This window comes from Myiozetetes cayanensis, unplaced genomic scaffold, assembly GCF_022539395.1.
Source record: "Myiozetetes cayanensis isolate MyiCay16 unplaced genomic scaffold, myiCay2020 scf2-11, whole genome shotgun sequence".
NCBI lineage: Eukaryota > Metazoa > Chordata > Aves > Passeriformes > Tyrannidae > Myiozetetes > Myiozetetes cayanensis.
In genome coordinates, this window is record NW_026087411.1 from 99,642,712 (window position 1) to 99,931,069 (window position 288,358).

A 288,358-nucleotide genomic window follows, 5' to 3' on the forward strand; every position below is an offset into this window, starting at 1 on the left:
GGACAGTCTGTGGCTGACAAATCCCAATACAGTTTCTGTCCAGTTGCCACCCTTTGCTACAAGGGACTGAAAACTTGCACTCCAAGTCTCATTCATTCATTCAGAAAGTTAATTTTTTTTTTTCACCTCTACTTTACAGATTTTTTTTTTAAGAAGTAAAAATTTAAAGGAACCTCATAGAAAGTTTTTGCCTCCTCAGCAGCACATGTATTCTGTTCAGCACAATCATTACACTGGAGTGCACAAAACCGCAGCTTTCATTTGTTGGGACTGACTTTTAAGAAGCTTTTTCACCAGTGCATACAATTTGGTCTGTGTGTCCTCTTTTGTAGCTGTTATTAACTCACAGTGTGGGTTATAAACCCAGGCTTCCTCGTCTGGTGCCAACTGGCATCTGTCACCACTCTCTCCTTATCTGCTACCTCTGCCAGTTCCCAGTGTGAAATGAGGCCACGCCACGCTATCGTCAGGATTAGACCTAATGCACTGGGTCCTGTCTGTTCTGTTTATTTTTATCAACTTATTTAGATTTCCAGTCTGGCAATCTGAGGTCCAGAAATGCTGGTGCTTTAATAAACAGTAAATCCACACAGATGCAAAGCCTGACTATTTTCTCTTGCATTTGTCAGTGTGTTCTTAGAGAGCATGGAGGAGATGCACAATCCTACAGCACGGGAAACTCTGCTGAAGTTACTTCCACACCACTGCTGTGTGTCCAGGAGCTAGAAGGACCAGGAGACACAAGGAAGGACAATTTCCCACCTGTGAAAAGAGGCACCTGGAGCAGATCGAGCTAATGCTCTGCAGCCATTGACCAGAGAACTGTTCTGCTATTATTTCCTAAACTAGCTGTATCTCTTTCAGGTATTGGGAGATAAAATGGATGTGCAACAAATGGATTGATAACTTCCTCCTCTAATATATAATAAAGGCTAGATAAAAACATTGTATGATCTGAACCCCAATCTAAAACTGATGAAGTAAAACCCAAACTAGATCAGATGCCAAAGCACAAAGAACAGGGATGTAAATGTGAGATATGCACTTTGGTTCCCAGGTATGGAAGAACATACAGGAACTCACTGCAGAGAGGAAAAGCATCTAGTAGTTATTTAATGCCAATTAAGAAGTATCCTTACCAACTCTTCCCCAAGAGTTCCAGTCCAGTCCATTTTTAGACACAACCAATCTCTTACTATTTCAGACAGGAATAGATTGTACTGTTGGACAGCATTTTCCTTCACAGGCAAACCAGAGCTCTCCTCAGTTTCTTCCCTGCATTTCCTTTCTTATTACTGCACAGAATTTTTCAGCATCACCTTTTTAATAGTTGCCTGCCTTTTTAATACCTAAATCCCTTAGTACCTTCTTTACCTTTCCTAGATTCCCCACCACAGCTCTTTGATTCACCAACTCATTATTCAGAAAGTAATAAAAACATCAGGCTTGCAATTAATAAAATAGAGCTAGTAGGGTTAAGAAAAAAATGGAAATTAAGCAAGCCTGCAAAGCAAAAAGCTGCAGAACAATTCCAGAGGATGTCGTAGATTGTAAAATTTTGTACATGTCCATAAAGCAATTAGATTCATGGAAGAAAAACCCTTCAAGTGCCATGAAAGAGAAAAATATCACCTCTCAGCAAGTCAGTTAGTTGCAGATCACTGAAAAACGGGTGGTGAACTGGGGAAGAGTCATCACATGCTTCCCAAGCACCTTTTGTCAGCCACTTCCAAGAAAAGACTAATGAATTAGATGGACCTCTGGCCTGATTCAATACATCAGTTCTTACAGTTTTTTATTATCCATTTGGGATGGCTGGATTGCTTGTTTGATTGATGTAATTTATCTGCTGCATCCCACAGAACCCGTGCCAAGAAAACAAATTGCTATATTCATCATAACATTGCTAGGACAGGGGTCAGCAGTGCAGAGCAGCACTGCTGGACTGATAAAGGTACAGCCTGACAGGCTCAGAAATGGGTTTCAGAAAGAGGTGCTCAAGGTGTGTGCCTGTGCAGGTAAGAGAGGGGGCAAGTGCACAACAGCAAAATGCCACTCTAATTTTGCTCTTCATTTCCTTCATGCGGCAGAAGACAGATCCCTCTCTGGGCAGCTTCAGTGAGAAGCTGGTGAATGAGATCAATCAGAACCGCACTGATGGGAGCCCAGGTGAGGTCTGGTGGGACGAGGCTCTGCCCACAGAGCTGTAAGCTGGGGCCTGGCCAGGAGCTGGAAGCAGAAGTGTAACTCAGCTCCACCAACATCTGTGCTGGCAGGGCCCCACACTCACTGAGGCTCAGGGCAGTGCTCCTCACCAGCAAAACATCAGCACCCTGCAGTGCAACAGTGCTTTAAGCCGCAAAGCAGCAGTGTTTGCCCTGCGGGAAGTTCATCAGGATGAGCTCCAGGACATTGGCTGAGATTTCACTAACTGAAACTTGCACTTTCAGGCCATTACAACGCCGGGATTGTAATTCCCTGTCCACAGATTCCCCCTTTCCTCACTTCCCTTTCTGACTCACTCATGTTTGGCTTCTAACATTCTCAGCACAAGGTAGTAGAGGGCAAGTGCCCTGAGCTTAGTGATGGTACTTGGGTCAGAAGAAGGTGAAACAGTTAATGGAGACTCATGGACACAACCCAGAATGGATTTCAGATCTCTGTTTTCTTATTGCTTCATAGAAAACTACATTCATTCAGCTCAAGGAAATGAAATTCAATATTGGAATTAATATTTTTTATTTTTCTCAGTAATTAAAAAAATTCACACTACTGACGTTTCAAAAATAAAACACTTGATTGTTCCTATAGACTAAAATGCAGTGATTTATTTAGAAATATTAATCCCAAACACTTGATATATACCACTTGCTACTAGGAGAAAAATGGTCTAAACCAGTCAGCTCTCAGCTTGATTCATTATCACCCAGCAAAATAGATCTCTGCCATGAGTAAGGCATTGCAATCTACAGTCCTTACCAGTCAGATGTAGCCTCTGACTACGTTTGTTCATAAACAGATCTAGAAATTACAGCCCAAATAATTATTATTTGAGGTTATTAGTTTCATTGAGTTAATTTTCATTGCCTTAAATTAATCATAATTATAATTAAATATTATTTGTCTAGCTGTCTACCAACATAAAGAAAGTAGGATTCATAGGACAATCACTGTTTTCTTGATCATTTCATGTATTCTGTGATTGCCTAATCTGGGAGGGTGGCAAACACCTGTGTTTTTCCATTCAGTTCAAGATGCTTTTTGCATTTGTGGAAGGGAGAAAAATATTGCCTCTGTTATTAGTTTCAGTTCTCCAATGCATTTCACTCCTGTTTTTCTGTAATTCATTTCCCTTTCCAAGTTATAAGATGCTTGGGTCGGGGACTCTGCTCTAAACTGACTAAAATGTGCTGAGGGCAGGTTTCAAGAGCTTGTGAGTAAAAGAACCTTGTTGATCTATTTGTTTTCACACTATTACACCAAAGCCAGATTGTATTAAGTTATGTATTCAATTCTATTATAATCATCTTAGCACGTGTCTGCAGTAGTCAGCAACTTGCAAACATGTCCTTGTATAGAGAGCTTTATGCCTGGGATACTTCCAGTGCTTTTGGGGGTTATTCAAGAATCAACAACCTCGTGTCTGTATATGCAGGATCAGGGTCACAGCTTTCAGGGAAGTAATTTCTAGGCAGGAACATGACACGCTATGTTTCACACTGTGACGGATCTTAGTAATACTCACATCTTCAAGAAAAACTCTCACAAGAGTGTGACTCAAACCAGCCTCGACTGTCAGCACAAGTAAGGGATGAAATGCTCAGATAAAAGAAGTATCAAAGCAAGAAGCCAAAGCAGAGTAACTATTCTTTGGTGTGGAAAGCTGCTGCTGGGCAAAACCCAACTGCCACCTGGCTGACATAAACATGGTGATTGCCAATTAAAAGTCAAAATGAAGATGATAAAGAAGGCTAGATGGAGGACTAATTGAGGAGTTTATAGACCCTGGCATTGCCTCAAACCAGCCTCATTTTGAGATTTGGTGTTTCTACTACAAGAGCATAACTGTCATTTGGGGGGTATTATCCATACCATATATTTTTCAGGGTAAAAACTATTGAAAAGTAAATATTTTCACAAAGCAGGAGTTTCTTAAAACACTTAAAAGTTTTTAATCCATACTTTTAATTTTCTGCTGTCAATCCCAACTCTAGAATTATTTACCAAACTTCACATTCCATTCTTTTTTTGTGAATGTATCAGGTTTTCTCCATTATTTTTATTTGATAATTGAAAATTCTTCTTCTCTCTAAAGGGTCATATGCTGCCTTGTGTGTTATTGTATTAGACACCTAGAAAATGTTTTTAATTGAATCAGTGTAGCCATGTGAAGTCACAATCTCCTTATGACTGAGCAATACATTACCAGTGTGCACAAGTAGTTCTGTATATATTAGACACACAGGTTTGTACAGAAATCTCAAACAGAAATTGGTCTGAAATTGGACAAAAGTTGGTCTCTGTGTATGCTGTAACCCCTGGGAAGTACTGATCTTCCTGTTTAAGATGTTGCATCTGACCATCACACAAACGGCTGTGTTGATATGAGCTTGGTGATGTTGTTGCGCAGTTACTGAGTCCTTTCAGTGACCACAGTGGATTTATTTCCCAGACTCCTTTTAGCCAAGTGCCTATGCTCTGTGGATATGCCTGGGATTTCACACTGCATTAATTCTGTCTCTTTCCCACTGAATTTACCCTCTATCCATCACTCACTAGATCTCTCCTCATCCTCCTCTCAGCAGGTGAAACAAGTACAAATCCTTTAACCCTTACTTGTAGATGTAGGCCCTTAACAATCCTGGCTCCCTACCCTCCATTTTCCCTGCATCCAACCTAACTGGACCGAAAAAGCCCTCCTGAAAGCTGTATTTCAGATGGAGTCTCAGCAACACTGAGTAGAGAGAGACAAGGCACAGCGGGACAAGGAGTGTGAAGCCATACATATAAACTTGCAAGACATTTTCATTTAGCAGTAAAGTGTCTTTAGAAATCTCTAACAAAAATGCAGCGGTTTAAGGTCACTCTTGCCCTGGACAGGAGCACAGCATCAGGGCAGAGCTCTTTGAGGCACACATAGCAGAGCTTAGCACTTTCTCCATCATAATCATTCTCTTCAACGTTTTTAGCTGATAAACTTTCCTGAGTGCACCGTTAATGAGCTGCTATGAACACTGCACCAGCTGAGCTCTGCTGCCACACAGCAGTCAGGGCAGGCGATTCAGGCAACACTTCTCACCAGCTCACCCACCAGCTGATCCTGGTGGCAAGAGTGGGAAAGGGACCCTCAGTAAGGACCAGTAGTTATTCCAGATCCAAAGGACAAATACAGTGATACAAACACCTTACTGGTGACAATAGTGAACAACTACCGGTAGATTAAATTAACTTTTTGTCTACTACATCAACTTTTAAGTGCAATTTGACCAGCTCTCCCCATCCCTAAGGGAGTGTGAGATTCTTCAGTTCTAGTACTGCACTTTGATACAGAACAGTAATTGGCCAATATTTATCACCACCCTTGGGGATGTTTGGTCAGGACGATCTTTTCTGATGTTTTCTGATTGCCATCATTGTTGAGGTGTTATGCAGAACTGTCTTTCTGCCCAGTCAGGGGCTCCATCACAACTGCCATGGGCAGTCAACCCTCCTCAGCATCCCCTTCCACTTGTGGTCTTCAAACTTCTGTAATTTATGCCATTGTTAAGCCAGTTCAGTACAAGTGACACTCCGGGAAAGATGTGGTTGTTTACCAGTGCTCATCCCAGGAGAATGGCATCTCAAAAACCTTGTTACAAAATATTTTCATTTAAATAGGTGTAACCACACTCTGGTGAATTTAACTCCCTGAATTCAAAACACATCCATTTCTGGGTTTGCCAAGAATTTGCTTCTGGTTTGAGCCAACTTTTAGTGACCACAGCTGTTCTTCCATGTCTCTGTACACTTCTTTGAGCTATGTAAAGAATTGCTAATGCTCAGTATGGTCTGTATATGAGGACTGATAATTCAGTATTGCTTTTTCATGTGATGAACGATTAAGGATCTAATGAAGGGTTCTCCAGATAACTGGAGGTACGAGGTTTGTGAAGTCTGGTTACAGCTTTTCCCACAACCGGAGGGATTGGGATGTTTTGTCCAGGTAAGATTCTCTCTCACCACCAATTACAACTGAACTCGTGCTGCAGCTGGTCCTTCAACCGTGCTGTTCATAGCTTCTCCCTCCAAGCCCTGATCAACTCCTTTCATGAAACTTTAAGGAATCCCGTGTGAAATTAAGAAGCTGTAGATAGGCACTCAGGTTCAGGTGGGCAGGATCTCCCTCTGGAGGCCTCCAACAGCAACTGCTGCTCTCCCTTGGTTTCAGAGACCCGCGGGAGAAGCGCTTTGGCAGAACCAAAATGCTGCTACAAAGGAGATCTCATCCCGGACAGGATACCCTTCCTTTCTGATCTGCCTTACAACGCCAATCCTTCCTCCAAATGTGGCTGCAGTTTCCCCGCAGCTTCAAAAGCTCGTGGACTGCCACCTCTGCCCACTTCATCCCAAATGGAAAAGCAGGGAGAAGGGCTGAGGTGGTTTCCATGAGCTGGCCATGGGGCCGGGGCTCCCGGGCGAGCAGCGCCCACGCGGCGGGGGCTCCCTCGGAGCTGCTCCCAACGACCCGACCCGGCTTATCGGACCGTGGCACCAACGTGGGAGTGGAAATCAAGAAGTCTGGTAGAAATGAGTCTAGCGAAGACTCAGAGACCAGAGGATGCGCTGCGCCAACTCATAATGAAGCTTCTGATGCAAGCTTTCTGATGAAAATCATAACAGAAAGCCAGAATTAACTCCTTAGGGCTTTAGGCTGTTCAAGGGTCAGTGCCACATGTCTGACAGTTACAGATTTACTGCATCATCCTAGTCCCCCACCCGACCTGTTGAACAACTCCCCCCCCACCCCCCGCCCAATACACTTGGTGTAAAATAAAGCATTTCTGTGCACAGGAAGAAAGATACATAGGATACCAGTTTTCCCCAATAAAATATATTGGATGTTATAGAAGGTTTACAGTTGTGATTTTAAAAATCATAAATGTGCCTTTTTCCTGTTAACTGGAGTCATCTGTATGGAAAACTTAGAATCAACTTTTATTGTAGAGAACATGTTGAATGAAATAAGTTTCACTTAGTACCTTCCATTCTTCTTGTACCCTTTTTTTTTTTTTTTACTTGCATGAGTCTTTTGAACTGATGTTGATCAGTTCTCTCACTAATAAGCTGGTTTACATCACACTTGTAAAGGCTGCCACCAGCCTGAAACCCAGAGACCTGCAAAAGTTGTTTGGAAAGATGTACTGTAATATCAATAGCTGTGTATAAATAAACACTTCCATTGAATTTCAGCCAGTTTAGCTGGTATAAAATTCCCAACTAAAGAAGAACTCAGACTGCAATCTCTTTTGAAATTGTAGTAGTTATCAAATCAAACATCTTGTAATAAGAAGGCATCCTTAGTATATTTAATGCATTATTTTGGTTTAGGAACAGTTAATAGGTTTTTTTTTCAGATTTTGAAAGTATATCTAAGCTAAAAAGGAAAGAAAGAGAAATGTCAACCCATGATCTGAAGGGGAGATTGTAGTGCAAGTCCATGCATAACCATAAATGCAACAAGAACTGTGGCTTGAATACTCAGAATAACTCTCAGATATAAGTTATTGGAAGTTAAAATGCTTGTCTGCTGTGTTAGTGACTTGGAAATCAAATAAAAGGAAAGATAAACAAAACTACTCCTGCTGCCACAGTAACTAAATGCAGAATTGACTTTTATCACTAAGAGGCGCTGCTGCATCAGGACCTTGGGCGACTCTTGCTCGCCACGCGGTGAGGTGGGGCCAAGAGTTAAATACTTGAAACACAGGGGTTAGGAGGGGTTTTTGTTTGTGCTTGCACGTGAATGTATTATCTATCTGTCTAAATATCTATCTATCTATCTATCTATCTATCTATCTATCTATCTATCCATCTATCTCTGAATTAATACTGTTCTTTCAATTAAAAAAAACCTTTCAGCATAAAACCCACATTTTACTGAGTGGCTGCTGTATCTTCCACCAAAAGCATCCTTTATTTTCATTCACTTATGGAAGGTTTTGTGCTGGACCTGCAATCTCAGAAATTGTTCTGAAAGTTATGATGATCCAGACAGAAAATTCTTGGTGTCTGAGGTTGGTAAATCCTTGAGCTGGTAATGTACAAAAAAAGAAATTTTAGAAATTATAGTGAGTGCCAACTCCATTCTCATGAGAGGATCTAAGAACAGGCTCATGGTGCTTCTCACTATGATATACAGAGTGTGTTAAGCAATATTTTAGTCCTTGATTTATAAAGATGGAGTTCCAGGAGGGGGCATAGCTAAGCCAGAAAAACACTCAAATATTGTTAAAATGGTTCATACAGGTAAGGTGACTGTTACCAGCTTGTATAATTTATTCTAATCTGGCAAGGAGGTTTCTCACCACCGTTCACACTAAGCTGGATGTGGACTGGAGCAGAGTAGGAATCTTGGAAAGGATTTGCAGGTAATGACAGTGAATACATTTGTAAAACAAAACCTGTACAAGACTAAAATGATCACAGCTCCAGCATGCAGCTGGCCTAGAGAGTACAGGTTGGGCTTAGTATGTCTGCTTTGGGTTTTTTCTTTACATCCTTGCTGTGAATGCTCTGGAAATCCCAGAGATAAAAATATTAGATTGTAAGATGATAAGTGGTTCTTATGGTTCTTCTAAGATGGTTTTAATAAAAGGAAGGGCAACAAAAAAATGTTGTTCCCTCCTTGAAGGATTGCAGAGAAGAACTTGTGACTATCAGTACTGATTAAGTAAGAAACTATCCATTGCTTCAAACCAGTGTGTGACATATAAAAATATAACAATCTGAATTAAATCCATTTACATTTGTCACAATTACTATGCATACTATTCTCCTCTTAAAGGCTAACTTAAAAGTTTTATTCAAAAAAACCCTCAAACCATAAAAACAGAGATAAAATGCCTTTGGAAAGTCTTGCAGCTATAGACTCTCACATTATTTGCATTAGGAAGAAATTAACCAATTAACACAGGGAAAGCAGCAGTTACAACCACAGAAATGGTTACTGCTTCCCACTCCTTGCAGATCATTTAGCAATTAAATTAGAGGAGGAATTTTCTTCTTTTGTGATTGGTGATGTTGGAACTATAAGACAAAACACTTTCCAAATAAGTGAATATAAGGGTATGGTTTGAAACATGGCAAAGCTGACAAAATGCACTCCACGTCCCCTTATCCATCCTTATCTTAATCCCTTGTGGGATTAAGTGGTGGTGTCCATTTAGGCAGCAGTCGTTGCCTCAGCTTATGTGGGTCATCAGATTGAAACCTACCCCTTTTGGCCTTCTTTTTCCCATTTGTGACTGATTTTTTCATACTCTTCCTCTTGTGGCTGAAGAGTCTTAAGAGTTTTGTCTCTAAGACTAATCATAGAATAGAATCATAGAATCATAAAATCATTTAGATTGGAAAATACCTCCAAGATCTTTGAGTCAAGCTGTCATGGTTTTGCCCACCAGCCAGCCCCTGGGGCTGAGGATGGTTTTATCCAGGTGGATTTCTGGAGAAAAAGCTAATCAACGTTTTAGTAACACCTTTGCTAATTACATATTTAAGAAAACGGAAGAGAAGCCTGTTGTGCAGTTGAAATTAGGAGCAGTAGCCATGTAGGAGCAGCAGCAGGCCCCAAGGAGGGCCAGGGCCCCTTCCTCCCCGGCCTGGGCCCGGGGGCAGGTGTGGCGCTGAAGCCCCTCTTCTCTCCTATAACAGAGTAGAGAAGAAAAAAACCTTTAGAGAAGAACCTGGACAAGACGTGCTACAAAAGGAATTCTGGCACAGAGAGAACGAAGTATTCATGGCCAAAGCTAGCAGCAGTAAGAGAGAGAAGTTCGAAGAGGGGAGCTGCTACTCCCCCCTCTCTCGCTTTCTCTCTCTCTTCCTTCAGCAGGGAAAAGATTGAAAAATAAATCCCTGCTACCTGTGGAAGATTATTGGGGTGAAGAGATCCCCATGTGGCTCATAAAGGAGCTTGTGGATGCATAAAAAAGCTGAGACTTTATGAGAGACCTGAGGTGAGGCAGAGTCCTGTTGAAGATTTGTGACCCTGAGGGAAACCTATGCTGGAGTGAGACGGCCCAGGTAAGATGTTGGGATCCATGTGAAAGATCCACGCTAGTGCTGGAAATTTGTGACCCTGAGGGAGACGAGACTTAACGCTGGAGCAGAACGGCTCGGGTAAGATGTTGGGATTTGAGTGAGGGATCCATGCTGGACCCACGTTGGAGAGGTCTATCAAGGACTGTTCTCCCGTGGGGAGGGACCCCACAGGAAACACGGGTGGACTCAAAAGCCATTATCCCCTGTGACTCTGTGGCGAAGATCCATCTTAGGCAAGTGTACCCTTGCAGTCCATGGAAGAGAAGACCTTCAGGGCCTGGGTAACCTCCTCAGCCTCCGGTCTTAGCCCAGGAGGGGGGTAGGCCCAGCCCTGAGGCCGACATAGAAAGGAGAAATAGAGAAAGAGTTCCAGCTGTGATGAAAAGGAGTTGTTGTCCTAGAGATAACAGAAGAAGAGCTTTAGAGTGTTGCAGAGTTATTGAAAAGACCTGGAGCTCTGAGAATGGAGAAAGAGACTGCTTCTCCTCCTAGACTGATAAAAAGGGGGGGAAGGTAATTCTGTAAATTTTACCTAAGTAAAATTGCTGTAAATATAGTTCTTTAGTTTTTTATCTTGCTAGTAATGAATGTTAGTATTATTTTCCCCAATCAGCTCTCTTTTGTCTGCATAAACCTTCTCTCAACTAACAGCAATTGTGTGGGGGGTGAGAAAAAATTGACCCACAGCAAAACCACATCACCAGCCTTTGACCGAACATCACCACGTCAACTAAACCATATCATTAAGTGTCATGTCCCATCATTTCATGAACACTTCCAGGGATGGTGACTCCATCACCTCCCTGGGCAGCCTCTTCCAATGCTTAACCACCCTCTTCATGAAGAAATTCTACCTGATGTCCAATCTGAACCTCCCCTGGTACAGCTTGGGCCTATTTTCTCCTGTCCTGTCACTAGTTACCTGGGAGAAGAGGCCACCCCCACCTGGCCACAACCTCCTTTCAGTCAGCTGTAGAGAGCCTCCTCTTCTTCAGGCTAAACAACCAATATCCTCTTCACACACTAACTATTATGATATCTGGTTATCCTTTTTGTCTTCAATTGGAAGATTAGTGTTGTTTCCAACGCAATTTTTGCTATTTAACTTTTGGAAAAAATCAATTCCAGTCAAAGAACTCTGAGAAATTTTTTTATCTATCTTCTTCCTATTTCTTTTGCTACATCAGCATACCAAAAATGATGCAGGGACTTCTTGGACTTCTGAATTACTCTCCCCAGCTGCTCCTCAGAATTTTAAAGCAGATTAGAGAGATGTGCTGCCAAGATGCCTGTTTCATCTCCCACTGCTGCTGCTGGAGATGGTGTTGCAAAGAGGGGCCTGTCCCGACAGGCCATGCTCAGGTCCTCACCAAAGGCTCACAGTCCTCTGGCAAATTCTCTGCTTTCCTAAAAGAAGTTATGAAAGAGGCAAAGGGTATTGTGACCAGAAGTCAAGAAGACACAAGATATGAGTCTAACATGGTAGTGATGCAGCAGTGTGTGATAACAAGGAGTTGAAAGGCACTTCAGCATGTTGCATGATCTGTAGGTGGTCAGGACAGGAAGGTAACATGAAGTGTGGTTTGTATCCTCAGCATTCACATCCCATTCCTCTGAAAGCTTCAATTACCCCCACGACAACAGAGATTAGTTTTCTTTTTTTAAATTATGCTGTTCTTTTGTCATCAGATGGCTGAAAGTTCCTGACGTTATTTAACGCTGTGCAAAAGAAAAAAAAAGACTTCTGTGGGTTTAAGAGTGATTGTTGCATTGTGACAGTTTGTAAGTAGGAGGCAGTGGCAGAATCAGGATGCAGAATTCATTTCATATAGACAACAGCTGAACAGGAAAATGGGTCAGCCTCCTCAGGTAGAGGGGGATTTATAATTGTCAAATATAGAGTAGGAACATAATAAAAAGATTCACTTGAACGTAACCTTTTTTAAATTTCAACTGCAGTTTAGTTACAGAAATACTAAACTAGAGGCACGGGATGGAAATTCTACCTAATTTCCAATATATCCTTGTGTAAATGTCCCTAGCATATTATCAACACATCATCAAAGCAGACCAAATCTTAGACTTGTGTCTCTGTGTTTAGCACTTGTAATAAAGCTGCATATCTCTTCAGAAGGGAAAGAGTATACCAGAAGGGATGGCATCAGAATTTGTTTTCATTTATCAGCATTAAGATTTTGGTGGAAAACCTTTGGATTAATAATTAATTGATGATGTGGTGATTGTATTTGTGTGAGTACTTTGCTTTCCTACGAGCTCTGTCTTTACCACATCCCAGTACAGCATTAGCAGTGTCTGTCTTTTGCTTTATTGTTCAGGTTCAATAATTTTTTCCATCTCCAGAGCCACTGCAGAATTCATAATTGAACAACTCGATGTAAAGAAAAAGTGCCTCTGCCATAATTAAACACTCTCTCTGTGCTGCAAACATCATAATAAATCAATCAGCGTGCTGAGATTGTTAAAATTACTATAATTCTTGTATCTCAAACTCTGATAATAGTCCCTTAATTTCAAAGCCCATAAACAATGGTTAAATAAGAAATAATCTAAAGGAATAGCAAAGGGAGGAAAAATACAATTTCTCTGGAAACAGAATGACCATATTGTATTCCATCCAAAATGTCTAGCAACAGCAAGGCAGTGACTGTATGCTGAACACTTAGCAAACCCCACAGCATTTCTCCTTCACCTTCCCATGGTATAAAATTTAGAATAATATCGTGCTGCATGTTGCAACTCCTACTAAACTTTCACTGTTGTTTTTAATAGTGTAAGGATCTAAAACACATAAGCTCTTCTGCTCGTTCCCAGCTTTAAAAAAACTCATCAGGAAATGAGTAGCACAGAAATATTGTGCAAACTCTAGGCTGATGTTCAGGGTGATCAGAAACTAACCTTTAATAAAATGATATCCAAGAGTCCTCCTCTATCGCTTCCAGAGCTGGACCTGGCAAAGACAGGCAACAGCCCTAAGACTTGTGATAAAATCAGCAAAATTAGCACAGCATAGAAATGTGGAATATTAGGAATATTTTATGCATGAAGATGGAAAACTGCAGAGTAAGAGGTAGAAGTATTTCCACACACAGTATGGTGGTAGTCACTTCAAGATTAAACATTTTTTGCATCCCAGGAATTTTTGTCTGTACTGATTCATCCACACATCACATTATATCTGAATCTTTTTTTTCCAATTAAACAGAATGCAGTCTTATTATCTGATTGTTTTTCTGGCAAAGTCACTGTGTTTTCCTCTTGTGCTTCTTAAACAGAGATGCAGATTCTTAAACAGCTGGGCATTCAACAGAAATGATCTCATTCTTTAAATCTGTAATGTCAAAACAAGACAGAAATAACCTTCAAGTGCAATGAATATTTTTGACAAGATTAAGGTCCCATGCAGGAAATGGAACATGGAATTGTTTTTAAGATCTTTAATATGTGTCTGCCAGAAGAAATCTAAACTGATTTTTGGAAAGGAAGGATGAAGTGGACTGAGAATTTTCTTGTGTCTGTCCCATAATTAATGTTATTGTTGCCAGACTAATTTATAATCACTAAAAGCCTCTGCTTTCCCCTTTGACTGCATGAGGAATTTGACTGCAGGATGGAGTAAGTTTTTCCAGTAGCCTGGGTAATCCCTGCTTTCCCCACCCATCACTAAAACCATTCTTTACATTAGTGTGGTTTTCAGCTGCACTTAAGATCCAAAGGCAGAACTCTTATCAGTTATTGAAATAAATTCTAAAATGCTGGGACTAATGCTACTGACAGGGGTATGAAGCATCATACCAATAAAGGGTAAGGTTGAAAAAGTTATCTTTGTGTTCCTAGGAAACTAGAATTTTTATATAAACCCTGAAGTATCAGGGTTTTTCAGGGCTCGTTGTGGCTCTGTGAGTGCTGGAGTCCTCAGGCAGCAACAGAAGCAGAGACCAGGTATGTGTGCAGGTTCCTGAAAGGTCCTCTGCTCCTGCTTCCTGTACACCACTGCTTAGTGCCAAAGCACAAGGCAACTTTTGGAAGTGAGATGAATCACCTAGTTTGCTTCCCTCAGGAGTTTTACGGGGTTTGGCCTTTGTTTTGGTTTTGTTTTGTGGTTTGTTTCTTTTTCTGGTTCAAGAGTTTGAGTAAATTTTCTGGGTAAGCTGGCACAAACTGAACCTCCAAGGCAAGGAACAGCTGGGAATGGGAGAAGTGTTCCTGCTCAGAAAGGCCTGTCTTTCTCACAGTTACTTGAAGAGTAGTTCTGCTTCTATACGTGTACTTCTGTGCTCTAGGATATAATTTAGCAAACAGGATACTACGGTCTCTGGGAATAGCTGCAAGGGGCTTTGGAGCAGTGGTGTGGAAAGAGCTACATCCTTCCTGCAGCAGCCAGCAAGAGCAGCAGCCAGCCCAGCACAAAGCCAGGCTGCAGTCAGCAGTCTTGGCTAATCTCAATCTAAATCCTGCCGGAAGCCCTGCAGCAAACAGTGTTGGACAAACTCTGTGATGAATCCGCCACAAAGACCACTTACAACCCCACCTTCTGCCTCAAGTTCCATGTCTTCCCAGCATCCTGGCAGTTACCCAGGCTGTCAAACAGGGACTAATAGCTGCACTTTCTTTTTTGGGTGAAGAGGGAATTGAGGAGAAGGCGGGAATTTCAAGGCCAGTATCTGTGTGAAGAGTGGGTCATGGGGAACCATATCCAGCAAATTGTGTTTTCCGTGTCCCATGATCTCAAGTGTCAGAATATGGTGATCCAGAGGAACAGCAAACCAGCTGTCCTGCATTGCAGGGGCAGGTTGTCCTGTGTGCTGCTGTCACAGGCTCCACTTGGAACTGAGCTCTATAAATATACATCTCTTATATCCACCTCGGTCATTTTGCAGTTTCCTCAAAGACACAACAAGATTACTTGAAAATAAAGCAGCTTTGTTCATATGTAGGTGTGGATAATATCTTAAACAATTAGAGCTGGTCAGAAACAAAAACTGAGACCTTTTTAATATTTTGCTCTAAATCAGGACATTTCTAAAATCATAGAATCATAAAATCATAGAATCATAAAATCATAGAATCATAGAATGGCTTGGGTTTGAAGGGACCCTCAAGATCATCTGGTTCCAACCCCTCTGCCACAGGCAGGGTCACCTTTCACTGGACTTGGCTGATCAGAGCCCCATCCAATCTGGCCTTGAATACTTTAAGGGATGGGGCATTCACAACTTCTCTGGGCAACCTGTTCCAGGGCCTCACCACCGTCACAGCAAAAAACTTCCTCCTAATACCTTATCTAAGCCTACTCACTTTTAGTTTGAAGCCATTCCCCCTTGTCCTGTCACTACATGCCCTTGTGAAAATGAGAAATTCTCAAGCATTTGAATTATAATTATAAACATAAAAATAATAAAAAGGCATTTTACCACAGAAGTGAAACACTTCCTTAACACATTAACCTTTCAAAGAGGCAGAACAAACACTATTCACCTAAATCTAATTTCTTTTTTAAATTTTCCACTCAACAATATTTTTTTTTAACCTGACATTACACCGTTCTAGAGAGAGGGTATTGAAACAGAGCAACCTGTTTCAAACACCATCACCATGCAGCCACCACACTGGGCTTTTATCAGGCACTTTGTATTGCTCTGTTCTACACCTGCACAAATAGATGTGCCCTGACTTGGGTTGCCATGACGGGAAATCACACCCTTTTAGTCAATCTAGAATGGGTCACACAGATATCAAATGGGCAGAGCTATGACCAAAAGCTGAAATGGCCTTGCCAGACCAGGTTAAGCAGCATCACACTCTCACACAGAATGTTCTACGAATGGGAATCCACCAAACCTTTTGTTATGGGAACAGCTGTGCATATAATTTGCATATTCCAATGCTTTTTTCGGGAAAACACGTTTTTTTTCATGTAATCTCTTCTGTCAGAAAGTCTCTGAAGAATGAAATCTAAACGTTGCCTACAACAACATCAAGTGCTGTAGGATGCTGCCTGAGGTCCATCAATTATTCCACCTTTTTTACACATTTTCCAGGATTGTTCTTCCTCAGCATGGGACCCTGAGCCACTGCTTCATAACACAGTCCATGTGTCATGGAAACTGGGGACTGGTTTCATGAGCAGCTTCTCACTGACCCAAACACCCCACAGGAACATCTTTGGTAGGTTACAAATACCACTTGAACACAAAACTACCATGAACTCAGAGTATATTTCGGCTACTACAGAGAAAAGTGTTTTTGGAAGCCAGACCTTGAACATATTCTTAGATTTTAGAGACAAAAAGACCTTACGTCTACTCTTCTCACGACTCATTCACCACAAACCCTTAAAGGGAAGTTTACATAGTTTGTGAGAGCCAATTTTGCACAAGTTTTTAGAATTAAAGCCTCTCATGCATCTTCAGCCTGGTTCCTGTTTCAACTCCCCTTTTAAAATTTCAAGACACATCTGAATAGATTTGAAATGAACTCCCAACTGCTGCCTTTGGCTCAGGAGAAGATGAAGAAGGAAGGAGAAGTTTCTTGCCCAAACAATTATGAAAAGGGACATTTTGGCTGTTGTTCACTGCTGTGTTTCCAAAGTAAATCTTCTCATCTCTTGATTGTCTGTTCATATACACCCTGGCAGGTCTACCTGACTGACACCATCTGTTATTCCTGTGCTGGGGGGGAGAAATTAGTCTCTTCAGTCTCTGTAGGGAACCATATAAAAACAAATGCTGAAAACCTAGTTGCTAAGTCTAATATACTGCAAAGGCTAAACCAGTGATATTTATATCTTGAGTCACATCAAATTTAGGCTGTGGGCAAATGCCCAAATATTTTTGCAAGTTGTTGCAAACATTTGTTGACAATAAAAATGTGACATGAGTATCCAGGATGTCTATGAGGAATAGGTGTTAAAAAAACATTTCTGCAGACAACTGTTTAAAATAGATCCTTGGAATCTTGCAGCTGAAGTATGTTTGCTGCCTTGACTTAATTTGTAGATTTAATATCTTAAAGCCTGAAATTTAGGGGAAAATAAGTATTTAAGAAAAACAAGAATGCCTTCAGTGTTTAAACAAATAGAATAAGTATTGGCTGGGGGGAAGGAATTATGACTGTGAAAATTAACCTTGTAAGAGTCCTTCTCTACACTTTGTCTTATCATATGGGATGGATCATTGCTTTATTATGATGCTTTGGATCTGAACTGGGTCAGATTTCTATCTAAACTGATAAAGAAGTGTAGATCCTTAAGGCACTCCCCTCCCTCCAATATTAGTTAATTGTATCAGAATTAACTGGCAGGATTCCATGAGGAAACTTGCTGAAAAACTTCAAAGGGTTTTTAATAAAATGGGTACTGTAGTTACTGGAAGATAAAATGAATGCTTAAATCTTGAAATGTTAGATCTTATTCATAAAAAAATCTGGAGGGTGGCAACCTACAATAGCAGTTACTAATATTTCTACTTCCTTTGCTTTAAGAAGAAATATCTCCATAGCTGTGAAATAAGCAGCTTAGAAAAACACTTAAATTACATCCTATGTAGCCTTTTCAGCTGCGTCATTCAAGCAAGAGTAGGCTGACACTGCCATAGTAGTGTCAGATGTTGTTTGCTTAATAAAATATCTTTCTGATTAGACTGCGGGCATTACAGCTATTAGACTGTGGTGGATTTCATTGAGTTTAGGAATACATTTCTCTTAAGCATTTTATTTCTTCTTTCAGGCAGTAAAATTAGAATTAAAGACATTACTCCTCTTTCTACAATCAAGGCATATTGTGAAGGACCTCCCACACAGCCCTCACTGTGACTGTGATCTTTTCCTTGATGGCAAGTGACAATAACCTGATGTTTTTTCAGGAGACATCCCCTTGAAAGAGACCTTGAACCTTTTTCTGAAAGATCTGTTCCTATTTGGGGCTGTCAGATTAAGTTTCTCTGTTTCAAGACAGCAGTCTTTTGTTTCAAGACAGCAGGCTGGGGCTTTCCTGTTATTTTTTTCCCTACTACTTCCAAGTAATGGGATAGGATCAACATCTTTCTGGAAGTTCTGTGGCAGTTTCCAAAAGTGCTAAGTCACAATTAGACATACAGTACCACACCCCATGGATTTTCTGCTGTAGGGGAAGACAGAGACTTAATGTCTTTCTGCCTGAAGATGTTTTCATTACTGCCTGGTGAGGTACTAATTTATATCCTAGAAATTGACTATAAAATAGCACATATCAGAGTGGTATCATATTTACCTTGAATTTATAGTAATATGTATTATCTAGCGAGGTGCAAGGCAAGGGGGGATTCATATCCCTCATATCATACATACCAGGGCCCTGAGTGATTACTGTGTGTAACACCTAAATGTAACACAATTTTGAGGGTCATTATCACGGTCTGCTACAATGGTGGTAGATACCACACAGTCCTAAAAAACATAGAAGATACTAAGAGACACTCTGTTATCATTAGTAAGCAGTTTGGCTAAGAGATTTCTGTGAAGGCTAAAAGTGGTGAGTACTCTCTCTTCATAATTAACTCCAGTACTGTGGACAGTAAAGGTCAAAACTGAAATGTCTGGCAGACTCAGGGACTGACTGCATGTTGCCGTGACCTAATTCTATCCAACTTATTACAGAGACTTCTTTATCAAAACCAGCAAAATAATTCAATTAAAATGGGAAAAAATCTGGTCATTTCTACAATTTCTTTCTTGTATAAGAGGAGAGGAAATAACATCTCTGAGCTGACTAGCACCACCACAGTGAATCTATATTCTATGCAGTGACAGAAAGCATTCCCTCACTCACCTTAAAGTGATTGTGATAAGCTAATTAAGTATTTTATACTCTGTTAGATGATTGTCTGCTTATGTGTAAAGGAGATTTTGTGTCTTCAAGGTTGGTAGCATACATGTGCACACTTCAAATAATACATTCTCCCTAAGCAAACCCAGTGCTGCCTCTGGACAGCCTATTGCAGCCACATTCCAAGCACTGGCCCCTGGGCAAAAGCGGAGACGGCAACTGGTTCATGTAAGAATTGAATTGGTCTCAGGCCCACAGTTAAGATTTCCTCTGAATACTGTCGAAGGAAAGACTGAGTGGCCTTTTCTCTTCCTTTAGCTATCAATAATTGACATTATTCCTCTAGTTCCACTGCCACGCACCTTTTTCCTTGGCTTCCAGTTTACCAGTGAAAGTTAATGGCTAAACAGAGTTTATCCAAGGCAGGGGTTACCTGCCATCTCCTTCCCTTTAGTGGCAGTCACTCAGAGCAAGTAGGAAGCTGTGAAACAGTGAGATAAAAGAATAGACACAGGATTTTTAAGAACAACACTGAAGATGCTGTATCATAGCATGTAGATATAAAGACTTATTTCAGGAGCAGCTGGCTTTGCAACCTCAGCTGGTTATTGTTTAAACAACACACACAGTCTACTGCCATGGGGATGCCATATATGTGTTCCACTTCCACAAAGAAGAGCATACACGGCTTTGTTGGTTGCAGATCTGTGGAGAACAGTCACCACTAATGAGGCTTTGCTTTTTTTTGCTTTCCTGTGAAAAAAATCAGCAGCTCTTTTCCATTCACAGGCACGAGAAAGGGGACAAGGAAGATGCTGACTTCCAAACTCTGCAAATCCTAAAAGAAAATGCAGTGCAGTGACAGGTAATTTATTTATTGTCACTCTGTTGTGAAATCACCGTATTAATTTCCCACCATTGTGGGTAGATTAAATACTAGGCATTCAGGAAGAACAGATACTATGCATTCAGGTGGCTTTAAGTCTAGAAATAAACTGCTTTCAGAGGTCAAGTAAACTGTCCCTGGAAGTGCTCATCATCTTGGTATATGAGAACCCATTAATACAGTGAAGGTGGAATGTAGTTGGGAAGGATAAATTTTAAAAGACATTTAGTTGAAACTAATTGAAGTTGGTACAAAATCCAACTGGGCACCAACATATAAAGAGTAATTTTTAATGGATCACTGTTTAAATTGAAGGATCAATCAAGCAGCATTTTTCTATCAGGCTTGGGGCTACAGGAATCTGGGCCAGGTCCAGTTTCATTCAGAGTTTCATTTGCAACCTGGATGATGGCCTAGGGACCATTTCTATTAAATATGCAGACAACATGAAACTGTGGGAGACTGAAAGGATATTGACTGACAGGATTAGAACTCAAAGTGAATTTGACATATGGGAAAAAAGTTCAGAAGACATGAGAGGGGAGTTCAGAGGAAGTGATGAAAAGCTTTGCACTTAAGCCATGTTTCCACAATCATATGATATCTGTGCATTCCTCAATCACCCACCTTTACTACCCAGCACAGTAGCAGATATAATGTTTAACATCACTGTTTGTAACCTTTTATTGCATGAGCATCACACCACAGTCAGCTCTCCCTTGAGCAGCAGCAGTAGGCTGTATATCTACCTGGAAGTGGTCAGAAAGCTGCGTGAAGAGGTACGGATCCATTCAACGCACGTCACACACATCAGAAAGGACTGTGCAATTGTACAGCAGTCAGTGGTACTAAATCTGCGCTGCTGTAGTCCTGCCCATCTGCAGGACTTCCCAGCTACATTCCCATCCTTTTAATTTTGCTAGCATTGCTTCTAATGCAACCACATGCTGAGACAGTTCAGGGGGCTGACAGCTGGTTCCACCAAGAACAGTGGTTGAGCTATTTCTCAGCCAGAGTAGCTCTCAGAGTCAGCTCACCACATAAGTATATGAGCCCGTGCAATGACAGGGATAGGAGCACATATCTGGGGTTGAGGGGGTCTGCAGGCCCACAGCAGCTGGAATGTGATCAGCTTCAGGTACCATAGGACCAGAGAGAGGAGACTCAACTAAGACCTGAAGAAGTCACAGTCGCCATGTAGATAAAGGGACTCCCCCTCCAAAATCATCTTGTCCCATGAGAAAAGAGATGTCTCATAGCAGTGAGATGGGCTCCAAGCATGGGGGATTGCCTGTAGCAAATGTGCTTGATCACCTGAAGGCCAGAGGAATAGCCCATAAAGGAAAGAGAGATCTCAGACTAACCTTAACAAGATTCTACTTCTCTGCTGTCTCCTGCATGGTATTTGCAGGAGCAAAGAGGAGCAGATGGCACAAGACAGAGAGCAAGACGCCCAAATGGAGCCACGGTCACCACCTGTGCCTGCCACAGTTTGTTCACTCACCCAGGATAAATGGGGGGGCAAATTGTGGAGAATGCCCTGACTGACTGCACGGTGCACAAGCCCCAACTGCTGCTTGTTGTGCTGTGAAATTATGCATGTGCTCGACTAAAAGCACTAAACAATTGTTTCCTGCAAATCTTGCCCCTTGTATTTTTTTTAATGGTGTTTTTCTCGCTTTGCATCCTAGACCTCCAGCCTCTGCCAGACCTGGTGCAGGGCTGCACAGCCCAGATCCCACAGGCTGCCATTTCATTGATTATTCCAACAGTTGTTAATAACCTCCCAAATACTCTTGCAACTTTTCAGCTTGGCTAAAGAGCAAAGACAACACAAAGATGTTAAAGTGTAACAGTATTTGTTAAAATGTAACAATGGCTGAGCTACAAAAGGAAAATGTCAGTTCTGAAAAGCAGAGGGACCCTCAGGAACTGCAAAGGTTTGAATCCCACAATGTTTCCTGCTGCATCCATCCCACCTATTGATCCTTACAATTCTCTGCTCCTCAGTAAGAAGGATTTTTCAGAAGGAATCTAACTGTTCTGGGGAAATATAACAAGTGCCATACTTAGGGCACAAATGTCAAGGGTGGTGTAGTGGAGGAAGATGCAATAGAGCAAGCAGAATGCGGCAAAAAGTGTAATGGTCCCTTGGCCACCGGCACTAACTCTTCATCACCTGTTCTCACTTCAACAAATGTGCAGAAGGCATGATCACCCAGACAGAATCCGTAAGGGAGAAATAAGAGCAATTGGAAGTCTAGAAACATATGGAAAGTTTAGAAGAATAAGTGATATTTATCTCGTGGAGAAAAGACAAAGGGAAGCCTCATAATAGTCTTCAGAACTTTCTAATGGTGAGGAGCAGAGCACTGGAATTAAACTGTTTGCAGTGATTACACTCAGAGACTTTAGGAACTGCTCAGACAAGGCCCTGTGAGGAATATGGTGGCACAGTCTTGGGATGAACTGATGAGCTGGGTCACCTCTGCCTAAATTTGAATGATTTTATAATTAACACACATCATCACACTTCCATCCTAGAGCAGACAAAGCAATAAAGAGATCCATTTGATATGGAAGAGGATTATGGGGATTTGGTTAAGAATATTGCTGTAGTCAGAGTCCCCTCTTAGCACATTGAAAGGATTCTGCTCAGAACTCAGAGGCTCAGAGAACTCTGCAAGCCATACTACCAATGCCATTCCTCTTCAGTCGTCAAGTTACTACTCAATTACTCTTTTAATTACCTTTATTATAATTTGTTCTATTAATTTCACTCAAGTAAGAAACAATTACTCATCTTTACTAAAACCAGAAGCAATTTATAACTTGTATTTGGGTAAATATTATATATTGCCACCTACTTGGGCCGTATTCTGTGGATTTAGGGTTGCTAGACAACATTAAGATCTTTATCCAGCTCTTCTTGAGTCCTTCAGTGTTTTGCACTAACAAGTACGGTCTGGGAAAATGCTTCTGGAATCACCTCCTGTCTTTTAAGATATCATCAGGGTGGTTCCAGTAATTATTTTGTCAACCAAAGCCATTTTACTGAACTACCTCCATAATGTGATTTGAAAGTAATGATAACAATGAAACAGAAGATCAGCACAGGAACCTCTTCAACAATTCCTGACTCCTCAGTTAAATTCCTCTACGGAAATATTAATTTTACTGAGCTTTTCCTCTTTTAGCTGATCCCTTAACAGATAGCTGGTCCTTTCACTGGTGCACTTGTGTACCTGAATCTCATTGCTTGGGTCATTTCAACTGCCTGTGTGTGCTCACACAGTGCTACAAGGAGGAGGAAAGTGCTCCCAGTTTCATCCCAAAGGACAGGCTGAAATGCCATTTAGTGTTTTGCTCTTCCTTACGCTCCAGTGCTGAATGACAATGCAGAATACAAGTTACAATCGTGCAATTCCAGATTTTCTGGTGGTAAAATGAATCCAGGGAGAACAGACATCCTGGCACACTGCAAGTTTATTCTGGATCCTGTTTCCTATCCCCTGCTTCCACACACACACTGTTACTGCCTTTTGATTCAAAAGGCTGGCCAGTTTTCTGGGTTCAAGGTGGGTTGTGCCAGGGAGAAGGGGGAGCTGACTGTGGGGCAATGACTGTGTTTCTTTCCTTTATTTCCAAACAGGTTCTCTTTTTCTAAACACAAGAAAAATCAAAACAATAGTATATAATTCTACAGATCCCATCCTCGAATCTCTCCAATTCAAAACCTTATCAAAAATCTCTTTTCTTTCTCAGTTGTTTCTCAGGTCACAGCACCAGACTTCTGTGGGTGTGCCCTGTCCCATATTTATTTATTTATCTAAGTGATGTTTCTGCCTCCTTTTGTAAAGACAAGCCAAAAAGAACAAAGCATACCCAACAAATTCCTCTGTTGATATATGCTTTCTTTTGGATGAAGCCAGCTGGTGTTTCAGCTGCTTTTTTTCCCATTAAAGTGTTTAGTAACTTCTTACTCTTAAATGAGGAATCTTATACATAACAATATGCTCATCCTTGATGAGTGTCCTGATAAATCCTGATTTTTTTACTGCAATACAGAAATTCGAGCCAAATGGGGAAGAATATAATAAAACAATCCTTTTATTTTTCATCTGAATTTTGCAGAGGTTTCATATGTGCCTAAATTAGCTTTGTAGACTGTACTTCCTTTGGTCTTTGTCTTCTCTTCTGTTTATTTATACTATTTTAGCCCATTCAGCAATATTCAATAAATAATCATTTCCTTTCTGTTAAAACCTGCCATTGTACAGTGTTTATTCCAATGCATGTTTACTACTGTTTTAGCTGAAAATCACCATCACCACCAGCCTGAAGAAGCTCAATTCAATAAGTTGTTAGTGCAGCCTGGCGATTAAGAATTTAACTCACAGAAATCAGGAAAATGAAAGTAAACACATCTACAGTTTGGCTATGTAGTATATGCAAGCCTGCATGAAATGAAAGTCAAGTAACTTATTATTTCTGTTACACATTGCACACAGAATCAAAATACTCTTAATTTATTTCCACTTTTATAAGCATATGACAGAAGGAGCCAACAGACATGTATTTCCCATTGATACAGAGTCAATAAGCCTGGTTCAGCTTGAGGCTGATTTCCAGTTTGCAGACTCGATAGATGTCCAGTGTGGAAGAAAGGCTAACACATGCTTTTCCAACAGAAAACTCCTCAGAAAGGACAGAAAACATCTTGGGATTTTTGAGATATAAAAAATTAATGTGTCCTGCCCATTCATAGGGCGGAATATTTCTTAGTATTCACTGAACAGAATTGTTCTTTCCTTTTCTCAGACTGAAAATAATAGTGCTTTGCGAGATTTTATCCTAGAATGACTGTGGCATGCAATATCTTGGCTAGCCTGTGACAAGAGCAGCTTACAAGATGAGCTCACTGCCAAATATTCAGTCTTGCTATGGTTCACCTTTAATATACTACTCATGCAGGCATCCCTCTGCCACTGTAATTTTCCTGCTGCCTCCCCACATTCATACCAGTAAGATGTTCTTCCTTTAAAACAACACACTCTGCTGTACATACTTGTCTCATCTGAAAAGCTTTAAATCATCCTGGGACCTCCTTAACAAGACAGACTCTAACACACAGTCTTTGTTTAAACCTTTGTTGGCAAGTTCCTCGTGAGACATACAGTAAATTCAGTCAAATGAAAAAGCAGGTCACACCACTGTACCTTGCCACTGAATCATTGCATAGCTCCCATTCCTGCGCTTCAGATGCAAGTACGCTTTGCCACTCCATTACATTTTAGCTATTTTCCTTTAATAAGAGGAGTCCAAAACATCATCAAAGTTTTACACTTCTTCTGTCAGTAAGTTTTATAAATTCTTGGCATAAGTGAAAGCTTTGTTACAAAATGAGGTCAATAAAGGACTGCTATATGGTCACTGAAGAGCTCGTGCAGCAGGTGTTACACAATGTCAACTAGTCAAAGTGAGCTGCCAGTAGCAAACCATGACAATGACAACAGAAATGACAATAATGCATAGCTGCCTCACAACTGTTTGGAGTTTTCCACAAAACCCAGCACTTTTCATGCAAATATGAAGTCAGAACCTGCTAACAATAACACATGAAAATAACATACTGTTTTGCAACAAACAAGCATTATGTTAATGCACAAAGCCTAAACACTCTTTTGGACTAGATAATTATCCCCTCTGTATTTCTGGAAAGGCAAAATTGCACAAGGGAGAACTGCACTAGCTCAGACATGTGGTCAAATAGTGGCCCAACTGAGACCTCAGTGCTTGTGGGTACATTTTATTATTGCTGTAACATGAGAATAATTTGTGGTAGCAAGAGACAGAACCTTTATTCTGCAGACTCCTGTAATACTGCTTTAATTTTCATTCCCAGAGTTTTCCAGACAGTGATTGTAGTCTATAGTAGAGCAGAGCTAGCAACACACAGCACCAGGGAAAAACAGCATTAAAACAAATAATGGACACAGGCTGTCACAGGGAACTCAGAATGAGGATAGAGAGAGGTCAAGCACCACGAAGAGGTCATTTTATGTAAACAGAAGTGGAGAGCACTAAATTTAGTCAGCTGATTATTTATCTCATATTACATTTTGCCTGAACATTTGGCCGTGGGATACAAAAATGCTAATGTGACTCTATGGATATTCTTGAAAGCGTAATAAATTTGAAGAGTCGATAGATAATCTCATAGAAATAAATACTTTGGACCGTGCTGAAAATGGCACTCAGGACAATACCACTTAGACATTAGAGATATTACAATAATTGGTTTCACGTAAAACAGATAGCTAAAGACATTGGATTAGTTCCCAGGAGTGTCCTAGAATGCATCGTTGAAGATGGGTTCTTTAATTGAATGTGTATAGGAATAGATATAACAGCTTGAGCCATACACAGTATGTCACAAACCTTAACAATTATGGTTGTGTTTCATTTTGCACACCATCCCATCCCCATAAAATAGCTTGCTTCAAATTTAAAGGTACAGAATCCAATCTATTTGCTTAAGTGGATTTTTATATTCTTTGAGGAAGGAAATACATCCTCCTGTTTTTTACTGAAAAGAACCAAGTACAGTCCTGGAGCAATATAAATAATAAATATCTCTCTTACACATTTATAAAGAGTCCATCAGTATGATACATATTTAACATACATGCACTTTAAATTTCATTATATATGTATGTGAAAATTAACTCCACTTTCTGGGTTTCCATAAACTGTCCTGTATAACTGGTTTAAATATATGGGCTACATATTTTTATTTTCCATTTTTAATTTTTTCCCCATTTTTCTTAGTTTACTTATAGAAGCTCAAAAACTGTTTGCAGCTACCTTTATCTTTTTTCTACTTGAAGAAAGTGGTATGCCTCAATTTTTTTAAAAGGAGCTGTGAATATCTAGACTGTTTTTTTGTTTTAGTGCAGGAGATGAAGAATTTTAATGGGTAGAGTGTACCTACCCTGTTCTAGTTTTGCACTTGCACATGTGGAAAAGTAAACACAGAGTAACTCAAGCCATAAAGACCACGGATCAATCTGATCAAGTAATCAGACATCCTGCATTAGAGAACTTCCTCAATTATTTTTTTTCCCAAAAGATAAGTGTCATAAAACAAATAATCTCTACTGTGAACCGTGTGCTGTAAAGGCTCTTATCAGTGCTATCATAAGACAATAGCTTTGGAAATAAAGTGTTGTGTTGTCTGTAAGTGTTAAGATAATGAAAATATGTGAATGGAAATCATGTGATTTCCTTGGAATGTTATATTAAATCTCTTGATTGACTCTCATAAATTGCTTTCAAATTACTGCACTAATTCTTTTCCCTTGGTTAGAAATGAAACAATGTAGTATTTATTCAACAAGTTTTCCAACACTTAAAAAAACCGCATCAGAAAAAGTCTGAGCTGCTTTCAAAACAGCATATGTTCTTTGAAGCAGATACTGGAATTCTTTATGTTTTTGCAGAATCTATTATTCTCTTACAGGACAGAATTAGATTGTAAAACCATAAATGTCAAATTAGGTTGCTTGCAGTTTACACCAGAATAGCCTCATTCCAGAAGTGTTCAGAAACCACAGGAGGGAGTGGATTGCATCAGCTCTCAATCCGGTGAAGAGACTTTCCATGACTCGCCATTCATGCACACAGCAATTGTTGGGCAAATCCTCGTGCTCAGCTTACTCTGACCCACATGGACAGCCTAGTTCTGTGGAGCCAGACTTCCTTCATGAACCGCTACTCGGGATGCTAATGCAGAGGAATTAAGGGGCTGCCTCAGGCTCCTCACACACACCACAGTGAGCAACTGCACTGCACACAAGCACTACTGCTTTTGAATTCTTAATGGCAAGTCAGTTATTGGCGTTTATTTTTTTTTTATTTCCTTCATACGATATTGTAAATGGTCATGTTAACATAAATGAAGAATTTTTAAAATTATTTTTAATCATCTGCTACATACCAAGCAACACGTTGGCATGTGATTTGTTTCTCTTCATAGATAATAAGCTCAGAGCCTTTTGTGCTGAGGCATGAAAAGTTAATTACTTGCAGCACAGCGTATACATTACATCTCCTTGGATTCTAAGTGTTACTATTTTCTGCATGGGCTATTTAAACCTTTTTTTTTTGAGATAGTAATGTTTTTTGTTGTTGTTGTTATTTTAATGTACATTATGATTGTGTCCCTTTTTTGTCCTACGTGGATTTTAGCAATGGATTGTTTTGTCCTTTTTCTTTGGGTACTGGTGACACACTCTTCTAGCCACTGAGAACTGTGTATTCATTACACTTCTCACTATCTTTTAGATATTAGATAGGGACACCAAAAGAAAGATTGTGAGACACCTTAAGAGAGTTAGTGTAACTGTTCAAACACAAATAAAGCTGATGTAAAAGGACTGAGCTTTGTGGCATTCACAAGTCTGTACATTTCTACTGAAGTTCGTCACTGTCTGCCACTAATCCTACAAAGCTCAGTAGGGATCAGCTGCTGATAACACCAATGAAAGGGGGTCTTTGTTATAACACTCTTGTTTTTTGTACATATTGAAGACCTTGTGAGCCTCATTCAGATTGTCTGTTACTTAGCAAACATTAACTGTGTATATAACAGTGCTTCAGACACATCTGTATTTTCTCAGGGTTTTTTTCCTGTTATTTCCATTGATCACAAATGTTTTTATTTACAATTCCTGCTTATGATTTACTTCCCTATCCACAATAAATGCCCCATAAATAAACATTTGATTTTTTTAGGCTTCTCTTTAGTGGCAAAATAATGATTGCATTGATAAAGTTCAAAGCTAGAATGTTTTGCCTGTGGTGGAGTTATTATTACCATTATAAACGTTGCCTTCAAAGAGTTAAAGTTAGTTAGTTATCCCAATTCTCCTTGGTTAATGAAATTATTTTGTTTCCTTAAACTGTGTTTAATAAGTAATAAGGAGGACTGGAAAATTAACACACATCTTGCTGTATTGATTTAGTTTTATTTCATTCTTTCATTCTGTTTTCTCTCTGAAGTCTACAAGCCTTCAGGTCCTGTCTAATCTATTCATTTCTGACATGCACATCTTTCTACTGCCTAAGCGCCTGTGCAGTTCTTGAAACAGCCTCAGAGATTATTTAAATCCATACGCTTTGCTTTTTCAGCTGTTTACCATTTCCTGCATAATTTTATTATATACTCCAAAACATTAAAACTGTACTCTAAGAAACTTCATTATCATATTAGGTCTAACTTAACACTGAACTGCATTAGCCAAGTATAGTCCCTACATCCATTGTCCTGCAACTGCAGAAACACTGCTAGACCTTCCCCTGAATTCCTAAAGTGCCTGGCAGCAATTCCATACCCAGGATTGCATTTTAAAATGGATAGCTACTAGTGTTGGAGGGTATTGACCTAGTAATAGGTTGTGCATAAATAGGGAAGATGCAAGCAAAGCTAAGACTGTGGGGCTGTGATAAGTGCAATGAGAGTGGATTGCAATAGTTATTTAAATGACAGTGCAGGAAATACAAAGGTGTGCTTGAAACCCACAAAATGCTAAATTCAAACCTGCAAAGTGCAGGGCTACTGTGACTGAAGCAGCCGGATTTAGTAAAGCGAGGCACCAAAGCGGGTGAAAGGGCTGGAAGGCACTTCCTGTCCGGAGTGGTTGAGGTCACTGGGTTTGTCTAGTTTGGAGCAAAGGTGGCTGAGGCTTCCTGAGGAGGGGACTTGGAGAGAGAGGTACTAGGCTCTCTTCCCTGGTATCCAGTGACAGGATATGTGGGAATACTTCAAAGCTGCAGCAGAGAAGGTTCAGACTGGACATTAGGAAGCATTTCTTTATGGAGGGGGTGGTCAAACACTGGAACAGGCTTCATAGAGAGACTAACTAGCCAAGTACAAGTGCCAGGAGCACCTGCAGAGTACAGTCTGGTTCAGGTAAAATTCAAGAGCAGAATCACTACTCTGAAGAGAGTTCCTTTCTGCACTGCCTAGGATCTGCCATGTCCCCTACCACCAAGAACTTGTCTCACAGAGTAAACTAACATTTCTTACCATTTTCCATGGATTCCAGATCATCAGATGCAGGCAAGCAAAAAACGCAACAGACGATGGCCCCTGAAAGGCATCCAAGACAGCTAGTTCGTAGAATCATCAAACAGTTTGGGCTGGAAAAGACCTTAAAGATCATCCAGTTTCACCTTCCATTTGACCAGGTTGCTCAAAGTTCATCATGCCAGAGATTCTGAATTCAAGGCAGGTGATCTGGCATATGTTTGAATAGGTGAGGTGAGGACTTCACCATACAAGGATATAAGACTCCGGGCTGGAAGACTTATTTTTGTTTCTAAATGTATTCTCCACTTTAAAGGTCATCATATTTTATTTAACAGACATTCATGAAGTGCTTGATCACATATGCTACAGTCTTGATTGCAAGTCTGACTCTCAGAGACAAAACAGAGTTATGCACTTTTGTTAAATTCTACTTTGTTTAGAGCCACGCCTCATCGCAATGGGGAAACTTTGAATTTCTATGCTTGTTTTCCATGTTAAAGCAGGGTGAACTTCAATCCTAGTTCTCCTTTTTTGACAGGCTTTCTCTACCCTGCATTTCATTTCGTGGTGTTCTAAGTAACATTTTGAAGACAGAGCAATTTCTAGCTTCCAAATTCCAGTGGGGCAATGGAGCACTGCTTTTTCTGAACTGAGGTTCAGGAGTTTCTCTTTGACAGTAAATTTATGAAAGGAATAAAATTGCTTTGTGTTTGACAACAATACAGGCGTTTTTTTTCTTAAAATTTTTGAATCCGAGAACATTCCTCTTGTCTTTTCATCTTGTGCCCACGGGAACTAATGTCTCTTCATTCCTAAATACGATTCAGTTTTCTTCCATGTAAGTGCTGTCACCTGAAACATTGAGGATTCTGGGCCAAAACTGCAATTCTTTAATTTCTCAGATCAGAAATCACCTTATCTCCAAGTTATACATCAGGGAGCTGACACAACAGAGCAGTGTACTGGATATGGTCTGGTGAGTGCAAAGTGGCCCACAGACTGTTGACCATGACTATTTTCATTGGTGATCTGGAGCTGTAGTATCAGAATAAGACCAAAAAGGCGTGTCTGTGGTCAGAATAAGAGCAAAAAGCCATATCTATGGAAAGACAATCTCCCTTCATTGTGTAATATTTAGACACAGCTGGGCTGCTGACAGGAAGGATGTGGTTCAGCGTGACATGAGGCTTGAGAAGTGACCCTTCACGATGTGCTCGTTCCTGTGAACATTGTGACCCCAGTGGTATTTACAATTGCCTGGGTACCAGAGAGACTGAGTTTCCCTCTGCTGATGTTACTCGCCACCCCTTGTGTCAGCAGGCTGGTTTATGGGCCCAGCGCAGGGACTGGACGGCTGGGGTGGTTAGGGATGGTGACACAGGGTGAGGTAGCGGCTCATCCACGGGAAACATAAGCTCCACAGCATGAATGTTAGAAGGATCTTTATGGGACTGTAGCAAGATAACTGTTCAGCAGCCAGAATCCCTGAGGGCTTCCCATCGGATGTGTGCTCCTGAGATGGCCCAGGGGCCTGCAGCTTGATCCACACAACACAATCCAGCCCAAGGCGCCATGAGAGGGACGGTGCTTGGGGGCATCCTGGAAGAGCAGTGCAGACACATCAAGTCTGACCCACTGAAGCAAGCGCTGGATTCTGAAAACCTGGAACATTCGGATATAACACACAGCACTGCACATATCCAGCCAGGGCATTCCTTACAAATACTGTGACTCTAAGGTACTAATGCCAAATTCAAACCAATAAATATGATGCAGTTCTGCCAAACCTCAGTAAGTAAAATTCTGATGACACTGAAAGGTGTACAGATGCAGTCCTGTCCAGCCTCACCCTTTTGGTAGCATGCTGCCACCCTGCCGGTTAAAATAATATCTTTTCGGAGTTTTGAGGGAAACAGAAAAAATACCAACATTCTTCTCCATATTTTCTTTCTTGCCTTTGTCTACATGCTACCACTTCAGTTGCAGGTGGTGGTGTGACTATTAATACTAGGGAAAATAAAGCTTTATAAATTTTCTACAAAATTCTGAGAGCAATGCGAGGGAACATAATTACATAGAGTGGGAAAAACATACAATCACATGTGCCTGAAACTGAGATTCTTAAGTAGGTACTTCCAAACGCAAAAGGACCTGAAAAAAACCCAAAAAAACTTCTCTGAATTAACTTTTTAAATTTGCAGAATTTGAACTTACTTGTATAAATAAATAAATAAATAAATAACTCTGTGGAAATAGACCTATGAGACCAAATATGTTTTCAAATAGGAATTATTTTCAAGTTAATCAAAAAAAAAAGGCAGACACACTTTCTATTCTAAAGCTGCTACATGCTGTAATTGGTATCATTAAAACATAAGTTAGACTTCCAATATAATAGGAGAGACTTAAAAATAACCAAATATCTGCTCTTTTGCATGTTAGTACCCTTACAAATCATGAAAAGCCTTTCTCCAAAACTGCGGTAAAAAAGTTTGAAAAGTGGAATTTGTTTTGAAACTGTTTCTGGGAAAACTCAACACCAGGGATTGTTACTTCATGAAAAAAATGTAGGACTTGGGATTAAACATCAGGATCCACTAACAAGGCTCACCACACAGTGCTTTACTTATCTGCTGTGAGTTATATATACTACATAAATTTTCTGAGTTTAACAACTACCTGCCTGAAAATTGTCACCCAGTAATTAGCAGATGGCAGACTAGATTTATTTGCATGCTTATTTTTAAAGTTCAAAGATAAGTGATGAGGCTCATGAGATTTTCTATGAACCACCTTCTTGTTGTGTTCCCTCAAATCACCTTTAATAGAATTAACAAATACACCTCAGAATCCTTGTAAAAACTCAGTACACACACAGAAAGAAGGCCAAGAAAAAATATTTCCTCAAATTATCTGAAGCAATCAAAGAAAGAAATTCTGTAAAAAAAACATTGATATCAAAGAAAGATAGAGTAAATACTATGAAACAATCTGTTATTGAGCTGGTCAGTGAAGGGCAATAATGATATGACTGCTGGGGGTGGGGGGGAAAGCCTTACACATTTGCAGTCACATCCCAGGCAGCTGCCTGAGGGATCATAGAATATGCGAACCAGATCATCATGTTCTCTCCCTGCTATTCTCACAAATACTTTAGCATATCCTCTCATTAAACAGACATTCATTCTGCCTCTCACCCATGACGTTAACCTCCAGCTCCAAACAGTTAAGTTTCAAGGACACAAGGTCTTGTGCACCTTCTCTTATGCTGACCCTCATTCCTGCAATAATTCCCCCTTAAACGTCCCAATCTATCTCATAATCCTTCTTGAAAACCCTACTTAAAATGTCTTAAGAAACATTTGGGTAGCAGTGTGTGAAGATCAAAGACTACAATATAGACCAATAGTGATCCAGTATTTCCTTACATTTAATCAATTGCTTTTGATTAGCTAATTTTAGCTACTGAGATCTCCAGAGGCATCCTTATTGTTCTGTGTTTCTGTAGCACCTGGTCCTTAGTTTAAATTCTTACTTACTGGTAGTGATGCAAATAAATATTTTGACATACAGATAAGATTTCTAAAAGCTCAAAAACAAACAAACAAATAAAAAGATAGGAAAATCGGGTATTTCTAAAACTATCTTAATATTTTGAAGGTCTGACATTATTAACAACACTGACTGATGTAACCATTATTGCTGGTTTGAAGTCAGTGTTGGAAGAAATGTTTGTACAAATCAAGTGTTCTGATACATGGAGTGGCAGTCTGTGCATATCGAGGAGAAATAAGAAGCTTTTCAGCAAAGTGCAGAGCTTGGATCTTTGGAAAAGGTTTTTGTTATTTATTTCTCTTTAGCAGACCTCTAAAAGTGTGACTGGCAATGACATTTTATCTGGTACTAATTGCAGATAAGAGAGAGAGGGAGAGAGGGAGGGAGGGAAGGAGGGAGGAAGGGAGACCAGAAGAGAAGGAGCCATGGTGAGCAAGCAAGTGGGAAAAACCTAGAGACAAAATAGTAGTACCAGATCCTGCACAAGCAAGCCTCATCCACAGCTTTCTTGTTATCAAGTCACTCCATTTCAACAGAATCCTGTTCACAGATTCAGAGAATGGGGCTGGGTGCTGAAATTAGGTGTCACTCACAAATACCTAGAGGCCTGAGTGGACAGGTAAATCTGTCCGCTGAAATACTGATTCTGAGTGTGATACTGAGACCAGAAAGTCTAATGTAACTCTTGAATGTAACAGGGAGGGAGTAGAGAACCAGGATAATAACATATTGAGGTGTTAGAACTATAAAAACACTGAGCTGAGAAAATATCCTTTCAGGGAGAGAGACAGGACTGGCACACACTAATACACTAATAAAAGTGTTACAGTAGAGTAGTGAGTTGCAACATGTCAGTTGACCCACAGTTATCATCTGTGTACTCAATTGTGGTTTGTGGCCAAGGCAAAGCAATTCAAATTAATTCTGCCCTCTTTAAAAGAGGGGAGTTTATCAGCTTGGTTTATCAAGAAAAAAGAAAAAGGTAAATTATTTCATTACTATGTAGAAGAATGCTCATGGGGAGAAAATTCTGAGTACTAAATAGCTCCTTAACCACTGAAAAACTGTAACAATAAGCAATAGCTGGAAGACACAATATTTTCATTAGCCGATGGCCTAAAACACCAACAGAAGCAGAGCATTCTCCAAACTATTGAGTCTTGATATCAAGTCTAGATAACTTCTAGGAAGTTCATGTCTTTAGATTCAGAAAGAGAAGACCTGAGTCAAATGCACAGTCTGTCAAGCAAAAAGGCCTAGCAGTTTCATAGGGATGGCAAATTTTTGAACCTATTCAGCTAAAGATCAGATAGCACTGCAATCATCTAACCTAGCCCCCTGTATTAACAGAATATGTAGAATTCAAAGATTCATTGCATGATGATAGTGTCTGTCCTGTTCTCAGCTGGGATAGGGTTAATTTTCTTCTTAGTAGCTGGCACAGTGCTGTGTTTTGCATTTAGTATGAGAATAAGGATCTACTTGTTGCTAAATAGTGCTTACTCAAAATGAAGGTCATTTCAGTTTCCCATGCACTGCCTGCAAGAAGGTGCACTAGAAGCCAGGACAGCTGACCTGAACAGGCCAAACTGGTATTCCGTACCATTAAACATTATGTTCAGTATATAAATTGGGGTTGGCAAGGGAAACCAATTGCTGCTTGGGGTTGGGACAGGTATCAGCCAGCGGGTGGGGAGCAATCTTACTGGGTATTGCTTGCTTACCTTGGGTTTTAGTCCTTTCTCTCTTTATCAATAAAATTATTGTTATTATAATCATTATTATTATAACTATTTTATTTTGTTTCCAGTAACAAACTGTTCTTAGCTCAACCCACGAGTTTTTTCTTTATTTTTTTGGTTCCCCTCCCCACTGGCCAGAGCAGCAGTGAGTGAGTGGCTGCATGGTACTTAGTTGCAGGCTGGAGTTAAACCATGACACGGTCTCAGTTTGATATACTCCAATATCAAACTAAAGATGCAACCACTAGAGGCTGCATTGATATGTTACAGATTTGGACTATACCTGATAGAAGAGCTGCTGCAAAAAGCTAAAATAGAGTAGTACTTGTGTTTCACACCCCAAGTTTTTCATGCCCTTGAAAATATCAAAATAAATATGCCACACTGGAAGATATGGTAGGTAGATTAAGAATGCTAGTGTTTACTAAGTTGGGCAGTAGTATGGTAACTGTTGCTCTAAAGCTATCACCATCAGCTGATGCAAAAATGTAGATGTAAGATTACACATATTTTAGAAAGAATGAATATTTATACTCAGTATGGTTACAAATATACTTATTAATGATGTGACATACAAATACAGATAAGAAGTTTCAATGCATTAACAGCAGAACAATTTATACCTGTACATGACCTACTATCTGAAACATGCCCAAGTCTTAACAAAGAGAGTGGCAAAGTTATATGGGGATAGAAGTTAAAAGCAAAACAACAGTGGCGACTTTTATTGAAGAAAATAAGGAACAGTTGGAATGGAAAAACTAGTAAGAGTTAAAAAGAGAAAAGAACATGCAGATAGTCACTGTTCATTCTTCTGATTTACTACAACCAGTTAAATAAATGTGGTTTACAAGCTTCATTATTTATGCTAAAGGACCTTGCAAGGATCGCAAAGAGTAATAACGTCTGGGTAAGCCTGTAGTTATTTATTTGGACATTTTACAAACTGCAGCAAAAGAGTACCTGCTTACTCATCTAAATAACCTGGAAAGTTTTAAAACGCAGTAAGAAAGAATCACTTATAGAGCGCTAATAATTGTATCACCAGAACGGAGTGAAAGAACCATGGGAGAGTTTTCGGGCCAAAATATGGACTTCCAGAGCTTTCTGCATGAACAGGCTGGAAGTCATAAGGGTTTGGGGGCCAAGAAAAAGCAATGTCATAGATCATGTCCCTGCGTTCCCAATGCAAGCAGCACCATGCCCGCTCGGTGACACCCTGTCTATGTCCCTTCTGCTGCATCACTTACAAACACCACCACTTGCGCTGAGTTTTGCCCTTTTTCCCTCGATTAATCCTTATACTGAAGAACAAAGTGTGTCCTCTGATATCAACCCTTACTCATCGAGTACAAAAAAAGTGTTCTAAGAATTTAGATATAAACGTTACTTAGCCTAAAAGTATTTTTGCACGGATCTCTTGGGAACGACAGCATTTCTCTGCTTTAGCTCCTTTGAAACTAGACAGCGAACTCGTAACAGATTAAACTGCTGAAATACAGATTATAAACTGTGGAGAAAGCGACTGTCCATGCACCTGCGGGCAGTCCCGGAGGGCACAGTGCGGAGACCTGTCCTGTGGGCTTCTACCTGCTCCTCCTCGCACCAGGCAGGCACCGCGCCTCACCTTGCCCTGCCCTTGTGTTTTTGCTGTTAAACACGATCTGAACCACACGGCTGGATTTGTCCTGCCTGTCGCAGGGATCACCCAGACGGCGCCTGCCATCTCCTGTCCCCTCGGGGCTCGGGAAGGACGGCGGGAGTGGCTGAGGGAGGGGGCCGCCATCTTCTCCGGGCGAGGGCCGGGGTCGAGTGCGCGGCGGCGGGACCGCTGCGGGCGTGCGGGGAAGGCAGCGGGGTCGTCTGGCCGCGCCCCCGCCCCGTCTGTGTGTGAGGGAGGGAGTGAGGGAGGGAGTGACGGAGGGAGGGAGGGGGAAAGCGAGCGGGAGAAAGCGAGCGGGAGGGCGGGGTGTAGAGGCAGCTCCTGCCGCTGGGCGTGTGCCCGGCCCCCGGTGCTGCGTGACCGCGCGGGAGGAGCAGGAGGAGGAGTGTGGGTGCGGGGAATTTCCTTGTGTGGCGGCGGAGGAACAACACCGCTCCAGACGGCGGGGCTGCGAGGAGGGCGCTGCCGCCGCCGCCGGTTGCCGAGCGATGTGAGGGGGAGCCCCCCTGCGCCCTCCCCTCCCTGCCCCCGGAGCCGCCTGCTTTCCCCCTCCCTCCCCTCGCTCATCCCCGCCCCGCCATGCCGGACCAGATCTCCGTGTCGGAATTCGTGTCCGAGACCAATGAGGATTACAAGTCGCCCACCGCCTCCAACTTCACCACCCGGATGGCCCAGTGCAGGAACACGGTGGCGGCCATCGAGGAGGTGAGCCCGGGCGGGGGGCGCGGGGCGCGCAGCCCCCTCCGGCCTGGCTGCAGAGAACAAGGCGCTACCGGCGCTGGCTCCTGCCGCTCCCTCTCCCGCCCGGCCCCGAGCAGCGCCCTCGGCTGCCGCTCGGAGGAAATGGGGTTCGCCGGGGTGGAGAGGGGAAAGAAAAGGAGCGGGGGAAGGGCTGGGGCGCCGCTCCCCCGGCCCGCGGGGCTCCCGCTCCGCCCTCCCCGCAGCGCTCGGCAGGGCAGGGGCGCCCCCCGCCCTCAGCCGGGGGAGCCTGAACGGGCGCTTGTCTCTCCTGGTGCCCGAGGAATCCCGATCCGGGCGGGTCCGTCCGTCTTCGTCCTACCTGGGGGGTAACTCGAACTCTGCAGCCTCCCCCGCCACAGCCCCTTCCTTCGCAGCGACACCTGAACCGCCTCGGCCTCGCCAGCTGCCGAGGGGGCTCGGGCTTTCCCTGTGTGTCCTTTCCCGGCGTGTGTCTGCCTGCCTCCCGGCACAGGTGGGATTTAATCCGCTTCCCAGTTCCCGCACACACAGAAATGTAAACGCACTCCCCGCGGGCACACGGTTTAAGGCAGCCTTCCCTGGGGCTCCGATCCCCGGGGCCGTGCCCGCCCCTCGGTGCGCGGGATCCCGAGCTCCCTGTTCCCCGCCTCCTCCGGGACAGCCGGGCTGCGGGTGCCTGGCGTGAGCCGCTTTTGTCTCACCGAGAGCCGGTTGTTTTTCTGTCTTTAAAGATACTCGGAACGTGCCATTGAACCTGATGGCGAGAGCCCACCCTCCTCCCTCCTGCGGAGGGTGGCTGCGAGCACTGGAGAGAGGGAGTCTATTTTCCCTCCTGTTTCAAATCAGGGAAATCTGGGACAGGTCTGAACACAGTGAGAGCACATTCCACATCCCCGTCATACACGCACAATGAAATGAGAAGCGTCTGTGTATCTTGACTCCTCTAGGAGCTTCTCTGAAGTAACTTGTGGGAGGGGGGAATCTTACTTGTGCTGCAGGTTAATTTGCTCCATCTACCTGTTACATCAGTTCTTACAGTGTGTGTTTAGTTGATTTCTTTTGCAGTAAGCATATATTTTAAAAAAAGCCTCTTCAGCAAAAAGAATCATGTCAGTAGTTGATGTCCTTTCTTACAAAAGAACTGCCACTAGCAATGGATTATTAACGTGTCTTAAGTGAACAAAACCCAGGTTTGGTCTTTAAACACCCTTTTCAGGATTTTCCTGTTTTGCCAGTTCCCAAAACCACTATAGCAAGGAATTGAATTCAAAATAATCTTGTTCCTGAGGTAATTTTCTGCCATGCAAGCTTGCACTTAAATACCTGGATTTAATTATGCTTTATTAACCCAATAGTCTTAGGATCAACAATTCTGTAACAGACTTCTTCTTGAATATTTATAGTAATCATTTTAATTAAAGGTAGAGCTGCTTAATAATTGATTAACACACAATCGAAGTTAGCATAAGCATTTGGGTCAAAAGCAGTTTTGCTAGATTGAGAGATTTTTATTACAGTTCTCAAAAAAATTGATCTCTAAGTTCCAGTTTCTGAAGCTGTATGGTCGCAAAAGTCATATAATTTCTGAGAAAAAAACATACAGAAAAGTTCTTTTTCGTGTCTGATTATACAAAATTTATATGTGATGGCATGAAATTTATAACGTATCTTAAGGGTTTTTAAAAATTCAACTTACTATGTTGTGTCTTGAAAACAAGATTTTTTTTCTGTTAGAGGATGATATGCATTTAAATATTTGAATTTTGTGGATTGGTGTTTGGTTTTTAATGGAACTCAGTCAAAATGTTAACTCTTTCTTTGATCTCTACATATTTCTGTTATTAGATGCTGTCTGCTAGTTTAGGTACAAAAATTATATTTTATAATAATGGTGATAAAGAATGGGCATCATGTCTTACAGATGTAAATAAATTTTGCAAGGCAGGAGATGAGAGATTGTACTGGCAGTAGTTGTTAAAAGTATTGATCTATCTGGCACTTTTGGCAAAATAGCAGCAGTTGCTGCCTGTTTGTGCTACTGTCCTAAAACGTGTTGGAATAACTACTGAATCTTTTTCTTTTTTATTTATCAAGAGCAACAAACATATTTTTATGGTTTCAAAATGTTGAAATCTTTTTTCAGACTTAGACTTCTTTGGTTTGGAAACACTCAGGTCCTTGCATGACATGCCTGGTTTTTCAGGTTAAATGTGATCCTTGGATAAAAAGCTGTCTATAAATTGTGTAATAGAGAAGTCAGGGCTCAGCACTTTTTTTTTTTTTTTTTTTTTATGGCTGGGCAAGAAGTAGATTGTCAGCTTGTTATGAACTAAGACCTAGTAAAGAATGCATCTCAAAATGTACCAGGAATACACAGAACCTATGCATTTCCAGTGGCACAGGTACTGTGAAGCATTGGTTTCCAGTGCATGCTGCTCTCCTGAAGCAGACAACACTGTTCTGGAAACTAGGAGCTCTGGCTGTGTGTGACTGAGGGAATGTGTTACTTAAAGCAGTTAATAGGTAAGTTGAAACTGGCTGGCTGCTGACTTTGTGTGTGCACTGATTTTAACAAGTGACTGAAAGAGTTGGTTTGTTAACAAGACAGTTAAGATTTTGTTTCCCAGAATATTGTATACATTTATTAAGTCAACAAATTAATTGGTTAATACTGATACTTAGAGGATGTCTCTTTACTGTTATTCCCAGAAAATCCGATTCTGGAATAGGGTATACAATTGCCTGCACGAAGCCAGCTCTAGTCTCGCAAGCCTGGCACTCCCCTGGGAGCTGGGGAGGCGGTGCAGAAGCACAGAATGGAGAGGCTACTGTGGCTTGATAGCCTGGGCTCCAGCTCTGTGCAAACACAGATATCTGTTTCCACATACCACTAGGATGTCTTTTGCACTTAACCTTGCTGGCTACCAGTTTTCTAATTCTGTCTTAGTTAATTAGCAGGTATCTAATACTGTCTCAAAAGTTTAGTTAATGAGGCCTTGCTTTCAGTGGTGGAGTGGAAGAGGCTTGTTAAGTGAGGAAATCAATAAGATGCTGGACAATTAAAAGTGTGTAATTTACCACTGTGTCTCTGTCAGCAATGGTATTGCTGTAATTAACTGACCTCTATCCATTTCACCGTATGGTTGATTCTTAGTATCAATTGAAAATACGTTTAGTTTTACTGTTTTACGTGATTATATACACTGATTACAGACCCTGGATCACGGCCTTTGAGATCACCAGAAGCACCTGCATTGCAGTTTGGGAACGGGTGTCTGTTCAAACACTTGGAGAAAGAGAATATGATTCTTTGCTGAATCCGATTCTTTGCTCTCAGTAGTGGAAAAGGGATTAGGAAAGGCATGCTTGTGGAACACAAAGTGATTTCAAAGGAAAAGGAATCACATAATTTCTGCATTGTTCTCAGATTAGGATGTTGCTTAGCAAAATGTTGGGAATCTTTAGCTTCTGCTAAAACAAAAGTACAAGTGAGCAATATATGTCACAAGCTCTTACAGGTTACTGTTTAATCTTTACACGTGTGATAGTGACTAAGATTAAACAAGTTTTAATTGAGAGAGTGCAGAGCATGGTCATGTGATTGGGGGAGGGGTTGCTTGAAATCGGTAATCTGGTCTGACAACTGCAGTCTTTTTAGTTGGTTGTTTCTGTTAAAGGTCCCGGGATCTAAAAATGTGTGGTGACCATTTTTAAGCTATGAACACTTAAAAATCTTGGTTTAGTACTGCTGTTGCTTAGAACACACACTTCTCTCTTTTATATGCTGTAAGTTAAATAAAATAGTATCTAAACACAATGAAGCCTGCAAAGTGGTCCCAATAGCAGTGATCATTAAAGATTTTTAGGAATTAGTTTAAAGAGTTATTTAATGATTAGAATCCAAGAGGAAAATAGAGTGTAACATAGGCTGCTCATGTGCTGAAGACATTTCCATCTAAGTCAGGACTTGAGGCACAAAGTTTACGCACCTTAAACTTCACTGCATACACAGATTTCCCTATGAAGCGAGGAGAATGGAAACGTTGATAGAAGTTTAAAAGGTTAATGGAACACCCTCCCCAACATACTAACACTTGCCAATGGGGTGAACTTGTTCTAAGAAGTAGACAGATGTGGTGGAAAGATGTAAAATGTACAACCTAAAGAAATAGTATAGTGGTACCAAAGATGGTCTTAGTTTTCTGGATAGAAATAAATTTTCAGTTGTTTATAGTCTATTTAAAAGCCACTCTCCAGAAATCTGTAATTTCAGATCTCTGCTTGCCTTTGTTTTATAGGTTCCATTCCTATAAATAGAAATTCAATAATTCTGTTATTTTAGATTTTAAAAGACTTGACTTTTTTTTTTTAATTACCATTCCTAGGAATGCAGCATTTCATTTCAGTGTCACATCCTTTTCTTCCTCACTGTCATTTATAACACAAGTGTTTTCTGTCAGAAATTACAACAATTTCTTGCTACCTAAGGCAATCCCACAATTTTCAACTGGCTTGGAGAGGCGTAAGGGATCGATGCTTGTTGAGTTTGACTCCCTGTTGTATGGCAAAATTCTGTAATTCTCTCTGTTCCACTTTAGTTCTGCAAAATTAGTGAGGGCAAGGGTAATAACAGCTTGGTAGGGTGGGGGAATACAAGTGTGGGTACATGGATACATGGATGTGCTTATGTTTTACTCATTAGGTTTATAGGAGTTTTGTCTTCCTTTAGTTCATGATTGTGACTTGCATTTAAAAGTTAGGTGAAGAGAATGTTTCTGTATACTTTGAGAGGCAGTAGGAAGTGTCATATTTTGTAGTGCATTTTGGGAAATTTACTACTGTTATTTGTATAATTCTTTTTAATAAAATAGATCTTTGTGCCCACTACAATGTGCTTTTCAGTAGAACATACTTGCACACTTTTCTTACCTCATTATTAAATACAGTTCCATAAATGCATATGTTTTTGTGTTCCACTTCTTTTGTGTTCCACTTCTGCTTCCTTTCTGGAACTGTGATTCTGTGTCATCAGCATCCAGAGAGGTTTCTGGAAAAGTCATTATGACACAAAAGGCATGATGATTTCAAAAGGAGTGTGGGAATTATTTTCTTTTTGAGAGGGATTTGGAGGATGGAAGTTGCAGAAATACAGGAGCTAAACTGTTAGTTTTCAGCTGGAGCTCCATCCATATCTTTAAAAGAGTTTAAGAGAGTTTAAACCTTGAACCTTTAAAGTACAGACAACATGCAGTCAGTTAAAGCAATGTCAAGCCATATAATTAGATTTTTGTGCACCTTATCTTGGTGCATTCAGTGGTGCATCTGCTTCATATTACTAAATGTCCCCGTTCCTCATAGGAAAATCAGTGAAAAATATGTGCATTTCTGAGGTATTTTACTGTGTTTTTTGTGTTTTGGTTTTGCCATGGTGTTGCTGCATTTCTCAGAACTGTCTGTCTGGAGCAAGCGTACTTCATGCTGATGCTAGAACAGAGTAAAAAATTCTCCTTAGGTTTAACCCACCTTCACTTCCCCTTCTCGTCTTTGTGTTGTTCTCTGTGTGCCGTAATGTACAGCAGTGGTAGGTAAAGGTGAGGCCTTTGTTCTGGCCTTGCTAAGTCACAGGACAAAAACCTAATCCATGCTCCAAAGTGCTTACAGTCCTTATGTCAAGTGGATGTGGCTGATAAGTACAAATGGAGGAATCCCAGAAAACTTGGTGTACCTGACTAGCGTAGTATGTTTGTAGCTGAACCACTGTGGTTTCTTTTTATTCATATGTATTAGGGTAGTGGTTCTTAAACACTTTAGTTGAACTCTTTAAACTATTATTTTTTTATAATTGACACCTTACATATGTGTGAGTGTATAAATGTATTACATACAACCATTCCCTGTCTAAACTCCTGCACCGCAGCTTCTGAGCCTCACTCTTGACAGTCCACGTGATCTGTCTGCCCCATTTGCCCAGAAGTGACTTTTCCACCTGAAGCTCCAGAAAAGTTGCACCTAGCCCTGTTTAGGTTAACTCTTCCATCTGCTGTCTTGGGTATGAAGCTTCTCTTACTTTCTCAATGTTCACAGGCTCCTTGTCTCTCTTAATTTCTTGAAACTCCTCTGCTACAGAGGTTATTGGTGCTTTGTCCTACCTCTGTGGAAGTCCCTGCCTTGGCCCAGCCCTGTCCAAGGTGCTGGAGGCAGGACTGGGGCTCAGGTGGGCTTCATGCTAAAGTGGAGTGTCTCTCATGGATGGGCCAGAGGCAAGTCTTGTCTTGTTCTCAGTCCTCACTGTCTCCAAATAAATGTTCTCTTCTCTGGGAAGTTGCTAGAGAGGGAAGAAGCTATGTTATGGTCGGGCCTCTGTGCTGGCAAGCCAAGATACTGCCTTTTAGAGAAGGAAACAGACTGAAGAGAGGCTGATGTGAGAATTGGTGATTTAAAGACGGGAATAAAGTGGATGTTGTGGAAACAACTGAACTGTTTGTTGAATAGTTGGGACTCAATTCATTGAGTACTAAAAGCAAAACAAAGAAATTAAAAGCAAAAGCAAGGCAAAACAACAAAAATAATTTATTTACGAAAAAAGTCATTAAGCTGGGAGTGGTGAGGTTAACAGAACTGAAGAGTTTATGTACTAAAGCCTGAAGAATGTTCATTAAGTATCCCAAGAAAGGGGAAAATTATGGGGAAAACTACAGACTTGAAATACTCCGAGAAGTATGTCACAAATTAGCTTAGCCTGTCAAAAGTGTAAAGAAAAAGCCAGGTGTTCAGAGGAAAGTTTTTTATTCAATAGTATGTGTAAAGATAAAAGACAAATATGCAAAGGTCAAGTTTCTTTAGGAATGATAGGAGGCAGTAAAGAAAACAAAAATGCTCTTTAAGCACATGGAATTGTGAGGAGGAAAAGAAAATACACAGTTAGAATGTAGTAATATTAAAAATTATGAAGGTATTGCCAAATCTAAGTGAGTGTTTTGCTGCAGTTTTGGAGCTTAAAGTGTGGGAGAAGGTAGAACGGATATCAGGAATAGAGATGCAAGTAAGCAAGGCAATAAACAAAATTGTGAGCTTAAAGCACTCAGTTTGTTGGGACTAGTTAACTTATTTTCCATGATTCTGAAAGAACTAGGATGGTAACTAGCAAATACTTCTGACAAATCCTCTAAAGACTGGAATGATATCTGATGTAAGCACAGAGGGTTAAGAAGGCAGGGATGGAAAGAAGAGGAAAAAAAAACCTGGAAAAACAAGGGTCGCAATGGATGCAGAAATCCCGACCACGACTGTTAAACTGAGGAAGAGAGGTGTTCTTACTCAGAGAGTGCAAGTATCCCTGGATGAGTGGCAGGCTTGCGAAGTAACCAGTTCTCCTCCCGCTTCCAGAAATGCTTGAAAAATACTGTAAACATGCATTTGCAGCAACTACCACTGCTGTGCAAGAAGGCAGTACTTTCACATTTGTAGCATGGTCTAATGTGCAAGAACTTCACATCAGGAGAAATTATATGTCACCTTATTTACTCTGGTGCTGGAAGTTTCTTATGGAAAAACAGGATTACTGAGAATTGTGCTTGTAAAGCTGTACATGGTGATTACACCCATTTCATTACATCAGGTTTCATGTAAAGTTAAAATCTCTGCTTTGGTCCATTTTAACTGCGAGATTTTATTTTTTTTTCCTTGACTCGGCTGGAAAAAGTAGGTCTAGTTATGGGGCAAACAGAAGATTGGTGTTTGTAACTACTGACTTTATTGCAAGCTTATGGTAGGACTGTTTCTCTTTCATAGCCTTTTCCCCACAGTCTCACGGTTGTTTGCATCCTGCTCAAGCTCCTCTGTGTGCAGAGTGCTTCCTGTATGTAGCTGCTCTTCGTGGGGTCAGAGGCATAAGCTCAGAGAGTTTTGGTATTGGATATGAGATTTTCTGTGATTACAGTGACCACTAGCTTCTTTTATTTGGACTAAATCTAGACTTCTTTCCTGAAGTTTGCATCAATATAGGGATTAAGTGGAGGATTGTATTTGGCTAGGAAGCAACAAAAAATGGAAACACAAGAAACGACTCACAAAGTAATGGGCAGCCAAAATGTCTAAGAGGTGATGTGAGGATCAGTCAAATGTGAAGAGCAAGAAAAGGGAATTTGAGTTAAAAACAAGCTGAGAGTCGAGAGACTTACCCAGAGGCAGAAGTACTGTGATGGCATATAAGGAGCTGCAGGGTCAGGAATTGGCATATGGACAGAAGCATTAAGGAGGGGATAAGGAAATACATCAAAAGTCTAAGGAAGTTCAGAGGAATTGGAATTGACGGGAACTGCAAAGGAAGGGGAGTGCAGCAGTGTTCATGCAGGACGTAGGATGAAAACACTAGGCTGAGAATGGGGAGGGAGGGCTAATGTGCAGAGAATCAGTATAATAAGGAGGTGGGCAGGAATATAGGGAAGGGGTAGGGGTGGAGGACAGTGAATAATGGTGATCTTATAACTATATCCTGGTATGTAGTTTAGGAGAGTGGAAGAAGAGTTCTGCATGTTATATGTCCAGAAAATTGAATGTAGTACTAAGCGTTATGCAGACTTTATTAGCTGTTGTATATATCTCAATTTTATTTGGAAAGAGAAAATAATTTACCTTATGGGGGAGAATTTGTTGATGGAGGAACTGAGATACAGCATTGTAACTGAATAGGCTTTTTCAGTGCTGCTTTGCAGGAAATTAGCTTGGGTGGTGTGATTCAGTACTTTTCATCTCCAGTAGCAGGCTTTGTTTTCAAGTGAGTAGGTGTTGGAGAGAATTTGAAAAATTTTCTTCTTTGTATATGTGAACTCTGTTTCACAAAAATATTTACTATGTAAGTCACATATTGTGCAGTGAAGTGTATTTCTTTGGAGTATATTCTGTAAGAGCTGGCTGTAAAAGTTAACGTGAAAGAAGCTATGGCATAAATTCTAGCATCCGATTTGTTAAACAAAGAAGAAATAGAGAACTGAGAGGGAAGGCTGAAACTCTACTCCTCGTTTTCTTGGAGCAGTATGGTGTGTAGAACCATCTGCTGTTTGTGGACCCCTCAGCTATCCCTGATTAAAGATCAGATTATCAATGTAGTTCTAGTCTGAAATCTATAATTCTGTCTAGGCATTATGTTAAGTATGTGTGTAGATACATCAAAACAGCTGAAGTGATTAGAGCTGAACAAATTACTTTCACGTTCGTAAAAGCTTTGTTCTACATTTAGAAGGCCTACAGGAAGGGAGGATGGTAGAGAAGGAATGTGGATGTTCATACAGATTATTTTCTCATGTTCTGTGATGTCTGTTCCTTTATAGTGAAAGATTTTTTCCCTAGAATATGCAATTTCAAGGAAAGTTAGGCTAGATTCTAGGGAAGTAAACTTAGAAACAAATGCATTTTCTAATCATTTTAAGCCCTTTCAATCAAAAGGGATTACTGCTTGGCTATTGCAATAGGAGTGGAAATTTCCTTAGCACTTGAAAACATAGAGCCCTTGCTCTGTTGCCACATGCAAAACATGCAGTATAGAGACTTGCAAAGCACATGCTTTTAGTCATTTGTTTATTTTCCAGCTCTGTAGGTGTCTGTTACACAACAGGAAAAGTACCGTCAGAGTGCTCCTACACTTTGAGCTCCATGTAGACTGGATGCTAACCGTGCTGAAGAAAGGAGCACTGAAGAAGCAATGAAGTAGTAAATCTTTTGTAAGCTGCTTTTTGTTTGGTTTCATTCATTCCTCTGCTTAGTTCACTCTGTTTGGTGCTTAAATGGTCTGGTTGTAGATGATAAGCTTTTAAGTATTTCCAGTCAGTCTCCTCTGTTTAAAGGATGGAGTGTAGCGGTTGCCACTGCCTTCCCTGTCCCCCGGGCCATGTTGATGCGGTGATGGTACAAGGACACACAGTGCTTGGTTACATATAGGTGAGAGTGCTTATCTCTTCAGCTTCAGGCAGTTGATTCAGAAGCTGTTTCCTATTTCATTTAAGAACACAACAAAAGTTTCTGATGGACCTGGATGTGCTTCTGTGTTCTAAATTGCTTCAGTTTTAAATGCAGAAGTTGTTCACTGTTTTGTCTTTAGGTAGCAGCTGTGTATGAATTTAACCTTCATACTACTTCATGGTACAGGGAAGTACTGCCTGTTCCATTTTATTGATACCTTCCATGTATGTGAACTCCCTCATTATTTTGGAAAAGTCAATTCTGGGGATAAAGCTTTTATTTTTACATCAGTATGATGTAAATGAGTGTTTTATATCTACTGTTTGGTACCCTAATAATTGTGTGACTTTAAGATTCGCTTACACGTCAAGGAAGCTGTGCTTTTAAGTGACAGGGGTGTCTGAACTGTTAATTTTGGTTATACTTAAAGCTGCTGAATTTCCAGTAGAATTTATGGTTGTTGTTTTCAAGATTGTAATAGTGTCCTGTGATTTCTGTGTTGGGCACCTAAAATGAACGACAAGATATGACAGTTCAGACACATTCTTTCATTCAGAAACAAATTCCTAAATGGAAATTCATAGAATATTATGTTTATACATTTACACAACAAGAATTCAAGCTCTTTACTGAGAACTATAGCATGACAAAATATCAACAAAATGAAATAAGTGCAATTTCTTTTTCTTCCATTTAACAAACAAAAGAGGAAGATACTGATTGTTATCAAATGGTTGACTGCCATAAGTTGCAAATCTTATATTTGTATTAACTGCTGTTAATTATGTCATCATGCAGACACTATTTAATGGGGAAAAATGTATTGATACTGAGAGACTGTGCAGAGATTTTCAAAGGTGGCATGGTGAATTACAGAAAGGTTGAAATGAAAACTATGGGCTGAAGTCTGGAAGCCACTATAGAACAGAAATAATTTTTTAGTGTTTCAAGAGAAAGTGAGTTTTATCATCTGACACTGGGTCTTGTGTCATTAATATACCATCAGTGTTATAGCTAGATACCATTCATAAATTTGTACCCTAATAATAGAGAGGTGATATCTGATGTGTTGCGTTACCTCTGATGAACCTTATTTTGACAGCTGGTTCAGTGTTTCCCCAGGAATAGTTGGTTCATTTGAGGTGATTTGTCTGTCTCTCCTGAGTTCCCCTCTAGTTTCCTGCCATTCTTTGTTGTGGGAATGTGGTGTCCTAAAAGTTCCAGGTGTATCATGAACTAGATAAAGTATATGTGCCTTTTATTCCCTTTCAGAATGGTCACCTCATAGGTACGTCTGCCAAACATGTTTGTAATATGGATTTATTGGGTTTTTTTGTTAAGGAGCCTGTTAAGACTGAGGTTCAATTGTGCTATGTTGTTATAGACTCTTTTGATGACTAATTTCTCAGTCTCTTGAATTCTTGGATACGTAAAGAAGATAAAGTCAGAGGAGTGCTGGATGGGGAGGGATAGGTCAGTTTATGGCATCCAGTTGATCTGTGCACACAGCCCAAGGTTTTTATTTTTAGGATAGAGAAAGTGCATTATACACTGGGAGAAACTTAACTATTTAGTTTTTCATTGTTTCATAGATACTGCAACAGTGATGTCTGCCTGGTTCAAACAGAGGATTTGAAGACTGCTAACACCAAATTAGACCACTGATATGGGAACTTCTGAGTATCTGGAAAGTGTTTTAATTCGTTAATTGCTCCCATAAATTACTAAAAACTCGCTATTCGAAAAGCTCGTCATATTCAGAATAAAAGGGCATTATGTTCTGCAAAGATTAATTCTTGTTGGCTCTGATGGTGTATAAAAGGATTTAATACTAGGGAAAAGAGTTACTGAATTGAGAAATCTGCAAAAGGAAAATCCCATCAGTCCAGCTCTTTGTAATGCTGTTGACTGATACAGAGTGAGGATCAGCCTCTTCCAACAGCTGGGCTCCAAACCATGAAGGGCTTTGATGGATCCTGACAGCAGACAGAAATGCAAAAGCATGAAGGTAGAAGAAAGTCTCTTGCAGGGTGAGGACCAGAGAATTTTGGCGTGGGTAAAGGGATGGTAAAGTTTACTTGGCTGTTCAAGACAGTTATCACTGGATCATTTATTCTGTTATCTATGTTATTTCGTTTTCCATAATGATATATCCTAGGATGTTGAAGTGTGTAATATTAAATAATTGGAAATGGAATGGTTAGTGCAACTAAAAAATTAAACAACAATTAAATAATAAATAAGGGAGTTTTATTTACACACCCTTTGTTTAAAAATGAGCCACTGTAAAGAGTAAGTGCATTTGCCTGTTACATTGCTTATGAGATTTGTATTTGAAGTCCAGTCATCTTGTGTTTGAAAGCAGATAGCTGTATTTTGGTGGTGAAAGTATGAAAAGAGAAGGAAAATGCATTTCTCTGTATAAAAATCGGTTAAGAAGATGGATGTGTTCTGGAGAAACAGTTGGCATAAGCAGCTTCCATTCTCTTCTTTTAGGCAAAAGATTGTATTACACAAAAATGCTTGATGTCTGTCTTCCAGTTAAGTGTGTTTCATTTCTAACTTTGTGTTGTGAGGGAAGCATGTGGAAATCCAACGATTCATACAGAGATACAGCACCTGTTTTGTCCAGTGTGAAACAAGATCATGTAGTGACTTATATTAATGATGTAACATTTTGTAGCTCTGAACTTTGAGATTTCTCTTCTGATAGAAGTAGTTTATTATAGAATTCTGGTTTTTAGGCATCCCTTCTTTGTTTTAATAAATTCATTGTACAAACTCATCATGCTCAGGTGGGATTTTGTAAACAACATAGAGCAGTGCCAAATTCTCCCATCTTTTACCTTTGCAGCAGAATTACCTTGCACGTTCAAGTAATTTCCCAAACCAGTGGTATTACCCTTTCCCACCATGCGTAGCCTTAGCTCTGTTCACAGTAGTTTACTACATTTTTCTGCCAAATAGAGCAGTGCTTGTTCAAACAGATTGCCTTGGCTCTGGGCCCACAAGAACCACAAACCTAGATGCTGGAAAAATAATCCTTTTGCGGAAAGGGACCTTTCAGAGACAATTCTGCCACAAACCCTGTCCTTTTTATTGCAAGTCTGTCTCTGTACCTTCACAGTCTCTTAAGTTGACAGGTCTCATGCCAAAGAGCTCATTTCTACAAATTAACTGTCATAGCTTCTGTAGAATATAATGTTCTGGAATGTTTTTTCACATGCACGCTCCAAGTAGAGTAATTGCCCTAAATTAAAGTTTTAAAAATTATTATTATTGTTCTCGAATACATTCAGAGGCTACAATGCCTTGCCCCAGACTATGCATATCAGGTATTTTCCACCTTTGAGATCAGTCCCACTGTGAATGTGCCAGGTGATCAGTGGAAGGAAACTGGAGAGGATTAAGAAAAGAAAGTAATACATGGAGGGAGGAAATGACATAACAGTAGGAGAATGGAAAGGGGATTTTGGAGGGGGATAACATAATTTAGGAAGTTTTTTTACCACTCTCTGTAACAGAGAAGTGGATTGAGCCTAGCAGTGTAGACAGTTCATTTCTAATAGAAAAATAACAAACAGAGATAGAATGTCTGTGGATATCTCTATCTTTTGAGTCAGCGAGGATTAATTACAGCAAGTATCAGATTGCCTGTAACGATACACCAGCAAAGCCGAACTGTTGTACTTGATCACCTCTCTCTTTCTTAAATGAGGCAGGTTTTTTCTGTGCCCTTTTGTTTTTGGGGAAGGACGTTCCTATACATGTTCAGCATCTGCAGCAGCCTCTGGCATTATTACTTATTCTGAAATACTAGAATGGGTGAATTACAGAAGAATTTATGGCTGTTGAGTAGCCCCGTGTTTTGAAGCAACTTGGTAAAATGGAGAGTGAGATTCGATTTTGTTTTGAAGAAATAATGGTTAAGAATTGCTTATAGTGGATCTAATGTCAATGTTTTAATATTTTATTGGTATCACTGTCAGTTAGATGTGCAATATGGGGAAGAACACGGAGGTTCCTGTCTTGGGATTGTATTTCAAATGACCTGAGGATTTATTTCCCAAAATTTTGTTACTGCTTTAGCAGTATCTCTATGCATTTGTTGTTGTTACAATGGGCTCTTTATTTAAAAATAATGGTAACCTTGAGACTTTTCTCAAATTCAGATCCAGTGTTGTGAACACTTTCAGCAAAACCCCACCCAAATAGCTGAAAATGTGAAATAGTTAATTTGACTCCTTCTAAAAGGAAGCTGTTGTGGGTAAGAAGGGATGAATGTTAGAGACTTGGAACTGTTTTAGATGAAAAATAGAGCAAAGATGATGGCTGACTCCTTCCCCTTCTCCCCTTTTTGTGCCCTGCTTCCCCAGTAGGCTGTTATGCAGTCAAGGAGGCACTTGCACTGACCTGTGTGAAGTCAGGTCTAGTTTTTTTCTTTCCCTTGTCTAGATTTAGAAAACTTGGGCTTCTTGTTTCTCTCTTGAGAATAGTCTCTTGGGCTATGTAGTGTTTCTGGTTGAAAGTGTCTCAGTCTTTTGTTTTTAAACTCATTGCTGGAAACTGGGAGATTATCCTGGGGTAGGATGTATACGTGCTTTTCTTTGCTTGCAGCCCTGAACATCTGCTGTTGGCTGCTGCTGATAGAGGATATCAGGTTAAATGGAGTGTTGATCTGATCTAGTGGCTATCTATTTTTCTGTTACTTTACAGATAAATAATTATTTTCTGGGCCAGAAAGGAAAAAGGCACTGGTGTAAGGACACTTGCATACAATAAAGACCCAGAGTTCTGATGTAAGTTTGGCACAAAAGATGTTTAATGAATGTCTAAAACACTAGAGCCTGGGGACTCTCCATTTATGCTGCAACTGCCCTGGTTTTCCCCATACCCTTTGGTTTGGTAAAAGGTGCCAAAATAATCTTTGGGATGTTCAGTTTCCCAGTTTCTGCCTTCCTGCTTTTTTTCCTCCCCCAGTTAAATATGCTAAAAATAAAACAGTTTGTTTCCTCTCCCTTCACTGAAAAGAACAAATAATACATTTATCTTTTGTGCCTGCCTGTGTATTGCACGGGTCTATTTAGACAATATAGATTTGGAGATTGAGGCTAGTTTTGAGTGAGGTTTTTAAAAGATTGTGGCATACAGAGTAAGATGCAGAATAACATTTCAGGAAGTTTCAGTAATCTCAGACTGATTTCTTCCTGGTAAGATGGGTTTGGTTCTAATTAGTTGGCACATTTTATTGTTGAAAGCAGAAACCTTTGAAGCAGTGAAAATGGAAATTGGCCTTTGGCAAGTGAAACTGGACCTCGTTCCTACATGTGGAAAAAAGCTTTGCTGCTAATCACTGGTAGCTTGAGTCCTCTCTCTTGTGTTCCTTTGAAAATCTCTATTTTCTTCTGTTTATTTTGCTATGCTTCTTCGCCTTCCTAGTGTGCTTTCTACAGACACGTTTGTTGCTAAATTCTCATCATGCATATAGAACTTCAAAATATGTTGTGTAAGGATTTGAATTGCTTCTTTTACACAAACTGTCTTTGCCTCAGAAATGCATTTACTAAATTATTTTAATTTTGAAATGATCAACCTGTGGCACGCCAAATACTTGGTTCTTGTATTACCAAATACCTTGTGAAAATACTTTAGCAACGTGCCTAAAGTGCATTTGTGATGGGTGCCAAAACGTTAGCATTAACTTGCTATGAAGAAATAAATGTGAATTACAATTTAAAATTATTTGCATATTGTAGGCAACTTTAGTTTTGGGGTTTTGTGGTGTCTATGGTCAAGTGTGGTAACTTCACAGAGAGATAAGTAAAGATACAGCAAGAAAAAATTACAGATTTTTCAATTGTGGCAAGTAAACAGACTTTTAATTATTTTCACTGAGTAGCCCTAGGTTGTAAGGTAAATAGTTTTAAAACTAAATGGTATTTCTATGCCATTTAAGAGAGATCAGCTGTGCATTTTGAAGACTTGTCAAACAAGTGATCTCCATGATCTGTAGATATGCTACGTAAATTCTGACGTAAGAAGTAATTTACCTTAAAAACGGTTTCACAAGATTAACATCAGAAATCATATAAAAGTAAATGAACAGAAGACATAAATACTGTTTGGGAAAGGATTGCGCTGCCAGGGGCACAATCAAGGTCACTTTTGAGTTTCTGTTTCAGTTCACACTGCATAACACCACTTCCCTAATAATGTAACTTCTTATCATATGTGCCACACAGAATTATTAATTGTTTCCCCCTAAGTCATAGCTATATTACTTGTTTTTAACAAGAGAGAAGTCTGAGTGCCCATCAGTAGAAACTGGGTGGGACTATGAAAACTATTTATATGGCTTCTCAGACTTAGTAGTGCTGAAATAAACAGGTGTCAAAACAAACAGTCTTACAGTAGAGTTTTTTGAGTTGAAACTAAGAAGCATTAGATGAGAGAATAAAGTGACACCACCATGTGTGTTACTTGGTCACTTTTCTTTTGGTTGAGAAGTTCCCTGAGCATTTCAAGTGAGTAAAAAGTAATGCTGGAATAGGTAACATCCAAAGCCATTTTAAAGTTCCCTGGTTCTGGCACTACTGAGAGTGCACAAAGCAATGGAGTGAGGGAAAGCATGTGTGTGCATTGGGGTAGTGTGTGTATATCTATGAAACAAATACAGGGTTAGAAACTTGAAGTATAATAAAGCTACAGCTGTATTTAAATTGATATCCTAGTGGTAAGATGAGAACAAAGAGAAGGATGTGAAGATATGAAGACAGTATGAAGGACAAGGAGCTGACCCTTTTCAAGTTTTATGCTGAAATTATTCCTTTGAAACACTAGTTGTGAATAACCACTAATGTTGTGCAATTAAACAAAGGCAAAGTCCCCCTCTCTATTTTTTGGTCTGTAAGCAAGACTAAAATACAGTATAAAAGATGCAAAGCTTTTCAATATTTTCCCCATTAGTTGTAGGCATACAGAGCCACTCAAAGCAGCACTGTCAAAAGATTTCACCGAGGAAGGGAGGAATAGACAAAGCCTCCCACAGGAGCAAGTCTAGTATCTTACCACAATAAGAAACAATATAATAATATTTCCTAAATGTATCCAAGTCTCTCTTAAAATGGATAGATACTTTTTCTCTCTTTTCCTGTTTGGAAAGCTTTCCAGAATTTACTTTTCCTCCCAATTTCTAGTCGCAGTTTGTTCAGGTTCATGTACAGCTAACTCAGCTGTTCTTAATGCTAGTGTCACTTTTTAGCTTAACCATTTCTTGGTGTTTATCCCTTTTTCCTCTTTGTTACGACCAGTAGGGAATTTAGCTATGACCCTTTCCATTCAGGAGAGAGGAGGTGCCTACAGCCTGTCTGTCAGGGCAGCTGAACAAGCACAGGGTGTGGAGGATCAGTGCCATATTATCTGAATAAAATTGCACTGATCATTAGTTGCCTACATAATAACCCAAACACCCTTGGGTGACTGGGAATCATTTCAGGAAGGCAGCCTGTTCTTGCATTTTTTGGTTGTGGGTTTTTTTGTTTGTTTTGTTTTGTTTGGGGTTATTTAATTATTTATATATTTAAGCATTTTGTGCTAGTAATTTATTTATATTTGTGTAATGGGTACATTCCAGTTCCCTCCAGCTATCTGCTTGAGCTAGCTGATTCGAAGTTTGCTGCAGCTTATTCCCAGTAATCTAATTACAAAATCAGAGTAGTTCAAGATTTTTTTATTCCATTCCATACTTTGCATACTGCTGGATGAAAGCAACACCTACGTTGCCTCCCATTTTGTGTGTATAATTTGTCTGTAAGTGTTTATCAGATTCAGAAATCCAGTGATTCAGAGAGACATGCAAGTTGTCAAGTTCAACGTTTTGGACATAGACCTTTTTGTTTGCATTTCAGTGATAATGTAGTACTCAGTGACTTTTTTTAAATTTTTTTTTATTTTTTATTTTTTTGTTTTGTTGTCTTTGGTGGCAGGAGATCTCCTGTATCTCTGTGGTTTTAGTTTTGATGCCTATATCACTTTGTCATCCTGTGGTGATTCTGTGAGCATGTGGTAAGCCAAAGCCCTGTGTTCTCCTGATATCTTCCTGACTGATCTCCCAGTTTATGTATGTATTTTTCCCTTGGATACACAACTTTGCAGCCTTTACTGTTGAATTTCTTCCCATTCTCAGTAATTACATCAGTGAATTGAATCAACAATAAACCACTCATATTTTAAAGAGTGAAACATGGTAATCTTTGTGACAGTTTTTTCATTTTACTAGTTACAATATTCTTTCAAATTTTGTGTGAAAATACCATTATGTTGAATACTAACTGTACTTCAGTTCCTCACTTTTTTCTTTTTAACTGGGAGAGGGAAGAAATAGCACACTGAGTCAACGATGCATTGATAGAAAGGTGGCAGACTTTTCTGCTGGGATGATTTTTGTCTGTTTCTTCATGACTTTGGAGTGTGGATCATCTAACTGAACAGAAGCTGAGCTGAGTCCTCAGGTCACAAAGTCAGTGTTAGTCAAGGTGGTATTTAGCCTCCTTCAACCCTGTTGATTCCTTGAATGTTTCACCATAGTTCTACAGACTCACTGTCAACTACTCACCATGAAAATGTGGCACCTATTACCACACAGACTGAACTTAAAAGGCCTGTTCTATTGTGGTGAATGAACGTGAGAAGAAATTTTGAGGCTAATGTAATGCTAAGGGTTAAAAAAAAAAAGTAGCTGGTAGAGGTAGCAGTGTAGTAAAAGTACTCCTTACAGTCATACAGCTGCTGAATTCTTGTTCAGAAACATCCCTGCAGGATCCTTCAGCAGGACCATCTGAGTATATCCTCTTTCTCATTCCTGGTTTTGCCATTGTCTTTTGTATTAGATTGTGTTGTATCGAGTGTCTGCCTGATAGAGTTGAAAAGTTGACTTAACTGAAAAACAGCTTAAAAAAAAAATTATTCATTTTTAAGCATGGTTTGCTTCTCTCCTGCGGTTTATAACATGCCCCTACAAGCACTTGCACTGGCACAGCTGAAAAGGCAGGCAGGGAATGAAGGGAGGATCCAAGGAAGCCTGACCTGGCAGTCCTGTACATTTTCAATACATCAGGGCTTTATGTTTTACTTTTTCTGTTGCACTCAGTACTGTCTGTGGGGTTTTTTCCCTGTTATCCTTGTTTTGAATTTTTATGTGGATCAGCTGTCTGAGATGGGTCGGTGCTTGAGTCCTCACTGATGTGTTTGGGGCATCTGCTGTCATTTCTCTTGGGTCCTGCCTATCCTGTGCCTTGCGGGTTTGCTCCTCTGCTGCCTGATTCCTGTGAAAGTGGGAGTTGGGTGAGAGAAGTTGCAAACCAAAATGATGACTTCAGTTGAGGAAGAGGACTTGAGGTTTTTTTCCCCTTACTGTGGGAGTTTGTGTTTTCTGATTGAGGCAGTGATGGGCCAGAAGGCTTTATGAATCCATAGATCTATCTGGATCCCTGATCACAGTAGTACAGGTAGTTCATAATTCATCCCATGCATTTATCCTTCCATCTCTTCTCTTTCTTAAGAAGTATCTCCCTCAAACTAAGGTGCAGAGATTAAATATTTTATCATCTGCATACACAAATCTAAGATTAGCCGGGAATGGAATCTGTAAGTTTTAAGTCTCTGGCTCTGAGCTTTCTCTTTGGGCTGTTACTTGTAATGCCTGTAGTTGGAGACATTCCTTTTGCTTTGTCTCCAGGAGGGTAATTGCCCTTTGACAGTCACCGATGGAATTATCATTCCTTTGCAGTCAGCTGATCAGGTGGTGCTTTTCTGAGGTTATTTTTGGAAATCACCAAATACACAATGAGGGAGTTCACTTAATGTACTCCAAACAGGTGACTAATCTAACCTTTGAGATCACACTGGATACGGGTTTGTTATTTGTTGTAGAGGGTGAACAGAGCTGGTGTGGCTTTTATGGGTGTTCTTGTACTGTTTATTTCCCTCTTCCTCTTCAGAAGGGGTATTTGAGAACTCCAGGTGATGAGACCTCTGTGCTTCTTTTGCTGATGTGCTTCAGATGTGAACTATAAAGATGCTGGGGGTAAAACCTCCAATGGATACAGCAGTACCAAGACACTGTAATGTTAATGTTAAGGCATCATCTAAATTGGTTGGTTTCCATGGAATGCTGCAAAGATTTTGCCAGCTATTTGTGGTCTAAATAAATTCAGTTTAAGAATACTCCTAAAATATGGAGGATAATATTTCTTTTTGCATTCAATATGTTAAAATAATTGGATAGAGTCCTAGGAACTGACTTCTGCATCATTCCTCTTACCCTAATGAGTAACAATAAAACAATGGTAGATCAAATGTGTAGCTGCTGCGATTCACTGAAATCTTATGAATGAAAACTGGAATTAATTTGGTGGATTTTCTTTGTTTTTTTTTTTTTTAATCATGCATCGTGCTAAGCAGCTCTTGGTGTAATACAATTTGTAGTGTTTGATATTGTTCTTCAGTGGGGTCCAAAGACACCACCATCTCTGGAACACATACTTACATTCTCTTGAAGATTAAAAACTTTTTTTTGTTTAATTTGTATAACCATAATTCTACTTCTCTGTTCTGGAACAATTTTACACTTTTGAGAGTTTTTGTATTTCACTTTCAGTAAGCAAAATGGTTGCCTGCTTCCACTTCTTTCTTTGAAACAAATTGGTTATTAGTGCTTGAGTATTCTTAACAAGATTTAGACTTGAATTTTATATAGTGTTGGTGAAAGCTTTGCCTTATGTTAAAATGTGTGAAAGTTATTTGAGAGATATGTAATTTATTTTGTTCAGCATAGCAGTGAGAAAGCTCATATAGTTGGGAGTGCAATTAACTAAATTATCCAGGAAAACTGAAATTAAATTCCATTTTTAATATTCTGCCTGGGGAAATGATATTGCTTGTTTCTCCAGCAGTGTCAGAACAGAACATATGATGGGTCAAAACTGTTTTAAGCTTCTTTAATAATTTAACAAGGAAAGAAGATACTGTGTAAATCATTTCCTGATGAGTGTACATGATGCTGGCCACCAGCAAAAGAGGGAGGATGTATTTTTGTGGGCAGGGGGATAAAATAGGTTGTATGGAGGGGAAGGAAGCAAATGGCAAGTAATTTATTAATTACAGAAATAAAGTTAACTAACATAATAGTGTTATAATTACAGCAGGTTTCCAGAGCAGAGGTTTGCCAGAGGGCAATCCACTATTCCACCTTTAATATTTCTCTTTTTTTTTTAGGCTCTGGATGTTGACCGAACTGTTCTCTATAAAATGAAGAAATCTGTCAAAGCCATAAACCTATCTGGTCTGGGTAAGTACATAACTCCTGTTAGTTTATATTGGTGAAATTGGAGTATTCAAACAGCCAGATGTTGTACTGAATCAGGAGGAGTTATGTGGATAACTCTGAGAAGAGAAATATGTACATTTTAAATCACAGTCTTGAGCCAGCTGCTTGACCCTGAGCTCAGTGAGGATGAAACGTGGTGAGGTCGCTGAATGTCTCTCACTGGCGCAGGGGTACGAAGTGGGCAAGTTGTGCTCTGCCCTTTCCCCCAGGTCTGGGCTACCTGCTCCTGCCACCCCTGCTGCTCAGCACATCCCTAGGGGAGACTTTTAGCTCCTATAAAACAGCATATGCAGTGAAATCAAGTTAACTGGGATTAGGTGGGCACCTGAAATGGCAAGACAAGTGTATCATCAAGAGCTGAGGGCATGGGAGGAGTGAAATTACTCTTTGGCAGCAATAAGAAGCTACATTTGCTCTCCTGCTTTGTGAAACCTCACCCTTCTTGGTGGCTTCCACTTACGTATGTTGAGAATTTCATGACAAGAGAGGGCTGATGGGCTACAGTTTTTTATTGTCAGGTTGCACAAAGTCAGATATTTCTCTTCCAATGCTGATAAAATACAAAGAACTATTGCTGTGTGTGTTTTTAAATGTGTGCCAATCTCTTGGAATTGTGTGTGTTTATCTTCTTTGAAAAAAAATAACTGAAGCTTTTGTTTTTGTGCATCAGCAGCATTTTGTGATCAAGAAATAGCATTTGTTTTTGTGGATAAGAAACAGCATTTGGTTGGCTTTTGTTCTCACTGTCCAGTTCATAGCAATTAGAACTAAGAAAACCAGTATTACATGCAAAGTTAGAACAAGAACTGCTGTTGTGGTGTAATTCTTGTCAACCAATTGAAAGGAAGTTCCTTCTTGTCTAATATAATGAAGCTGTTATAGCTCTTATCTTTCTGTTGTGGAGGATCCAGTTTCAGGTTCATCTGGAGTTGTTTAATCTGTTACATATTGATTTGGCACCCTTTTTTTTCTGGTTGTTTTTTGGTTTTTTCTGCCTTGTTTAGTTTGCTTGTTGGGTTTTTTAATTATTATTTTATTTTATTTTATTCTAGAGTGCTTGGCTATGCCTTAAAATCAGAGTACTTGTTAGAGCATTGTAGTAAATCACTAGTTTTTGCATAAAATCAGTACCCTGCCCACATGCTAAATTCATGCTGCCCACCTAATCTTGACAAGAAAGGTTTGGAGGCATTTCTCTTCCCCCAGCAGAAATATTACTAACCCAGCCACTTGCCAGCCCTTGGGATTTCTCTTGACAAAACAAACACCGTGGCCCTGCACTCATAAGAACACAGTTACTGGAATTTTAATATAGGTTCCCTAAATAATAAATATACATGTTTTGCCTTTCTTCTTTAATGTAAGAATTTACAAACCTTTATGAAGGATTACATAGTTTTGTTTCTTACTTAAAGCCTCGAAACCCTCAAACATACCTGAATCTATTTTTACATCTATTTTTATTAGATTTCATACTTTTCCTTTTAGAGAAACTTTTAAAATCCATTAGGAAGAAAACATAGGGGAGGGAGAGCATTTTGGAGGGTTCCATTAGAAAAATAGAATTTTGTGTTCTTCAAAAGCACTTGTGGAGCACCAGCTCAGTTAATAGTATTGCTGCAAAAATGATCTTCAGCATTCTGGAGGATGTCTTGTAGAAGAGCAGTCCCTAGGATGCTGGAGAACAGAAAACTCTTGGGAATGCTTTGTGGAATGGATGCTGTGCTTGTTTCCTCAAATAAAAAGTCAGCGTGGCTCAGCTGCTGATTACACATCTCACCTTGACAATTAGTGGTAGCAGCCTTTTCACCTTGTTCTCATGCAGGGGCAGCTCCTGCTGTATGAACTGTGGGCTGATCTCTGCTCTTCCTAAGCTAAGCTGGATGCAGGAAGCAGTTAAGAATGTAGAAGGCAGTATGGAAATAGCTCACCTTACTGGGTAGATGTGAGATCCAGAGGAGTTGTGACCTGCCATATCCTGGGTTTTACTGTCCGTGCCAGTCCATTCAAGGCTTGTCAGGTGTATGTTGAACATCCTTACTTCATCCTGCAGCGAAAGGTTTGGTAAGTGCTTAGCCCTTGCTGTTGCTGCTGAGGAAAAATAAGTACAGTTCAGTGCTAGCACTTAGTTTTTAAATTTAGTAGCTGTCTGCAAACCATCTCTTAGGCTGCAAATTTAAGCTGTCAAGGTAGAAACTTGTAGAATTGATGCTTTCTGTGCAACTTCAGTTTTGCATGTACATTATGCCAGTCTTTAATTACATGGTGTTATACCACTGCTGCACAGGATTTTAATTGCATATATTAGAAATTAGAGAAAATTTGCAGCTATTTGAGAAATAAAGATCTTCAATGGCTGTCCAGATAGGATATGTGGACAGACAGGCTTATTTTTAATTTTATTGAACAGGTTGTATAACTAATTCGTAGAAATTTGGCAAAAGCACATTACATAAAAAATCCTTTGGATATTAAATATGTTGATGTGTACAAATGGGCTTGAAATGAAACTGGATCATTGCTCGTTTGAACAGATTAATCCTCTCTAAAATAATCTTCAGGGTTTATGCAGGTCTCATGTAATGACCGAGACAGTCTTTGTTCTTGTTAATGCATAATTTGTTTTCTAGGGCATGGGGTTTTTTCCCCTGACTTCCTTTGAAGCTTTAGAAGTTGGCCACAGTTAGAATAAGAAATAGGCAACATTAATTTTCTCAGGTGCCAACTTGGTGTGCTTTGTCCATGTTCTCAAGCTTGACATGGTCACTAAACTTGGGTTCAGAAAGACTTTCTGTTTTATTCCACAGATCAAACTGACTTTTGACAAAGGGACTTGTCTACACAAGCAAGTAAGCTGGTGTCCTAGGAGTGAATCCCTTGATCGAACTAGTTAAGACTGAGGGCCCCTCAGATTTCCTTAGTATTTGAATCAGGGAAGCTTATCTTAGGCCTACATTTCCTCTTGTTCCCTGGGCTGAGTAACCCCCCAACATGTGCAGCTCAAAGCTTTCTGAAGAGCAGAAGCATTGGGTGTGTGCTGGGTGACTTGCACTGGTCTGGTTTTGTTGTCTCAGAAAGGAATCTGGTTCTTGTGAACCAGAGGTGCTTTGAGAACTGAACTGGCCCGTGGTAAATGCAGATTGCAAGGATTTGCTTCAGACCCTACTGTGAATCAGAGAGCTAACAGTAGGTATGGGTTTTGTCCTCATCTGTAATGAAGTCTGTAGTATTGAGGAGACTCAAGAGTCCTATTTGATCTACTGCCTTCTGTTGCAGAGAACCAAGACTGCCAACACACTTAATCTCTTCTATTTCTGTGTTCAGCACACAGTAAAACATAACAGCACACAGCTGAAATCAGAAAATGTTAATAAAAGGCTCTAAAATATAAAAGTTCACTATAGGATTTGGGAGTTGTTATGCGGTCTCAGCTATGGTGCAGAAATATTGTGGGTCTTTCTAGAGTGCCAGATGTTTGTCTTGTGTTGGTGGCACATTGTCCTTTGTGCCAGCATGTGGATAGGTACACGTAAACCAGAATTAGTGAGATATGTCATACTTCTGTCTTATCAGTGTTAAAATATAAATAATAGGTGTTTGATGTATCAACTAAACATTTTTAGCAAGAAATCTGGAAAGTTTGTTTTTTTTTTTAAAAACCCTCAATTGTAGTTTTAATAGCCTTTTATCTACTGATGATATTTTCATGTTTTGCTCTTTTTGAAGCTCACGTGGAAAATGAAGAACAGTATACACAAGCACTGGAGAAGTTCGGAGGCAACTGTGTTTGCAGGGATGACCCAGATTTGGGAACAGCATTTTTAAAATTTTCTGTGTTTACAAAGGAATTAACTGCACTCTTCAAAAATTTGGTAAGAATTACTTAAGAAAAACACTGACATTTTAAAGCCATTACAAAAGCTGTATTTATGAATTATAACAGCTCTTCCTATTGAAGACAGTTTGTGTTTTGGCAACCACTGTTCCTAAAAAATTCTTCGATGTGTGAAAATATCTCATGCCCTAGCCTTTCCCCTTGCAAAACTCAAAACTCAACCCAAACCAACAAAACGAAAAAACAAATTACCACAAAACCCAAACACAACAAAACTCCCTTTTCCAACACTTCTCACGTCTAAAAGCTTCCCACCATAAAGTAGTTATAACGTGTATTATAAAAGACACATATCCATTTTCTTTAATATTGTGAAACCAGCAAAAACCCAGCTTGATTTACTGTGTGATTGTGTTGCTTCTACTTTACTTTTCCCTGCTTTCCATTTGTATTTATGTAGGGAGATTTTAATGTCCCTGGAAGAGAGAGTTCTTGCTTCTCAGGGAAGAAAGGGGAACAAAATCAAACAAAATGCTGTGATGACAGTAGTGTCCACTGGGGACCAATCCTGCAACTGAAGCCAGTAAAGCTTAAAAGCACTCTTTGGTGAGCCAAATGGGACAGAGCCAAATGGAAGAACAGGAGTTTTAATTATGAATGGAGAGTTTTCAGCCTCAGTTTCACATTGATCAGAGGGTACAAATAGGGCAGATTCTGATTATAGTCTACTAGGTAGAGCTTTCCCATGTCTGAGTAAGTCCCAGATTTTCTTGAATCACATAACTCTTCAACCAGGGGCTACGAAGGGGAAATGATGCAGATTCCTACGAGCATTTAAAAGTCTGTGTCTGCCGAAATCAGTGACATGGAGACACATCAAATGCTTTTGTGAGTCTAGACCAAATGTCTGTAGTTTGCAGCCAGCTGGTGATAATCACTTCTTTGGGGAATGTTTCCAGCTGATGGGATTTAGGGCAGTCCCATTCACTCCCTGATGCTGTCCTCTCTTTTTACCCAGTCCTGATATTGATGAGAGAGAATCTCACCCCAAATGTATTTATCAACAGTGAAATGTGTTTCATATTGGTCATATTGATTTGAGCTTCTCTGGATGTACAAATATTATCTGGGATTATGTATTGGAAGAGGCATCCTGATTCAGTGTGAGTCAGTTATCCTGGGTCTCCCATACAGAGGCAGGCCGCTCCTATGGAAGGGAAAATGCAATGGGTCTTCTAATTGATACCTTCTGTTGATTAAAAATCCCTCTCTGTCATATATTAATTGCAATACGATGACTTGATTAGGCAAATGGATCTGGAAAATGAGATGTTTAGGTGGTTTTAAAAAGCAATCCACTAGAAGCTGCATCGCACCCCAGAAAACCCTTTTAATGTATTATTTTTTCAAGAATGCTTCTAAAAGCGAAAAGATGTTCCTCTTTTACCAAAAATCATAGCTCTTTGTTCTCCTAAAATCAGAAATTACTATCTTTGCAAAAATATTTCTGACAAGAATAACTTTTCTTCCACAAACTGAAAAGGTAAAAAACCCTGAAATAAATATCTGTAGGATGTGTAATGCATGTTTTTGTTACCTCTTCGTATCCACTTAAGCATTTTGTGTGTCTTCTTCAATCAGTATTTCTCTTTTTGCTGTGTACTGTTTTTTCATTAGCAGCTATGTATTTTTGCTTCAGTTTGTGTGTATAAGAAGAGGATATGTCATGAGACGGTAGCTAAGTCTTTAGTTTTTCTGTTTGTGGTTCTGATTTTCTCTGTTTTTGAAGTGAATAATAATTTTCTATGGGCATGAATGTAATGGTGGGGATTTTTGCTTGTTTATTTTACATTGCAGTAGTATAGGCACCTTCTTTCTTTATAATATCTGGTGAAGAGCAGGTCTCTGTAAAGTTGTGCTCCTTCCAAATATACTTCATATTGTTGAAGTTCAAAGTTTTTTGTTTTCTCTTAACTAGCAAAGGAAAACTAATGGTCCTTGAATTTGGTGTATCACTAGGAAAATAGTTTCATTCAGAAAGAAAAACATATGAAAAAGAGATGTGAACTCCATTATTGCTTGCAAATGCCATAAAAATAAACAAGAAATCTAGAATTATAAAAAAAATTATAGATGTATGTAACTTTACCTATTAAAAGTTAATGCCACTAGAATAACCTATTGGTAACCAGTCACTTTGAAAATCAGTTCATAAGTTCATTGATGGAGGTTTAGTTTTCTAAGAGGTTAAAAGAGTGTAAAAAATGATGAGTGTATAAAGTCCTCTACAGCAGGATGATGATGACCATAAATCATGGTACTGTTTTAGTGTAAAGGCATAGTCATAGGTGAAATAAGCCCCATGCTCTCTCCCGGTGAATGCTTTCAGCATGTTGACAGAAAAAAACATCCCTCTCCTCTGGTGTTTCCTTGTAGCACTCCACGTGTTTTAATTGTAAATATTTGTGTCAAAAATGTAGCCAGGGCCGTGCCACCTGCTGCTTTTAAAAAAAACATTCTGAAAGGTACTCTTTAAATAGACCTGGAGTTCCGTAGGGCGCTGAATTTCCACAGAACATATTAGCCTAAGTGAGTGAGGAATGTGCAAGGAAGTGAGAGGACATGTTCAGACTGGAACAGATGCCAGAGATGTTAACACTGGCAAAGCTTTAGGGCTACTGTCAAGTTTTGCTTTGTCATATATTTTACTTTTGTTTCCAGAAGCTGATGTGTTTTGTCAGCTCTTGGCCTGGGTGGCATTTAGAGTTATAGCTCTAAAGTGCTTCTGCAAAAAGACTTTCCTTAAACTTGTCTTTAGTAAGGTAGAGAAAAGCCATTATAAGGCTGCTCTGCTTTAACAGGACTTTCGGATGCTTGTTTTCTTTAATAATTTTAAAGGTTTCCCAAAAGACTGAAGTTTTTTGGACTTAGCAATGCATCAGTGTTTTAAGTATTTCAGTAACAGTTGAAGTGTCTTTGTTTGTTTGTTTTGTTTTTGGTTTTTGTTTGTTTGTTTTTTTATTAATCCAAAAAATGTAAACTATTCAAGGTAAAATTTAGGTCTTGGGGTTTTTATATGTATTTTACTATGTTGCTTTTATGTGTACACTTTCAAGTAGTGCTTAAAACAAAACAAAAAAAAATTGGCATTTACTGTGTATCAGGTTCTTGTACCCCTCACTTTAGCCATTCTAACACATTATTTGGATCAGTTTGTGATATATACTGTACCTTTTTTTCTCCTGCCATAGTTCCAGTATCAAGCTACAAATTTTTCTTTAACTTCTGTTTTTTAAGAAGATTGAGCAATCAGTTTGTCTTTTTGATAGTAAACCATCAGAAAATACTAGAGGCATTTTCAGAGGAAACATAGTGCCTTTTGTGGCAGGTACAGAATTGCTCTTTAATGGCAACTTTGTTTCTAAGTCCTAATTGAAAGGCAGCACCCACAGTTCCCAGGTAGGCTGGGTCACTATGGCACTTGCTTATAGTATTAATTACTCTGTTTTCTTAATAAATACAGTGCCAAGTGATAAAGGTGTGAAGCTTAATATGAAAAATGTTAGGACAAGGGAAGACTGATTGCAATATGTTTGCACTTTAAATATTTTCTTCTTTATATCACATTAGATTGCTACACTGAAAAGAAAAATCTGTAGTTGCACATCATCTTTGTCAGCACTCCTTGAAAAGGGATTTGATCTGTGAAAATGAAGTAGCTATTTAACAAATTCCATTTTCTGTATTTGTTGTTGTTCTACAAACTCTTGTCCTTTCTTTTTCATTTATTTAAATTTAAAACTAATGAAACGGGCTGGATTGAGAGGACTGCATCTGATATTTTCACTTTATGGAAGGTAGCTGGGAGAAAGAGGTTTTATTTTCTAGGAGTTGTATTGTACTTTTGGACTTTAGCCATACTTACTTTTTAAAACATAAGAAGAAAGGAGATTTGCTTAAATGCAAAAGGTAACATTAAAATTGAAGGAAATATTTTTTCTGTTTTATATCATGAGCTTAAGAAACTTATTTCCAGAATTTTCTTTTTAAGGCTAATAGTACAGACTAAGGCTTTTAAAAAAATGTTTGGTGCCTGAACCTTCACTCATCTTAGTTAAGTCCATGCAAAACTCTACAGATACATGTATTTGAGATTGAAGTATTATATGTGAAGGTTAAATTTTTGTGTTGTTTGTTTTTCACTGGTACACTGGAGGAAAACTTGGCTAATGGTGAGAGGAAAAGTGTTTGATTTATGCTTGTAGAGATATAAACCAACATGTAATTATTCGTCCTTAGTGGCATGGGTTCAGCTCCACCTGTGGAATCACATCTTTATTTGTTTGCCAACAAGATATTGATCCAACTGGAAGAAATTCAGAGGACAGTAACAAAAAATGATTAGGGCTTGAATAGGTTGATTTATGAATAAAGCTTAAAAGAATTTTAAATACATGGTTTGCCTCACAGATAACTGTGATTGTGGAAGAGGAAAATACTAAATTGCATATAAATGGGTTGTGTATTGGTGGTGGTCACGGGGCTGTTTCTAAGCAGTACATGATGGCAACACTTGGTATCCTGTGGGAAGGCATTTTTCTGGGCAGCTGAGCCCTTAGTGGTGTTCGGCTCCTGTTTCACTGGAGTGACTTTTCCTGTGGCATAACGGGTGGTGGGTGATGTCCCAGCTCAGCCACACACCTGTGCTGCTGTGGGGCAGGGACTGAGCACCGGGAAAGGCAGCGTTGTGTCCTTGTGTCCAGGGGAAGGCACAGTGCACAGATGGAAGTATGTGCTGCATCTCTTCAGGCTGCACCATTTTGTGGGCTCTTGGGCTCGTGTGCTAAAGCTGAACGTTCAGAAAACAAACTGCGTCCCATCTGGAGTGGCTGTTCTGGTTCCCCTTGCTCCCCACTGTGTTGGTTTGCCATGTTCTACTAAAGGTCACATCACTGGGAAAATTATTGAAAACTATTAAATCCAATAGCACTTGCCATGAAAAACCAAAATTCATGAAACAGTGATTTGTCAGCAGGAGTACTACCATCACCTGCAAGTTCACTGGTGGTTGAGAAGCCACAGCCAAGTGCATGGGCTGCATCTGAGGTTTAGTAATGGCAATAGGAGTTGTATTGTACTGTGACTGCCTGAGGATTAGTTTAAGTTGAAAAAGTTTTAAGGTCTTCATGTTTAAAGCATTTAACTTCTGAAGTACTGACAGGGCTTTTTTTTTTTTTCTTTTGCTTGGATTTAGAAAACAAAATCTTTAGAAGTACTGCAGGCAGCAGTATCCAAAGCTCCTATGGAAAAGACTCTTGTAAAGTAATCAGGAGGGCTGGCAAACAACAAACAAGAAACTTAACTGTTTAGCCATAGGCTCTTGAAACACTTGAACATCTTTCCCCTTTGCGAATGTTGGCTTGCTTGTTGCCTCTACCAGCACTTCTGGCAGCTACATGTTTCGTTTATATGTTCTCCCTCCTGCCATTTTTTCTTCTTCTCTGAGCCTTCTCCAACTTAGGAAGTTTTGATTTTTACCCTGTAATCTTTTTGGAAACTGTCAGAGGAAAACTGCAAATGCCAAAGCAGCAGTATTGGAAGTGGAAACGAGGTCAACTGTTTGTTTTTTTGGTTTTTTAAAACACATGGAACTTGCTAGTGTTCCTCTGAGACAGGATGACTTTAATTTCTGTGAAGCTTTCTTGCACCTTTGTGTATTTTTTCTAAAAGAATATTTTAAAACATAAAATAGTCAAAATGTAGAGGCTGTTGTATACATTCTAGCTCCCTGTACACAGAGTAGGAGCTGCAGCATATTAATGCTTCTCTGCATGCCAAAAATGGGTCTATATTTTTAGATAGTTCAGCTTAAGCTTCTCAAGAAAGAGGAGAAAAACATGTAAGATCTTTTATCTCTATATTGCTTGCTGTTTTATAAATATGAGCAAGTATGATTCATCTAACTAGGTTAATAACAACAAGTTCATGCATTATGTATGTTTACTTTTGTTGCAAATAAAATAGGAGCATAGGGAATACAATAGACTGATAGTAATGTACAGGTGATAGCACAGAGAAGGAATTAATTTGAATAGGCAAACATTCTCCAAACTTTTAAAATTAATTCTGAGTTTTTTCTCCTTTTTTCTTAAAATTGCTTTGGGCTCCAGGCCTCATGAATTGAAATTCTAGGAAACATGTATAACTGTTTTGGAGGCTGATTGATGTTTACATGACTGTGTCTGGGATAATACTTCAGGGTCTGATAATTTTTCTTTTCTTACGGAAGGAAAAAATGGTTGTCTTGAGTTCTACTGTTATGAAATACTTTGTTCTTCCTTTTTGTCCATTTACTGGATTTGAAAAATAATTAAATGGAGGCTGTGAAAGTATTGATCCTTAGGTTAGACATTTAACTGCATCGTACTCATTAAATAGAATGACAAAGTGAGAAACTGCATGGGATGATATCTTACAAGGGACCTCTTCTGCTTCTCCACCTGGATATCCATTCTGGATGTGCAACTTCTTCTAGATGTTTGTTGGGTTTTTTTTACTTAGGTTTTGTGTAGTTTCAGCCTTTTCACTTATCTCCTGTCTCTACAACATATAATTTTATTATCTTTGAGAGTGGTTATGTTGATATAAGCATGTTTTAGTACTGCTGAGGTGGATGGTTTCCAGGGCTGCCAGCTAAGCATGTGTAGATGTTGCTCATTCAGTTTTTGTAGGAAGTATTTAAAGAAAACAAACAACACAGAGTTAAAATTTAACTTGTTGATTCTAAGGGCCTGTGGCTGAGTCCTGCAGCTTGTTGGGGAGGAGAAAATGTAGGGTGGAGGAGTGGAACTGTGATTGGTGTTAAGAGTTCAAAAGACCAGATATTCTGTATTTCTTTAGCATTCCCATGCAGAGCCAATCTGTGTAACCTTTACAGTTGATGAAGGTTCGCTTTCTCTTCCTTTGGTGGCTGAAATTTCAAGCAAATGCAGTAAGGTGGTTTCTTTGAGGAGGAAGGGTGGGGGCCTTGGGCCCTTGCTTGTTTGTTTTAATAGCAGCTGCTAAGTCCCATTGGGGATGGGACCCCTGAGTCTGTTCTGGTGAGGCCACCAAGTAACTACGGGGTGATAATATTTTGTATTTCTCATTTCTGGGGAGACTAATAATTGCAAATACTTTTTGCTTGACATTTGTGTTAGTATCCTTTCTTTTCAGGATGGGTTGCACTAAAAGGGACTTGGATGTCCCTGGCATTATTCCTAAAGGAATACAAGCATTTGTTGCTGCATGATGGAAAGTTCTTGCTGTAGTTTGAACATTTGAAATGCATCTTCATATGTGGATTTCAGTGCTTCTTGGAAAAAAAATCCATTTTAAGAGAACAACTTACAATATCAAAAAAATAAACTCATCCAAGGGCAACCTTCACCAAACTGCTGCAAAAGTTACTCTGATTTTTTTCCCATCATATTGTTCTAAAGTAGTCTTTGCTTTGCTTTTCAGAGCAATCCATTTGAATTGTTACAGTTTAAGCTCTCTGCCTAGACATTATGGTCCATACCTTGAATGATTTCTCTGAATCATAAAGAAGATTATTTTTCTGGCTGTCTTATTCCTGCAATCTTTCTTCATTCTTTTTCCTTATCAAAATATTATCATACAGATACTTACTTAAAACCATGATTATTTTACTGTCTTCATTTGAAATTATTTTTATCTTCTTGAAGTACTTGTTTTCTCTTGAATTATAGTAAACTTACATACTGAAGACCTCGTAAAATCCTTATTTCAAAGTTCACATGAGATAAATAAGGCAGATGTATTACTTTTTAAAAACACATGGGAAATATTGGAATAGTGGCTTTTTTACAGGCCAGCATTCTTTATAGCTTCTGTCAGAATAAAATGCCATGTTATTGGAAGAGTTAGCAGATACATTTTATGGAATAAGTCTGAAGAGACTGGAAAATAAACAAGGTTAATTTAAAATACATTCATGAACTTAAAATTATTAGTGCTGAAAAATAGTATGATTGTTTTCACATAATTTAAATAGTGAAATCAGGCAATGTAAAAATTAGTGGTTTTATTTTGCAGTCACTGTTGGATGAGGTATTTATAATCAGCAGTAATTCTGGAAGTTTCCTGCTGGCTTGGGTTATGGTGTTTCCAGAGTAAGTTTAATTAACTCATGTTGCTTCCATCTTTGATTACTGGCTGTGCTGATAAACATCTTCATAAGGCAGGGATAGGAAAATAATACATAAGATTTCCTTGTGAAATGGGTGTATTAAGAGAGTTTATGTTCTGTGTCTAAATGTATTAAATGATTTGGTGTAATTTTCTTGTTACAGATTCAGAATATGAACAACATAATCACTTTTCCATTGGACAGTTTGCTGAAGGGAGATCTGAAAGGAGTAAAAGGGGTATGTTGACCTTCCTGTTTATATGTAAGATGATTGTTGGTGCAATGGATACATTTAGCTAGGGTATTAATCTTGTGTGATGGAAGGCATGGGATATTAAAGTAACCTATTAGCTTAATAAACAAGACTTTGGGGTTTTTGTTTGGGTTTTGTGTGTGTGTGTGTGTGAATTGAGTCATCCTTTCAGTTTGTGGTTTCGCCTACCACGTATTCTTGACTATGTGTACAAAGCAACATTTGAGAAGCTTTAAAAACAGGCCTGAGATACAGAAGATAAGCAGAGAAAGAGGTGTAAGATTCAGATGCTTAGTTGAGGAGTGGGTAGTACTATATTTAAAAGTATTATTATTAATATGTTTATTTAACATTCTAAACTTACCTAGAACTAAATGGATTATTAAGAAAGACACATTAGACTGTATGAGCATAGGATTTTTCTTAATGAAGCTGAAATCTATTTGTGCCCTGAGGATATTTCTTATTTGAAATAACAAGAACTCAGGACTCAAATGATGATATGTTTGTAATACATTTCAGAACCTATAGCCAACAAACTTGTTTGGCTTATGCTTTGTTTAGTGGTGAGCAAACAGGAAGCGACTGGCAGCTATTGTTCTAGGACATTGAAGGAAGAAGAAAAATATGTACATAAATTAAAAATGTTTCTGTAAATTACTGGAGGATAAATTGATTATTTAGTAAGATAGGCTTGTTATCTTTGTATTGTTTGCTTACCACAGTTCACTCCTCTTGTTCTTCTCTTTTTCCATGTCAGAATACATACATCTGTTACAGTACAGTGTTGCCCCACTGACTTGGGAATGAATTCAAATGCTGCTTTAGTTAATTTATTAATTGTCAAAATAACTAACTGACATGTAAGAATTAGTTCCTAATCTGTAGTTACAAAGTTTTTCCAGTGTCTGACAGTTAATGTTTTTTTTATGTAGTTGTCTGATCTCTTGAACTTCAGCAGAATTTCAGCTGTTCCATTTTCAGACATCAGCGAAATAACTTTACAACTTGTTAAGATCATTTTATCCAAATTACCTTCTCCAGAGGGGAGAAAATAAAGGAATTTGGAACATAAGTAATTTAAATTTCTCATGGAATTAATTACATTGAGCCGTATGGCCTATACTGGTCCCATTAAGTCAGTGGGAAATTGATTTCTTAAACTTGACTGGGATGAATCAAGTCCTTAGCCAAGACTGTGCTGCAGCCTCAGGATAGGTGCTTCTTTCCAGCAGAGCCAGAGATCGATGAGAAAATAGTTGCTTTAATTTATTGCTTAGTATGCTCTTGGGATACCATGTTTTACCTTTTAAGGAGTAAAATGGAGCTGTGAAAACCATAACAAGAAACATCCTGGAGATGCTTTTAAAAATATGAATGCATTAATGCTCTTTACAAGATTGTTTTCCTATGTGCAATATTACTTTTGCACAACCCTTAGGTGAGCCATTCAAGAAAGAATGAAGTCCCTTATTCTAGTAGACACTGCAAGTGGCCAAGGTGTGTCTTCACTGTTAGAGCCACAGTATTTTTCATATAAATAACTGGCTGTGTTTTTTTCTTTTTCCTTTCATTTTTTACAGGACCTGAAAAAGCCCTTTGATAAAGCTTGGAAGGACTATGAAACAAAAGTGTATGTATCTTTTAAACTTTTATTTAAAAGGGAAGTGTAACTGAAATCTGTAAAGGTCATTGTTTAATGCCAAGGTTGGATGCTCTCAGAAGGCGTATCGTGTACCAGAAGTGGATGTACGCCTATCTGAGGCTTGTAAATTGTGTCTCATGTCATGTGTTGTAGCCCAACTTACCATAAATCACTTGTTTGAAGGTACCTGATGCACTGTATAAACAGCTATAAAATAAGTGTATAAATAATGGAATTGAGTCAATAAAGCTCAACAGCTAATATCAAACACAATTGATTCTGGTACCTTGTAAATCTTAAGTGGTTCAGTGCCCTACATGAGGAACAGTTGTTTCCTGGGTCGGCTGGGTCAATTGTATCAGCACAGCTGATGGTCACAGAAGTAGAATTTTGTAGTGAGTTTTATTCCATATTACAGTATTACCTGGACTGTGAATATCAGTTGAGTTTTTGTGTCACGTGTCCACTATCTTTATTCTGAAATAATGCTGCATGTAGTAGGCCTTTTCTGATGATACAGGCCGAGAAGAATCACATCTGATGACACTGTTTAACATTAATAGCTTCCAGATCCACAACCACCTGGACTAGCTGAGTATCGAGCACCATTTTTTTTTTTTTCAGTTGCACAAAGTTATAATGGTTCTCTGGTGCCCACTGAGTTAGTCCTTCTGAAGTCTTCAAAAATTATTCTTCAAAAATTTTTACCTACCTGTAACTGGATTTTATAACAAGACATTCTGAAACACTGAGATAAACCTCCAGTCTGACTGTTGGAATCCTTGGAAGATTGTGATGGCTCCAGTCTTTCGTGTTCGTGATACCAGTGAGCAATCTCATTTGGTGCCATACCAGTTATTGACTGCTGAAGTAATTAACATTTCTAATCATTGTCCATGGCAGTAGTTGGTCTCTGAGGGCGGACCATAAAGAACAGTCCTACAATTTAGTCTGCTATTGTCTACCAGTACTTGATTGCTGGATCTGAAAGCTTGTTTACTTGTGTATAAGTGTTATAGTGGCATCCCACAAAGTTTATGTGCAGAATTTAAAATAAATTTGCATGCGGCTGGGGCATACACCAAGAGCCCTCTTACTACTGGACCTGTTATCTCTGCTGCTTTTAGGATTTCTGATACAATATTCACAAGGGTGTGTTGAAGTGGTATAAAGATCTGTACTTGATCCACAGTTTGCTCAGAGCTGATAGCCTTTTTCAGAATCAGATACTCCAGAAATATTTTCAGTTGTTATTTAATTTAGTTAAGTACTTGAAAAGTAAAAAAATCCTCTTAGAAATATAAATTTAGAATCTGTATATTTGGGGATTCTCATTTTAGGTTTGAACATGTTGGAATGTTGCTGTGTCATTCAGGACCTAAAAACGTGATGTTGTGTTTTCTGTCTGTGGGGTTGAATCCATTGCTGTTTGTATGATATAATGAGATTTTTTTGGTTTAACCAGCAGTTCTCTAGAAAGCCTATTTTGTGACGTTGCTTTCAAGTAAAAGACACTTGTGTTTTGATCTGAAACACGTTTCTTTTTCCACTGTAAGGAAATACTTCTTTTCAAGTTACCTCTGTAGTTTCTGCAAATTCTTAGCAAATGAAGCAGACCTCCTTGACAATGCTCATTTCTAAGTCGTTTACATGTCAGGTTATTCAACTTGCAAAAGCTGAAGGTAGCACATGTTAATCAGGAAATTCTTTCAGATCCATGAACCATTTCTTTTGATATTTCTGAGTGGTGGGCTGGTACAATTGCTGAGTGGTCTGTTTTTTTTTTTTCTTTAAGTGGTTAGATGAAAGCTCCACATCAATATTGCAGAGTTTAAAGCTGTTAGTCCAACCTGTTTGACTCCTTGACTTTGATGAAGACCAAAGAATTGTCTGCTTGACGCTTGGGATAGGGAGCCTGGGAATTCTGTGTTCAAGAAAATTCTTTGAAACAATAGGCTACTTTTTTTGCCTTTTTTTTTTTTGTATGTGGTTGTTTTACAACAGCAGAAATTACTTAAGGTTGGCAGTCAGGGAGTACTGTTTTTCACTGCAAGCTGTGTTGCTTGTGCCAAGGAGCAGACCAGTTTTCCACGGTTTTGTTGAGTTAAATTCAGTAGGACTGTGTGATTTGTCAGACCTCTTGAGCATAAGATCAGTCCTCAGATTAAGTTGAGATGTTCCCAGCTGTCATTACTGAGCATTGGTCTTTACAAATCAGAGATGGGAAGTTTAATGATGTGGTTTTTGAGACTAGGATGAGAATATTAATTTGACCTTGTTCAGGTCAACTTTTATCTCATACTAAATTTGGGACATAGGAATACAATGAGGTTTCTCTGGGTTGCTATTATATATGCTGCTGAGGTTTCTTGAGAATTAAGCTGGTTTTTGTTCTGTGGCTGTTCCAAGTGGATCTGAACTTCCTTGTAGCTGTGCATTTTGGTCATCTGTAGCAGTAGGTGGATGCAGACTTCCTTCAAGAATTCTTAAGTGCAGATTTTGATGTTTTTGTTGTTGTATCTTGGTAGTCTGTGTTTTAACAAAAAGGACAAAAGGACTGGTGGAGGTAACCTCAGTCTCACCTACGGCTTGGGTTGCCAGAGCAGAATGGTGGGTGTAGTTGCTGATACCCAGAGATTTGTTCAACCTTCTTCAATGCGGTACTTTAGATGACTCCTTGTTTGGATTGGGCCAAAACCCAATCCTAGATCTGTACGTAGCTAGCTGTCTTTTCCAGTGATTCTTCTTGAAATATGTGAATAAGTCTTTTTATTCTTTTTTTTTTTTTTCTTTATTCCTCTCTCTTTTCCCTTTGGGTTAACAAACCAGGCTGCTAGGTTGCTCTTTTTCTGCACATCCCTCTGTATCATATGCTTAACATCATATCATTCGTCTGCATTTCCTACTCACAAGTACAGACCTGTGAAGAGATGTGCCAGATAGCAAAGCAGTATTTTTGTAGTCTGTGGGGAAGTGACAGTCTTCATCCTGATTGCTGTCTTTATAAAGAAGAATTAGAGCTTATTTCTCACACTGTCTCATCTCACTTACTTGCATCTCTATGATGACCTCTCAAGTGCAAATACACCCAAGTGTGACCTATTTGAAAAGAAATAAAGTTAATTAAAAAATGGCCTGTTTTGCTTCGTCCCCTTAACAACTTCTAAGCTACCACTCCAAACACGATATGTAATTAAATGTATTTAAAATTACTATGTATTTAATTCTTGTTTGGGAGAGGGATGTTAAGATCCGTTCTTATGCTCTTGGATCAGCATTCATCATTGTTAATTATTACACAATAATAATCTTCTTTGCCCTGTAGCCAGCTAACTTCTCAGACTGTTTTCCTGAGAATCACCTTAGTTGAAGTAACTGAGGGAGGCTGGATCCATTTTTCGTTATGCCCTGGGGCTGCCCTTGAACAAGAGAGTATGAGGAGCAAGTAACCTTTAGCTTCATGTAAGCCTACCTCAGTCAAAAACTGGGACTGTCCTCAGGGTTACCTCATGTAATCTTTTCTCACCATCAGTCATTAACATGATTCGGTTGGAGCCATAACGATTTTAAGACGTTTTTAAAGCTTTAAAGCAGTGCATTTCTCTTGGGACCTCAGTTGCAGCCGTTGTTTCCCCCATGAGAGCTGGGAGATGCTGGCAGCCACAGCGGCGGCGCCGCGGGACTGGGCCGTGTCCTTCGGGGAGGGCCGTGTCAGACTGGGCTCTTTGTGCTACGAGGGCAGTTGTTGTCCCACATGTACTGAAACACTGATGGCAGACGTGCCAGGGGAGCATACGGGGAAGGAGTACACATGTCATAAAAACTGCTCATTCTCCCAGCAGACAGATCAGATTCTGGAAGGCACCGAGCCAGATTTCACCCACGTATTTCAGTCTAATCGGTCCTGTTGGGATAGATTCGGAGGTAAAGACTTTGTATCAATTTTGCGCAGGAAATAGAAGCAGAAACGTACTGAAGGATACTATTTATGAATTTTTTAGCTGAATATGTCTGTATTGCAGACACAAACCTGACTTTCCTGAAAAGAAAGGTTATTTTTTTTAAATAAAAGTGTCTTATATGGGGGTCTGTAATTATACATTATCTTCAGAAATCCTCTTTAGTAAGCGTTGTGCTAATGCTGTGAAATGTAAAGGTTTAATGAAGTAATAAGCTATTCCTGGGAAGGCTGGCTGCCTCTCCTCTTTTGCCATTCTCCTTTTAAAAACTGGGCGTGAGGTCTCTTGTGCACAACTGCCTGAAGAGAACAAGTTGTTTAAATGTGCTTATGGCATTATAAGATGAAGGCAGTAACCTTCATTACATTATTGTGAAGAAATGCAAGTGCTCATATCTAGATATAACTCTGTTGTTAATGATTTTTTTCTGACTCATTTAAAGTCAATGGAAAAATGAGCAAAGTCTAAATACAGTCTTCTGTAAAGATGTGTGTACCGCTACTTGTTTAAGTGATGATGTTTCCAGTTTGGTAAACTCATGTTTTAAAGAATATTAAAAAAAGCTTTTATCAAATTACTTTTCCAAAGCTCTAACTTGACTCAGTAGATCATTGATATTCATAGATGGTAGATATTTTTGTCACATTTCCTTTTAAAGCAACTGCATAAGACATAGTGGAGGTCACAGCTTGAATATAGTGACATAGAATGAAAATGCTAAGCAAGGTAGCTCTAATATAGAATCACAGAATAGAATAATATAATCATTTAAGTTGGGAAATACCTTTAAGGTCATCAAGTTCAGCCATAAACCTAACACTGCTAAGTCTACCACTAAACCATGTTCCTAAGTGCTGTATATACACATCTCTTTAATACCTCCAAGGATGGTGACTCAAGCACTCCCCTGGGCAACCTCTTCCAATGCTTGACAGCCCTTGCTGGGAGAAATTTTTTCTAATATCTAATCTAAACTTCTCCTGGCTCAACTTGAGGCCATTTGCTCTTGTCCTGTTGCTTGTTACCTGGGAGAAGAGACTGACCTCCACCTCATTACAACCTCCTTTCAGGTAGTTCTAGAAAGCAGTAAGGCTCCCCTGAGCCTCCTTTTCCCCAGGCTAAACAATCCTAGGTCCCTCAGCTACTCCTCATCAGATTTGTGCTCCAGACCCTTCACCAGCTCCATTGCCCTTCTCTGGATGTGCTCCAGCACCACAGTGTCTTGCTTGTGATGAGGGGCCCAGAGCTAAGCCCAGTACTTGAAGTGGGCCCTCACCAGTTCTGAGTACAGGACAATCCCTGTCCTGGTCCTGCTGGCCACACTGTTGCTGATCCAGGCCAGGATGCCAATGGCCTTCTTGGCCACCTGGGCACACTGCTGGCTCATGTTCAGCTGCTGTCAACCATACCCCCAGGTCCTTTTCCAATGAGACAGCTTTCCAGCCAGTCTTTCCCCAGCCTGTAAGGCTGCCTGGGGTTGCTGTGACCCAAGTGCAAGACTCAGCCCTTTGCCTTATTGAATTTAATACCATTGGCCTCAGCCCATCAATCCAGGCTGCCCAGATCCCTCTGCAGAGCCTTCCTACCCTCCAGCAGACCCATACTCCCACCCAGTTCAGTGTTCTCTTAAAAACTAAGAAGTGAGAGTGAACTCAATCCCCTTGTCCAGATGACTGAGTAAAGACATTAAATGGGGCTGGCCCCAGTACTGAGCCCTGGGGAACACCACGATTGACCAGGCATCAGCTGGAGCAGCTCCATTCACCAGCACTCCTTGGGCTCAGCCATCCAGCAAGTTTTTCTACCCAGTGATAAACAAAGTAGCCTTCAGAAGCACTCCATTTTCCAGAGTTCTCCCAATTCAAGCGTGTTTCTTCCAGGTGCTGTTCCCAGTCTCTGCAGCTTCTCATGTACTTGGCCAGACTCAGCCTGGCTTGCTGCTGTATGGAGAAGGAGAAGAAGAGCAAGAGTTGCTTCCCATCCAGCCAGTTCACTACTGCTGCATATGCACAGGGTGCTCTGGTTGTTTACCCTTATTGACTGGCTGAAAATAAATACCAGTCTTTGGTATTTATTTATACCATGATCTATATGGCAAAATTGATTTATTTGAAATGCAAATTATAATATCGAAAAACAGTTGCTTTTCAATTTAGAACTGTAAAAATAGTCTTGTTTTGGAAACTGAATGGGTGAGACCATTCACTTTGTTTAACTTTTCGGTTGTTCTTTATCCTGTGTTTCAGCTTTGCTTGTCTGCTCCACGCATCTGAGCTCACTGTATATTAGTTATGTGCAGCTGCGTTGTAAATGGACTGACGTGTGCTCAGAGTTTAATCTTAGTCAGCAAAGTCTATGTGATATATGTGGTATGTGGTGCACGAGCTTCAAGAGCAGCAGCATTACAAAACGTTTACTGCTTTCCTGTTGCTTTTGGAGTGGGTTTTTTTTTTGAGTTTTCACAATTTTCTTATTAATTTTGCCTAACTGATGTACCTGGAAAACCGGAATACCCTGCAATATTTGAAATTCCACAGTATTATGCCACAGAACTACCTTTGCCAAAAGGATTTGGTTAATGTCAAATAGAGTGACACTTGAAGCTGAACTGATCCTTGCATTTGGATGGGAAACACAGCCAAGCTTTTGCACGCAGATTTGCATGCAAAACTGCTGTACAGAATTTCTTTGTTTCCCTAGAAACAAAGTGTCCTATAGTATCAGTCAGATAGGAGGTAGCAAAATAGCAGGATAAATTCTGGATTACAAAGATGAAGATGTAGTTAGAGATTAAAAGCACAAGTAATAAATGCACATGTGAGATGCGCTGTCGTGTCTCTGGTATTTGCCACTGAGAGGTGCTTTGGGGCTTTTGGCAAAGCATCTTTTTGAGGTTTTGAAGCAATATAGCCTGAATCTCCAACAAATGGCTTCAAGGATGTCTTTCTCTGAATTACTTGGTAGAGATTGGTATGCTTTTGTCTTGGTTTAACTATTTTTTTGCCTGTAGAACATGATTTATTCTTTAAAGAATTGAAAAGACTCTTTCAGCAAAATCTAGCATTCTTTAAGAGGAATACAATGGATGCTGTGATATTGTACATAATGTTTGACTTTTTAGCAGTATTAATTGTCCTTTGGTTTAACTAGCATTTAGAGACACTTTATGACATGCTAATAAGCTCTTACGATTTTGGAGACGGCTTTGTCATCTTGTGTTTGAGTATTATTCTCTGTAAACAATGAAAATACCATACAATAGCAATTGATAGTTATTAGCCTTCACAACACATTTCAGTGAATTCTCTGACCTCAAGAATTGTTAAGTTATATGTGGAAATTGAGAGAACTGAAACATCCTGGATCTTTGCTCTGCAGTTTGAGTGTTTTAAAACTATCAAAATTGATATAATGTAAACTCTCCTAGAGCGTGTGCTAGAAAGGAGCTGCGTGTTTGTCATTTTCTGTTAGTCTTTTTTGCAGTGGTTTATCTTCATTGTTCAGGTTTGTCTGGTTAATTCTTGTGTTTGGACTCTGTTTTCCGTGCCTACAAAACGGCGTAATTGGCAGTAACTGGGTAAGAGTACAGACTAATTTTTCGTGAAAACAGAACAGTCTGGAATTGAGGTTTTATTCAGGTGACTGGAGTTTTTCAGAATATTTATTTCGAAGGAGAAGAGCTTCTCTCCAAACATGTGCTTCTGGCAAGATGTGATGGGCTGAGGAGGAGTGCAGTGCTGGCTGGATGTCCTGGCTGCTGGAATATCACACAGGGATGGCTCTGCTGTGCCTGCCAGTGCTGAGAGCTCAGTGGGGCTTTTCAAATTGCTGCTTAAAATGTTTCCCAGTGGGTATGTTATGGGGTGGGATTAATAGGATTAATTCTCGTTTTTCCTTACTGCCTGAGGTGTAACAGGAGGCAGTTCCTCATTCTTGAGAAGTGTAAGTTCAGAATACTTTGTTGATTGGAAGTCCTTAGACCATCTAGGACATTTTCTGTAAGCAGTTAAGGTAATGTTAACATCAGGTTAAGAGAGTACTTGAGACATGTCATCTTTTTAGAGAGAGAACTGAGAGACACTTGACTACCCAAGAGGAGGTAGGACAGTTGTGTGTGTTATTTGTTCCTCTGATTTCCTTCCTGTATTCCTGTGTAATGCTTCCTCTTGTTCACAAGCAGTAGAGCATTTCCTCAGGAAGCTTTTTTTGAATTTTCAGATTCTAAACGGTATGAGTGGCAAACTAATAGTCTTTCTCCAAAAAGCGAACACCCTTATTTATTTTCTTATTATCTTTCTCTTTTTCCATATCAGACCTGTCTAACTGGGTTGTCTAATTATGCCACTGCCTTTAGGAACAGTACAAAGAATAGCTGTAACAAATGCACAAGTGTGTTTATGGGAGTATGGCAGGCACTGGTTATCCATTTATATTCTACAGGAGAACCTGTTTTATTCAGAGCTCTTGGAAAATGTTCGTGGAAACTTTTAGGGAATTAGGACAGCTGGTCTAGCAGACTTTCAAGTCTGCAACACAGCCGGCTGGCCGGCATTCCCAGTGCCAACTGGCTCAGCAGCAAGTAGAGACAGCAACTGTGATTTTGGCTTAGGAAACCCTGTATATATAGAAGATGACTTGATGACAGGCAAGACTCAATAAATCTGGTGACATAATTGAACTCTGTTAAGCAGTGTTTGCTCTGTTGGGATTAAACAACCCCCTATGTTTTCAATTAAAGCTCATTATTTTTTCTGTATTTTCTTTCTTCAGAGTAAGAACTTAGTATCTTCTCACTTAGTGTCTTCCTTTGGAATATTTGTCAGAACATTATTTTAACAGATGATTGAATTAGATTTCAGCTACTGTATGTCATTGCCGATCTTTAGTCATTGTCAAATTTCAAATGAAATGTCATCTGGAAGTGAGTCGTATGCAAAGCTAGAGGAGTTTGGCTCTGCATCTGTCAGAAGACTTTGTGAATAATCAGATTTCCTGAGAAGCTGTGGATTTCTCACTTCATTGACTGATTCTTTTTGCCTTATAGTACAAAAATAGAGAAGGAGAAAAAAGAGCATGCTAAGCTACATGGGATGATCCGTACAGAAATAAGTGGAGCTGAAATTGCAGAAGAAATGGAGAAAGAAAGAAGGTTCTTCCAGTTACAGATGTGTGAGGTAAGATGCAACGTGAAATTCATATTGTTCTGCTGCTGTTTTTAGGAAAGATTTGAAAAACACAATTGTTTTATGGTAGTTGTGACACTAAAGGGAAATGCCAAGTTATTAATGGCCTCCATTTGTGAGAACACACTTTTTTATCATGTGCAAACTTAGGAGGGAATTTAGGTATGTTCTAATTTCACTTAACAAGTAAATTAATGCAAAGCTCAGTAAACCACTAAGAGATTAAAATAAATAAGCCTTTACACTACTAATTCACTTTAAGTTATTTTAAGCCCTAGATCATTCTCTGAATTGTTCCCTGTGCTGACAGCTGTTGCGTTATCAGGAGGAGAGACTAGTCTAGCACAGTGCTGGGCTGGTGCAGAGAAAAAGTGCTAAGGATGGAATCCAGTTGTCTTTCAAGATGTTTCAGAATGTTTCTACTTGGAAATCTTTGTGATTTTGCAGTATGTTAAATCTCATATTTCTGGTTCGATTCGTTTAAGGACATGTCTGGTTCCGTGGTTGGGAATTCAAGTTGCTGTGTTCGTTTTTTCTATTCATTAACTCAAAAATATACCATGGATGATTTTACAGTGATGATTATAGATAATTTGACTCATATAACAGCATAGCATAACTGCAGTTGTCCTGAACACCACTTCTAGTAACTGCTTGCTCTCAACAGGAAAGCTTCACATTCCTATACAGAGTCAGACTAAAGTGTTCAAAACGCATAAAGAGATTGGAGTGCCCAATAAACATATGGATGTTGTCAGCTAATTGCCCATCTGTATCCTTCCTAAGAAACAACCAGGAACAGATGCTTCTCTCTTGCTGTGTCACAGTAAAGGCAAAGTTCACGTGAGTCAGCTGTAGCGGTAATGCAGGGTGAAGTCTGTGAAATTGGATCAGGTTACCTTAAATATGGAATAGCTGAAGTGTATCCTGTATTTCTTCAGATTTTGGACAAAAAAAAGTTTTTACTTGGTTACCTCTGAATAGTCATAAAAGGGGACTTTTTGATAATGAAAACTATAAAATCAACAGGTAGATTTTAAAAATTGTTAAAGTAATCCCTCACTTTTTTTTTTTTAGTAAACTGGTTTCCTCCTTAATGACCTCTGTTTAACAATGAATTTAACAATTAGTAAGATAGATTCTTAGGTGTGCTCCTAGGTTTAAGAATGGGTTCCTAAATCTGCCTCACAAACGCTTCCATGCTTCCTTTAACAGAGGCTTTCCCAAGGAGCCTTAGAGGATGTTTTAACAATTTGAACAAATCAAAGTGAAATATCCTCATGGGATATAAAAAATCAGCAGTGACAACAATTCCATTTGTGTAATTTAACCCTTGAAACCACTTTTTGGTGCATTCCCTTTAGGTCTGCAACTGTTAAAGCTTGTTGAGATATAACTGAAAGTAAATGTTAAAAAAAACACTGTAGCAGTAATAATTGATTTCTTTTGTGAATTACTGTTTTAACAGTACCTGCTGAAAGTCAATGAAATCAAGATTAAAAAGGGAGTGGACTTGCTTCAGAACTTGATCAAGTACTTTCATGCTCAGTGCAAGTATGTTTTAGTTTTCTTTGTATCTACACAATAACTGGAGCAATGTTTTGTTTTCAACTTTTGACATCATCATAATGCTTTTCTAGAATTTTCAAAATAAATATTAAGATTCAACTGTTCTTGCTGATATCTCTTGACAGATTACTTTTGTTATAGACGAGTTATTCCTTTTGTTACCATTTTCTAAAAGATGTAATGAGGTTGAACTTGTCTCTTGAAAGGAGTGCCAAACAATAATTTATGTTTATAAACTGCTCCTGAAACACAGCTAGTCCATTAGTTTTGATGGACTTTTTTGAGTGTATCTAGCAATGATCTAACTTAATTCTCTGCTAAAGAAAACTAAATTGCATAAGCAGTGAGTTTAAACTATATTGAAAGAATCACTCTTTTTCTAGTTAATTGGAGGACCCAGTAATAAAACACATAGTTCTCATTAGAATTATGTACTTTTTTATGATACTCTTACAAATCAGTAATGTACCAATGAAGTCACAGCTATAACCTTAAAAGAGCCACTGCTAACCAGTTGAAATCAGTAAGTTTACTTCTTCAAAAACCAGTCTGCATCTATGTATTTTTCCCCTTATGTTGCTTTTAAAATTAGTTTTACTTGTTGTATGTTGCTCATCTGCTCTGTCCATTTAATAAAATTTCAACAGCATAAATGCTGTGCTGTGTTGTCACTTTCATGTCTGTTTCCCAGAATAAAATTATTCATGTTGCAAACAATGCAGCAATTTTTAATCAAATATGCATGCAATTGTGGTTTCTTAAAATTTATTTTTAAAACTGGAATTATTGGGGTTTTTTAAAAGCTGGAATACTTGGCATAGATAATGTTACTCTGCCAATTCAAGAATACATATAATACAGTAAGATGTAGCATACTCAGTTTACATGTAGAGTGTAATTAATGCTTGGGAAACAAAGGGGATTTCCTTTAGTAGAAAGATTGCATCAGACCTGAAATTATTTGGCTTCAAGAAGTCATGATTATTTTATATCTACTAGAGCTTTTGCTGTTCTGCAAATGAATCTTGCTTGTTCTGGGCCTTCACAAAATGGGATGAGAACCTGTATTTGAGGTGAGAATGAGGAAAATTCATGTGGCAGTGTATTGTGGCAGTTCTGAATCTAATTGGGGATTTTGCATGTTAGAATAAGCTGTGATGGAAATAAAGAGGTGAATCAGCCACAGATGCATTATAAAAACAGTTTAATGTTTTGAAGTTTATGGCATGGCATAGTAATATGTATGTCTTCCTTTAGCAACTTTTTAAGCAGAAAATAGAAAGTAAAGTTTAATAACAGCTGGCTTTTTGCTTTTCTTTTCAAGTTTCTTTCAGGATGGGTTAAAAGCAGTTGAAAGTCTCAAGCCATCAATTGAGACGCTCTCGACAGATCTTTATACGGTGAGTAGCAAACTTTCACATTTGTGTTGTAAATTTAGTTTTTTACAGTAGAAGCACGAACACTTTGGTTCAGGTTGGCTGTTTTAATAGTCAGCATTTTAAGGGTTTTAGTAGATTGTTGAGTAAAATCTTGTTCCAGTATAGCATTCAGAAGCCTTAGTTTCAGTTCAGGACCCCACTGTGTAATGTGTTAGGAAAACAACCTTTGCTCTAAAGTGTTTACTGACTAAGTGGAAAATAACAGGTGGTTTCAAATGGAACACAAGGAAGCAAGAATATTGTGAGGCAATATGAAAACCTTAATCCAGCAACATCCTTGCCATTATCAAGTTTTCTGAAGATATAAAGGAAAATAAATAGATTACATTATCTTTTCTCTTTGTTTTCGTTCTTGCTGAACATTTCTTAGAAAAATGAACCAGTTAAGCAGCAAATTTGAAAGACCTGCATTGAAAATAGAAAATAATGTTATTTTTAACCTGTGTTTTTATTCATTCAAGATTAAACAAGCACAAGATGAAGAAAGAAGACAATTAACACAGCTTAGGGATATTTTAAAATCAGCACTCCAAGTTGATCAGAAAGAGGTAAGCATATAAGATGGTTAACTTTGTAATACCTATTTTAATTACTTCTAACGTAATGTTAGTATTCAAAACAGTTGTTTTAACTTTTATCAACCATCTAATTTCTTTTGTTCGTTCATCTTTGTTTTGGTGTTGATATCAAAGTTTCTGACAAAAATTTTTAAATTAATGGCCACTAAAAGTATGAGACTTACTGAAAAGTAATTTCTTTGTGTTACCAGTATTGCAAAATAACTTAGATGGTGCAGTGTTACTCAAAGTGAGAATGAAAGAACTTTGGCAGTATTAAGGAGACCCTATTTGTGGAACCTTATATCTCAATACTATTCCAAACTGTATAACGATTATGTAAAACTGAACTTCAAATCCCAAACCACCTCTGTCATCATCTGTAAAAGTAACAGTTAAGTTTGATACTCTGCTGCAAGATGCCAGGGTTCAAATGTGCAAGGGCTGGGTCAGTTTGGCAATCCAACAAAAAAGTATTTTTTGAGTTTTGATTATGATTGCTGTTAGATTCAATGAGTTCTGGAGTAGTTTCATTTGCAGACTCTGATCTGGAAGTAAGCACCTTTTGTATACTCTAATCCTAAATATTAGGTCTACTTTTGTTTCAGATTGCTAGTGCTTCTTTGTAGAAATAAATGCCAGCCAGCTTTCTTTGTTTGGCTGCTAGGCCATGAAAAGTGATGAATGAGCCCCCTCCCTCGTTTCAGATTCTCTTTCTGAGAGGGATCATGATGAAATAGTTTAGTCTGTAGAGCTCAGACTTCCTTGATGTTTTCCGGTCTTGCTTCGATCTTCCCATAAAAGTTACGGTGACTCCTGGCTTTTACTGGTGACAGATGATGGTTGGTGAGCAATGTAAACGAGTGAAAGATGTCCCTGCCCACAGTTGGACTGGCTGATCTTTAAAGGTCCCTTCCAACCCAAATCCATGTGATTCTGTAACCCGCTGACAGGCATTTGGAACAACCTTGAACACTCTTCACTTTGAGATGCTGTTTGTTACCTTGTGACGTTTGTGATCATGACCGTTGCGTACAAAGTTCCATACAGTCTGCAGGCCCTTTCTTAGATTCTGCCTGGCATTCAGGACTCACTGATTTGCCAAAAACTTCCAAATTTGAGCTCTGCAGAATTATAGACCAGTGATCCTCATGGAAATGGTGACTGCTTTGGGTTCACTATTGATTGCCCACTCTCAATAAGGAGTCATTGCTGTTTGGGGTGTGTTAGCAGGCCTCTTATTTTAACTGGGTCGTTACTCGAGAGAGATACCAGAAGCAGTTGGGTGTCGTTGTTGCTGCAAATGTTGCTTCTCTATGTTTACCTCTTTATCAGTGATACTGATATTAAATGTATATGGAAGATGTGATGAGTACACATCTGTTCATAAACTCATAAATTAATAATAACACATAAATTTATTATTTCTGCTGGGTTTGTGACATCTAAAAATGCAAGCATAAGAAGTGTTTTGTGCTATAGCTATTATTTATTAATTCTGCAAATCTAGATATAGATGCTTACCTGCAGAGCACGAGAAGTATAATTATTTTTAAAGTTTTTTTGAAAACATCAGTTAATCAGTGGGATGCCAAAGAGCTGTGGTATAATTTACTGTACAACCCACTAATATTATTCTTGTTGCACTGTAATTTCCTTTACTATAACTGATTTCTTTTTCCTTCCTGAAATGCATTTACATTTTGTGACCGAAGTCTAGGAGAGTAAGTGTTACCATGTTTTAATGAAAATAATTGGCATGATTTTCATTCAGATTTCAAGAAACTGGATTTTTCCTCTGAGCTCTTGTCTGTTGGCATGAAGACTGGTTTGTTCTTTCTCCACTTTGGTTTGGTTTTTTTGTACCAAAAAGCAAAAAAAAGAAGTTACCAGATTGTTCTTGGGGAAAAAAATTGTTATAAGACTAATTGGTGATTTCTGTGACACTTTCTTTTGGAAAATTAAATCCAGTTGCTTGATTTGATGTTCTTGCAAGATTTTGAAAATATTTGCATTTTTAATTAAAATGGACTTCATGTAAGAAAGGATAGAATGTTGACAAATATTGTTTCTGTTATGTTTAAAAAAAGAAAACACACAAGCACTCATAGTGAACTTTCTTTTGTTGTGCCTGTATATGTAGTTTCCTCCTGCACAGAACTTCCTCAAACCTGGTTTGTATTGAAACTTCTTTTTGAAATGTCATTTTGTGTACACCTTTGTAATTTTTAATTTTCAAACTTTGAGTTTTCAAACTATAGAGGTCCTGCAAGTTTTGGAGTCAACCTTAGAGCTGTATTGCCTAAGCTGTTCTTGTTTCCATGACCTTGGGTGAGGCCACCTCCTGTGACAGTAGTGTTTAGATTCGCTTCTCCTTCTTTGGTAGGACCTGTAATCTATTTAGGCCTCTGTAAAATATGACACACTTTGTGTTTCCTGACAAAAATTACCATAGCTGTGCTATAGGAGAGGCTGCCTGCAGGGAGTTCTGGTAGATATGTCTTTTAGAGGCTCTGTGGGGCTGTAATAGGTAAGGGATGGATCTCTGAAACATCCTGCAAATGCCAGAGAAGTTCAGGCTCCGGAAGAGCTCTAAGGACTTTTTTTGGCAGCTTTACACACTGGAATGATCTGAACAGTCTAAAAATCCTGCTCCATGGGAGCTGTGGAATGGCTAGCCAGAATTTGTGGTGTGTAACTTGAAGCACCTTGTACTGGACAGTTCTGTTGTGTTCCCATAGTGGGGCTGATAAATAGGATTTTAGAATATCTCTTACCGGTAGTCACACACCATCTTTAGAGAATACTGTTCTCAGATTTATTTCATTTTTAGCTATGCTGTTCAGCTTGAAGTCAGTCTGTCTTCATAACTTTGGAAGAAATAACTTCAAACCTCTTTATGCTAAGGGAAGTGGTTCACTAAAAACATGCTGCAATTAAATGACTCACCTTTTTTTTGTGCCTATCTGCATTTTGAAGCTGATAAAGTGGTCAAAGTTCAGTTTCTTAGGCTCGTGTACCTCAGTATGTTCTGATCTTATTATGTTCGAGAGATATTTAAAATGACAATGCTCTGTGCTAGGTATGTCCTCTGTCCTGGGGTGACTCATTTTTTCCCATAGGTAATGTACATTATTGCTGCTCCTCTGATAAGGCCATTGGGTCTGACCCTGTTATCTGTGATTTGTATCTCTGTTCTGTGCAATATGCAAACCAGAAATAAGGGAAGACCCTTTGGAGAGCCTGCATATGGAAAAGGCATGCTGAAATTGTCTGGAAGGATGTTAATTGTGATGGTGATTTGTGGAGTGGCCTCCTTTCTGTTAGGAGATAGACAAAATCATGCACTTCTTGTCAGAGAGCTGTGGAAAACCATCATCTGGCAATCACCTTGGACATTATTGATCTGGACGTGACCTGAACTGAGGATTTAAAATAGCAAATATGTTTGTCTTTAGGTTCTTTCCATGAAATAGTATTAAATTTTTTAAAGACACTGTTCATAGTAATGAATGTGTGGAAATACACGTCAGCTACAGCAGCTTCCTCTCCTGCTGAAGTAAGGCAGGAAGCTTGTATTATTGGTTTGCCAGTTTGGCCAAACACAGCAGCTGAGTGTAAACAGCTGAAGGGGGGAGCTGAAATGCAACAGAAAATAATGCACAGAAAGGAGCAGCTCAGACTTAAGTAATGGCAGTGGTGCTATGAGCAGGTTTTGGAGGTCACCTGAAATCTTTACGTAATTGAGGATGGGGAGAACTGAAATTAATTTCCTGTAAGGCCCCTAATCTTCTCGGAAATGGAGTTCCTTTACTGACTAATGGGAGGCAGAGATCAAGGCATTGGTAGGGCACAACTGGCGGTGTCAGATCAGATTTTCTTCAGAAGTCAGTAATTGTACACGTGCAATGCTTCTTAATGAGAGACAGGAATTTTTTATAAATGTTGTTCTGGCTCTGTGTTGTGCAGACAGAGTGCAAAACCAAATAATTCTGTGTAAACAAACTGGAGAGGAACAATAAACAGACTGGTTTAAATCAGAAGGCATGCTTTGTCAGGCACAGACATTTAAGTAGTGGCTTTCTAGTGCCTTTAAAAGCCTCAGATGCATGTTGTAGCTACCTAATACAGCTTCCTAGATTGCTAGCTGAGAGTCAGGGAAGTGGGCACAGATTGCTTCTGCTGAGAAGGAGCACCAAGGAGTGTTGCAGCTTGCGTGGGGCTCAGCTCGTGGTTCTCAGGACCCCTGAGCTCCAGCACTGTGTTCAGGATAAGCCTGAAATCCTCCAGCCTGGAGGTGTGGAGTCCTCAGTGCTCTGAACAGGGGTGTAGGTGGCAGCTCTGTCCTTATCATCATGTTTAGAATAGCTCATAGTCATGTAAGTGAGCTGCTCTGTGAGATTTTCCCTTGCTATACTTGTATTATCTGCCTTATATAACAGAAATGTAATTATGTCCATATAGCAATGATAATAGAAAAAAACCAATTAAACATAATAGTCATTGTTACTGTAGACATTTAAAAGTCCATCCTGTCATGTTACTGCTACCAATATAGCATGACACATCAGATTCCTCATTTTCAGGTTCTTTTTTTTTAAGAAGGTGGACTATTGCAGCAGTGGGTCCTTCCTCTGGGTAGTTCTGAGAGCAGCGAGAAGGGTTTAGTTAATCCTTATCTCTTCCAGTGCCAGAATTCTACTTTGTTTGAGATATTTTGCTTTAAATCATTCTTCTTCTGGAAATGATTTTTTCAGTTTTCCTATATGACTCCTGAACTATGTTACCAAGAGGTCTCTTGTGCTTTTCAGACAATAACTTGACTCAATTTCCACAAAGAAAATCACTTCTTCAGATTGATGTATATAATTCTCTTTTTTACAATGGAAGGGTAGACTAGCAATGACAGGTAATAATAATCTCTAATGTTTGTAGCCCATAGTGTTTGCATGAGCTGGAAAACCCACTGCTTAATTAAGTTTTGAGCTAAAACCCCAATATATTAAAACCAACAGTAAATCTAAATAAAACAAGTGAAAGGATTTTGGCAGTTGCTGATAATGGCTACTTCTCAAATGGTTTTTGTGCCCTCTGAAAAAAGAAATGGATCTTGTTCTTTCTCACTGAGGAGGAAAAATATGCTTCATTTGGCCTGTTGGATTAGGGCAGGAAGGAAAAGCTCTGAAACTCATTAATGGGGGGTTAGTTTGGTTGAAAGTGTGGAATGCATTACAAATTGCTGTTGATTATTTCAGGATTCTCAGATTCGCCAGAGTACAGCTTACAGTTTACATCAGCCTCAGGGAAACAAGGAACATGGCACTGAACGGAATGGCAGTCTGTATAAGAAAAGTGATGGGTAAGTACTGCTGGAGTCTGCTGGAAAAAACGTTAGGTCCTAAGAACTGAAGCAGTCTCATACAAAATACATTTGAAACTGAGTTACCTTTTTTCTTTTCCCCCTTTAAACCAGAATCAGAAAAGTGTGGCAGAAAAGGAAGTGCTCAGTTAAAAATGGTTTTCTTACAATTTCCCATGGTACAGTAAGTATTTGTTTACAGTATTTTATGTACATGGTTGCTAATATGAAAAGATTTGCTGGTCTATATTTGTAATTTGGAATTAGCTAGATGCCTGATGCAGTGTTTTGAATATGAGGGATACTATTTTTTTAAGACAACTTCTCAGAAATATATCACGACATACACAGTATCTGAAAATACAGCTATTCTAATGCTTATGACTATTAATGGGAAAAAAAGGGCTTTTTTAGTGACTCAGTACATGTGAGTGTTCGTATTTTACCAGTATATCTAAAAATACAAATTTGAACTTCTTTTTTTTTTTTTTTCAAAGATATGGTTGGGCATTAAGCCATCTTTAAGATAGGAGTTAAACAACTTTTTATATTTGCAAGATAAACTGAGAGTAGATTTGCAAGATAAACTGAGAGTATGCTGAATCTCTTCTCTCCCCCAGATTTGCTGGTATATTGTAGTCTGTTAGGTAACTCCTGAGAAGTAGCTGTTGGTGAAAGTCAACTCTGAAAACAACTTCTGCCAGAATGACAGAAAATAGAGTCCGTCTCTTTTACTGCTACCAATATTTGAAACACATTAGGTATAGATATTAAAAGTTTGTTAAAATTATAAAAATTTATACTTTCATGTTTTGGACCTTTTGCATTTGGCTTTCAACTTGATTTTGCTTTCTTGTAACTTTTTCTTTTTGTACTGTTTTCTCAAAACTTTTAAGAAACTTTCTTAAGGCAAAAAATAACTCAGTGTCACTATTTCCCATTCTTGGTCTAATAAACAGTCCTGTTTCTTGATCCTGTTATGAACTGTTCTGTTCTTCATCCTGTTATGCCTGTTGCTATGACTACAAGTTGACCCTGGCAGCAAAGATGAATCAATCTCTCATTTGTGCATCTAAGCACAAGCTGCTGCCTTCAGAATTGATAACCAGGAGTTAAGGAGGAGTGTAAAGCCAGCCCTGCAAAGCAGAGTCATTACTGTGGCTTTGGAATTGTCCACCAGTTTCTCCCTCTTGTCATATGAGTTGTCTTGGTCAGAGAAAAGTCTGTTGGTGTGTTCTGTGCTGGTGTCTGCGAGTGCTGTGATTGCACTTGGCGTTGGACACGCTGTGCTGGTACCAGTGGGAATGTAGCTGGGGCAGCTCAGGGCTGGCAGGGGCTACGAAATCCACTTGTGGAGCAGAATTTGAAAACTTTCACATACGAGTGCAGTTATTGAGTCTGTCAAGATACTGCTTTCTTCTCTTTTTATAAGCTGTCTACCAGATGGTCTGACATTTTTAGAAGCGGTAAGTTCCCACTGAAAACAGTGGAGCTGTAGCTGGAAATCAGTTCATAGATAGTTTAATGTGAGTTTAGCTACGTGAGTTTCACAGGTTTGGTCTTGATTTTTTTAAATTACAACATTAAAAGAGTCCCTTCTTGTTTTATAATACACTTCTAAAAAGTACTTTTACTTATTTGCTTACTTTCCCCTTATGTATTGATGGCAGTTTTATATAAAAAATTAATGAATATTTTGTAGACACTGAAACGAGTAGAAGCGATTTCTGTTTATTAAGATTTTTTGTAATATCCTCTGAGAATTCTGAAGGAACAACATGGGATTTCCAAGCTTTCTCAGGGTTGATATCTCCTGGTCTCTAAAATATGATGTCCTGTTCTCTTGTCCCAACAGTTCATTAAAATGAACCATCTCTCAGAAATTCAGTCGACTGTTTTGTTTTCTTTATGAAATACAGATTTGTAAATGCTTTTCCTTTAAAGGCTAAGTATTCTTGATGGATTTCTCTTCTTTGGTTGTGTAGCCTCTCTTAATGAGGGACTATTTTTTCACTTAGTTTCTAGACCAGCTATCTTCAGGCGGTTGCAGATGCCGTATTCCGAGTTAAACTTGCCTGGCAAGTGCTCTCCTGACAGATGGAGAGAGTATGGTTGGTTCTCTATCAGTCACCCAGCTGTGCTACTGAATGTACCTGCCTGCATTGCAGAAGTTACACTTTTAGACAACTAAAAGCTTCAAAGAAATTAGCATTCATAGAGCAATGTGCAAGGTAATGGCTGATGGAAAAACAGACACTGGTCCTTTGTGTAATTATTAGTAGTCAAACATTTCCTGACATCTACCTGACTGCAATTTAACGTACATGGATGAAGAGACAATGACAGAAGCAGATTGAACCATGTAATTAGGAATTCCTAAGTGCTTTTCAGATCAAGAAGTCACAAGGAAGAAACTCAGATTTCAGAAACATCAGATTCCTCAAAGTTAATTTGTTTTTAAAGAACTTAAATGAAATTTGCTGGTTGTCTGGAAAAAAAAAAAAAGAATATAAGTTAACCTCATGGTTGAGGAATCCTTCTTTGTTCTTCTTTCTTTATTGCTTGAAAGTTTAATCTACCATGATGATTAGTCTGAAGACAAAACAATCAGATTTAATCTTTTTACTCTGAAGTAAATCACTGTGATATCCAGAAAAAAATGCATTATGAAATCGACCAACCAGTCTGTTAAGTGGACACATCAGCTCGTACCTTTTATAAAAATCAACTCTGTATCATGGCACTCCTGTACTGTTTCAGATGCCTAACCTTTTGATTCCTACACTTACTGTTTGTTGCTGGAACAGATTAGAAGTCAGTCTTACTGGATAGGGGGTTACCATTTCTTCAGGAAGCAGTGTGAGTTGATGCTTAGGTCTGTGTATGGCATGAAAAGTGCAGCACATCTTTTGAAGGTTGTTAACATGGTTGTTAACGAGATGTCCAGAAATTCAGCAGTGGTCTGAACAGAGGATTGAACAGGAAAATGAAGCTCAGAGGTTTCAAAGAAGTAGCATAATAGCAGTTACACATTTGTTATCATTTTCTATATCCAATGTCTCCTAATCCTGCGAATGTCCAGATCCACCTACAGTAGCTTAGTGTGGCTGAAGAATTTGTACAGCCTTACCTCTCTTTGTCCTTTACCTTCAACTTCTCCCCAAGCACCATCTGCCTTGTGATGGAAATATGTTATTTACTGCAGAGTAGAAACATGAATTGGAGCCCCTGGTGGTCTAGTGGTAAAGGCGCGGCGCTATCACCGCCAAGGCCCGGGTTCGATTCCTGGTCAGGGCCACTCCCAGGCAGGTGGAGCTCGTTAGCCCTTAAAGGCAGCCCATCTACCTCCTGAGGACCTCGCTGCCACCGTCCAAGCTCGCTTGGCCCCGGCAGATGAACCTTAGGATTAAAGGGTGGGCTCAGTTCCGCGCACACTGTGTCTCACCTAAAAAATCCAATGCGCAGGCTGGAAGGTGGAAAGACCTTCCCTGGATCTTCGCTCGTGAAGACTGGCCATTATATATTATTAGAAACATGAATGAGGTGTTATTAACCACATGCTAAGGGTTTTTAATACCCTCGTTAATGCTGATTTCAGGTTAGGAGATCCTCAGATAAAAGCTTTAGAATATGTGTGTGGAGTATGTGTGGCCCAGGATGTGTTCCAGGTTGTTGCAGCCATTTCTTTGGGTTCTCAGATCCTAATACAGAATTATTAATGCTGCATTCCCTTGTCCAGAGGGATGGGTTCTGTGTGCATTGGTCCTGCAGCCCTCTCTGAAGTATTTTAATGCATTCATTTACAGCTTCATATTTCATAAGTTATAGAAAACTAATTAGGTCCCGAATGTGCTTCAGATCCAAAGTCCTGGGGCAGGGGGGTTCTCTCTTAACCTAAATGTACTTACGTTTTTACGATCTCACAGAGGCTTTGAGAAAAGTATATATGAGCTGCCCAGTGTCTATCTAATTAATAATTTATGAATATTTCTATATAAATATATATAATTATATATTTATATGTAATCCAAAACTAAATAATTAAATCTCTATGCACTTTTACTTCTAAAAGGAATGTCTGGTATTTGAAAAGCTATTTATTAGGCAGAGAATACAATGTGGTTGTCAATAAATTGTCATCTTGCTGCCTCTGAAACCTCTCTTGGGTATAATTCATTTTACATTGACCAGCAAGTGACCTGCAGGTTTATTGTTTCAAAGCTTGCATGACTTTGTTTTGTCTGCTGCTTATGCTGGGCAAAGCATGAGCCTGCTGTTTTTCAAGGACACCATGATTCTTTTTTTTTTTTCTAACAGGAAAAAAACCCCATAATTGTTTCCCTTCTTATGTTTCTCTGTGGGTTTGATTTTTTTAAACTGTTGTTCAGATAAAATGGTGGTGTTCTTTTTTTGGCCAGCTACATTGTTTTATCAGATTGTTTCAAGGGAATCTTTACTCTTTGGACTTGTTGTCTCTCTTTTTTTGAATTAAATGTTTTCATCAATAAATTTAGAAGAGATTGTGAGAATATCTTTGTTTCTTATGATTCATTGCAAATTAACTCAGCTTCATTTGATAATGTGTTTATGAAAATTACTATCTTTATGATAGTACTTTCCTAATGGTTTAAATTACTGTTTTTCAGATATTATTGCCTAGAGCAAAGGCTCACTAGTTAAGTCTATTTTCATGATTTAGTTATTCTAAAAGAAGAGTGAAACTAGTTATTCATTGTAGGAATTGCAAACCATTCCTCAAGTCAAGTTTACAAACGTGTCTTTCTAGGTCCTACCCTAGGTCTGTAGAGCAGGTGGGTTAAGGGAAAGAAGAGGTTAGTGCAGAGGTGCTATTTGAAAAGTCTTTGTAGTCTTTATGAGTCTTTCTCAAAGTGCAGGTTGCTTATGCAGTTTGCTTTTAGTAAAATATTGCCACTTTCTATTAAAAAAGGAACTGAAATCACTGAGGGGAACTTGACTTGAAATTTGACTAGAAACATCTATCATTATAAAATACATTTTGTTTCACTAGATTTCTTAGTAAGTGGCTAGCTTAGTTTAGTTTTACATATTCTTGCTGCAAGAATTCTCTATGCAAACTTCCTATTTTCCTTCAATGTGTACCTTTACTGATTTAAAAATTGAGCATTCGTTCTAAACTGATTACCTAGGACCCTTCAAAAACATTAGTAGGAGTCAAACTATTTAATTACTGAAAACGAAACAACTGATTTTTTTAAACTGAATGTCTGAGTGTTAGGGGATTAAATGTAGGATGAACTTGTCTCTTTTTCGTGCCTGATTCCTTCAGATGATAAGTGTTACCAGTTAAAGTAAATTGAAGTGATTTTACCTCCTTCCCCTTTCAAAATTCTAGTGTCTGTCCAGTTACCAGTGAATAAGTAGTTTAAAAACCGCGATGCAGATGAAAACATGAATCAAAACTTTAAAAAACCTTTTGTCAAGTCTTCTTGGCCAGTGGGATGTTGTCTTGTGTTTTCAAACTGCAGGGCTCAGTCAGTGTTAATGTACTAAAATGTGTATGTTTTATCTTCAAATAGGCTAACCGACCTCCAGCAAAGCTCAATCTGTTAACCTGCCAAGTGAAAACAAACCCAGAGGAGAAAAAATGTTTTGACCTCATATCACGTAGGTTTGTTGTTTAGGTCTTTCTACTTGCAGCTCATACCAGAGTATCGCATTATTTCTGTAGATGTGTCAATAACCCACTTGAATGTTTTCACAGTTACAGAATCCTTCACTTTATAAAATGCCCTTCCTATGACACTTTGCCATTTCACTTTTTTTAGCATAATGCAACTAACTGTACCTGTGTCTTTGGGAAACCACTTGTTTTAAAAGCTGTTTTAAGCCTTTTTTTTAATATCATTTTATGCTGTCTTACAATAGAGTAACTATTTTTGCCTTGACATCCCTCTTTATTTTGAAAATGTCACGGCCGATCATCTTACAAAGTTATGATTTTTGCACAAGATCAAAAGATATTTTTAAAACTTTTTACAATTTAATTATGGTGATTGCTGTGTAACAGTGAAGAAAATAATGAAATAATTTTTTGGTTTTGTGATCTCATTATAGATGAAAAGGTGAGATAAGGAGTCTATGTGTTAAACCCACTAAAACTGAATAATTTTGGGATCAGAACAGGATGATACAAAATTATGTAGTAGAATGTTTTCTTTGTTTTCTCACTAGGACATTTTACTGAAATATATATCTCAAATTATTTGGGGAGAAGAATATAAATGTATTTCTCATTTGTTCCTTATCATAAAGTTGTTTTGCATTTGTAAATGTAAGCTGTGTTGCTTATGTTAATAGACTAGAATGCATGTGTGCAATACTCAATTTCTTCATTTTTACACAAGTAACTGGGCTTCCCTGTTTACTTTTGCACTTTTCTTCTTTGCTGATGACCATGTCATGTTTTGCCCAATATCAACTTGTCACATTATCATACACTTGACAAGGCACAACAGACCTCTTGTCCTTCTCCAGATGAGTTTTTCTCTTCGTTTTACTGTAGAGTTTAAAAATATTCCTTTTTTTTTTTTACAAAATGCAAACTGATGTATCATGGCAAGATAAAATCTCTTTATGTAGCACTTTCTATTCTTTCATATATACTCACTGCCTTAATATTTTCCATGTTTGAAGCTATCTTTTAATACCTTTTTGCCTGAGTGTTTTTCAAACTTGAGAGATTTTCATTTTAGAATATGCTTTTGCCGGTAGCTTTACCTCTGTTCTTCTCATTGACAATTCTAACTCCAACTTAGTCATTAAACCATGTCATATCTCATTTGCTTCATAGACTTAAAATGTATTATCCTTTTTTCTTTAGTAGTACAGTATGATAACAGTGCTTAGAATTACAAAAGTAGTAGTAAAATTAAAATTGTGAGCTTGATTTAATTGAAGCAGCTTGCAGCTTATGCTGGTTGTAGTTTAGACTTCACGTCTGGCAAATCTGTTTTGCCTTGTTTGTTTACTGTGGTTTCAAGAGCTCATTTGGACTCTTTAAGTCTTTCTATCTTATATATACAGATAAACTCAAATACAAACTCTGTGTTTTACTCCTCTCCCTCTCATCAGAACTTTAGGCTTGTGATTACTGAGGTTATATCTAGAACATGGAAAATTTCTATGCTCTCCTGCTGCTTATGCGATAGAAGCACAGCAGTGAAGAAAAAAGCTTCTGTTTAAAATGCAGCAAGCCACCTTGTGTAAACACGGGTCTAATCGTAGATGAACTGTAGGTAATAAGAGTGAAACTTGCTAAATTGACTTTCTGTCTGCCAGCACTGCAGTGATGAGACTAGAGACCTCAGCAATCATACATCAATTAATTTTAGATTTTTTGACGAGATTTCTGCAAAAATAACTTTTTTTAATCAGTATGTGAATTATTTATTGTGCAGATGACAGAACATACCATTTTCAAGCAGAGGATGAACAGGAATGTCAAATGTGAGTTTCTTCGCTAGTTTTATTCTTGATACTGGTGTTCTGCTGAGACTTACCTTGAACTTTAGAAGTGCCAAAACATTTAATAGCAAAATATTACTACCATTTTAGATGGACATCTGTGCTACAAAACAGCAAAGAGGAAGCTTTAAATAATGCATTCAAAGGAGATGATAACACAGGAGAAAATAATATTGTCCAGGAACTGACAAAAGAAATTATATCTGAAGTCCAGAGGATGACTGGAAATGATGTTTGTTGTGACTGTGGAGCACAAGGTGACTCAATTAAGCATATTTCTCATTGGTAAAAATTCTTTGTTTCATGAGACTATTTAAGCTAATGTTTTATGCTTTCACTTTTACTCCTTATCTCACAAAAATTATATGTGTAGGAGAATATGCTACAGTTTAATGGAACTACTTTAGTAAGATTGATTTGCTATATGCTTATTGTCAGTGGGGTGAAAAGTTACTAAGAAGCTTATTTTTGTCCAATATATTTTGCTAACTGTAGCTTTTGGTTACATAAATAAGTGAACTTACATAAGAATATGGTTTAATAATATAAGATTTAGGTAAAACTGAGCAGCCATCAGAGACACGAAGCATTTCCTCAATATGCCTTTTTTCTTGTTTGTTTTTTTGTTGTTGCTTTTTTTTTTTTTTGTAATGTTTGACTAAATGAGATGGAATATGTCTAAGGTTGTGCTCATTTGGAAGAGAATGCACCTGCACTGACCGTGGTTTGCAGTGTTGGTTTTGTTGATCAATGAATTTCTACTTTAATCCTCTTTAGTTTATTTTTTAAATCCTGCTGTTTCCTGTGTTCTTTTATGTTAGAGAGATGCTGCAGGGCTTAGGGTTTTTTGATGCAAAACTGTACCTGAAAACATCAGACCTGATGCTGTCTGCACTTTGTAAATCGATAGTTACTTCCAGCAATAGATATTGTATAAGACTATGGGAAGGGTCAATCCTGCTCTCTTAAAAGAAAAAGAATCTAAATAACAACTACCAAACCTTTATCAAACAAATAAGTTACTAAGCTGTCTGAAACTTCAGAAATTAATTATTTGTCTGGAAGATAAGATAAGACAAGACAAGCAAGGGTTATGAAAGGAGAGGGATGAGCCTTAGTATCTTTGAAATAGTGGAGTGAGAATCCACTGTAGTGTGTGCTGTATGTGCACTTCAGAATCACTTCTGCTTCACTTAGTCTGAAGTCTATATTTGAAGTACAAAAAAACCCCACCAACCCTGTAAGCATTGTTATTTCAGCTTAAATTGCATCGGTACTGCCAGTTGAGAATGTGACACTATTATATTGGTGGTAGAAAAATGCAGTTGCTGAAAGGTTGTGTGAAGAATGACAAACTGGACTGGTTGAGTAGCTCCCTTGGAGAGCAACGTCCTTCACAAAAATAAAATAAATATTTTAATCATCGCTTCTTTTATCATTAAAAAACCCCACTGTTTTTGTTTCCCAGTAAACATGAAGACGTAAATTAAAAAATATATAATTAATGGGCAAAACCCTTATTTTACTTAATAGAAAGTTCAAAACTGTAAGCAAGCCAAACTGTAACCTGAGGAGATCATGCAGAAAAAACTCCAGGCCAATTTAGTGTATAAGATAAGACAAAAAGAGCAGGTCATTTAATCAGGCCCTCAGGCCCAAGGGAATACACACAATGCCCGCCCGCCCCAGGCGTGGTTCTACAGTTTGATAATATGGTCTGTCCAGTCTCAAAACGATTTCACTTCTGTATGCTACATTTTCTAGAATGAAATAATTGAGTAAATTTTAATTCTGTGGGTGTTTTGTTTTTCAGATCCTACCTGGCTTTCAACAAATTTGGGAATTCTAACTTGCATTGAATGCTCAGGAATCCATAGAGAACTCGGTGTTCACTATTCCAGGATGCAATCACTTACATTAGATGTGCTGGGAACATCTGAACTTTTGGTAATCAAGTTGCTTTTATTAACTTAAAAATAGTACTGTAAAATACTTCTAACACAAGTATATTTTTAGCACTTTAACAATATGTTGTTCCAATCCTGAAAGTTACCTCTGGATAAATATAATTTAAGAAAGCTTAATGCAAATTTAATGGAACCTCCTGGAACGTAGTGTCCTACAGTAAACGTTTCCTTATCTTAGAATTCAAATTAGTAGAGGCTTCATTTTTTTTGTGTTTTCAGGTCTTTTTACCCTTGGTTCCTCCTTATAAGAACACAGCTGTTTGACATATAAATGTGCCTAAGATTAAAAATTGAAGGACTTGCAAATACTTATCCCATTAATTATTTAATGTTATTTTTAGAAGAAAACTTTAATCCCCAAAGGAAGAAAATGTATTCAGCTTTGCTACACAAAGAAGTTACCACTTATCAGCTGCTCTGTGTGACAGTTCATATGTGTGTTCTTACCCAGCATGAAGTATTTGCATTTATCATATGAACTGGTGTCTTGATGGATTATTCTGCAGTTATTTGTTCGTGTACTAAATCCCAGCTGAAAATTAACATCCAAAAAGGTACCTAATCTGCTCATTATCACTGACATAGTAGCAGAACAAGGAATCAGAAATAAGAGATCCCAACTCTCATTTTCCCTTGTCCTCCCCTTGGTGTGGCTAATACGTGTGTGGCCAGTAACTGAACATGTTTATTAAGTGAGCTGTGGATTTACTTTTTTTTACAGCTTGCAAAGAATATTGGTAATGCTGGGTTTAATGAAATTATGGAGTTCTGTCTGCCAGTCGATGAGACGGTCAAACCTAACCCAAGCAGTGACATGTAAGTAAAGAGCCACTACTTTTGAGAAAGGCAGACATTTAATTTAATATTGCTAAGGGGTTGTGCCGTTATGGTTTGGACTGGCAGGCCATGGAAGATGTGTAGTGTCGTATTTATAGTCTTATAGGCAAGGAGAAAACCTTTTTTCTGATGCTTTGCATGTCTGTTTTATTGAGCTTTGTCTGACTGTACCTTCCCTAATAGTAAGGATTATTTTACCAACTCTCTGAATCATGGTTTGTGGGACAGAAACAAATTACCCATGACTTGTTGGGAACTTTAAAGACACACAAGGATAGGGATTAAAAAAAATTAAGCAATTAATTTTGTCCTATTTAAACACAAAATAGAAATTGTAGTAAATTGCACATTTACCTGTAAGATACTGAACATGTGCAGCCCCTGGTGGTCTAGTGGTAAAGGCGCCGCGCTATCACTGCGGAGACCCGGGTTCGATTCCCGGTCAGGGCCACTCCCGGGCAGGTGGGGCTCGTTAGCCCTTAAAGGCAACCCACCTACGTCCTAAGGACCTCGCTGCCACCGTCCAAGCTCGCTTGGCCCCGGCAGATGAACCTTAGGATTAAAGGGTGGGCTCAGTTCCGCGCACACTGTGTCTCACCTAAAAAATCCAATGCGCAGGCTGGAAGGTGGAAAGACCTTCCCCGGATCTTCGCTCGCGAAGACTGGCCATTACTGTTTACTTACTGAACATGTAGTGTTTAGGAACCACATCTAGGACTGAAGTCTGTAATTGTGTGGAATAAAGACAGAACATTTAACTGAATTCCTCGAAAACAGTGAACAGCGATGGCAGAGATACAGAAAGGACAGCTGCCTGCTTGGCTGGATACAACTCCATCATAAAAGAGCTAGTAAACAATGCAGAAACAAACCCAGAAAAATTGGCTTTGCATGAAGCTGATTTTACATTATGTGGACTTCAAACATTCTGACAAGAACCAGTGTTAAACAATGCAGTTCAAATAATTTTTGACTACTGCTATCAATAATAGTGCAGATTATGAATATTAATAATTAAAAATTACTAATAATTTTACTGACTGGTAAAGCAATATAATTAGAACACTTCTAAAAATTTTTATTTAAAAAATAATTTATTTTGATACCTCTACATCTAAAATTTGGGGCTTTTTTATTGAAATGAGAATCCGAAGATACTTTTTAAAAACTCCAAAGGAATACTAGCAAATGCTTTATGAACAAGAGCTATCCATTGATTCAATTTGTTATTATTTGTTAGGTTTTTTCTTTTTGCCTGTTGCATAGTATCTAGGTGATAAGATAAGACTTTGTTAAATGCCTTCTGTGCAATATTGTGTACATCCCAAGAGCTGGTAAGGAGTTACACCTTTGGGAGGCATGCAAGCTCCTGTCCTGCTGTGATGGGAAGAAGAGTAGATATGTGTTATTGGGCATCAACAGCAAAAGTGATAACTCTCATGGATTCAGATGTGCTAAGTTTTCACCTTTTTTAGAAATGTAACTAAAAGCTCCACTGCATCCTCCCTTTTATGGTTGTTGTGAAAAGTTGCTTTAAAGGATGTACTTTCACTACTGGGAATTCAAATTCAAGGCCTGGATAGTCTGTGCAGAGGTATAAGATAAATTTTTTTGTGTCCCATGCCTTCCATCTCTTTCCAGCATGTGCACAGGAGTACAAGTCAGGTAAACATAAACCTGCAAGGCAACATAAAACCAGCATTATGAAACTCTTATGTATCTTCTGTACATAGAGCTGGGTAGTCTTTACCTCAACTACACACCAGAGTTTGGAGGGGAAAATTCATGGTCTGTCTTTGTATTGGATATTTGATTCATCTTCTGTAACTACATTTCATACTTGAAATATGAGGCTGCATGGTTACATGCATATTTAAAAAGAAAATTATCATAATGAATGAGAACTAGTCTTTCCCAGATCTTCATTCAAATGACTTGCATGTATTTATGGAAATGCTAATGCGTATCTTCTGATGAAAGTTATAAAAGTAAATCATATTCAATTTCAGGAATGCAAGAAAAGATTATATTACTGCCAAGTATATTGAGAGAAAATATGCAAGGAAAAAGCACGCTGACAATGCAGCTAAATTGCATGCTCTTTGTGAAGCAGTCAAATCAAGAGACATTCTTGGTTTAGTTCAAGTATATGCTGACGGCGTGGATCTCACAGAAAAAATCCCACTGGCCAATGGCCATGTAAGTGTTGTCAATTTTATTAGTCAAATTGTTATAAGTGCAATATGCATTCATTAATTAAAAGTTATTTGAAAATAACGTTTGAAACACTGTTCTAAATGTTCGTCCTTTTAACGATGTCATTAATCAATAACAACAGATGATACTAAATAGTTTAAACTAAAATTGGTTCCAAATACTATTGTATTTTAAATGCATTAAAACGCTAAACATAAAATCATTCAATAATCTGTTAGTTTTCAACCCATCTGTTTGTTTGCTTTAAAGATACGAAAGGGACACATAAGTGTTCACAGGTGTTTTTAATGGTAAAGTGTCTGAATATTTTGAAATTACATGTTTTAATTGGTCTAATTTATGTCAATTAAATTTCTGCTTCGCTGTAGATCAGAGGAAATAAATGTGGTTTTTCATTTTATTCTTAGGAGCAAGATGAAACAGCACTGCACCTTGCTGTTCGGTCAGTTGATCGAACATCACTTCATATAGTCGACTTTTTAGTGCAGAACAGGTGAGTGTATGGGAACTATATATTGACTTTGCTTTTGTGTCAAGTAATACAAATACTAAATGAATACAAATACTAAAACCGTATTTGCAAATGTCATTTTATTCTTTGAAAATCTTCAAATGAGAGCAATTAAACTTAAGTTTAATCTGCTTTCTTCTTCTTTCTTGTTCTCCAATAGTGGCAATCTAGATAAGCAAACCTGTAAAGGTAGCACAGCCCTGCATTACTGCTGTCTAACAGACAATGTTGAGTGCCTCAAGCTGCTGCTGAGAGGGAAAGCTTCTATTGAAATAGGTAAAAGGGTAATGTGTGCTTCGATTTCCTATTTGTCACTGCTTCAGATAAGAAACAGTGAAGTCAGAATAAGTGCATCTTCTCCTCAATTGTTTATCGTAATTCTGTAAACATAATCCTCATTATAAGAAGAATCAATATTCACTGTTTAGTTCAAATTTAAAATTAACTTATACATTACACTTATTTTTAAACAGATTTAGTTTTTTAATTGCTGTCTTTTATGTCTGCCATTTATACTGCCATTTCATGGCTGTCATTCATATATATATATATAGCATGTTGAATTACTACTGCTTGTCTTGAGCAGAGGGGTTGGTAAGAGTTGAACCTACCTATGAAGGAAAGAGATGAGTTTTAAAGTGTTGATCTAGCACTTCACTATGTATCTGCAGGTTTGTCTTTAGTAATGGACATGTTAATAATGACACTGCTCATCATATATTTCTTTTCTTGCTGTAATATAGCAAATGAAGCAGGAGAGACGCCACTAGATATAGCTAAACGTTTAAAACATACTCACTGTGAAGAGTTGGTGAGTATTGTGTCTTTCCATGTCTGCATTTATAAGCAAAATCATGTCTGAACATTTAACAGTTTACAATTGAATGATCGGTTAATATATTCCAGACACAATAGTGGTATGCTAGAAATAGTTATATCCTTAGAAATAGTTATAGGCTTTTAGGAAAAAGGCTATATTTCTCTTTAAATGCATCAGAAATGCTAAAATTCTTGGGGCCAGGGGATGATTCTGTTTGAGCTATTAGTCAGAGATCCACAAGTAAGATTCCCTGAGTAAGTTTTCAGATGATACCAAGTTGAGTGAGTGTTAATCTGCTGGAGGGTAAGAAGGCTCTGCAGAGGGATCTGGACAGGCTGGGTTTATTTGTGTTGTATTTGGTACCACAGCTTAATTCTTTAAATTTACCTGAGTGCAGTAACTTTCCACATTACTGAAATCAAGATATCTTCTATATGTGGGCTTTGTTTGTTTTTCAATATGCTGTTTAAAAATAAGGACTGCACATAACATAGGTGTCAACAGTCACCTCGTTTTTCCTTAGCTTACTCAAGCACTGTCTGGAAGATTTAATTCTCATGTTCATGTAGAATATGAGTGGCGGTTACTCCATGAAGATCTGGATGAAAGTGATGACGATGTGGATGAAAAGCTGCAGGTTTGTATCAGCATTATTTCTCTGAACACATACATGTGTAAACATGATGTTCATAATTATTTCAATAACATTGCCTTTTACTATAGTGCTTTTTACTTCTGCATGAGGTTTTATATTTCTATCCCAGTATTTATGTATTCCTAGATATTGTATCATCATTCAAATAATAACAGCACTAATGATGATCCTTTAGATAAAGCAGCTTGAAACTTCTAGAGGTTCAGTTTTTTTCCAGCTGTAAAAATCTGTAGTAATTTACAACTAGAAATCCCTTTCTGGCATGCTCTAAATACGTATTTTTGATCTGTTCTTTTCGTTCACTTCCTTCATTTTTGCCACTGCCTTCTGCAATTGAGTGTCCTCTTTCTGAGTCCCTGAGCGCCATCTGATATAGGAAGGTATCTGCTACTCAGCAGTGAGGCTAAAGTAATGAAGCTCCTACTTCACTGCCTATTATTAATAGGTTTATACTGCAGGGACTTCTGAAAGGAGATTAAGGACTATTAATCACAGACCAGTGTCTGTGACTACCTTGAATGCATGGGTGAATACTGCTGTTGCTTCGGATCACATTAGAGTTTTGTTTATAGTTGTGAAACTGTTGGGCTTGTCTTGCTGGTAAAGCAATTGAATAGACTTTGTAATCTTTGTCAGAAAGGGTCCTGTCTGAAATTTAAGTTCTTTTAGTCCAGAGTATTTAATATCAAAGAGAGTCTAACCTAAAAGAAGGTTAAGACAATTCCACTGGTTTCTGCTGCTGTTGCACAGCCTGGGTGTACCTGGTCCTTCCTTAGCTTTGCCTCCATTCTGACACACGTTTGTCCCTGTATTGAACTGCTTCAGTTTGGTGAACCAATGAGAAGCTGAATCAACAATGTAAACCCAGGATTTTCTAGTGGTTTAGAAAGCAGAAGTGTGGGCTTAAACAAGGACGGGACAGTGGAGAGGTCAGGGAATGGAGAGTGTCAGCCAGTGAGTGAGGCTGCTAAGCCGAAATAAGGGTAGGGATTAATGTGTCTGGCTGTCACATAGAGCATTCTGGTAAATCTTTGAACTATAAAGCTGTGTTGTAGCACATCTAAAGGCCCTACATGATCAATCCAAAATAAGCATTCAATATATTCAGAGGAAAATTGATTGCTTGTTAGTGATACTCCTGGTGTAAATCTGTTCTGCCTAAATGCTATCACTATAAATGGTTATTTTAATTTCATACAGGCAGTATGACAGCGATGTGTTTATCTAGTACTATTTCTGAAAGCACATTTATGTTCTCTGGGCTGTGGATTGTTACAGCCCATTCCTGTAGTAGCCACATGAATTTATAACTCCAGCTATTTTAATTATGATTTGATAGCAATAATTACTATGCTTGCTCTTGAAACAGGAAGAATAATGCTAAGTGCAGATGATTGCTGTAAATCTCAAAGACAACTAATTAGATCTCATTTGGTAATGTACATGGGATGAGCAATGTTCCATCCAAGCTGCCAATTGAAGTAATCTCCAGAACTTGTCCAGCAACACAAGTGAGCTAAAGAGAGTTCATGAGAACTTTCTGCTCCTCATTTGTTCTAGGCTGAGCTGCAGGTAGAAGACCTGGGTGCAGTTGAGTCTGGTGTTTGAGATCATGATCATCTATTTCAGATTTAGCACTGCTGAATTTCAGATGAGGCTTAGGATCTTCGGTTGTTTATTTACTTTTGAAAATATTGCCAGGCATTTTGATACAGAGAATCTTGGTCCGATCTGATTATCAATATTGATTATCCATAGAGGTATAGTCCTGTGTATATAAGGATACAGTATTATCCTACAGGAGTATACCAGAGGAGAAATGAAAATATATTAATTGTTTTGAAGTGCAATTCACATTTAATCTTTTTTTGTTAATGTGCACAGTTACTTTGTCTGTAAGAGGGCAGAATGTAGGTTTTAGATTACATATTAAAATCAACAAAAATGCATTTTAGAAGCCATTTTTTCTTTATAGAAACTAATAACTTTTGATGGACTAATAAATAAAATGAGTACAACTAATGTGGTAATTATGAATACTTTTGTTATTGTGTTTAAGCAACCCAGTCCCAATCGGAGAGAGGACAGGCCTGTCAGCTTCTACCAACTTGGGTCAAACCAACTTCAGCCTAATGTAGCATCCTTGGCAAGAGATGCAGCGAACATTGCTAAGGATAAGCAAAGAGGGTTCATGCCAAGTATATTACAGAATGAAACATATGGAGCAATACTTAGTGGCAGTCCACCTTCCGTTCAGCCTGCAGTACCTGTTACAAGTAGTGCACCTCCTCTACCTCCAAGGAATATTGGCAAAGGTACTAACACCAGAAAATACCATTGTATATTAGAGAAATGGGATCATAACTTTTTTTAAAAATTTATATTTTTAGGTTTTCTTTTACAGTTGTTTAGCACAGGTAAGTATTGGAATGGTTTACTGATGACTTCATTTTATACACTTAAAGTGAATTTGCACAACCTGTTTCGAGTGTTTTTTATAAGAAAGTACACAACAGTGTTTGAGCAAAAGATACCCAAATAATCTCACTAGAGTTAAACCATTTATTAAAAGGAGACCTGCAATTAATTTAGTTCAACAATTTCCTTGTTATATTTTGTTTTTTCATACTTGAAGATGTTGTTGTCAGAGTTCAGTTTAAAGATACAATTTCAATAGCATTTGTCTGCTGTGAAAATTTGGTTAAGACCTCGAAGAATGGAGAATGTATGCAGAACATGAGATTATAACATTGCAAAGTCTTCTCTTAATATATGCTTCAAGGTTGTTGAAATAAGAATGTAAGGGTCATGATGTGGAGACAACCCTAACTGGATGACTGAAAATATAACTACCAATTACTGGTTATACCCAGATCATTAGAACAATGTAAAATGTACGTGTCTTGTCCTGATTCAGAAAGGTTGTGTGCTTGCAAAATCTACCATTAGAGCTGATGCTGTGAATTTCATTCTTATCTTCGTATGTAATCTGTTTGACCATAGTAAAGAAGCACAGAGAAATCTGTGTAGGTCCTCTTTGTACAGGTCATGTTTGGTGTTCCATTGTTTTAATACCTTTATTAATCCACCAGCTTTCATGAATGCTAAATTTATGTAAAGTTCAATTAAAGAAAAATTATTGTTAAACACATGGTTTTCTATGGTGCTGTAAATCAGAATCCATAAGAGGAGATATGATTAGGGAATGTTCTAGGCACACATGGGCTTCTGCCTTTGGGAGCACTGTGCAGAAGTCAGAATGCAAGTCTCCACACACCAGTGATTGTGTCTAAGATGGCAGATTGATCATCTGTGTGATATGAAAAGTCAGTTGCTACTCTCACAGAAATGGCTTCAGCATAAGAGTTGGGTTAAAATATATTGTTTTGGGAGTACAAAAACTGAGAACAGTAGAACAGCATGGTATTGGGTTACTTTAAAAGAGTAGCATGAGACTGGGGGAAGTTAAGTAGCATGTAAAACTTAACCAGAGTGGATTCCTTTCCTCTAGCATTTTCACATGAACTCTAAACTTAATATCTCTATAAAGTTTTTTGTATTTGATGGAAAGGAATGTTACCCCCACCAAACAGGAAAATTGAGAGAAGGAGTTGTTAAACGAACACGTTGTTTAACTGTTAGAGTCTATCTGTGAATTAGTAATACAATTGGATAGTTAAAAAGACTTTTACCCTCTGATATTATTTTAATCATGGCCAACCATGCTATTTTACCCACTGTTTGCCCTTGATTAAATGGCACTTTTCGAAGAGTGTCATTTTAATTTCATTCCCAACCCCAGACTTCTTGGCACTGCTATAATACAACTCATGCCAGGAAGACGTGCTGCCTGCCTTAGATTATTAACTCATATTCTTTACTCTAGCAATGTATTAGCCTATTAATTTATATTCTTAGTTAAAAGCTATAATAGTATCATCAGTCTTAGCTTGTTGTTGATTGCTGATGTTGTTGATGTTATGGTGTATTATTACTCCTTTATCCTCATAGCTTTAGGCAGTTCTCCAAGTCTTCTGAGCCTTTTATGCTTTTCCCTGCAACCTAATATTTATTCATACCTTACTCTGTTTCATCTTTTCTTAATATGATGCTCATGTGCAGAATAGGGAGAAGTGGCATAATATGTGCAAAATATTGGCCTTATGAAGAAAACCTGTAGTGTGTTTTTATGAAATGAGGAGGCAGCTCTTCAGCCTAAGAATGCCATCATTAAGAAGACCCTGAAGAAGTCATACTTTGTAACTGTTTCATGACTAGTTACTATAGCTTCTTGCTTGGGTGAAATTCAGAATTACAGTTTTACGTTGTTTCCAAGTCAAAATTGATGTTTCACTTCGAGTGAGCAATGTGTACTAACACCCTTGGAGTGTGAGGTCCTTTTCTTGCAGTACCTGAGAAAATTATAGGTATCAGTCAGGGATTAAAAAAGGTAGCAAGATTTGCCTTGTGTCTTCTTGTTGAGAAACCTCAGCTTTTAAAAGTGTTAACATATTCTAAAGTAATGACTGGAGACAAATTACACTTAGGTAAAATATTAGAAGTTCCCGGTTGAAGTCTTGCTGAGTAATTTTTACACCAGACTGATTTCTGCTCTGGTTTTCCAGCAGGATGCAGTGGTTCCTATTGCTGAATGTAGTGGTCTGGCTGCACTATTTCTAAAAGCACGGGTGTGAATATTAACACTTTGTGCTTAGGGTAAGCAATAATAATAATACAGTATTTTCCTCTCTTTTTAGTTCAGCCTTCAGTTCTTGGCAGTGGTATTCAGACAATTTCTTCATCTAATGCAATGTGGAAGACAAATTCTTTAGGAGTGGAAAGTATAAGCAGGCAGAGGTCTTCATCTGATCCACCAGCTATTCATCCCCCTGTGCCGCCATTGCGTGTAACATCTACAAGTATGTTTCCACTTTCCCCTGTTTTGCCTTCTGCTGTATCTAATCATAGTTGGCTTATTTTTCCATTTCCACAATTCATACTTCCTCCTTTGGTGACTGTAGCTTTGGCCTGTCATTCCCATCCAGTAACAAACTGTCTTCTCTGATGTTCCAGTGAGGACTGTACGGTGTAGTGCAGGGTCAGCAGGAAATACCATCTATTACTAGATCTAAAGAACTCATCATTTTATAGTTTCAGTGCTGCATTTCTCAGTAGTTGTAAAGGTGAGTGTTACATGTAGGCCTGGGGCTGTGTCTCCATGTTGTGCTTGATTCTTGCAGACCATTGGAATACAAAATTTGTTTTAATGCATTGCCAGCTGCTGTTGTGGTGGTTTCAGTAGAAATTTTAATTAATTGCTAAACCTAATGTGAAGTTAGTTGTTAATCATAACAGGATTTTAAGAAAAGATGTTCCTCTAAATTTCTCTGATATTATTCATTCAGTTACTTTTCCATAAAACACAAACTGAAGGCCTTGACTGAGCAAATAATATTAGCACTTTATTAAATATATTCTGATCTGCAGTTTTCAAGAATATGACTGACTTTGATAAGAATTTTCTTTGCTTGTACTTTAATGATGAATGAATTTATGTTTTTGTAACAAAAGGTAATCCTCTTCCCAAAGAGGTCCTCCTTCCAAAGGAGTTAAAGGTATTGATTGCATGTAGTAAAGTATTTTTCTTAGATGGGGGTAAGTCCTGGAACGGGGAAAACCTATGATGAGAACCCAAGAAACGAAACGAGAAATAAAATGGTAAATAGAAGTTTAATTCCATTTTGTTGTCTAACTTTCCTCTGTAGATGTACTTTCTCCAGCGCCACCACCTCCAGTGGCAAAGACAGCCAGCATCATAGAAGCTCTGAACCAGCAATCAAAACAGCAACCAGCTCCTCCACAAACTAAGCCAACCCCACCACCACTGCCCCCACAACCTCCGAGTAGAATCTCTCAAAAAAAGCCTATTCCTGGGTAACTGATGTCATTTTAGTATTTAATATACTCCGTCATTATTAGCAACTTATCAATTGTATGATATGTAGCATACAAGTAATCTATAAAGCACGCATACTTCTGCCAGTGATGTGTTCTAGAGTATGGGATTGAATAGAAGGCAGACACTAAGGAAGCAGATGACAAGGATTTCTATAGTAAAAACAAGACAGCCTAGTGATTTAAGATTGTACAACTTGCAGAATATCTCCAGAATGCTTAGCTGTGATGGAAATAACAAGTCACAAAGAATAATTGAGTCCTAATTCTCATCTAATAACAAAGAAGAGATAATGGGATCTAATATCTGATTGTGCCATTTACTGCTCACATGCTTTATGTAAGTTCTATTCCTTTCAATCTTTTCACTTGTAGAGTGAAAGTAGAGAAGTAGGGAGACCTGGAACAGAAAAAATAATTTTTAAATTTGCAGAAAACTAAGTTAGGAGAGACAAGTGCACTGGAAAACAGGATCATATCCAAAGCATCCTTGCCAAACTGGAGTGATAATCAAGGGAGAAGAGGGAGAATCAGTCAGTAAGCAACACTTAGTAATTTAAAACAATCAAGTATGGAAACAAAGCATGGAGAGCAGCAGAGTATGGGTAAGCAAAAGTCCTTAGAAGAAGGATCTGTAAGGACGTAGTGAATCATACATAAAAGCAAGTCAGACAACTTCTGCTATCGTGGAAGAGTTAAAGAGAAATGGTATTGTTTTACTATAGCCTGAAAATGATAGGAATTGATCCTCCCCATTGGCTCAACTTCATTAGTGCCTCAGTGGGACTGATGAGTTCAGTCTGGGGCCTTGCAGCAAAGTAAAGATACAGAATAGTGAGGCAGAAACCAGGGGAGATCAATAAGGCAATGAGAAGTCTAGAAAATAGGACCTTTGAGAAAAGTTTGGAAGAAATAATGTTTCATTCACAAAATGGGACTGAAAGACATAAGCAATCTTTGGCCTTTAAGTTCCTTTTCTAGCTCTTGTATTGCATATACCATACCAAGTAAAAGGAAGATACAACTTGTTGAGGCTTGCTATAATGCCTAGGCTAATATGGATGCATAATTTTAACAAAAAAACAATTAAAAAAACAGTGAAAGGGACTTCAGAACTTGGGAAAAGACACAAATTGCATCAATTGCACCTATATTATTATTCTCCCTTTTTTAAATTAAGTGCAACTTTCAATTGGCATAATCAAAGTACAGAAAAAAAGTAGTAATTTTAAAAGCAAAATAGCTGTCACCAGAATATACTGAAGACATGCCAAGACTTTGATAATTTGGAAAGTACTCTGTATTGCTGTCTTTCAAGTTTTTGTTTGTTTCTGAAATGGATTAATTTCTCACTTTCTGCACAGGACTGAGAAGTCATCTGGCTTAACTAACAAAGGGCAGACCAGAGGACCTGGGTCTCTACAACAATCTGGTAATTGTGGTTTAGAAATTAGTTCTATTTTAATTAAGCTATCATTATAACAATCTAAGGGAGAGCGTGGGTTTGTGGTGTGGGTTTTTTTTTAATTTACCTTACACATTTAAATACAATCAGGACCAACATTCTTCTTGATGTGTAGGCCCTGATGCCTACACAAGTTCTTGATACACAAGTTCTTCATGAACGGAATTATGGGCCAATTAATGTAAATAATGGGGCCATGTAATAGGCAGAATGACAGAGGTTAAGGTCATCTGGTCTAAGCCCTCTCCTCAAGCAGGGACATCAAGAGTGGATCACTCAGGACCATGCCCAGAGAGCTTTTGTGTGTCTCCAAGGACAGAGACTCCACAACCTCTCCAGGCAACCTGTGCCAGGGTCACCCTCACAGTAACATTATGAAAAATTTAGTTTGCTCTGTTGTTTGCATGTGTCATAAACAAGATCTCAGATACACATTTTAGAACAGAAAAATGTGTTTCTGGTTTGAAAATCTAAAGCTCATACAGGTGTCACTTTTAATTAAATTGCAAATCAATATTACTCTTTTCGTGGTAACAGAGTTTGTTATTCAGAGTTCTTTATTTATTCTGCACTTTTCATTATCTAAAGTAACTTCTACTTTGGGACATTACAGTAATGTAATCACCATAAAATGTCTACAGTAAAGTTTATGTAGATTCTGTGGTGGTTGTAGTGGAATTTCTCCTGCCCAGTTTTTCTTTCTGCTATATATTTCATGTTCATTTGTTTTTACTGTGATTCTTTTTTATTTCCTCTTGTTGTATCTAAGAGGAATTTGCTAATGCCTGTTATCTGTGACAGGAGTCTCCTGTGAAGAATACAACATCTTGATAATGCTGGTCTTTAGTCAGAAAGAAAGGTTCTAACACTACACAGTCTGTACTGAAGGAATGGGGAGATGATATATTTGGCTTTGCCCTCATCTGTTTTATAGGTTTATCTTTTGGTAAGGAGAAGAATAGAAAATTCTTACAAAGAACCATTAAAAATTAAATACTTATGGAATATAAAATTATTTGTGTCCTTTAAAGAGTAATTCATTTGGTTTCAGTTGATACCATTACTTTTTTTTTTAAGCATGCCTAATATTTACTTGGTTTACTTACCTTAGCAGGAGAGTCTTCTTCTGTATGTGACATTCCAGGAACACAGGCTGGTTCTACAACAAATACTTTGGCACAAATCCAGCCACCAGCACCAATGCCAAGGAAATCACAAATAGTAAGTACAAAATCTAGTGTTTGATTTTATTAAATCTGCATTCTGTTAAACACACCAGACATGGTAGTGTATCCTGTTATGGAGAAAGTGTGAGAATCATGAAGCATACTGAGCCTGTACCCTGTGTTTAAGTACATGTGTGACTTGTACTAAGTATTTATGAAAATTTTGTTTTTCTTGAATTTCCTCTAAGATAGTATGTGATTTTTAAATTTAAAAACCCAAACCAAAACCCAAAAAACAAAGAGAAACCAAAGAAAAGAAGTATGGGTTCCTCTGTGGTGTTCAAATGGGTCTAATCCACAGAATGTGTGGTTTGACTTACTGAAGATAGATAAGCTTTATGAGTTAGTCACTCGTAGGTGAGCTTGGTGAGTGAGTCACTTGTAAGTAAGTGTAAGTAAGTAGCTTCATTCTTAATCTTCACTGAAGTAAATAAAAAGGGAACTCTGGTGCTTACTTTTATAATGGAAGCAGATATACTCATAGTTGTTCACGTAGTTGGATGAAACAGCTTCAGACAAGGCTAGTAGGAGTCAAGCTCAAAAAAAAAGAAACTGGTTCCTTGTGCAGTTGATTCTCTTTGCATCTCTCTGTTGTGCATTCACCTGGTGACAGGAGAGAAATCTCTTGGTAAGCATATCCCCAACAGAAATTGGTGAAGGGGAATGCGTGGACATGTTCTATATTTTTCTCCACCTTCCCCAAACCTCAGAGTTAGAGACTCTTAGAAAAGAGAGACTGGATTTCGATGGACTCTTGATCTGATGGTGGAGCCTTTTTGTGCTCTTAAGTGTTATTTTCAGTCTAGGATCACGAGTGATAACACACGTGTTAGTATCTGTACTCTTTACTGGTGTAGGTAAAGGGATGTATTTCTAGATGCAGTGGAGCTGTACATTATGTGTAGTTAGCTAGGTTTTTGATCCTTGCTCCAATTTTCTGTTGCTTTCTTGTGTGATAGACATAAAACATCCACCATATCCTTGATCATGACAGTATTTCTCTGAAGTAAGCAAGTGACAGTATAGAGTCCATACTTTCTGAGATGATGCATGTGACCAGGTCTGGGCTGTTTCATGCTCTACATTCTGTTCAGGAGTGTGTTTGGTGGGTAAATAATAGAGAGGTAGGACATGTATTGTTCCTGGCTCTATGATGGTCTTATTAATGGGCTATAATGAAAAGACCTACCTTCTTCAGTCCTCTGTCTCTCTCCCTTCATCCATTTTTCCTTAACCATGTCCACTGAAATAGCAATTCCAGAACAGACTTCGTGTTAGTGTGCACAGCCTTGCATGCTGGTCTTGAGTTCTTAGAACTCCTGTTAGCTGTTTCTCTGAGAAGCCTTGGAGAATCTGCAGTTCATCTTGCATTAGTTGGGAGTACAAAATTTTCTGGTTTCTTGCCTCCCCCACTTGTTCAACCAAGTTACTGTCTGTCTTGCATTAAAATAACTTTCATGTTTTAGATCGTAACAAAATTAAATGCTCTAAGTAGTGTAAAGTGAAAAAATCTATCCCTTTTGCTTACATTGCTGTATTTACTTTGTGAAGCTGTTGGATCCTGATCAAAGTTTCTCCCAGCTGTGCTGGGATTCAGATGTGAGCAGTGCCTACACATTTGTCGTTCTGAAACAGCTCCTTACCTGATTTTATGTATCAATTGAATTTGTTGTAGTTTCTGTATTGTTCTCTCTTTTTATTTTTTTTATTTAATAGGACAAAATGCTTTAATTATGAGTGAATGGGCTGTCCTGACTGGTTTCTAGGGTCAGCATCTTCACCGTTTAATATTAACTACATAGCATGAAGAACAAATATGACTTCCTAGATGCTTCTAAAGCTTCAGTGGGGTGAATTTTGTGACTGAGAAATTCAGCTGGGTGACTTTCTTCTGTCACAGGACAGAGAGTAAAGGAAAACCTGGCTCAGGGAGTGTGTGCTAGTTAAGGTGCTTTAGCTTAATCAATCTAGCTAAAGCATCTTAGCTGAGATTTAGTCAAGGGCCCCTCAGCTAAAGAGCTTTAGCTAGATCAGTCTAGCTAAAGTTCTTTGGCTAAATTGCTCCATTTAGCCTTATACTCCAGCACTTTTTGCTAAGTCTTTACCCTGCCAGAAAATCCAGAGGTCAGCCCAGATTTAGAAAATGATTGTGGAAATGTGAGTAAAGAAAAGATGGGTCTAGCTGTATATGCAGTGTAGCCAGGGGGTTATCTCCTGTACAGTGCATTTACCCAGTAACCTGTTTAGCAGAGGGAAATTCTTGATTCATCTTTTTTTTTCTTTTTTCCCCAGTGTGTTATTTAGATTTTTTAAATCAGACTGTAGATACATGGGAAACTTCCCTGGAAGATTTTATTCCTCTGGGAATGAGATCTGTTTTCATTTCCTTGCCTTCTAAAGAACAAGAAATACCTGTAATTGCTGCACTTTGAAGTTAGCCATTTTATCACCCTTGTACTGATGTGAAGCTTTTTCCTTTTGACTTAAAAGGTGGTTGTGCCTCAGACTGTCACTTGTCTGAGAAGGAGTGTCTCCAAAATTGCTGTGCTGCCATGCCAGGCTGGCAGTTCACAGGGGTGAGAGAGCCTCAGGGTGTGCCTGCCCTGGGCAGGCCAGGCTTTGCACTAGAATACAAATGGGCACTCACAGAGGAGCGTAACCATCATGCTGCCTCCCTCCTTCCCCATCCACATGGCCCATTTTTTTTCTGCATGGTGCTCAGCTCTAACAAAGTGGCACATGAAGAGCCTGTTGGGCAGTATTGCCCACAGCAGAGTATTTTGCTGGTAGAGAATTGTGAATGGAATCTCTTCTCCCTCTCCAAACTTGCTGCTTCATGGCTGACCTAACAAGAGCATGGGACCGGTCCCTGGGGGACTCCAGGATGGTGATGAGACCATCTTTTCTTATCCCATCTGGAGTTTCTGTCCCAAACACTTACTGTATTACAGCCATTTCTGACCTAAATGGCACTTACAGCTCTGCTCTGGCATCTTAGAGTAGAAAGGAGCAATATTTTCCTCCTTATGCCTGGGAAAAGTGTGGATTGTGGTAGAAAGCTTACACTCTGCCTCCAGGTCCTGTCTCTTCACCTGTGCTGGCTTGTTTTGCATGGAAACACTGTGTAGGCAGCATTATTGTTGGTCTGCAACAGAGGACGAGGAGGCTGAAAACAAATGCAGCAGCCAACTGAGTTACACTGGGAGAGGTGTGAGATTAGGCTGGTGGATTCTCTGAAACCAGAGCAAAACAGTTTTGGTATCATTTAACACAGAACACAGCTAGGCTTGGAGTCCCACAGCCACACTGGAATATTGCAACTCCTTACTAAACTTTCTCTTTGAAAGAGCTGCCAAATGACTCGTGCAGCTGGCGGTCTTCAGAGCACTGCTGAGAGGCAGAGGATGTTTTGGAGGGTTTGTACACTACTGAAGTGGATTTAGCAAATTAAGGAGTGTATTGGCAGGTGGCTCAGGCCTCCCCCAGTTAATGCTGCTGCTGCTACTCTTGCTGCACAGAACTCAGTCCTTACCACCCCATCTTCTGAACAAAACTGTGCTCCCTGCAGTGATGTGGAGCTCTGAAAACAGGTTTGGGTGAGCCAAAATGGAAGATATCTAAGGGAAACCTGGAACCGTGTTGTTGGCACAGTGGTTCCAAACAGCTTTGGGTGCTGCCAAATTCAGCTGAAGCACGAGCACTCAGCATAAAAGATGTAGCTGAACTCTAAGCTGTGAAAAATAACGGTTGGACGCAGTTCTGAAACTTTCTTTAAATCAACTTCCAAGTCTGCTCTGTCTCTTCTGTGCTGTATTATTTAAATTTATTTATTTTTTTCATTTCAGTCAAAAACTAAACCCAAGAGAGTAAAAGCAATTTACAACTGTGTAGCAGATAACCCAGATGAGCTGACTTTTTCAGAGGGAGATATTATTGTAGTTGATGGTGAAGAAGATCAGGAGTGGTGGGTGAGTATTTTGCATTTTATGTCAACACACTTAAAAAGAAAGAAATGAAATCTAGAGGTTGACACTGACTTCATAAGATCACCTGCTGGGTTTCCAAATAAAAGAAACGTTTCATCTCATGAAAACTTGATTGCAGAAATTAATTTTGTTCAGAAAAAATCAAACTTCAGACAAGCTTTTAGCTTTTCTCTCATTCAGAAAAAAAAATAATCTAATTAATAGGGTACACAGTATATGGGGGACATGGTCTGCGTGATCCAGAAAATTTTTCGGGTGGTGTCAGCAATTTCAGAATCTGCTACTATTAGAGATGCTGTATAGTGGGCCTCAGAAGAGAGCTTTGTATTGTCCTAATTCTTCAGCTGACTGAGATTGAGTCTATTTGAGCAGGGAAACCATCTCAACTATTTACATTCCAGAGTCTCATCAGCTAAAGCAAAATCTTGGAAAATTATTGTGCATGAAAACACTTGCCCTAATCTGTTAACTAGCAAAGAACAGGGCTGCAAATTGCATCTAAATTGACAATAATGCTGTATAAACATAAATACATCCATGTGAAGCCCAAAACAGCTGAAGTTTGATACACCCCTTTACCTTGCAGTGATTAAAGAAGCAACTTAACAGAGGCTGAGATGAGCTGCCAGGCATTACAGATTGCACTGAAATGATGCAGCAGTGGAGGACTGAATTTTCCTATTCTCAAAAATACTCCTACTGCAGAAAAGATGTAGGGAGAGGCTTGTTGTACTACAGGCAGGAAGTTCACTGATGTTTATTTTGATGATACTGAAATAGCATTTTGAGATTTAACTTGAAAAATATCTGGACTCTTTCAGATTGGTCATATTGATGGAGATCCCAGTCGGAAAGGAGCTTTCCCTGTATCATTTGTGCACTTTATTGTTGACTAAATTGCTACTGATAAATGGAGACATTTCTCATTTCCAGCGGTCACAGAAATAAGTTTTGTTCTATTTCATTTCACCTACCTATCTGCAGACACCTTGCGAGAGCACTGCCCAAGTTCTAGGTACTGTAGTTTACTTTTTTATTGCCATCGTTCTGATTTTGGGACTTTTAAAACTTTTTTCTATGTGAAAACTTCTCATAAGCAGTTTACACTTTTAAAAAAAACCCAACTCTTCCTGTATTTTTCAAGGTGAACTGAAAAGCTTTAACAATCAAAGTTCATGTGTCTGAGTATCACAACATTATGAATGTTCTTATCGATTACTGTAATTTTATTCTACCTTTTGTAACATGACAGTGCTACAGTTCAGTGTTGCTTCCCCAGTCAAAGAAATTGCGTGTGCATCTAACAGGGCAGTGAATTTGTCCAATTCTTCAAACACCATTTGAAGTGTTGGAACCAAAACGTGCGAGCTGCTGTGTAGTTCTGAATTGGACTCATTCAGCATCTTGCCATACTGGCTGTCATCCAGGATGTCAACAGTTGCAGAAGAAATTATTTTAATCGTGTGTCTTTGGCCAGGTAAAAGTGGAAAAGTATTTCAGTTTACCACAGGAGAAACTTCTTTCTTTCAGAATGGATGTAGATATTTGCTTAAAGTTATCTGAAATCTGTTAGTCGTTGAACTTTCTAGTTCTAATTTTGTGAGCTTGAGACTGTTTTGTTTTTCTATGCTGCACGTGTGTAGAGCCTGTTTTTTGAATGTTCTTTATGTATGTTTCATCCGTTTCGGTCATTTAATGTGACTACTGCTGGTTAACTAAACTATGGCAATATTAATGAGTTACTACATTAACTCAAGGATTTGAAAACTGCATTTCCTGAAATGTACTTAACTATGATGATGGATTGCAGAGCATTTTTCTTACACTTGTCTCATTATAGCGTTTAGACTTTGTTTTTAAATTCTTGAATTTTCCTTAAATCATCCAGCAATGTGTTCACAGGGAGAACAGATTTGGTGGAACACTTAGGTAATTATCCTTGGTCAATAAGGTATCTGACACCTCACAAGTACACTATGTTATGTTCTGGTTTATAAAGTTTGTGTGCCACTACCTTGCAAACAGTGATAGTTTGCAAGTCACTCTGTATTTATATAGTATACCCACATATATGGTAGCTACACTGTTGTTAAATTTGTTTTACTGATTCGTGAGCGAAGGCTAGGCCATGGATAGTTCTGGTTGGTTGATGGAATATAAAACACCAACGCAAATCTGACGTCATTTTGATGTTTGTATATTGTGAAATTGTACCAGGTTTGGCTTATGCTACAGGAAACTGAGGCATAGGATACGAAAAATCAATGTCTAGGTCACATTGGCTTTGATCACGTTTCGTGAATATCGTATCTCTAGATTTATCAAGAGAACTTTGAATTTCTGGCAAATGGTGCTTAAATTGGCCCCTTCATATGCAATGGAAAGCAGGCCACCACCACCATATATGCTCATTTGGAGAAAAATCACATTGCAGAGGTGCTGGAAGAGCAACACTGATCTCACCTGGTGCCACCTTTCCTGAATGGTACCGTGGCTTGATGCCTCTCAGGCGTGTGGGTACAGCCACGCAGACGTGTAACTTTCACCTCTTACGTGCTGTTGCTGCAGTATAAACGGGGAACAAACTGGAATGTTTCAAGATATTTTTATTGCAAGTCGAAGCAAATTAGTCCGTATTTTCAAAGTTCCCAGTAAAATGATAGAGTAATAGTTTAGCACTACAGTTTTATTCACTTACTGATATGTTCAGTTTGCAACACTATTTTGTATGTTTCTATCCCTGATAGAGTCTAGAGAGTAAATGGGCATATTATTTTGCACAGATCTCCTAATGTACAGTATTTTTAACACAGAATCTTATAGTGTATGTAACAATTCGTAAAGTTAAAAAATTATGCAAATTTTCCTTGAGTTCTGCTAGAAGAGGAATACAAGAAAATGTCATAACTGGTCACTTAGAAACTAGGAAACTTTTAGACTACAGCTTAATAGCACTACCAGTGCTGACAGATAAAATCCTGAGGACCAATAAAGAGCAGCTAAGCAAAATTTATCCCTTGATTTCCCATGTTTCTCAAAGTTTTCTCCTCTGGCAGAGAAAAAAGAAATTCTAGAGCTTGTAGATATCTATTTATAATATAAAATCAAGAATTTTAAGTCCAAAATTTTGGCATATTTCATACAACTTTTCAAATCTGATTAAAATAATGACTCAAAAATCCTGTTAATAGACAGACTATTAGGTTGCTGTGTTAACTGTTTAAAAAGGAGCAAGTGACACTTAAAATGCAGCTTAGAATGCTATGAGATGTATAATATTCAATTCTGTTGTTTTTATTTTGTTTAGTTGCAGAGCAACTGTATATATTGTATAACCTAAAATCAACTCTTATTTTCAATGTCCTGGATGCAGTGATTTATAATTAGAGCATGATTAATAAATTTTACTCTTGTCAACCAGTCTAATGTCTGGAAAAATAAAACTACTTTTAAAATCTTGGTCTGCTTCTCTTCTGTTCCTTTTACCCTTTGCTTTTGTTTTATTCTAATATCTGGGTTAAGCAGAACCCAAGCCTGTATTAAAAAATTGTTTCTCAGACAAGGAGGTATAAGTAAGTGTCAGTTTTATTTTACATTTCTACAATATTGACAATAATATACAAAACATGGTTTAGGAAAAAAAAATCATGTTAAATATAAAATTCTTGTCCTGGAACCTGAAGATGGAATAACTTCTTCAAGTCATGTTTGAGGAATGACAGAGTACCGTGTGCAAGGGTGTGTGGCTCTTTGCACAGCCAGTCTCTCTGAGGATTGTGTGGCTACAGCCAGTCTGTGGTATCACAAAGGCCCCTTGTACTACACACTCACGTGCTGCCCACAAAAATCAGGACTTCTCAGACATTAAAACTGAATCGAAGGCTGTAGATAACACTTTGCAAATGGCTTGTGCTTGTTCCTAAAAAACACAAACACACACGTTAACACTTTCTGAAGAACTTCTCAGACCTCATTTAAAGCAGAATGTGACCTTTACCCTTCCCTTGGATATGGAGTAGCACAAGTGAGACCAGATTGCATTTCTTTGGCCTGCACTGACACGGGGAAGCTGTTTTGAACAAGCTCCTTTGAAGCAAAGTTGTTGGCTGTCATCAGAGCACAGCCCAGCATTCAGAACGTCACTTCTTGTGTTCCCCCAGTGCTGCCAGCTCAGGGTCTGTGTCATCGGAGCATCCCGACAGTGGCTTCTCCTGCTCTTAAGAAGGGATCACCTCCCTTGCTTACAAAGATGACTGCATGCTCTACTACCAAAATTATTGCTTGGTCCCTCCCTGCTCTGTCCCATCATACGAGATACTTCTCTTTGAAAGTACAAGTGCAGGATTGTCCCCAGCAGCTACCACAGCACTCTTTAGATTGCAGATTTAGACTGAAAAGAGCTTTCTCAGGTGTGTACTTTCACTGGCAATTTTAGGGAATGTAGGTGTTTTCTTCAAAGCTGATGAAATGCAGGGCTGTTCTCCCTCCTCAGCCAGTGCATTTATACTTTTTTTTTTTTTTAATTGAGCAATCCTCCTTCTGCCAAAAGCCTTCACATAGGCCTGAGGTTTTAGAATCTCCCTTTACAATCAAAATTCTGATACCTAAATTAAAAACTGTAAGCATAAACTCTTACCAGACTATTGCACTGATATACCCAGAGGCTGCATTCTTCAGAGGCTGCATCTGTTGTCTTCAAAGCCAATAAACTTTTTCCTGCTCCCAGACCATCATCATAGCAGACCATCCGTACAATTAAATAGAGAGCGTGCCTGTGTAACACGTCCTGAAACCACATAGCAAATAGAAGTTACTCTGGAACAGTGCAACAGCTACTTCAGTTTTCCACATGTTTATATTCTCTCTTACGAAAGAATACTTCAGATTTATTTACAGGATAAAAATATTCCGTAGTAATTTTTTTTTTTAAAATTGAGAGTTTAAAGATTTTAAAAAGTGGCAGTTTAACACAACTTTAGCTTAAATTTTTGCTTCTATTTTAGAATTACGTTCCTGTGTGGACTATGAAGACAAGCTAAGAGTTGTTCAGCCTAGAGAAGAGAAGGCTCTTGGGAAGACCTTTAGCGCCTTCCAGTACCTGAAAGGGCTACGAGAAAGCTGGAGAGGGACTTTTCACAGAGCATGGAGTGATAGGACAAAAAGCTTTAAGCTGAAAGACAGTAGGTTTAGACTGAACTGGCACGGGTTGCTTAGGGAAGTGGTGGATACCCTATCCCTGGAGTGTTCATGGTCAGGTTGGATGGGGCTTTGAGCAGCCTGGTTTAGTGGGAGGTTTCCCTGCCCATGGCAGAGAGCTGGAACTCATCATCTTAAAAATCCCTTCCAACACAAACCATTCTATGATTCTATGACTACACTGCTGTCCATACTAGGAAAGCATGCATTCACTTTCCACCTACCCTCATTCACCCTCTGGGACAGGTGGGACACTCTGTACCTCAGGCACAGATGTAAATTAAAACAGCTTCTTACTTTTCCTGTATTTTTCCAGACAATCCCTTGTCTCAGTTCTGTACACACAAGAAACTTGTCCCAAAACAGGGTACAGACAAGGTCATTTGCTTTGGGAGGTAGCAGCCATGTGGCTGTAGCCAGGCTGTTTGTGGCCTGAGCCACAGGGTATGTCCTGATTGTTCCACAGACCTTGTCTGGGACACTTCCACTCTCCACCACCCCTGCAGGGTTTCACCATAGTCCCAACACTTCTTATTTTGGCCCTTCCAAAAAGGGGTTGGTTAAAGTCATCCAGTACAAGGTCTCTGCAGACCTACCCTACAACAAAGCCTTTCTTGTCCAGCCATCCCGCCCTCCAATCATACTCATCTGGTTTATTCCAGTCATACCATCTCCAGGGCCTTAGCAACTCAAGACAGCTCTGTTTCCATGTTCAAGGCATTGAACACCTTGGCCCTGTCAGCAGCTGAAGGGTGCTTGATACAGAAGCTGTAAAAATGGACAGTGAGCTGCTGCCTGCCACAAAACCCTCAAGGGAGAGCCCTCCACCAGAGCTCTTAAAGGTCACCTTGCTGAAAAACATCTCCCTCCCTGACGCTCACTCGGCAGTTGCTCACAATTGCTCACACCATCACCAACCATCACACCACTCCCAGGGCAGCTGGAGCCCACGTGGAACTTACTGGATCAACCTTCTAGTCTCTGTATGAAAGATGCCAAGATTGTTCACCAAATTATTAGTAACTTTCAAGAGTTACTTGCCTTGAACTTGCTACAGTGCTAACATGCATGTGGATTATCACCAGGAGAGGGAGGATGAAATTATTTGAAGTACACAGTCTCCTTCTAAATTAATTTCCTCCTCTCCTATCCCCTTGGAACTCTAAGAAAAGAGCTTAGTGAACTCACATACTAAAGGACAAATTAAATGTCAACAGTGACACAGATGCAAAAAGCCAGAATTTGGGACACAGAATGCAATGCAATAAAACTTCAATGCAAGCTAGCTTAACCACAGGCTTTATCAGCTTGTGCATGCTTTCAGCTCTAAGACAGAAAAATGATGGATGACAGTCTTAAAATTACCTACTAGATCTTTATCAAAGCACAAAGGAATTCAAGTAATAGTGTAACTTCTGTTTTAATGAGAATTAAGAATTTAGAAGGACAGCAAAAACAGAACCCCAAAAAATTCAAAGTCTGAGTAACAACTACTACCCTTCCTCCCAGGCATTAGAAACAAGTGCTTTTTTTCTGAAGGGACCAGAGGAAACTTTTTGGCTCCCTTCAGAGCATTCAGCTGTTGAGCAATGCTATTCTCTGTCCTCATACTCAAAGCTTTTATGAGCAGGCACTGCTGGGTTGTTGATGGGTCATGACTTCATAAGGCCAAGTATTTATGGTATCTGGGGCTCTGAGGGCAACCAGAAGGAAACCACACGGCTGCAATACAGAGCTACACAAAGGCAACTGGAGGGCCCTGGGGAAGAGACCGGATTTTTATTTTTAGCAAAAAAGCTACTTGAAATGCACTGAGGGAAAATCAGCAAGTAGGAAATGATGCAAACAAAAAGTAGGCTTGATCAATAAAGTGGAATCGTGAGGCTTTACTGCTGGAGTGAATTCACACTCTTGGATCAGGAATGCAAGGCTGGAACTTTAAAAAGGTGGGCAACTCAGGTATTCTTAAAAAACCCCGTCTTTTGTTTTTCCCTCTCCACAATAACACCAATGGGAACTGCAGGCTGAGGAACCATTGGTCTTGGCCACCACAGTCACACTACTTTTCCCCATGAGAGAATGGCAAGAAAGCCACAGGGAAAGGAAGATGTGCCCAAAGAGCATATACGCTTGCTTGCCTTTCTTCTGGTGCTCTATCTCAAAAGGAATGACTTTTTGTCAGGAAAATACAGAAGCCTGTGGAGATATGACGTGAAGGAGTGCTGCTGTGAGAGCTTGTTTGTTTGACTTTTGCTTAAAGTCAGAAATGACATTTTAGTCACATAGATCATCCATCAGAGAAATAAATGAAGGCACTTTTCAACTCTCATCAGAAAGACAAGTTTGTGTGAAGCACTTACATACTGATCAGATGTTGAAACTTTAATGCCATATTTGGAAACTCCCATAATAAACTCCTCTTCACCTGGAACAAAAGGTAACTTTCCATCTTGCTTTGGAGGGAAACAAACAAAAGCCTTTAGTGCAGACAGAAGAACATGAACAATGAAGATACATAACAGAAAACGTGTTTATGTGTACTTGGGTCCACTGGGACAGCAACACCACGAACTCTGCTCAGATTCTGCTGTGTGGGGTCTTCCTGCCACTCACGGCCTCATCCGGTCTCTTCACAGCATGTGAAATATATTCAGGGGAGACTGGACATTAGGAAGCATTTCTTTACTGAGAGGGTGACCAAACCCTGGAACAGGCCTCCTGGAGCGGTGGTTGATGCCCCAAGCCTGTCAGTGTTTAAGAGGCATTTGGACAATGCCCTTAACAACATGTTTAACTGCTGGTCAGCCCTGAAGTGGTTGGGCAGTTGGGCTGATGATCACTGTGGGTCCCTTCCAACTGCAACACTCTGTTCTGTTCTATTCTACTCTAAATATTACATGCTTCAAGAAAGGAATTTATCATCTCAGGGGAGAGTTTGGCCCTGTAGTCAAATCAGATCGGCTGAAAAATCATGCACAGTCTGTCATGCTGCAGTGACCCGAGGTGATCCGTGTTCCACACTGGCAGCACTTCGTTACTTGGCTGTAAAAACAGTTTTAGCATGTATTCAGATTCTTGAAATGCCAAGTTGCTGTATGATAAACAGGCATTCTGTGCTTTTAAACAATCAGCTACCTAATGAGAACAACCAGTTATGGCTTTTAGCACAAAAAGTAAGTGCAAGAAACCACAGTTTGGCAAGGATAGCCCAAATATTATTCAGGTTCTTTGGTCACAGGTTCATGAGGGATTATGAGCAGAAACTTGATGTTTTCCTCTGCAGGAAAACTTCTACAGTACTGAGGAAATCTGGAGGAGATATTCTTTCCCGGATACTAATTTTAATAGTGCTGGAGGCAACATAACAACTTTCAGCTGGGATACTGGTTCAGTAAGGACTCATGGAAAAGGCCTTCACTTCTGCAGAACGGCATTTTGGGTGCATCTTCCCAGTTACTCAACATGACAGAACTGAGTGTGATGGCTTTTGAGATTCATAGCTTAATGCTTTTTTTTTAAATGTGCTACTTTATTCAAGTAAGTCTAAAATTTACAAAAAAAGACAGATCATGTGATAATGTGAAAGGAACACACCTAAGCTTAAGATGTTCCAACATCATTGGTACTGTCTTTTGTAACCCACTTACCTGTGCAACATCTATGTAATTTATCAAGTCCAATGGCCCCTCAAGACTTTTGCTCTCATTATATTTCAATTTTTCAATGGCACCAACATATTTAACTCTGAATTCTGCGCACGTATCGGAATTACTATTGCTTTGTCCTGCAACAAAACAAAGACGTTCTGAAGACTTCCAGAATCGTAATGCTGTTCTAAGTGGTGTTAACAGGGCTATCTTATCATATTCCCTTATTTTACAGACTTTCATCAAACACTTATCACTCCTCTTTAAAGAACTGCCTTGGGCTGATTCAGAACAGCCCCTGGTAAAAGCAGCAGTTTCATATGAATCCAAGATACATCACAGTTTATACTGATTCAAATTTGGAGTTAAAAACCTTGAATCAGAAAACATAGAAAAGATGGTTCTATTTTTCTCTATCTGTTTGTTTTAAATTACCTGTTTGGCCCAACAGTGATACACTGTGATCTGGTGAGCAAGAACAAGTAAAACCAAATCTTATTTCCATTATCTCAGTGCAAACGTAAATTTGGAAAAGCAGGAAACAGCATCCAAAAAGCTATACCTGATTTATGCTGGTAACAGGCCAGTAACACAATTAAGTTTCTCTTACTCAGACACTTTACTTCAAAAACAGTGACTTAATCCTAGATGAATCATTAATAATACTTTAGAGGCCTAGGGCTATGCACGCATAAGTCACCAGGCTATCTAGATTCACTCACTATTACTGAAAATAACTATTTTTAACCTTTTCCATTTGCTGCTGTTTTATATGAACACACATAAAGTTAATCCTGCTCTATCCACATCTGCTCAACCTCTGATTACATACCTGAACTTTTTGTGGAGTCTGTATCTAGACTGGCCACAGTACTGGACCTGGAAAGTCCCCCAAGACTGGAATCTACAGACTAAGAAAAATAAACAGCATCATCAGAAAGTTACTGAGAATGTATTAACAATTCACTTCTAGATGTCCTTCCTAAACTCTTTTTTAAAAATAAAACTTGTGTTTATGCTCCAATTACTTCTGCAGCACTGTAAAATGGGGAGGAAAAAACAATGCCACCTGTTTCTTTCCTGAAATTACCTTTCTCTCTCAATGCAGATTAGACTGATATAAATTCAGCAGGAACCCTTAAAAAGTCCACAGATGTTTTGAAAGAAGGAGGAAATAAGACAAAAAGAGAAAATGAACCTTAAGGTTATGTCCACAGTTTTCTGGTGGACTGCATCTTAACTTGAAGAAATTAACAATTACATGTTTGTCACCAATGCTTGAAATAAAATGGCAGTGCAAGGGAAGTGAAACAGCACCTTGGAAAATCCAGAATAGCCTACTGATCATTGCAAAACCTACCAGACAAAATGGACACATTATTCAAAATTAATCCCTTTCAGAGTTACTCAGAAACCAACTAGTATTGAAGAATAAACTCATTCTTGGTACCTAGCACCAGGCACCTTCTTTAAAGACAAGATTTAAGAAGAAATTTTTCCTCCAAACCTAACTATGTGCTGCCAGATAATCTTGTGTTTGTGTGTTTCACCATGGAAGCAACTGAGCATTCATCTCAGAATATATGGGCTTTATAATGGATGGGTATTTTTAATTCTCACAAAAGAATCTGAGTACCAGAAGTAGAAAGTTCTCCTTGTGGAACATGGCATGTTATGGAAATCACATCCTGCCATCTGTGCAAGAGAACCATTGAACTGTCACCTTGTAACAAACAAAAGTGCTTCACAAAGAGAGAACGCACCACATTCAGCTTACCTTGCTTTTGGTGCTGATTTCACTGCTTTGGGAGCTGCTGCTGCTGTGTCGCTTTTTTCCTTTTCTAAACATCTTTTCATAACTGGATCAAGGAAGACCTTCTAGGTAGGAAAAATAAAAATTAAAGCTAGTTATATCATCAAGGGAAGGAGTTCCAGGCAAACACCAGTGACTGTGTCCAAAGGGACAAAAAATGGACACTTGTAAAGGACTCTTGGAATGGGTGTAGGAATGTTCCTCTGGTGCTCTTTGTGTGTGGCTGGAGAAAGTTCCTCAAGCTCTGTGCTAAAACTTCCCTAACCTTCTGAATCATCAAAAAATGCCACTACCTAGTTTAAAGTCTGTTGCAAAGGTCAGTTTCTAATGCACATATAGATTTAGTTTGAGAAACAAGACAAAATTTAAAATTTATATTCCCACCTAAATGCATTGATGATTTTGTGGCTAACATCTAAGTGCCCTACGAAGTGCATCCAATGCAATCCCTGCTCCAATGACTACACTTTCATGTAAAACAAACAAACAAAAAACTCAACCTTCCTCAAAAAGCTCCTAAAACCCAATCCAAACCTATTTATGAAGAACTACCGATTGGAATACTTGTAGGAGCAGTCATTACTACTTAACATACTCCTGAAAATTAAAGCAAAATGCGTATTACATTTACTGCCTTAGAAGTGAGTTGCTGGGCGTCCTGTGAGCATTCCAGAAGCATTTTCCCTGTATCTGCTCTACTACTTCAAATGCTCCACTTAACATTTGGCTGGGCAGTGTCAAGCAGCAGGATGGTGGCTCCCAGTCAGGGACTGCTGAAACCCTATTTCTCAGCCTCAGGAACGAATATTTTAATTACAAACTTCAGAAACTTTGAGCAGGCGGAAGAAAGAGGACGAAGGAAGACAGTTCACACTGCAGAAAACAATGGAAGACGCACAAGAGGGAACTTAGATGCAGTGATGGATTACAGTCCCCAGACCGCTGCTGGGTCCCTCTTTAAGCAAACACTTCGTCCCTGGCAGGCTAAAAGCCGCTCTCAGCAACAAGGCCCCGCGGTACCCGGCACACCCGCATCCCCCGGGCTGCTCCAGCCTCCAGCGAGGATCCGGCATGGATCCGGCTTGGATCCGGCAGCCCCTCCTTCGCAGCAGCTGCTGCCGCCACAAGAGCAAAGCTGCCGGCTCTGCCTGCACTCTCCGCGAAAGACACAACTCAAAGGCACAAAAGCTTAGCATGCCCTTCTTCGCGAGCGATGTTGCGGCATCAGGCGATGAGGGATCTCTCCGCAGCTCCCGGCTGAGCACACGAGTATCCTCGGTGCCTCTCTGCCCCTGCGGCTGCGGGAAGCAGCCCGGAGCACCCGGGCAGGGCAGCGCCGCATCCCGCCCCTGCTGTTCCTCCCCCCCTCCCTCTGTTCCTGGCGATCCCCCGATACCGACGGAGCGCTCACCCCGCTCCCTCAGCCCCGTCCGGCGCCGCCGCCCCGGAGCGCCGGGCCCCGCTCTCCGCTCCCGATGCCGTTCCGGGTCGCGGGGGCGGGCGCAGGAAGCGGGAGCGGGGAACGGAGAGCGGAAGGCGGGCGGGGATCGGCACCATGTCGGCCAAGCGCAAAGCAGAGGCGCTGATCCCGGCCGAGGAGAGCGACCAGCTGCTCATCCGGCCCCTGTGAGCGCCGGGACCCGCGCCCGGGAGCGGGGGGCTAGGGGGGACGGGGGTCTGTGGATGCGGTAGTGTTGGAAGTTGCTTTTCTTTCCCCGGCAGAGATGTCACTGCAGTCTGAGGATGTTTTTGTTCTCTTCTGAACAGCTAAGATGCTACTTCGGACTTATTCAGCCCGAGGTGGTTTGTTATTTAAGTAAGCTTTCCATGCCATGTACTGTCAGTGATTTGAGAGCCGAGTGCTCAGATATGCGGTAAAAACCAGATTTCCTCAAACAGATTATTTTTATTGCGTTGCATAGGGTCTCATACCCATAAATATAACTCTAGGGTCTCATATCCATAATACGACCATAAGATAAATGTAATTTCAGTTACTTTAAATATCTGATCTTAAAAGGACTGCGCAGTTGTTATTTCTGAACAGATGAATAATCCCAATGAAGGCATCCAGTGTAGAAGTTATGTATGTATGCTGTGGGCTGTTTTAATCCTCATTGACTTTGATATCCTTTTGCAGAGGTGCTGGCCAAGAAGTAGGAAGGTCATGCATTATTCTGGAATTTAAAGGAAGAAAAATAATGGTAATTATTGCATGAATGTATTTGTATGACCTCTCATTACAGTACTTCAGCTTAAATTCTCCACACTGAAATCAGACCACAGAGACTGTCCTGTAAAATAAATCCATGTACCTAAACAAAATATATATGTCCAAAGTGCAGATTCTAAAATTTTCACATTCTATGGATTAGTGGAACTTAAGGTTAATGTTTACCAACAGAATAGTCACACATAAACACATAGGTGTTTCTCATCACCATTTCCAGTGATGTTCTCAGCTGGTGGCTGAAATAAGTTGCACACTGGTTCTGTGTAGTCAGGTGGTGTTGAAGTGTGGCTGAAGGCTTGCGTGGTACAAAATTGTGAACAAAGTTTCCCAGTGGAGAGAAGTCATTTAGACAGAAGCCCAGCGATGCTGTGACCTGCTGAGCCAGTGCAGAGGAGGCCACGAAGATGGTCAGAAGGCTGGAGCATCTCTCCTTTTGGGGGGAAGGCTGGGAGTTGGGACTGTTCTCCTGGAGAAGGGAGGGCTCTGGGGAGACCTTAGCGCAGCCTTTCAGTCCCCAGAGGAGCCTACAAAGAGCTGGGGAGAGACTTATTACAAGAGCGTGTAGTGACAGGATAAGGGGGGGGGGTTAACGTAAAAGAGGAGAGATTTAGACTCGATGTTGGGAAGAAGTTCTTCACTGTGAGGGTGGTGAGGCACAGGAACAGGTTGTCCAGACAAGCTGTGGATGCACCATCCCTGGAAGTGTTCAAGGCCAGGTTGGATGGAGCAACCTGGTCTGGTGGAAGGTGTCCTGTCCATGGCAGGGGGGTTGGAACTAGATGATCTTTGATGTCCTTCACAAGCCAAACCATTCTATATGAAATCCAATGCTAAAAGCAGTGTTTATTGAAAAAAATACTTTTTTTTGCATGATGCTAAAAGTTACCAGTCCCTAATAAATACATCTTAGACCAAAATGGAAGAGGGCTTTTCGTATGTTCTGTTAGAAGCTATAACTTTCTTTCATTTTTCAGCTTGATTGTGGAATCCATCCTGGGCTGGAAGGAATGGATGCTCTTCCTTACATTGATTTGATAGATCCTGCTGAGATCGATCTGCTCCTCATTAGTCAGTAAGTTGCACCTAAAAACACAAATAACTGATGTCATGGTCTGAGCTGTGTTCACTTCTAGGATACTAAGACAGGCTGGAAATAGGTCTTATATAGATGGTATTGTAAAATGTTAGTTTCCAGCTTATTTTAAAAAAACTCTGAAGGATCTTTACTTAGGATTAAGGACTGAATGTTAAGGGTGTTCATTCACTTTTGACATTACAACTCTCCTTTGAGTTTGCTGTGATTTTTGACTCTTTTTAATAACCTGGCCTGCTTTAACATCATTGTGACAGCTTCTAGAGTGAGTTTTCTACACAAAGTAGAATGTGGTTTAAGTATTGCTTAGTGGCTGAGAGACGAGGAGAGCCATTTGTAAATGATTTAACCAGTCATAAACAGGTACCTGTAAAATCCTGAGGTTTTGTGGTATATGCTTGTTCTATCTGTATTTTAAAAGTAGTTTCTTAAGATGTGTCAAACTAAAATTGTGAACAAATAATTTAATTTTAGTAGATCATGTTTTAATCTATAGTGTGCTATAGCATGCAACATGGAAAATTAGGATCATATTTGTCAGCTGTCTTATATCTTTGATGTTGATTGTGTCGCTGGTTCCTCTTATTTTTCTCCCTCTAAATTCATATGTGAATTACAAGAGAAAGTTAATTCTGGTATTACGTAAAACCTTGGCAATTAATGGAGAATTTTCTGTATTATTCTCACTTTTTCTTGGTTGTGTTTCTAGTCACTATTGTGCAGAATACAGACCAGCACAGTTAGCAACAAGGTTGAAAATTCTGTTTCTGAATTCTCATGACACCACGTGAATTCAGTGAAGTAGTGAATTATATATGTTATATATTAGTGCTGTGTGATATGAATGTATTAACTGGATGTGTGTGTCTATTTTAAGTTTCCATTTAGATCACTGTGGGGCTTTACCGTGGTTTTTGCAGAAAACAAGTTTTAAAGGAAGGACGTTTATGACTCATGCCACAAAAGCTATTTACAGATGGCTTCTTTCAGACTATGTTAAAGTCAGGTAAGATAAACTGTGGGTTGTCTCTTCAGTTCCTGGATTATTTCACCTATATATCCAAGAGGAAATTTAAGATGAAGCCACCAAAGGTGGCTGGATGAACATAGATGTTGTCACAAGTAGCAAACATTATATATAACCAGGTTAGAAGTAATGAATCATATTACTGCCTCATGTGTCTCTCAAGTAATTTCCTATCAATCAAAAAAAATATTCCCTTCTTTTCTCTCATTCTTTTCATTTGCCTTATTTGGACTTTAGTGGTATCCCTTTTTTTCCCCATCTCTCTTAAGACACACTTTTGTTCTCATGCTTTTTAATGTAAGTTTTTTCTTAAGCTTCACTGAAGTAGTTAATTTTAAGCCCCTAAAGATGCAAGTAACTCTTCAGGACAAGGGCAGATTAAGTATGGAAAAATGTTACTTATATGTTGGGGATTTTTCTCTTTCTTTTTTTTTTTTTACCTCTTTTTCCCTTGCGTTACATGCCTTGAGACATCATTTCTATGAGACTGCAATGAGCATATCTCAACTCAGCAGATTTGAGCCTGAGTGAGAAACCCGATAAACAGTCCTCTTTTAACTTGTTTGTCCTGGGCTGATGGGAAAAGTGTGGATCAGTGTGGTTTTTCAGGACTGTTACAAGCTAAATGGCAGATCTCTGGGCAGGGCTGGGGATCTCTTGGTACTTTTAGAGAAACACAGAGCAGATTCTGAACTGAGAAGGGTGTCCCAGCATGGCCTTTCAAAAGAAAGCAGCTTTAACTCTCCTTAGGTGAGCTACATCAGAGTACCTGGACTTGATTCTAACACAGGAGACGTGGGCTGGAAGTCTTACTGTCAGTGGGGAAAAATCAGGAAGTGTTTTTTCCAGCTGTTAGGATGAACTGATACTCAGCCACTTCACTTCTATCCAGTAACATCTCAGCGGATGACATGCTGTACACAGAGACAGACCTCGAAGAGAGCATGGACAAGATCGAGACCATCAACTTCCATGAAGTGAAGGAGGTGGCAGGAATCAAATTCTGGTGTTACCACGCAGGCCACGTCCTGGGAGCAGCCATGTTTATGATTGAAATAGCTGGTGTGAAGGTATTTTATTTTCATTACACAAGTTGATATTAAGCCTCAATTCTAATGTAGTGATTAAATATTTATTATTGCATATTAAGTCCCACCACTGTGGCTGGAGCTGTCAAATGGACTTGGATTCAAATCAGGGTGGGAGGCCTTGATCTAGGACAGGTATTTAATGTCTTTGAGTCACTGGCAAGTGACACATATTGAATTAGGTGAGATGTTTGGATTGTGTGGGAGTCTGAGATATGATTCAGACTTGGAACCAGTAAATGTGTAGTTTTCCTTGCCGATCTGCTGGTCTGCTCAGAGGTAGTTGTTAGTTGAGTCAGTCTTATGGAAACTGCATTTTAGTAACATCTATGAACAGGTGTTTGTTTCTGTAATTCTAATTTGCCGTGTCTGCCTGTCTCAAGTGCCCACATGGCATTTGTCAAAGTACGTGAGTTTTGTTTTTCTCATGACACTCTTATGCTAAAGTACCTAAAGAAATTGGATTATTATTAATTTTAGGCACAAAGAGTTTTGAAACCATCAGTTTGGGCACAGAGAGTTGCGTTCCACCCTACAGTTAAAGAATCCATTAAAAATAAGAGTAAAAATTTCTTCTTGGTGTAACGGGGTATGTGATCGTTCCATTTGGAAAAAATCTACTTTTTTTTAGTATCAGAAAATTTTTAATAAGTTATTTTATTAGATTATTCATTATATTTGCCTTCTGATATGTAAATGTAGTTTTCTATTTACTTCCACTTAGGACCTGCTGTATTTTAATGTTATGTCAATTTTTACTTCTTAAGAGTCAGTGCATGTATGCAAAAAGGTAGAAATGGCACCTTTATGTCTCCAATGTTGGAATTACGGTACTACTTGAAGTACCTTTACTACTGGAGTTCAAATATTTGTAGTGTGGTACTACTGACCTAATTTTGTAAGCACATCAGAAGAGTCTTAGTTAAAGCTGACCTTTCTTATCATAAATTCCTTTAAACCATTTTTGCTTAAAAAAAATTGTCCTGTGGAACAGCTTTTTAAAGGCTGCTGTCCTGGTAGAACCTGTAACCATAATACCTGCTCCTCTTTGTCTTCAACAGCTTTTATATACAGGTGATTTCTCAAGGCAGGAAGACAGACATCTGATGGCAGCTGAGATTCCCAATATTAAACCTGATATTCTTATAATTGTAAGTTTTACAAAATTATTGCTTTATATTAGTAATTAAATATATAGAGAGATATGACTTAATTAAAGCTAAAATGGAATGACAAAGACAGTGGAGGTTTAATGGTAGTGTGTGATTTGTGTTAAATATCCAAACACTTGGGTGTTCAGAACACTCTGACATTGCTTTCCACTGTATTAAAAAGTCTAATTTTCATTTTCCAATTCTTCTGATGAAGTCCCTTAAGGCTCTAGACAAACCTTTTCTAGACAGGAGATTTACTACGTTTTGTCTTGCATTGTACAAATCCCAGTTTAGCCAGGTATCCTTCTTTAGTAGATTCTAACCTACTTCCAACTATGTTAAGAATTGTTCCTGGGTGGAGATGCCCTCTATACTTTTGATTTGTTTTGTTTTTCTGTGTGAAATGGTTTTATTCTGAATCCATGTTTGGAAAATCAGCAGCTCAGGGGAAACTTTAAAGGTAACAGTTTCAACTGGAACGAACTTTGGGATCTTTCAGAGTAAGACTTAAAATTCTTTCATTTATTGTGTCCCTTCTAGCTGCTCTCTGTAACTGATAATTTCATTTTAAGTCACATCAAAACTGTGTATTTTATGTGATTGCTGTGTTTTAAGCTGGTGGTTAAACATGTACCCCTGGTGAGCCATGTCAACCACTGGTGATCACCCCTCCATCCAAGCAGTGGCAACATTTCCACTTAGAAAATAAGTATGTTAAATTTGAAACCTCTTAAGCATCAAAATTAATAGCTCTAACTTCTTTGTTGCCAACAGGATTTGCCTGTCTAAATTGCTTGGAGGGGTTTGGGAGAGGAGAAATTTTGGTTATTTTCCTTGGTGGGGGTAGTTATGGGAATTTGGGAGTGGTTTTGACTTTGCCCTTCACCTCACCCCTGTCCCTCCCCTCCCCAACATGTTAACACCAGTATGTTTTTCTGTGTTTTCTTGATGGATTCAGAGAAGATCAAAAACTACTTTCTGTGTCAGCACCTTGAATATCCTGTTTTTCTGTGTGCAGGAGTCCACGTATGGCACTCACATTCACGAGAAAAGGGAGGAGCGAGAGGCGCGATTCTGTAACACCGTTCACGACATCGTGAACAGAGGAGGCAGAGGCCTCATTCCTGTGTTTGCCCTGGGTCGAGCTCAAGAACTGCTTTTAATTTTAGGTATGTGCCCTCCCAGCTCCTCTTCATGAAAAGCATATAAACTTAAATGAGAATGTTTTCATGTGCAGTCTTTCAGATAAATAATTCCTTAAACAACTCTTCAGCCATAATTACCTGAGAATGTATAATGCATGTTTGTTCAGAGGCAAAAACTCCAGCAAACCAGGCAGCAGTTCTGCTTTGTGAGGTAGGGTGGAGACCTAGAAAGGAAAGGGTGATGGTTTGGCACTATGTGCTTGACTTTTGAATCTCATTGAACCAGGATTTCAGCAATCAGGGACTGTTATTACAGATTGAAAAGTAATCAGTCACGATGACAGCTCTTCTGTTTGAACTGTACTGCCAAAAATAGGGGTGTGTTTTCTTCCAAAGTTCCACTATCTTTGCCCTTTAATTCACAAACCTAAATGAAAAAATCTCTATAGGAAAAGCTGGAAAGACCGTAAGGGACACTTCTAGCACTTCTGGAGTCCTAATGATAATGGGAAAGCAAATTAGGCTTTTGAGCAAAAATGGGTGAGAATCATACATGAACATAGACAAGCTATTTCACATAAAATATACAGATAGGTGTTACAAGGTACTTCCGATAAAACAGTTTTAAAATAAATTAGTTCCAGGTTTCTTTCCTTCCTTTTAGCACATTTATTCATACTCTGCCACGTTATTTTTTCACTAGTCTTCTTGCTCCTACAAATGCTGACAAGATAAAAGATAACTACCTGAAACTTAAAATACTTATATTTAGGGGTGTTGAATCTAAAGAGTTTCTTAAAAACATTTGAAAGTCTTCTCAGTTTCCATTTCAGTTTAGCTTAATATTAGAAACTAGTTTGTTTTCAAAATGTGTTACTGGTCTGTTAGAATGTTAACAAGAAATTTGGATCTAGGCATGGGGTAGCATTTGATGCTGTAGGATTATTTGCCACTTCTCATTGGTTGAGGTTTTTTTAAATTTTATTTTACAGAGAACATAAAACCTGAACATTTTCAGTCTTAGCCATTACATTTTCAGTGTAGCCATTATGTTGTAATTTGTTGGCCTCTCTTCGCTGTGAGCAGATACTAAAATGAGTTTCTAAAGATTAAGATTGAAAATGCATCTAGTAAAGCTAGACATGTAATTGGATGCTTAATTAGCTAGAAAATGCAATTGCATCTCACATGCCTACACAGTTGAGCCTGCACACTTCTGTCTTTTGTTTTTCTTCTTTCCATAAGTGTATGACAAAAATAAAATACTGTGTTACGGCATAGAAAATTGTGATGATGTGTGCAGCCTTTTAATGTCACTCAGAAGTCCTGCAGTTGGTTATCTTTTACTGGCTGTTTCCACCTTACACCTGAGCTTATTAAGATTTCATGGCAGTGAGCCTCTCTGACAGGGTTTGAAAAGCTTTGCCTGCAAATCAAAAGTGTTATGGAGAAGCCATATCACTGTAAACACACAAATACAGCCAGCAGAGTGCACCTCTATTTTTGGGTGACTTGGCCTCAATTATGCAATGTAAATATCTTTTAGACCAGCAGAACTGTATCTAAATGGGGAAACAGATAAGTTATGTTTGTAGAGCTGCATTCAGATCTCTTCTATGTGTTTAGGAAAGGTCATGTCTACTGTCATCAATGATAAAATAAGTTGTGGTTAGTGGAGGCTCTTTTCTTGTTTTAGTTCCAGTTAGGCTTCTAAAATATAAATGTTGGGGATATACAGGAAGACAGGCTTGATAACTGGGTGATTGCTTCTCACCTTGAACTCCATGGATTTGTTTTACAGGACATTGGTATCATGAATTCTCATCAACATTTCTGTGTGCAGATGTCCCTGGCTCTTAGTTATATAATTACACTTGACAGGGACATTTTAGCTTTATTTCAGTGGTGTGGTGAAACTTCCATTGCCATAAATGTAGATTTATTGTTGTGTAACATGTATACTTTATACCTTGTAGCTGAAGTTGGTGGCTGGTTGGCATTTGACCTGCCAAAAATATCTGAAGTTCATTTTTGTCGTGTGTGTTTGCCTGTTTGTTTGAACTAGTTGTATACAGGTTTAGCTCGTGACTGCTTTTTCTTCTTCAGAAGAGCAGGTGGGAAAAAAAAGTCTGTGACTGTGATTTTCTGTAATAAAAATGGAAAAAACCCCCACTGCTAAATCTGTTTTACAAGAATTATTAAAATAGAAGCACAGATTTCAGAGATAATACTGTGGATGGGATTGTGTGGGTTTTCTTGTGTGTGGATTTATTTTTTGTTGTTCTTTTTCATTGTTTTTGGGTTTTTTTTAGATGAATACTGGCAGAATCATCCTGAACTCCATGATATCCCTATCTACTATGCCTCCTCTTTGGCAAAGAAGTGTATGGCCGTTTATCAGACATATGTCAATGCCATGAACGACAAAATCCGCAAGCAAATTAACATCAACAATCCATTTGTTTTCAAGCATATTAGTAATCTGAAGGTAAGCTTGAGATAAGGTTGTCTTACAGAAGAAGGAGGGTGACAGAAAAGCTCATATTTACTGAATAGTTTGCATGTTTAATATCCTAATAGGTTGATTAGGTACAGGTTGATATCTGAGTTATCTGCTGTCCCAGGGTTTAGAGGGCTGGTTGAGAGAAGTTTATGCCCCCACATTTCTTTCACTATAGGTCCCTGTGCTTGCAGTTCACTCCTTATGGGCATGAGCAAGAGGAACTTTCCTGCAGAAGGCACTTTTTATGAGGATGGGGTGTAATGTGTGAACACGAGGCCCTTCTTGTACGTTGTTCAAGGGTGCAGCTGGGCCATCCTTCGTCTGGGTTGTGGTAACTGATGTTCTCACTGTGTGTCCCCTCAGAGCATGGATCACTTCGATGACATTGGCCCAAGTGTTGTCATGGCTTCCCCAGGTATGATGCAAAGTGGCTTATCCAGGGAGTTGTTTGAGAGCTGGTGCACAGATAAGAGGAATGGAGTCATTATTGCAGGGTACTGCGTTGAAGGAACGCTCGCCAAGGTGAGTTGCTAACGCACCACAACTTCTTAATAAGAGGCAGTTTCCATGTTATGTTTAAAAAGACCTGGTCAATAGCAAGTGTCTTTACTTGGATTTGCTGAGAAGATTGTTGTCAGGTACACATAATTACATAGTCAAAATTGATTGCTTTTGGCTAGTAGTAATGAAAAGTTCAGAAAATCTGCATGTGGTCATTTCCAGTTATATTATACAGAATAATCTATTCTAGGAGCAGTTATCTTGTCATCAGAAAGAACAATTTCTCCATCTTTAGAATACTCCACCATTTGACTTTTTGAGAGGGAAGCCCTAATCCTAATTCTAGGAGTCAGTGTTAAATCCCTAAATCAATATTAAAACACAATTTGTGTGTCAGAGATCAGGCACGTGTTGTGCCACTATCTGGTTGTAGAGAATGAAATTCCTCCTTCCAAATTCCAGCAGCTAAGGGGAACCACAGCATGTAGTTTTGCCTTTAGACATAGAAGTCAAAAACTTGTTAACCATTTCAATGTAAAATTAGAGAGATGTATCTGGAAGAAGGATGAACTCCCAGATCTGCTGAGGATGCACAAGATGAAATAGTGTGTGTTGTGCATGCTTTTCTCATTTGTGAAATTTGAGACTTTTTTTCACTTCCTCACATTTAATGTTGCTGCCAGTATTATGTCATTGATTTTTGCAATGTTAAGCATTAGTTACATGGCAACTACAGGAGGTTTTCATTTTTTATTTAAAGTGCTTTTTTTTCTCCTAGCACATCATGTCTGAACCTGAAGAGATCACAACTATGTCAGGACAAAAACTCCCACTGAAGATGTCTGTGGATTACATTTCTTTCTCTGCTCACACAGATTATCAACAAACTAGTGAATTTATCCGGGCCCTGAAGCCTCCACATGTGGTTAAGTATGCATGCTGCCCATTCCTCCAGAGTGGGATTCACCAAACCAATTCACAGCCTTGAGTCAAGGCAGGGATTGGTGTCTAGCAGGAGCCAGCATTTCTGTGCTTTGGATAATAAAAGGTGGAGATTTGAACCATTTTTCCTCCTGTTACCTTACCAAAGTAAAAATGAATTTGCTCTTGAGTGTCTACTTGTGAGATACCTGGAGATGACTTTCCAGACAGTGCTGTGGTCCACAATCTATTTCAGCAGTGTTTTATGCAAGTAAGGTTCAGTATAGGACAGCGTTAAGTTGGGGATGCTGGTATTGCAATAATTCAGTGGAATGTGCCCCAAAATAAATCAAAAAACATTGATTGAAGGTAAGTTGCAGAAAGGGAACGACAAATGCAGCACTTGCAAGGAAAAAGCATGAGCAAGTCATGGGAGGCAGGAGGTGTGAAGGACCAGAATGTGAAAATGGGACTGGGATCTGAAACTGGAGGACAAACAGTGTGCAAGCACAGATAAGAAAGAAAACAAATCATAGCAGAAGAAAAGAGGATTTAACTTGGCAAAGGAAAGTGTGACTTGTGAACTGTGAAGCATCCTCTCTAAATTGTATGTTTATTGATACTGTCTACACTCAGACACAAAAATGTAAAGCTAAGTGACTTTCACTGGTGAACTTAACACTTCCCTTTGATAATATAACAATGTATGAAAACTTAAATGGGATCTCTGTAATGCACTCTGCTTATTTGCTTGTATTCTTCAACTAATACTCAAGGTCGTGGAATCTTAGCCTTTGAATAATGCAGAGAATTCAGGGACACACAGAGAACTGTAATTGAGCCAGTGTTCCATACACTGTGACCTCGTGAAATTGCATTTTTATAAAGATGAGACAGAATATGGCAGTTTTCTTGGCGAATTTGTTTCCTAAACATGTCTGGTTGAATAAAGAAACTTCTGCTAAAAGGAAAACTGTCTTTTCTATAGATTTTAGTTCACGGTGAGCAGAATGAAATGGCCAGATTGAAAGCAGCACTGATACGGGAATATGAGGATAATGATGAAGTTCATATAGAAGTTCATAATCCTAGGAATACTGAAGCTGTGACATTAAACTTCAGAGGAGAAAAACTTGCCAAGGTATGAAATCAGTGTTTTCTTACCTGTACAGCTGTATTTTCTTCTGGGATAAAAACTACATGTGTTTTCTAAGCCTCTATTTTTAATTGATTTCAAATTATATATGGTTTCCAGGGACTCAAAGTATGTGAATGGTTTTTGTGTTTAGTTGTATTTGGGGTTTGGTTTGGGGGTTTTTGTTTTGGTTGTGTTTTTTGGTTTTTTTGGTTCTTCATATTTTTCTTGTGTTACATCTCAGAAGGTCTGTAGGTTACTCTGACCTTCTCTTATTTTCAGAGTTTATTTTATGCTCTGATTTTTCTGATAAGACCATATTTCATCTCCATAGTTACCTTTAAACTGTGAATAGTTCAGACTGCCTTGTTGCCCTGTATGTGTTTTTTCTTTTCAGGTAATGGGATCCTTAGCAGATAAGAAACCAGAGCAAGGACAGAGAATTTCTGGAATCCTGGTTAAAAGAAATTTTAACTATCACATCCTTTCTCCATGTGACCTCTCCAGTAAGTAAAGACAGTGATGTGATCAGTAGATAATTGAAACTTTCTGTGTCCTTCTTTTGTCATTAAAACACTTAAAATTCTGAGTATTTTTTCCTGTAATTTTGTATTTGATAAGCAATTAGTGAACATTTTGGTTTTATTTTGTTTTAGTTTTGCCTAAAGTTCTGAACTGTTGTAGTGAGTAGAAAGGCATTCAACTCATTGTTCACTCAAGCTTAAAATCTTTTTTATTCTTTCTGTAATAGAAAAGAAGGAAAATTCCATTTCCCTTCTGGTTACTTAAAACTTCTTCCTCTGCAAGAATATGCATAAAACATGCCAGTGAGAACCAAAGAGCACCTCAATCAATAGTCCTGCTAGTTTCTAAAATGTCATTAGTTTTTAGTGCAAAAAGCTACAGAACAGTGAAAATATTTGTGTAGTCCTCCTGTGCTGTTTATTAGTCAAGAAATCGATCTATTCTCAGAATAGAAGAAGAATTAAATGTAAGGTCAGAAGAGCTTGGGGAGTTCGTTGTTTGCCTCTAATGGGTAGGATAATATAACAAGCTCTTGCTGTTTTCCTAACCACAAATTTATTATTTATCTTATAGTAAATGCTCCACCTTCCTCTTTACAAATTGTCCTTTTCAACCCTCTTGTCTTAAATATATCAATGCCATTATTTATCTGTAGTGGCAATTTATTTTTTTTTAGGAAGTAAATTCAAAGGGATGATTTTTAATATGTACTTTTTAAATTTCTTTCAGATTATACAGACTTGGCCATGAGCACTGTAACACAGACACAAGCCATTCCATATACAGGCCCTTTTAATCTGCTTTATTACCAGCTACAAAAACTTACTGGTATGTATTTGGAAAGACATGCTCATGATTTATAGCGGGCAACTTTTGAAACAACTTCCAGTCTTCAGAGGTCTTCTGAGCAGCAGTTTCTTTGCCAGTAACTGTTACATATTTTACAACTTTCATTAGATCATGCAGCTTCTGGCAGATCCAGTTCATAAGCAGGACACATCTTTTTGGGAATTCTACTGTGTTCCTATTGCAAAACAGTAAGCATATGGCAGGATAGAGCATTTTAGGCAGGATAGGCCCATTTTTGTCTCCTGTCAGGCCCCAAAGTGAGTGCTCTGCCTTCTCTGATGGAAACTTTACTAATTGATCTTTTCTCTCTAGCCCCAAATAGAATGGGTAATGCCATCCAATTAATAAAAACAAAAGCCATTTAAACCTGCCACTAGGATGATCCCTCATGGCCCCGTCCAGCTTTTTTAAAAGTTAGGGTCAGCTCATGTCCTAGTCCATTAAAGGCACAGGCACTTTGCAGGTTCCCTTCCCAGATTTAAAGTTTAGAATTATTATTTTATATTTTTTTTCTCTAGTGTCAGAACCTAGTTCATGTCACTGGTGAAGAGAAAACCCATATTCAGTTGGTGTTCAGGTCTCATAACCCAAGTGCTAGCTGGCACACAAATGCTTTTGGTTTGAGGTCTGTGCTTATGTGAGCAATGGGTTATCCTTCGGGGGGATAAGAAGAGCTGGTTAATTCTGCAAATGGAGCACTAAATTTCTCGTTTGTTTTCTTTTTCATTGGTGTACTCACCTCAGTGTACTAAGCTAGTCAAATGTGAGAATTCAAAACAAGTAAAATGGACAATATTAGCTACTCAAAACCCCAAACAATCCAGAACAAAGAAATTAATACTGCCAGGTAAGGAAAGAGAGAGTATGTGCTTCTATTATGTGAGCTGCTCTGAGCAGTTGTGGTAATAACAGACAACCCCTCTTATTCTTAAAATTATCTATTTAATCTTAGTTTTGCTTTCAGTACAGTTTTATTATTGCTAACATTTATTGTCACTTCTTAGGTGATGTAGAAGAAATAGAAATCCAACAAAAACCGGCCCTGAAGGTTTTCAAAAGTATTACTGTGATCCAGGAACCAGGCATGGTAGTCCTTGAGGTGGGAATTAGCGAAGGAGACAGAAATATTTTGTTCTCCAGTTTCTGCAAAATAATACTACATAGATGCCATGCAGAATGAAATGTTTTAAGTAGTTTTCTGTTTGATGACAAGTAGATAGACAGCTGGAACGAAGTCCTTTTGAGCTGTGGTCCTGTGTGGGTCTGTGTCGTTTGATTCAGCCACTGCCAGTTTCTTTTTTTGCCACAACTCATGAGTATAATGGCAGAGTCAGTGCCTTTTTTTTTTTTTTATTTGGCAAACAGTATTTGGAAATAACGTCTAATGGTGTTCCTTCCTCCCCAGAATAGTTGTGGTGATTAATAATTCTTTTGTAAATGTGCTCAGAAACATTCAATTTGAATTTTTCATGGGAAGTTACTGGAATATACCAAGTTAAAAGTAATTAATAATGTACTGTAAAATGTATGACAGTTATTTGAAGCTGGAACTCAGAGAAAAGCAAATAGGAGAATGCAGTGAATGTTACATTGTCTTTATGCTGCATTATTCATTCAGTCCAAATTATGACTTTATTTTTTTCCTCTTTCAGTGGGTGGCAAATCCTGCTAATGATATGTATGCAGACACCGTGACAACAGTGATATTGGAAGTTCAGTCAAATCCCAAAATACAGAAAGGTGCTAAGTTTAGTGTATGCTTATTTAACTGAGGCATTTCTTCTTTTTTTTTTTTTTGGCATCAAGCTTAGAGGGACGTAATGCTTTGCAATAGACTGCAATCCCCTTATTGCACTTATCTCCTTATGAAACTTATTAGGTAGTAAGATTTCCTACTTAAAAACAGAATTACAACTTGGTCTTCATTATTGACATGTTCATTTGTTGAAACTTTCTCTTATATGGCAACTGGTAGCTGACTGTGGAAAATATGACCTTATTTAAAATAAGTTAATTCTTAATCACTTTAGATTTTTGTTTATAAGCAGTCTATGACATCTCATTTAAATATTTCCATTTCTTGTTTGAAAATTGTGATTGCTACTCATGAGTGGTATTCCTATGACTGCTTTACATCAGAGTAAGGTAAACAGTGCTGAAAAAAATTTACAATTACACTTACACAGACCCTTTAATCAGTAATATTATTGGATAGTCATTATTTGGAGTAAAAGCATTCCCAAAAGTTATTGAGCTTGTGTGTTTTAGAGTGTGTTCACAGGATCACAAGAGATGGAATCAAAATATCTTAAATTACTGTTGCTCAGCTGACCATTTGCCTGCTTTTACCTCATTTCCAGTATCAAGTTATATCTTGCATAGTATGTTTGGTTACTGCATCTTATCTAAGGACCAGTGAATTTTTAAGATACACTTGCACGGTCTCTTGCAATTATAAAGTTCTACGAAGAATTTCTAAGAAATTTTAAGTATCAGTGTGTTCAGTTCTTTGAATTCTTCAGCTGATTTAGAAGAACTAAAACCCAGTTTTTCAGAAGAACTTAAATCTAGAGATTTTTGTATACATCAGTGAAAAAGGTACTAATTTTCACAATTAGCTCTTCCTGTGGACTTCTGACTCCTTTAACAATCAAATATGTAAATAATTATGTTAAAAAAAATTACTTGTTTTAAACTACCTCTTAATTTTTATTTCAACTTCTCTATGCTGAAACATCCTCCAGGAATGTCTGTGCACAATGTGACTGCTCACATTCGCTGTCCAGTGTTATTTTATGTATTCTTTGCATGCTCCTCACTTCCATGATGTGGTGTTTTCCTGTAATGAGAGAAAATGCAGTGTTTATAAACAAATTATGAAAGTGGATTATTTTCACTTTAAAGCAAGGGAAATGTGAGAAGTAGTGAGTGTTTACAACAAAAAACAGAATTAAAAAGTGAGAATGTGACTTGCAAAGTTTTCTATTTTAAAATGTGATAAGTACGGGGAACATATAATTAAAATATGTGCATTTCTTTGATTCATCTTTTTTTAATATGTTTTCTTTATAAATGTTTAAGCATTCATATTTACATAGCCTTTGGATTGTTTTTCGTGGAAGTCAGTTAAGAACTAGGATGCATCAATTAGTCATTTTTCCCTCCCAGCAAATATCTGTGAAAGTAAAACTATTTTTTCTTTTCAGCTGCAGTAAACAAAATTTCCAAAAAAATAGACATGGATGTGTATAGGAAGAGAATGGAGATCATGCTTCAGTAAGTTGGTATATACTTTTCTAAAGGAAAATTGTAAATGTTAATCATGTAAATAAAATAATTTCAGTATGATAGATTTTAAAGATAGTTATTTTAAAGTACTTTATGCAAATTTACTTCAGTTAGTGATGTCCAGAAATTAAGTGAAAGAAGAGGTACAGTAAAAACTTCTCAGCACCATTAAAATTTTGAATACAGGGCCCAGGTATTTTCTCCAGAAGTAGATTTTTAAGTTGTCTCCCCAAATTATGCTACAAATGGTTAAGAAAAAGAACTTTTAAACTGTCTTTTAAAACTTACTCTGACGTGTATTCTGTTACTTTTGTAGAAATCCTGCCTCTTTTGAAATCAAAGGAATCCTTCCCTTCTTTATGACAGAATTGTTTTGCTAAAATACTGTTACATGACACCCAATCATAATTTAGATTGGTATTTGTTAATTACATCTGTGCATTAAATAATAGTTGCTGAAAGGAACTCAGCTAACAAAGTGCCTTTGGAACCCCTGGGTTAATCAAAAAACCTAAGTTTGCTGTTTGGCCACATCTGACACTCATGGATCTTTGCTTTAGGGATATGTTTGGAGAGGATTGTGTGAGTTCCAAAGATGGCTCTGTCCTGTGCATCACAGTTGATGGAAAGACTGCAAACATTTCACTGGAGACTCGGGTATGTAAGAGCAAAGCACTTGCTTTTGTGTGCACCGTGTTTGGCAGAGATGAGTCTCCTGCCTGGCACACAGCACTGCCGAGAATATCATGTACCCATTTGCTAAGGAAATGTTTTTGTATTTGGTATCAAAACACAGTGTTCTTAATTAAAAAAAAATGCTAGCAATGTTTATGCAGCAAATGCAGTACATTTGGAAGAAAACCCAGTATTTTCCAGCAGCTTTCTAATTTTATGAATAAACAAATAAAGATTGCTAACCCACAATTTTCTTAGAAAATGCTTTTAAAGCATAGGCTCTGGTCTGAATAATTGAACAATCACAGAGTAGGAATGATGTTAATAACTTTTTTTTCTCATTTTGAACGTTGATTAACTTGAGTGTTTGAGGTGAGCCTCTTTCTCTAGGAAGATTTGTTTTAGTAATAAATTAAGGCCTTTGGAGTTTTATTTTGTCATAAATGTCATCATGGATGTGAAAACATCAGTGTGGAGACTCCCAAGTACAGGTGCCTGTACCTCGTGTGTGTTTTACAACCTCAACCTCATATATAGTGTGAGTGAATTCACAGATAAAATGAAATCTCCATGAACTGAACCTTGTGCAATGTCATTTTTTTAATTAAATGTAAGTTACAGAACTTTATGCATTTTACATAATGGTTTTGAAACAAGTTATTAATCAGACATAAGACTCAAGATTAAGCTTATTGTTCCTCAGCAGAATTTGCCTTCTCTGAGCTGCTCTACATGCTGGCAGACCATTGAAAAACAAACAGTGCTGCTTTTGATAATTTTCATGACTACTTTTTCCTTTCCCCTTATGAGCATTTTTCAAGTGCTGCAAAGGAGCATGAAGTGCCCATTGTTCTAACATAGTTCTTTTTTTGTTCACAGACAGTTGACTGCGAGCCAGGAAGTGAAGACGATGAATCCCTTCGTGAAATGGTGGAACTGGCTGCACAGAGGCTTTATGATGCCCTCAGCCCAGTATGCTGACCTCTGTAGATACCTAGGATGGCTAAAAAAAAAAATCTTTTAAATGTTCAGTTTATTTGGACTGTTTTTTAAGAGTAAATAAAATTTTTTTTCTTCATTAAGTCAAACGTATCAGCTCTGTGAATATGAAACTGCTGAGTTATTTCATATAATGGATCAGCAACTCATACCAACTGTATTTGTGCATATAGATCTAATTAAATCAGTGTGTTCATGTTCTTTTTTCTTATGTGCACATACAAGAAATTAGAAAAAATTCATAATACAGGATTACAAAAATCAAATAGAGTTTTATATTTTTGAGTATTAACAACCAGTTGGAGGATAAATTGGATGTACTGGGTTTGCATATGCTCAGAATCAAGCTTATATATAATTTTGTTCCTGTCAAGGAAGCAATTGCCTGCATGCTTGTATCTGCTTGAAGTCAGAGGGGTCTTGAACACAATTAAAATGGAATCCATATTTGTATACTGGGGTTAACTGAAGGTCTAAAAACTCTGTGTGCTGGCATTGCCATTAAGTGGACAAGAGGAACAGAACCAGCCTCAAGTGAAGTGGGTGCTCGTGCCCTGTGACAGAAATGGTCTTCCTGGGACAGTGACACAGGGTATCAGAAACTGCAGGACACAGAGGAGAATTCCAAATACAGTGTGATATTCCTGAGGTAGCTGGGGTTGGGGCCAAACAGTAAGTCATGCTGAAAAATGCCCACAGAAAGTGACTTTTCTACAAAACAATGTTTCTCTTGTACACACGGCTTTTTTTCCTCCTTTTCTCAGCTGATTAAAATGGCACCTGATAATCTTCATAGCAGTATTACTATTCCCAGAATTACTGTATTAGTATTAGCAGAATTAGCAGCAGCTTCCCCCCCCCCCCCTTCATTTGTGTAGTTGGGTAACTAAGACTATTAAGTCTTTTAAATGAGATAACTGCATTTTCCTAAAGAGGAAGTGTCTCTTTGGAGCAGATAAAAATCTTAAAATTACAGCCAGCACAAAGGCGGGGGGATCTGTCCCCGGCTGCCCTTCTTCGCCATGAGCCTTCGAACGTGGGGAGGGCGGCGATGAAACCTTCAAGGGGGAGCTGGGAGCTGATCCCGCTTTCGGAGCTGAGCCGGGGCCTCCGCCGGCGCTGCCGCCCCGTTTCCCTCAGGAAGCGGCGGGGCCGTCCCGCCCGCTGCCGGCGGATGTGCGGCCATGGCGCTGGCCGCGGCGGGAGCCCGAGGGCGGCCCCTGCGCTGGCCCCGCGTCCTCCTCTTCGGAGACTCCATCACTGAGGTAGCGGCTCCCCCCAGCCCCGGCTCCGCAGTTCCCGGGTGGGGCTCCGTGGCCATCCCTGTTGCTCTGTGCCGGGGCCGGCAGCCCGGACGCGTCCCGGCGTTACCCTGAGCGCCGGTGCCAGGCGCGGGGCTTGGATCCGTCTGTAAGGGAAGGCGGGACACGGTCCCTTGGGACTGCGGTCACATCCCTGTTAGACCTGCCGTGAGGGTGTTCCGGGAGCCGTCACGCCTCGTGGTCGTTTATGAGATTTAGAGCCAATTCGCAGGAATTCTCGAGGTCCCTGCGTTAGAATAGCGATGCGGTGAAGGTGTAGCTTGGGGCATGTCGGTGCCAGGGGCGTTTTCCAGAGCGGGAGCCCCGCGTGGTGTCTGCACACCCGCTGCCTGCCCTGCCCCGGCTCCCAATGCATCCCGGCTCCCGGTGCATCCCGGCTCCCAATGCATCCCGGCTCCAGATGCATCCCGGCTCCCAATGCATCCCGGCTCCCGGTGCATCCCGGCTCCCGGTGCATCCCGGCTCCCGGTGCATCCCGGCTCCGCGGCTCTCTGTGTCCTGCTCGCCCGGCCTGGAGACACGTTCTGTGTTGATGTGACTGTACCACGGCCTGGTGAACATCTCCTTTGAGGCAACGCCAGCTTTTTAGCGTTGATTTTGGGTCCCTGCGTGATGGAGGGGGTCACTGAGCTACTCTGAAAAAAGACATGACCAGCGACAAAAGTTATCTTTAATGGGAGATCGGTGTCTAAACCGACTCACTGTGCAGAACTGTGGCAGGGAGGGTGGTGCAGCAGTGGGAATAAAGAGAAGGGCTTCATTTTTCGCTGCTGTAAGAGGTAGGCGTCCTGCTGCACTCTGAAGCAGCATGTAGAGTGAGGAGTTTTGAGAGGTGCTTTCCTGAATGAAAGCACAGTGAAAGGATCTTAGAAATAAACCAGAAAAATACTACAAACAAAACAAACCAAACCCTCAGTGGCCAAAATGAAACTACAGTCTGGCAGCAGTCACTTTTGGCTTTGAAGGGGCTGCAGAGTCTGAAGGTACTGCCCCATGTTGCTTTGGATGCCAGTGATGTGTCTGGTTAAGACCTGCACTGTTTGACCTCAGAGAGACCGAGCAGGGAGGGAGTAAGGAGGGAGTAAGCGCTGCTGCAGCAGTGCCAGAGGCCATGCACAAAAAAAGCTTTAGAGGAGGCAAGGTGCCAGTGGTGGGGCTGACCTCTTGGGGAGCAAGTTCTAACCATTTTCCTTGCTTTCAGTACTCCTTCCAGGAAAACGGCTGGGGGGCATACCTTGCTGACAGACTGGTCAGGTGAGAGCTTAAATTTCAAAAGTAATTTCTAGCATGCAGAAAGTCATGCAGCTTTTCTAAGTGAAAACCAACACAAGTTAATATTTAATGTATATTTATTGGTTAACATTTATTTATTCAGCAAAGTGGAACTCCTGTGGTGGCAGCATACCCAGTACTGGTGGAAATAATCATTGGGTGTTTCTAATCAAAGCTTAAGTGGAAAGAAAAAACTCCTTAGTGATTATCAGGATTGTTGTTCTGGTTCCATAGTGTGACAGGTAATACCAAACATGCAGTCTGTGTGTGCGCTTTCAAAGCATGATCCCATTGAAAACTCCTGTGACATCTCATTTTTCCTGAGAGGGATGGAGGCAGATATCCTGAAAGAATGGTTCAGAACTTCCCAGGTTTTGTTCTGGTGGACAGAGGAGAGATGTTTGTTTTGATATGCTTCTCTGTTTCAGAAAATGTGATGTTGTGAACCGTGGGATCTCGGGGTACAACACCAGATGGGCTAAATTGATTCTTCCAAGACTGATCACTGAAAGTACTAGTGCTGAAAGTATTGTTGCCATTACTATTTTCTTTGGAGCTAATGACAGTGCTTTGAAAGGTAGGGCAGCTTTCTTTTTGTCCTCTTTTTTTTTCCATGACCTGATCTTTTAAGACAATTTTACAGTTTAGCAGAAAAGGCAGAACATTTCATAGGCTTTTCCTACCACTTCTCTGGGAATTGGTTTCTCTCTTTTCATTTAAACAGTGGATGGTTTTCAGCTTTTTTTTTTTGTATTTATACCATGCAGTGCCTTTCTTTTGCCTCCCTCTCACCAAGTTTTAGTATTAAAAAAGTAAATTTCAGGGTGCTCAAGAATTAGTTGTATAGCGATCACCTAAAACTGGAGTTGGGTGTTCAGCTGTTTTTTCTGTCTTTTGAAAGAGTTTGAGTCCTTGGCAGATGAGCTGAGGAAATGAGGGAAAGTAGCATTTGGATTCTCTTTCAGATAAGCACACAGAGCTAGTAGTCCAATCAAAATGATAACGTCAGTGCAGAAAGGACTGACTGCATGTCTATGAGACTTTCCAAAATTTTCTTTGCATTCAAGAGAGTTAAAAATCTTAAGTCTTGGTTCAGGTGACGTTTGAGGTGATTATGTGGTCTAAGTTATGGAGGTGTAAGAAAAAGCATCTTGACAAAAAAAGCTGTTTTTTCCCCTTTGCCTTATTTGTGTTAGTTGGAGTGCTGTGTTTAAACTTTCGATTTGTCTCCTTTGAATATTGAGAAGCAGCATTTTCCTAGCACACCTCCTGGATCCATGGTTGAGGTGGGCTGCATATGGGGAATGAGCACCCACAGTCATATGCTGTGTGAAAATCCTGTCATGTTGTGTAATGAACCTGTTACACATAATAAATAAAGCTGTAAGCATCTCCACACCACTGATGCCTGTGCTCCACCCTCACAGATCTGAACCCTAAGCAACACGTTCCTTTGGAGGAATATGCTGCGAACCTGAAGAGCATGATACAGTATCTGAAGTCAGTAGACATTACTGAAGACAGGATTATTTTGATAACACCACCACCTCTTCAGGAATCAGCCTGGGAAAAGGCATGTCTTGCCAAAGGTAAACGAGTGATGTGGATGGGCAGAATTTCTGCATTTTACCAGCAGAGTGTAAGTTACTGATCCCAGGTTGGCAGATAATTTCCTCTGTGCATGTGCCAGATTGCAGCCATGTTCTCAGAGGTGATGGAAAAGGACTGCTGGCTGTTTTGCTAAACAACTCTTGGATAAGCTAGTGGAGTAACTATCAACTAATTACTAACATCCTTTCTGAAGTGTTGATTGATCTGTTCATGCATAGAACTGACAGAGGTGGCTGTCCTGTAAGAACATGGGTTTTGACAAGACGTCCTAGGCAGATTACGTTGTGTCCCAGCAGCTTCCAAAATAATATAAATAATGGAAGATAATGTGGCATTTTGTGCCTTAGAAAGTTTTCTACTGGTCACAGCAGATTTCATATATTTTTGGATAAGCCGTAATATCCTAGCCAGGTTTATTTTGAACTAAAAAAACCAAACCCACGTAATTCTATGGATGATAATAAAAGTACCTGAAAAAGAAGAAAAAAGTGGTTAAATGATTTCCTATTGTGTTGTTCAAGCTAACTCTAAAATTAGAGACATAACAGCACTGCTTACTTTATGTTACTGATCTGCTGGAAATTGCTGTAATCCCACTGACTCCACTGATAGTGTTGTCTTTTCTGTTGGGACAGCTTTTCCAGTTCTTGCACATTTATAAAAGACTTTTGAGTTAGGTCAGGCAAATACAGAGCTGTCACCTTAGTGGCGGGGTTTTCTCTAATTTAGGTGGTGTTACATATCCTGTATTGTGCTTTCAATCAAAGCAGTAACACTCTGAAGATGACCTCATGTTTAAACTCCATTAAATTAGACAATATATTTGTCTGACTTTGCATGAGAAGGCTTGGATGTGATATCATGTGAGCACACCTCAAATGCTGCTTCTCTGGCTCCCAGCTATCAAGGAGCACTTGTAAAATGTTAATCCATTTTCATCTTAATGCTGTTCTTTTTATGGGGTAGGGAGGGAGGAAACTTATTTACAGCATTGAATCTCCCAGCATCTGTCTAAAAGAGATTGCTGTCTAGGGATGAACAGAGGGTGATCTCAGACTGTGGACCACAGGTGGAGCATTGTGGGCACACTGAGCAGCAGTATCAGACCACCTGCCCTCCAGTGTCCAGGAGAAATGTTCTGCCTGTTTCTAGTTTTGTCAGATAGATGTCAGAGCAAAGGAGAGATGGGAAGCAGGAGGATGGTGATGTACACAGGAGCAGTCATCCTTGTGTCAGAAGAAGCATGGAGAGAAATTCAGCTTCCAGATGCAAGTGCTATGGGAGACAGAGTCAAAGCCCCTGCTGAAGTCAGGGCTGCTCTTTGTCAGCTGTGTAACCATCATTTCATTGCAGAAGGCAAGTGGATTGGTCTGGCTTTGCTAAATTTGTGTTGATTGTTCTTCTTGTCTTTTATGTGCTTGGAAATGAATTCCAAGAGGAGGTAACCCCAGCATCGCTCCCAGCACTGGGATGAGGCTGAGTGATTAACAATTTCTCATATATTTTTTCTTGCCTTTCTTAAAAATGGGTGAAGTGTTCACGTTCACCCAGTCACCATGGGTCTCCTGTTAGCCATGAATTTTTGTGGGTGGTAGACATTGACCTCACCAGTACAACAAGCAGCTCCTTCAGGTCAGTCCCACACACCGATATGCATCTGGTGTCTCTGGGTTTCCCATTGTCTCGGGGTATCATTGCTTCCCACTGTTGTCAGTCCTCCTTTCCAAGCTGAGGGGGTAGTACAGGTCAGGGTAGACCACTGGGTTGCCTTCTGGTCCCTCAGGAGATGCCCACATTCCCTGAGTTTTCTTTGGCTGCTGCTCTTTGCTTATAGACCCAGCACGTGCTCCTTCAAAGCTGCCCATTGAGAGCAGGTGTGTGTTTGTGTGCTTCCAGAAGGAAAGAGAAGATGAAACTGTTGAGAAATAATCCTAATGGTGAAATAAAAGGCAAAGGGAGAATAAGAAATTATCAACTCTGTTAGATTACAAGTCACAGAGAGGGAGAGAGATGGCACTGCAAGGCTTCACCTGGGAGGTGAGGTGTTGTGATCAGTACAGGGAATTTGGCAGCAAAGGGAGCTCTCTGTGGTGGAGGCTGAATGAGCTGAAAGGCCACTCAGTCTGTGGGAGAGGTGAGCCAGGAAGAAAGCTGAGAAGAGCCAGAGTTAGGAAACAAAGGAACAGTGAAACTACTGGAGATATTTTTACCATGAAAAGAAATGATGGGAAGAAAGAGGTGTCAGTATGAAGTGGAAATCATCAGAGGCAAGGAGAGAGTAGAGTAGGGGTTGCTGAATTGCACTTCAGGTCCCATTAAAAAACTCCCCAACATGGTGATATCCTGCCCCAAAGCTTCCCTGTGGTCTGTGCAGAACTGCTGGCTTAGAGCAGCTGGCACTGAGCACATACTGAAGGTCCAGCTCCCAGTGTCACTGAGTGCACAGATGCAGCAGCTGTGAGTGCTGGTGAAGCTTTGGACCCAAATGTGCCCTGCTCTCACCAGCATGTTGCAGCTGCTGCAAGGAGCTGTTAAATATGGGAAGTCAGGCAAAAAGCAGGAGCCAAGCTTGTAAATAGATTTACATTTAGTTTACTCTTCTGTCTGCTGTTAGCAGGTATATGAAGAGTCTTAAATCTATGCACTGATTTCAGCTGAAGATTGCCAGAGGTGAAAGCTGTGAACAGTACAGATGTGAGTCATGCTCTGTGCGTGGTGCTGTTGCCTCGCACCTGTTGCACATTTCTTAATGAGAGTCATTTTCAAATTTCTCAAAAACAAAAGGTGCCCTGAAAGGCACCGCACAAGCTTTACTTTTGGCCACTTACTTGCGGTGCTCTGGATTTAGTTTGTAATTGGTTATGTCTGCTGATTTAACAAGCTGTGCCACAGAAGGCTGAAATCAAACTGCACCAGTGGCGGCTGCGAGATGTTCTCTTTGTTTCTGCTTGGTAGGTGACAAACTGAACCGCTGCAATGCCACCACGGGGCAGTACGCCCAGGCCTGCGTCCAGGTGGCCAAGGACTGCAGGACGGACGTGCTCGACCTCTGGACACTGATGCAAAAGAATCAGGTGTGGTGTAATGAGAAAAGAGTCGACACTGGCATGAATTGGGAAATGCATTATTTAGCATAGAGGAACTGGGGGTGCTGCATTAACACTGACATGATACAAAATATATCCAAGTTACACTTCGGGGAAGGAAAAGAGTAATCCAGAATGCTTCATGGTGGACGATGAGAAATAAAGCTTAATACGGCCTGGCCATGATACTTGGTTAGCAGATGTCCCCTGAGCATTACATGTAAATAACCTTTTCCTTGAACTTGAATCATGGAATAAATTGAGCGTCACTCAGTCTCTTCCTGATGAGTAACAGTGACTTCAGCCATCAGAACATTCTCTTAATATTTTATCACAAATGGTGAAAAATAAAACCAGCACATATATATATATATATATACACCCCCTGGCTTTGAAGAATTACTCGAGACCTTCTCTTTGCAGTTACCAAATACACTAATACATGTTTTTGACCTCCCCTGTAGGATTTCTCTTCCTATTTGTCTGATGGGCTTCATTTATCACCAAAAGGCAGCAGCTTTCTGGCAGCTCAGCTTTGGTCACGCCTGGAAAATAAAGTGTCTGCTCTTCCTTCCCTGTTTCCCTACTGGCGTGACGTGGACCACACGAACCCCGAGGCCAGCCTGCTGTGAGATCCCTGCAGGGAGGAGCCAAGGCAGCCACGCTGGATGCAGCCAGCCCGTTATCCAGCAGTGCCCTGCAAACTATGTCCTCAGGGAACGGGGTATGGGGGAGCCCCTGTCAATGCTCCTCTGTGTCACTTTCTCTTCGTCTGTGGGAGAATAAAGATGAGACCACTTGGGGTGTGTTCTGGGGTGTTCATGCTGCTGGTGCCAGGGATGAGCAGCTCTTTCCTTGGAACACTCAGAGGAATATGATTGTCTCGGCTGCTCTGTGGCCAAGGGACAGAGGCTTCCCTGAGCAGTTCCTGGCCTGAGCTTTGGGGACTGCACTTTGATTAATACCATCTACTTGCTTGAAACACTTAGGAGCTGATAAGAGGCAGTACCATGGAGTTTGTCAAGAACCATTGTCAGTCCAGATTAATTTATTTGGATGTAAGACGGCAGGAAAATGAGTCTTCTGAGTTTGAGTGAGGCTTTGATGGTGATACAGTGTCATTCAGAGCAGGGGTTATAAGTTTAAATTACTTCAGCACCCAACAGGAGCTTCTTTACACCTGACACTTGTGTATAGGCACAGATTTCAAAGCAGTGCATTGTTTTTGGATAGTATAAAACTGGTGATGTACGAGCTTGGAAGAATTACATGAAAGGCTCTGCACCTCTGCTGACAAAGCTGCACTGTATGTCATTTGCCATCAAGTTAAGGAGACCTTTCAGGTGAGCTTTGGGATTCATCCATAATTTAACAACTGATGTAACTGGTGAGTACTGCAGACTTTGCGTAGTTTTTGACCAAGAGAACACAAACTACAAAACTACTTTACAAAATGAAAAAAAAAATTGCCTGAAACTTAGAAGAAATTCAACAAATATTGAAAAAAAGGGTTTGGAAAATAATTGGTTAGAAAGCCAGGTAGCTGGGTTTCCCACAAAAATGAGGATGGTGCATAAAAATCAAATAGTTTATCGCTGCAAACAAAACCCCTCCGTAATTCAGGTCTTATATTAACAGGTTGGCATGGAAGAGGTGTGTTTATCATACATTTATTATTTATTTACTGGGTGAGACAGAGACTGATGAGAGGATCTCATGATGTCCTGCACTGTTAGTTCCATGAGGCTGCCTTTGCTTAATTAAATAACTAGGACAAGTTGGCCAAAACCCATCATCTATGTAATGGTTTTATAAACTGGAGCATAAGTAGTTACTTGTCATGTGCCTGAAACCAGACCAGATGCTAGTTTGATTTATAAATATTTATGCATATTAACAGTGGACTGTCCTTTCTGTAATAAATGCTTACAGTAAAGACTGTCTGAGCAGTGAAAGCAGCTCCCTGTGGGAAGCTGTGAATCTTCCTGCCTTAGATGTTACAAACCAGCCGTGCAACTACCTCTTCCAGTTTCTGGAATAAAGCTCAAAGTGGGGCTGGATTCAGTGATTTCCAAGGCCTTCTCCAACCCTGTATTTTCGTGCTCCCAGGCACCTGCCACTGCCTGGTTTTCACCTGGGATGGAAAGACCTTCGTGCTGAGAACATGTACTTACAGATTTGCTACCAGAAAAGGCATTTGAGCACCCCCCCATACCTTAGGCATTAACTTCACCATCTGAACTGATAATAATCCACAGGATATGTGGCAAGACCAACTCCATCCCCAGCGGAAAGCAGGGCAGGCCTTGGGATGCAAGTCTGTACCAGAGATGCTCTGGGTCTGGCCTCCACGACAGCTGAGTTTCAGAAAGGAGCAGTTAGAAATGCCTGGCTGCATGCCAGACTTTTAACTCAGAGTGTGACAGCTGAAGAACGGAGATCTTTTCTAAAATGACTGCACAGAAACAGCTCGTTTAACTGATTTTTTTTTTAATATAAAAAGTTTGTATTTTGTTGGGAATTAAATTAACTCCTCACACATGTACTTTGCACTGAATCAAAAAAAAAGAAAACCCAAACAAAAAACAACCCCAAACAAAGTTCAAACCCAGTATATAAAACACAACAGATAGTCAGATAGGAATACCATAAGGCACACTTTCAAGTATTAGTGTAACAAGTATCCTTGGGTGGGGAGGAGCTTGGCGCTCACACAACCTTCCAGCACAGGTCTGGTTCCCTTCCCTCACGTTTAAAAACAGGCTCACTGCAGCCGTGGTTCCCCTGTGGCTGAGTCCAGGCTTGTAACAGTTAAACAGTTCTGGCCTTGGTCACCTTCTGTCAGTTTTATCAGTAGATTATTATGGGAGAAAAGAGATGCACAGTGAAGGAGCTGCTGTGCTATCAGGAAAGTTGCTCGGTGACTCCACTGTGTCAGTCCAGCTGCCACTAAGCTAAAACAACGCTCACATGGCAGTCCCAGCTCACCTGGCTGCAGGTGTACAGAGGACACCATCCAATTACCAATTTTTAACATCATATTTTGCTACCTGTGTGAGAATTTGAATTCACAGTCTCCTCCTTAGACTTACCCTGCAAGTTTTAACAAAAGTTTCTTCATTTCTTTACTAAATTCACAATTGTTTTTAAACAAATGCCTCCCCTGTAATTGAGTGATTCCCCCCGCCGCCCCATTCAGGCAGTAGAAATTTCCAAAGGCCACACTGACCACAGAAAACAGAGAGCCATTTGAACATTTCAACAATAGTGTTGCCTATTTCAAAATAACATTTGAAGAAACATTTCTGCACCAAAACAGCTGCTGTAAACAGCATTTTAAAACATCATCACCTGCATAAATGACTTCTCCCCTTACACTTCTTTCTCCTACCAGACACCTGTGACACACAAACTCTTAGTGCAGAGGGGGAAGCTCTCAACAAAAGCCACAAAGACAAGACAACCTCATCACTGAGGCAAAAGGGTTTCATGCTAGAGGAGCATTTCCCATGCACTGCATAAGGTTTAACTGCTTCTGTGATCCTTTTACTTATTCAGAAGCTGTGTATCTTAAGCTTCTTTACTCTGATTATGCATTCCATTGAATGCTGCGAGACTTTTTATCTGTTTCATTACTCTTATTCAGTTCTCAAGGATTTTCTTAGACTTTTACTTACATGTACCTTAAATTGCTAAATGGTCTACTCTATATGGAGCATACTGCAGTGTTTTCATTTTGGTTTTAAAAGCCCCTTAATTTTGTCTATCAGTGCTGTCAGACTACAAAATATTAAATTATAAAAAAGGCTGATATACACAATCCAATATCCATCAGGATACTTGGTTTTGCACCACAGGTTGAAGGAAATGTTAAAGGTCAAGGAAACAGAAGAACAAATCCAAAAAGGTTCAAAAAATGAGCCAGTTCTGGTTTGGATTTTCCTTTTTAAAAGATATAACGCTCTAATAAATGTAATTTAAGGAAGGTCATACACATGACCAGCATCTGCAGTAGGTCACTTCCTTATTCTCCCACTCCCTCACAAAAATATATATACATATATTTGTATTTATAGAAATGAAATGGTTTTAGATCCTTATTTTGCAGACACAAGCTGTACATTTGGAAGGCAGCAAGACACTAGCATTCTGTTTCTTTGCTGTCCACCCGGTTCTGGCGCTGCAGTTTGAAGGACGAAGCTTTCTCACTCCTAATGACAGGATGGTCTGTCAAGTCCTCAAAAGATTTGGCGGCTGAGCTGCTATTTGGGAAAGGGTCCTTCTCAAAGGCGTCCTCGTCGATGTGGGAGTCGGTGCTGGGGTCCTCCTGGATGGTGTCCATCCTCTGGTGGTCCTGTTTGGGTGCCGCGGCCGCGGCGGGTGCGGCCGTGAGGGGCTGCAGCGGCTGGTGCCGGCTCGTCGACTGCGCCGTGGGGAAGGGCTTGATGATCCGAACGGAGGCAGAGTCCAGGCTGCTCAGCATCTCCACGTTCTGCAAGACACAAGCAGCCATGTCACTGGAAAAAAACCCACCGGGACCTACTCCAGGGTTTAGGTTTTGTGTCGTTTTTCAAAGGGAGGAGGCACCTTCTGAGGAGCACCTGCACTCCCGTTAGGATGGTTTAAAGGCTACCACATCTCCCCTCCAGTCCCTGAGGGCAGAAAGGCCATTTTATTTCTGCTTCTTCCTTCTCTGTATAAAGCACCACAGCCTCACTGGGACAGAGCTGACTCAGCCCTATCTCCCCCAGGCCCAACACTGCTTTGGCAAAAACCCAGGACTAAAAATGCAGGGTCAAACCGGATGACACAGAGCTCAGTGCAGGAAAACAGTCCAAGGTACAGCTTATTCCACTCCTCCAACCTGGAGAGTTCCTGGTTTCATGTGCAAGAAGCTTCCCTGAACACAGGGTCAAAGACTGGAAGGACCGGTATCATCACAACCAAATTCTGCAACCCAGATTAAGATGAAAGTCCATTGATCTCTGCTTCTTTTTGAGCATGGTTTGGAAAACATCTAGAGATTTCTAGGTAAAAAAAAAAAAAATCCCCATGGACCTCATCAAATGCTAGTACTGGGCAGAATGTTTACCTGCTACCAGTACTGCACTTCCCAACTGCTCCATCCTCAGCAGATCCAAAAGATCTGTTTCTTAAATTGTTGCTGGAGCAAGGAGCCCAGTAACTACACCTGTGCTCTCTCACTGCACCTGCTTCTGGGATTTTTGTGATCGAATGCAGGTAAAAAGCTCTAGAGTGACTTCTCATGGCATTCAGGACCAGCTATGGGGCACTCAAACTAAGATCACCTTCAGTTCCGTCAGGGTAGATGACAGAGGCAGTCTGCCTCAGTGGTCTCTGACTTCAGTATGCTTCCCTCAGCGGTTGTACAAGGAAGAGCTCTGCAAGGCTTTTTTGCCCCCTCCTCTTATAAAACATTACCTTAATTGAATATTTCAATTATTAATAAGAATAGAGTTGTCAAAACACAGGAAAGGATACCCAAAAATCTATGTCAGAAGGTGCCCTGTGCTGGACTGGAATTAAAATTTATCTTGGCTTTTTTTTTTTTTTGCTTTTCCCCTCTCCCAGCTCAGTATCTGCAAGGTGGGAAGTGTCACTGACGGGCCCCCTGAGCAACTGGAAGGCACGTCTGGTCTCTAGAAGCTGCCCCCTGCAAGCAGCCATTCTGCAGCACAGACAGGGCATTTTGCAGAGATTTTTGAGCCTCGTGTGGTTCACTGACACCACCTGGCTGGGAACAGGCGTCCTGTGGCTGAAGCTGCTGAGTGACCTGTGCCGCGGGGATGCCGCACACGGTGCTCTGCGGAACAGAGCGGCTTCCTGCCCCGGGAGCTGCGGCTGCTGCCAGAGAGCTGCTCAGGCAACACGGCACAGCTCTGACAGGAAGGAAGAATGGACCCCACCAAGCTGCAGTGCTTGATATGGTGAGCACAGGCTTGTTCAGAATCGGCTTCCGCTCAGACTGATCCACCCTCTGCAGCGCGAGGCTCTGGGTGTCTCTATTATCACTCCTCTAATTCACCCCCTGCACACATCCAAGGTTCAGGTTTTCCAGTACACGTTGGAGAGCTCTCTCCAACTCAGGTTCAGACAGAAACTTACACTGGGGCAAAACAGGGACTTCGTGTTCTCCTCGTACTGCTTGTCCAATTTCTTATCCTATTGGAAAGCAAACAAAAGCAAACCAAAACACACAAACACAAAATAAGAAAGTTAATTTCCCATTGGCAAAGTCCCTGTCTCTTTTTTTTCTGCAGAGATACAGCACTGTGTGCGACTCTTTTCCCTTCCCTTACCTCCCATGCCTTCCCAACCATCCCAGGACTGCTTGTGGGTGCAGCAGTCCTCTGCTCTAACCACACACTGCTGATGGTAGCACACCACATGCCCATGATCCCAGCTGTCAAAGGCTCTCCCTTTCTCTTTACCCACCCACCCAAGGTCAACCAAGACCACTTCCCACTCTAGGTCTTCCCTCAAAATATGAGTGTCTTGTTTCTTCACAGGGCTTTAGAAAACTACAGCTGTAACGATAAAATTACCAAAATTATACTTGGGTAGAATTCAGGGGCAGAGAAAGAAAATCTGCCTGGGAAAGAATGAGAAGGGCTCCAGGGAATAGTCATGGGAGCACAGGGTCTGCCAGGCCTGGCAGAGTTTAGCAGGATTTTTGCCTACTGAAGGAGCAGCAAGCCTTACATATGCTGGATTTCCCCACAGGGTTTACTAAAGGCTTCCCGTTGCTTTCTCCCACAGGCATCCACAGACATCTGCCATTTCATGTATGAAGGGAACACTTCTTACAGCAAAATCCAACAGAGCAGTCATCTCAAAGACAGTTTACTCACCACACAGTGCACAAGGATGCTGAGAGGAATCCAAAACAGTAAGGAGAAGACAAGCACAGAGCCCACTATATTATCCGCTAGGAACTTCCCTGTGAAACCAGTTCAAATCTGTCAGTTACCTACCAAATACTGTTTCATGAGCATACACATCTATCCCCACTCTACAGCCACTGCTCAGCAAGTGAAGCCTCAGAACTTCTCAGAGAAGCACAGGCTGCGGGAGTAGGCAAAGATAAAATTATACAATTTTCTAAAACTATATATAATATGTTAACAATAATAGGTTTTTTCTTCTGTTGTTCTGTGATGAGAAATGCTGTCAGGCTGTAACATGTAATATGAGTTGCTTTGGAGCAGCCTATACTGAGCCAGCCAAGCTGCCCCTCTCAGTTTTACAGGACACACTGCAAGTCCATCACCCAATTCTGATGCAACAGTCATGTGATAGATAACTACCTGCATCCCCAAACTAAATGTCTGAATGCCAAAGATTCACAAACTGCCTCTATCTGAGCAGGCTCAATAGCTTTAACAATTATCTAGGAAACAATTTTTTGTCCCTGGAGTTCAAGATTGAAAGCCCCAAGCCCAGGAACACTGCACTGTGGAGGCAGAGTGTCACTGTCAGCACATGCAGTTACCGCTCACTACCCAGCACTGGCTTATTAACGGGGTTTGCCTGGTTCCAGGGACACAGAGTGAGACACCAGGGATGACACTGGGGGGGAGGTGACATCCGCCTGGATTGCATGGTGGGGATCAAGACCAAGGGGCCCCCTCACCATGACTCAGCATAGGCACACAGCTTGACGTGTGTGACCTCAGTGGTTTTCTTGAAGAACAGAGAAAGGAAGAGTTCCCCCTCCCAGTCTGTTGACATTTAAATCCCACTGAGAGGCCCACTTTATACCACACTGAATCTAGTTGACCTCTAAAGAGACTGTCTTACTTCCTTTTCTCTAACTGACCTACTTCTTGGTATGCAGACAAGAAGCTATCACTTCCTTCACAAGCTTGGAAGATGCCTAGATAGAAAATAACGGAGTGAAAAAATGCAAAACAATCCCCTGTCCTTTCAGCTTTGAAAAGCAAGTTCAGTATTTTCAAACTTCAGGCATGAATAGATACATCACAAACACAGCCAGTGGCTGCCCTCATACACGGGTGAATAACACCAGCCAGCTAACTCCCTCTGAGGCTTTAGAGGTTTGTGTCACGAACTCAAAAACCCCCAAAGCATATGGTTATGTATCTTACCAAAAGTATTGATGCTGAGTTGGTCTATGAAATCCCAAAATCGTTCAATCACATCCTGTACTTGCTTCTCGCATTTGCCCTGCAAAAGTAACACAATGATCTTATGGTACCGAAGCATTAACTCCTGCCTTCTTGAGGAGGGAAGGAGACGTAAACATGGTAATGAAATGAGAACTACAGACTCAGCAGGACTTGGCTTGCATTCCAAATACACATTTACGCTCATGCCCAGTAGCAGCAGTCCATTTTTATTGCCTTTATTTTTGGCAAAACAGTTTCAATTCAATTGCTGTTTGAAACAAACGAAGTTTTAAAGTTTGAAACGTGCAAAACCCCACCTTTGGCCCATGTTAGGGGACATAAAACTGAAGTTTCTGGAGAGATGTAAGCACTGGAAGCCTCAGATGCCATTACCCACGGAGAATGCTGCAGCTCTCAGAAGCTCACGGTTACAGACAGACTCACTGCCAGATCTGGCTGTGCTGGTTTAACACAGTAGATCTTTGGTCTTCCAGGTCTGCCAGCAGAAGGGTTGGGACATGCCCTCCCAAATTCACTTCTGCTCACACCCAGTTTAGCTCCAGCCACTGGGGTCTGCAAGTGATGCGACTGTGCAGCTGCATCACGGAAAAGGCCACTGAGTGCCAGAAACCCACCAGTCTCCCCACCATGGGCTTACTGCCCCTTCCAGATACTGCCAGTTGGATTTTTGTGTGATTGCTAGCTGGCCTGAATGATTTAAAGTCAAAAAATACATTAATTGGGCTAATGTGAACAACTGTAAAGGCAAGTGCTACAAACCTAGCCAAGCTTACAGCAGTGCTCATTCACCTCCTTTGCAAGGACTGCCAGCTGGCTGAGCTGTGGGAAGCAGCAGAAGAGGGCAATAAGCAGGTGCAGAAGGTACCGGCTTCACCTTGCACAGGTCTCTGCAGAACTAACTTCCATCTGCAGCCTCCAACACCCTTTACCCCATGAAAAGATACTTAAAACATCCCACCCTGCTCAGCAACAGGTTAAGCTTTGGCTTCTCTTCACCAGCACACTCCTCCTGCCCAAGGACTCACACCCCCAGCCAGAGCAGAGCTGGGAACACTTACATTGGTGTCACAGAATCCCACGGTGCAAGGCTTGCCCTTGCGCAGGAACAGGAACTGGTCGTTGGCATCGACGTACGGAGTGCACCTGTCCTGCTCGTCCCGGCAGCACACCTTGCAGGAATTATCCGTTTCTGCAGCGGAGCAACAAACTCATTCCTTGGAAGCACCAAGAGTCACCTGCAACCCACAACCCCACACACCCCCTGGCTGACTGTGTTCATGAACAGCTTCCCCACAGGGAAGGCAGGACTATGTGAGTCACCCAGTTTCAGGCACTCTGATGACCAAGCCTAAAACTCAATCACATGCTCTGTGCATTAGGGAGTACACTGGGATCAAGCTCTCCAAGCTGATACCCCAACACTGCAGGAATCAACAGGCCAGTGAAGAGGTTCCAAACACACCCACAAAGAGAGATTTAAATAATCCTTGGGGTCTGAGTCCTCTAGACAACCTTCTCCTCAGCTATGCCCTCCATCCCAAACAGTCTGGCTCACAGCAGTTCCTTGGACTGCCCCTGTGAAGTTTTCCACCTACTCCCAGCTGCTTTATCACATTTAAGAGATGATACAGAGAGCAGGCAAGCAGGAAAACTTAATGGGCAGAAGTCTAAGACAGGCAGGTTTGCAGTGGCAGGGGAGTGGACTTAGGGATCCTATGTTCTCAAAGCACTTTAACCTCTTTGAAATCTTTAACTATCCATGGAGGTCAACACTCCTCTGCCAGATACCCGGTCCAGAGGTTGGTCAGGATCTCTTTACAATCCCTCCCATCCACCTGTGGCAGAGGTGGAAGGTAGGGGAGTGTCCTCTTCTTTAGCTAGTGTCAGACCATAATGTCTTCTAAACAGACCACCAGAAGACAGGAGGACATTCACATTCCTTTTTCAAACAGAAAACACCTGACAATACCCAACAGTTTTAACTTTTCCAGAAACCACAAGCTCAGCCCTCCCACAGGCCACCCCACAGCACAGCCAGTACTCCCTATGGAGCAGAGATGAGGCACATTCCAGTTCAGCCCTGTGTCACCCACCATTGCACGCACACGACCGTAGGTTCTTCTCCCTCTCGCAGAAAGGGACACACTCCCCATCCTTGCACTTTCCCATGTCCACACAGACAGTGTCATCTGGAGCATTTCCTGGAGGGGGACACTCGCTGCTGTTCCCTACAGGTGGAAGTCAGCAGAGTGGGAGGGCTGTGTTAGAGCAAAGGGCAGAGCACCTAAGTGTGCAGAAATAAAAGGGAAAATAATGGAAATACAGACTTATCCCAGGGGAACCCCAATAGCTTGTTCTTGGCTTTCATCTGCAGGCTGCCTGCCAACTGCTCCCAGAGGCAGCAGAAGCTCTGGAGGCTTTGTGGCACTGGCAACCATGCAGTAGGTGCAGACCCTGGAGGCACTCTCAGCAAAGCAGACACTGACTTGACTCCCTGCCTCCAAGAAAGATTATGAAGAAGTAAACGAGTGGGGAAGTGGAGCAGAATTGCAGTAATTCCACCTTTTCTATGACAAAATTAATTCCTGTCTCCTCCCAGGGAAACACACTGTTTTGCTTTTTCTTCTTTCAAGGGAAAGAAACAAAGAAGAAAAAAAAAGAAAATAAAAAAATCAACATTTTTTATGTTTTTCTGGGCAATAAATCACCAAGTGACTCCTGGACTACAATGAAACTCATTATAGGACTCTTTTGTGACGCTTAACCGGTCTCTAAAATTACATGTACCGGATGGATAAAGGGCACTAGACTGAAAGTGGGTTGAACAGGACACTGAGCCTGGAGCGCTTGGCTGGCTGACACACAGGGGACAGAACCACAGCCTACCAGTGCAAAAAGACTCTCCTTTGCAAGTGGCATTTATGGCTTCTTGGCATTTCTTTTGTGCACTTTCAAACTGGCAGCCTTTACAGCAGGGACTGTTCCGATCACTGGGGAAAGATCAAAATGAAGGAAATAAATACTAAGCAATTTTAAAAAATTAAGTACAAGTGTGACAAAACCAGAAAAAAAAAGATGTTTAGGAAAAAAGCTACTTCTTGGAGACTGACTCATCAATTCAACCCTTGCCCTCTCTGCCCCCTCCCACAACCCCCTTTCTACACACCCACTGAGTCTTCACATACTAAAGGTAAAATCACATAGAAAGTACAGCCCATTGAGAGACAACACAGAGACCCTTCTGTTTAAGGTCCTTGGATCCTCCTCTTGTCACCTGTTGTGCAACTTAGGACAAGATCTTTCACCCTTTCCTTCCCCAAACACTTCCTCCCCTTCTGTTTGTCCTGAAGGTTTTCCTACTTCTTATTCTGCACTGTCTTTATTTTCATTGTTCTCATCTAACGTAAAAAGGCCCCGAGTACAAAAATACTCACTAAAATTGAGGGATTTTCTTGCTAAACAACAGGAGTTGCACAAGCTCTCTAATGGTACATGGTGTAAAGCTGAACTGTGAAACAACAGATAGGGCACTTGCATTGCAACAGGGCCATGAACACTCCAAAAAAAGCAAGAGCACTCATTTAGTGCAGTCACTGTGTTGTCTGCTCAAACATGTTCTGCGGCAGTCTTGAAATATCACTATGTGATCCCAGCATAAAGCTACCTTGCAATACAAGCAAAAAGTGCATTTGCACAGAAAGTTTGCACAGGAAGTCTTAAATCTTGCTTTTCAATTGCCTAAGTGTGCTTTATAATAATGCTAGTAAAAATAACACCACCACAATAATAATTTTCAAGCCTGTAGCTTCTGACACTTCTCAGAAAAAGTAAGAGAATGCTATAAAACCTAATGTATGCACACAGCAGCCTTTCCTGAAATCCTCTATTGTCTTGAGCTCACACGTTTAGCCTTAAAGCCAAGAAAAAGGTTGTGACACTGCAAGTGGCTTTAGGAGTTTTCAGCCCAGCCCATCATTCTCTCCTGCATAAAGAGAAGTTGAGGCTCATTTCCTCTTACCTGCACTTGGCTCCATCTTTCAGTTTACAGTCTGCAGTGCAGCAGGGATCAGCCTGTTGGTACAAGAGGCCAGGATCGCACTCCTCCCCTTCATCCACCCTGGAGTTCCCACACACTTTGTTGTTGCGCTCTTTGAAGCACTCCTGGGCCTTGATCTCTATGGTCCTATGGATGGATTTTTTGCTGCAGCTTGAGAACATCTAGAGAGTCACAAGGGGAAAGAGCAGCACTGAGGAGGCACTTTCTGTCAACAACTGGCATCTAAGACAGCCACGGCCTCCCTACGCTTCCAAATTCTGGTTTCTCAGAAAGCAGTTATTCCCTCTACACTGTCAGCTTGATACCTTGGAAAAATTTTAAGAATGGAAAGTAAGGGTTTGGTCCTTAATGGACACTGCAGGGACTCCCCCACGCAGCTGGGCTCAGAGCCAACCCCAGCCCTCCCACAGTTTCAGGGCTTCACCACTCCCCGAACAGACTGCACTACCTCTCGGCAGCGGGGCTGGGCTCGAGCCACACATCAGACTCCACTGCAGACTACCCATCCCCTGATAATCTTCGTTTCTCATCTGCAAAACAGGCACAAGGCCAACTCCACACTGCCAGTGTAAGCTCCCACTGCAGCTCTGGCGTCTGGCAGTCTCTCTACAACAACAGCAGCTACGGACCACCCAAGCACTATTTGGTACTCAAAGTCCTGGACTGGACTCCTGCTGATGATTTGCTTGTAGCAGCATGCGGCCACAGCTAATTACAAGCAACTAATTAAAATGCACCTTGACACGCTATGAACTCCAGTGAAACTCAGATTCCAAAGATGACCTTATCTTGCACAGAACCCAACCGCTTGCTAATGTTTTCTCCTTATGGCTAAGCCATTACATTCCTGGTGGTTTCAAGCTACAGGAATCATTAACAGAGTTGCCATGCAAAGGGTCACCGACCACAGCAGAAACTTGTATGCTGAAGCAAACTAAACCACCATACCTTGTTGTTTTCATGATCCCCACTGACAGCAATAGGATACATGACATATTTCCCTCCCTCATCTTCAGTGGGGGCACATTCTGGCAGACTGTCAGGATCGTGCTCTGCTCCAAAGTTATGTCCAAGTTCATGTGTCGTAACCAGGTCAGCCTCCTTTTTTGAACATGGAAAAAACAATGTTGAAAAAAATTAGTCCAAGCAGGAAAGGACAGAAGATCCCAGTTACTTCCAGACCATCAGCACTTCTAAGATACATCAAGATGGACAGGATGAACATTTTCTTTTTCTAAAAGTGGAGAAATGAAGGCAATTAAAATTATGGTCCATTTCAAAGTCAAGTTCCAGGACTAGGTTTGAACACTAAATCAGTGCTAAAGGCAAAATGCTGTGGTAGATTACCAATTTGTTTTCAATGCAATGAAGATACTTAAAATATGAAAATTTGCTTTTAAGTAGCTGGAAGGCATAAAAAGTTGAAACAAAAACCAATTCAAACAAACACCAGCTACTACAATTAGTCAATCTCTTGTTTAACATATATTGCCATTAGAATTATTTCTTCTGAAGGGATGATGACATTAGAAGTGCTGAATAAACTGTTATTGCACGATTACTGGGAAAGACACCCACGATTGTGGCCCGACAGGGATGGATTTCCAACATCATTTATGCAAGACAGGTCTGCCTGTGCTGAGGATCCCAAACCGGCTCTAGAGGCTCACTGTGCGCCTCCCACAGCGCCTTGGCCAGCAGATGGTGTCAAGTTCACAAGGTGACAAACCACAAACTAAACTTGCACAGAAACAAAGGTGAACACAAGGACACCAGGCAGTTCAGGAGAGAGAATCCCTCGCTGCAGCTGCTCTGAGGGCACGGGAAGGAGCAAGCACTGGAATGAGCAGCACTGGTTCGTGTCTAAGCATGGCTAATGTGAGAGCCAGAGACAGGAGAGCTGCCCAGGGATCCCTCCTGTGCTTCAATGGGTTTTATTTGGAGAAGTGTTTTAAGGAGGTTTTTTCTTTTTTTTTTTTTTTTTTTTAAACCCAAGTTTAAAAAGGGTACTATGCAGCACTTTCCCTGTGAAACCAATCCATAATGCTCCCACTGCCTCATCCCAAGCCTTGTGCCTGCCACTGCGAAGACAAAAACCTCAATTTCCTTTGTAATCCAAGGCACAACTCCAGTTTGGAGACTGATGCAAATGGCACGGCAACAGCAAGAGCTCTCTGTCAACATCCTTCTAACACAAAGCTTCACTGTCTTTTTTTCCTATCTTCTTGACAGCTTCTGTGCCAAGTTTTAGCCCACACATCAATTATGAATTCCCTGTACCACCAGGCTACAGAAAAGCACAGCTGAGAAGTCAGTAGAAGTCAGCAAAAGCGAAATATGCCCAACTGTAAGGATTTTGTAGATGCAGACACAGGCACTGCTCTGGTATTTTTACAAGTGAGACAAAGCTCATATTCAGGCCTTTATGTATTTACTATCTTATCAACTATGGAAAAAAATCCAGACAGCATCAACTTATAGTAAGCTTACTATAAGCACTAGTAAGTCCTATCTATACTGTTCTTTTACTCAGGACACACAAAAATCAGGTGGAGGAATTTCATTAAAAGGTTCAAACTAAACCTCCTACTTTGCCTCCTCGTTCTTTCAGAGGGTTTGTTTGTTGGAGTTTTATTGTTTGTTTGGGTTTTTTTGTTAAAGCAAAATACATTTAAATTCATCTTTAGGTATCAAAAACCTCTTTATACCTGTAAAACTACAGTTCCTATTAGACACTAGCTATGTTTTCCTCACTCCTCTTTCGCAGTGAATTCCATCTCCCCTTGTCAGCAACAACAAAAAGGATGATTTTTGTTTTGTGACCTACATCCTTGTCCCCAGGAAGCTGACTCAAATGGAAAGCCAGCAGTTTGTTTCAGAGAGAACAAAAGCTTGTCACAATCCCATGGCACACATCACCAGCAAACATATACAAGGAGGACACTCTCCTACCTTTGTGAGGATGGTCTTCCCATAGTTCTTGGTGCTGGTTAGGCCACTGTTCAAATAGATATCCTTCTTTGCAATTTGACTGTAATACGCTACAGAAGTGAGAAATAAACAAATGAAAATTGACAAATATTTTTCTTGGGTTTCAGGGTACTTTTGGGGAGACAGGGATCCTTGTCTGGGGAAATGAACAGCTTTACTGTTCTCACAGGCTCACTAGTGAGAGCCTGCCTCTTGCCAGTTTTTTGGGCTGGGAAATCTTTCAAGCACAGCTCAAACAGCTCATGTATTGCAGTAAAGGGGAAAACATCAGAAATTTCCAAGACAACAGCATCTGCTATTCCAAAACCATTGCAAGATGCACCCACACAAAGCAGCCCTTGGACTAGGGTTTGTTCTAGTCAGCTTGTTCACACCAACAGTTTAGGGACTTTTATCCTTCCCTCCCTTCTTTTTCCATCTCCAGCCAAAAAAATGGTCATCTCTTCTATGTAAAAAAACAAATACTAGAGTGTATGCAAATAGGACAGCATACTCCAGGAAATTTGGAGAAAAGGATTAAACACAAATAACAAAAACTAGCTTTCAATCCACAACTGGGACAGAAGAAAGAGAAGCCTTGCCTTTAGGACAAATGCCACCATGGCTGTTAGGTCTGGGAGAGCCAACATAAGCCAAACCAAGCGTTCCCATGTCAAAATCTTGATATGTGAAGAGATGAGCAAGGCACACGTGAGCTGCTTTCTCAGCAATATCAAAGCTAAATTGCTTTAATAAAGAAAAAAAATCTCTGTTAGACAGTTTACAGCACATATCAGAAGTCTATAGATACAAACATTTATCTAATGTGCCAGACAAGCACCTCCTAGATCTGGTTAAGTCAGAAAACAGCAGCTGTTTAGCTGTCCTACAGAGCTGTAGGAAATTAAACAAACACCCAAATACGTTGTAGGCATGCATTTACATAACTTGTCTATTCATTTCCCCTTCTCACAGGGAGGGGAAAACCAGGTACAATAATCTGATGAAGGTCACAAGGCAGCCAGTCTCAGGGCCACACATATCAGGACTGCCTTTCTGACTCAGACCACGTTAATAAGACTAATTGGAGTCTGCTCTGTAGTTATGCAATGGAGCCCTTTACCATGGGCTACAGGGCACAGCAGCTGGTTTGACTCTGTGTGACACCCACACGTCACGCGAAGGCAGCAGCGGAGTTTCACACGTTACTACAGCGCAGCTTGTGAATGAGTAATCCTCTGCAAAGGACAGCATTTTTCAAGGGTTACAACCTACCTCTAGCAGCATTTTCACATCCCAGGCATCTTTTTTATCATCTGGGTAGCTTCTTGCCATATTGTAATGCTTTTCTCCAGGTTTTACAGAATTTGGCTCATTGTGGATGATAATCTACATTTCAAAAAGGGCAACAATAATGTAGAGGAATTTTGGTCAATTTTATAGCTACAGAAAAGGTTTCAATGTAATTTTAAACGTCTCAATAGATCTGTAAGCAGAAAAATGCAGACTCAGCATGATTCTAATGTTAACTTTCCAGGCTCTGCTAGTTAAATGCACTAACTACATTATAAGTAACTACACCAGCCCTTTTACAGGACAACATCAAAAGTTTTGACTGTAACATTCTGCTTTGACATGCATTTTACTCTTTCAAAAAAAGCCCCAAATACAACCAGTATAAATAACCCCAAATCATTTCAAAGTTGAAGCTAACCAAAACATATTTTAAAGGATTGTTACTTTCCCAGGAACCTGGAATTAGTGCTTCATGTTCTCTCCCCCTCCCTGCCCAATCAACACTCCTCTCTTGTTCCTGTAGACCTTTTCCCAGCAAAGGGGCAGCCAGCTTGTCGCATTAGTCTCCATGTCCCACATCACAGCTCTTGCAGTATGCTGAGCTGATGGATTACTCCTGGTTTTAATGCCCTTTTTCATATTTCTGTGCACTGACTCTCAGATGCCATCATAAAACTGAAGTCACTACATTAGCTATGTCCACCCTATACCAGCCTCTACACTATCATGAGGGAGCCATTAAAGCTCTTCAGGCAGGATTTGTGTTTTTTCATCTGTGTTTGAGGAACACTCAGGTTTTGCAAGCTAAGCAGCAGCCACAGACAGAAATATGGCATAAATTCATAGAGCATGTCTGACAGAAACAAGAATTGCTCATCTGGGGGAAAAAAAAGCACCTTTGAGTTGAGATTAAATATGGAGAGATTCTCCCTGAAAACTCACATCTCAAATACTGTAGGAACTGAAAATAGCCATGATGTCTCAGATCATTAACACTACCACTGGTAAGATGCTATTTCTGAGTGCTCCTGGCTCAAATTATTAATGGAGGATTTTATTATCTTAGCTCTAATCCAGATAAAATAATCAGAAGCCACAGCATTTAAAGCATGTTCCTTTAATTTGGAAACCCTCTGCAGAGTTCAGTGAATACCTGCTCTATCTGTATGCCGTACCCATTGAAGGTTCCATCGTCCCAGGATGTGTTTCGGTAGATGTCATCTACTCTGTCTATCAGTTCAATCTATGTAGAAAAGAAACACAAGTTACTCACTTGAGCTTTCATGCAGTAAAAGTCAAGACACTCTGAGAAGGTGCAACATACTTCTCTAGAAACACCTACTTCAACTTAAAATCGAATCTCATATAAGGTAACAGACATACTCTCTGGATCCAAGTGCTGTTGGTTTTGGATCAGTGAGTACTATCAAATATCCTTGAAAAATTTCCACCTTAACAAAGCAGTATAAACTTTTCCATTTATCACTTTAATTTGTGCAGTGGAAGAACAATAACATTAAGAACAAGACATCTTGGGAAACACTTTGTTCAAACACTAGTTTTCCAGATTTCTTTAAGGGGAAGGGCAGAGGAGGGAGTTGTTTTTACTGCTTTGTCTTAGCACAGTGCTTAAGTAGTTTAACTGACCCCTGAAGCTAAAAAGCTATTATTTTCCTCATTATGGTTCAAGCACAAGGTTCCAGAAAGTCTCTTGTGAGTGCTCACAATCAATACCTCCCTTTTCATTTGTTTGCATATTCTGAAAAACCACCTTCTACTAAATAGAAACACACAAACTTGCTGAGAATGAGAAGTGACATTCAGAGCCACTCGACAATAATTCATGCTTTGGCTTTCCAACCACTGTGTTGTTAACAGTACCCATCTACCCCCCAGGAAACAGGACAGTGGGTCAGCCTCAGCACATGTCAGATGCTGAGATAAAAGCATCTCTGCAAACATACCAATTGAGGCCCCCTCACCTGGAGAATGTAAAAACATTTCTGGGGACAGAAAGGTCAAAAAGCCAGCAAAGGTGAAACAGAGTGATTAGCATTTCAAAGAGGCAGACTCAGAAAGAGACTTCTGGCAAACAACACAGCTCCAAAAGTGTTTTCATTTGATTTTGTCTCCAGTCCCCAATCCCCCCATACTCTCCACTTCTGCTGAAAGGCTGCACGCAAGCCTTGTTCTATTGCACAAAAACTTGTCAGGCAGATAATCATACTGTTTTTGGTTGGGTTACTTATTAGTGGTACATGTGAGGGAGCCCTGCTTTCCTGAGAATGGTTGAACACCTGCCTACTGATGGGAAGCAGTGAATTAATTCCTTGATTTGCTTTGCTTCTGTGAACAGCTTTTGCTCTTTCTATTAAACTGTTTCTATCTCAACCTACAAGTTGTCTCAGCTTTACCCTTCTGATTCTCTCCTCCACCCCATCTGTGAGGAGCAAGTAAGCAGCTGTGTGAGGCTGAACTGCTTCCTGAGGTTGTATACCCATGTATAACCAAACAAACTGTTTACTGTGCATGTTCTAATTTTATTGTACAGAGAATTTTATTGGACAGAAAATCCTGAAAGAATTTGGAAAAAACCAATAAATCTATGCAAGCTGTGTTTGCCTCTCTTATGAGCATTAACATGATAGAACTTTAGAGATGCTGGGATCATTTGGATGTCAAAATCCAGGAGACTCTAAAGTTCTGACTAGGAAATGAGAAGTTCTTAGGTAGAAAATGGCATAGTCACAAGAAATATAGGAAAGGAAGGAATCTGCTTTTTATAAGTAGAACTCGAAGAATACTTATCATCATTATAAAATATTTTTAAAGTATGATTTAGCGTTTTCTCATTTAAAAGTTACACAGCCACAGTCAAGATGTTGTACAAAAGTTGTATAAGCTGTATGTTGTTTTAACTACCAGATCACTATGTTTGCCCACATTTGTTCCAGCAAATTTTAACGAAGTCCATTTACTTACCAAGTAGTTTATAGTGGTACTCTCTTCCCCACGGCCCATATACTTGAAAAAACGATGATCTGCCACTACCAACATCTTGCACGTGTTTTTGGAGTTCTCTGGAGTGGTTCTCTTCTTCCGATGGATGTTTGCTACGGCGAATATTTTAAATACAATAAACACTCAAATACAACTACCACTACTGAGTCTATTATCCTTATTTAAGTTATGACTGTGAATGTGGTTGTGTTTCTGTGGAGAGAATGGGGATGTTTAGTTTTGGGTTTTTATTTAATAGCTATTCTTAAATTTTGTTTTCCTAACAATCCTCAAACTTAGTGTAAGGAAAGTAATGTGCAGCAGTGAAATTGAGTTATTCATCAGATTTACCTATAGAGCTTTTATGGTCATCACCTCAGCCTTAGACCTCCTGTTCCTAGTCATTATCCCAACCTCTGCTGACACAGTGAAGGACAGAGGAAAAAGGGACTGAAATCTCTCAAAACATCATCATAGCTCAAGATGGATTCCTTGAGTGACCATCAAGGCCAAACAGGTCCTGCTGCACAGTGCACAGAAGTACAGAGTTGTTTTACTGTTCATCTCAGAACATGTATCTACACTGCTGCCAGCTGTCATAACAAACTGCTTGGGCCTGATGAAATGGCTTCCTCTCCTCAGCCTACATTTTGGTGGGACCAAACATCCATTCAAGAAGCCAGGAACAAATATGCCCTGAGCAACAGTATCTTCCTTTCATCAGCTATTGGGGCTTTTGTGGATGGGGAATGGGCATGAATTAGTGCTGCTCCCCGTCTCCATGCCCCCAGTGAATTTAAAGAGCTAATAGTTAAATTAGAAACAGCAACACAGATTACTGCCCACAGCAATAAAACAGCAACACAGATTACTGCAAGTAAGGTTCTGACCTTACTTGCCAACACAGCCAGATTTCAGGTGTTTCGAAGATGCTGCTCTTCCAACTATGGACACTCACCTTCGTTTTGCTTCCTGTCTTCCAGTCCTTTTGGCAACAGTTCTTCTTCATTCAGCTTTAAATAACCACACACTTTGGGGGACTGCAATCTTGAGAAGTCTTTAATGTCTTCAGATCTGTAGACCAGCAGTCTTTCATCTTCCACATCATCTACAAATCTCCACAGTGGCTAACAGCACAAGAAGAATTTAGGAACACTGTGAATGTAAAGACTAAGTCTACATAAGTAAAAAATTATAGATATGTACCATCAAACATCCACAGCTTTCTGTGTACACACACAAATGCACTGGACTATGATAACCTCACCCACAGCAACAGGTCTACTGATAAAATGACATCCCCAAGAAAGCCAACAGAATTCAACTCTCTTATGCTACACGGGCATCCAAAACTCTGAGATCATCTTAACAGAGCAGTTTTTACTTTACTGGCATGTCCTATTTTTATCTGAATGTAACAGCTACAGCAACACCACCAAACACAGCATGGACAGGGTCTGTTCTTTGGCCAAGGCCAAGCAGAATCGATTGCCCACGTTCACAACACAGAGCACCTGGGTCTGGGTCTCCTCTGGCCCTCAGGCAGCACTCTTGCAACTTCAGACAGCTATTACTTAGCATATTGTGCTTTCAGTTCACAGCAAAAAGGTCCCAAAACATGAAAGGCTTTGCTAGCCCAGCAGCCACACATCTGCAGCCCAAAACTGAGTGTTTCACGTGCTAAGGTAAGATGTGAGGGCACAAGTGGTTTATACAAAGGTCCATAACCTTTCCAAATGATACAGGAGCACCATGAAAACAAAGGCAGGCAAAGTGGAGCAGCTTTGTCTGTGCTGCCTTTTGGGAACAGACTCTGGCATGCACCCTCTCTGACTGCAAACAGGCATCGTCTTACCCAGGGCTGGTCAGGGGCCAAAGCTGACCTGGGGACACCAACAGTGAGCTGGAGCCTGCACACCATTGCCTGCCCTCAAAAACACAGACACAGACAGCGAGGAGCACGGGGGTTGGATGCACTTACACTGCTCTGCACCACAGACACAAAAACACTTTAAATCACAGTCAAACAGCTACTCTATGTTCGTAATGTAAAGCACGAGTGCAGTGATTTGGATATTTTACTCCCACTTTTAATACTTTCACATGACTAGATTTCTCAGGTCTACCCATAATTCTGCATATCCTTGGGTTTGGAGACAATTACAATATCCATCTAACACTCAGCCATAATTACTGTCCTTCAAACATTCTTATACTGCTTGTGTCTGGGAATATACTGCACTCAACAAGTCATTAGGATAGTCTCTAATTATATACTCTTGAATATATTTTTTTAACCAACAGTTTAAAAAAAGACAAGCAATGAAAATGTTGAAACGCAAGGGAGTTGGAAAAAATATCAGATTTACAAATGAAGCTCTAAGATAAAATAGCAAATTTTTAAATGAAGCTTTAAAACCGGGAAAAATTTCACAACATAACACAGCCAAAACTTTTAGAAAGCTCCACAGACCTCGACTCTGCTCAGACTGCCACACAGTTTATTAGTCTAAAAAACATGATTACCACTAATTACTACTGTTACTCATTTGTTTCTGAAACCTTTTCCTGTCTAAAACATACTTTCTGCCTGATGCACCTAAAACATGCAGCCATCAGAGAATGTCACTAATAAAAGTCAACATTTGCAACAGTCACATTGGTTTCACATTTCCCTTCTTCCTCCCTTCTCACCCCAAAACAAACACCACCATCAAGCCTAGTTTGAGCTACAGAGGTGTTAGCGTGACTAACTCGAAAGAGAAATACCCACAGCAAAAGAAAATGATTGTTTGAATACAGTTTCCCACAGCAAAGAGTACCTCGATATTGTATTCTTCTCCATCAGTATTGATCCGCACTGTAAAATCTTCATCCCCAATATGTGCCACAACCTTGGAATTATGCTCTCCTTTAACATAAGCAAGGAAGAAATAAGTTTATTCAGCTCTGCTTGCATGCACTCCTACACTGTTTGTTAGGGGTTTTTAATTGTTTCTAAGCTTCATGCCAAATTACCCTCCTTGGTCTCTGAAGAACTGTTCAATACAAAGAAAAAAAGAAACGAGCCAACACCTCCCCTCAGTTTTAATTTCTCAGTGGTCATAGTCAACAAGACTCAGATGTAACTCTTAATTTTACAGAAAGTGTTGAGATGGCTCTGGGGATCAGAAATGGGACACAGAATATTTCTGCCAACAAAAGCAGCGTGCATCTAACTATCATCACACAGCAGCTTCATGGCGTCAGCCTGGACTCCAGTGGAAAAGACTCACCACATCACACAGACAACACAGAAACAAAAACAACTTAGCAGAAGCATTAGCGCTCGACAGAAGTGAAGTGAGATATCCTTTATTTACAGAACAGTAATCTACAAAGAACTATCTCTAAGTCTTTTAACTGAGCAATCTGGGCATCACTGCATCACCTCTACTTCGGCTTTGTGTTCTGGGACACAAAACAAGTCCCACATTTCAGCTGGAATAAAGTCACCATCATCATTTAAAAAAATAAATTATAATTTGCAAGTCACTGCTTGAGTAAATTATACCTTCGTGTTCTGCCAAATTAAACACAGGACTCCTATCTTAGGACATTGGTGCAATAGCTCAGAAAAACCCTACCACCCACCAAACCTAAAAAACCCTAAATCCCCAAACACACCGCAAAAACAAAACCAGAAAACCCAAGGGGCATAAGAATTAAGTTTATTTGTTCATCCTAATTGTATATGACAAAAATAAGGAAAATACACCATTTACTCTGGCCAAGAGACTCGTGCAAAGCTGTGATTTCTCAGCATTGATGCACTTCATACTAACCAACGACATGTCCAGTGAAAAAGTCTTGCCATTGAACACGATACTCCTTTTCCTTGCCTTCACCATCCACAATTAATGCTTGAAATTTTTCTGAAAAGTGTTCAGCAGTTGCAGTTAAGTACAATTTAAAGTGCCTGTAAGAGAATTTACTTACATTTACTTTTAGGCAAAGTATGCACACAACAGATACAGTCACCATTTTACCGAGGGTCCAAAAGATGTTACTAAGCATTAATTCTGATAAGCAGGTTACAAAAACATATACCTTATAATTCATAGCTGTAAATATTTTAAAAATATATAGTCACAAAAAGTAAAGGTCATCTCAAGAAGTAAGTGGAGAACCTTCTCTATAAGAAGTCTTATGGGCTCTTGGTTTATGTGGGCTTTGGGTCAAAGATTTTTGGCATGCTCCTCTGCAATCATTCTGTCATCATCACTGGCAGTATTGCAACCTCACCATAAAGTCAGGGTGCATGAGGCAGTGCAAAACAGGGACAGTCAGACATTTGATCCCATTAACCTTTTATACTTGGTACTTAAAAATTTCCTCCCCCCTCCCCAATGTTTAGAAACTCAAAAATTATGCACAACTTGCATGACAGTTGTAAATGACATAGGGGAAGGCATATGAGAACACAGTAAACAAAGATGTCAGAAGAACAAAATCGATGTACATTTGTTAATATAAAGCATTATTCTCATCCTCGTCCCCATTTTAGATTAACAATTTCAGCAATTTCAGCATTCAAATGCCTGTAAGGTACTTTTCTGACTTCCAGGATAAAATCCATGGAATCATCATGCCTGCTCCCTTCTATCTCTCCTTCCCCTTTCACCTGTGCTTCTATTTCCCATCTTACAAAAAACAATGTCATAAAAAAGATTAGAAGTGCTTTTTTAATGGAAAATTTACACTCAGTAGGAAGAGGATTAAACCTCCATGAAAAAAAATACATCTCCTGGGCAACACACAACATGTGCTACCCAGACTGAAGGCTAAGATTTTCAAGAACCAGAGGACAGTAAAGAAGTATGACAGTGTTGCCAGTGACAGAGGTATAAGTAGGATCCAACCCAATCAGTGGAAGTAATCTACATGAAACTAAAGCCCAGAACAAAGCAAAAGAAATCCTAAATCACTGCCCCTTCACCAATCAGAGCAATACAATCTAACTTAATTTCCCCTTTCCTTTGTGTCCCTCTGAAGCCATATAACCATGGAGATGATTAACTTAGAAGGACTGGTCAGTCATAACAGAAAACAAGATAAATATTTCTGGGTTTGAAAGTGCACATTATTAATCACAAACTGAAGGAAAATATTGTGCTACTTCATTTAATTACCTTTGCAGGGCTGAAAAACTTAAGAGCCTCTCTACGTGTGTCTCCGGCTGGAGGTCCCTCTTCTTCAGTGAGTGTTGCTGGATGCTGGACTGAGAAAGGATGTCGTAGTCTGAAAGCATGGACTCAACTGTGTCTGGAAGATCAACAAGGAAAGTTTTAGTTTAAAAAGACCCTCTTTCCAAATGCAGCCAAAAGAAAAGAGCAAACCAGAGCCACCCATTACAACAGCAAGACTACAGTTTGCTCTCATTTTAGGATAACTATTGTACATTTCTGTAAAGGTGCACTTTGCGTAGGCAACTAGAAATCAGAGTGAGACAAGACACAATCTGAGAAAGAAAAACAAAGAGTTTAGTTCACTTGTTACAGCAATTTCTGAGCAACCAACCCATCACTTGTACTGCCACAACAGTGCAGAGCTAATGCCCTCCCTGGCCGCCCCACAGAAACTGAATGGTGGAGAATGTTGGGGTGAATCACTCTGGGGCGAATCACTCTCCTCACCTGCTGGTCCCCACATCAATCTAAGGAAGTTTAACCTAGGAGACTTATACCAAATTAACTCCAGGTTGGGACTGCATTTTTTACCTTTCTGTCCAACAGTAGTCAGAAAACAGGTATCTGCACAGCATCATCAATCAGAACTAACTAACAAGGCACCTCATATGATGCACTCCCAGGCACTCTGCTTTCCCAATACCTTACCACCATACAAAACTCCTTTGATTTCCCTACCCAGATCATGAAAACCTGTTCAGAAGAAGGAGACCAAATGCCTGAACTCCTGTGGGGAGCGGCACACAAATTACAAATTCAGGTCAATACTTTGCAGATGTTTCCACTGTTAACAAAGTGCACCATGACAGCTGCCAACAGTGTTTGATTCTTGCTGATAATGCCTGCTGCTGTTTCCTAAAGCATTTCTTTGCCATAGCACCCATGCACACTCTTCCTTCTCTGGAGCACACACCACTCAGTGGGACACCTGACAACCCCACCTTCACTTCCATCAGCTGCTATTTACAGCCTTAACCAGAGGCCCTTATTCCCACATCACTGTCTTCCTTCTCAGCCAGAGGTGCTCGCTCTTTTCACGGCACCAGATGAGGAGTCAGACATGTTTTACAAGAGGCAGAAATGTTCATCCAGACATTCTTTATTAAAAACATTCCCTGTTTGTTTCTTCTCCATTTCCAGCTACGCTTCTAAACCAGACCTGATAGTTACCGAAGTGTTTTTTTTGTTAAGGAAGATGGCCTTCCTCCAGAGCCCCTCATCACCAGCTTACACCACCCAGCCAAATAACCTCACATGTTTTATTGGACTTTTAAGTAAGCAGCACCACTAATAAGCTGGTTTACTGGGTCTTGTGCAACAAACCAAGACCGTCACCTTGAAATCTAGATAAAGTATAGCTCTTGAAATAATATGGTTTTTTTAAACCTAGCACTCAGTACCATAATTTATCCCCAAATCCATTCCTCTAAAGCCCAAGAAAGCTTTAAGAACGGATGCACTGATCAGGGCAAGGCAATTTTCTTTTGAGAGGGGGTGGGTGAGGAATATTAACCACTGGTGTACATGCACACATGTGTTTGTGTACACTGAAGTGAGGGAGCCACAGAAGCAAAGAAGACCCTCACAGCCCTGCTGGCCCTGTACCAGACCCACTAGCAGAGCGCCGGGCGGGTGACTCGGCTGCCTTCTTGGGAAGCAGAAGCCACCAAGCAGCGGTTCCCAGGCTTCTTCCTACTCGGCCGCTCCTCCCCGGCCGTTGAGCAACACAGGAAGGGCAGTGCAGTTGTGATTTCCTGATTTCTGTTCACCACCCACAGGTCGGGAGCACCTGCAATTGATCACCGTGCGTTTCGGGTGATACGCAAAGGCAAGTTTCCCTCACCTTCCTTTCTGTTGTGGGGTTTTTCCCCTTACGTGCCCAGCCGCTGCACGCTGGGCAGTGCCTCCATCCTTAGTGCTGCAGAGCTGGTTCACTAGAGCCACACAGTGAGCAAATACCTAAAACCTCCCAAAGTACACCTTTCTGCCCATTATAATTCATTGCTTATGATCCGGCACCTGCCCTCATCCAAAACCACCTAGGAGGAGGGTAGGGACAGCCAGGGAAATCAACTCTGAAAAAAACCTAAAATGTAATTAAACTGCTTAGTTCTAAATTATTTTAATTAAACTCAAGATTCTTTCACCACAGCTAGAGAGACCCCTGAAAAGTCATGCCCAAGAGCAAGCTCCAAGATGCAGTTGCCACTACGGCCAGACAAAACGCCTCTGTTTCATGGCAAGAGAACTGAAAAGTCTGATAAAAAAATTAAGGTTTTTTTATTTGGTAGGCAAGAACTCCAGAAATCCTGCTCCACCTCGATATACACAAACACTCTTCTGGAAATGCCTCACAGAGACACAGGAAGGGTAGTAAGAACAAGACCTAAAAAGTTCATGAAGATGAGTAAGATGATTCTGTTGAAGTAACAAATGAAACACAGGACACTCCTAGTTCCTGTAACCCTGAAACAAGAATGCACTTGTTCATATTTCCTCTTACCCTTCCTAAATTTGTTTCCTTTTAATTTTACTTGTGACATAAGTAGAGGCTTAAGACATGCTGCTCATAGACATAAATCTGTTAACTAATTATGGTATTAGACAGACACGGAAAGAATATATTGGTAACACATTCAAACCAAAATTTTTCTGTATCATGTTCATATTGTGAAAAATTAATTCACGGTCATGGCTTATTGAAAATAAAAGATGAAGTGTCATTATTTTAAACAAAACACAGAACTGTGCAGAGTCCAATTGTACAGCAATCTGTGGATAGGAGCCACAACAAGCATATACTTGACTACTTTTTACTGAAGTCTGAAAATCTTTTTGGCATTCCCTCCTCATGATCTTCCCTACGGTCCAAGAGCCATTTTCCATGGGCTTCAACAACACTGAGCTGACTCAGATTTTCCCAAACCACTTTCTTGTGGTTCCTTCCCTTCCAGCCCCTCCTAGATTTCTGCATTCCTGCCTTTTTGGAGAATCTTAATTCCATCCTGATACCCCAATTAGTTATTGTCACCAGCCTTCACCTCATTGCACCTTCTTTCCTGCATGGGAACCTCGCAAGAACGTGCACATTTCAGGTTTGCAAGAGAGACAGGGAAGGAACATCAGTGACAAAGATGATAAGCTGAAGCTCTTGAGAAGAAATCCATAGCAGTGACTCTTCCTCTGCCCCCAACTTTGAACTCACCAAACATTCCCTCTTTTTTTCCCCACCTAGTTTCAGGGCTAAAAGCCCCCTGGCACTAGACTTTCAGACTTAACACAGACAAGTATCCTTTAAATAAACTCTGGGCACTGTAGCAGGCTACTCCAGCAGCAAAGAGCTCAAGAATGTGCTGGGCAAGAGCTGAGATCAGGGAGTTCAAGGCCACTGCATGTATTTCAAAAGAAGAGGTTTCTCTTCCAGTGCTCAGCTACCAATTCAAGTACCAATGTCACCCTTCTCCAACCAGCTCAGCTTTCATAAGCACAACAGTAAATTCCCATGATCTCATGCCCCATCTATTGCCCGGAAGTCAACAAGTAAATGTGGCAAGTCAGCCATTTCATAAGAATTCTTTTGCACTGCATTATTTATAGAAAGGTTAAGCTTATCTAGAAACATGAAGTTTTAACCCAGAAGATATAATTAATATTTTTAAAAACTCTCTTCACAATTATCTCATGACAGAAAATGTCTCTGCCTAAACCAAAAGATCAAACAATATTAAAAAAAAATAATACTTTCAGGACTTAAAAATGACCACAAGATAATCAGAGGGGTTTGCAGGAATGATTGCAGTTATTTCTCCAACCATCCCAAAGGGAATCTAAGCAGAAATAAATCTTCTATCAAAAGCTTTGGAATGGGATGACAAGCCTACAGAGAGCAGTCCTAGAACAAGCACGGTAAACACACTCAGGAGGATTTTGCAGTGTGAAATTATTGTCATATGCCCAAAAAAGGGCTCCAGCCTGTATGTCATGTGGCACTCATCTACTACAACCTGGGTACTGATCTCAAGCTGATTTCCAGTGGGTATCGAACACTTATCAAAAGCTTATGAGCAGTTAACTAATAACAATTTTTCTGATTCAGCTGGGGAGTGACTGAATAGTTTAAGGGCTCCCTATTCCTTATTGTTACTATTTATTTTTATAGGCTCTTCTTAGTACATTAAAATACTTTAATTAATGTAACCAAATATAGTCACTTGAAACATAACTCAGAGCCTCGGTCAGAATTTAGACCACGAAACATGGACTGGAGTCTTTCCAACCTGAACCACACGAGCTAAAGCAGGTCTCCATCACCCCACATAAAACAGCTGCCCTTGAGTTTGTGGTAACAGCTGCTCACTGGCTCCATACAGTGGGATGGTTTGACTGCAGCACCATCCCAGGGACTGCTAACGGAGAGGGCAAATACATTCCTATTTCAACTGGGCACACAAACCGTCTTCATGAGGCAGGAGATGATGCAGTCATGCCTAAATTTTTGTGAGTATCTTCTCTTTAACAGTTTACGCTGCTTTTAGGAGACTGTTGATGAAAAGGAAGCTTTGAGAAGGTCCACCTGTGGGAAAGCTGTTCCATAACAACTCATTGCACGTGCTGTTACATCTTTATCCAGTACATCTGGTACAGAGCCATTGCCAAAGACAGAAAACAAAGTGAATTGAAACACTTATCCCACACAAAACAGCCCATGCTTTTAACAGTTTAGATAAATCATGTTTACTTGTTTCCACCAAAGAGTGGCTGCTGTTTTGCTCATCAAGTACATGTAAACAGAAGAACCTGTGTGAGAAACAGGTTCAAAGTAAGAACCAAACACATCAGCATTCTTATAGACCTTAACAAGATTAAGCTTTACACTCTGTTTAAGTACATTTCTAGACAAACCTGTTAGTAAGAACGGCCAGCCATGTCTGCACTGCCGAATGTTTTAGAAGGCATGTTATTGACTCAATCCCAACTGCACCAGACTTGCTAAACCATGTGAGAAAACACAGTGCATGTGAGAAAACACAGTGCCCAGATGCAGTTAGTCAGCAGCGCAGACGAGGCCTCAGGGTACGGTTACCCAGCCCTCGCACTGCCGAGCTGCTGTCCACCAGCTCCTCCACAGTGCACCTGCAGTCACACAGGGCAAACCACGCTCTGCTTATCACACATTCAGACATGCCCAGTGATGGGTATCATGGAAAAGCTAACAGCTTCTAAACACCCTTTAGCTCATCTCAGGAAAAACTTGTTCATGTAGCTGCACCTTTATATTATGCCAAAGTTTTTTCCCTACAGTAAAGCAGACATCTGTTTCTGGGCAGTGGGAGTATTGCCTTAAGGGTGCAAATTCTGTTTAGCAGAAGCTGTACAGATAATTAAACTGCTATTTCTGGTGGTTATGAAAACAGCTGAATACCCACAATGGCTCCTACACATTACCTCACACACTTCCAGCCTTGCCAATTATCTCCTTCCCTGAACACAGCTTACAAAGGGACCAATGAGGAACAAAACTTATACTATCAGATCGACTTGATTTAATAACTCAGTCTGTCCTATTAAGGACAGCAGACCACTTCTCAGAAAAAAAAAAAAAAAGAGAATGCAATAACCTGCTCAAATATTGACAGTATTAAAAATAAGGAAGCTCACTGAATTAACATCCTCATGGTCAAAGTGAAACAAGGGCAGTAAGGCTGTTCCCTATTACACCAGAATACCATCATATGACTTGATGCTCAGTAAAACCCAACTCAACACACCCCCAAATCACACGCTTTCATATATCCTGCAGAAAGTCACAGGATGCGGTGTTCTCTGGAAACATATAATTTGTCTTGCTCTCAAAAGAACTGCAAGCCTCACTGTGTTTAGATATCACACCACAAAATCCTGCTGTGTCACAAAATAGGTTTGAGTGGAGTTGACTTTAGATAGAGACTAATTACTGTCTAAACTACACTTATGAGACCAACCCCTTCTCCACTTCTGACTCCATTTCTTCTCTTTGTGGATATGACTTTGGACTCAAACATGACCCTCCAGAATTCAAGGCACATCATAGGTAGAGGGGCAGAACTTTACAATTTCAGTAACAGTCTGAAAAGGTGAGAATGGAAACCAAGAGATATCATGTTCTTATTCAACACCTCAGTAATTATGGATCAACATCAAGTGGGTGGTAGCTGTAGGTGCCTCTCTGCATAACAGAGCACCCTTCCCTTCCCCTTCCCACTCCCAGTCCATGCACAGACACAGGTTAAAAGCACAAGAGGAGGAAAAAAGGTACAAATAATGCATATTAAGGGCAGCACAGGAAGATAGGGATGGATATTGTGGCATAGAGGGGAAAAGTGACATAAAGATGAGCAGTACTGTCACATGAACCTGCAAGAATAAAAGACATCAAGAAGACCATTAAAACTATTAAGAGGGTTACAGGATGTCCCCAAAACAAGCAAGTTTGTGTGTTGCACATAAAATTTGCAGATCAGGACAGTAGGATAAACTGCTCTTTGTTAAAGAAACCTGGTTCTTGGTTTCACAGCAAAGTACTTCCCATGATCAGCCTGGGAAATTAGGCAGACTCCTGCACTTTATAAAAAAGCTGGGGGGGGGAATCAACCTGTTTATAATCTAAGTTAAATATAAACTTCTGCCTCAAAGATAAATCTCTTACCGACTGCTAAAGGCACAATTAAATCCTAATGCAATGTTTGAATGCAAGCAGGAGAACTCTGGGCTGAGGAGCTGCCTGGCAACACTTCCTTGCTTGGCCCTTCCAGCCACACCGGGGCTTCTGCACATGCACTCAGAAATTCCAGAGTGGCAAAAGCGTGAAGCTGAGATGAGTCACTGCTGCTATCAGCAATGTACAGCAGTAGTGAAGTTGTCAGGTTCTACAGTGGGAGGGGAAGGAAAGTTAAGCCACCCCAAACCTTAAGTGCAAATAGGAATTTTAGTTTTTGTCTGCTTAAAGGTCAGAACAAATTGGCAATACTGAAAACCAAACTCATGCTGAGCACTGGATTATGTTCCCATTACAAAAATCTTGGAATAGTTAAAAGTAATTTTTACTAAGTAGAATTTAATCTAGCGTTGACATTCTTCTTTTTGTTGACTTTGAGTACTTCTCTCAGAAATTACACTTCAATCACTTTTTTTTTTCAGTTGGAAATGGAAACACTGACTGATTCACATGAACAAAAGAAAACAAACCTCAGAGAAGTCCTTGAAAACCTTGATATTAAGTATTTCCACTGAAAAGACTGCTAACCCACAACACAAAAAAATGCATTGATAACTTGAGTTCAATAAGGCCATGTCTACACCAAGCACTTGCTGTTTATATGGAGACAGACACTGCATCGACAAATTCCTGCAATGATTTTGACATAATCCGCAGCATCCCAGGCAGGTATCACATGCTGCAGGATTGTGTGTTCTTGAATTCTTCTCCATGTGGTATGGTACACGATGAGACACTCTGAACCTTCAGCTTTTGGGCTCAAACTTCAAAACTAGCTCCATCTAAAATAGTCGTCGTCGTACTTCAAAGGATATCAAAATGGGGTAAGAAATAGTAACAAAAAAGGCAAACTATGCTGGGAAGATGAATCACTTGACCCTCATCTAGGTTATTCCTTAATCTCCAACAGAAGTCCAGCAGGATGAAATTTAATCTTACATAAAGATTTTGTCAGTTATTATCACACTGCACATTCTCGACACTGAGCTGAACTTCCAACCCTTTAACACTTCAGCAGTCCCTTGTGTTCCTGGCCTTATGGACCTCCTGCATTTTTGTCACACAAAGTGGGAAGGAGAATTCAAACTGACTGCAAATCAATTCATGCTGCCCTCTGTGTCACTCAGCTTCCCCAGTTTACTCATCAACACCACCACCATTTGGTTTTTTTCACTCGACAACTTGTAAATTCTAGTCTTCTGATGTGCATTACTAAGGTTTGTACCCAACCTTTTATAATGGGCCATTTCTTCAGCTGATGCAGTTTGTTTTGACTTCTGTGTGGCATTTCAGCAGTGTGGAGAAAAAAAAATAGCGAAGCTCAGGTTACCTGTCTCAGATTCGATTAGTGCAATTTGACATGTAGAAAAAGACTGTCAGTGGGTGATTCAAAGAATGTCATCTGCCCAGGACAGGAACAACTATCTTGTTTTAGTTCCCTACCGTGCTTGTGATGAAAAGTCCTCATTCAAAAGAGGTAAGAGTAGAGTAAGACCCATTTTACATGCAGACTGTGTTCTGGGCAATCCCAGATGCACACTGCTTAGTGGCAGCACTCAGCTAGTTCCACTGTGTTGTGAAACACACTCAAGCAGCTCTTTAGATATGTTCAGTGACCTATTGAACAGCACCCAAGTCGGGTCTTTGCACTGTTACTCTTTTCAAATTCGTTAAGCTCTGTTATCATTCAGATACGTCCGAGTTCCAAGACAAACAGCAGGAATATTTCACAGCCATAAAAGGTTATCTTCAGAGATAAACGACAACAAAGAGAAAAATTTTAAAAGAGTTGACGTTAATTTTTCAGGAACAAAACTATAGTATCAGTCATTGTATTGACAAGTAGAGTCCCACTTCTCCCTGAAAAGAATACCTGATGTCGATGTTATTAAAAAGAGTCTGCCCAAAGGCAATCTGAGGTGGACACCATCCTGCCCCCATTCCTCACCTGGAGCGCAACCACTACCCCAAAGCATGGGGCAGCTGCTTGGTCAGTCACACCGTGAACTATTCCAGGGAATGGACTCCGCAGAGAGAAAATACCAGAATGCAGACACTTACCAAAAACAAAACAAAAAATCCAAACAAAAAAAAACCCCAAAATTCCAAACAAACAAAAAAAAAGAGATCAGCTTCCAGACAGCTCAGGTCCATGAATGTGCTCACAGGAATGGGGAAGGGATCAGAAAGCTGAGGCCAGGATTCTGACAGTCCCATTTTAGATCAGTTTAGACTGCCGGAGCACCACAACTTAAGATTACTTCAGCTGAAAAAGATGGAAAATGACCCACATCTTTTTATCTACATATTCTATTCTTTGTCAAATTCTTTTTTTCACCGTATATTTTTTTTCCTTCTTAAAAAAACTGAACTCAGACAAATAAGCAAGAAAGTTTTTAATAGAAATCACAAAATGTTAGTTCCTGAAACTTTCTTAAGGATACTGCTCATCAGAAATCTGATTTCAGTTCCTAAAACTCAAGCTGTGGTTAAACAGAACTTTCAAAATAATAATGCTGAAATTATTAGAAGGAAAAGATGGTATTTCAGAAAACCAAGCTGTGTGTAAGATGACAACAGAACTCCAGCAAAAGCTGAACAGAAAACCAAAATAAAGTAGGCCAAGGTATTTTGAAAAGCACCTTGTAAAAGGTATAAAGCTAATACTTGAAATATTTTTTATTTTATGAAAACCACACAGCTAAATAACCAAAGGGGCTTGTAAAACAAGTAAGCTGCAAATATAGCCCCAAGAATGGATGCTGAAGTCCAGCACCAAAAAGTAAGGCAGTAACTGACCTTAGCATTTACTGCAGAGGAGACTGAAAAGCTCTCTGAAAGCTTGTCTTGACAGGATATATTTAAAGACCTGCTTCTGAGACTCAAGAGAAAAGGCTTTAAAACAAGGCAAGAAAATGACCGTTAAATCAACAGGATAGGAATGTATTAACCCAAGAGTTATAAAGCACTGCAAAAGTGTAACTGGTCAACTACTAATTGTGGTGTGCAAGTACAGTGCTACTGGTGTTGCTTCAGGTGGCCTGAAAGGACCAATTTCCACTCCAGGTACCATCCAGGGGCCTAATCAACAAATATGATCAGTGTCCTTACCTGAAAAACAGCTAAAAATAACAACAAAGTGTGAGTTACTAGACTTGTGGCTAAAGAAGCTACTAGGCAAGTAGTGCCTCATATATATTAGCATTCTGAGAGAACAGGAGTGTGTGGGTAAATCTAACAGTTAAAGTAGCACACCAGGACTTTTCAAGATCCCTCACAAAACACTTTTGCATATTCAGTTTACAGAACAACAGAACAAAGCATTTGATGAAATTCGCTCCAAAAATAACTAAAAAGAAAAGGGAGCTTAGAGTGACTATTAAACATCAGAAAGAACACAAAATCAAAAGCATTCATTGCTAAAAATCCATGCTACCTTTGAATCGCAAATACTTCCTTGCAGCCCTAGTCATCCATCTCAAATAAATATATACTTCATGTGATATGAAGTATATAGACAAAGGTAAGAAATAAAGAAATTATTTTTCCCCATAATAAGAATTATTATATCGACTAATATTTTCTGATTTTAAAACAAAAAGTTAGTACAAAAGAGACAAATTCCATAGGTCTGTAAGTCACTGACGATGTGAAGAAAATGAGTAATTCTTCCATACTGACCATTTATGACAGAAGAAATAGTCAAAACCTAGAAACAGAAGAAAAGAGTTCTTCCTCTACGCAGTATTCCATAAAACTGAATAGTGCAGGTATGGTGGTACACAGGCCAAGAGCACAAAAGCTGTCAGATGAAGGTTACACAAATTCATAACAGACAGGTCCTTCAGAAGGCATAAAGACCTGACAGCCTAAGATACAACCTCTGTTCCAGGGCCTCCCTGAGCTGCCTGATGCTGAAAGGACACGCTGTGTTTGTTTCTGTTACACTCCCTGGAGCATCCACCACCCAACCCCATCCTCCCCAGGTTCCTGCAGTCAGCAACTGCTGAGGTCTGCCCAGAACCACAAGTCCAGCTCAGGTGAGGGAGAGGAGGACAGAGGTGCAGCCTGGACAAATGTAGGAAAATCTGCTGAGAGATCTAAGCCAAGAAAAGAGACTTGGAGCTTAAGTCTGGGCTGGGTCAGACATGACCACTGCCTCTCACAAGAGCTCATCTGCCATTTCAGTGATAAGCTTTTGTTTATCAAACAAAAGTTTGCAACTTCTTCACCGTAAAGCACAAGCTTAGACACAAAATTGTTTGCGGAAGTTAAATAAGGCAGCGGGTTCTCCCACATCTCACGCTTTTCCAGAGGTCACATTCAGCTCCAGTGGCTTCAGGCCCTGGCAGCGACTCTCCGAACAGGGCTATGAAGGGAAGCCATTTATATGATTTTGCCCAGAGAGGTTGTGGAGTATCCCTCACTGGAGATATTCCAAGAACCATCTGGACGCAACCCTGTGCCATGTGCTCCAGGATGACCCTGCTCGAGCAGGGAGGTTGGACCAGATGACCCACTGTGGTCCCTTCCAACCTGACCCGTTCTGTGGTTATCCTGCCGTAACGGAACGCAAACTCCTGTGAGGAAAATCTACAGCAGAACTCGAGTGTTAGGATAATGGGGTCTCACGGGCCCCCTGCGGAGAGCAGTGGCCCCCAAACGCTGCCCATCAGCGATGCCTTCAGCTAAAGGAGGTGGTCTGTCCTCACCCCAAACACTGCCCACCACTGGGCCCTGGCAGAGGTGGGTGCGCCTCTGCCCCCGCCCCTCGCACTGCCCATCACCATGACCCCAGTAAGAGCCGGGGGTTCCCCTCTCGCCACCGCACCCGCTACCCCATCACTGACCCCTCTCAGAGACGGGGGTGTCCCCCATCCCCCCGCCCCGCCGCAGTGGTCTCTCCCTCCCTCCCTCCCTCCCCGCGGTTGCCGTGGTCGCGCCCTGCCCTCACCGTAGCGCTGCGAGCGCGGCGGGCGCCCCAGCGCCTCCAGCCCGCTCGGCCCCCACAGCAGCACCAGGGCCGGCACCAGCCACAGTCGGAGCCTCATGGTCTGGGCGCGGCTGCCTCCGGCACCGGCCGCCCGCCCGTTCGCATCCGCCCGGGGCAGCCTCGCCCTCCGCCCGCCCGCCGGGCCCGCCGCCCTCCTGGGCCCGCACCCGGAAGCGCGGCGGCTGCGCGCGGGGCATTGTGGGGGCGGGCGGGGCCGCCATCTTGGGCGGCGGGGGCGGCGCTGAGGGGAGGGAGGCGCGGCCCGGGCGGGAGCGGCGGGAGCCAGAGAGGCAGTGAGGCAGTTCCGGGCGGGTTTGGCTGCCCCGGACAGCCCGTGAGGGCTTTCACAGAATGGCAGAACGAGTCAGGGTGGAAGGGACCACAGTGGGTCATCTGGTCCAACCTCCCTGTTCCATCAGCGTCGTCTTAGAGCACATGGCACAGGATTGCGTCCAGATGATTCTTGGAATATCTCCAGTGAGGGATACTCCAGAACCTCTCTGGTCAATCTGTTCCAGTGTGGGGTCACTCACACACTAAAGTTCTTCCTCGTGTTCAGGTGGAACTTCTGTGCATCAGTGCCTGCCCTTTGCGTCTTGCTCTATTGCAGGCACCACTGAGAACAGCCTGGCTCCATTCGGATACTTACAGACATCGATGGGGTTCCCTCTCACTTCTGTCTTCTCGAGGCTGAACAGGTGCAACTGCCTCAGCTTTTCCTCAGAGATGCTCCAGTGCCCGAATCATCCTCACTGCCCCCTGTTGGACCTGCTCCAGGAGCTCCATGTCTCTCTTGTCCTGAGGAGGCCAGAACTGGACACATCATTCCTGATGTGGCCTCTTTAGGTTGGGTGGAAAGGGGCAGGATCACCTCCTTCGACTCGCTGCCAATGCTCTTCCCTCCAAGGGCACTCACTTTCTTGGGGCATCCTCACTGCAGCCCCCTCACTGGCCTCCCAGAGTGGGAACAGACCTCCACAAAAAGGGAGGGGCTCTGGGTTCTGTGGCCTGTCCCTGGGGAGAGCAGGGGGTGTGGACCCCCCAGGCAGAACCCCAGCGCTCTCAGGTCTAGTTTTAATGGTCTGTAGTTCACATCTTTCCCCTAGAAGCAATTTTTTAAAAATAATGTAATATTTTATACAGTCCACTTCTTAGATACCAGGAAAGTTTTAAGGAAGAATTTACACCACAATTAGAATTTCAGTTACTGCATCCTTGAGTTTCCTGGATGAACAGAACCCGCTGGGAATCTGTCACCGTTCATTTTGTGTATTCTTAATTCACGAACCTCTTTGTAAGTCATCACCTCATTTTGAAACAGATCAGGGAGAAGGCCAGTGATGGTGTTCCAGCAGCAGAACACAGACTCGGGAAGTTCTCTTGGGTTTTCCACCATGGCCTTAACATCTCCCAGTACCACTTCTGTAGCCAGTTCAGTTGATGGGTTTCAGCTTCTGGCACCTGGTCCACTAAGAATATTGAAATTATATCAGATCCTCTTTGAAAATGATTTATTATTGAGTTTTATGCATTGTATGACTTTGATGTAATTCAAGAGATCTATCATAAGCCTCTGAATTGGAGATTTCATGGGGGTTTTTGTGTCTTATTCCTTTGTATGGGATTATTCCATGTTTGTGCTTAATCCAGTTACCTCTTTCTGGTCTTGTTTTTGGTTTTGTTTTTTGGGGTTTTTTTTAGATATAGTATACCCATTCTGAAGTATATAATATATAATTTTTCCCTACCCATTTCTTGATTCTGGTGACTTTCCTATTTTTTGAGCTCTGCTGAGTACAGAGCTGAGGTTTCAGGTAAGTGATGCTCCACCACCTTTCCAAAACATCTTTCCAAATTAGTAGTAGCTTAAAAAGTGCTCATCATTGCATTTGGTGAAGGTTATACTTGGCATTTATAAACATCAATTTTCATTTGCCATTTTATCAGAAGTGATTTAATATTGCAGGATCTTTTTCAAGTCTTAGAATCAACTGTAGGTGGAACTTTTTGGAATAGGTTTGTTTTATCTGAGAACTATTTATCCCTATTTTCAGGTCCTATATTGGACTGCAGAGGTCCCAGATCCACTTTTTTGTTGATGGGTGGACTTTCCTCTCTCTCACTATTTTGTAACTTGTGAAGCAAGAAACAGAAAGCCAGGTAGGAAGTTTATTTTTCTGTTATCACTTGAATTTTCTCACTGACTAGGTTTGTTTCTTCCATTTACTTCTTATCTCACTTGATTGCCTGAAAATATTTTTAGGGTTATAGACTGTGATTTGTGTTTTGACAGAGCCCATCACAATGGAGTTAGATTAAGTGTTTAGACTGTTGCTATTTAATAATAACATAACAGTATATAGTAATTATGAGAAGTGTAATTGATTGGGTAATATTGTTTATTTCACGTTAATAACAATAATTTATTTTATATTGGCAGGTTAGTTTGATTGCATTTCTGGGTGTGATTTATTTTTTCTATTTTATTTTATTTTATTTATTCATATGTATCATCTTGTGTCCAGTACAAGAGCGCTTTTGGAGTGCGTTGATATTTCAGTATTGATTAGAAATGCACTCTTTCCTACCCTCAGAGAGGAATTTGAGCCATTTTATTTAGGTAATTAGGGACTAAACAAGCATATGATACATACGTGGGATATAATTAGAAATAAATGGGAAGTAGCATCTCTATGTTTTGGTGAAGAATAGCACAAGTACAGCACATTGAATAAAACCCCCCCAAAAAACCAATATAATCTACATAGCCAGTAAAATGCATTTCCCTGTGTTAGTAACAAAAGCTAGAGATGTGTAGTGACAGCTAACTGGGCAGCTAACTGTGTCAGAAGAGGGGTTTAAGAACAAGTGTTTGATAAAAGAGGTTAATCCACTAACTAGACAGATTCCTAAAATATAGGGTTTAATAGTTCGCTTGGAGAAGAAGGTGGATTCTGTGGCAGGCCCTGGAGGAAGATGGATGATTACCTTTGTTTTGTGAATGTTTGAATAGTAAATGATGCCCTGAGGGAAAAGTCCTGATCTTGGTTCTGAGCTAAAGAGATAAGCAGAGCCCCTCCCCACCCATGTGGGAGAGGTAGGCTGCATAAAGCTGCGTATTTTCCCATGGGAATTATTGAAACCCCTATTACATGTGGCTTTTGAATCTATGTTGGGCGAAGCCCTGGGAAGTGTGGTGACTTATAAGAATTGTTCTTCCTTTGGTAGGAGGATGGAATGAATCGGTTCATAAGTCTCTTCCGTTTTCACGATCATCTGCAAAAAAAAAAAAACCTTAAAAGCACTTGGAAGTTTCTAAAGTAAAATAACCTCCAAAACACAGAAAAAAACCACCCAAAAGCAAAACATTATCTCTGCTTGTGTAACACAAGGAGGGCTTCGTGTTTGTTTCATGCCATGGATCACGGGACCTAACAGCAAGACAGGTCTGCAGGAGCCACAAGGCAGAAGACTGATCAGTCTGATCACTGAGGTTAAGTCTTCTCCCTCTTGCTGGTTGAGACCGTTCTGATAAATGAGATCTGGACTCCTGTGGCATACCAGTTCTGAAGTGCCTGCTAATTCCTCTCTTCCTCACCTCTTTTTTTCTCCTCTGTTCTCTTCCATGGCTGTCTTTCACCAAGTCATCTGACTTAGTCTCATCTCTTTCATCTCCATAGATAATATTTTTTCCCATACAGCATTTCATTACTCCGCAGGCCTCACCCTTACTTCGCATTGTTTGGCCTATTGTCACTTTCTAAATATGTATAATAGCATTCCACATTTGTGATCCAGCAGTTCACAGTGTTAATAGTCTTTTCCCAACATTTCCCCTACCTACTCAGCAAGAGAGAAATTTGGCTACAACTATTGAAATCTACATATTTCAATTATTTTCTGACTGCAAGGAACTTCTCTGGTCTCTTGTGGTCTTCTGACTGACTTACCTGCTGTGCCAGTTTTGAAATCTGCTATTACTGCAACATAAAGGAAAGCAGAGAGATCAACAAGAGCGAGCTTTTTAAAGGCAGAAGCAACCTGAATTTGTTCTTCATAATTGTGAGCATGTGTTCTCCATAATTATAATAACACATTATGCTTTTATTCCCTGAAGCATAACAAAGTTAATCTTCCTAGGGAGGGAATATACTCCTGTGAAGTTACTTCCTGCCACAGTCTTTTTAAAATCCACAAAGAAATTACTTGGCCCTACTTTCTGACACAAAGTGGTCCCTGTTTCTTATATCTGCCAGGAGATGGTGCTGCCAGTCTTCCATCTCTCCCTTTCCAGTTCTTAGGAAAGGTGGCACATGTTCACGTATAAATAATGATGATACTTCTGCCTTCTGACTGGTGCACTTTTGTCCTAACAGGGTGTCGTGGTTTTGCCCACCAGCCCAGAAAAACCTCTCCATATTTAAAGCTTACTACTATCTTAGAACGGGACATACATATTTAAGATTCACCAGATGTCAGTGGAAAAACCATTCAGGAACTTTCCAGAGTTTTCCAGTGCTCCATGACAGGATGATGAATACAAACCAGTCTTTACGATTTCCTGGGTAGTTTCACACATGCCTTTTTCACCTTTACAGACATCTCTGGATGCATTCTAGCAAGGGGATTCATACTCTCACAGGCATCCCAGCCCTGTTCAGACAACAAGAGCTTTGACACTGCTTTAAATGGAAGCAAGATGCAGTTTTAAATCTCATCCTAAATCACTTTTGGTAACTGAGTGTTCTGTTAGCATCAATGCTAACAGGTCCCGTGGCTCCTGATTCCACTGATTCAATCTATGTCCTGGTGATTTCTCTTACTCACACTACAGCTGTCACAGACACTGCTGAAACTTAACATCTTTGGTACCAATTCCTGCTTTCCAGAGGACATCAGATATTTTTATTCATTCTCTTTTCTATCCTGAGCAAAAGCTTCTCTGATGTAAACTATAATAGCGTAAAAGAGAATATAAGTATTCAATAAGATAAAATATGCTTCATCTAGGCAATATCTTTAGTCAGACGTTAGGGCTAAGTATTACTCTAGGAGTATTGTTAATGTAAACGCAGTTAATGTGGAGCTTGGGGAAAGTAATGAAATGTGGGACAGTCTCCAGCTGTACTATTTTGGTGTATGGCACAGATTGCCAACATACTCCAGCAGCCCAAGCAAAACCTGGCAGCTGGACAAATGGATATCTCCTGTACTAAAAAAAAAATGACTTAATAGGAATTTTAACTGATTAAATTTGCACGCAATTGGATTTGGAAAGTTCTGCTGGCAATCTACCTTGTGCTGACTTCTTTAGTCCTATATTTGTGTGTAAGTATATGTGTCTGTGTATACAGATATGAACAGTCCCTGCTTAGGTGTAGAACTATACAGGAAGCTTTATAAGAGACAAGTGAAACTCTTTTGGGCAAAATCTGAAATCGGTATTCACTGACTTCACAGATAAGGTTTATTCTCATGTGTGAGAGTTGCAAGGTAGAACTCCCAGGATTTTTTTCCCCTCACCAGCTACGTTGGCAATATGGGATTTAAGTGTAAGTGGAAGCTTAAGCATGCCATGAAAAATTAATGTATTGAGTGCTGTACCATCTGCATTACAAAGAAACTGAAAAAGAATGGGCTGAAAAGAGGCTGTGCTGGAATGGATGCCTTCTAGGGGTTTTTTTGGCAAGATCTCAAATAGAGAGCAATTCATGGAATACATGGAACATAGCATTAGACTTTGCTTGCTGTTCCTAAGTAGAGCTGTAGTAGACCACACTTGGGAATGTGGCATCATCGGAGAGTTGATTGAAAAGAGACAAATGCCTCAGCCAAGCAAGTAAGACCATGCATTTTCCTGGAGTTCCATGGTGAGAACAAGCACTCAGAGCCTCCTGCAGAATCTTGAGAAAGACCTGCTGTGATGGGATGTTGTAGGGATTCTCATTCTGTAAAGTTGCATGTCTGTTTTAATGTTCCTCTGCACACCATCTTAAAGCCTCAACAGACTGAAAAGGACAAGAGGATCTCCTGTAGTGACCTAGTGGCTTTGGAGCAGGACAGGACAGAGATACCCCTAAACTGCACCACTGGCTGAATGAACCCATTCACCCCAGACCTGGCAGAAGGCAGGCAGCTTTTTGCTGAGCTGGTGCAGCCCTCGGTGTAACAAGCTCTCAACCTGTTCAGAGGTTTCATTCTCCTTACTTATTTTTGACCCTGCCAACAAAATGGTGTCTGAGCAACATAGGTGTGAAGCGTTGCTGCTCCAGGCTAGCAAGTACTTCACACTCTAAGCAAGAAAACTGGATGCAGCTTCTCACAGTTCTTTCTCAGACAGAATAGTTCCGCTGAGTATGAGTGAGACCAAGAGGATTTATTTCTAAGTCATTTCTTTGCAAAAAAAGAAGTTCATCAAATGACTTGGGTCTATGAACACTATGTCAAAATGTTCATGTGACCAGAATCTGCACATGCCACTTATTTCTGAAAAGAAAAGGAAACCTCTGTGAACAGCCTGCACCTGGGACAGCAGTTCACCACTGCAAAATGGGCCTGCATGTATTTTGGACTTGCAGACAGCCTACTGATGTCAGGCTCAGGAGCACCAGCTGGCTCATTTCATCCAACAGTTGGGGTTCAGGGTACCCAGACTGGCCATCCTCATGATGGAACTTTGATGCAGAAGCTGCCTTTGAACTGCTTAAGACCTATGTGTGATTCAAGAGTCATCTGCCCATCAGCTGGGATTTCAAAACCTTTATTTTTATATGTCTTAGTATGCCTTTGATCTCTCATTTTCATGGTGCCTCATTTCTCTCCACTGCAGGGCTTTCAGTTCCGTGTGCTTAAAAAGTGACTCACACGGTCGCTGTTCCCCAGCCCTGCCCACTTACACTGCTCTTGATTTGCTCACCAGCTCGATCTGATCCAGGACACTCAGCAGGAACACAGAGATGAGCACTTCTAAGGGACACTTCTGCTGCGGGACAGTGCTGCATGTTCCCTTCTACACCTGTGCAGGCTCTCATCCTGGCCTAGCTGGAGCAGTTTGGTTGGAAGCATACTCTGTGTAGTGGTAGTAAAAAGCCTTGAGAGACGTGCACTGTGGATCAGCAAGTATGCCACCGAGCTGTGTTATTTGTGGAGCTGTAGCTTGGATGGCCCTGGTAACACAGCTCTGCCATCATAAGGCACCTGGAAGCACTTAGGTGATTCTGCAATCACAAATGTCAAACTAGGTCAGTAGTCTCCAAACAGTTTGGACCCCTGAAGTGTAGTCAACTCTGAAAACTTATTGTAACATGTTATTAAAATTCTGCTTTAAAATGCGTTTTCATGTAGTTCTGCAGAGCCCACAGCACTGGCTCATGGGACACAGTAAGGAAACCACTGGCCAAAATACTTCTTCAGCTGTAACTCAAGGTACCTCTACAGAAGTGAGGAGACCTCTAAGTCTCTTCACCTTTCTGTGTGTGAATCAGTTTTCCAGTGGTAGACTATGGATATTGATATACATTAAATATACAATGCAAGGGCCAAGTACTCATAGTTATATACCTGCTGACCTAAAGCAGCAATTTAAAAGGACTGGGAAATAACCTCAAAACAAGCACAGAGCTAGACCCATTTTTAAGTGATGATCTTAGGTAATTTTCTTTATGAAACGTGAGACCAAGCTCATGTTTCTTAATGTGACTGCATACTGTTACTGGTGAAGAACTGGTAGGCAGGAATTTTCTAAGGTCTCTAAAGCAGAAAGCACAGGCACTGTAAATCTAGGACAGAAATTCATACGTGGTTATCACTCTTTTAATATTTTTGTTCTGAAAAGAGTACTGCTTTATATTTAACCAGGGATGTTAATATGGCTCTTTGTAAATTATTTTTGCACATGAAGGAGAAGATAATAAAGGGAGTGTTTTAAGAGAATGTCTGTTCTGAGCAAATGCCTGTTAGTTAAGATAGTAGGTAAACAGCACTGTAATCAAAGGACTTAGACTCTTTTGAAGTTGCCGAGGAAATGTGTGACAAATATCATCAAGAATGTGGTTCAAAGGACACAGTTCATATCTCTAAGACACATACAGAAGGCTTGATTTGGATCTTATGCTACTTATATACCTGAATGTATTATATATATTTTTATAAATATAATATATATAATGCATATTTATATATATAATATATATATTCAGCTGAATCAAACTAATTCTGCTGTCAGATAGCAGTGGGTAACCATTCTTGCTTTTTCTGGGATGCTGAGAAAAGCTGGCCCTGTGGGCTCAGGGCAAAGAAGGACCCTGAAACAGGCCATTAAAGGGGCCATGAAAGATGAGGAGGTCAACAAGGTGACCAAGAAAAAGTTTCAGAGAAAAGAGCTTCAAATTCTGTGGTAAGATCAGAGCTTTTGGTCTTACACTTGTCCCCCTGATACCTTCATCTCCGTTCCTTTTCCCTCTGAGCTTCACAAAAACTGTTCTAGTTTGACTAATTAAATTATGAGAGTATGGTTTGTCTTTGTATGTATTTGTAATTAAATTGCACTGAACTCTTAGGTACACTCATAGTTGATTTTGTTGTCTGATGGGTTGGGTTTTTTTCTCATTTATTTGTGTTCACAAATACAGGTAACCAAAAGGGTGAAAGGTGTAAATAGCTATACAGAATCAAGGTCTACAGCTGTTGGATTTCTGGATTGTCTCCCCCAGGAGAGGTGATTGAGAAAAGTCAGACAGATGTGGTAACACTTGTGATGGAATACCATGGGTCTCCACTTACGTTGTCCATCTCAGGGCAGCATTGTCTGCACCACATGACCTCTGAGCTCTTGTCAAGTGGTCACCCTGCTTGGGTACCTTTGGCAGGAGTACAGACTCATCAGGTGTACCCAGCATCTTCCAGCTGTATTCACAGAGGCCTTCCTGTAGGAGTCATTTCCCAGCAGGAATTAGTAAGGCAAGCAGACTGCAAATTAAACCATCCTTTTGGTCAAAAGTCCATTCTTTTGATAGAAACAGTGCTGAAGCCAGTGTAAGCAAGCTATTATTTTTGATGCAATTATACTGAGAACAAAGGAAACATCATTTAAATTAACATTTTCAGGACCTTTTACAACACTCAAGTTATTAGAAAAAAAATTAAGCCAGTTGAATTTTAGTATGTTGCTGTTGGACATGTTCTCATATACCACAGCTGATACAAATCCAAGTCTTTTTCCCTTGGCTTTTCTGAATATCTGAGCAGTAGTCTAAATCATAATTCACCAAGCCTTCAGAATGCAATGGTAGTTCACCAAGAATAAAGACACCACCACTGACCATATAAACATATTTGTACTTAATGGCTTTTGCAGTAAGGGGTGTAAAATAAAAATAAGATAGTATAAAAATAAAAGAAATTAATGTGTTGAGAAAAAAGCAGCAACACTACTGTTTATGTAAGATGACATAAGTATAATGGCTGAGTTTTAACACAGGATAACACTAATATATTTGTTAGTGGATTAGTGAGAACAAGGGACTACATTAAAATTTTTAATGCTATGTAGAGTATTAGGGCAATTTAGCATTATGTGTGTTTGAAAGACACAGCCCTGAGGAACCTGGAACTTTGAAGCTGGACCTGCTCTGGGAGGAGAGTTGAACCAGGTGATTTCCATAGGTCCCTTCCAGCCTTAATGAGTTTATGACTCTAAAGAATTATTGAAACTAAGCTGCTTTTATGAAAATACTTGCCTTTTTACTGACTGACAACATTGTCTAATGATAAGAGCAATGCAGGTGTGATGTTTAGTTATAAAAAATCATAATCAGTAAAGTATGAAGCCATAAACCAGCAGCTGTACTTTATAAATGTGCGTGTGCAATTTATGCAATGTAGAAAAACAATTTAAATATTAGGAGGTGTTTTTGTAAGATCTTTAAATGTATATTACTTGTTTTGCTCCTATTAATGCAAAGATACTGCATATATGGTAGTAAGTAAACCTGAGCAGTTTTTTATATTTTATGAGTTTAATAGTCTTTCATATTGCTGTTTTTACTGTGCAAACCTCTAGTATTTCCTATAATAACTTAAACCATATTCAAATGAGCTTTTTGAAAAGCTAAATTTACTTAAAGAGTAGGTATTTAATTGGCTATTCTTATCTAAGTCTACAGGAACATCCAGAAAATAGTTTATCTCTGTCTTTAAGGATTTATACTTTTATTTCTGTTTTTCCAGACAACACGACCAGTAATTATTGTGTCAAATGTGGTTTCTAAGTAGTCTTCACCCAAGATGCCATAATTAAAGCAATGTATTTCATGCAAAAATTTAACAACATTTTTCTGTCTCTGTTTGAGACCAGAAATCTGAGTTATGCAAAGGCAGGAGTGGCTCAGAGGACTGCAAACCTACAGCTAATGATGTGTAGTTACTGGCATGGGGTCAGCCTAGGTCCTCAGCAACCAAAAGCTGTTAGTACCTGATTATAACTAATTTCCAACATGAAATGAGTCAGTCTTCTGCAAGCAGACATGGTAACATCTCATAAATAAATACATAAATATATATACAAATACATGTAAAAGTATGCAATATAATGCTTATAAATAAAATATATATTTCATTTACACACACCAGCACAACTGAAACTATTTTCCCACCTTTTACTTCTCATGAATGTGGCACATTTTTAAGATGTAAAAGAGATGATTCCAAATCCTCTTGAATTCCCAATTGAACTTAATAGGAGTCTTGCTCTAGATTGTTTCATTTTAATGAGTTAAACTTCTTTGGTGAACTAATTTTCTATGGACACTTATCAGATCATTTGTTTATTGCATCAATCCCATATTCTCATCTTTCCTCGATTTCAGGCATCGGTACCAGGACATTTCATTCCGGGACACTACAGAAACAGCCTTCCACACCATAAATCACGGGAGAACCAAACCCAAGGTTTGCCTTTTGATGCTTAAATTTTTTTTCACCCTTAAGCCCAGCTGTGAAGGTAGAAAGAAACTGGATCATACAGAGTACCTGAAAATTGTAGTAAGATGTGTTTGGTTACCATCCTTATATTCTGCTCAGGTGTCATTTGGATTGATGCTTCTGCTAAGGATACCAAGGTTCTTTCATAATTTTTGTCTTTTAGATATAACACTTCTTTTTGTGCAATTTACTTTTGAGTCTTGGTAACTTTCACTGCTGGAAAGTTTTACTCCTAAAGAGACTTAATCATGCAGCCCTAATGAGAGAGAGAATCTGGTATCACTCACTTTCCAACAATAAACATTGTAAGACCAGACCCAGAATCCAGGGCAAACAAGACAAATAAACCTGCCCTGAGTCTGACAAATTGGGATGTTAGAAAGTCCTTGTACTTGGGTTTTCGTTAGGTAGTCACTTCATCCATCAAAATTTGCATTGCCATGGGGAGAGGGAGTCCTCCTGGCCTCTCCTCCCAGGCATTTCTCTTCCTGTGGAATCATGCAGTGTGGGGACCAGCGTGGGGTTGGGGGAGGGATACGGGAAAGGTGTCCATCCTTGTATGGGAGTTTGCATTCCAGCTGCCTGATGCCAGACTAAGGGAGGCACTAGGGACAAGCAGAGCTGAGACAGCAGAAGGTTTCGAAGGCAGTACGGATTTGTGCTGGACTAAACTGACCTCATAACGGTGACCTCAGTGGGATCCTCCAGAGCACATATCCAGTGCAGGAACTGGTTGTCAGCATAGGAGGCACAGCCCAGGAGGACAGGCTGCCACTGGAGATTTGTACCCCAGCAATTCCCAGTTAATGAAAGAGTCTTCAGACGCCACTGGCAGCGAGTATTAATCAGCATAGGCTTTGGGTTGCTGTAATTTGTAAGGCTCAGACCATTACACTTCATCCTGCAATATTGTTCAGAAGTAATGTGTAGTGTTTTTAAGCCAAGAATCTTTAAATGAAGAAAGCAAGTGAACAAATTCCTAATAGCAAATAAGAGTTTTGGGAGTGGGTGGGTGCAAGTGAATATGAAAGCTGAGTGTCAAGGACAAAAAACAAAGAAAAATACATCAAACTACATCTACCGGTTACTTTTGTCTCAATGAAATAGGTCCCTGAAGCAATTTCCCTGAACAGCAACAATCTCTCTGTTCCATTTGGAAAAGGAAAACATGCAAAAACTTCACAAGTCAAGGAATAAAACAAGTAGGAACAGACAGAACATATGCTGTTAAATGTAAGATTTTGAATTTTTGGTCATTCCTTCCATAAAGGGCCCTCAGTAGCCAGACATTCCTCATTTCTAAATGTTAGACTTTCTTCATCATAGTATTTTTCTTATCAACCAATAAGAAAGCTCTTAAGAGCTTGAAGATGTTTTTCTCATTGTTTCAGGAACTGGGATAGCTTTGCACAGGGAAATACTTTAAGCAGAGGAATGCAGGGCATGGAAAACAATTGACATCCCTGTATCTTGTCCTTTGTCTCTGGCTCCACAGGTGGCTGGGTGGAGGGAGTATTTCCTTTGGCCCACATGAGGAGGAAAGAGCTGATTACCAGGGCCAAAGAAATAGAGGACTTGTCTAGCCTGGTAGAGGCAGGTAGGCCTCTAACAGCCATCTACTTCAGATGGCTCCACAAAACGTGTAGTCAATAAATCTGAGCTACAAAACAGCTTTCAACATCCTCTAACACAAAATACCTAAAGACTGAAAGCCACAACTATTACAAAAATAGGGCACAAGAAGAGGTCAGGAGGAACTGGGCATTGCAGAAACCCTTGCTTCTGCAATAGTAGAAAGTATATGACATAAAGTTCCAGTGAGAAGCACTCTATTCCACTTTCTCTTACAGAGAAGGAAATAAAATTTGTAACAGTTCTTCCAAAATGGAACTGAGAGGCAAACTCCTCTTGGATCCCAGCTGGCTAGGTAAGCATCCATCCAGTAATTGCAGACCAGAGTTGTGAGGGATCTCAAGGGTAAACACCCACTTTCAGACAATAGGGTGGTTCTGTGTAGTTCCCATCAAAAAGCAAGTGTTTTATTGGTCAGTATACTCTGCTTTTTAAAGTTCTTTATGTTGTACACCCTCACCTCTTCACCTAGCTGCAGGTATTTGGATCATGCCAGCCAGGTCATGGCTGATTTACAAACAGCAGCAAAAAGCCATCTGAAGACCAATCCAACCAACTCTGCAGACCTCAGTGCTGTGACTTGGCACAGCAAGCCCATGTCATGGGTATACAAGGTATGATAATGTAGAAGTAGTGAGCACAGTGCTGCAATTCCAAAATCTCATAGATGAGTTGTATGGGCTGTTATTAAAACAGGGCATAGAGTATATTACCCCTGCAACTGCTTCTTTGAGCTGTTCTCATATCTCACTTATATTCACTCATCAGCTGCATCAAACAGATGTCTCATGCAGCTGAGGAAGAAGTTCTGAATTCCAGGCAGAGCAGATGGCAAGTCAATTTCAAGGGTTTCATCTAAAAGACCAACATAATGATATAGGGCTCTGTGGCGTTCAATTAATCAGTGCTTTCAAGGTGATGGAATCAAGAATAACAGGATTTATTTGTTACACTGGGAGATACATTTTCCATATTTTTTTATCCTTGTCAGTCATGTGCTTGCATGACTAGTTGGGGAATCAGAGACAGCTCTAATGGAAAAGAGAAATTAGGTCATCTGGTCCATCCTCACTGCCAGGACATGACTGTTCCCTGCAGCGGATCACTTCCCACACAGTTATCTTTCCAGCCGTCTTTTGTAAGATGGAAATGCAATTCAGAGTCCCATTTGGCTATGACTACCAGAGCTTTTGAGGACTTTTTATTTGGCCAAAAATGCTTAATGAGAGAATCAGAGCTAACATTTTTAAATAAATTTCAAAGAAAAAAAAGCAAATCTCAGAATTTCATTCTCAGTAAAAACCTTTTAATAGAAAAATTGTGCAATATTTGGGATAGGAAATAGTTTCTAGACTCAATTCTGCAAATTAAACAATAGGTTTCCTGCTAAAAAGCTCAAACAACGAGTCCAGTAAGTAGTGAAGCATCCAGTACTCGAGATGCTCTGAGCAGACTGTGATCAGGAGACTCAGCACTAGTGCTAGCTGACTGCAGGTAATCCAGGCTGCCTTGATCCCCATCCTCCAGTAGAACATCTCAATGGGCAAGCACTCAGACTCTACAGGGCAGGATTTGCTACTAAGGAAAAAAAAATAGCACAAATGGAAAAACAGTGATAGAACTCACACATAAGTAAATGGGAAACTACTTCCCTTTCAGCAGCTTTAGCATGACTAATTTCCACACTGCCTGCAAATGTCAATAACCCCCATCTTTTACCACAACATCACCATGCTCATTGAGTAAATTCAATAGTCTGCATTAGTAAGGGGCAGTCCAAATATTTCCCTGAGGTTGATCTCCTTTCCCAAAGGACCTGTTTGCTTCATTTTACCAGATGTGGCCACATGGTTTGGTTTAAGGATTCACTTTCTGAACTTAGGCAGGGATTCTCCACACCCTGCTCAGCCTCGCCTATAGCATTTCCTTTGGCCACCAAATTCTCATCCTTCTCTGGTTTCTTATGCTTTTCTACATCAGTTCTTGGAATTACATTTTTAGACCATCATCCTTCACTAGAGAATTTTGTTTGAACAATTTTTTGTCATCAGGACAAAATCAGTAATGTCTTCCCTAGGTCTTCTGTGAAAGGATCACAGCCACTGCAACCTCAAGTACAAGTGTATGTGGTTGCTCTTCAAGACTCACCAGAAGAATCATAAGATTTTCTTGGTAGAAGATGCCTTCTTCCCTTCTCCAACAGAGTGCTCTCAGGTGCTTCAGAGCTCAGGAATAAAACAGGGTACTCTCTATAGTTGCCTTACTAAGTCTTCAAATTAATCCACATAGCTTTTCCTTTTGTCTCCAGCAAGACTATAAAGAGATGACAGTTTTTCCTTCTCTGCTATAAACCCTGAAGTCGTTGTCAAGTCCTTATCATCCTCCTTATCTTTTAAAGTACATAGAGCACACTGTGTTTCATTTCTTTACATAAATAACGCTTGACCTTGGGTTAATTTACATGGGCTTATTACATGGGTTAATTTACCCATGGTTTTAGGTAGTCATTGAAGTTACCAAAGTTACCAAAGGTTGCAAAAAATCATCAGTCATGAAAGGGTTAGCATGCCAGGTGCGAGTTCCAAGGGACATGACTTTTCTGGATGCTTGTGCGTGTAAACTTTACTGTAATAACAATTATTAGATTCGCTCTGATGTGACAATTTTCATTAGTTTTGTTGCAGTAACAGGCTTCTAGATTCCACTTGATGAGGAAAGATGTGGTTACGAACAGAACACACCAAATTATAGAGCTTTTGTGGGTGTAGCAATTTCCTACTGTTAGAGAAAAACAAAAAACATTGCACTATTACAAATCCACTGAACAATCAATTTGTTTTCTTTCCTGTTACTTTCCTACTGCATTGTTTCATTCTGGTGGTTTATTAATTAGTAGCAGGGCCTGCCTGTTGTCTCAACACGTGAAATTTATAAAGGCAAGGAATAAAACATGAAGTTCCAGGATGCTGATATCGATTCCATATCTGGCTGAAAAAAAAGAATTACATTGGAAAGCTTGAGCACCTTTTAAAAATTGAAGCGCCTTTGACAAAAATGATCCATCCTTCTCCTCTCTGGTTCTAATTGGACAAAAATAGTATTTGCAATTGACCCATCAATCAAGACAGACAGATAAGCAAAATTTCCTTTTTATCTTCTAAGATAGTGAACTAACAAGTGAGCCACCTTTATAAAGAGCAGCCATCTGGAAAGAAAATACAATGTTTATTTCTTTCAAATGTCAATGCTCATGTTGTTAAAGATCATTCTATTAGGCAATCAAAACAAGACTTTAGCGATTCCTCCTTCCTCAGCTGTTTTTTTCTTTGCAGACACACACCAAAGCAAACTGCCCCCCTTACCAACCAAATCACTGACAAAATACAAATCTAACGATCGCAGACCATCAGTAAACTGAATCCTCACTAAAATCTGCAGAACCTTAAGCAAAAGGATGTGCAGCCCTAGGACCTGCCTCTGAAAACCAATTACTGTTATAGATATATTGAAGCTCTGCAGTTCCTACCATCCCTGCATACCACAAAAGGTTCCTGGAGCACTCAGATCTATTAATCTAAGATGCCTCTCTGTGCAGAGCTGCTGACAGCAGAATGCTTACTGGATTTTAACCATCAGGCAGAACTGACACAAAAACAAGTGGGTATAAACTAGCTAAGAGAAAGCTTCTTATTTGGATTTCTAGCTATCAGCAGGCCAAGGACCTGGAACAGGCTTCCAGTACCAAAGGAGGAGAAGAATCTAAATACAGGCCTGGATAAACATACTGTATAGTGCCTGTGATGGCACTGAGTGGGATGTGATGATCTAGGGGGTCTCCTCCAGACTTAAGTACATAAACCACAGCATAAGTTGTCCCACTTTGAAGCAAACGTCTTCAACTGGTTATGCTGGCACACTTAAGGTTTTATTCTCCATAGGAACAATTTAATTTTTCTGTTATTATCAAAGCTGCTGGTTTTCAACCACATTCCACAGCTCGGCTAGAGGTGACCATGTGCTCTTGGTACAGAACAGCACGTAACTGTCTCACTGCTTGCAGAAGAACGGAGCAGCACATAAACAGAGCTGTAACTATCTTTTCAGCCCTGACCACAGAACAGACCTTCATGCTTCTGAGCATCCACACATCACTGTTTTAAGTGACAAGATACTCTAAGTTCTTTCCACTCGAGATAATAGTAAGAGACAGTAGTGTTTGTATTCAATACTACTCTGATCTATGGACTCTTTTTTGCTTCTCCTGCCTTAAAATGCACTTTCAGTGGTGATGATCTTGCTGTTATCTCCTCCCCTTTGGGATCCTACACACCTTGCAGCACCTGGGTGCAGAGACCATCTCTCTTCACTGACCATCCAGAATGCCCAGCCCTTGCTCCAGATCCTTGGAAGGACAGGGTAGAAAGGAAGGAGTGGGCAAAGACAGCTGGAGTAGAGCAGAGCAGGAGAGTAACCAGACCATTAGAAACGTGTTGGAACAGAAGTTTTGCAGCAGAGTAGTTCTGAACTCAGCTGGTAAGTAATTTGAGTGGACCTACCAAAACCCATCATTTTGTCTTCCACTGAGCATTATTTAAATTGCCTCAGATGGGATAAAAATTGGGGAAAGGGACAAAATGGAATAGCAAAAACATGGACTCATTTCAATTGCCCCTGGTTGGGATTCCACTGTACACAAACTTCTCCAGTGATGCTCAGGTACTTCTTGAGAGCTTCCTCCTGTTCCTCCCACTGATAAAAATACCAACCACCTCTCAAGCACAAAGTTTAACAGCAATAAACTGGCATGAGAGTTTCCACTTGGCACGATCTTCGTGAGCACTAACATTTATTTAAAGCATTTTGGCATGGCTATGTAGTAACAAATAAAGATACTTTGAAGGCCCCTCCATGTGGGTATCTATTCTATGTTTGCATGAATCCTACTTGATTACCTGATCTATGAAAATTGAATTATATTCTCAAGGTCCTGAATTTAAACTGATTAATTCTAACATTAAGAGGTGAATTAAGTCATTAATAAAGTTCACCAACTACTGAAACCTTTTAAATCATTATAGCAAGATCTTGTTTAGACCATTTATTCTGATCAAATTAGCTGTATGAATAGAATTTAAGTTACCCATACATTAAAATCAGTGAAATTATGCTAACAGAGCAAAAGCAGCTTTTTGTATCAGTCTGGATTTTTCAGAAAGGGTGAGAGTGGCAAAACCTTGACTCTGCCAGTTTATAAAACAGCCCCAAAGCATTGTTGCCTCCCAGTTCATGTTGGCACAATTTGTTCTCTGAATAGAAATGCATGGAATTTTTAAACTTCACTAGGCTAATTCACGCATCCATTACTACAGAGGCTTCAGTATCTCCAACACTCACACAGAATCTCTTTGGAAGACTTGAGTTATGTGAAGAATGTGATGATGTACAGCTTTAGCAGTTACTGCTGTCACTACTGAGACCAAACTGTATTGCTCCCTGGCTGTAACACACCAGATTTCCTTGGGGAGCACAATTTAAGTAATTCAGAGCACAGAAACAAACATCTCTTCTCTTTCTCCTCTTCCTCCTTCTTACAGGGCTGCACCGAGCCCCTTTTATTGTTTTCAACAGATTTACAACAAACTGGAAATACCCAGCATCTGCTCAGCAATGACAAGATCAGCAGCCACACGTGATTTGAAGCCAAGGCCTAAAGAAGCCCCACCTTTCTCCCTCCAAACGGGTTTTACAAACTATGTTTCCAAAGGGGAGGGATTTTACAACGACAACAACAGCAGGAATGAGGATATAACTAAGCAAAGAGATTGGACTACTGAGAATATAATTTGCAATAAAAGAGCTTATGAGCCACTTCCAATGGCATTTACAGAATCTCCGCTCAGGGATTCTTACACTGATGTCAACTCACAAATCCTACACTACAGACAAACTGCCCTTAAAAAAGTTTGCACATACAGATGTTTTAAAATACTTAATGACATAGTTTCAGGCTACAATTTTATTATCAGATGTACTCATCACTGTTTATTGATTTAAGGATTCTGGCAGAAGATGACAAAGCATTCCCTCTAGGAAGCTGCAGTCTTCCCAGCATAGTGGAAAATATCATGGCAGTAATCCAAAGCTGGTACTAACATTTCACCCTTCCCACACTGGCATTTTATTCATCTGAAAGCTGGCCAAGCTGTAATTGCTGGAGCTTTCAGCAGCCGTGTCATCTAGCCACACTCACACAAAAGTAGGCAGTTAGTTCTTGTAACACAAGTCTGGGATTTCAGTTGTACAGTTGGGATCTCAAGTTTGTAGTCTTCCAGTAATGTTAGGAATAAATTAACCAAGTGTGTCCTTTTCCTATATATGATGATTTATTGCCCCATTTACCCTCCTGGTTTGCTAAGAACGATAGTTTTAGGTGGCATCAGACCAATTCTGACGTATTTAGGCTACAACTTTGAAAACCACACTAAAGCAGTGTATTTTGTATGCTTATGTCAATTCTGGTTACCCAAATCAACATTTCTACTGGTTTTTCTTTTCTTCTTTGGTGTGTTTATGGCAAAAGCCTTCAACCCCCATCCCCATTAAAAACAAAAGAAAAAGCCCCCCAAGGAACCCCTAACAAAACACTCCCACAAACCCAAACTTAAGTGTGGTCTCCCCAAATTCCTTTGTACTGCACAGAACAAAGTTATGTGCAAAGGAGTGAGTGCTCTGTTTGTTTTACAGAACCATAAATGAATGGGTCTCCTGGTGCAACAAGTAGCCAGCTTCCACAGAAGATCAGACTTGGAGAGAACGCTTTGCTGACATTACTCATTTTAACAAAGATCCTGAGAAATCAAGTACAGACCCCATATTTTGCTGAGTTATAACACAAATACCTCAAAAGTGGCTTAGCATGAACAACCATCTCTACCACCATCACTCATATGGCAGAAAAGTGAGAATACTAAGAAGGGAGTTGAGATGATTAAGGCAGTACTGTGAAATTCACTGCAAAGATGCAGACGGTAACTGTGCCCCACAGGATTTACTTTATACAACCATGTTCAACATATGAAAGTCCCATCCTTCCTCTAACAATACACTATTGTTTCATTGAGGTGCCTTAGATCATATTGTCAATCATCTCTTTGGCTTGCAAAGAAGATGCAGAGTTTGGAATTTGTGGCATTAGTCTGTCCAGTGTTTCTAAGCTATGGGGCAGGTCCTTATGTGAGGTGAGGCAGAATCCAAACCCAGTTGCAAATTATCTCCTGGAGCTGAAAACCCTAATACCAGATGTATCTGCCTAATTTGTCTGGGTATTGTACTAATAAAGGAGTTTGCCCAGGAGGGAAAGGCTAGGCAAAGTCATTTAGGGAATTACAGTTCATCCTTTTTTTGTACTATCATCCCATTCCCCTACATGTTTCATTACCTCTCTCCTTCAAAACAATACAAATATTTGGCTGAATTTTGGAAGTAACACTACGAGATGATGCAGCATTTGTTATTATTTAAATTCAAAAGCTGATGCTGCAGTTTCAAGACTCATTTTGTACAATGTACATGCAACGAACAAGCGGCAGCTAGAATTTGCCCAGCTTGATCAATGTCAAAAAGAGCATTTAATAAATTAAACTATAATCTAGATACATGGCCCAGATCCTGTTCCTGTAAGGAAAATTGACAACTCCCTTGACAAGGTGCAAAAGAAAGGAAACAAGAGAACAGCACTGGCTGCCAATGTAGCCCAAGCTAAGACAGCAGCCAGAGACAGCAAAGAAAGCAAACTCTTAAATGGACAGAAAAAGCTGCTACGTGTCAGTACCCAAACGGCTTTACTAGAGAATGGCAACATTTAGGAGTTAAAAACCTTTATGAAACAAATAAAGCATCAATAAGAAATGCAGGGGGGTGGGGAAGAAATTACGAAACCAAAACACCAATTAAGAAGCATATGAGTTTATGTAGAGTCCTGCCACACAATACTTTGACAGCAATTCAAAGTGACTGCATGAAGAAAATGGAATTGATACAATTTTTTTTAAAGTAATGCATGTCAGTTGAAGCACGGAAGCTGAACAGTTTTATTGTAGAAACACTCATTGTGCACACTCAAAAGAATGAACAGAAACATGGAAGGTGGAAGATGTACCATCAAAAGCTTGTAAGGACTAGTAACATATCCTTTTTCATAATGTCATATCCTGTGTAGTCAGGACACTAATAGGAGTTAAATATTTTCAAAAACCCACCAAAATGGGAAAATAAGAGGTAGAGGTTTAGGAAAAAAACTCTTAAGTGATCTAGGGGAGAAAAGAAAAAAGTAGAGCAACATATTATTACAAAAACCTCCAAAAATGGGGGAACACAGTAACACTAAAAGCAGTCTAAGAACGACAGAAAGCATATTATGATGTGGCAGCACACAAACTAACATTCTAGAGCCAAACAGATTCCTCTGCATTACTAGACATGTAGCTGGAATGCTGGAATGATGTCCATCAGTGAAAAACATAACAGGAGAACAGAGAGGAGAATTTCAGTAGATTACCAAAAAAAAAAGTGTAATTTAGATGAGAATATGTGCAAGCCAGGAAAGAGTATCAAGAAACTGGCTGTCTTTTCTTAGGTCATTCTTAAGGTGAAGCCATTTCCTCTAGTAGATTTAGTTACTAAGAAGTCCACATGTCAGGTTAACTATGAAAAGTTATCCAGGATATTTTCATAAAATGAGTTCATTTAAGAGCAGACTTTTTAAAAGTATGCAATAAATTTGAGAAAGACATTTCCAGCACAAGATATACTTACATTTAAGTTTAGCCCTTAAGTTATTACATGGAATTGTTACAAGTCAACAGTAGGTGGTTTATAAAATGTAATTTTATTTCATGTTACTTTGCTGTTACAGAGGGCAATAACATTTTCACAAGGCTTTTTTGGGACTACAATCAATGATTAGCAACACACAATAGTGGTCCAAACTCTCTAACAATCACTGGACAAACTTGACACCTTCTCACATGTGCACAAACCTGCATGGAAAAGTACTAAATTTTATACTTGGACATGTGAACTTCAGTTGGTTTTCCCATTCCAGTGTATTAAGAAATGACATGCACTTCAGTCTGCCAAAAAGCACTGCCTGTACTCCAGCAGTAACATGCTGCTTCTAATACATAGTAAAGTGAATACCAGAACTACAAAGGCAGGAGTGTAAGTGAACTTTTATTGGGAAGGGATATCAACTTAAACAGCAGCAACTGAAGATTAAGAGAAGCCCCTGTTTTCGAACACACAAGTTTCTGTATTACATGATACGGGAAGCAACTCAATTTATGATTTTCCAAACTTTAAATGCTCAACTTGATCTGGCCCAGAACTTCCATATTCCTACTGAAATGAATACACAGTAGCATGTGAAAGTCAATTATGGAAAGGAAACCCTGCAGAATAAGAAGGGAATGTGGAGAATTAAATGCTATGTGGAACACTCTTTAGTTGCAATTAACTACATTTTCATATCTTACTGTAATACAAAACACAGTCAACTGGCAGGAACTGGTTCAGATTTGTTTTTAAATACCAGGTACACTTTAGTCCGCTACATAAGTGTCTGGAAGTTACTTATGTTTATATGAAATGAAGCTATTAATACTTTTCTACAGCAGTAACCGCACACCAGGAAGGCCAGGACAAACACAAATCAAGGAATGGAGTTTTCCCAAAGCTGCAGTGTGAAAGGACTATAAATTGATTTCCATACACATGGATGGGTTTTCTTTGCTATAGGAAATCCAAGTGGAGCTATAAGGAATGGAGACGTGTAAAAAGGTTTCTTGAGAAGGAAAGGGAGAATGACACCCCACGTGCAGTTTAGTTTTCTGCACCTTCTGCAGCATCACATTCTTCTCCTGCACTGTCTGATGTCCATAACTAGAAAGAAAAGAGAAATGGTGTCAGTTTTCAGAAGCGCAGCTGGAATTCCAAACAGTGACAACTGGTGACTGTATGGAAACTAACAAATTAGACTTAAGGATCTCTACAAAGTACCAGTGCACTGGCACTGCACAGCCCTGGTTTCCGGTGCTTGCTGGCAGAGAGGTCTGCAAAGAGCTCTCTGTGCCCAGGGCACAACCAGCTATGCCCTCAGGTGGAGGGGCAGAGCAAACTGTTGTGAACGGCTCCAGCTTTTGTGTTTAACAGCGAGCTGTGCCATCGATCCCAGGGCATTCCATAAGCCTGAACAGCAGCTTCACAGGTAACTTCCATTTCAAACACACCAGTCTGAATCCTGGAAGCGTAAATTGCCATTCTGGTTATCGAAGCGAAGTACTTTATACTGCTAACAGACATTTCTAATGACGGAGTATTGCAAAATAATAAATGTTGCTATAATTTTAAATACAGTGAATATCCAGAGAGGATATTGCCTGAAAAATTCTCTTAGTTTCATATTTTAATAGAACCTAGTTGTTCCATTAGACACTTTTCTTAAATAGTTAATCATTAAATAACAAACATCAACTGATTTTATTCTTCATTCACTGAAATTTCAGATCTTTTAAAAGAAAATGAGGACAATGAATAAAGCAAGCTACACTGGATGTACGAGAGGAAAAACTTTTTGTTTTGAGGTACTCATCAAAAAAGTTTGAGGATGAATCCCTGACACAGATTACTGTGGTTTAACTCCTTGCCCCCTCTTGTACGTCAGGTTAGCTGAATGCCCCTTCCCCAGGGGCCATCAAACCAGGAAGAATGTGAGCCACCCAAGCTGTTATTCCAGATTACACAGCATGAACAACGTGTAAGTTGACAGCAACTTACACAACATTAAAACTAAGTTATGAAAAGGTATAGTAGGTAAATAGCCCAGGTCAGTGCTATGTTCTGAACTAGAATGAAATAAGGGCTTTGTTAATCACAAATTCAGTCTAATCAAACACACGGTTACAAAACCAGATAGCACATAAAAAGGCAACTTACTGTTAGGTTGTCTCTAAGCAACTGCATGATGAGAGTACTGTCTTTGTATGAGTCTTCGTTCAGTGTATCAAGTTCTGCAATAGCCTCATCAAATGCCTGGAATAATTAAACCATCTTTAGCCTTTCTATTAACTATCATTAAGCAAGTAGAAGCTAAACCTATCAGCAAAGGTAGCTTATAAAAAAAAGGGTAACATTAGAAGCTAATGACCTGAATTGCTCTATTTGAAACAAAACCATAATAAAGGCATAATAAAAGCTTACCATGTTGCTGAAAATTTAAGTTACACTGTAAATACAGCCTGCTTGAACCTCTTTAATCCCACTAACTATGAGCTTGGAAACTGGAAATTTTAAAATACATAATTTTCTGCATAAACTCTAGGAAACAATAATTCATACTGTTTTAAGCATAAACTCTCTTCTACTGTCCCTGCAGTCATATAAAAAAGAAAACAAACTTACTGTCTTTGCCAGTGTGCAGGCAAGCTCAGGATTGTTGAGAATCTCATAATAAAATACAGAGAAGTTAAGAGCTAGACCCAAGCGAATGGGATGTGTTGGCTGCATCTCCTTCTTGCTGATATCAAATGCCTCCTGATAAGCTCCCTGTGAGTTTTCTATTGTTTCTGTAAAAGAATGACAAACTTTAAGTGTTTGGGGAGTTTGTTTTGGTTTATTTTTTTTCCCAAGACATGATCATTTAAAGTACTCCATTAGTAGGAGACTGAACTGCTCTTAGCAAAACACTGCACTTACTTTAATCAGGCAATGATTTTACACCCATTTTACATAGAGCTGCTGAAACACAAGAAGCAAATTAAGCTACTACAGAGCAAAGCTATTCAAGTGACAGATAAAGACAGAACCTGGTAAATACAAATAACCAAGATTGCTGTATTTCCTCGGTGCCCTTTGATATTTCAGGTGGGAAAAAAAAAACATTTGTGCATTACTTTTCTTAGAGAACTCCTACTTCATTCCTTGCATGTGATGGACATGCTCACGTGAGTTGGGTGTGCAGAGTAAAGAAGGCTACTGTGTGTGAAGCATGACTTCTTGAGGAAGTTTGGAAAGCATGTATGGCATGTTCCTGAAAAAATGAAAGTCTGCCTCCAAAAATGGGGTGTAGAGGTCAAGATAAAAAACCCTGAGGCTGTGCCCAAAATAACTGTGATAAATACCACAGAGAAAAGAGGTTACCAGGCCAGAGAGTACTGTAGGAGTGATATAGTCTATTCCAGATTCAATTCCATAGGAAACCAAAGGGCCAATAGCCACCCTAAACATTTTGCATAAAGGAAGGAGATTGCAGGAAAAGAAAGGTATTGTCAGCTCAAAATAGAGCTCTCTGGAGGAGCTAATGCTGCAACTGCTCTAGAAAATGCTGGTAAAAGAGTTTGGAAAGTAAAATCTAATAAGTATTCTAAAGAGTCAAAACAGATTTGGGTTTTCCTGTATTTACACTGTAATGAGTGCTAATGGACTATTAATTTGTTGAGAACAGGTGAAAAAAAGGCAAAAAACCCCCAGCAAATCCAGGAAATAAATTACCTTGTCAGTACATAAAATATATTTGAAGCTGAGAAAATAAACAGATGCTTAGAGACAGAACATCAGAAAAGCTTAAAGTGAAACTCCTTGAAGTTTGCAAGAAGTCAAGCACAAAACGTCTGCATGGTGATACACAAGCTGTAACTTCCCAGCTAAACACCACCACCATCTGCTAGTGAGGTTATATCAATCAATCTCTCTCCCACTGTAAGCACCCATATCAGCGTGCATGTCATTTAAATGCAATCATTTTAGCCAAGAAAAGGTGGTATTTCTCTGCTCAGACAAGCCCAGATTTGTAACTGTTGCTTGAGATACAAAATATAAATCAGTCAAACTTTGTGAAAGCCAAAGACAGGTTTTCTCTGCTACTCTTGGACCTTCTGTTGCCATTTGAATCAGGTTAAGCATTTCTGAATGCAACTCATTAATGCAAAGACTTTTACTCCATTTTGTATATTTTTATCTTTCATCTTAAATGCTCCTACAATACAAGGAGACCAATGAAGCCTTTGTTTAAGTGACATCAGCCCTGTCCTCCCGCTTTGCAATGGGATCAGTTTCAACCGGCCAAGGCTGTGAGACCCTCCAATGCCCAATCCCAGGGGACAGTCCCTGCAGTGCTCCACCTGCTCCAACAATCCCTCTCCTTTGTGTCACAGCATTACTCCAGGACTAATTTTAGTTTGTTATGTAGAAATGCATCCCTGGCTAATGCCACACCAAGTGTTTTTAACATCATAACAGTATCTGGGCACCCTGCAAGACAGTTCTAATAATTAATTCAATACATCCTCCAAATAGAGAATTAAAGTCTTCCCTAGGAAAGGCTCCTGACGTACTTACAACTACCCATGTTCTAATATCTAGGAATGTTCTACATTCTCAGGATGCCCAGTATCAAGTGGCAGTTTCCAAGCCTTTCCTGCTGTATCCAAAAGGACAAACTAAAATTACAGAGACAGCATCATCTCCATGAAAGTCAGTTATTTCAGAGTGCAGCTCATGCTTTTTGGCTAGTGTACCGACCTAGTGATTCTGTTGCTTCTTTATAAATTTAGGTGACTACAATGAAGACTGCTTCACAGCGACATGGTTAAAATTTGTGGATCAACAGGACTCCATTATAGAGCACAAAATCTTACAGAGATCTGTTTACTCTCCCCCACCAAGTGTATTTTAGCAAAGAATTACAAAGAACATTAAATATGTTAGCACACCTTCAACCACATTGTTTTGCAGAAGCTTTGAATAAGCACTATGGAAAAACAGTCAGAAATTTCAGAAAGATGACAGAACACCAGCTTAAACTCCCTGGCATACTACGATTAAGATCTATTCAGAGTGTCACTCTCTGTGTGTATGAACACTGGAGATTTCCAGCTGAAACTCAGCTAACTCAGTGAATCCAGAGTCTGTACATCTACTGTTCCTTTGCCCACAGAGCAGAGTTCCTACGCTGTGAAAAACTTGAGACCACAAGGTACTTACGTTTCCTGTCATCACCACAGGCAACTTCAGCAAGGTATCGGAAGTAGTCTCCCTTCATCTTCAGGTAGAATACCTTGCTCTCTGGATTGGTTGCATTAGCTATTAAATATTTGTCCAACAGCTCCTGAAACAACAACACAATAGACATTGACATATGGCAAACACCCTTGCAACTAAGGTCAATCTTCTCTCCAAGAAGTCTGAATGGACTCCAGTGATTGATACAAGGCAAAAGGGAGTTTTAAGAGCATCTTTTAGACAGAGGCACACTAATTTCAACAAACTGTGTAAAGGTATAAAGCTAGAGACGACATTAAGGTGAACAATCAACCATCTGATCAGACTGCAAAAAACATAACAAGACAAGGTTTACCTGGAGTACAGTTTCAGAACCAAGTTTAGTTTCAGGATGCGCACTTCGCGTTTCAGAAACATTGCAAATGAGTAAGCTTTTACTGGAAAAATGAAACACTACACAGAAAGTTTCAAAGATACATATAAATAAGACTTTATTTCCACTTCACAGGAAAAAACCCAACTCTATTTTTTACGTAAACTTCAGTTATTAGACTTGTGATAAGGAATCTCCAGCCCACCTTCCACAGAGAGTCAAGGATTCAAACCCATCCCGTTGGCAGCCAGCTTCAAACTGCACCAGCTCTCTGCAAGGCTGTAAAATAACAAAATAACACCTCCTCCAGCACAGCAGGGAGGCATCCCTCATATCTGCACCGCTGCTGCCTGGAATGGCAGGAGCTACACAGTCCTCTCCAGCACACCCTGAGCTATGCTAACATCACTTCCCTTGCTCACAGCTCTCCTCATCACCAGAAAGGTTTGTAAGGCTCCAGCAAGAGAAGGTAAGTCTCTCTCCAAGGCTGCAAGGTAGGAACTCCTAGTCCTTCCAAGGTAGGGGTGAAGGCAAAGGAGAGATGAGGTACAGGACTCTTCCCCAGCATAGAGGGCAGTTCTGGGAACTGACAAGGAGGGGGGCAGCTTCTGGCTGACCCTGTCCCGAAACCCAACTCTTTACCACAACCACCCACGTTCTCCAGAGCTGACAAAAGATGCAAGTTCCCAAAGACTCAAGGAAACCCTGCAATACTCAGAGCAGCATTGCACTAGAAATTTTAGTGATAAAGATCTACATTCACTTATTTGGAAAGTAAACAGGTCATAAAAGGATCAGAAAGTTTCCACAGCTTACAGCTGGCTAATTAATTATGATTTTTGCTACAAGAACATGTATCCAAATTCTTGAGGCAGCTACAAAGGAAACGTTTAAGGAACTGTAAGCTTTCAGCATAAAAATCCTTAGCACTTTAATTGGCTACTATAGCACTATAATCAAAACAACCTAATTTCAAACACAAGCCTATGCACACCACCACACCATTACTACTTCCTTTAATAATCAATGGAAGCAGAACAGTCCAGCTGAAAGCATTTACTCACTCCAAGCCCATTCAAGGTGTTGGTGACTATTTTAAACTGACCCTTGCAACAGGGAACTTCCAACTGGGTGAAGAAAGCACTTTTGCATCCACACAGTATATATCCCATGGATGTAACACTGCACACAGCACCCAGACAAGCTCCCCCAGAGATCCCCATGGAGGCATTTAGGAACAGTACAGTTACAACTACCCTTGACACCACCCTAGAGAAAACAGCTGGACAGTAAGACGATACCAAGCCTGACATACCCTTGGCACCTACCAAATCAGATAGACATTTTTAGGAGTTTCTCTAAGGCTATAAAACCACTGCCAAAGCCTAGACACTGGCTTGTTTGGCAAAGGGATAAGTGAGAAATTTGTGTAGCAGTTTAACACAGTCAAGTAAGTATGCAAGGGCTTGAGCAAGCATATAGAAACAATAAAGCTCACTGGTGTTATGGAAAATGCAGCCAAAACCTTAGGTATGTTTCAAAACAAAAGGTAAGAGGTAGTAGGCAGACGGGTAGTACAACCCCATATTAATACTGTTACTGTGCATGAGTCATTCCACATTAGAATGAGTTATTCCCACCCTACAGCTTTTTGCAATGAAAAAACCTTCACATTTTGGCTCACTGTTTTCCTGATGCCTTTCTCCTACGACAATGTCCATGTCAGCCATAAAAGCACAACAGTACACAAACCAGTTTCAGAGTCTCAGAGGCAACAACCCAATAACCTCAAGTCTAACATCAAAGTTTGACTTTACAAGAAGGTGCCCAGAATGATGAAATGTGACAAAATACAACTATGTCTAGAAAGGCTCCTTAAATGCCTCACGTTTGAACCTCCGAAGGCCATCCTACAGCTGGGACTGTGTTAAGCAGCAGAGACATGATTCATCCGTGTGCTCAGACTAGCTATGAAAAACCACACCACAGAGCAAGGAGCACTGACCAGACAAGCAGGAAAGATACTGTGTGGCATTTTAAACGAGGCATTGGCAAAACTGTATCCTTGATTCATTTTTTAAATGCTGAAATAAAATTTTTCAAGATATTACAAATACATTGACAAGGGAACAAACAGGCATTTTTCTTTTATGACTTCCAAACCAAAAAAATTATTGTAAACTTAGCATCACAAAAACTATTACTGATCTTACTGCAAAATTCTGTTTTTGGAGGCAGCTCTCGCACCAGAGTACTGTGCATAACTGATCTGGCTTGGTTATGACTTAAAAATACTAAAACCTTGGAATCTGATGTACACTGAAGAACATTTACAGGAGTTTTACCATGTCCAATTTAATCTGAACCAGAAACCTAGAGCAGTAATGTCCACTTTTCCCCCTCCCAGATGGAGTAGGCCACACACTTCTTCCAGGAACACAGAAGGATCTTGCCATGGTCCCAGCCCTACCACAAACAAGCATCACTGCAGCCTGTGTGTCAGTGCACCCTGAATGCTGACTTCACTAAGCAGGTCTGAAAAACAGTGGTTCTGTGCAGATTTCTCAGAAACTTGTACAAAATGTGGATGGTGAGAGTGAACTGTAGTTTTTCAGACAGCAGAGTGGGTTATTTCCTAGGCACTCCTTACATGGAGGAGCTGAGCTGCTCAGCAGCTCCCACTCCCAGTTCATCTTGAGTGCCTCCTAATCCTTACACAACACATGGTAAGAGACCTGTGCCTCTATCAGCCAGCGTGGAACATCCTCGTTCTGGACTTTACACATCCGGTTTTGGTTTTTTAACAGCCTTAGACAGAACAAGATCTCATTTATGAATCACACAAGTTAGAAGAGAATCCAAACAGACTTTGAGTGAAGCTAATTATTTATCAGGCCAGGCTTTATCTTTCAAATCAATAATGTATTTGGTGTATTTTGTGAGCCATTCATGTCAGGCTATCATCATCATTTCCTGGAAGGCACCTTCATCTAACAGACAAAATGTTGGCGGGGCAGTGAGAGCAGACAGCACAATAAGCCAAATGATTTACTTTACAATGTTGTGAGTCACGAATAGCCAGGAAAACTCAAGATTTCCTACATCTGTTCCCTTATCTTCCCCCACTTGGGCTTTTTTACCTTTCCACCAGACAGCAATCAGCCAGGAATCCTTATTTTAAACATCAGCTGATATTAAGTAAAATGAACACAGGCAGCTAAAGCAATGAAGTAGACCTCAGAAAACCTTGAAATTTTTGTGATAACTTACCTAGGGAGGGACAAGCACTGCCACAGGTATGTCTGTGAGATGAGGTCAGTCAATACAGTAGATTGCCATCCATGTTCACATACTGCAAACCCACCCATCCCTTTTATGTATTAAAATACAGCTGCCACCATGGTTTAAGAACTGCAACTGTTCCCATCACCAAGCCCTCAACAACCAGCAATAATGTGCTCTCCAACACCAAACAAACCTCAGACGTTGCCCTGAAAGCCATGCCATGTTCAAGCTGCTGCCCTGCCCTGTTGGGGGGTGACTCTCAGAACCCACAAGCACTACAAAAACACAGGAATCAAAGTTCTCTCTCAGGCCAGACCCTTCATGTCCCACTGCAGTTGAACTACAAGAGGTTTGCAGTGTGACAGTCTGGGTTGGTAGCTGCTGCTCCTTCCCCCACACTGACATGTTATTCCCAAGTGGTATGCTGGTCCTCCTACACCGTGACAGGATTTCCCCACCCTACTTCTCAATAGTGCTGCTCATCCATCTCAGTTTATTTCTACCTTCACAATGTGCTAACACTCTTGTCATTGTAACAGCATCATAGTCTCATATATGATATTCTTTTCCCCTCCTACAGAAAGCAGGCTTATTTATCAGTTATAGAGATGCCAGCAACAAAGGACCACTGACCCCTGGAACAGATCCCCAGCTGCCTGAAGAAGCCATGGGGAGCAGGCTAGGAGCCTGGCAGCAATCTACTTCTTCCTCCTTTAAAGCTGAAAATAATTTTCTTTTCCTTTTTCTCTCCATTGGCAGACTTATTCCTCTACATGCCAAATGAAAGTTCCATTTCAATGGCCTTTCTGGATCCTTCTCCAGTTCTATTCTTGTTCTTTCCCAACTGAGTAAATGTCCTCTCTCAGTCCTTTTCCCTTCTGTTTAGGCAGGATCAAGGACTGAACAAGTGGTGCTCATTGACCACTGCAATTAACCTGAGCCAGAAATACTAAGTCAATACATCTGCTCTCATCACTTCCCTATTACTTCACCTTCATGAAAAGGAAGCCCTGCAGGAGTATGTCAGCCATACCGTTACTTGAACAAAGCAGCTCCTTCACACTTATTTGTGGTGTGTGCATCCAGCCAGCCTCTCCTTACAATCCTCTGCACACACCTCCCCTGCAATTCATGTTCCAGTCCCACTCCACATATGCTTTCTGCTGTTTTCAGGGCAACACCGTCTTTAAAAAGCTAACATCAAAACAGCAAGTCCCATCACCCTCTCCCCATCTAAGCATATTTTAAAGGGCAAGAATGATTGAGACATTAACTTCAACCACAGTGTACACTACTTTCTGTACAACCATGGGGTAGGTACAAGTGGCAGAAAAATACCACTGCTATCTGATGTGTACTGTTGGCTCTTCCCACATATCCTGCTACAAAAAAGTCTCAATAGCAAAAATTAATTGGGGAAAAAAAAAAATCTTGAATACCAAACTGACCTTTTAGCTGCCTGCAGCAGTTGTGCCATTTAGAATTGGGACTTCAGTAAGAAAAGCAAAAACATGAGTAGAAGTCCCCTTACATATTCCAGTACTACTAGCTAATGGATTATTCTTCACACTTAACTGTTCAATACCAAAGGATGAGCATGAACCAGGTCAGCTCCAGAGATTATTCACTCACCACAAGTAGTTTGAGGCCAATTTTCGAAACAAGTTAATGGTACCATGTGCTTAGGTACTGACAGAAGTTCTCACTGTAGTATAGTGACGTAACCCAAAATATTTACAATGCCACCATCACTCAGATGTCAACACCTACCACATGTTTGGGTCACATCACCAGCACCAAGTTATTTAATGTTATGTTATTAAAGGACTGAGGTACCTTGTCATTTGCATTTCTCACCCAGTACAGTTTATCATTTACTTTTGCTCCACCAGAAGGAAAAAAGACAATGTAAAAGCACCATCAGAAGCAGCAACGCTTTCCAAAAGTCTGCCTCTGTAAATATAAACTGGTTAAGCCACTGCATTGTAGTTAGCAAAGAGGAGTGTGTCAAGGTCCAAAATGGCTGGCAGAGAGTTTTTTAAATTAAGTCTATGTTATATAAAATTTGATTTTCAAGTGAGACTTTTTTCAGCAATATTCTTGAGCTTAAGGCCCATATATCTTACTTCAAGTTGTTTAAAACACCTTATTTCGACACCACCTTCATCCTTTAGGTATATAATTTTAAACGCTATTTCTAAAAGGGAACATACCAACAATTTGTGGGAAGTATTTCATATTTGCAAGTTTTAGTAACTTTAGACAGTATCTTTCACTGGACTTGAATTTACATGAGACAGAAAACATCTAGAGAAAACATAATCCAATAGTATAAAGCTTTTTTTTTTAAACAGAAGAACAAACCAATAAATATCAATGCATATAATGTTAAAATTATATTCCTCCTCACTGCATAATGGAAAAAGTTTAACTATATGGAAAAAAAAAAAAAGAAACCAGGTTGATTTTCTGCTCAGCAGCTCTTTGCTGTCCAAGTTTTCTCAGACCTGCCAGCAGAGGAGGTGCTACCATTCCACAGGGTATGATTATCACAGGTCCTACAGGAACTAGACTAAGTTTTATTGTTGTTTCCTAGATGTTCCTTTCCCTTCCTGACCCAACACAGAATGTTCCCTCTTTGGAGCCCTAAAGTGCTTGGGGTTTTTTTTCCCCTTAGGTTTTTTTTTAGGGTTGTTGTTATTTTGTTGGGTTTTTTGTTTTGTTTTTTAGGGAGCACTGAAGCTCACCACCAGAACAGATGTTACCTGGGTGATAGCAAGTAACTGGCTACTTAACATTGTACCACACACTGGCCAAACCCCACAGAACCAAAAAGTCATGTGCAAGTGAAGAAACTGTTTCGAAATAAACTTATTTTGAGACAAGGTTCCTTAAAAAAAATGCACACACACAGAGTGCAACTCAACACTTCTTTTAGCAAGTTAACTCACCACCCTGAACACTGATTCAACATCGGAGTCTCATCCAGATGAGCAGCTTGCATCCCACAGGCACACTGTGTGAAGTGTGTGAGGCTACGTAAATTCAGCCACGGTTGCAGATGCAAAATACCTGGAAACATTATTCAGTCTCAAGTATTTCTGAGGTTCATTGAGACCCAATATGAGAAAAACATCTACAAGTAGCATACAGTGAAATGGTTTCCACCCTAACTGCAGTCAAAAAGCAAAGACAAAAGTTGGTGAGGTAGCTCAGACCAACATATTCCCTTAATATAACTTAAATGTGAATTTAAACATATCAAACGTTCTGAAGTGTCTGACAGCACAGATGATCCGTGTGGGCTCAGACCTTTCAATAAAGCTTCTATTCAAAAATTATTGCCTGTTTTAATCGTCTAACAAATTGGTATTTAAGACTTCTTGACTATTTCAAGTATAATCAGTCATTCCAAAGTCCACAGTATGACTCACTGCAGCCTAGGTGTGTTTTAACATTCAGCAGTTGTTTTCTAGACAGGAAAGGGAGAGTCCCCTGCTGCAACAGTAAGATCACTTTCCACAGTGTAATTTCAGTGGAAGTAAGTTCTTCATCCTTCAGGATTCAAGCTCTGTGCATCAACTCCTTTTGGGAGAACATTAAGTAATTTTCATACAGACCTCTTAAGACTAACAGTGTGTCAGTTTACGTATTGAGGAAAATATGTGTGCACCTTTCCAGCAATGGCATGGCCTTGAGATGACCCAACAAAGCACTGCTGAAAGCAGAGACAAACGCACCTGACGTGGAACCGGAGAGGGTGACCTAATTTGTCTTTTCCATTTGGTTCCGTGTCTTTGTCTACACAGTTTTAAAAACTGGCAGTCAATACTTAGGACTGGCCCTGAATGAAGTATCTGGAATCCCACTTAACAAATGCACTGTAAGCCTGAGCTATAGCATGTCTGCCCATGCTATTCCCACCTGGGCCTGAGATTAATTTAATCTAGAATTTATACCCACTGCTTACATTTCTCCTAAAACAAGAAGTTAGAAAGTTCTGTGGTCCCCAGAGAACTATGTAAGCCAGGAACTAGAATGTGTGGAAATGCAAGTTCTCCTTTCTATAGATTTGCAGACAAAATGAACAATCCAGTCAAAGTCAAACAATTATTCAAGTTTTTAAGGAAGAGCCTAAAGTTTTCCAGTTTTCCCCCATGAAATGCAGAAAAGAGTCTTAAAAAAAAAAGTCATTCCCCTTTTCAACAATTACAGATTTTTCACTAAGTAATGGCCATACAACACTGCCAAAAGCCTACAGGAAAATTTTCTTGATAACTGAGATTTATCTCAAATTGATTCTAACATTCTTCTATGATTGCATTTCTCATATTTTTAATTCCTCAAAATACTTCAAGTGTTCTCCTCTTACAGATATTGTAGGCATCAAAATTTTCCCTTCAGAATCCTGACCATCTAAAAGCTTCTTCCACCATCCTCCCTTTGTGACCTTCCACAATATGACAGACAGCAACTGAAAAGTCCAAATTCTCACTTAAAAATACTTCTATGCTTTGCAGCTACAGAAGTCCAAAGGTATGAATGATTGAATAACTGAGGTATATCTAGACTAACAATACTTAAAGTGAACAAACAGCACACAGGAGTTACGTGGGCTGTATAGGAACGTATGTTCCCTTACGCAAAGTACTGATTTTTAAAACTATTCTTTCATATAATAAACAACTCTGAAGACCCTAAATTTTTTACTTGCTTCAGCTCTGCTCTCTGTTTGGGAGCCCTTGATCAGAGGCTTCGGATCGCTGAAATTCAAAATGATTATCAAGAGATGCACTTTCTTCCCATCACTTAGAGCAGCTGGAAAAGCCTTTTGCATTGTCCATCTTCACCTCAAAGGAAACCCAGCAATATGTTATTTCATTCAGTCTACTATGAGTGTGCCAGTATTCTGTTATTCCCCAAAGAAGACAACCTACAACGATGAAGTCTAATCTTTAGGTCAGAAAAACTAGAAGGCAACATTTGATAACCTGGTTACAACCATTTCTCACAGCAAGCGAGCCCTGACGTTTTGCTAAGGCCTCGCTATCTACTTTTATTAAAAACCATTTCTGCTTATGAGAATTTTTCAAAATGTATTCAACTTCAGAACAAAACTTCCTGAAGAAGTCTTACCCAGGAAATATGTGTCTGTCAGTCAGGTAAGAGTGTATATGGTGTATTTAGAAAACTTATTATCAGAGCAAATGGAAATTTTTCTGTTTTCAGAGCCTAACATCACTCCTACATGCAACTACTTCAGTGAATGGATCATACAAATTAAAGGACAGAATAAAGAGTAATAGAGCAAGTAATAAACCTTTATCAATGTTAGAAACCAGTAAATCATACCCTTGATCCCTTTAACAAATTTCAAGAAAGGCATGAGCAAAATTGTGGCTAATTCAGGACTTCCAGTTCTTAGGTCTTCACATCTGATGTTCTGGTGGGTGCACAGACCACAGGACGTGAAACTCTGCACTTAAATTATTTTTACTGCTTCCTGTAAGTGCCCAGCTCACTCAAACTGGGCACTGGTACACATTCAGATATACAGGATGAATTAGCAAGTGATAAGCTTACAAATCAGCAGTGTGTTCAGCTGAAGTACTCTGACGTTTATTCCAGCTTCCTGGGAAGCGGAATGGATGAGGAGAAACTTGTAAACACCTGTCCAGTGAACCTGGTGGAGCTATTCTGATTAAGTACCACAAATGCAGTGCTCAAAAACAGTCTTACTTACCTTACCTGTCTGTGACAAAATTAGGTTCAAGTTTATTGAAAAGTACAAAACCATTTAAACACAAACAGCACATAACACCTAGGAGCAATAGACTTATCATTCTCAAAGACCAGGAGCATAAAACTAAATATGAAAAAACTGATTAAATAAGCATCTTCACCTACCGTTCTTACAAAGTACATCTGTGCACTTTTACCAGCCTTCCCCCTGACTCTCAAAATCAGGCATCCCCCATTACTGAAAACAGAAGATCAAGCTGCTGTGTCTGTACAGAAGCTGGTACAATCTACTGCTTTAATAACGTGCTAAACAACCCCAGTTTGTGCCATCATAAAGAAATCAATTGTTAATAACCTTCAAGCTCAAGTGTGTTCTTTCCTCATCAAGTTCTCTCTGATATACAGCCTTCTATGTTTTACTTCAAAAAGGCACCTACCAGATTAGCATCTAAGGTAGTAGCAAAGCCTGTGAGACAACTGTCTAGCAGGTAAGCATGAGTGATTTACAAAATCTGTTAAGAGGTTCACGGCATTAGCAGACAAACAGAATTTGTGGTTTTGTTGTTCTACTTAGTGAGCACATGCTACTTTCTCAGGGTCACCAAACCAGCAAACGTCCTCCAAGAAATTTAGTCATTCTGCATAGCATACAGCTGCAGGGGGAGGGGCAGTAAGAAATGACTGCATGGGATGGAGGCTTCAACTTCCATCAGAATTCCTTGAACTATTATTAGCTGGATTCTTAACAATTTTGGGTCTGTTCAAGAACCTCAGTGCATTGTAGGCTTTGTTTCTGTAAGCATCAGTCCTTTCTCAGGATTCCATTTTCCTTGCACAAAAGTAAGTACTTCAGCAGCAGAGTCACTGAAGGACAGTGTAAGACAAGGTACAGCTATGGATAAGTCAAGTTCAGATCATGAATTTCAGTTTCAAGCATATTAAGCTGGAAAAGATGCACCCATTAAAGTTCCACAATTCTTATCACAAATGTGTTGATGGTTGCTAGAAGTTGTGCTGAGAACACAAAGGAAAATCAACTCCCTCTCCACAGATCAAAAAAGATTATTTATTCCCAATCAAACATTCCCTTTACATTTACTCCACAATTCTAGACTTGCCAAGAAGTAATATACCCAACCTAAGGTCTGGCTTTCATGTAGTGGACAGTCCTTTTAATCAGTCACTCAAAAAGGATGAGTCCATAGCGGTTACTTTTTTACCTTTTTTAAGTTAAAGCAACACCTGAAACACTGTTCAAACCATGACTAGGACAACTAAGTCCAAAAGTAGTGTTAAGTGATTAGCATGCCTGACCTTCAAAATAAAACTTCATCCTACATAGTTCCCTGTATTAAAAGACTGTATGTAATATCCTTTTACTCAGTTTCACCTCTACAACACCACACATTTTTGTACAAACTCTGTCCACTGAAAATGGGAAAGCAGAGACAAAGGATTCCCAAGAGACAAAACTCTGGTAAATTGTTCATATAGTAGCACCAACCTGATACCTACTGAATCTGCCAAATTTCTGCATGTGTAATAAAAAAATAAAGATCTCACTTTTCCATAAGCCAAAGGAAGCAGTAGGGAAAAAGCAGGGCTAAAGTCAAAGCTTATTCATTATCGGACATCAGATATTTTAGCTGACATGAGGAATCTATTTGCTGCGGCAAGAATATACCAACTTCATTTTCAATGGAGCCATGAACTTGTGGTGTTGAAAAATACCTGCTTTGACCATTACTTTTTAGTATGGGGATTTTTGGTTTTTGTGATTAAATTTAGATCTACAAAATGGATAATAATTAGAAGAGGACACAGATTATGTTTTTTTTCCTCATTCTTATTAGCTTTTATTGTTTCTTAATTATGCAAAGCAGTAGTAGGAACAACATTGCAACCTTGGGGGGGAGGGAGGGAGGGAGGAAGGAAGGAAAGCAGAACTGGCAAGAGCAACACACCAGTACATGCTTTCACCAATTAACACTGCAATCTCACAGCAGATCAAACATTTACAAGCAATCTCTCAGCCTGAAGACAGTACAAATGGAGATAATATACACCTTATAGCTCACGACTATTTCATTGCAGGCACTGCCGCAGGGTGCTGAAAAGAATCAATAGCACCAGTAATGTTTCTTTCCTTCACTTGTACAAGTTCACAATGCCCTTGCTCACTTCTACAGAAAGTGGCCAACTTGGCCCTGACACAGTGCGATGTATAAATGTTTACAGAGGTCACTGTAAAACTGTTGCTTTGTAACAACTGAAAAACAACGTAACTTTTCTACACAAAAATTTTAAAGAATCTTAAACACTAAAGTTTCAGCTAGAGACAAGAGAAGTAAATAACCAATGAGATACTGCTGTTTCCAAGCCCTAATGATTTTAGCTGTTGCATCTTCACGTTTTAAACTGTGGCCGTTATCAAATCTCATCTCTGTTGCTCTGTGAAGAGATCCAACAATCAGGACCTAGAAACTGAACACATGCAGAGCACTACCAAACCCAGGTGGAAAAATCCTCAAGCTGCACGTGGAGAACATTTCCAGGCAAGGGCTGGTGCCCTCCCTTCCTTATGCTACTTCTCCCTGAAGAACAAAGCTTGAATGCAACACGAATCATCACCATGCAATTGATTGAGGCTCTCAGAAAACACACCAGTTTAATCTGCTTCCCCAGAAAGGTTCCAATTCAAAAACTACCCTTTTTTAAAATCTAATGTCACTAGAAGCAGTGTGCATACAATGAAGTAGGTCTTATATTGTATCTTCCATCTCAAAGTTTCAGATCTGATTTCACTAATTATGTCAAAGTTGCTGCTGCATCCATCCCTTCTACTTTTCTAGTATCTGTCTTGAAATCACTCAAGAGGGTGGAAAGAAACATGAACTTTGTGCTCAGAGAGTATATGAAACAATATAGTTCAACTTTACCCTGGAAAAAGTTAAGTTGCCAACCTGTTTCTTTATTTGAGAAGACAGTTGCAAGAACAACTTTAACTATGAGTCATAAGGGGTGATTCAATATTAATTCTCTATATTACCAAATAATTAGTCAATCAATACAGGGACTTCAATAAAATCTCCTCATGTACCTTTCAAATAAAACACTTGTGCAAGCTGTTTGACAGTCATACCATTTCTCCAAGAGCTACTCTCACCTGAAAGACCAGTCATAGAATTAACAGTTAAAAAGCATTCAGATAACACCTACTCCTACTTGCAAGACAGGCAGTTACAGAATGACAGTTAAATAATTGGTAAAAGTTTTATTTTTATGTATGTATCTATCTATATACAGATATCTCATCACAACTTTGAATGTTCGTATTCTAGTGTTGATTAAATTTAAGCTTTTTATCAAACCATGCCCTGAAACAATGCCTTACCTAACTGGCATTTTCTACAGGAAAAAAAATAACTACAGATTCACCATTGCTGTCTTTTTAATGAAAAAAGAAATCAAAAAACAACAAAACCACACAAAAAAACCAAACCAGTATTTTTAATGCTAGCACAAGTATTTCTAAATGAAGATCTAGAAACATGCTATACCAGTAATAAAAAAAACCTTTTGAAAAAACTGTTAGTAGTATGACTAACAGCAGTCACACTCCACCCAACACACCCACCCTTGCTAAATCTAAATACTCCAGATGACAAGCAACCTTTCCATACTACTTGCCAGCAGTTGTTTCAGTTTAGCCGTCTTCCTATAATTAAAAAAGCATCTCAGATTCAATTTAAGAGATCTGAAAAAGGCTACAAGCAGTTACCATAGTATTAGTACAGAAGACATTATCATTCAAAGGAGGAGCCAAAACCATTTTGTGTCTCAGCTTTAGAAAACCCATCCTTTGTTAACGCCTGCTCATGAGTTCCAACCTCTTGGATGCTGACTCATGGATCACAGGAGTGGTAGATAGAGGAGTTAAGGGAGGGAACAGAACAGAACTGCACATGGCCCTCAAAGAAAGAGTAAAAAAGGGAAGGCTTGCAGTAGATAGCTGACATCTCCTACCAAAGAAGGCACACCTTTGCAGCAGGACAGGACAGGAAAAGCATGCTCAGCTGTAGGTTTCAGTCTTCACTACTTCCTGCAGCCTTCCATGCTGGAAAGGGAGAGCTGCCAACCAGGCCATTGCTGAGAACAGAGAAAGACTAGAATGCAGTGAAAAATTCATCTAGCACAGCAAGAGCTCGCTTTCCATACATCAGAGGTTTGCGTTAGCATGGCTACCAGGATACCTGCTGGCCACCACTGGACGTGGGTGGAATAATTTTGGTATAGACACTGTGAAGTGGTTCACAGCCTCTCCCTGTGGAAGCACAAGCCCCTTGTCAAGATAGCACAGCAACCAGTATGAGATTTTATGCATCACCTTCTCATAGGAACTAGGAGGACAAAGGGAGACTAAGAAGTCTGAGGAGTGAGCTTTATGTGGAGGTCCCAAGAAGTTAGTTTTGAAGTGGGGCACTGGTAAAGGAGAGCAAAAGGGTGACAACAGTACAGATGCTGGCAAATCATCACACAGGTTCTAGAGAAACTCTTGTCACAGGAAACAGGAATCCTACACAAGTCACATCATTTACACAAAGGCGAAAGTTTTACAATTTAACTACATCTGTAACTGCCTAAATAGCTCCTTTGGAAAGCACAGACTCTTAAATATGTTAAGGAATCAACTGATTCATAAAGCTAACAAATTTCAAAATTATTTTCAGGAAAAGGTAAATCTGACTGATTTAGGAAAAAAGAAAGAACAAACCTAGGTGGTAGCACACAAGGAAGCATACAGGTATTTTCTGCACAATCCAAAGTACTCCCTTGTACGTGAGCCAGAACACTTAATCAAGAAGCAAATTCAGTTACTTCCAAACCAGTCACCTTTAAATTCATGTCTCCTAAACCAATGTAGGAGAAATTTACCTCCAAGTTGTTTATTTCCTTATAGACTTGCTTCTTCCTATTCTCACATTAGCAATACCAGACACCAAAAAAAAAAAAAGTAACTAAGAGGAGTAAATAAACCACTGAAGATTATCTGCCACACAATTACTATTGCATTGCACACATGCAGCTTCCTGCAGCCATAACTCCCAGATCATGTAGAACAGGGTCCAGCAGCCTCCATACTGATGACACGTCTCTCTAGCTCCCACTACAGTGCAGTACAGTTTTCTTATCAAGAGCATTTGGAATTCTGCTTGCACAGAAATATGTTTTTGGGCTTTGATACTGGCTTGATGGCTCAAGCATGTCTTTACAAAATAGTTTTACGTTATTCCAAAATTACTGCAAATTCATCTTAAAGATACCCCTGAGAAGTTGAATCTAACCAAAGCCAATTTCTACATCTCTCTCCTTCCCATCTTCAATACACTTCACTTACAAAACCATATTTTATGTTAAAAATTTCCTTCACACAAGGCTAAGTTCCTTGTTACCTCTGCAACTATTTGGGGAAATACTGCATATGAATCACTCCATCCAAAGATGTAACTCACAGACACTCAAAATTGAGTATCTCAAATACCTCTACACATATAGGGCTCATAGCACAGTGCAGATGATCACCCTCATCACAGTGACCCACATAATGGTTGTAAAGTTACTGCACTAACTCCCCTCACCTCAGCGTAACTCTTTGCATGATATGCCCCAGCCGAGACACCAGTCCCTCCCCCAGTACAGCAGCACCCATAAATACTGCATTTCTTTCTCTTAAACAACAAAGAAGAAAAAAAAGAAAGTCCCCACTTACCAGCACCGTGGTGCAGATGGACCTGAGCTCAGACTCCACCTTCTCCCGATAGTCCTTGATAAGCTGCATCTTCTTGTCGCTGGTGTCTGTCTTCTGCTCGATGCTGGAGATGACCCTCCAGGCCGAGCGCCGCCCCCCCACCACGTTCTTGTAGGCCACGGAGAGCAGGTTGCGCTCCTCGTTGGACAGCTCGGCGCCCTGCTCCGTTACCGCCTTCATGCAGGTGGCCATGTCGTCGTAGCGCTCGGCCTGCTCAGCCAGCTTGGCTTTCTGGATCAACTCGGTTTTATCCATGGTGGCTGGCAATGGGACAAGAGCAGTGTGGGAGCAGGAGCAGGAGAAGCTGGGGATGTCACACTACCAACACGAGAACGCGTCTCAAAACCTGGCAGAAGAAGACAATAACTATGATGCCGGGATGAAATACCACCGAAGGCGATCCTGCGGCACCCCTCGCAACCCACCAAAAACCGAGGATCGCTTCGAGCCTTGCCTCCCCTTCCCCATCTACAGGTGCTTCTCCTGGAGAGACGCGCTGCAGCATCCAGCCCTCCCACGCAGGGCTACGGGGAGCGGAACTGGTCCCAAGGGTCCACCCCTGGGGAAACCACGACCTAGAAACCCAGACGGGGAAGGCACGCTCCGTACCAGCCAAGGGACGACAGCCTGCCGACAGGACACTGGAAATAGCTGGTTTTCCATCAGAAACTCCTTACCCCGCTTTTCCTCTCTGCCTCACGTGAGCACATTAAGATGCTGCCTAACAGGGACACGAGGAAGGACTGACCCCTCGTCACCACCCAGCCCGGGGCCATCGCCCAAATCCCGGCCCCGTGTGCCACCAGCGCCGCGGGCGAGCGCCGGAGCCGGGCAGACAAGAACATCGGCACTGGCGGGAAAAAAATACATAATAAAAGCAGCGAGACGTGCTCGTCCCCGGGGGAGCACGGCAGGGGTTAAACCACCGCGGGACCCGCCTCCCTCGGGGCGAGCGAGGCCGGGGCGGGGGCCCGGGATGTTTCGCCTCCCCCCGGCGGGGCGCGGCGGGCCCGGGCCTCCCGCCTGCCCCGGCGGCCGCACCGCCGACCCCGGCCCAGCGGGGGCCCCGCGCAGCCAGAGGGGAGCGCGGAAGCTGCCGGTGCGCGGCAGCGGGTGCGGCTCCGGCCCCAGCGGCCGCGTCCTCAAGGGCCGGCAGGGGGAGCGGGGCGGCCGGCGGGGCCCCCGCGGCGGTGGGGCGGGAAGAGGAAGCGGTGGCGGGTGCGAAATGGCGGCGCTTGCTGCGCCTCCCGCTCCCCGGGGCCGCCGAGCGCTCCACGCCGCGATCACAAAATGGAGGACGCCGGCGGGAGGAGGCGGCGGAGGGGGGCCCACGCCGCCGCCGGCCGCGGCGCCGCGCTCACCTGTGTCGGCCGGGCTGTGGGGCCGGGCCGCGCCCGGTCGGTGCCGCGCTCGGGGCTGTGGCGGAGAGAAAGAGCCGCTCCCGTCTCGGCCGAGCCAGCGCTGAAGGGCGTTGGCGCGCGCACCGACCCGCTGCGCGGCCCGCGCCCACGTGGCCAATCGCGGCCCGGCCTGGGCGCTCGGCCCCGCCCCCCGCGGCCCGCCGGCCAATGGGAGCGGAGCGCGCCGCCGCGGGGGCGAGCGCGGGCAGGGCGCGAGCGCGGCCGGGCCCGTGGGCTGCGGCTGGGGCCACGGGGTTTCCTCCAATGAGATCCAGGGTGGCGTGACGTCACTGTCGCCATGGTGACGCCGCTACACCCCCACCCCCATCGCTCCCCGTGCCCTCCCCGCCGCTCCCCCGGCACCGGGAATGGGAACGGGAATGGGAACGGGAACGGGAACGGGGGAGGCGGTAGCGGGGGGAACGGAGCTCCCGGGGGGAGGCCCCGGCCGAGGCGGTGCCCGCGCGGCGGCGGGGCGGGGGGGCGAGGCGGTGCCCGCACCCCGCGGCCGCTGTTCCGCCCGCGGCGGCCGCGCCCTCGAGCCGGCGCTCCCGCAGCGCCCGGGGCGGGAGATCCCGCAGGAGCGGGCGGCAGGGACGGCCCTGCCTCGCTGCCCCTGCGGCGGCTCGGGCGGGGCACGGCCGGGAGCGGCCCCAAGGCCCTTCCGGAGCCGGGCCGGGCAAAGTCCGGGCGCTGCCGCCGCCGGGGACCGAGGGAGTGGCGGGGTCCGTACAGACACAGCGGGGCTTCGTATTCCCGAGCTCATGTTCCTGAGGCCCCACGCAAAGGGAGGCAGCATTTCCTATAATCAGCTATCAACGGATTTGGTTGGTTTCCTCATCTTGATTTCACCTTAATTCTGAAGAGGTCAGAGCATGTTATGACATACAATAGCAGCGTGTTATGGATAAAGGTGAGGCACCTATTGCCATATGTGTGGCCGAGTGGACGCATGACTTTTTGTGCACTCACACAGTCCAAGCCCCAGAGGATGTGTAAGGACACGGTGGGTTTGTGCTGGTTGTCCTGACATGCAGGTTCCAGGCGTGGATCAAACGCATCTGGTGTATCAGGGCTCAGGCGAGTTCAGGTTCACCAGTGTTTGTGCAGTGCCGACTCTGCGTGAAGTGATGAGATGTCTCACCTTTGGTTTCAGCATCACCAAATATAGTCACGCTGAGGAACTTCAGCATCCAGATGGGATGATGAATTCTCTGAATCAACCTCAGGATGTTGCTGTCTCAACTCATAAAGCTCTTGGGCTGTGTTTGGTCTAGGAGTGGGACTATGTACATGGAAATTTGATCTATGCTGTTAACAAGCCACCCTTTGTCATTTGAGTTTGGGAAGCATTTATTCCTTTATTAAAAAAAAACAAACACAAAACTATTGATAGCACCCTGTTCAAATGTAACGAAACTCTTTCAGAAACTGCTAAGGAGATTTATTACTTTCCCCCGGAAGTTACCACTTCGCAACTTGCTACAGTTTTAGGTAGCCGATTTATTCTTCCTTGTCAGTAGGACACACTGTAATTTTCACCAGTCCCTAACAATTGTCTTCATTTACATGAGGTGAAGACCAAAACTGGCCAGTTGTGCAACAATACCTTTTTTGATTAACATCATCTCCATCAGAGATAAAACTAACCATTCCACCTATAAGGCACGGGTGACTGTGTTATATTTGAAGAAAGAAGTCTGATCTAATTGAGGCTACTTCCTTCACTAATTCCCCTCAGGAAAGGGAAGATACTATGAACATTTAGTTCCTATCTTTCTCCCACCTACTTAGAGGTGGGAGAAATGGAGATCGATCTTGAAAGTTGGGAAGTGCTGAGCAGAGCAGTCTGTGTGCACAGAGCTGTGTGGCGGGTCCAGATTAACCACACGCACGATGCAGGCTCTGATATGTGTGCAGAGCAGCTGTGTGGCCTGCGTGTGTCTGGCTTCAGACTCCCTGTGTGCTGCTTGCTTTTCAGGCTTGGGTCCTATGAGCTTATGTGCTGTAACACTGCACTACAATATGGTTTTTAATCACATAGCCATACGCTTGTTTTCCCATAAGAACCCTATTGCTCAGGAATGATGTTCTTTCATGAGCTTTGATGAGAGGGGCCTTGAAAAATTTGTTGTGTTTAGTTTATCAAAATGGTAAAGAGAAGATTTGACGTTGTCTCAAAAGGAGAATAAATGGCATGCGTATAGAATTGTTTATATGAAAGACAAATGTGTGTAAAATGGACATTAATGAATTTGGATTGTGAATTAGAATATTTGGAGTTTTCAGAGCTATGAAGCTGTGAGACAGTTTCCCTGTGCCGAGAGCAGGAAGCCCACCCGCTTTGAAAACTGAGCCCAGTTGATTTATAAAAGTGCTTATGAGATAGAGTTGCCTCAAGATAGCAGAAGATGAAACTCCAGAAGCTTTCCAATTCTGTGTTTATTTTATTGCTTATTCCATGTATACTGTAATATACAGTTTACTGCATAACGTTATCCTTCATTGAATTTAAAAAAATTAATTTCCTTTAGAGCATTTCAGGAGTGCTATCATCTTACTGACTGTTAATGATTTAACCTTGTCACTACTATGAAATGTTTGGCATTGTCTTGTCTTGTGTCCAGGAAGTGAAAAATATCAACACTTCTGGTTACCTATGTGAGGAAATATAAGACCTTAATTTCCCAAGAGGTAAATACTAGATCAAAGACCTTCATTTCTAGGGTGGTACATGTTTTATGTTACTCTGCATGTACTGAAAGTTCACCTCCCACTGACTTAAGATGCACCTACTCACGTTCAGCATCTTAGTAGCTCACACCACAAATTACTCAACTGGGGCGTGGGAGAAAAACGAGGATTATATATAATGCAAATTCTTCAGACTGACACGTGAACTTTATGACAGAGTTGGACTATAGTTTTCTAGAGGCTCTTTTATTTGCTGTAAGACTCTTCTTTCTTTTTCCCAGCAGAATCAGCTCCCTCCATCACATGCTTTTCATCTTTCTAGCAAAGGAGTTCGAGATGCTACCGACAGCAGCTTCCTTCCCTAGTGTCTGTACAACAGGCACATGGCAGGTGACAGTGGCACCTCACAAAGCAAACATATAGCACTTTGAATTAAGGTAAACACACAAATGAAGATCTCCCAAAAACAGATTTCTGTCAGGGGATTTACCCAGGCTGTCACTGAACAACAGTATGAGCTCTTTGGACATGCAACATACTCCTTTACTACCCAAAATAGCCCTGTCGTGGGTAGCAGAAGGAAAACTTACTCATTTTGTGTCCTGCCTTGAGTGGTTTGGAGATTCTTTACAACTAAGTCTCGTGTCTCTTCACTTAATGGCGAGAGAATATATTTCGTGTTTATTAGGGCCCTGTGGCTATGGATTTTCTCTTTGACTTTTCTCTTTTCTCTTTGGTTCCCATGCTAGTTCCTGTCATCTTTGCCTTATTATCAGCCCCCTAATTTACACTGCTATCCCATCTCCTCCCCTTCTGATTCCTACCTTCTGCTCAGCTCCTGCCCATATGCTCCCCGTCATGTTCTCCTGCTGTCATTCTTTCTCTATCTGTACCCTCTGCCCTTCTTCTGTTGTTCCAACTTCTAGTAAAGCTTCTGGGTAGAGAGGATGGCTTGCTTAGGGGGACTGGACATTTAGCAGTCTTATGTGAGAACCGGAGTCTTAAGGAAATTCTCCAGGCAAACTTTAAGATGTCAACTGAGGATGCTAAAATTGAGTTTTCTCATTACATTTTCCATATTTGGATAGTTAAGTGACAAATAATTGCGAGTCAGTGGGATCCAAGCTCTTTAAGTGTTATTCTGATTCCATGTTGTATCTGTTCTGTACTTTAAGGCGGCCATGGAACTTTGAATTTTTGAAAGTACTTGCACAGCTTGTCCATTACTGGGATAAAGTAATTGCTTCAGGGAGGACAAGCCTTTGTCTGACACTTTTTCTTCCCTCCTACCATTACAGTAGTTGATGTTACAGTCCGCTCCCTTTTCTGGGGGTGCAATATGTATCACTGTATTGAACATGACAGGGTTTTCTGCATCCTTTCTGTGGCATGTGCCACTGAAAAGTAGAATAGGCTCTGGGGACCTGGGTGAGCAATCTCCCTACCTCAGAGAGCTATGCGTTCCTCCTGGTGGCCTGTGAGGGAGGGAAGATGCTGGCTAAACAGAACCATTCCCTTTTTCATGCCGTTGGCATAAAAATTACAAGTTTGTCAGTTCTAGTCCTACGCAGGTCCCCAGAGAATCTCTTGTGAAGTGGATCCAAAGTCCTGGGCCCTCACTATCCTGCAATTCCAAGAGACACTCATGATGGAGCCCCACATGGAATTCCACTCCAGGAATACCCTGCCCTGGTCTAGCTGGATGCAAAGCTTTTGCAGATCTCTCATGGTCCTCTTGTTTTCACTAGCTCTGTCTGTGACTTGTAAGTGGGAGGACAGAGGACCCAGCTGGAGCTAGATGGTATCCCTCAAAGTTGAGGTGTGTCTTTTTTTATGGAAATGAACCTAATAGCCTTTTAATGGCTTTTGTTCCACTAAATGCAACTTGCTCTGCCAAAGCATGACAAAGGGCCCCCTTTTGCATGAAAAAACAGGAGTAACAAAAGTCACTGAGATTGTCAAGTAAATTTTAGCCTCCTATTAGGAGGCAACAGTAGAGCCCCTAGAATTAGGACAAATATAACTAATGTCCTTTTAATGGTGATTTGGTTATTCTTTCATTACAAGTAACTAGTTCCCTTTTCTAATTATATGGCTTGCTTTTATCTATGAAAAATTACCCAATTTATGCGACTGGACCATTGAAGTTGCTCATCCGTGAACAGTTTACTGCGGTGCTATGAGATTGCTGGTTTCAGAAAGTGTCTGTATTGCAATAGATATGTGTACATTTTTGGTTCTTCTGCTGTTTTGCTAATGGTCATGACAAATGACAAAGCAGGTAGTGAGCGTGGATGTGCAAGGCAAAAATGAAATGCAGAGGGCAAAGAGCACAAATTTTGCACACATTTAGCATGTCTGTGAGGGAGTGAGAAGTATTGGAGGGAAAGGGAGCACTAGGGAGTAAGATGTACCAGTACTTGGAAAGGCTTCGGGTTTAGTAAAAGTTTAGCAAATTAAAGGAAAGCTATGTCTGTGTTTGATCTCTGCCCTTTTTCATTTTTATCTCTATCTTCTTACCCTTCCCCTGCAACCGCTGTATGAGCAAGTTATCCAAATGGTAGAAGGGACACCAGTCAACCAAATGACATAATGGGGGTGGGAGAGGGGACATTGAAGGTGTTCTCAGGAGCATAATGTGAGAAAGGCTCTCCTGGAGGGAGAGCATTACAGACCATTCTCTTAGTTTGGTGTGTAGCTGTGGTGGGCTGGGGATGGCAGCAGGCAAAATTGTTGCAGAGAGGTAATATTTCCTACTGTAGCAATTAACAATCAGAAAAATAGACAAGCATTTGATCTGAAAGCACCCATATAGTTTTTGTGTATAATCTAATTATACTTTTTTTGTTCTATGTCATATAATATTAAGACTGATGGATATTTGAAGGTCAGGTGTTCATCTATGTGGGGAAACTGACTGGTAAAGGAGTTGTGAATAGTTGTACCTGTATACTGTAGGTAAGCTGGGGTAATTCCTCATATGGAAATTCCGTTCTAGAAAGATAGACACTTGTATTCTGAAATACAATGCTTGCTAGAGGAGCAATAACAACAAACTATGATTATCAGACTATTCCCAGCATAGACAAACCATAAGAATGAAGTAAGGAAAGGGAAAGGACAAAAAAGATAGATGGAAAGAAGGTAGTCTAGTGGTTAACTGGAGATACCTGTGGAAAGATGTGATATAAATATCCTTTCATGTGAACTTTATAGGCTGAAATTAGTCACGTAGTAAGCCTCAAAAATTTGTTAAAAAGGTGAGTTTTTTTTCAAATTCAGTTTTGAAGAGTTCATGCTCTTCCCTCAGCTCAACATGGCAATATGATGTGTGTATTTATTGAATTTTTCCGTACAATTTCTAATGACAAGGTTCTTGGTTATGAGTTTAATTAAGACTCACTACTGTCTTTCAAGTACAAAGATCAGAAATCTGAGTACTATAAAAAATGGATGTTAAATGTCTAGCTAGTTAAGATTATATACCTGGTACACCATTAATAATTATTTATATATAGAATAAAATAATCCTTCAGCATAAGAAGGGGACAGCATAAGTATACATACACATATTTTAGGCTGAAATGATCTTTGACAAACCAAGAACAGGACACTATTATGCATCTTTGTTAATTTAATTAATTTTGGTAACATACTCTGTATTTGCTTTACTGAAATATTTTATCACCACTGTACTTATCTGCTATCATTATAAGCAAGCTGCTTAAAGATGGCCTGTACTAATGTAAATTGTGTCACTTAGTTACTTGCATAGAAAGCCTCAGATACACAGAATGAGTGTCTGTGGAGCTACAAGCAAGGAAAAAAACTTCAGACTAGGGTGATGGGTTGCCTCCTGCATTAGTGGGGTGAGCTTCCCAATGGGAGGTTTTGCTTTCTTGAGAAACTTAAATGAGAGAGGCATTCCCTCTTTTCATTTCTACTGCTAATGAGAGCGTAGAGCTTTCTGTTGAGGTAAAGAGCCATGCTTACAACATATGGTCCCAAAAAGAGCATAATGAAAACTCAGGTAGTTCCACTCAGGTAGTTCCATGGGCAGGGACATCTTTCCTTAGACCTGATTACTTAAAGCCCCATGCAGCTTGGTCTTGAACACTTCCAGGGATGAGTCATCCACAGTTTCACTGGACACCATGTACCAGTGCCTCAATACCTACAAAAAATGTCTTCTGTATGTCTGATCTAAATCTACTCTCAGTTTAAAACTGTTGCCCCCTATCTCTCGGGCCCTCGTAAAAAGTCCTTTTTCCTCTTTCTTATAAGCCTCCTTTATATAGTGAAAGGCCACAACAAGGTCTCCCTTATTGATAAATAGAAGGTTATATCCTGGAAATGTCAAATCTGTTCCCCAAGACTGTTAGGATGCTCCACAGAAAAACAGATATGGATTTCTCTCTGGTAGGCACAGTTCCAAGTTACAGCATTTTTGAGCAATGTAGCCTAAGTAGCCTGTGGAAAACATTTCCAGAGCATGATTCTTCCCATTTCACTGAGACTCTGGAGGTGTCTCTTTCCAGCTCCTTAAGAAACTAAATAAAATTAAATAGGTTGAATATAAGCCAAAGTCTACAAATATGAGAGAAATTTGTTAAATATTTATAATGGCTGAAGTTTACTCTTAAAGGACTAATACAGAGACTATATATTAATTGTGAGCAGGTGAGGTTCGCTCAGGAGGCACATAAGCAGTCATCAGGTCTGTAAGAAGAGCTCAATTTCATACTGTTTAAAGTGTTATTTGTTAGGGGACTGAATTTTCTAGATTATTCCCTTTTATGTCATTCTTATATACTTTCATTTGAAGTCATACTTTTTTTCAGGTGAAGAGGAATATTCCATGTTGCAGATGTAATTGGTTTTATTGTTACTCTTGGCACACAGGCATTTAATTGGTTTGAAGGAACAGTAGTTGCAGGGCCTGATAAGTAGGATGATTGTCATCAAGAGTCATTTAGTGCTTTGCTTTCACAGAGCACAAGCTCCCTTTGATTCACTTTAAAAGGATAAAGCCAGATTTTTGTCTGGTGTAAATCAGAGAAAAATGCTGCCTGTTGTGAATGTGTGTCTCTGGTATTTAATTAATTGCTTGAAGATTTTTCTTGTAAGCCCATTGTAGGATTTGTACAATCTCATTTAGTCCATCCTTGTTACTGAAATTCATCTTCTATACCTCTGTGTACACTTTCTGTTTCTCATATATCGCTGTGATGGGAGGCTTGGTACTGAACACTGCTTGCAAGGTGAGACTATATTGATTTTAACAGTGGTTTAATGCTTTCAGGACTTTTCCCAGTCCAATGCTTCCTGATATTCTGTCAGCTTTATGAAATGACCCTGAATATTGTGCAAATGCTTTTATTTTGCTGACTACATCAGTACTTAAAGGATTCCTTCCCAGACTGTACTTGCTAACACCATGTTTCCTATGTTTTGTGTTGTCCATTCAACCAGCATTTGTGAGGTCTGTATGCAGTTTTTTCACAACATTATCTCAGTGTTCTGTTTTAACTGTCAAATAACATCGTGTCACTTGTAAACCTGCCCTGCGCATGCTCTTTTCCAGATCATTAGTCAAGACATCAAGCAGTAGCCTGCATGTTTAGGCACTGTGCAGTTAATCTTTGGCCTGAGAGAAAAGTAAAACCTGTATTCCCCACTTTTTTGTTTCCATGAGTGACAGTGACAGAAGCATCTGAGAAGGTGGCTAAACAAATCCTGTCCCTGTAGACTTCAGCACTGTGAAATGTGAACCAGTTTGGATAAAAACGGTGCTGTGAGCACCTTTGGTGGCATCAGAATCCCAGGGTGCTTCCAAGAAACCTGCTGGAGCTGCAGGAGGGAAGCCCGTGGATGAGTGTTTCCTGCAGTGTCCGAGCCATACACTTGTTATCTGAGGTCTAACCAGCCCAGACTACCCCTGGCTGGCAGCTGAGCCCTTGGGTAGGGGTGTAGTGTGGGCTGAGGGAACGGGTGCGTGTTGGGCTCTGCCATGTGCATAAACCTGGCTGGGGCACTGGAGACTGACTCCAATGCACAGCTGACTCCATTGCACTGAGATAAATGTAAGGCACTCTGTACTTTTTTACCTCTTTCTTCCATCAGTCTTTACTGGAAAGTAAAGTCATTACTGGAAAGGTGTATTTCTGCACATAGCTTGTCATCACTGTGGCTCATTCAACGTGCAGGAGGTGGTGTGGAAGTTCACAATCCCTGGAAACTCTACTTTCTCTGCTAAATTATATTCCCAAAGCTTCAGCACAGGATGACTAAGTCCTGGCATCTTTTACATTCACAAATAATTGTCTGGATCCTGCTCAGCTATGGGCTTTCCCCTCTTCTCAGGCTGCTGAATTATTGATGCTGCTTCATTGCAAAAGAGCTCCTTAATGCCCATGTTTAAGTACAAAGAGCCTGATGTGAGACATTCCCTTTTGTAGTTCATCTCATCCCTCAGAAGCATGTAGGCAACTTGCAGAGGGAATGGGTTGGGATGAGGGAGGAGAAAATGTGTGAGTAGATGAGGAAAAATGGGATCAGATATCAAAGCACCAGGATAGGAGCCCCAGCTGAGAAATCTATACAAAAAGAAGTGTTTCATTAGTTGGAAGGAGATGGTTATGTCTAGTCCAATTTGGCAAGGAAGATCCACTTACTTTTCAACATTTTGCTAAGGCAGCTTCTGAGGGAGTCATTCCTGCAGGCCTGTCTCCCCTCTTGGGTTTGTCTTTAACGATAACCAGCAGAAGTATGCTGGGTGTACACTGAAGCATGAGAGCAAATTCTGTGCAGGTTTCAAGGCAGGAGCATGTCTGATTGCCTGTGTTTGCCTCAAATCCTGCAATCCTACCTTACAATTCACTCGTGCTGCCTGTGCAAGTGTAGCCTAAACCTCCTACATGCATCCCCTTTGCATCTCCCTCCTTCCCTCCACCAAAACATCCTCAATACCTCTTGAGCCTGAATTTGTCTTTGTTCAACACAAAAACCCCGGTTCCTTAGAGTATCCCAGGAAGATCCCAGTAGGACTTTTGGTGCTAACACATTCATTTTTTTTGACTGGTGAAAATAACTCTTATACCTCTTGGCATCACACTTTGGTTTCTCAGCCCTGCATCACATTAGCAAGGGCTTGTCAGATTGTGCTTAGCTAGAATCACAGAATATTCTGAGTTGGAAGTGACTCACAAGGATCGAGTCCAGCTCTCAAGTGAATGGCTGCTACAGGGATCAAACAAACCCACGACCTTGGTGAATTAGAGCACTGTGCTCTAACCAACTCAGCAAATCTCCAGGTCTAGAAATATAAGGTGCTTCTATTTTGCTGCTAAATTATAGGCTTCTAAATTTATAGCTGAAATTCTAGTGTTAATCCCTAAATACATGACTATATGCTCCATGATTTTCAGTTTTAATCTGTCTGCTTTACTCTTAGCCTGCCTCTACAATACTCTGATCTTCCTCTGCACTGACATAGCCTTTGAATCTTGTGGTATGCTCTTGTTTCATTAGCATGTTTTCATTTTCTTGTGCCAAGAAGGTCATTAATGAAAGTATTAAATAAGATCAGTTCCAAGGTTCCAAGTTTAAAGAAGCCTTAGTTGGATGTGCAGGGTACATTTTGTAGGTAAACAAAGGACATAGGACAGATCCTCACTGGAGCAAACCAGCGTAATCCTGGTGTCTTCTGTAGAGTTATTCTGCTTATTCAGAGATGCTGCTTCATTTCAGTCTTTTGTCCTGCACACAGATAGCAAAACAGTCCCTTGTCCTATAGCCTGGGTAGCTTCACAAGGACAATGAAATATGATTTGGAAGAAGCATGATTGGATAATGCTGATGTTGAGGTGGAAGCAAGACAGAAATACTAGTGTTGGATAACACTGATGTTGAGATGGAGGCAGGACAGAAATACTGGTGTCTTACTGCTGAGTGTATTTTGCAGCAACTTTGTAAGGCAAAAACAAGAGAGAGCGTCTTGTGCAGGTGTGGGAAGAGGTAGAGCTGAATGCCTTGAATAGACAGATAAGGAGCCTCACAGAAATGCTGTATGTTCTTGGGGGCATAGAGTCAGAAATGCATTGTACTCTTGGTGTGACTCAAACAGCCACTTGTGAACAAGAGGTTTGTCTTTATATAAAGCACTAGTCAAGCTTATTGCATGTCTTCTTGTGTATGGAATACTATTGTCATGATTCATGTGTACCTCTTACCTTATTTTATGTGCAGAATTAATTGCACTTTCTGTGGAAAGATATTTTCAATGACTTTTTTTTAAATAAATTGCAAGAATACGTAGAGCTAAACATTGAGAAAACCCATGTTATTAAGCATCTGAAAAGCAGTTAGGAGTATTAAAGCTCGTGGGTTCCGGGAGGGTTATTTGTTCTTCTGTGATCCCTGAGTGCTGTTGTGCTACTGTAGCGTGTCAGCCCTTTTCCTGCCCCCTTCTGTCTCTTTTCTCTTTATTATATTGATGTTCTGGGGAAACACAAAGAAGAAAACCAAGAAATTACTTTCCAATTTACAGACATTAACGCAGTGCAGATGTCCTCTTGCCTTTTCCTCAAGTTTGGGTCTTCACTCTCGCAGACTCTTTCCTAGACCTAAACAAATCTGAAGTTACAAGGATTTCATCTTTCCAAATTTTTACTGGTCCCTTGGGCTTGTTGCCTAAAGGCAGTGCTTCCCTGGTAACTCAAGGAGAAATTTATTAAACATGGCATGGGTTCTTAGATATCCAGGGAAGGAGCAGGAGAATAGAAGGTTATTAACTAGAGAGAGGCGTCAGGGGCTGTGTGTGTCTCTGTTAGGAGGGTCGATTGCTGCTTTCGATATGGGGTAGCAAAGTGTACAAGAGGCAAATTAGTAAGTGGGCATGCTTAGGGTTGTCGTCACTTCAAAGGATGCCACTGTCAAACTTGTTGCCAGCAGGCAAAATTCATTTTTTTAAATGAAGGTAAGGACAGAAAAGGAAAAATACATGCCAGTATACAGGCCCCAGACTAGGCACAAGCACACTCCCTCTCAGTATTAGCATCATCAGAGAGCTGTGTCAATGCACAGTCTTCATGCTGAGGTGAGTGCACTACTTTTGGCATAAGTTCATTTAGTTCCAGCAAATCAGTGTGAAGTGCACTGCAAAATTATAGCAAAGCTGCAGAGAATTCCCCATAGCAACTGTCAGAATTGCTTTTCTTTAGCAAGTGTCTGCATAGCCCGACCTCAGCCATTCCCCTCATAATACTTATAATTTATGCTGGCTCAAAGCTGAGGACATCAGTTAAACTGTAAGCCAGCAACATATCTCTGGAAGTTTTTTTGCCCTATGTTCAGTGAGCACTGTTTCCTTCCACCTGGTTTTCCTTTAACTGTGAGGTTTTTTGACTGATATAATGTCCCATCATCTGGGCAGTCAGTTCAGTAGAGGAGGAGGAGGCAACAAGCTTTATCAATGATCTGGACAAGGGGATCAAGGGCCCCCTCAGTCAGTTCACAGATGACACCAACTTGGGCGGGAGTGTGAATCTGGTTGTGGGGTGGAAAGGCTCTGCAGAGGGGTCTGGACAGGCTGCATTGATGGGCTAAGGTCAACTGTATGAGGTTCAACAAGACCAAATGCCACGTCACAACAGCCTTGGCATCACTACAGGCTGGGGGCAGAGTGGCTGGAAAGGTGCCTGGAGGAAAAGGACCTGGAGATGCTGGTTGACAGGAGCTGAATGTGGGCCAGCATTGTGCCCAGCTGGCCACGAAGGCCAACGGCATCCTGTATCAGCAATAGTGCCATGGGATACTTTCCACTAGGCCAGATTGCTCAAAGCCCTGTCCAACCTGGCTTTGAACACTTTCAGGGATGAGACATCCACAGCTTCTCTGGGAAACCTGTTCCAGTGCCCAATCCTTTGGAATGGTATCTTCCCCAGTGTGCAAAGTATAGGAATGCCCCAGCTGGGGCTCAGAGAGAACTGGAGCAGTCAGGTCTTTGGTAATAGTGTGCAGTAGTAGACCACGTTAGCTTTTCTTGATGCCCTGGTACCATCCTTGAAGCCATTCTTGCTCTATTTCTTTATTTTTATCACAGTGAGGGTCCTAACTATCCCTCAGTATCCCTCACCTGCTTTTCCTGCCCTAAACACTTGCTAGGGATGTGGCCGAGAGGCAGTCTTCTCAAAAGGTCATCAGCTCCAGACTTCAGTGCAGAACTGTGGTAGTAAATCAGCTTGCCACCACCTAGAATACTGAAGACCAGCACTTTGCTGTTTCCCAAAGTTCAAGAAAGCAGGTAATGGCTGCAGCAAAAAAAAATGGATATCTGGCAAAATATATTGGGATGTTGGCAGAAGAATATAGAATATTTTCAGAAGAAGGATCCACCTACTGTTATCCTAAAAGGATTATACTCCCCCAACAGGTTACTGAATCTGCCTCCAAACTGGGTTTAAATCTTCACCAGTTTGCAGTAAATAACATTAGCTGCAGGAGCAAGCCAATACTATTCTACAAACTCTCCTGCAAGGATCCTCAGAAGGTGAAAATGACAGTCTTCCTTCAATGGCACTGGTCTCTCTCATTTCAGAAGGCCAAAAGGGAAGTGGGAAAGCTCATGACTCTTTGACTTGAGACACACCTGAATGTGCAGTGTTGCCCTTTCCATTCCTGTATTAAGTGTTTAGGCTGTAGTTCCACTGTTGTATCAGTCCTTGAGTTTGAGCAGCTCTCTTGAATGCACTGGAGAAGGAATTGCCATTCCCAGTTGGACATGATTATTATTGTTTATTGTGTACTGAGTGTTCACCTTGATGCTATTTAACTCAGAGCAAGTTTGTGAAATGCATATATGTGACAGCCATCTAGCTGGAGTTAGTCGTGGAAAGGAAAAGACAAAAATCCCTCTCCTGGCTCATCCCTTACAGGAGATCACTTTTGTTCCATTTCCCCACGTTCTTCACACTCTTTCATAGTCAGGACTGGGTCTGGAAGAGAACCAGCCAGACCACAAGCCTCCTGCAAAGCCACTGGCTTGAGGCACAGGGATGAAGGTTAGTGAATGTTAACCTGCAGGGGAAGGGGGAGTGTGCCCTGTGAGCATCTCACTCTTTATACTGAAGGATTAGGGTTCTACTCCTGCAAAGGAAAAGGAACACTGGGGACAAATATCCTCTGCTCAACTCTATTCCCTTTCAGTGACGGGGAGAAGAAAGGTTCCCTCTCCCCTGTGTAAAAGTCAGGACCAGCAGTAGATTTGGTCCTTGAACTCAGGACCTCATATTCTCTACCTTCCTATATGAATTTTACCATTCAGGTTCCCCCAAATCTGGACAGAAACTTCCTAGCACACTTCCAGAAGGATGTGGCACACATGTTAAGGTACACCACAGGCAGTGTGCCTTGTATGTACAATGATTAGCTTATTCTCATTGTGGTTGCAAGCTTTCACTGCCAAGTATTTAGGAGAACCTTAGATCCTATGATATTGCAGGTATACATCTGCCAGGATGGATCTGCTCTGAATGTTTGCTTTCTCCAAGCATTTGTCCTTTGAAGCATTGTCCAAAGGGGACACTTCCTTTGTAATGCCTGGCAAAGGACAGCTTGAAAAATCACAGCAACCTGCTCCAAGCCAAATTCTGAGCTGAAAGCAGGAATATAGCCACAACAGTGCATCCCACTTTAAGGGAAAATAAAGCTGGAAGTGTTATTTTTTTCTACTCAAAGAAAGTGAAATGGAACAGGATCCTTGCAGCTTTTGGTATCAACCTAATTGAATAGAAAAATTAAGGCCATCAAGTAATCTGGACTTTATAGCTGAAATCTAATCTCTGTCAAAGCATTTCAAGGATGTGCATCATGGCTGTAAAAGGCATTATAATCATGGCAACAGAATTTGTATGCTAATTTGTGCTGCCCTTGCCACAAATTACCCTATCAATTTTCCTTCTGTCGTCATTCCGTATTCTGAGAGATGCTGAGCCCACACTACAACTCGCAGTCTGGTGGTGGAAATGGACCTGCATCACCCAGGTGTTGTAAAAAATTTAAAGGCAATGACCTGAAGTGGAGTCCTGTGTGTTTTCAAGCAATGCCTGGGCAACAGGCCGTGATGCCCAGCCTACGGTATCTTTGGGAGGCAACTATCACTGTGTCATCATGACTGTACATGGCGTATCAGGGGCAGCACTCCTGTAGGTGTGAGCTTACTGATGTACTGAGTCCCTTCCGTGCTTCCACCAGCCCTTTCCAGAGTTAGAGAAGCTGGGGAGGACATTAGGATCTTTGTAACAGAGAAGTTTGGAGCATAATACAGCACTTCATTTGTGCAGACAGGAAAGCTTTGCTCACCCTTAGTAGCTGCAAATACAGGAGGCTGTTGGACACAGCGCCTGCTCTCATCATCTTCCACTGCCTGGGTGCCACATGTGCTACTAAAAACCTCCAACCCAAAGAAGTACCACTGTTCTCTCACAGAGTTTTTCAGGCTTTGTCTGATTAATGTATTAGATCTAATCCCTGCTACTCCATAATCTAATCTAATCTAATCTAATCTAATCTAGCACTGCTCGAGAGCTTGTTACAACTGAACATTAACATCGAAGTAATATTCCAACACTTCATTTAATTTCATTCCTTTTGCACTTAATGTGACATCTTGCTTTTGTTTAATTCCGCTTCCTCGCCAATTTTTTTTGGTCTACGCCCACACAATATTTAAATGATTGAGATTGCTGTGTGACAGATATTAAAAATATTTAAATTGCGAGCCAAGGGCTGGTTTATAACTCATCATTTTGGCTCAAATCAGTAAGAGCCCTGGAGCACATGTTGAGCTTTAGGACTGAAACACTGCTCAGCTCCTTTTCAAGTGTAGAAGTTCAGTTTTCAGGCACAGATCTAAAGTTCCTAAATGTTACAATCGCCTCAGTTATGAAAAAAATGGAGATTGGGTTTAAGAGATTTTATGCAGTTTGGAGTCTTAATTCCCTGTCAAACACCTTAAAAGCATCGTTAGAGGCTGTGGGAGCTGGGCACTTAGGTGTACTGTCTGATGGCCTCTGAAGCTGAGAAGCAAAGCCAAATGAAGCTAAGCCCAGCTACAAGCAAAGCACATTTCAACCCCAAGATCTTTTTAGCAGGTCCTCTCCTAGGGCACAACTTGTTGTTTACAACAAAGGAAACATTACAACTAAAACACAGTCCCCAGGGGGCACTTCCCTGTCTCTGTTAGCCGGAGGAAACAAGACACACCTTCCATGTGACCTGAGAAGCTGCTTTCTATCGTGCCACATGTATCTGACGGAGACAGAGATGTCAAAACCATCCTTAAGCTGCTGCTCTATCTTATAGAACTCTGCAGCATTTGTTAATGCATGTGAGCTCTGGGACATGGAGATGTAAAATGCAATGCAAGCTTTTGAAGATCCCACCAGAACCCTTGTCAAATCCAAAGGTCATGTATTCCTATGATGTGTCTTGAAATAAGAAAGGCAATCCTTCTTCTTAATGAGTTGAAAGCAGCACTGCATGCTGATAGGGATATGCTGCCCTATTTATATTGTGGATTGTTCCCCACCAGTTGCAAACTAGAGCTCTGCTTTGTGGAAATGCTGCATGAACCCTTAAAATGCTTTGGCTTTGGTGCCAGCCAGGACTGATACCATCTCAGAAGTTTGCAGGGGCAGTTTTCAATAGGGCAGCAGGTCTCTCTGTTCCTCTGGATTATGAATTGTGTTCTTAGGTTGGTCTCCATTTTCAGACTGGTGTTACTGAAAAAGTCAATATTTTATCAGCGTAGCTGTCTGCATCTCAATTTGGAGGACACATAATATCCTCAGAAGTACTGAGAGTTCACGATGCCTAGGCTTCTGGCAGCTCAGTTCTGAGATTCAATCTATGTATTTAACTTTAGTACTCCTACATTTGTTATGCAAGCCATGAAGTATTTTTTAATAAAGCTCTTAACAATAGGTCAAATTAAGTTGTGGTACTTCTTTACAAGTATTTTATTAAGAACTTTTGATAAATGCTAAACAGTGAGTAGGAAGGAAACGTCTTCCATCCCTTCCATGATCATCATCGTGCTTTTTGAGTTTTGGGCAGGTTTATGAGTAGACTATAGGGGAACCCTACACCTTGACTTCTGAAGGCTGCTGGATCCCACTGCACGCAGGGAGTCTCTGAGCAAGATGCTCAGGACAGGCCAGTCAACAGAACTCTCACCTAAAGAAAACATTTAAAATGTACCACTTAAAATACTCTTGCAGAATGATGCCCAGCTCTGATCAGCAGAGGCAAGCAAAACAACAGGAAAAACTGGGAAAAGCCTGACAAGGATTCTCCAAAGGTGGTGGCTTGAAATCTGCCCTTACATAACTTGTTGAAGTCACCAAATATGAACCAGGGCCAGCAAACTCATTCAATTTTTATTCTATAAATAGTTTCCTCTCTCCAGTGGCATGAGTTTAAGGTTTAATAGTGGTTTGGCAGTTTGCAGAGAAGAACCTGAGCAGTCTGCCAGCTTGCTATGAGGGAGGAGCACAGGGATGGTGAAACACCCTGCAACTCATTCCCACTGGAACCTACTGACTTAAGGTTTGAACTTAACCCCTTTGTGGGATTCAACATTCAGTGTCTCCAAGTATTTGGAAAATGTAGGAAAGCCCAGATCTCCGGGTAGGCTGCCTTCCCCAGCACCCTGCCTCCCTGCCTGACTCAGCGCCGGCACCAGCACCTCAGCGGGAGATCCCCTGTGTTTTTATGCACACCAGTTTCTGCATAGTTTTTCACATGGGGGAAAGGCACTCCAAAATGTTTGGGTTTGTTTGGCTTGTTCTTTCTTTCTTTTTTTTCTTTTTTTTAATGATTATCCCTTAGAACTTGATTTCCCAGCTCAGTTCTTTGTTGCTAACTGGAAATGCAGAGTTAAAGGAGGCAGTAGTGAAACTAAAGAAACCAGGCAGGAAAGAGGAAGCAATGACTTGTATAAAAACACTCCTCTGGACAGAAGTGGAGAGGGATGAAGAGGGATCCTTGAGCTCCATCCCCTGTCTGTGGGAGGCTGCTTTGGAAAGGCTGGGGAGAGGGGGGCAGGCCGAACTGTGAGCATGGGAGCCCTGTAGGAAGGAGGGAGCTGGGGGCTGCAAGGGTGTGTCAGCGGGAAGCTGGAGACAAAGGGAGCTGACTATGAGTGATGACTACTGCTCCTGCGACCCCCGAGGATGAGCAAATGGGACTTGCCTGGGTTGGAAACAGAGAGGGTACATGTAGGTAAGGGAATATACTGGGAGAACTATGTCTGTACCAGGGGCATTATACCTTGGCCATGTGTCAATTCAAATTTTGGTGGGGATGAATAAAAAATATTTCTTGAGGGGAAGTTGCAGATCCGTAGCAATCTACTGGTGGAAAGCAAACCCTTTTCTGGGAGAGCCAAAGTAGCTGTAGTTGGTCACAGCTTAGTGTGAGCTTCAGCAAGTGCCCCAGGATAGGAAGAACACAAGTCACTCTGCTCACTGAGCAACCCTGCTGAGGCCCCAGGAGGGAGGACAGTGTCTGTGTCACAGCAATCACAACAGGACAAAATTCTCCTTTATTGTCTACTGTTGTTAATCTTCATTTCAAGAATTATACAAACACGTCAGTCATGCCTGCCTCTGCTGTGGATCCTCCACTCAGAGGAGGTCCCAGAGGGAGGTCCCTGGAGGGCAGCTCAAGCTGCAGACTTGCTTTGTGTCTTTGACACAACTGTGTGTGCAAAACACCAAGAGGTCTGTGCCCTGACCTGACCCCGAAGCTCCTCTGTGCACAGCACGTGTTCTCCTGTGCAACAGAGAGCCTGCAGGACTGATACTTCTTCCCACTGCCATCCCAGGTGCAGTTAGCTCATTCCTTTCAGGAATGTACACCCCTCAAACAGGGACGAATAACCTGTCCAGGAGACACCTATGATGATCAAATGAGGAGGAAGAAACCTCAAGATTCTCCTGTGCCCAGGATCTCACCTCCCTTTAATAGTGGTTTCTACTTCAGGGCAAGGCTTTGTCATGGTCATCTAGTGCTCAGTTCTCCATCCATGCTATGGGGCACCTGTACAATGCCTGTGGAAGCAGGATTCATTGGCACTGCAGGTTTTGCCTGTTGCCCTTTGCCTGCCATGGATGCTCTGTGTGCCCCAAATACTGCATGGGGCTGGGCAGGGAGAAAAGATCTCCAAAGACAGCCTCTTGAAATGCCAGGGTGCAGTTCTTGGCCACTTTACACAGAAAGTGGGAGCCTTGTTCTTAAATACCTTGAGTGAGCTGTTTTCAAATCATAAAACTTTCTGAAATTCTTCACCATTTACCTTTTCACATTTTTATTCATAGTACAGAGAGGAACATTTATTTTTAAAGAAGATAAGGAACATGTATGTTGTTAATTAACAAATGTATTAAATATTTCATCAAGGAAAGTGTTTTAATAGGCACTTTGGATTTCATGTGTTGTTTACTTTTGATAGTTTAGGTGAAAAGTGATGCTTGAGGGAAAATGCGATCATCTTATGCCAAGACAAAATGTCTCTCAGCCCAGGTAATTTCATTTACTTGTCTGCGACCCTGACTAGCAGAGTAATGAAACTAGTTCATAAAGTGACATTTATATTAGTGGCCTGGTGAAAAACTAGAGCCCACAGACTTTAAATATTGAGCATGACACTATTCTGCAGAAGTTGTGCTGTTAATATTAGTCAAGGTCGAATTTGTATGCAAAAAATTAAAAGTTGTCACATGGACAGTTCCCTGCATGTGGAATGACACCTGGTTTGAACAAAGGCAGTGCTGAACTTCACCAGCATTTGTGGTTAGATCCTCATTTGGAGTAAATTATGTTTGATACATTGACTTGATTGTGCCTGTATTTGATAGGTCTTCATGGAAGTTAATGGTGGCTCAGGCTGTGTTTAGACATTTACATATGACTTAACCTTATTCTATTTACATGTAGAGCACAATACATAGGAATAGTCTGCTCTTTGTAGTCTAATAAAATGCCAGTGAGTTTGAAGGTGTGATGCAATGTACCTGTGATCAGGAACAGCTGAATCAGGGATTGAAAATGAGCTGTCAGGGAAGATGTCATGAAAGCAGGCTCAGCCTACAGTGCCAGCTCACCTAGCCTTTGGCTGCAGGAAGAAAAGGCAGGGACATGTTCTCTCTTCTCCTCTGGTTTAGTACCTAAAATGACTGCATTAGTGCCTGAAAAAATTAGAAATAAAAAACAATCTATTTCTGTATTCCTTTTCCTCCATAAATCAAATGGCATTTTGGGAGGATTACAGTCCTACAGATTAAGTGGTTTGACATCAAATAATTTTGTTGGAAATTGTGAAGTGAAAAGAGGAGAAAGGAAATTCCAGTTCTTTCTTCTTTAGCAAAAATTGTAGTCCTCCTTTTTGGCTGTACAGGGAGGATAATTCAGACACAATGGGCTTGTTTCCCTCTCAAATGCAGCAGCACAAATCAATAACTCTACCAGAGTCAGGACCCATCCGCATGAGAATCAGACTGCTGTAATTATAGCTGTGTTGCTGCAGTTATGCAGTATAATCTCCCCTGAGGATCCTCTTATTACAGGATAAAGAGTGACTTTTTTTTCAGCTTAGTTTAAACTACCTCTTAAGAAACATTCAACTGTGTTGAAAATGGCCATGGTTCATATTGGAAGAGAAATGTTCACATGGGGAATTATGTTGCCAGCATGATTAATTAAATTCACACCTTCCTTACTGATGTAATTCCCCTTATCCATTTTTAGTGTCAAGTTCAAGGCAGTGTTAATCCTTCTTACAGCCTTTTTCAACTTCTTTGTGGAGTTTCCTGCTAATAAGCTGCCCAAACAGAGAACTTGATTTCTGACATTTTAACAGAAAGTTGCTTTCTGCTGCTGCACTGGGGCTGGGCAAAGTCAGAGGTCAGTGGTGTAATCCTGTCCGAGAGACCTCAAAACAGTGGACAGTGTCCAGTAAACATTAGTGTTCCCAGTGTTACATCCTTGTTTATTTGTGTTTGGCTAAAAAAATGAGATCTTGGCCCCACTGATGCCAATGGCAGGAATTGGAGAGCGTTGGGACAGGACAGGTTTTTGCCCAGAAAACACAGATTATTTCTCCAGGAGTTGTCTTTGTCTGGTTCCCAGCCCTGGCCTCACTCTGTCAAGCAACATTTTTTCCTGAAAGAATTAGTGAATTGTGTAAATCTTCCCCCATGAGGCAGGTTAGTTTTATCAGCTCCAACAGGATGTAGCCATATGCACAGAAACTTGCTCAAGTCTGTGCATGAAGGCTGAGCTTGGGCTGGTAGTAAGGATTGCTTTTAACCCCAGGGTCTTTTCTCTTGGTTGTTTGTCATGACCTGCTACACCTTAGAAACCGGACTGATCCTCCTTCCATTTCTCAATCTGACTGGCAAAAAACCGCAACATTGTCAAATGTTGTAGTCAGCAGTTTCGGTGCCAGAAGGGCTGTTCTTCAGCAAGTTCCCCTTGGCTGGCAGGACACTGAGCACTGTGCCATCGGTGGTGACCTGCCCTGGGGACAGAGCCCACTTTGGCTGTTGGCAGTGCTTGCATTTTGGGTGAGTTGATGCCTTTTTATTCTGTTTAAAGGCAAATTGAAATAAAATGGGTATTCCTTATATGATTATGAAATATACATGTTTCTGGTTTTATTCCATCAAGAAAATTAAATCCTGTGGCTCTGCTTTATGTGAACCTTTGAAAACCTAGCTTAGAAAGAAGTGCAAAATCCCTCTTAAAGCTACTGAAAAACACTATGAGTAAAGATGGACCAAGAAATAGTTTCTGCCTCCCAACTTGAATACATGAAGGTTCCACAGCTGAAATCTGAGGTCAGAAATCTGCATCCTGGGGTTCCGGTAGGTTTAAGTCAGAGATAAGATGTGCCCATCACTGTTCAGAAGAGCTGTATTTTTTAGCATTTTTTTTTTCTTTTTTCCTTAAGGAAAAGTGTGTAAATGATCCTGTCACTGAGCCTGTTTTGACCAGTGCCTTACTATGTATAAAACGAGTTAAAACCTGAATCCTGCTTTCACTGTAAGAAAGTGCACCAAAATTCCCTGCAGCTTGCTTTGGTGGAGAACAACATACGCTATCTTTGCAGGGATGATCCCAGCTAAGAAATAACACCATACTCATGGATCTTAGCTCAGCCAAGCACTGATATTGAAAGTCAGGGATCAGGCTTGGGTTTTGTCTCTCTCTTAACACAACTTCTCTCACCTGAAGCTGTAGAGGATGAGGCAAGCTGAAGCGTATTCCTTGTACCACTCCCGAAGAATAGCTCCATATTTCTATGTGATAGCTACAGAGCCATTTCCTGTGCAAGAAGATATCATTACAGCTTGCATCCAGACCAGAACAGTTACTGTGATCAGACTTACTCTTCTTTCTCAACCTCCAGCAAGCCTAAAACCCCACAGCTCTACAAAGTGGAGCCCAAAGTTTTTGCTGTGTCACAGCTTATCTGTAAACTCAATGATGAATATTTATGGTGCAATATGGGCTCTTTCTTTAGCTGCCATTTTTCAGGGACTAGGTCAACGTTGTGCAACCAGCTCCGCCAGTCCTTAGGGGTATGTCCCTTTGTGCTCCAAACTCAGGAGAACTTCTTTGACCCTGTCTTCACTGATAACAGCACATAGCAGGGACGGGAGAAGGCTCACACCTGAAACATGAATATGCTGCACTCTGCCTGGAGCTGATGGAAATCAATTGCCTCTGTGTGTTGCTATACGGATGGATGATGCACAGGAATGTACAATAGCGTGCCTTTCTCTATAGTTTGTGTCTGTTCCTTTTCCTTTACACACTAGACCTGCTTCCTCAACACTTTGGAATAATTTTTATTGACCTGACGTGCTTGGAATGCAGAGGTGATACTGCTGCTCTGAGTCACTCCCGTGGGATGAGGTAATGCTGCTAATGGCTTCCCCCCGCGCTGGGGTGGCGGCGGCTGCTCTCCCCGTGGGAGTGGTGATCCAGAGACAGTGCAGCTGAGCGCGGGGGCCGTTCCTCCTCCCAGACCTCACTTTCCTATTCTTCAATAAATTGATTAACCCCATTTCTTCATGCTTTCCTTCTGCTTTCTTCCCTGTAAATCCTGCAGGAAAATGCCACAGCCTGGCTCTGCTGATTAACGGGGGCACGGATTAGTAAATCAAGATTTCCTTCTAGCATTGCATGTGAGCATCTCCCTGGCACAAGAGGTCCTCCCTGCCCTCTCTGCAGGGTGTAAACTTTCACCATGCACTACAGGTAAGATTTGGACAGTGGTAGCTCCACATATCACATTGCACAGTGCCAGCAGGAGGTCCCTTTTCCCTTGGGTGCCCATGCTGCCTCTAAGCACTTGCTTCCTTCTGCCTTTGGCTGCATTCCTCTGCATCACTCTGGATTGCTTTGCATCTTTCTGTGGTGATCAGAGCAAGGTGTCAGGCCAGCAAGCAGCCTCCCACTCCTCCTGCTCCTCCTGTTGGGAAGTGGTCAAATCTGAGGAAGCAAGGCTTGCTGGAGGCTGTACCCACTGCCATTTGCCCAGAGACCATTCACACTGTCTGTCCTATATGTATTTTTTAATTATGTTGCCCCTGGGTCAAGTGCCATTCACCTGGAACAGGCAGGCTTTCCTCCAGTGCAGCAGTGTCCTTACAGCCTTGCTAGTGCTGGCACAGAGAGGATGCATCTGAGGGCATGCCCAGGTGCTCAGACATTGAGGCATTGCTTTTTATTTATTTTTTTAAATGTACGTTTTCTATCCTATCATATATTTTATGAAATAAATCTGTATTTTATATTACTCCCAGCCCTCCTCCCCTCTTGCTGGGAGCAATCCTCCTTGTCAGGATGCAGCCCCAGCAACAGGAGGTGGAGAAGGGGGAGTACCCCTGAGAGGGACCACAGAGCATGCCGGGCACCCTGTGGCTAATCAGTTCTTATCTGCTCTCCTAAAGCTGACAAAAGCAGGCATAAGCTGTAACAGGAGCATTAACTTGGCATTACAGAGGTCCTATTAATTCTATATAAAAGTAATTACATGTTGGTGTCAGATCTAGACTGTGTACATACCAGAGGTTTATCTCATTGCACAAATCTGACGCTGATGATCTCAGAACCACGGCCACAACTTCTCATACAGAAATGATCTTCCCTGGCACTGATGGCTACAGGAGATGGTGCTGTTCCGTGCTATGAAGGTCAATCAAAAGAAGGATGTAGCTTTTGGCACCTCAGAGTATCAAATGAGTTTTTCACAATCATAGAATCATTTAGGTTGGAAAAGACCTTGAGTTGATGGGTTGAGTCCAACCATTAACCCGGCACTGCCAAGTCCACCATGTTCCCAAGTGTTACATCTACAACATCTTTTAAATCCCTCCAGGGATGGTGACTCAACCGCTTCACTGGGCAACCTGTTCCAATGCTTGACCACCCTTTCCATGAAGAAATCTTTCCTAATATCCAATCTAAACCTCCCCTGGCACAAACTGAGTCCATTTCCTCTTTAAAAAGCTTCCCATCACTGCAAACAGTAATTGTAGCTGTGACTAGTGCCAGCTTTGCATCCCTCATATTCAGCTGCTCTTTGCCACTACTACTTTCAAAAGAGATCAATATGACACAAATTTGTGAGGATGCATGTTCCCATAAACCTAAGTCTTCCAGCACATAAACAATGCAGGAGTTTTTTGAAGATGATATTTGAATGAAGCAGGAAGTGTCATGGGCTCATGGAAGATATGGTCATGAGGTCTACAAAATACCTGCATCCTTCACACACTACTCAGAAATCATCTGCTAGATTTTATCAGATGGCTAAAGAAGCTGAGGCAACACTGACTAGCCTTTAAACCTCTGATTTAACTGGAGAAATGCACTGGAAAGGCTTTGAAATTCTACATCTAGCTGTATAATAGAAACACCTACTTGCTTGTCTGAAGTCTTCAGATTTCTTATGCGTGCTGTGACATTTCCCCTCCTTTTAATGGCATTAATCTTACACTGGGATTGCCTTGGCTTGTTGCTGGGCCTGTCTCCTGCCCAGCCTTTTGCTACAGTTGAGCAAATGAATACTCTGTGGTGTGCAGAACTTACCATTTGGGTATTATTTTTGATACGTGTTTTTTTCTTAAATTCCAGTACCACTTTTCTCTCTCTCTCTCTTTTGTGTGTTACTTTCTGTGCTGTGCAGGCCCATCTGCATTTAGTTGAATGAGTGGGAACTGTGGGCATGCAACAGTACATGATCCCTTCTATTACATAATTAAATTGCCATAATGTATATGACTTAGGAATATGTCTGAACAAGCTACTATGAATCATACATTTTTCAGCCTGAAACTGCTCTATTTAGCTTTTGTTAATCATTTCGCTGTTCCTACTTTTCGAAGTAAACCTTCCCTTTTCTTTAACTCCAAAGGCAAAAAGATGGAAAGGGTGAAACACATTTCCATCTCAGTTATTTTACTGAAACATGAACATGAGGTAAATTACACCATGGGCATTTGAGATGAAAATTGGCACAGACTCTGTGCCCCAAGTTTCTGCAGTCCCAACAGACTGAACTACCAGTATCTACAAGCAAGTAGATGGATAATTGTTGTAGTTCAGTATCTCACATATTTTTTGTGACAGATCTGCAGGCAAGTTTTTAAAAAATTAAAAATCTTAAATTTTAAATCTGTAATTTTCTTTCCCTACCAGTTGCTACTTGATCATAATAAAAAAAAAAATAGAAATACTGTTCTGAACAGATCTCTCCATGTCTTTAACAGGATCCTGCTCTAAGCAAAATCCATCTTGTCTTTATCCAGAGCTCTGCCTGATCAGAAAGAAGGTCCTGCCAAAAACATGGGAGAGATTTGACTAGAAGTAATTGTAAGAAGTCAGTGGTGAAAAGAGAAAAGCCCAATGTCTACATATTTAATCTGTGTAAAACTTTATCTTCTCTGGAGTTACTTTGCCTTTCACCCTTAGCTCAGAGCAGAGCTTGGCACTGGAGTACCTGAGGTTTTCCAGTCTGATTCAAGCATATACAGTAAGTAGACAGGGTAGCCGAATCAGTGTGTCTGGGGAGCAGAAATATGTGTGAGTCAAAAGTGACACATACCACTGGATTAAAGAAATCCACTTGGAAAACAGAGCTCCTGCCACAGCGCCAGCACTGTCTGAGGAGGGAGCGGGTCCGATGGGCCTCTGCTTGCCCAGGGCAGGAGCTGCCCTGGTCCCAGCACCATTCCCAGGCAGGGGATTGTGTCTGGAGGCTGGCATGAGCCAGCAGATCGCTCGGTGAGATCACCTACCCTGCGGGTTTCAGAGGGGTCCCCCTGGTTCTCCCTGCAAACAGCAGTATCAGCAGACAACCCATGTTTCAGCTGGAGACTGTGGATTTTGGTGATTCACACTCCTTCCTTTGTTTCTGCCTTATTTCTGCTGTGTCAACCACAGCACAGTTGCATCTCAGGGACATCTTATTACCAGGCAGAATTTTACACTGAACGAGTAATTGAACCTCTGCAGTGTGTTTTAGAGTCGGGCTTGCAAAATTTCTGCTGTAGTGAAGGGACTGACTGCCGTGCAAAGGAAACACTGGGTGTGGTTCTGCCCTGCATGGGGAAAGGTAATGAAAGCATGTATTCTGGTGAGAATTTAATGGTCTGTGTTCTGCAAGACATACTCACGGCACTGCTTGCACAGGTCCAGCCTCTTCTTCGAGACTGCAGCGTGGAGACTGCATGGAATGAATAGCGGATGCTCTGCTGTGGCAGTTCCGAAGGGGAGGGGAGCCTTTGTCATGCAGATTAAAGCGCTTGCATTCATACAGGCAGAGACCTTCTTGGCACAGTCTGGGATCTCTCTGCAGCTTTCTTTTTCAGTTAGAAGATTCACCAATGTTATTCCTATTCCTTCGTGGTACAGGTGTCTGGCATGAGCTTATGTTTCATTCAGAGACTACATTAATGCACAACGGTTCTATTTATAAAGATTTACTAGAGAGCACAATCAGGAAGATATAGATGGGGTGACAAAGAGTGATTCCCTTTGCTCTCAGTGGTTATGATGATGTGTTCCTCTTGCACGGCCTAGGAATGCCAGGGTTATAGGGCACCGTGTTAGTGTTAAATATTCCCAACTTTCAGACTCTCTTTACTGGGTAATAAAAATAGAAAATGTTCTTATCTGGTGTAGCAAACTCAAGCTGTCCACCTGTCTGTAAAATGTTACTGATGATAAGGCAAGATTGTACCCATCCTGAGGTAGTCAATGAAAGGAAATCTCTGCTGGAAGGTGGTGATGGGAATGGCCTTCTCTGGATACGTAGAGGTAAATGTGACCTGTGCATTGCCTCCCAGAGATTTTTCATTTAAACATAACGGGACTTGCTGCAAAATATTCTGACATTCACTGACTATAGGCAAGGCTGTGTTCATCACTTCTGAGCCCGCAAAGCTCAATGGGGAACAAAATTTCAGAGGTGAACAAGCATCCTAAAAGTTAAATACCTTGAGGACGCTAAGAACTACAGAAAATCTGTGAGAATGTGACCCTTCAGGTCAGTAGCACAAGCAGGAGGACAACCCTGGAGGTCAGTCCTTCTTCCCAGTCCCATGCTCAGCCCACACACTGACTGTTGCTCACTGTCCCACTGCAACAGTGATTGCTTAGATATTTACTCCATGTAACGATGTGCCTTGAAAATTGTATCATTTTAAAAATAGGTGGGGGATTGTCTGAGTTATTTCTTCTGTGCAGTTTTTTCAAGCTATTTGGAAAAGAAAAAAGTCCTTGATGTAATTCCAGTGTAGACAAAATCATGCAGAAACAATAAAATGGACTCTATATGCATCAGCAAAGCCTACTACACCCTCTTATTTGAACACAAGAATCTGTTACAAGGGTTTCATTGTGGGTGTAAAAATAAATAAAATTATAATGCCTATTCTTGGAAAATATGATTGGATTATTTTTATTAAGATTTTCTGATAACTTCACCAGTGGAAATGATGCAAATGCCTATCAAGGAGTGCTCCAGGTGTTCAAGTTCATGAACTTAAAAAACAAAATCACCTTCCATTTGATTTCTGATACAGACTTTTCACCCTGATAGGCCAGATACCAGCTTTTTAAATATTGCCTAAACCACTTTTTCTTAGGAAATTCATTCATTTCCATCTCATACTGATCACCCCGAGTTACCCTTCACTTTAGAACAAGAAGTACTGAGCAAAGAAGTCACGCTTTACTTTTTGTAGGGATGAAGAACCACTCAACGTCACATTTTCTTTATTATAGTGCAAAACACTGTGTTCCTCTCTTTAGAGGAGGATTCTTCTGGATTTATCAAATTCTTACAGTTTCTGAGCAGTTCAGGAGAGGAATAAATGAGAAGGAACTTTGGAAACTAAGCTGTGGTGTTTCCTACCATATATTTTTCAATTTTTTAGAACCTACTGAAAAAAGGTTAGAACAAGATGTGCAAGTAGGGGCATTTAAAAAATTATGGCACCAGTTTAAGTGCCACATCCCAAAGTCAGATGATTACTCTCAAATGTAGCACGTGGCCTCTGTAGTCTGTAACAGGAAAGCAACCAACCAGCTAGCCAAGGACCCCAATATTAGAAAACTGGCCCAGTTAATTGTCAGCTCCAAATCTCTTCTCCGAAAACTGAAGTGAAAATTATTCTCATTCAGAGGGCATTTGTAGTCAACATTTTATTCCAGTCAAATGGTTTTTTAATTATTTCAAAGCATGTCTTTCTATTTTTATCAGTACTGATCAGCCAAAACAAATCAATTTGTGTGTTAAATTAAAGAACTTCTCATTGAATTGAATTAGTTTTTAACCAGACTCTCTTTTCTAACTCTCAGTACAGCTAAATCACCTGCCTTGTAGCAAATAATAGTTTCTTTTGCTTGACGTGCACAGATGTCCTGGAATACAAGGGAATAAGGATTTGGAGGGACTTACCTAGTAGGTTCAAGTAACAGCTCTTTTGCTGGGTGTTTGTGTGGGTTATTTTTTAAATGATGGAAAGAAAAGTAAGCCAAGGGAACATTATTTTGTATTAAACATGGGGGATCTAATCCAAATGTCATGAAATGCAGAGCTTTTTCATCTGCACTTGCTGAGCTTTGGATCAAATGCCAGGCTATTCGCTGCAAAATGCAGCTTTTTGTGATGGCAGTCTTGACCCCACCCCCTGATACGATGCTGGAGTTGCTGGCCAGATCAATAGCTCAAACTGTGCTGCTGATGATATTTCCCTGTGGATGGGGATCAAGATCCTCTTGTCGTCTGCATTTCCAGGCTGCAGCTGGGAACTGCTGGGTGGAGTTGCGAGGCCTCTGATAACAGTGGGCATCTCTCCCTGGAGGGATGGGTACCTGTGGTGTGATGGAGGGCTGGGGCAGGCGGAGGAGCCTGCTGGTGCTCCAGGGATGCCACCCTAAGGACATGGGCTTCCTTGGCAGGCATCATCACACAGCAGGTCTGAGAATGAAAAAGGGGAGCGTTATGCTATTTCATGTGATTTCAAGTCGTGTTCTTTCATGAATATTTTTTAATGATGTAATTTGCTTACTTGCAACTGACTTGCTAACAGCCACAAACAGCCCTGGTGACTGAAGTTATTGCTTCTGCTTCAGGGAATGATCAGCAAAACCCTTCCCTCTGCAGTGCTGGCACCTCTGGCCTGGGTCCTCTGGCCAGCAGGATCACAGTCTCTTAAGTATGAGATTGAGTTACTTATAAAGAGTGTGGAACTCCTCAGAGTCTCGTCTCACCTCAGCTTTATTGCACAGGCAGTGGTCTGGAAAGATTGTTAACACCAATTGAATGTGCAGGGATCTGACTCTGAGGCTTGTCTGCACCATGCTGGGATGTTCAGCTCCTTGCTATGCACTCTGTTACCCTTGCTAAAGTGAAACTTGTTACTTAGAAAAGGAAATGTATTAAACCTCAAGCTGATCATGGTTTAAACTGAAGAAAGGCTTTCACCCCCTAGATTGTGAAGGTCTCTCCTGTGGCACATTCGGTCCATGACGTGTTGTCTGCTGCTGAATGCACATTTGAAAGCAAGCAATAGATCTACGGCTTTCACCCAGCTCTGAAGAGCAGGTCCTAAAAAAGACTTATGAGTAGTTGTGAACCAGCACAGGAATGCCAAGCATGGGTATGGCTGCCTCAGACACGGGGACTTCTGGTGAAATGCATCCAAAAGCAAAGATGGGTCACTTGCAGGCTGCAAACCTGGGAGTTTCTTGAGAGTGAATGATGGAGTAAATCCCCAGAGAGACCCTTACATGTGGTCTGACCTCTAGACAGGACTCATAAAACATTAATAAATTCTCTGTGAAGGGCCATGGTTTCCTTTACATCAGTACAAAACCCTTCCCTCTGCATCTTCCCCTGTTGGTTCCCATGCTCCAGCTGAGGCTGTGGGCTGAGCCCCTCATGGCTCTCTTTTAGCATTTAAGTTATTTCATCTGCTCAGTGGGCAAGTGATGTCTGCCTCTCCCTTCTTATCAGAGACCATGGATTGTGGATAAGTGTGGAGAGCTGGACTCAAGAGGCCCAACAGCTGGTCCCCTGCTGACCTCCCTCCTTTATCCAACCCAGAGGAGGTGGCTCTGCCCCCACAACACCAAGGAAGGCAGGACACACTCATGGTGATGCTCAAAGGGCTGAATTCCCCCAGTGTTTGTGTTTCAGGATGACTGACAGAGGTATCTAAGGAAATGTAAACTGTGATTAAATCTTGTGTCCAACACTGAAAATAATGTCCCTGTACAAAACTGAAAGCAAAGACAACCTTTTATTTAGGCTCTCTAGTTGTAATTATCTTTGGAACAGCAGAAAGGGAAGAAAAATCATATTGTTGTTGTTTCCTTTAATGGATGTCCTTTAATGTCCTCCGTTGAAGGGCATTATCACAACAGTGATTTGGCAGTGGAGGTGAGCTGAAGCTGAAAGACCAGATGCTCAGGTGGTGTAAAATAGCTTTAGTTTAGTGGAAATCAGTGGAGCTTCATTGTTTTACCCTTTACGATCTGATTCATAAGCCCCGACACCTTGTCTCCTGTTTCTGACTGCTAAAATCACATTTTCTCTTAAATAACACTTTTAGAGTGTTGTAAAAGAGCTTTCACTAAATTTAACAAAGACAAAATTAAAACCTTGTGAACTACTGGATTTAATGCTGTGGCTTATTTTAATTCAGTCCTTGGGCAGTTTGCTCTGAGAAAATGCTATGACACAAATCTAGGGGAGAGGATTTTAAATAAAAACCCATCTGGATCATATAACCAGACCTTTCTTACTTGAAAAAAAAACCCCCACCGCTTTTGTTTATAAAAGTAATTATGTAATACAAGCTCTTCTCATTTGCCAGTCTCTCAAAGCCAGCCCTGAGATAAAGGCATACCTAAGGCGTTGGGCTTTTTCCCAGATCACATCTGGCACATCCCATGGGCACCATGAGGTGCTTCCCGTGCCCTTCCCCACTGGTTCAGCTGTGGTCAGTGGCTGAGGGGGTGGAGGTGGAAGCTCTCCAGGCCCGGCAGTGCCGTGCCTTGCTCACTGCTGGCCCCTTGCCCAACTGCCATGACATCTTCTCCCTCGGTCTTGTCATGGAGGAGTTTGAGTTCCTGTAGGTTGTTCCCTTCTGCGCTGTGTTTGGTCGTGGTTTCCCTTCCCCTCCCCCTGCTGTGAGATGTGTGGGACTGCTTTTTCCCTCCCTGCATACAGGTGATGTCATTGCAATCACCATGACATCATTTTCCAGGCGGGGAAAGAGAAGAAAGGCTTGCTCGTGCCTTACCTGCCCAAGCTGGTTTGCTGCTGGAAAGTCTTGGGAGCGCTGATGCAGAGTGAAACTGCCAGCAGCCCTCATGAAAATTCTATACATCAGTTTTTAAACTTCTCTATCCTGAAAGCAAAGATCGAAAAGGAATTGAACCCATTAGTGGATGAAAAGGTAAAGCTGGAGTAAACTGAATTTGAACACTGTCAGATTTAGTTCTAAGGTATTTCTAATTGAAGACCAAGTAAATAAATAAATAAACCTCCCAGAATTTCATGTAATTGCTGGCCAATAGTAAAAAAAATCTTGGCTATTGGCCCTGGAAGACCATCTGTCTTATACCTAGCAGGGGGTTGCACCTAAATAATCTTTTTCTTTTTCTTTTTTTTTTTTTTCCCCCTCTTGGTCTGTTTGTTGTATGAGTTATTCCTTACCCTGGATTTCCTCTCCCTCTGCCTCCTGCGAAGCTGAGCCAGTCACATATGTCAGGTTTCAGCAGGCAGCAGGCTGCCTGCCCAGGTACCAAATTTAATGAAAATTCTGTCTTTTCCCATCCGAGCAGACCAGTTACCATCCCCTGTGTGTGCAGGAAAGGCATGATAGTCTCTCAGGCCAAGAGCTGTCTCATCAGCAACAGACCCCTGGCAAAGGGCTGCCAGGGACAGCGGTGTGTTTGTGAGTGTCTTGCCCTGCCTGGATCCTGAGGATTTACTGTGATTGCAGACATCTTTATGAATATCCTCTGCATTTCTGTTTCCTATCTCAATATATTATCCTTGTTGTCACACAAAATGAGACAAGCTATTAGTACAACAACTGAACTGTAAACTGCATCTTGTTTATATATATGTACAACTAGCACCACCACAGCCCTCAATTTTTAAATTTATTTTATTTTTCTGGTTTTTCTCCTCTTCAATCCTTAAAGAAAGGGTTTCTTCTTCAGGAATTTTAGAGACGAGTCTAAAAATCCAGTCATGTTCATTGATTTTAGCATGCCAGGTTTGCACATTATTCATCTTCTTTGGTTTTTAAGATAGAAGACCAGGAGTTGCTTTAATAACAGAGATGTCCTTGCCCTGGGATAGGCCTTACCACAACAAAGTGTTCCCTGCTGGAAGGGAAGGAATAACCTTCCTTGTTGTAAGTACTCTGGGGCAGGGAGAGGGTTGGAACAACTGTGTGAGTTAAAAGTCACAAGGCAATAATGATAATAAACAGGAGGGCCTGAGGGTTTGTTAAATTTTCGTGTCATTGGTTGTGAAGATGAATGGTTAGAAGTATTTGAGGCTCAGGTACACTCAGTTTTCAGGCACGTGGCAGTAGGAGACTGCTCAGGAAGGGAGCCCTGCTGGGAGGTGTGACGGTGACTCCAAGACCTTGCACCCAGCCCCACGGATCCTGCCGGTGTTCACAGCTCAGCAGACTGGCCCTGCTCTCTCTGTGGCAGAAACTTTCAAGCATCATGGAGCATGTGATGCCACTTGGGAGGGACAGCAAAATCATGAGCTTATCAGCTTGATTGCGTAGGTGAACCCTGGTCTTGCCTATCCCATTCCATAAGATACTGCATCAGTCACATAGGGGTCTCTACTGTTACTGCAGTTACAACAGCGGCCTTAAAATAAGACTAAATAAAGACATGTCCCTGTGATCTAGTTTAGATTTGAATTATTACTTCTTGCTGAAATGTTTAATGTAAGGGTTGTGGCATTCCCTGTGGTGTCCTGACACAGAGTGACTCCAATGAGACTGTTGCCCAGCTCAGTCCTGTTATAATGTTTCTGATTCTTTTAGACCAATTGAAAACATTAAGTACTGAAGACACAGTCCAACCATAATCCTGTCCAGTCATAATCCAGTCCAACCATAGTGAAAGTCAGCCAGCTGGCTCATAAAATTGCAGTTGAGGTCAGAAAGACTCACCAGAAATATATTAAGGATATGAGAAGAGCAAGGTAGAAGAGGAGAAGGAAACTAAGTAATAAAATTATGCAAAGTGCAAGAATGTTTTCTATCAGGCCTTCAAGTGGGGCAAGGATGCTGTGGTGCCAGCAGGAGGAGAGCAGTGAGTCCAAGCTCTGCTCTGTCACTGTCACCCACAGCAGGTCACCCAGAACTGTGCCCAGTTGGGTTCTAAGGCTCTCTGAGAATGGAGACTCCACAGTCCTTTCCAGTGTTCAACCACCCTTACAGTAAGAAGAATCTTTTCCTTATGTTTAAACGTAATTTCCTGTGTTTCACTTTGTACCCAATGGCTCTGGTCCTGTCACTGGGCACCGTGGAGAAGAGCCTGGCTCCATTCTCTTTACTCCCTCCCTGTTAGGCAGTTAAACACATTGGTAAGATCCTGCTGAGCTCTCTCTTTTCCAGGCTGAACAGTCCCATCTTTCCACTCCTCCTTGTGTGATGGATGCTCCAGTCCCTTCATCACTCCTGTGGCCCTCATTGGAGTTGCTGCAGTATGTCCACATCCTCCTTGTACTGGGGAGATTCTCAGCTTCCAGGTTCTGTAATAGCAACATGGCTTTTGCCTACAATTCCTCTGTGTGCTGTCAAGTAATAAAATAGCCATTGCTCAGCAGAGCAATTTTTGAAAGAAGTTATTTCACAGGTAGGGCCATTTTAGGCTTAAATTTGAGTTTTGCATGGGAATGGAAAGGTGTGTAATGGCCACACTGGGATATGCAGGCTCACACAGATACTTTGTGGTTTTGTTGAGTGCACATCTGCACACACATAGTCAAAGAACGAAAAATGTGTGCAAGGGAATGGAGGCCATTTGGAAACCTGTATGATTTTGATGGAGCGTAGAATGGAGGATATTTTTTTGCTTCATCATACTAGCCCATTTTAGTTATTCTTGAATAGACTTTGAACTTTACAAATGTACTTGATATTCAAATTATTTTGCCCATGGTTAAGTAAATACATTTCCTCTTAGAATTTGCTTATGTTCCCCTGGATAACCCATTATTCATGCTGCAGGAAAAGTCACCCAGCTCATACAATGTCATTTTTTGCTTTCTGAGCATCTGATTTGTAATTCATTCATGCATTTCAGTTTGGCCAAGCAGACGTTTCCCAAAAGCCATATGATCAAGGTCTGTCCCCAGAAGAATTTTTGATGCTTTTCTAATGGATGCATTAGCTAAAAGTTGGTAGAAACATTAGTTGAAACTGAGCAAAGTGTTTAGTGTGTCATCTAAACATCAAAAGGTGGAAATGGGATATGATCTATTATATACCTGTCAAAACTGTAAGAGCTCTCTTTTATTGCAAATAAAAAGCATCAGTGACTGTGTGGTGACTCTGAGCTCAGACCTAGCAGAGCAGTCCCAGAGCTCTCACACAGCTGCACTGTCTGTTGAACAGCACTGCAATTCTTTCACCTGGTTCACCAACCTGGTCAAAGTCAGTCTTTTTTGGTGGCGACTTATAACAACACAGATATAATGACATCCACATTTATTCCAATTTATTTTTTGCAGTACAGAAAGTAGATATGTCTGTACCTAGTAAGATTACTAAAATTTAAAAACTAACCTCAAGGCATTTATAAATGTACAGGTACAAAGGAGAAGGTTTATTCCTGAAAAGAATCACTGTTACAATACAGAGGAGTGGCACTGAAATGCAGGGATCTCCAAAAGAAAAAGGATCATGCTTCTCTGTGGTCAGGGTAAGCAAAAAGGAAAGGACTGGGTCCCACTTCATTATATGACCTGGAATCAGCAGTCCAATATCCTTGTGGGAAAGGTGTCCTGTCAAGTCTCTTCTGTGGAAATCTGTAAATGTCTCTATTTTCACCTTTGTGATAGAAAGAAAAATTGACATAACTTCAGTTTTCCTCTTTTCCAAATGTATTTGGGATATTAAAAGCCTAGTACAAAAATATTGACATGAGAGTTGTATATTCATCTAGCACCCAGTACAGAGTGATGCAGGTGCATCACTGGGAGCCTGAGGTGCCACACCACACAAATAATGATCACTCATCAGAGTACTGCTAATGTTGCTTTGCACAATTTAAATAAACTGTATTGAATTAACAGCTCCTTGGTAGACCCACTTATTTTGGGTGTTGTTCTTTTTTCTTTTGCAATTATATCACCTTAGTTTAAAAAACTAAACACTTTGAAATGTAGGCCAGGTTTCAGAGGTTTTGCAAATTGAAGTGAAGTTTGATGGATACTGTGATGAAGTAAAACAATAAGCAGTTACTATTACGGATAAAACAAGAATATTTCCTCATATTTGCCTTACTGTAGTATCTAAACAAAGATTCAGTAATATATGTTGGGGACCAAATTCTTCTGGAAAGAACCAGTGAGGTCTTCATTTGTCACTGTGTCACACTTCCACTGAGCTGGATGAGGAATCTACCAATGTCCTAGTGTCATTTTGAACTTTGCAGCTCCCACTGGCACCACTTTACATAGCACAAAGCAATTTGTTTTCATTAAAAAGAACATTAAGGTGATGTAGCTGAAATTGTTCTATGCCCTAGATCTGTATAATTTGTTGCTCTTGAGCAATTCAGCTTCCATTAGCACAGGCTGACATCAACAAACCATTTCATCTTCCAGGCCTGTCACATCAAGTATTTTTTACAGCACTGTTACAACTTCATTTCAGAAAACAACTGTGACAAAGAAGGGGCTGCATTAGATTCAGTGTCAATAGCAATCTAATTTGCTTCTCAGAAACTTCATTAGCCAAAAATAAATTAGAAAGTGACATGTGTACAGCATAAGTAGTTCAAAACCATTGAGAAATGAAGTCCTTTGACAAAGCAGTGCATGCCCCAGCAGAAGCATCTTTGGCCGCAACAGTTCCTTAGTGGTGGTATGACTATTGCTGGTTCCATTCTCTGCCTGCTCTTATCAGCTGCCAGGAAAAGGTTTCTTTTCAGACTGATGTTTTCCAGAGTTGCTTGTGTTCCTGTCAAGGTGCCTGCTTTTCAAGTGATTGGGCACACTTGGTTTTTAAATAACAGGAGGTTAAAATCCAAGGAAAGCAGCATCATGGAATAAGAGGGGTGCAGGCTTTGGTGGAGACCTTTAGTGGGGAAAAGCCTCAGCACCCAGCAAAGAGCAAGGGCTGCTGGTGGTTTCTATGAGTCTGGAGGTATTGGGAAGGACCAAGAAAAATGTGTATTCAGTTTCTCTATGCTTTGCTTAATGTAGTTCATTGTTTCTATTGCCTCTCTGCCTGCTAAAATCCTTTGAAGTTTTTAACGCCATTGAATGCTCGTGGTGCATTGCATTGGGTGCTCCAGACTCACCTCTGAGGTGCAGCTCTTCTTAGGGCTGGTCTGCCTTGTTTGGATCAGGCCAACTTTGAATTTTACTTCCTTTAAATGCCTTGTTTTTTAAAAGTCTCAGTTTGCTTCTTGTTCCAGATCCTTCTGTACTCCCCAACAGTTGCTGCATTTGAAATTTTACCAACAGTGACTTTGTGTCTTACGGATTTTTATCCATAAAAATTTTGGAGAGGTATCAGGCTCCTGCTGATCTTCATAATATCTCATAGATAATAAATTTGTTTGATGAAGAAAATACTTTTTTGAGCTGTTTATTAGTCACTTCTTTATCCACATAATGCTGAATTAATATTGTATATTGACAATTTCTAATCAGAATGCCAATATTGTGCTCAGAAAAAAATTGCAAAAATCTATTATGTCTTTGCAGTTATAAATCAAATGCTTAATGCCTTCAAAGGATTAAATATTCTCTTTGGCAGGTCTTATCTTCCATAATTATTTTTCTACTCTTGTCCTTCAGAAGCCTTTTTGCTTTTTTGTCTAATACCCCAACTCGCTGTCCTTCAGTTATTGAGTGATGCTAACCTGCTATTTTTGAATTTGCTACTACAACAGCCCTCTCCTAGACTTCACAACCTATTCAGGACAATGAGGTTTATCCAACAGTTAATACTAGCAAAGTGGACATCCTGTCTTTTTATTTTCACCTGTCCTGCCACCTATGACCTTTTCTTCTAGGTACTTAGTTTTCTTATAAATTTCCTACATTTTGTAATGGATTTTCATGCCAGAAAAGGCATAAGATAAAGCAAAGTAAATATCTAACTGATGTCTTCCTTACATTGTTCACTGACATTTAAAGGGCATTTCAGCTGTGCCCATGTAGTGACGCAGTGATGGCAGTGTTGGCACCCATGGGACATCATCCTTGGGGACCGTGCACAACGCCTCACCAGCACTGGTTTTACCATCAGTGGAGTCCATCCAAATCAATATTTCTCAAACTTGTTGAAAGTACATCCTTATTTTGGTTCCTTCATCTAGCTAGGACTCCTGTGAGCACAGTTCAACCCCCAGCTTAACAGCCAAACTCAACGCTCCTGTTCAGGGCTGTATTTATCTGACCAATTTAAAGTTAATAACCTTACTTAATGTATGGCTTGCATTCATACACTGCAGATGATCCAAAATCACATCTAACACCTGCTCACCTATTCTCAGATGAGGCAGCAGGAATTCGGAATAGGAAATATCTCTCATTCCATATGAAGTGTCTCTACTGCCAACTACCTTCAGCTGCAGCACATGCTCAGCACACCCGTGGTGAGGACAAAATGTTTGAACCTGCAGAAAGTAAAGGCTACCTGCCTTTTCCCAAACTCTCAGAGGTCCAAGGAACTGCCTTTCCTCTGCAGAGATTTGTGTTGTGCACCCTGTAGAGGAACTCTGGCAAGTGGAAGGGTTGGCTGAGACCCGTCCTAGGAACTGTGGCTCGTAGCTCACTTTCGCACCAATCTGGGCATTATGACATAAAAGAAGACCATAAAAAGGTCCTGCACAGCAGCCCTCAGTAGAGATATTGCTGGTTATCCCTAAGTGCACAGAGGCTGGCATGTGGCAATTGGCCAGAAGTGAGTAGGAATACACAGCAGAAAGCTGCAAAGCTCTTTATAAGTTCAAGTGCAAGCTCAAGCACCAAAAAAGACCATTTCCCCACCAACATGTAACAAACAAATCTTGTCTTGTTATTGTCTTCCCAATTAATAATCTGTATTGTTGTGGTTTGTATTGTTTTGTTCACTTAATGCTCCACTGCATTAAGCACGCTACAAACACTACATAGTAGCAACTTTTCTATTAAGATCCCTGCCAGCCAGAAAGCATTAGGACCAAATGATGAGAGTGGATGGTTGGATGGTCAGCAGGTTGCCTCTGCCCGTGTCCAGAAAGAGAGATAAACACTGTGCAAGCCATAGGCTGCTGTGGATCAAAAGATGTCAAGACAAGCAAGAAGATCATAGTTTTTCACTGTTACCATAGAAATCCTCTGTTTCAAGAAGCCCCTGTTCTTTTTGTGACCTGAGTTAGCACACCCTGGTGTCATTTAGTCCCCTGTGAGCTTGACTTACATTTCTACTACGTTTCACTGCCTCATCCTCTGATGGGACTGCAGAACAATATTTAGAACTATGAGGAAGTTAAGGCAAACAAAAAATAAGGTGACTGACAGTGGATGCTTAAACACAGGCAACAAGGTGTGAAAGCTGTAGGAGAACTTCCCCAGGAGTCTTTGCCAAGGAACTCCTGAGTCAAGTAGATACCTTTGTACTTCATAATACTTGATGTGTTCTTTCTTCCTTCAACAATTACCATTCACTGTTTGAACACATACAGTTGTGACATCCACCAATATCGTCTCAGTGAGTTCCCCATTTTGACAACACGCTGTGTACACCTCTTGTTTCCGAGTCTGCCACTAGAAAATTTTAGCTGACGTCCCCTAGCTTTTTTTTAAAATTTATTATGAGAAGTTGAATCATTATTCCCTATTAACTTTCCCCATGTGCCTCACAGTTTTATAAACCGTAACATATATTCCTCGTGGTCCTCTATTCCTTAGGCTGAAGATTCCTTATCTCTGTGAGGGTGTTCCCCATATAGGAAATCACCCTTGCTTCACATTTTTGTGCTTTTTCTGCTACTATTGTGTTGCTTTGGGAAGAGATGCCAATGCTGTACGCTGTAGAGATGTATGGTAAGATACAGGCATACAATCATTGCAATATTTTCTTGGTTTTTTTCTCAAATTCTTTTCTATCACTTCCTAATACTGATATTAAAATTAGCTTTTTCAAACTATTCCTGAGCTTTGAGTAGACAGTTCAACAAACCTCTCTAAGATCACTTTCCTGAGAGATAGCAACCATTCAAAACCTTTCACTGTGTGTGTGGAGTTAAAGTTGTCTTTTCAGATGCACTATTACACATTTATCAATATCACATTTCACCTCGCTTTTTATCATCCAGCCCTTTATTGCAAGATTGTCCTACAATTCCGTACAGACAGCTTTCAGTTCATATCATCAGCCATCTCTTTTCCTCACTCTTTCAAACCGTTTATGAAGATGTCATCATACGATCCGTATGATTCACATGAATCAAACCCTTGAAGTCCTGTGTCCAAGAACACCTCCTGCCTATTCCTACCTTCTTTTTTCTGTCTTTTAATGGTGATTTGCTCATGCAAGGCCCTTCCTTCTCATGAGGTTTAGGAGGAGACAAGCTTGCAGACTTACCCAGAGTTAGTGAGCATGAGATGAAATGCACTTTGTCTGCTCTCCACAGGAGAACACAAACAGTGAGCTACATAGGATGATACTCATGCTTCTTGTAGCAGAACATCACCATGAGCTGAAATAGCGAAGTGTACAAAAGATTTGGTCTTTAACTATTCAAACAAAAAGGGATGACCATGAGGTGTTTGTACTTGTCTGCTTGGGCTCTTCTGGCTCCATTCTTGGAAACCTTTCCTAACCTAAGAGCACCTGGCAGAAAAAGATTTGAATGTACATTAAACTCTTGCAGGCTGATTCTTAAGTGTGTGTGTTTGACCAACAAAGAGCTGGATGCCTGGGAAATCACTGGGGCACTGCTTTTCCCAGTGCTGGCAGTGCTGCACAGCACACACCTTTTGCAAGGAGAAGGGAAAAATTTCATCAGGAGAGTTGAAGATGTTTTTGTTTATGAGTCTGCTGTGGGGAGCTTGGAGGCGCTTCTGGAAGAGCAAAGGCAAGAGGCAGTGCCACCTGCACACGTGCCTTGCAGACATGAGCCAGCGAGGATGTGAGGCAACACCAACTCACAGCTGCAGAAGCACTTCCCACCAAGGCTCCTGTTTTTTGTTCTCCATGGCTGCTTGGAGGTGAGTGAAGAGCATGCATCTGCCCAGGACCACTCTCATCCCCAGAGCCTGAGTGTTGGCACAAGCCACCTCAGGACATTCTAGTAGCAGTAGAGAGAAGAGCAAGTTTTCCCTGTGTTTTACTTTGGAGACAAAATTGGAGAGGTTAAGTCCTTTAATTTTTTCATGATGTGTTTAATTTTCTTTACTCAGGCTGACGCACACTGTAGTGCCTTTATGCCCTCTTGAGAATGTGGAGAAGCTCATGCAAATACCACTTGTTAATAAACATAATACCTCACCTTCAGTGAATACTGAATAGTTTAGAGGTCTTTGAATAGGTAATTCTGTTATCTAGTGGTGGTAATGAATCATACTTGCATGTGAAATCCTATTTGCCTACACTTTAAGCTCCAACCAGCATCCCATTCTGATACAAGAAATTTGCTAATGGGCACTAATTCAGAAATGAAGCAATAATTGCTAAGAAAAAGTGGTTGTGATAGTCTTCCTGTAAAGATAATAGTATTATTTTAAAGACTATAATAATACAATGAATACCAAATGTTGCATTTGGTGATAATTCTGTAGAACTTTTGTTCCTATGGTGAGTACTGGGTTATTGCTTAGGTACCCTGAGGCTGTAGTGCAACAGGGAACATAATGCTGCTACTCAATGAATCTGAGCTGATGGCTTGTACAGCTGTGTTCCCTTTCTGCTCCAGAGCTATTCTGTGGATGCACAACTGGAGCCAAGCACAGCCAAAGCTACAGGAGATGCTACAGAAATCAGAATCATCACCACTTTTCTTCTGTAGACCTGCTCAAAGGAGTTTGCAATTACAGATTCCTAACCAGCATGTCTCACAAAGAAGCTCATCAGAAAGAGAAGGATTTTGATTTTAATTATACTCTGTGGTGAAATGAGAGGTTGAGGTGATGAGGTTGGAGGATACCCAGTCCCCATTTGGAAAATTCTTCCTATAACCTTTGGGAATAGAAAACTCACTCACTAAAAACCAGAAAAATGTAAAGCATAAAGATGCCCAACCCGAACAGCACACAGGTGAGCTGTGCAGGGATTGTGGATCCACACCCCACTGCTCAGTGGGTCTGGTGTTTACAAATGCAAACAGTGAAGGTGTTCCCTGAGGTGAAGCTGGCTTCCTGAAGCCTGGTGAGCTAGCCCAGTGCATCCCTCATGGGCACAGGGGATAGCTCCCATGGGCACACTGGATTTTAGAGAACATCAAACATCACTACTGAGCCACAACTCCCTGCACCCATGATATTTAACCTTCAATTTTCCTTCCCTCTTCTGCACAAGATCCCAGGTTCCCCCTCATTCCTCACATCTGCCATCAGTTGTGCCTTAAGACTCCTACAATGCAACATCTTCCACATCTCTTACTTGACCCTGAACTTGTATCCACAGAGCCATCCATGTTCCCAGCCCCTCATCACTACAATAGCCACAGCCTCCATCACTCTCCAGCCCAGAAAACATCCAAATTCCCACTAGCCTGCTCCCTGGTCTGGGCAAAACCAAAGGGGCAGAGCCGGGCTGCCAGGCAGAAGCACACATACACCACTTGGCCAGCCAAATGGGGTGTGTGTTGTCCCCGGCCAAGAGCCTGACTTGGGACCCTGCAGCCCGATGGGCCACTTGGCTTCTCCTTGTGGTCTCTGGAGGGGCCATGTGGCTCCTACTCCCCCTCAGCAGCTGTGGGACGAAGCAAGTCACCTCATGGATCATATGTTGCACAGATTTTGTCCCACTTTCTCTCTCTGGTGCTGCATGGTTGCTGTCCAGGAGAGGACTGGGCATGGTCAGGAATTTGTTTTGGACAATGGTAGTTCTTCTGTCAGGGATGGGAAAGAATTTGATTTCTAAGAGTTCCTGGGGATACATTACCTTGAAGGGGAGATGCTAAGAAATCAAAGTAATTTCATAATCTAATGCTGACAAATCCAAAAGCTTTCCAGTAGAAGACAACCCTGCTGAGACAGTATGAACTTATGCTTCTCCCCACTCTCAGCTTGTTGAATGTAAGCTTTCCAAAAAATTAGGTATTTTTTTCTGATCCTGTTAATGTAGCCTACTAATTCTCCATCTGATAACAAGACTAAAATAAACCTGGATTTTAGTGGGGAAATGCACCAAGGCATAGATTATCTTTCATTAACAAAGCATCTTATTTCCAGGTAGATATCTGCAGTAATACAAGAGGAGGGAACTGATCCATGAACCTGTCTCTGCTTGCTGAAGCCTTTCATAAGACTGTAATAGCTCCTTAGCATGGAGGATTTGGAAACTGCTTTAGAAACAGTGCTTGGCTGATATTGAGCCGATATTTACATCTCTGAAACCAGGGGCCTCAGTGCAAGCTCTGACAGACAGGCAGGACCCATGGGCTCTGACTCGGGCTTCAGAAGATGTGTCAGGCGAGTGCAGTGATCTTTGACCAAGCTAAAAAGCAGGAACATAGGGAAATAAAAACATTTCATTTCAGTGTTGAAGCAGAGTTAGTGTGAAAGCTGAACTTGCAGCTCAAACCCTCCAAAGGATAACTTTACATAAATATTTTTTATCAACCGTGTCTTTTAGCAAAAAGAATTTGGATTTGGCAGATGACTTTGCTTAAAGCAAACCAAATTTCCTGCTGTAGGATGGTTCATGTTCCTTGGCATCCAGTACATTATTCAAGGAGGTAGCTTTGCTTGACGACAGTGTTTCAGTATCGAGACACCAAGCATACATAATGTTTTCAAGCTGCAGAAGGAGGACTGTGCAGAAATGTGCTCTGCAGAATGAGAGGTGTTTGTTTTCCGAATGGTGGCAGACATCAGGGTCGATTGCACTGACCTTCATGTCTTGATGCACCTGGTACCTGTGAAGGTTTGTACCAGTGAGCGGGTAAACTGTTTTCCATACTGGGAACACTGCAGACATTGTGCCAAGGAATAGCCTTAGGGAACGAGCTGTGGATAAGCCCTCCCTGGCATGGAGTGGTTCCCTCATGAACTGGTCCAAGCAGATGAAAATAATTCCCAATTCTCAAAACTTTCTCCTGTCTTTTCTGAGGACAAGGTGGCTACTCCCTTTTTAACCTTCATTACACAAGCACTCAGTTAATGCAGACTTTTAAGTGCAGCTTCCACTTTTCATATACTGTCTTGGAAACTACCTTGGGAATATAAAGGTCCCAGACTTTCATTTCTTTATGACAAGCTGTTTGTTATTTTTAACAGCGAGGTCTTTGTGCATGAAAAATTTGTTTGGCAATTACCAATACGAGTCAGTTCTAAGGAAGACCCAGGGCAGGTAGGTGTGAATTATCCTAGAGTTGCCTTGTTCTTCTGAAAGCAAATGATATTAACTCACGCTCAACACTGTGTGAAATGCTGGCAATGATTTTATGCCAGATACTTTGCATCTCCCTCTGACTTTGGCATAGCTGACTGTGGTTGGACAGGGTCTTCTATTTTACATGGCTGACTGGTTTTTGTAGGAAAGCAGTTTTGGTGTTCTTCCACAGTTTTTGCTGAATACTTCACACAACTGGGTCTCTGGCTATTCCCTGCATTGAGAAAGTATCAGAGCTTTTTGTAAGCTCTTTGTAAGCTCTAATTGCTCAAAACAGGGATCAAAATCATGGATTTGATTTTAATCAGAACAAGATCCACAAGAAAATAGAGCTGGAAGAGATCTTGGAATGCGTTCTGGTCCACCTTCCTGCTCCAAGACAGGATTGGCTCTGCCTGACAAAATGCTGGCAGATATTTCAAGATAAAAGATCATTTCATGCCAACTGTGCCCAAAGAGGTAATCAGAACCTGGTTTGGATATGCTATGACCTGTGTATATTTTGTGAGTACAGCTTAAGCCTTTGTGTGTCAGTGTAGTCTAGTACAGACACGGTCATGAAGTCACCTTTTAAATCCTTCCTCTAGAAGCACCATTTTAGTCTGAGTTGTCCTCCTGTGGGTGAGAAGGGTGGGGCCATTCTGCAAGTGCTCTTTGCTGCCCAGTGCAGCCAGCTGCTGGTCTGGTGACTGGTGAGATACTGCTCTGCCTCCCTTTCCCACTTCCTAAGGCATGAGGGTCGCTTTACTGTTGTATTCAGAGAAGGGTGTCCTATGGTGGTTAAGATTTTCCAGACAGCGTTTTAAAACTATTTGTGCAAACATTGCTTCCTGGGCCAGTGATGTTGACATGTGAACATAAAGGTCCCAAGGGTGTCTCTGAATGTTGTCACTGGAATGCTGGTGCTCAGACATGGTGTGACCCTCACATCTAGGAGGTGCCAGCAGCATCTGCTGTAGTGGCAGCAGAACGACCATGAGTTTATACTATTAGGCAGGGTCTGTGTCAATGGAGCCTGGAAACAAGATCTATTTTGAGCTCTGATGTGTCTGTCTCACCTTGGCTCCCATTTACATTCTGTCCTTGTCCCTTCCTTTGTAAGATGAGAATAATAATGAAGTCAACCATTAAAGCCTGGTGCCAGGGGTAAGCAAAGGAAATATATAAAACATCAAATGTAAAGCCAAGAGGAAAAACTCCCTAGAAATGCTATCAATTTATCATTGCATTGCTCAGATAACAGTGTACAAGTACTCCTGTGCTGATGTATCTGGTGTTTGGTTCTCAGAGATATTCTCATGTAAGTTAAAGTAATTACACGTGGATTTATTTTCCATTTATCTACTTGTCTGGATAGTGGTCCATCAATGTTCAGCTGAGTAGCAGAAGAGCACCCTGCAGATAACCTTTCTGCAGCAGAGATCAGCTTGTTTTCAAAGGGATTGCAGGCTGCAATCTGAGACAAAACATATGATTGATACTCCATGATTTAAAGAGCCAAACTAATGCCTTGTGATTCATCTATGATTTATAAGTAAGTACTTGCACTGATATAATGGTGGGTTACTTGATGACTCATGTGTGATTTAATGTGTCTGCAAAGTTCAGGTGTGTGTCACTCAACAAAACTTCATACTGAACCAAGGGGTTCACTGCCTCGGCTATGCCCCCAGGCAGGTTCCCCATGTCTCTGCTGAGGAGGAGCAGGGAGGCCAAGAGTGTTCTCTTCTCGATGCAACCTGACCTCTCTGAAGTCCAGACGGGCCTGATGCAAAAGGTGACATGTTCTTCAGGATTTTATTGTTGCAATTTCTGTTCTTCAACAAATAATTGCCATGGCAACCTTGCTGCTGCTCAAGTCTTCTCACTTCCTATTTATTCTAAAACATAGCTACAAACTGTGACTGCTCCAAACACTTACATGTTTAAGCCATTAGAATCTTCAGATGACAAAGAGTGGGCAGAAAAACGTGATCAGCCCTGAGCATATGATGACCCTTCAAGGCTTCGTCTCCATGCAGATTTTGGATTGGAGTTTTAGCCAGGAAGTTGCTGTTTTCATTGATTTTATGGTTTCTGATCAAATAGGGAAGGCTTTTATGGCCACAGTAGGCTAAGACCTGGTTGTGCAGATCAGGGAGGAAGGATGATGACCATTTGGTCTTCCTCTTGGATGCTACAGCGTGCCTGGGGATGGGAGAGATGGATCTGCTAAAATGAAACATTTATCAAAAGGCAGTTCACTGTAAACTTTTGCAAGATACAAGATGTTCATAAATCACCTGGGGGGATGCCTAAGTAGAAGACAGAGACAAAAAAACCCCTAAACAAACACAAAATCCAGAACAAGGCATGACCTCATCTCCCATTCCTGAGAAGTTTTGCCACCACACAGACACACCCACCCCTGGGCACCTGCAGGTCCCCCACACTGCAGAGCTCTAACAAGACACTTTCACCCTCCTCTTATTTTTTAAGACTCACAGTGATTACTAAGATTCTTGCCTTTTTTTTTTTTCTTTTCTACTGTTGCCTGTTGTTTTTAAGACAAATTTATGTGGGAGATTGAAGGAAACATTCTCCACAAGGATCTTGCAAAAGGTCTTTGAAGCTTCTAAAAGGGTTCTGTTTTAGGGATGCCTGGTCCCACCAAGCTGTGCAACATGGTGCCTGCTTGCTTCCTGAATCACTGAGTTTCATGTTCTTTCATGAAAGAACAGTTTTTCATTGTAGAGAGAGTAACTGTGGTGCTGCTGAGACAAAGGCTTGTGTCTCCTCCATGCTCAGAGGGTTCCTGCCCTACTTTTTGCTGGTTCAGTCTAAATAACAGCACTGAGAAGGGACATCTCAGACCAACTTCTAAGCTGATGTTGACTGAAAACTCATCTCTTCCAGCTTGGGCTGCCTACAAATATCTAGATCTAAAATCTATTTCTGAGCCTGCCACACAACATGAATTTGGTGAAAATAATTTGAATTGTCTATGCACAACTTTCCACAACTGAGGATATCCTCACAAAGTGAGAATAACAGGAATTACTTGTTGGGTTTTACAAGACTCAGTATAATCATGCTTTGAGATCTAATTAACAGGACAGAGTTCAAACATTAATTGTTTTCTTTGGCTCAGGTCTCTCCCTGTGAAAACAGTCACAGTTGTCATGCTCTAAAACTATTTGTGTGAGAGGTTTGATGCAAGCCCCTAGAAGGAAATCAGGAGCCATGGAAGGAAAATGCAGACAACTGCATGAGGCTTTCCTGCAGAGGTGAGTCAGTTCCAGGGGAGAAGGGCAGCTGTGTCCAAAAATAACAACTCAGAAAACAGGCACACACCACTGCCCCAACAGCATCATCCACATGAGAAAGATGATGGGTTTCATCTGCAAGTTTCTTCTCCTCTTTATTAATCAAGCAGGTTTCTCATCTGCACGGAATGCCACCACATCTGTGTTTGTATTTTTGGAGTCCTTGTCAACCAGGCCTTTGAAAAATACCCTGGCCACAGTCTTCTCTGGGTCCAGAGACAATTCAAAGTGACCCCAAGGAAGGAATTTATATCCAAGGATTAATTTCTGTTTCCTTACATATTTTGAAGGCAGGTTGATCAATATGCACTAATGTTTATATCCTTGTAAGTCTCACTAATCACTCTCTTCTGTTTGGGCTGATTATATGAAACTCAGGGTATTCTGGACTGTGTTACTCTTTGGATAATGCTGGTAACAAGCATCTGTTCTTTAGTGTTCCTACAGTACCACTGCTGCTGAAAGGCTTCTTCCTCCTCTGTGACTGTAAATTGTGCTGAGCATAACAGAAATATTATCCTGAATGATTAACGCCTAGCATGCTTAAAGCAAAATCTTAGCTATTTGGTGTGGTTGTTAAGTAGAGAAAAAGATCCCTCTAAAATCTTTGAAAAGAACAGGATAACAAGATCATCACATTAAAAAGTTGGCAGGTAAATTACCCTATATGAAATGAAGTCTGGTAATACCCACGACTGCCACTTACACAGGAGCCTGGGAGCAGAAGTGAGACAGAAATGATTCCCCCCTGCAGAAAACAAGCCCTGGCATTTTATCCACTTTTGTCTGTCTCAGGAAGGGAGAGAGGAAGGAAGGAGAAGATCTTCAGAGAAGAGAAAGCAGTGTCTGTCTCGCCTGCAAGACACCTACAACCCTCATGCATCTGCTGGGCTGCAGGGACCTGGCTAGCTTGCTGACCATGCCAGCCTCCCTCCATCATCCTCCCCGGGAGTAACCCGGGCAGAATAGACCCTGTTGGAGGGTGTAAGGGGACATGTGAGATGCAGAGTATGGGCAGGGACCTCACTGCTACTCACCATCTGCCTTCCACCCTCTCGTGGTGAAAGTCAATGCTGTCTTCAAACTTGCAGGCATTTTTCACTGCTCTGCTTTCCCTGAGAGCCTTTCCAGACCCTGTTGGCTCTAGCAGGCCAGAATCACCATTTCCTTTTCAGTCTGAAGCCATTCCTGAGCAGAGCAGCCCATTTGCTCTTGCAGTGCAACTGCTGGCACCAGTCGTGCCATCCCCAACTTATTCACCATCCTTATCCCCAGTATTTGCTGCACTAAAGGAGATCACTGCCATCCCTACTCTCCCCCCAGTTCACTAGGCTAAATCAAACTTATTTTCCTTGCATTGCCAAGCTTTCCCCCCAGTCATACCCAGAGCCTCGTCTTCTTTGGACTGTCATAGGACAGACTGTCCCTGGGCTGGGCTGGCACTGACTCCTCATAGCTTGTCATTAGCTCACTCCCGCATTTCATGCCAAGGTAATTCCTTAATATATTAAATAAGTTTGGCTCTAAGACAGTAAAATCAAAGGACCATTGCTTGAACTGGGAAGTTTGGTAGTCCAAGCATGGATGGAGTCAGCCCTCATGCTGTGAATCCAAATAACCTCATTGATTTCAGTAGGTTTATACTAAATTAAACCTGTGACATTTCATCAAATTTACATATTACATTTTTAAGAACATGAATTGGGATCTTAATGCAAAATTATCTGGACATCTGTGAATACTAAGGTAACCTCCACCCATTAGCTCTGAGGACCTGGACATTCTAGGTCAGAGAGCATAGGTAGGGATAAATCACTTCTCAGGCAGCAAACAGGGACTGCAACAATCACAGAGAGATCTTTCTGTGGTGAAAATCAAGGTAATCTGCTGAGACTGAGGACATCATACACGGCTCTTGGCATTTACTGTGAGGTTAAATCCAACTGGCCAAAAACTATTAAAGTGCAATGAGGAAAAATTAGAAAGAATGTATCTATGAGGTGATAGTAAAAGCTAGCCTAGGAAGCCAGTCTGAGAGCCTGTATAGGGAATTTTTTTCTGAGTTGTTATTCTACTAATACTAAACTGGGAGGTGCTGTTGATTCCCTCTAAAGCAGAGAGGCCCTGCAGAGAGGCCTTGACAAATTAGAGGGCTGGACAATCACCAACCATATGAAAGGACAAGTGCTGGATTCTGCACCTGGGGCAATGCTGGCTGTGTGTATAGACCAGGGAATGAGATGCTGGAAAGCAGTGCCATGGAAAAGGACCTGGAGGTCTTGGTTGATGGCAAGTTGAATATGAGTCAGCAGTGCCCTGGCAGCCAGGAGGGCCAACAAAGTCCTGGAGGGCATCAGGCAAAGCATCACCAGCCGGCTGAGGGAGGGGATTGTCCTGCTCTGCTCTGTACTGGTGCAGCCTCACCTTAAATATTGTGTGTAGTTTTGGGCACTGCAATATGAGAGACGTATTAAGTTATTAGAGAGGGTCCAAAGGAGAGCAAATGATGGTGGTGCCTTGAGGGGAAGCCGTATGAGGAGTGGTTGAGGTCACTTGGTCTGTTCAGCCTGGAGAAGAGAAAATTGAGGGGACATCTCATAACAGGACTTGAGGGAACAGCATGAAGTTCTGCCAGGGAGGCTTAGGTTAGATATCAGGAAGAGATGTTTCACCCAGAGGGTGGCTGGACACTGGAACAGGTACCCCAGGGCAGTGGTCACAGCACCAAGCCTGACAGAGTTCAAGAAGTGTTTGGACAATGTTCTCAGGCACACGGTGTGATTCTTGGGGCTGTCCTGTGCAGAGCCAGGAGCTGAACTCAATGCTCCTTATAGGTCCCTTCCAACTCAAGATATTCTATTATTCTATGAAAGAGATTTGCAGATTAAAACCACCGTAAAATAAAAAAACACAAATCTGTTCCACAATCAGAAATCCTTAAGGTGCAGAACAGCAGGGTCAAGTAAAGACCCTGCTGTGGTGCTTCTCCCCCAAAGAGTTGTTAAGCTTACTGTAAAATCACTTATAGCCTGGGCTCACTTTCCATGCTTTAATGATTGATTTCCTAATGTGAACAAATTGGGATTTTCCAGGCATGTCACAGCAGCACAACCCTTTCTCAGGAATTCCTGGCAAATAAGCCTAAAAGGTGTGAGGCCAACAAAAAATCTGGGGTAGCATAGTTTGTAGAGGTGATGCCCTGATCTGGGTTAGCCTGCCTTAAAACCTCACTGACAGCTGTGATCTGTTGAGGTAGTCCCCGTGACTATCAGTTCTACATGCTTTTCCTAGTTTTGATACCCTGAAATACAAAAAAAGAGAGAATACCCACAATGAGGAAGTTGATGCAAACTTCTTTCATATGAGTCAACTGAGAATCATAGCAAGGCTGATGTTCGTGGGGAACACAAGACAACCCTTTGGGACCTATGTTCTCCAGGAGGTGGCTGTACTGCTTGCTTTGCACTTGTGTCCCACGATGCCACCCCTTGCCTGAGGAATGGGAGTGTGTGTGCACACTCGTGGTGGAGCTGATGTGGTCAGAGCAGGCTGAGCTCTGCTCTGGTGCTGCCCATCACTCATCTCATTTGTGATAAACATCTTCCTTTGACTTTCATAGTCCAGCTGCATCACAGACCTAAGTGTTGCCAGCAGAGGATAGAACAGGTCTTTCATATTGAAAAAGGAAGAAGGTGCTGTGAAACTGTGTCTCAAAGACCATTAGCCAAAGTTCTCTAAACTTGCTGTTTTGGATTGTTGCACGGTGGTTTATTGCTGTATTTAATCTGGACAGCTCTCACAGTTTTTGGGTGAGCATCAGAGAGAGGCACTCTCTGCTTCATGCCATAAAGCCAAGTCATCAACAAAAAACATTTTGGAGGGGCTATAACCCCTGATTACACTGATGGAGCATAGCTTTGCTAATGAAGACAGAAGTGGGAGTTAATTCTGTGCTTGTGTTACTCTGCTTACTGAATCACCACCCAAAATTACTCTGGGCTTACCCTGGTGTGGTGGGTTGACCTTGGCACTCCAGGTGCCCACCCAGCTGCTCCATCACTCCCCTTCCCAGCCTGACATAGGAGAGAGTAAGGTGCAAAAACAATGTGTGGGTATGGATAAGGGAGTTTATTAAAGCAGAAACCAGGTGAAAGCCTGTGTGTGCAAAAGCAAAACGAAAGATAACACGGTTTATTCTCTACTTCCCATCAGCAGCGATGGCAGGACACTCCCGAGAAGCAGGGCTTCAGCACGCACAGCGGTTCCTCAGCAGGCAGCCATTGGAGACAATGAATGCCCCCCTTCCTGCTCCTTGCCTTAGCTTTTACATGGGAACTGATGTCATATGGTGTGGAATATCCTTGGTCAGTGGGGGTCAGCTGGCCTACTTGGGTCACCTCCCAGGATCTTGCCCTCGACTGAGGGCACTGATGCCCTCGACATCAGGGCACTGATGCTGTGCTCAGCAGTAGCCAAAACACCTGTGTGTTAACAACACCCTTCTGGCTGCCAATGCAAAGCACAGCACTGTGAGGGCTGCTGTGGGGAAATGAACTCCAGCTCAGCCAGATCCAGTACAGCTGGGAAACCTCTCCTAGAATGACAGAAACACTTAGGTTAGAAAAGATATCGAGGAGCCCCTTGCCCATGGTGCTGCCTGGTGCTGAACCTTGCAAGGGCTGTGGATGGTGAATAGGGTCTGTACAAGGGCTGGGGTGGGGCTGGAGCAGGGGCTGCATCCCACAGCTCTCACACTTGCCCTCAACTGTGTGCAACAGCCTCAGGTCCTTTCCTGCTGGGCCACTTTCCAGCCACTCTGCCCCACGCCTGCAGCACTGCCTGGGGTTGTTGTGACCCAAGGGCAGGACCTGGCACTTGGCCTTGTTGAACATCATACAACTGGCCTTGGCCCATATATGCAACCTGTCCAGATTCCTCTGCAAAACCTTCCTACCCTCCAGCAGATCAACACTCCCACCCAATTCGGTGTAATCTGCGAGCTGACTGAGGATGCACTCGATCCCCTTGTCCAGATCATTCATAAAGATATTAAACAGGACTGGCCTCAACACTGAGTCCTGGGGAATACCACTAGTGACCAACCACCAGATGGATATGATTCCATTCACCACCACTCTTTGGGCCCAGCCATCCAGCCAGTTTTTTGCCTAGTAAAGAGTACATCAGTCCAAGCCATGAGCAGCCACTTTCTCCAGAAGGATGCTGTGGGAAAGTGTTAAAAGCTTTAATAAAGTCCATGTAAACCACATCCACAGCCTTTCTGTCATCCACTAAGCTCTCTCTGAAGTTTCTTAAAGAGGATTTAATTTTCTTTCCCTACAGAGGTTTTAATTTTCTTTGAGTAGGTTGCCTCCCTGCTTGTTAAGAGAGCAGAGGCTGCCAACTAGCTCAGACCCAGAGAATAATGGCTAAAACCATTGCTTCAAATTGCACATTTGAAAAAAGGTTCTTGGAAACGTGTAATCCTGATATCGAGAAACCATAAGGCAGGGCTCTGCATACATGGAGATGGTTACACTGGAAATTTAGTAGATGTGCTATTAAGAGTGGTACCTGCCATATTATCTGGAGAAGTGGGAGAAGAACTAAACAGTCTGCATGATATCTTAAAAGCAGAGAAAGAATAAAAGCACACCATCATGGTGTGAACAATTCTGTAATTAGACTTGGTTGAACTACTAATTATAAAATGTATTCAGCATGCACTCACTTCTCTTCTGGACAGTATATTGCCCATGGATGAGCTCTGATTTTCCCTAATTGTATTCACCAACCCTTGTTAAGTAGATTGAATGAATGACAAATTTTTAGCCTCCTGGCTTTCCAGAGTATTTGCCTCAATTACATCTGA

At 40.8% G+C, this 288,358-nt stretch overlaps 6 protein-coding genes across 11 annotated transcripts; 3 read left to right on the plus strand and 3 right to left on the minus strand.

The window, feature by feature from the left end:
- Window positions 1-37,462: 37,462 nt before the first annotated feature.
- ASAP2 (ArfGAP with SH3 domain, ankyrin repeat and PH domain 2) lies at window positions 37,463-121,713 on the plus strand. 3 transcript variants are annotated; one of them, XM_050315834.1, is made up of 28 exons: window positions 37,463-37,761; window positions 59,008-59,080; window positions 62,846-62,991; window positions 71,309-71,383; window positions 72,982-73,031; window positions 82,047-82,176; window positions 83,654-83,739; window positions 85,079-85,154; window positions 85,655-85,741; window positions 91,006-91,109; window positions 91,224-91,293; window positions 96,668-96,755; window positions 98,549-98,597; window positions 98,706-98,872; window positions 100,429-100,562; window positions 101,304-101,398; window positions 103,429-103,618; window positions 104,044-104,129; window positions 104,308-104,423; window positions 104,891-104,958; window positions 105,491-105,604; window positions 107,682-107,937; window positions 110,380-110,541; window positions 111,388-111,556; window positions 112,942-113,009; window positions 114,157-114,263; window positions 118,114-118,236; window positions 119,076-121,713. In XM_050315834.1, exons 1-28 carry the CDS (start codon window positions 37,636-37,638, stop codon window positions 119,148-119,150), a joined length of 3,090 nt encoding a protein of 1,029 aa, XP_050171791.1. In that variant the 5' UTR covers window positions 37,463-37,635; the 3' UTR covers window positions 119,151-121,713. The 3 variants fall into 3 exon arrangements, with proteins under 3 accessions (XP_050171791.1, XP_050171790.1, XP_050171792.1); XM_050315833.1 differs by having other exon boundaries at window positions 37,464-37,761; window positions 114,154-114,263; XM_050315835.1 differs by lacking the exon at window positions 110,380-110,541 and having other exon boundaries at window positions 37,464-37,761; window positions 114,154-114,263.
- Window positions 121,714-121,821: 108 nt separating this feature from the next.
- On the minus strand, window positions 121,822-130,398 carry ITGB1BP1 (integrin subunit beta 1 binding protein 1). Of its 4 annotated transcripts, XM_050315842.1 has the most exons (7): window positions 130,322-130,398; window positions 128,875-128,975; window positions 127,930-128,008; window positions 127,098-127,234; window positions 125,811-125,903; window positions 122,891-123,040; window positions 121,822-122,173 (listed from the first exon to the last, which is right to left on the minus strand). In XM_050315842.1, the coding sequence occupies exons 2-7, from the start codon at window positions 128,944-128,946 to the stop codon at window positions 122,102-122,104; spliced, it is 603 nt and encodes a 200-aa protein (XP_050171799.1). In that variant the 5' UTR covers window positions 128,947-128,975; window positions 130,322-130,398; the 3' UTR covers window positions 121,822-122,101. The 4 variants fall into 4 exon arrangements, with proteins under 4 accessions (XP_050171799.1, XP_050171802.1, XP_050171801.1 ...); XM_050315845.1 differs by lacking the exon at window positions 130,322-130,398 and having other exon boundaries at window positions 125,811-125,927; window positions 128,875-129,508; XM_050315844.1 differs by lacking the exons at window positions 127,930-128,008; window positions 128,875-128,975; window positions 130,322-130,398 and having other exon boundaries at window positions 125,811-125,875; window positions 127,098-127,229.
- On the plus strand, window positions 130,383-148,129 carry CPSF3 (cleavage and polyadenylation specific factor 3). Its single transcript, XM_050315839.1, is given in 19 exon segments — window positions 130,383-130,451; window positions 130,454-130,536; window positions 131,051-131,114; window positions 132,118-132,215; window positions 133,114-133,242; window positions 134,156-134,333; window positions 135,413-135,502; window positions 136,524-136,674; window positions 138,963-139,138; window positions 139,517-139,675; window positions 140,433-140,579; window positions 141,564-141,716; window positions 142,108-142,216; window positions 142,965-143,063; window positions 144,089-144,183; window positions 144,737-144,824; window positions 146,291-146,360; window positions 146,933-147,029; window positions 147,927-148,129. Coding segments are annotated over 19 exon segments (2,154 nt in total). The 5' UTR covers window positions 130,383-130,385; the 3' UTR covers window positions 148,029-148,129.
- A 1,043-nt stretch (window positions 148,130-149,172) lies between these two features.
- On the plus strand, window positions 149,173-156,139 carry IAH1 (isoamyl acetate hydrolyzing esterase 1 (putative)). The gene is made up of 6 exons (XM_050315841.1): window positions 149,173-149,311; window positions 150,570-150,622; window positions 151,069-151,217; window positions 152,068-152,229; window positions 155,207-155,325; window positions 155,802-156,139. The coding sequence occupies exons 1-6, from the start codon at window positions 149,231-149,233 to the stop codon at window positions 155,967-155,969; spliced, it is 732 nt and encodes a 243-aa protein (XP_050171798.1). The 5' UTR covers window positions 149,173-149,230; the 3' UTR covers window positions 155,970-156,139.
- A 1,676-nt stretch (window positions 156,140-157,815) lies between these two features.
- On the minus strand, window positions 157,816-191,961 carry ADAM17 (ADAM metallopeptidase domain 17). Its single transcript, XM_050315836.1, has 19 exons — window positions 191,768-191,961; window positions 180,003-180,135; window positions 178,656-178,789; window positions 177,654-177,742; window positions 175,790-175,958; window positions 174,814-174,944; window positions 172,985-173,074; window positions 171,811-171,924; window positions 171,138-171,282; window positions 170,518-170,606; window positions 168,514-168,666; window positions 167,527-167,726; window positions 166,395-166,498; window positions 165,602-165,736; window positions 164,567-164,697; window positions 163,467-163,545; window positions 162,210-162,298; window positions 161,464-161,520; window positions 157,816-159,829 (listed from the first exon to the last, which is right to left on the minus strand). The coding sequence occupies exons 1-19, from the start codon at window positions 191,862-191,864 to the stop codon at window positions 159,479-159,481; spliced, it is 2,490 nt and encodes an 829-aa protein (XP_050171793.1). The 5' UTR covers window positions 191,865-191,961; the 3' UTR covers window positions 157,816-159,478.
- A 21,325-nt stretch (window positions 191,962-213,286) lies between these two features.
- YWHAQ (tyrosine 3-monooxygenase/tryptophan 5-monooxygenase activation protein theta) lies at window positions 213,287-235,200 on the minus strand. The gene is made up of 6 exons (XM_050314636.1): window positions 235,044-235,200; window positions 233,644-234,028; window positions 218,456-218,579; window positions 215,876-216,039; window positions 215,411-215,506; window positions 213,287-214,357 (listed from the first exon to the last, which is right to left on the minus strand). The coding sequence occupies exons 2-6, from the start codon at window positions 233,935-233,937 to the stop codon at window positions 214,298-214,300; spliced, it is 738 nt and encodes a 245-aa protein (XP_050170593.1). The 5' UTR covers window positions 233,938-234,028; window positions 235,044-235,200; the 3' UTR covers window positions 213,287-214,297.
- Between the last annotated feature and the right edge of the window lie 53,158 nt (window positions 235,201-288,358).

Bases quoted from the DNA above. Each gene is read 5' to 3' on its own strand.
- ASAP2 (XM_050315833.1), top strand. From the start codon at position 37,636: ATGCCGGACCAGATCTCCGTGTCGGAATTCGTGTCCGAGACCAATGAG. The intron at 37,762-59,007 runs GTGAGCCCGGGC...TTTTTTTTTTAG, and splicing joins CGGTGGCGGCCATCGAGGAG to GCTCTGGATGTTGACCGAAC. The intron at 118,237-119,075 runs GTGAGTATTTTG...GGACTCTTTCAG, and splicing joins AAGAAGATCAGGAGTGGTGG to ATTGGTCATATTGATGGAGA.
- ITGB1BP1 (XM_050315845.1), bottom strand. From the start codon at position 128,946: ATGTTTAGAAAAGGAAAAAAGCGACACAGCAGCAGCAGCTCCCAAAGC. The intron at 127,235-127,929 runs GTATGTAATCAG...GTTTTGTTGCAG, and splicing joins AGACTCCACAAAAAGTTCAG to GACAAAGCAATAGTAATTCC. The intron at 125,928-127,097 runs GTAAGTGGGTTA...TCTGCACTAAAG, and splicing joins ATTACATAGATGTTGCACAG to GCTTTTGTTTGTTTCCCTCC.
- IAH1 (XM_050315841.1), top strand. From the start codon at position 149,231: ATGGCGCTGGCCGCGGCGGGAGCCCGAGGGCGGCCCCTGCGCTGGCCC. The intron at 151,218-152,067 runs GTAGGGCAGCTT...CCACCCTCACAG, and splicing joins TAATGACAGTGCTTTGAAAG to ATCTGAACCCTAAGCAACAC. The intron at 155,326-155,801 runs GTGTGGTGTAAT...CCTCCCCTGTAG, and splicing joins CACTGATGCAAAAGAATCAG to GATTTCTCTTCCTATTTGTC.
- ADAM17 (XM_050315836.1), bottom strand. From the start codon at position 191,864: ATGAGGCTCCGACTGTGGCTGGTGCCGGCCCTGGTGCTGCTGTGGGGG. The intron at 175,959-177,653 runs GTACTCTTTGCT...TTGTGCTGTTAG, and splicing joins GAGAAGAATACAATATCGAG to CCACTGTGGAGATTTGTAGA. The intron at 164,698-165,601 runs GTGGGTGACACA...GCTCCGCTGCAG, and splicing joins ACGGTCGTGTGCGTGCAATG to AAACGGATAATTCCTGCAAG.
- YWHAQ (XM_050314636.1), bottom strand. From the start codon at position 233,937: ATGGATAAAACCGAGTTGATCCAGAAAGCCAAGCTGGCTGAGCAGGCC. The intron at 216,040-218,455 runs GTAAGTACCTTG...ATTCTTTTACAG, and splicing joins CTGTGGTGATGACAGGAAAC to AAACAATAGAAAACTCACAG. The intron at 215,507-215,875 runs GTAAGTTTGTTT...TAATTATTCCAG, and splicing joins CCTGCACACTGGCAAAGACA to GCATTTGATGAGGCTATTGC.